Below are 288358 nucleotides of genomic sequence, written 5' to 3'. Positions count from 1 at the left end.
GGTCCGCAGAACATTCTAATTTATAAAAGCAGTCACTTCTTGAGAAAGGTTTGAGAAACGCTGTCTTACACGAATAAATTTATTGCATGGCATATATGCGTAATTATCTGATGAAGACGACCTTTCTCGAGCTTTACGCAGAGTGGAGAGGCTTCATTTAAGGGGATAGGAGTAGTTGTTTCAAAATCTCAAGTATGAAATTATTTTTCTTTTGTTTTGGTTCAAAGTGAATTGTAAAAATTTCACCAAGCTCGAATAAATGTGTAGGACTAATACGGTGTCGTGTAACAGTTTTAGTAGGAACTGGTATTTTGCTATGAATTATCAATTTAAAAAAATCACCGTTAACTTTATCATATTTCTTCACCAATTTAGAAATATCCGCGAAAACCTGATATATAGCGCACTTGAATTCTGCTTTAATGGTTATATACTCTTCTTAACACACATTTCTACACTGTTCTAAAGAGCAAAAGAACACTAGGCCGTTTAGTAGTTTTAGTTAGAACTAATAGTGGGAAAGCAACAACGACGACGTAAAATTAAGACAGATAACATGATTTCAAAACTTAAACTATGTAGAAATATTAATATTACTTTTTTTGTAGAGAAATTATGAATTTTTGCTTAGCATATGTGGCGTGAACATAAGATGTGTTACTTTGGGTAAAGGATATCTAAGATGGGTGATGTTGGATGAAGGGTACATAAGATACATATATATTAACTTCCTAATATAAACTTGAATGGGGTCGGTCTTTAAAATGTTACGTAAATAAAACTTCCTTTTGAACTGAAGGTCAAGGGCTCAAAATTTCATCAAGGTCGAAATAAAACTAAAATTTGTATGAACTGCACACACAAAAAATGGAGACTTTCTTTAAATATGTATATATATAATATATAGATGATTTTAATAAATCCAGCTAATGTAATTTCTCATATTCAATTAGTAATTAATAATAATTGAAATGGATCTTCATTTATTACTTTTAAATCATTTAGTTTGTCAATTAATATCAGAATAAATCTGAAAGAAAAGTTACGCTTTGCTGAACGGGAAAATACTACCGCGTGGAAGATAAAAATATATTACAGTTGGACAGTGGCAACACATTTCTTTTACATCTCTATTTATTAAATTAGAAATATAAATATTGTGAGTGGTAACATACTTCTTTTATATCAGCAATTTTTCTAAATTTAAAACATTAAAATTGCTTTGTAAAGGGGAAACGCAAAGCTTGTCGATGACTTATAGTGTAATATCAAGGGGAAACGCAAAGCTTTACCGATGACTTATCGTGTAATCAAGACTTAATTTGAAAATATACAACAGATTCCTTCAAAAAGTGAAAACTATCTATTCTTAATAATTTACTTAGATTACTGCCAATGTTACGAAAGCGGCATGACAATCATTTCTAACATTTTGTAAATTCTTTCAGTTTTTTAAAGACCAGTAATTCAAAATGAGGTTTTATATCTGAACTATGAAGATGGCAAAAATGTAAATATTTCTACGTAGAATCGTTAGATTATCAGTTAAACGTCAATAGCCGTCCCTTTAAAAATAGAAACTTGGGAAATGTTCTATGCTAGTAAGTTATTGAACAAGTTAAATGTGCGAAAATATAGCTTACCTACTTTACCTTCAAAGTAACGGCCACATACCGTTCTTGTGCTACTTATCTTCAAATCATAATCATGAATTCCCCAACTGAGAGCAAAACATTCTGAAATTACCTGAAAGATAAATTTTATCTAAAAGAAATATTGCTTTTCTTTTCTAAATCTGGCATTCACTTGAGTGTAAAAATCACTATTTTTGTGTTTTAGATATTGTGAAATGTTTGCGTATAGAAAACAATTTAAATAAAAATTTGGAATCCGTTAAAAGAAAAGTTTTATTTTCATATTATATTTGATCATGTTTGAAAAGTTACAAATTAAAAATGACCTGGTAATGTTATTCAGTTATTTCCAGTTATATTACACAAATTTTTAATTCCGACTATTAATTTTTGGTTAGAAAATCAAACTATTACTATTTACTGAGAGGAGGTGTTACAGTACTGTTTATCTAATTATTTCTATCTAGATAAATTTTAGAAAAATCTTCTTCGAATATTAATTTAAATTTATTTAAAATTTAAGATTACATGTCAATATTTCAAACGCAGTAATGTTATTGTACTAGATTTCATGCTTAAGGTTTTTAAATTTATTAATTTCAGTAAACATTTACGAGATTACTTTAATTAACAAAAAATATTTCTAGTACACTTTAACATACTTAAGTACCGAATAATCACTAACACGCTAGTTAAATGAATATATTTTCAAGTCTAGTTCAGAGAACACGACTATTAATTATAATAAATATAATTTGCATGCTTTTTAATTATTTAATTTATAATACTATTTGCTCTAGTATTGTAGTTAATGAAAGATGTTTCTGATGCTTATATTGCACAGACATTTGGTTACTTTGAAGTAGGACATGTGAAAAATGAGAAATGCCCCCAGCCGGGACTCGAACCCGGACCTCTCGAATATGCGCCGAATATGCTACCTTTACAACATGAAGACATGCTGAAAGAAGAAGAAATTAACCTAATAATATGTGTGTTTATTAATACCTTTTATTTTCTCTACTAGCTCTTGCATTTATTACTGCTATTCAAGTAATTTGCTTGTTAGATATTCTTTACTTGTTCTTTTGATATATAATTCTATTTCTCTATTTTTCTTTTCCTCTTGACTACTATTGGCTTCGAAAAGTAAATTTGCAATCCTTAGCTTTTTTAAAGGAAGAGGTCTTCTTCGGAATGTGTGAAAACCCTTTGTAGAGAAGAAAGGAAAGCTTCTTTCAATGTATCAGGTCGTTAAATTTCCTCGAACAGGGAAAAGGACAGCCCTTGATTCGCCCAGTTGGCTTATACCGTGATAAACGTCCATATAGCTGCAGGGTTAAGTAATTGTTATGTATTAATCATTATTTTCTAGCTTAAGTTGTTTTGCTTATTATTTCAGTTTTGATCTGTAATTGAAGTTTCTAATTTCCCTTTTTGTGTTTCGTTGTTTAAAGTTATACAATTTTAACAATTTCGCTCTTCTTAGGCTTCAAACAATAATTAGGTTCTTGTAACAATTTCGTCGGTAGAGGTTTCTGTGAAAGAAAAACAATCATCATTAATCATGTATAACATTTTCGGAGGCCAGGCTCTCCGCCCTACAGCCGCTTCCAATCGGCAGGACTCCGGTTATCACCAAAACTCTGGCCATTCTGCAAGTCAGGCACTACAACTTCATCCTTCGATGTAAGTTGTTTAATTTCTTAGTCTACTCAGGAACGTCGTTGGCTGGTTCCCTCTCTGCATCTTGGAAGTCATCGAAAACAGCAACTATAAAAATTGTTTCTTCAGCAGCAATTAAAGTATACACACATATTAACCAAATTAAATTACAATTACAATCAATTTTTTCTACCGCCAGTCAAAAAATATGTATTCGTTTAACTTTGAAAGAAAGAGGGATAAAATTAAGTTAAGTAAGGAAAAAAAATTAGCACACCAAAAGTGCAGCAACAAGGCTTTAAAATAATTAAAGTTAAAAGTTAAACAACCTTAAAGGTCACAACAACAAGATACAAAAACCAAAAATCTTAAGTCCCTAAACTCAAATTAAAATTAAACAACTTCAACTCAAGAAAACTTTTAAAGCAACCTAACCTAAAATTTAAAGTTTACAAAAGTTACAATTTAAACTTATAAGCAACTTTAAACAACGAAACACAAGGGAAATTAGAAACTTCAATTACAGATCAAAACTGAAATAATATGCAAAACAACTTAAGCTAGAAAATAACGATTAATACATAACATAATTCGCATAAAAATTTAGAGATAGTGTTTCAGGTTAATTTTAAAAAGACAATATGTTTTATTTTAGAGAATAGTTAAGCATGTACATGTTAATAATAGGGAAAAAAGAATGAATTTTATATAAAAATTCAGGTCTTGAAATCAGAGTATCTGTTTAAAAACTGAAATGTTTAAACGAATAACTTTCCAACGTAAATTTTTATTAATTTTTGGATACGAAATACTGAAAATAGTGTTTTAATTCAAACTTGCTTATTTTTGATACTTTTGATAAATTTTAATTTTTATTACTGCTAATTTGTATATATAATCATTTGCTCATCCTAAAAAGTACCTGCATTACCAGAGTATTTATTCTTCTATGGAAAGGCAGGTCTTAGAGCTATTTATGCTGTCAGAAATACAGGCCATTTCCAGAAGGGGTCGTTTCAGAAAGGTGGTCACTACAAGGTGGCTCACTGAAGCTGATTGTGTTAATTATTTAATGCGCAAACTGCAATTTAGCCTAAATCTATCTCTATATGAAATTACATAAAAAAATAAATTGACCTAAATTTTACATAAAACGTGGCATAGATTCATCTTCTTCGAGAAGGTAGAGAGGAGAGGGAGAATCCTCCTTTATATGTTGCTAAAGGCAATTTTACCGTTAATTTTAATTTTAATTTTTTTAAAGCTAGACATTTTGATAAAGTTGGAAAAGATACATCAACTACCGTTTTTAGAAAAATAGTATCAAGTCCATACCCTAGGGAGAAAGAGAAATACTTAGTTGCTTATTAAGCATTGTATACTATTAATTCAGTTTCGCGATGCTGACCTTTGTTGAAAGAAAGGTTACATAAAAAAAACATTAGCAGCTTAAAAGCAATTACGCGACTAGGAAAAAGAAAAAAAATTCCAAAAGTTCAAAAAGTGAATTACGTTAGTTGGAAAATAATAACATCTTGAGCTGTTTAGTTTCATTTTAGTTCTTGTACTGCTGAAGTGACGTATTTCTGCAAAATAAGCTTTTATCTATGTATTTCAGTTTCATTACCAATTGTATTTTACGAAAAATAAGTTTTAAAATAATCTTTTTTACGTGCGAATCGAATTAAATTTCAATTTAGTTAACTTTAAATTTAAGCTTAAGTTAAAAAATAATATAAATTTTAAATAAAAGAAACTTTTGTAAATCTGTAGAGATAATCAATTTCCTTTTGATAAACAGGAGTTTTTCTTTCGTTTCTTCCTTATGTTTTTTCATAATATTTGGAAAATATAATTTCACGAGTAAGGATGACTCATTTAAAAATAAAATATTTTAAACAAGGAAAGAGTACATGTTATTATTATTATTATTATTATTTAAAATAGAATAGAATATCAATGCTGCAGACACATATATTATTATTATTTCAATAAAATGGCTATATGACTGATTATTCTTCCACATTACTGACAAAAAAAATAACACAGTAGAAGGACAGTATTTGCATCACTTTCTTTATCTATGTGAGAAAAAGCTTGGAAAATGTGTTTCTTAAAAATTAATAGCGCATAGAAGTATGCAAAACAAGCAAGAAATAGAATATATCTTTGGTGAAGAGAAAGAGAAATACTTGCCTATGTATTTTTTCTTTATAATTAATTTATGTCAAATTTGTAATACATTTCAGAAATGAGAATCGAAGCATTTAAAAATTTATACTTTCAAGGAAACATTTAAGTAAATGGGCTGTCATTAATATTTACTAAGTTCTACAAGGTATGTGACTGGTGGAAATGATATCGCAAGCCTCACTTTAGAGGTTCGTATTGGAGAGGAAATGAGAAGTGTAAGATTTATTTTCTGATAATCGATTGTATTATTTCACCACAATTAATTGACAAAAATACTCTAGTGCTTTTATTAATTAAGAACTAAAGCATTTAGAATCAGTCTTAATCAATATAGCGTTTGAAATTTGTTTTATTATCAACATTTGTTAAGCTTCACCGTAAGTAGAAACACGTTTCTAGGTGGTAGAAGTAACGTTACAATGTGGAAGTAACGTTACACTTTTGTGTTCAAAAAAGGTTAAGAGCTTGATGAAAACACTTTTCACTTATTTATTTTTTTATTATTATACAATGCACGACATTTGCCCTTCAACTAGAAAATGCATTTAACAACTTCTCTGTGTTTTCATAGTGCTGGCTTTCAACATTTTAAATCGTTTTGTGTTACGTGTTTTCACTTGCATCATACAGCATTTCTACTTTGACTCTCGTATGTCCATTCTTGTAGGGAGGTTATACGTTCTAGCAAACATAACACTTAGAAAACCGATAGATATCATTTAATTTTAAAATAACATGCCATTACTTCGTACCTATCAATGTCTACCGTCACACCAATTTTGTTTATAGACTAATTTGAAAGCTCTGAAAATACGATATCGAGCAGAGTATTTGAAAGATATTAATTAGATATTATATAAGTCTTTTCTAACAAGAAGTTGAATAAAATCTTGAAATTGTTCACTACAGAATGTATAAAATGTACTTTCTATTATAATTAACTGTTATTTCTGATTTTTATGCATATAGCAATAAGTTTTTTTTTTTTTTTTTTTTTTTTTTTTTTTTTTTTTTTAAAGCAGGAGATGTGAAAAATTTGCAATGCCCTCCCCTGGATTCGAACCTTGGACATGCACACGCATCGAGTATGCTACCAATTACACCACGAAGGCATGCGAAGATGAGAGGGAAAATACCTTATAAATCCACCTACATTTCTTTAAATCTTTACTTACTTAGAGGTCTGCTATTTATTACATAATGTTTCTTTTAAGTCAATATATTTAAGTTGCAGCTTAAAAGAACTTTCTAAAGATGGAGAAATTTAGTTATTCTTATGATTATTATAAAACAAATTAATCTCATGGAGTTATTTTGAAAAATATCTATGAAAAATATTTTAATTGTTAGGTATAGGACCAAAACATTATAATTGTTAGGTATAGGACTGCAGAAAATTAATCTAATTTTTGCATTTAGTTTTGCTGTGAGAAAATTGCTGTTAGAAAACTTCATTAAGGCAGATACCTGTTTTATGATAAAACATTTAGTTAGCAGTAAAAAAATTTATTTGCATACATAAATGATTATTAATCTAGGAAAGTTTGATACTAAAATAAAAGGACAACTGTTAAGTGACCTTTATCAGGAAATTAGGACAACGTATTTAAAAGTGTTCTAGTCTAAATACAGAAAATAAGAAAGATAGGGGAGAAAAATGCTTCTATATGCCTTAGAATGAACGTTACTTCAAATCTAAAGTTTGTTTATTTATAAAAAGATTTTGGATAAAGTTTGTAATGATAAATTTTATTAAAATTTATACTTGAAATTGAAAATTAAGAAGGAAAACTGTCTGACATACCGATGATAATAGCTACAGATTTTTCAGAGGTGATCAAGCATATAAACAAAATAATAGGTGCAATTGGTGGCATTGCTTTTTCGCCCAATTACGAATAACCCTCACAATTGGACGTACAATGTGGTGTACCAGCCCACAATATTTTCAACCATGGAACTGTGAATATAATTTATCTGTAAGTTACAAGATGCTCAAATAATAAGCATTCCTGGCAAGTGGCATGCGTGTCATACAGCAGAGGTTATTATTTGAATATTGTATTACAGAACACGGGCATGTTCTGTCACTAAAAAGCAGTGTTGTGGAGTTACAAGCATGGTGCATTATTAGCCAAATGGCTTATAATCTTTTAGTTAGGGCACAAATATTAGAGATGGAGGCGAAGCAAATATATGTAACAGATGACATATGTTCATTGTACCTTCATACGTACATAAAATTCCAGAAATACATAACTATGGGACTTGCAGTTCACTTTGGCCACAGAAACAGTTATCCCTTTTTAAATCCAATTTATCGATTCATATTTCCTTGATCGCCTTAAAACCTCTTTCGTTATGGACATAAATTTTACTGTTTATGATACACAGGATGTCCTATCAAGAGCGTCCAGACTCTGTACAGCCAGATTCCTCGCTTGGGATACAGAAAAAATGGCCTAAGAACTATACCTGTACGACCCATTGTTTTCAAGATAAATGCGAAAGAAAAGTAAGACGTCATATCTTTCACATAGCCAATGGTTCCAGCATGGCGGAGCTCCAGCGCATTTCAGCGCTCCTGCGCGTGATTGGCGTGATACGGAAGCTGTACTGGACACGCTGGTCCGGTTTCATGGCCAGCCCAGATCTCACACCAGATCCTCGGACATCTTTTGGACACATTCTGAGCTGGGACAGCGAGCGTGACAATCGCACTTTGGTTTTAAGCTTTTTGTTGTACTGATTTTTATTACTTTGCAGTTTTGTTACCTTCGGGTAACCAAAAATGTCATTTTATAGGACTATGCAAACTGATGATGAACTTAGTGAAGTTTCGGACTCTGGCAGATCGAATATCTCTATGAGGACTCTCCCTTTGCGAAAAGAAGATTTTGTACGTACTTCGGAGAACCGAATTTTAAGGAAGAACAAGCAAACAGATGGATAAAGATGATAGAGCAGCATTTGATTACAAAGTAACGAGATTAGTTACCCTCAAATCAGAAGAAATTAAAGAACAAATTAACATCTTTGGTTATGACGCTGTCTACAAATACGTGAAAGAAGAATTCCCAGATAGGGATATGGAACTTTTCAACAGAAATTCGATCCAGGTTCTTCAATGAATGTAGAAGCCAAACAGTTCATCAGGAATCTCACTCAAAGTATTCTCAATGCAAGTCAATAGCAAACGCAGGAAAACAAAAATGATGCTGAAAAGAATCAAGAAATCAAAGAAGGAGAATGGCAAATTCCTAGAAAGACTGCTAAAATCACTGAAACTGAAGAAAAAATGAAAGTTTCCCAAGAAAATCGATTTGATCCTCTCAAGAATGATGAAAATTCTGAAGTAGGTGGAGCCAGCATTGAAGAAACGCCCCCGCGCGTCGTTTTTCAGCAAAGCAGAATTGATTGGTCAGAAGTTGAACTTTTTAGAAAAATCTGCAAAGAAGAATTTGAAGCTAATTTAAAGTCTACTGCGATCTATGTAAATGTTAAAACTAAAGAAGATCATCGAAATATTACGAAATTGCTGAATGATAGAAGCCTTCCTTTTCACACCTATTTATTGGCAAGCGAAAAACAACTAAAAGTCATACTTAAGGACCACCCTAATACAGTAAAAGAAGAAGCAATCTTTAATGATTTAGAACGAAGAAAATTTCCTGTTATTAAGGTCAAACAATTCAAAAGAGGAAAAAGAAAAGACTTTGAAAAGTTGCTGATTTTTCTCTTAGAACTGAAGAAAAACAAATCGGGATATACTATGCACCACTTGAACAACATGTTCAGCTTTCACGTGAGAATTGAAAACTACAATCCCAAAAAGAGGCCGATAAGTGCTTTAGGTGCCAGTAGTGGGGCCACTTCCAACACCTTTGCACCAACCCAGAAAGGTGTTGTAAATGTGGAAAATTTCACCGAAGCAATGCACGTACATTGAAACAAGAATAAGAGCCTACCTGTATCTATTGCGATGAAAATCACGTCAGTAGTTATCGTGGATGTGTTTACTACAAAAAGAAATTTGAAAAGAAAAACGCTAAAGAACTTCCCCAGAAACAAGTAGAATTTACTCCTAAAGATGAAGACCTCCCGGTATTGAAGACTAAAGTTCCTGTTGAAGAACGCAGATCGCAGAAACCAACTATAAACCTAAGACAATCATTTAAGAACCTCCTGAAGATATTAATGCGGCATTTAAATAGATTCAAGACCGAAGTGTTAATAACTTCCCCAAAGGACTTATTTACTGTATAAAGAAAATACGCGCCGCTAGATCCACGGCCGAGAAGCTTATATTTGAATTCAAAGCAGTTTCAATGATTATGAAAATAGCTGAAGAAGATAACTAAAACTGCATCTTTGCACTTTATGGACCTTTTGAATTTTCATTTCTCAGTTCATTACTGAGTTTTTATGTTTGAAAATTTGATCTATTAGTGAAGAAATCACTGCTCGAATGGCTTCGCCAGATGTTTGACGTTTTTCGTTCCCTCACTTTGCGTACACTCAGTACTTGCTCTGGATTCGCCTTTTGGCGGGGCGTATCGCCCTTATCTCCTTATTTACCATCGCCTGAGGGCGCGTTTTCAACTAGGCAGTTAAAGCCGGGGATCCGCTATATGCTGCCAAAAACCATGGAATTACTGATCTTATCTGATCTGACACCAGATATCCAAATCGCCTGATCTTGGATGTTTTTCCTATGGGTATCTAAAGAAATTGGTCTATTAAGATCTAGGTATTACAGAAAGTGACTTAGTTGCTCATTTTCATGCTGCGTATACGTTTTGGAAGCCATGCTGCTGACCTGTGCCCAGTCAGCCATTTCACGGCACGCTCTTGTATGTCTCCATATGTACGGTGGATATTTTGATTATCTACATATGTAAACATATGTAAGTACCGATGTTCATGTTTCCAAATGATAAAGTTTTTCTCCTTTACCGGAAGTGACGTCATGCTTTTATTTCACATTTATATCAGAAATACTTTCGCATTTAACTCGAAATTGCACAGCTACATTTCTGTATGCATTTTTTCTGCATTCCAAGTGACGAATCTGGTTGTGTAGAGTTTGGGCGATCTTGATAGACAGCCTGTGTGTAACGCACCTTTCTCAGAATTTATTGTAACTCCTCTCTGTTGCCAATATTATACTCTGTTTGCAGTCCTGCAATCTTCCACCATATTGCTATGCCATGGATTGACGCATGTGTATGATATGATTAACTTTATGATGGGATACGTCATCTCTGTTGATGACAGAATGTCTCAGCCTGCACACAAGAATGACATTTATCAATACAACCGCGAATATGAAGGGCGCGCACTCTCTGGGTTTTGAGAGCAACTGCGAAAATCTACACTTCGCACTCTTCACTACCCCTAAAATCTGCGCGGCGAGTGCCATGGGGATGTCAAGTAGATTATCTTGCAAGAACTTCATACTTAGAATGCTCTACATCAGTGATATCATCTAACCCGAAAGTTTGATAAATGTGAGAGGAATACGATAGCTTGAATTTTAAAATTAGAAAAAAATTAACTTTAAACTGAGTTTTATTTTATGGGAAAACTTTATAAATTCAAAACCAATCTGGTACAGAAATCAGACAGTTTTTATTCCTTGGACAAAGAAGATCTTTTGCAGATTCCGTACTGGCAGCCTCTGTTGGACCATGCAGCCAGGCGACAATTTAAGGTTGAAGTTTTTTAGCCTTAAAAATAACCATTATCGATTAGGGAAATGTTTCACTCATCTCTAAAAGAACTTAGACAATTAATGTTTCGGTTAGAAACAACACTTAATGTTAACTGTATTTCCAGTTTTGTTTGGATTGTAATCTTGTAATTTTACATCCTGTTATCATTCTTCCTTCTTCTTTTTTATTTCTTTGCCTTTTATTAAGAATCTACAGTGATATTTTCAATGCAATTGAAACGCAAAATGCGTAGAAATGTTTAACTTAGTATTAAAACAAACTCTGACAGTCACTTGAGCGTTCAATGACGCTGAAAACATAACGTAGGCGTGATAGCATGAATATCTTTATTTCAACAAAGTATCACAATCCAACTTGCAAGCACGCAATACTGGGTTGAAGAGTGAAAACCAAAAACGAAACGGACATTTAAGTCGAATGCGGAAGTGACAGAAAGTGAGTCAATGGGCTATCCATTCTAAGTCGACCATCAGCTTGACGTGTCTCCTGTTGACAGTTCATTAACAGCAAGAAATATTCCTACTAACAATAGCATGAAGTTTATTTCTGTGTTATGCAAACGAAGCTTAAATTTTGCAAATTTTTAGAAAATACAATGATTGATCCTTATTCCTAGAATTCTAGATAAAGTACTTGAGGGAGATTACCTTACTTTTAACTTACACGGATATAAATCGAGTTCATTAAACTTGATGTCAGCTACTACACTGTCAGAGCAGGTTTGAAACAGCTTGCAAGTTTCACAAGGTAAAAAGGATATTCTGATGACACTCTTAGCAACAAATTTAATACAAAAACTAAAAAATATCTTTTCATATGCGTTTATTTAATATTTGACTCAGCATAGTTGTTCAGTTTGTTTAACAATATTTGAACAGTTTAACAGTTTGTCTTTCTCTTTTATAAATGACAAATTGTTTTAAATTTTGAGCTTGAAGGCTTTGTTAGAAAATGTTGGTGAATGTTTAGTTCTTCATACTTCTTAATCTTTTGAGAAGAAAATATATTTCACGAGAGCGGTTTTGAATATAACATTTATATTTATGATTACTTCCTGCAGTTTATTCACGGGAAGATTATTCCTTTGTTACCATAATTTCTTCTGACAGAACTGCGTTTTAGTTTCCAGAAGGTCAGGAGTACAAATAACTAGCTTGTGGATATTTTTGAAGAAAACACTTGCAATAATGTTTATGTTGATTCATATATTACATTAGTTTTTATTTCTGTTTAGATATATTGTAACATTTTTCCTTAGCCTTTAAACAGTTACATATTTTCCTGAGCTTGCTTTCAATTATAATTGCAAGTTTTATATCTGATTAATAAAATTTTCTAATAAAAATCTGAAAGCTTTCAAATTTTATATTACGCCCAAAGGGGTGCTTTTCAGCGTTTTTTGTGTTACCTTTATTTACTAAATATCATGTTCTTCGCACTTAAACCACATAAAATTCAATTCAACAACAATATCACAAAATATTTAAAAACAGCACTTCCGATAGACCGCCTGGAGCGCTGGAGATAAAAATGTTTTTTTTTTTTTTTTTTTTCCCGTAGAGTGTTACCATTGCTCGCTTTGAAATCGTTGAGTTTGTTAATAAAAAATTTGTTGAAGTTTTAAAAAATAGGAAATCGATAATAAGCCATACTCGAAATTCAGAATTAGGGCGTCCAGATGCCCATGTTATAGTGGAGGATTATGTTATTCAAAATTTGATGGCTCTACCGCCGTTTTTTAACAATACGAGAAACATGCATACAGTCATGAAGATTCTTCATTTCTTAATTTCTTTAAGTATAATATTACAGTATAATATAATATTTGGTGCCAACAATTTAAAAAGTGTTTCGCCATTTAGAGTGAAATGCCACAAATTGCCGTTTCGGTACTAATAGCACTTCTGGGCTACCACCCGTTTGGGCTAAAAATAAAAAAAAATATTTAAAATTGAAGAAAATTTACTCTTCATCTCCAAAATGTTTAACATGTATCTCAATAATGTAATTTTTTTCCGTTTAATTCACGAAGATTTTCTCATGTAAGAGAATAGCTGGCTAATTGAGATTTATTAGCTAATTGAACTTACAAACTAACTGAAATTTCAGGCCATGTAGATTTTTGAAAAATACATGTAACTGGATTTCTTTCCTTCTATAAGTTGCATATACTAAATAACGGAATATACCTTACTCATTCGTTTACTTAATTTAGTTATACTGCTAAAAAGTAAAAATTTTTTGTTTTGGTCCTACAATACAATGAAATACAAAACATAGTCTTAGGAAAAAAATAGGGAACGAAACTAATTTTTATTTACCTAAATGCACAAACCGTTTCAATGAAAGAATCGAAGAAGTATTTAAATATTTGGTTCTTAAAGCTAAACAGATTATCTCGCTTTTATTTCCAATTTACTAGAATTAGGTGAAAGAAATTACTCTTTATTTTGGGATAAAAAATTCATAACATATATATATTCAGTTACGGTAATTATCTAATTTCACAATAGGATGTAATTAGATGAGAGTAGCAATATTAAAATTAAACAGAGACATTATCTATACAGTAGGCTCCTTAATAGCCCTACCGCTAGTGGTGGTAAGTTTTTGAGTATCGCAGCTAATCTGCATGCTCTTAAAACTCAGTAAATTTGTTCACACCTTTTATAAAAATATACTCTGTACTTTATTATCTTTTGTTTATATTATTTAAACATACATAAAACTAAGAAACTTAACTTTGTTTGGTCTACGTAGAGGAACAAGCAATCTGGATAGCTGGAATTTTTTAGATCTGAAACCAGCCAAACTAGAATTCATATATCCATTTTTAAGCAGCCATTGTGTTCTCAGTTAATGGAAGAGAACATTATATGAACCTCGTTACATGCAACTATTGTTGTTTGTTATTTTACAACAGGCATTTCAGCATTATTTTTCCTGCCAGGCTTACCTGGTTATCATGGTAACGACAGCTGGGGCAAATGTTAGAATCCCCTTATTGTTTTTTCCCACTTCTTTTCCGTTTATCGTGTTTTGGCAAGTTCGTGAAAAGCACACGAATGAATTTTGATTTGATTTTCTCAAATAAGGTGCAGAAAATATGCGCTGGGCAGCGATGAGATTTGCGTTACTGTCATAACTAAGGGAGGGTAGAAAGATCTTAAACAGCCTATCTTAAAGAAATAGATTATAGACAAATGCGGCAGAGCAACCTGTGAGAAGATGTTTCAGCGTTTGAGAATAATATCAAAAATTAAATTACTTGTATCCTTGCACACAAATAAACTGCATTGTATGAAAGAAACTCGATACACAGAAAGAAACTTGATAAAATAGGAATTGAAAAGAAGAATTAGTAATGTATCTATCAGATATGGTGCGAACAACAGAGTTCAAAAGAAAGGAAATTTATAGAAGTGGTAATTTTCTCAAAGCGATATTATCCATATCTACATAAATACATATTTCCTGAAGAAATAATTCACTTATAACCATTTCCTTGTTCGATACTAATTTTCTTGAAGATTCTGAAATTCACTGAAATTATCTCTTTAAAAAATCTCTGTAGTCATAGTATGCTGACTTCAAGAATTATTAACATTGACAAACAGTGCTTTCACGTATCATGGGTCGGCAAACTTCAGTGAATAATTCGTTCAGTTTGACTGAATTGGGCAACTATTGTTCTTACCAGAAAGAGTTTGAATCGAAGGTGTGGATGTTGGTTCACAAATTACCTCAGCTCGTCTAAGAGACAGCCAGAAGGCATTGCGTCATATTTAGGTGTCGTCGTCAACGCAATTCAAAGCATAACACATTTTTTATTTCAGTTTCGCTCAATTTGAGAAGATTTGGTGAGCGCGCGTCTCGCATTAATTCCTTCAAACAATTGAAAGTTTCCTTTCTTTTTTAGAATGATGAAAAAGCAAAATATCTAACCCATATTTTTGTAAGAAATTTTGAAAGAGATCTATATCTTCGTTAGATCTACTACTCATTTTGTGCTGAAGAATGGAGCGATGTCAGAGACTACATAACAACACACGCCGGTTAAAATTAAGTGTATTTTTTCTATAATGATACACATGTTTTTTTATTCTCGAAATGTTTTGCGTTTTTGAAGTTTTCATTTAAGGATAATGCAACATATTGGAATACACTTGGAGATATTTTATGCAATAGCTATTCAAGAACAATATGTATTTACAATGGTAACACAAATACAGTAAAACTGTCGTGGCGATTACCTACTTAAAGCGATTACACCTGAAAGTGATTAGTATTCCTTAGTATGTAAAAAAAATCGGCAGTGAACGTCATCTCTCCAAGGCGACCATCTCCATAGAAAACAAATGGGCGGTAGTCTTAAGAAGAAGTATTTCTCACATGTACAGGGTGGTCATGAAAAAAGCTTCCCCGATATATGATTCCCTAGCATCCTGTCGCTCAAACAATCGAAATGAAATTTCAGATATTGTTATTAAAAGGAGATTGTGAAGATTTAAAATAATAGTGTTCTCACGGTTATTTTTACAGTGAAAATTGTTAGAAATTTTCGAATGGTCACACGTACTTTTTTCCTTCGCAAATTGATCAGTGCATTAAGAAACCATAAATGGTTTTGGAACGATGCCCGTATGACGATATTTGACGGCGTATAAAAAGAGCAGTATAGAGGACTAATAACAACAAAGAGAGAAGGTGGATTGACTCACTTTACACGTCATTCACAGTGGTATATAATAGAAGTACCAATCGCATGTATATAACAATAGACATGAGCAATGTTGCAGAGTTACATGATTCCAGAATTGCAGCAGAAATATGCCATTAATGACAGTGTATGGATGAGAGATGAGATCATCAACTTTGCAGTTTCGTGGCTACTGTGATCCCCCGAATTACTTCTATGGATTTTTTCATTCAGGGGCTCTGATATCTAAGGTACACACATCAAATCCATGAGATCTGTCAGAACTGAAAGATGCCATTTACACGTGAAAATATACAGAATCCTTCTGCGATGTTACGTTCGTCATTGTTGTCAACAATCTTCTGCGTGCAATGCGTTATTGCTTGCGAACGTTGGCACGCTGATAACTTGTAATTTCAATAAAATTTCCTCCTGTCCTCGCTTCTGCTGTAACTTATTTTTACAATGCTCTTACGCGGGTAATTTTTGTGATACGGGTATCGTTCCAACACCATTTATGGTTTTTCAGTGGGCTGATCAATTTGCGCAAGAAGAAAGTGGGTATTGCCATTCGAAAATTTCCAAACGTTTTCACTGTACTGTGAGAGTCATCACATCACCATCTCGAATGTATATCTTCAGATAACAATATCTGAAATTTTCATCTCGATTGGTTCAGGGGATAAACCGCTGTAGGTTCATATATTAGGGAAGATTTTCTTATGGCCACCCAGTTAATATCTTTGTGAACAGTATTTATGAAAAAGTAATATAGTATATATTTAACAGATGAATATAATATTTTTATACGAAGTCAGTTGTTTGACGTTGAGAGGTGAAATTTACTGCTCATGTCTTTCCAATAAGAGTAACTCCATCCTTTGTTTTCATAGTATGATAAAACAAAATGCTATCACTAGGAAGTTGTAGATTTGTTTTAGTTTTATTTTTCCTTTATTAATTAATTTTGAAATAAACAGTTATAAAAAATACTTTCATTATGAACACTTCGCATATTTTGCAATTTATGCATATATTAAAATAGTCAAAATTTTTACGCCAGTTTATTATACCTGATTTAGTCAACAAATAATAAAGAAAAAAGAAAATGTAGTAAAAAGATAGATAAAAAGAAAATGCAGAATTATGCTTTTCTAAAATTAGTTGTGTAAAAATGGTAGTTTATTTATTTTCTGCATGACGGTGATAAAATTCACATCCGGCTATTATAATTTATATTTTTGCAATTAATTTTACAATCCACCTTATTCAGCACTCTTAAGTATTCACGTTAAGTCTTTTTTTCCTATGCAATTTTCTTATGTAAGTTGTGTTTCTTATACACATTTTATTCCTTATACAAGTGTAAACATTGCGTAAAGCTATTTATAATGCAGAATTTGGATGTTTTTTGCATTCTCATGCATTCCTCAAAAACATACATAATTTCGGTCTAAGGAAGAAATCATTAGTTATTAAAGGTTTATTTCAGATGTCATTAAAATTCTGTCGATAAATTTAATTACAGTTATTTATCTTAGTTTGAGGACTGAACCGTTTTATTTAATTAAAAATACTCATGTATTATATAGGAAACAATTTAGAAACATTATACAAAATTACCCAATGAAATGATTGTCCAAAATTTTAATAAATTTTATTCACCCGATTGGAAGACAATACGCGCATGTATATCACAAATTTTACACGAATTTAGAAAATTTAAAATTTTCTCATTTTCAGCTACAAAAATCAATACAATAACGTTTTCTGTAGTTAGAAACTTGCAGCACCTAAAATCGCATGAAATAAATTAAAAATTCTAGTTATATAATGCGTGTATTCACATAATGATACATGTATATTTAGCTTCTAATTGTGATCCCAAATATTTTATTAGAAGAGACTGAAATACTATCAGTATAGTGAAGAATGAACATAGGGTAACCGGTTATACCAATTACCTGAAAGATTACCATATAAGATATTTTAATAAAATCCTACGTACGTTAAAACATAAAGAACTGGTGAAATTTAAAACATAGTGTAATTACTTTATGGCAGTATATTTTATGAATTACTGTTTTTATAAATTTCATATATCAATCTGTTTACATTTTTTTTCAAATCGACTTTTCTTGTTTTTCTGTTTTAAGAATTTGAAAAAAGAAAAACATTTTCACTAATTTAAAAAATGTATTCTTAAAATATAGACTATAAAGGATAAAGATATCGAGGAAAAAAATGTTAGTATCTTCTAAGTTTTGAAATCGACTTATAATCTATTTTTTTATTATTTCTTACTAATCCATCTGCGATTCATTTTAATAAAGGGATTAATAAAAAGATGAAAATTTATTTCAAAATACGAAGAAACCAAATTTTAATAAGATTTATAGATTGATGTTTTGAAATGGTTAATTTATAATCATAAATCTACACAGTAGAATAAAGTATTTGTATTCTTAATTACCAAATTAATAACATAAAAAAGCATTTTTTCAGATTTCCTTTATTTACGATCGATCATATTTAAAACTTCAACAAAATTCATTTATATAGACTTCGAATAACTAGACCAATAGTTATCCGGACCTCTTGTTCTTCTTTCCAGGACAAATAAAATTACGCATGTTATTAATTTTATTTACGAGCTTTTATATTTTTAATGATTTAAATAAGGCATTAAATCATATCGTTTTAATGTTTTATACCATTTTATCATTTCTTGCCAGATAAAAATAAAGCCTAATTATTTTTAGTTTAGTCTAAATTCCGCTTTTTAATTCTCATATTAAAACTTAATATTCTTATTGAATCCTGTGCAGCAAAAACAAAAATTTATATATATATATTTAACAGTTAGGGCTCTGCTTAAATGAAAATGCATTTCAGATTTTATTCTTGTTGAAAGAAAAATGGAGTCTGTGTTTAGGCAAATGAAGAACAATTTAATAATTAAATTTTGTTGACGAGCGTGTCTTTTATTTTGTTTCTTGAATTAAAAATGATTACTGATTTCAACTTGTAATCTTTGATGACAGAAAATAAGTAAACAAAAGACTAAAATTGACATATAATCTTTTGCCTAAAATATTATATAAGATTTTGTTGCGTAATAACTATTTACGTATTTTTACTCCTTTGTCATGTGTATAGTGATTACATGTCAAAGCTCTTGCTTTGATAGAGACATCCTAAATATAAACTTATTGTTTCAGACTCATCGTTGATTACAATCCATCACTGAATGCAAGTTTGAAATGATATCGAAAGGGCAGACGATACCGCATTGAATAGAATGATCAAAATGATAACTTGCCACTGATGAGAGGACGTGAAATATATTGTTATGTTTACGATCTATGTAATGATAGATAAAATATTTTTCTTACCTTTGTGTTATTTTAAGATTCTATTCACTAGCATGTTGTTTCAAAACTTTCCTTTGATTATTTATTTCTTTACTTTCATTGTTAGCTTAGTGTTAATGCCATAAAAAGCGGCTGATATTCGTATGTACACAGTTTGTAAAAATTAAAAGATAGTGACAGAAATGAAACTCATCTGTTTTCTATTGAAAATGATTAAAAACATGTAAAAACATTATTAAACTTAGATCACCCTGCTTTCTAATTGATGAATCTCAAAATATTGAATTTATATCAGATTTATGGAAATTTAGAAATAATGGGAAAATTATTTTCGCCGTTCTGCAGCATATTTCTCTTTAATATGGCGTATGATAGTCTTTAAGGCAAATTCAAGTCTACAATTTTTATATCATTGAATTTACAAAACTGCTCATTAATTCTCACGCAGATGCACATCGATCTTCTGCAATTGCCCCTTTTGGATCCTATAAAGCAGGAGAAGCATTAGGCAGTCCGCAATTCACAGTTCTTCTACTCTAGTGAGTAAGCTGAACAATCCATATTCTAATATCTCCTAGTTCCAAGTGTTCTGATATCAGAGATACTCGATACAAACGAGAATTATTACCCACTTAACAAAGATTCTGGGCCAACAACCCACCTAAATAGCATAAGCTTCCAAGACCTCGTGCACATATTTGAGGCCGGTTACAAAACTGCTATTAAAGGAGTGCAGTTCATGCGATTATATTTGACAATTTGACCTTAAATCCCGAAATCGCTTTCGTGAAAACCGCTTTCATGAACAAGTGAAAGCAAGTACTGTTCTGTCTATTTCAAAATGTGTCTAGAATCATTAATCATACTACATCTGGACTCGAATGTATATAGTATTTCGTCTGCACAGAACTTGATGACGACACCAACTTCAAAGAGCTCGCTTGGAAGATCAAATGAGTGGGACATAAACCATTTATCTTCTCATATAAAGTCTAACTTCAGAAAGCTTTATGCAGCATTAGAAAGCCTGATTCAAGTTCCTGTGGCAGCCTGAAGGTCTAAAACTAGATTTCTTGCAGTCCTTTCACGATTTCTTCAAATCAATAATGACAGAAAACGGTTTTCGAATGCTCTGGTTGATCTTGGCTGCCCTTGACCAGACTATACCTACTTACTGATTCACTGCTTAAAGACCGTTCTAAATTCTTGATGACTAAAACTTTGTCTTTCCTCCCTCTGATGCATACTCAGATCTTGGGTCATCTCCATTTGTTTTTGGGCCGCCGTTCTAGTCAGCCAATTAACCACTAGTGTGTTGTTCATTTAAGTGATGCCTTTTAGTCATAACTGATAAATACTATTTATTCTGAGAAACCATATTAAGTTTAAGCAATGCTATATCATACTCGGATCTCATCATGAGTCCATTGTTGGACATTAGTTGGAAATGTTAATCAGCAAACATATTTTTCAGATTATCATTTAGCTGTGATGAGCAGTGCATAATTTCTTTCTGCTTTCCTGAGTAAGAGAAAAAGAGAAATTTATTTTTCTTCACTAACTTTTTTTCATAATTTTTTTCCTATACTGACAATAACAATCTGGAATGGAAAAGAACTATAAACAAATGCTGAATTTTAATTACGAGTGTAAGTTTACATTTCCGAAACAAGTAAAAAATCCCAAGAACATCGTGTTTTTTTACATTGCATTGGCATATGGTAACAGTCTTGGTAATAGAACATAGAACACGATTCGTAGAGATCAATGATTTTAACCGACACCCATATAAACAAACATAAAAGCCAATAAGAATTTCTGTGAAAATGCATTGTTTTCATTCTGTTTTATAATGCTTACGTAATGCATTGGCAAGTCCTCTATTAAAAGAGCTAAACACAAGAATTTTAAGTTAGTGGGGTTTGTTCCCACATATCTTAACTTAAAGAAGAAAATTTCGGTAACAAATGACAAGAGACACAAAAAGATTAAAATTATAAACAATTAAAATCATAATGCTTGTTACGTGTCTTATCCTCTCGAGTATCTCCCTCCCAGCGTTTCAACACAAGACTGCTAATTTTGTAAGTATAACTTTACATAACTTTCCCCTTCCAGAAAACGATCATAAAGAGAGCTACCCTGGAGAAAATAGATTTGTTCACATAATTCTCATTTTTGTCTTACTAACTCATTTGCTTAAGGTATTTGGGTCCATGAGCTTTGACTAGTAAAACAGTTATAGTGGAAAACGTAAAGAAAACGGAGATATCTAATGTTCTTGATGGTTCCAAAAGATCTTTGCATGCGGAAAGACACATATGACGAATGTGATGATGATGGCTACAGCTTCCAGGCTGTAGCAGACGATACAACGGCATAAAATGATTTGAGGCCTAGAGATTAGGAGTGGACAACTATAAACAAATGGGCGAAATTCAGAATGCGAGAAAGTAGAAATAATATTTTATTAAAAAGTTTAATGTCAATGTAACTATCCATTCTTATTGGAACGTAGGTTTCTTTTAAATGATTAATATTGTGATAGTTATCAGTAGTTTATTTTTTAATATTTTTTATTTGTTTTTTTTTTACTGTAACAACATTCTTGAGAAATTAAATTATTCGCATAATTTTCCCTTCCGATTTTCGTTGGGTAAAATGAGGGAAAAAAGAGGGGAATGCGTGATTAAATATCGTACATTTTTTAATTAATAACCAAACGCTTTGTTATTGATTTCACCAAAAAGAGTGCCAGGACCTTGAAATATACTGACTGGCTTTGGAATAAGTCTATTAAAATGATGCAAGTTTTAATATGTGATAATGTAAATTTTGATGAATCGAGGAGAAGACATGAATAAGTATTTAAACACTTTCAGCGACAGCGGTAATCATCTCGTTGTGCCCAAAGTCCCAATCTTCTCTATCATCAGTGAAATTATTTATATTTCAACAAAATTTTTCCTTTTTCCTGTGGACTTATTTTTCAAGGAAAAAAGTCAAGATCTTGTTATATTTCTTGGTCATCTCCAACAACGATGGCAAACCGTTGCAGTAGCCATTGCTAATGCTCAAGGTTAATGCCATAATTAGCTCAAGGTCAAACGCAAGTTTGAATCAACCGTTTCTCAAAACAAGCAAATACCTAAATCGACTAAGGTAAGAAGAAATAAGCATTTCATAACTCTGAACAGTTTTTGAGTAATTTGGTTTATTCATATACATTTTGATAAATTTTAAGGCATGTATTTTGATATGGTGTAATTAAAGAAAAACAAAACGCTAAATATGAAACAGTTTAGGAGTTATGCTCTAAATTTTATTTTGTTTCCTTCACAACACTCAAAATTTATACATGAAAATATGACTCAAGTCATGCCAGTTATATAAGTCAATACATTTCATAATGTGTTACCCTGAAAGCAACGACTTTTAGCGGATGATCTGTTCTTAAAATAAATAAAGTCTTTCTTTACCTGAATAATTCTACATAGAAAAACCAAAGAAATTTTAGGTAGTTTCAATTAAACGAACAAGTAGCATAATTATCTTAGTCGATAATTTCACTCATTTTAGTACAAGCTGCAATACCACTTTTAACTGCGAAGCGTAACATTTAAGAGTCCTATAGGATTGTATTCATGTGTTTCTAATGAATGTAATGTTTTCTGTATATCACCGTAACTTTAAATTAATATCTATTTCAAGGAAACAGCCCTAAGAAGAAACTTATACTTGGCATAGAGCATTTCTAGCTTACCTCGCAAGAGTGACTCAGTTTAAGGCCACTCAGTGCAGTGTTTCCTGCAGGGTATACTTGCCCTCTTGACCAGGGTGTGCCCCAATATGTTTTATCTGTGCTTTACGCTTAAAGGGATAACCTGGATTAGGAGAATCGAATGATCCCTTCTTTTACTAAAGATGCTTGTAGCTACGAAACAAGGACGCTTTCGATATCCATCAAATAATCATTGGGAAATTTTTTAAACTGTGCATGCATAAAGTTTGTTTACTTCTCAGGTTGTCAAATGTAATGGAATGCTTGCATAATTCAGAATTAGACAGGAAATTACGCATATTGTTTCGAAACATTTTGAAAGACTAAAATGAAATTTAAGAAACTCCCAGGGTTTATCTAAAAGCTTAATCGATGCATAGTAATCCAAGACGTACTGAAAGTCTGCTGAAAAATGTAGTATTAAGAATATAAAATCTAGTCCTTTGGCAAAAAAGCTAGCAATAAAGTATAGCTACTCACGGTCCATGGAATATAATGGATGACTATTCCATGGATAATAGAACATTTAACTATAGGGAAATAATCGTAATTCTAGTGAATAGAATAGCAATTTAGTGTCTCACATTTGTTTCGGACACTTGTGCTGTCCAGTTTTATTTGCAGATATCAGTTACCAAAAATAACTTTATTTATTTTTCACCTATACTGTTAATCACTTAGATCCTATTATCTTGGAATAAGTTATAAAGATCATTTTTGGTAAAAAAAGCTCAGAAAATGAACTCCCGTAGGTATTCGGACGCCTTGCACAAACAATTTGTATTTAACAAAAAATACGAAAATAACGGAACATTCAATATTTGTTTGAGCATCTTTGGGCTAAAATTATATTTTTCATGCACTGTGGCACGTATTCAACCGATTTATTTCAGGTAAGAATATTATAATTTGAATTATTCCTACGGAAATTCAGTACAGCTTTCAAAGTAATGCAGTATTTTTCTATTCTTTCTACAATCCCGACAGAATGTAAGTCCAGACAATATACAGAAATTTTGAAAACTTCAAAATAGTTATATAATAACCATAATTGAACATTTAAGGCTGTATGTTTAGTATCTTTTTCCTGATAGAACTAAAATGTATTTTGCATTCCAAGTTTTTTTTTGCACATGCTTTCAGCTTTTTATTAACAGTAATAATATATTTATACTCAACTATATTATTTTCTATAAAATCAATATTTCCAACCCAAAAGGCAGAGAAATATTTCCAAATCTTTATGCCCCCACCCACATGCTTAACAGTAGACAATAGGTTTATCGGATTCAAATTTTTATTCGGCTTTTCCCACACAAAATTTGTCCACAGGACTAAATTAGTATATTAAATTGTCACTCCTTCACAAATATAGCATTATTTTAGTATGATAAATCTTTGATTACTATAAAATCTGGGAACGTCAGAAGCAGTTTTTTCTGTTTCCTTATTGACGAAGTATTTCCTTTTGGGTAATCGTCCATATTATCCATATGCTGTAATGATTCTTCTAACATCTTCAGAGTTAACTTTTATTGTAAATCATTCTTGTAAATCCCCTGTAAATTTTGCTATACTAATATTTGGGTTCCAACTCCTTTGTATTAAACTGAAATGTGGCCCAGACTTAAGCGCATTTTAAGAGTTCCGCGAAATTTCAATCGTTTTATAACATCCAAACTAACTGAATACTTTTCTCGAGGATGTTTTGGATATTTCGAATACTTCTCATTAGTTTTTAGTTAGTTTTTAACTGTTAATAAATTTTTCCAAATGTAGACGATAATTTTTGTCATCTATTTTTATTTTAAATAAAACTTTATAGCAAGAAACTTATCTGCCAAAACATCTCAACAAAAGGCTCGACTGTCCGAAATATCACGCGAGTTACCGATTAATACGTGTGATAAATTAATATATTACAAGGAATAATTTGATGATGTTTTTTTTTTTCTCACAGGCAACGCTTAAAATAGAGAAAACATACTACAGTTGTTTACTTTCACGCTAGATGGCCACTCGTAATTAATATACATGTATTTTTTCATTGCGCTGCTTTAGCAACAGAATTAGCGTTGCCTTCGCCAAGGGATTCGGTCGCTAGATTGCAGCTGACCTAGAGCTGTTTTAATATTTATTTTTAACTGTATGTTATCAGATTAGATGCATATACTTTGACTAATGTACATTTACGGTTTCTATAAAGTAGTAGCTGAATCCATTAAAGTTATAGCAAAACCGAACTTCGCACTCGTATTTCGGCGCCATTTGATTATTATACAACAATATAAAGAATGTAGAGCTAATGTTTTAGTAATTAGTACAAGATCTATGAAAATTAATATGAAAAGTACAAGTTTCCAAAAACAAATGTGAGCAGCTGTATATAATTTAAACTGAAATGTTTTCAAAATAAATCAATATTTTATAATACCAGCGAATTATCGAAAAAATCAAACTACAGTATATGCAGTGATTCGATCAATGACTATAGTGATTATATAGAGTAATTAAAAGTACAATGAAAATAAAGTAACATTAAAGAATATTATTTTTTATTATGTTCTGATATCATTTAATGCTACTTTTCTCTCATGTGGCTTTAATTTACTTTAAATTTTTGTTTAAATATTATTTATTTAGTAATATTCATACGCATCATCTTTCACCTGGTAGAGTCATTAGGTTTCGTTTAAAGCAGGAGACATGAAAAAGCGACCAGTGAAATTCATTTTTAACTCAAACTGCCTGCTGTTCTAAGGAATTTAATTTTATGCATCATACAAAGATTTTCTTATTTTTTAATAATAGTACTTTTCATTGATTTGCGGTATTTCAAATAAAATTAGTTGGTTCTAGAAAAAGTAAGAATAAATTAAAGGTATCTAGTTTCAAAACTATTCAGCGATATATTGTTTCGTTCTGACCGGTTCGTGGATTTGGAGTGATTGACGACAACACTTGATGAAGAATGAAAACACAATTTATTTAGCCAGCCAGTATTACTCTTGACAGTTCCAAAATCACGTTTATAATCGTCGAAAAATTACGACAAACACGCTGAAACAATTAATAACACAGCCTTCGGGCTATTAGGTTATAACGGTGAAGACAGCTTCACGGCAAAGTACTAGAGTACAGCTGCAGACTCGGTTTGGTCGTTTTTGAACTCAACGTACTCTCGAGACTCTCCACGCTACAACTCGCGATGCACTCGATATCCTCAACGATGCACACTCTAGATGCACCAACTCACTACGATACACTCGACGATGCACTATGATGCACTCGACGATAGACTCGACAGCTTCAACGATGTACAATCTTGATGCACCAACTCGCAATATTCTGACAAGACACTTGACACTAGACTGCTACTCAGCGTACAGCACGTTTATATAGCTTTTGGGCAGTCTCTGAGAACATTCTGAGCCAAATCGTAAGAATTCGTTCTAGAATATTCTCCATCCGTCTACGGCATATCGCCAATTATCTCCAAATGAGCGATTTCGTGCCAAATATGGCAACCCTGCCTTTTCCTGCCCTGCAAATTCTATGCACATATTTTTATCTGTTTAATGTTTGAAAAATTATTGTTAAATATGAAATTAATTATTGCAGAATTTTCATCTTTATACCTGACTGAAAGATTAAAAATTAATCTTCTAAATGAACCTTTTTTTAAGAATGATCCTTGTATTATCAGGACTTGTGTTCTTCTTTACTTGCCTTGGAAACATGAACTGTTCTGACTCGGAACAGGGAGCTTACTCAAGCTATGTTCAGTAAATTGTGAAGTAGACCATACACACAGGAAGGGTATACGAAACCCTTTATTTTTCTATCTTTACAGAGGTTTCAGGAACTTCGGAATACAGAGACCAACCACTTGTGGTCTGAACGTAAGAATATAAAAATATTAACTAAAACTCTAACTAAACTAACTTTGGATTAATATACAAGTGCCTACTTTAAGATTGGTCGTTAATTAACAAAAAGCCGTATGTAGTACAGAGAGCTGCTAAAACTACGATACGTTTAAAATTATCAAGAGGATTAAACCTCTGGCCTTGAAGGCAACTAGCAAACGAATAAAACTACTATGGCAAGCGGCCTGCTTCTAATAACTCCTTCCTCTCTCTTGCTTGGCAAAAAGCCACAACTTAAGTACTTGGCGTTAGCAAGACTAATTTGCATAAATAAGTAAAAGCTTTTAATTCTGGCCGGAAGTAGAAAATAAGAAGTGATAGTAAAGATTTAAAATAAAATAAACGTTAGTAAAACTTAGATCCCTTACAGTATAATAAACTATAAATTTACCTTAAATTTCATTAATGTCATCAGCATTACATCCATAAGAAACATTCTGGAAAAAAAGGGCGTAAACCTAACCATCAATTAAAAATTAAATTCTATGGTTTTAATTAAAAGCTCTAAAATGTAAAAAATATTTGTAATTGTCATATTCTTGGTCATAAATGAATAAAAATAAGATCATAAAGCTACTTTGTAAAGGATCTGTTAGAACTTTCAAAATTTCAAGGATCACAGTTATAATAGAGATATGATATATGAGAATAATTATATTCGATTTATCCAAATTTCTCTATAAGATTTTTGATGTCAAGTTTGCAGCCTTGCAGTTTATATAAATAACATTCGTGATAATAATATAGCGTGATCTATATTCTTCACCATTATTCCATAACATGAAGAATATTTAAATAGCTAAACGTATTAGTGAATTTTATTAAACCGGTGTAATAAGTATTTTAATATATTTTTATTGCTCTAAGCAAATTATAAATTTTTAAGAATTCTATTACATATCACAGAATAATATATATTATAAAAGTAGAACCATTGAGATTAGATAAACGTTAGCGAAACTTAACTACTCTCACAAAGTAATGTAATAGAATGTTTCACAGATGTAAGTAACTTTCTTAAAATCTTTTCTGTAGATCAAATGCCAAATAAATATAAATCTGATGTGTGATCCATTTTTAAAAGTGATGAGAAAAATTCCTAATGAAGTTAAGTCGATTTTGCCCTTAAGGAAAAAACAATTAACTCTCAACAATGCGATTATCAGATAAGAATATAGATCACGCTGGAGGCATGTTTTCTTACACAAAACTCTCTTTCTTCTTAATGAACTAATTTACGTAGCCTGCAGAAACGGTTGTGCTGTGTGCGGATTTTAATTGCAAAAAAGGAGATAAAACTGGGTGATGTATAGACATTACTTGCTGAAAAGGCATGCAAAAGCAGGATGTGCTTTTTCATCATGGTAATTTTCCCGACTATTTTGAACAAGACTTTTAACATCGAGCATTATTCTGTATGTTTTATTGTCATCTCTACATATAATAAAAGAAAGAGTCTGTGTCTGTGTGTGTCTTTCGTTCGTGCTGTGAGTAAGCTAATAGAACCACGGCTACTAAATTTGGTACATAGGTGCATCTAGACAAAAGCCAGTGCACCTCGAAGCGATATTTGCGAAATTCGAATTCGAATTTTTTTATTTTATGTTTTGTGACGAAATCGCGTCATTTTGAGACATAATGGGAAAGCGAGATTTTACTCTACACACTCCATTTTCACATCGTCATGAAATGTAGGCACTTAGCTATTTTGCGAACTTAAAATAAATTTCGTGTTTCAATAAATCGATTAAATACGAATTTATTTAACAAAGGGAGCTTAACACCTTTTCAATGGGATTTTTTCTAAAAAAGTATATTTAAAAAAATGTACAGTTTATTTTTCTTTGATTTTTGGACACGTTAAACTTTCATCCTTGCGACTGCTTTTGGAAAAAGAATTTTGGAAAAATGATAATGTTTTGTATTTAAAAAAAAATTTTAAATGAAGCTTCCGAGTACACTTATCACATCTCACATCTTTAAAGATATTATTTTGGCAACAATTTCCGGTCTTATTGTTGTTGATAAGATTTTTGATGAAGTCGCATCATTTTGAATAGTTTCATTCTTTTAGAAATATGGGTTTGGCAACAATTTTTCATCGTATTTTTTATGTCACTGTTTTTAAGAGAGTGGCATATTTGATAAAGTTGTTCTGCAGAGTAAAATTCTGCGCGGAATTTTACGTTTTTTGAGTTGCTTTCATTTTATTCTTTGCTTATTTGTCTGTTTGTAAGATATTGAAAAGTTTTGCATGATTTTTTTTCTTCAACGGAAAGTTGGTTCATTTTTATTAGGATAATTAATATTTGTATTAAGGGATATAGCTTATTTCATTGTAATTTTTTTCTCTTGAAAATATAAGACAAAATATCGTTAATTATACTTTGCTTTTCAGAATGTTTTGTATTCTTTTATGTTATTTATTGCTCATTTCACTGTTTTTAAGATATCGAAAAGTTTTGAGTGAATTTTTAGGAAACGGAGTTCTTAATCTCCTTTATACCATTTGAGTTCTTAAGGTTTTGGAAAGGGAAGTTGGTTAATTTATTTATTAGGATAATTAATATTTGTATTAAGGGATATTGCTTATTTCATTGTAATTTTGTTATACGTAATAACTTTTTTTATGAAGTTGTTCTGCAGAGTAAAATTCTACGCAGTTTTTAAATTTAACGTCTGGTGTTCCCTTCAGCCATTTCTCCGGTATATTTAAAAGCCAGACGAAGGGTGGCAGCGAAGCTGCTAGTTTCAAATAAAAAAGGTGGTGGCTTCAGATCTTAAAAAGGAATAGGCTTCGAAGTAAATAAAAGCTATAAAGTAGTTATTTTGGGATCATTGCTAAATTTATTTTAATCTAAAACGTAAAAATGCGGTTTCTAGCTAAGGAATAAGAATAAATTATTTCATCATTTTTTTATGTTTACGAGTTGTTTCCTGCATATTTTTATGTTTTTAAATTAAAGGTATAGTACCAATTAAAATATCAGCCATCTTTTGCTGCCATGTAACTGCCATGTAATAACTGACAAAGTGAAATTACAACCTAGACTAGTAGTCAAAGACTACACAATTAAATTTTAAATTAAACTGACTCAACACTTCTAACCTGAAACACGCTCTGTCTGACACTGCAAAAGGTTAGAAACACACTGTGTTCTACAACCCCAAAACGTCATCTTAATTACTCTCTGACTCATTTATATTCTAGTTAGGAAACGGAAATGAGAAGTTATAATAAACACTGAAATCATAGTAAGTGATTAGTTTCAAATAATAACCCTACAAAGTATATATTGAGATGATTCCATTCAGCAATAAAGTAAAGTATCTTCCTTATGTTCTTTGAATGCAGTATGTTACTTTCAGGATTTTATATTGAATACAGAACAATTTGTCAGTAGCTATATTAGCAAATGAGAGTTGCAGTATATATTTTTAACAGTTACATAGCCACTTATGTACCTCACTTTATTCATTAAAGGCAATTTGAGTTCAAATTTTTATAATCCACTTTAGCATTTCAAGCTAAGGCTAGTTTATGACATTAATTAAGGGCAGTTTAGGATACATATTAACGGCAGTTTATGACATATTAATTATTCAAGTTAGCATTTTTAACAGGAGAAAAATCAATAAATATTATTATGTTAACTAGCTGGCAAGCCCGACAGATGAAGCCAAGGTAAAATTTATAAGTTCTGTGTACAACGAAAAGCAAATGTAAAAGAAAATTTCAGTATGAATGAAATTACTTCATTCTTTCCAAGAAACAAGCAATTCGTAAATAATTTTTTGTTGCCTAACTAAGAAACAAAAACTTTTGACACTTCAGGTTAATACGTATGACTTTATGATTTAAATTTAATGTAATATAACACCTTTTCCTCAATATCAATAAAAAAATTAACGTGGTAATAATATTAGTGTCAGTTATCCTAACCTGAAACAAAAAATTTACCAACAACAGCTACTTTTTTTAAACGCTGACATTAACGAATTATATTCGATAAACAGTGACGTCACATGCAGTCGCGTGCTTTCTTCAATGTCAGAATATGACATTATATAATAATAATATATTTAACGTTTGACAATGCTATTTTTAGCTCAAAGAAGCGTTAGTCCAGAATAGCTATTTGTTTCAAAACGGGATTTTGCGTTGAATCACAATAAAAGACTGAAATTGTTGTTACCAAATATTATCGCTCTTTATTGTATTTAAAGAAATTACATAATGAAGAATTTGCATGATTGTATTCGCGTTTTCGAATTTGTTTTATTGTGTATTTCATATTTTGTATACTGTTCATATTTTGTATTTTCATATTTTGTATTGTGTTTCATATTTTGTAAAACTATAACGAATTTTTGATAAACAAACTCAAGGATTTCAAAGCGAGCAACGGCAACACTGTACACGGAAAAGCATTTTTGTCTCCAGCTCGCAAGACTGTCTAAATTCTAAAGATATATAGATTTTTAATATTTTTATCCCAAAGAAACTTCAAGCCAAATGCTTTCGAAACGTGTGTATGTAACGCGTAACTTAAAATTTGAAAGTTTTCAGATTTTTGTAAGTTTTATAAAACTTACAAATTTTTAATTAGAAAACTGTGTGATTTAAACGCTAGCAAAAGCGACACCTTTCGAAACAAAGCATTTTATCTCCAGTGCGCGAGACTGTTGCCACTCAGAAAAATGAGTATGAGAATTAGTATTTTTAGAGTTTTTAAATAATATATCGACTGATTAAAGTTGTATGAAGATTAGAATAATCGAAAGGGCTACCTACAAATTTTGGAATCCGGAGTAATATATTAAATGTTTGGCTATGATATTTTTATTTCATATTTTGTAAAACTTACAAAGTTTTCATTAACAAATTCTATGATTTGAAAGCAAGCAGTAGTAACACTTTTCCAAATAAAGCAGACTTTAACTGCAGCTTGCGAGACTGTTGCCACTTGGAAAAAGAAGGGCGAAAATTAGCGTTTTGATAATTTTAATTATTTTCTCGTCTGATTAAATTCGTACGAAGAGGAGAATGGTCGAAATGACTTCCCAAGAGTTTTTGGAACTCAACTCCCCGCCGTTCCGTAAGAGATAATGCCGCGAACAAACAAACTGACGCGCACAGATATTAATATAGATATTTGTAACAGAAGCAAAATCAAAAGCATTTATTGATAAACGTAAAGCAACGTAACGATCAATTGTTTTTGAGGTGAAACATGGGCATTTTTATCCATATGAAAGTAGTAATAATAATAGTAATATAATAGTATAATGGAAATAGTTTTAAAATTTCGAAAGCTCATTCTTGCTTTGCGACAAGGAGTAATAATGATTCTACAAATAAAAACAAAACTAAAAATTAAAAAACAGATATATCATAACATTAGAATAATTAAAAGGATTGAAATTCCAAAATCAAATCTACCCTCTAAAACACACTTACACAATATTAAACATTGTATTATTTAAATAATTGTTTTTAACTTATTTTCTTCAAAACCAAATGGCTTTAAGTAACTGATTAATAATTGTTTGTCAAAATTCCCTCTAATAAACCTCGAAATCAATAGGAAAACTATTTGGGGTGTAACCACAAGAAATGGATGAGTCCTTGAAGCATCGGTAGTAAATAATTTGTTAATCACCTAATCATGCTTGACCTATAAAACACCAAAATTGCTATGCAATTAATCATTCGTTCATTTCGAAAAAAAATCTTACCATTAGCGTTGGGTGATAACGGTAAAGATCGACAAACATATAAAATATTCTATTCTCAAAACAAGAAATCTGAATTAAGTAACAATTTAAATACATACGTATTTAAACATTAAATGAACCATCATGTTTAATTGTATTAAGATTTGAGTTCATCTGAAAAAAAATTATTTGGCTTCGCTTCCGCTCTTGTTTGTAGAGTTTCTCAAAGTAAAAAAAAGGAATTTTGTAAAAAGTATTTCAACACAGATAATTAGGTGATTTCTTTAAAAATAAAGTCTAAATTTTTATATGATATTCTAAAAACATACATTCAGTTTTACGCTCATTATACTTTAATTAGTTAAATGTTAAAAGTCCTATAACTTAATGTGGAAAATTTGCGGAAATGACGTTAATTGACTTTAATAACATTTCATTGCCCAATGATTTTTTAATGCAAATTAAGAAGCAACTGTAGTAAAAAAGTTGCTCATTTTTAAATGAATAATTCTTTATTGGATATAATAACATTCGTTATTAAATATTTAGCTGGTTTCATGGGCATATTATTTAGGTATATTCTCTGCAAATATTTTGCGTAGAAGTAAGGGGAATTTTATGCTTATTGAAGCTCACTACATATGTTATTAACTAAAACCTTTTCCTTTAAGGTACCATTTATATAAATTAGTGTGTAAAACTTAAGCAGCAAACACATTTATTAAAATACAATCATGAAACTGTTAAAAAGGGTTTTTACGATCACGACAATGAAGACACAGCTTTCAACAAGAAAGGTTATGCATACACAAGTATCATCATTATGACATCAGAGGGCACATGAGGGCACGCAAAAAATGAGGAGTCAGCGTCTCTGCAGTGCATAGCAACTGAAAAAAGGAGAAAAAAAATGCGCATTTCCAGGCATTTTTCTTCAAGTAAAGTGAGATTGTACCTGCACTACACGCAACATCAAATCGCCTTCACTCGTGGTAGAATGCTTAGCAAGCTGAACGAAGGGCGTAGTTTGACATCTGTCGCCCAAGAAAATCGGAATTGATTAAAGAGCTGTTTCACGATCTTGGAAAGCCTTCCAAACGAAAGGTGCAATTGTAAGAAAAGTTGCCGGTTCTTGGTAGTCGAGCAAGAGACACAACGGTGACTGGTGACTGATATATCGCCTTGAAGACGAAAAGAGATTGAAACCAGTCAGAGGGCAACACTAATCAGCAGTTGTGCACGAAACCAGATGATAAGTGTCCAGGTTTACTGTAGCCAGACGACGTTATAAAGGTGGCATATTCGCCCACCATTCTAAAGTAGGGCAAATAACTTCTGAGTCAAAATCTTAAAGACTAAATACTCATAACTACCTCAATTCATGCCATTTTACCATTCTAAACCATAAAGGGCAACTCGTCTGTGGTACCACTTGCGGTGGCATAAAGAAAAAAAAGACTGGACACGTCATTAATGGAGTCTCGTTCTCTTTACCGATGAGAGTCGTTTCAGTCTGAAAAACCACTCTCGGTGCCAGCTGATATAAACAGAGAGGAACAAGTTTACATCCGACTAACATCAGGAAAGGAGGCCATTAGGATAGTCTTGGCGTGTTTGTATGTAGAGGCATTATGATGAACATACGGGAGGAGCTCCACATTTTCGACAGAGGTTCACTTACCGGAAATCGTTAAAATGCTGAAATTATCCTGCCCCGCGTGAGTCGTTTATGGTGCCATTGGTCGCAGTTTTGCTTTTATGGATGATAATGTTCAGGCACATGGGAATTATGCTGTTGAGGAGCTTCTGGAAAGTAAAGATATCCACAGAATGGATTGGTCATCGTGTTCTCTTGATTTAAATCCCATTGAACATATGTGGGATACTTTAGGGTTCTGTGTGGCAGCAAAATCTTACTCTTCGCATAACACCAGGCAAATGAAACAGATGCTCATTGAAGAATGGGAAATTCTTACCCCAAGAACAGTTAGATAATCTGATAGTGATTATCCACGGACGGCGCAACACATCTACTTCAGTTAGAAGAGGTCATATCCATTACTGATGCTCTTTGGTTTGTTGTTCTTCCTCTTGGCAGGACAGCTTTTTGTGCCAACGCCATTCTCTGTAAATAAAGCCTTTTTTTCTATTCGTTCCGTACTGTGTGGGTCTTATTCATTTTTTTGCAATTTTACTTTCGTCATCCCTTAAGTACTCCATTGTGCCTCTGTATTTCTTGTCTTCCAGCTGATATTTCCCGGAATTGTGGCCAAAATTTGAAACGTTTTGCATACTAGTGTATTTTGTATTTATGAAATTCACAGTGTTTGGAACTGTTCCGATAGAATTAACTTCCTTATTTAAGAACATTTCAGTGGACGGCATATGTGAATACTTAAAGAAATAAAAATCTTCCACCACCTTTTTTAAATTCATACTACCAAAAAGTACTGTTGGCGTTTTATAAGAGACTGACACGGTATATATTTGTTGTAGAAATCAAGTATTCTACTGCAAGATTTTCTATAGCAGCAAAAATATTCAGTGAGGAATATTTTGCATATCCGAAAATTTGGAAATTCATTCTTCCTCGATTAGCGAAGTTTTTTGTCAAACTATTGCCAACGCAAAGATAAATATACCCTAATTTTCAAAAGCGACAGAACAATTTGTTTCCACTTTTTTACGGAAATAGCATGCACAGAATGGAAATTTAGCCAGAAAGTGTTAAAAGATTTTGGCCCGTGCTGTATGTTTACTTGTGAACATGTTATTTTATCGATGTATCAAACAATGGTCTGTATAAAAGTAACTCCCTTTTTACAGCTGAGTCAAATAATTCGAATAGATGAACATTTGAAGCGTTAAAACTAAAGTACATTGTATGAAAAGTTAAATAAATTTCACACATCGACTGCAAATAATGAAAATGCTGACATCAGTTTAAAAAGTAGAAATTGAACTTAGAATGAAATTTTCCTTATTGGTTGTGTAATGCATTTTCACATGTCTTTTCCTTAGAAACAGAACGGGTGGGTCATATATAATTTTGTTTTTTAATTCTGAAGTACTATTTCTGAATTGTATAAACAGAAGGTTGTCAAATAAATTGTGCCAAATAATTTAAAGCATTAACTGAAGAAATTATAGGAATTTTCTATCAAACTTCCATTATAACTATTAATTTATTTCCATCAGAAGTGGAATACTTTCTTGAACTATCGATTACATCTATACCAATTAAAATTTTAACTTAACTTTCCCAAATTTTATTCCTTAATCAAATAGAACTCATTTATGGTTCTATTTGATTAAGGAATAAAATTTGAAATTGAAGAATTACCTATTCAGAATTATCTGGAATAACTAAGATCATAGATCAGCCGGATATATATAAAAAAAAAAAAAAAAAAAAAAAAAAACGAAAATTTTATAGTTGTATTTTTTGCAAACAAAATATGTAAAATACAATTATTAGACTATTTAACTTCGTGTACTACATTTTATTTCAACACAAATTAGATAGTTATAGGAATTATAATAATGTTACTCACTGAGTAAAATAATGTGATAGTTTCTAATTCAGAAGTCAAACAACAAAAATCAGCGTTATATTTAAAAAAATTTCACAGGACTAGTTTCGATGGTTTTACCGAACCATCATCTTCAGCTGCAAAACCGCAAATGAACAAGATAGGAAATAATGTTTAGATAAGATAAGAAAGCCTGGACAAGAATAAGCAAGTGGCGCCATCTGTTGGCGAAACCAGAACTAAAACATAATTTCTCTAAAAGCCGAAGGCAAATTTGGATTGGAATTAGAATCGTTAACTAGAACAGAAAGATTTTTATGAATGTGAAATGCCTCTAGAAAATCCAGTTCTCCAATGGAAGATGTTTTTTGAATAATTTTGGCAGCAGAAAAATTGAAAGTGTGATTTTCGGACCAACAATGCTGAGCAACAGAAGACTTCTGTGTTTCCTTTTTTCTAACATATGCCTCATGTTCTTTGACGCGAAATTTTAAGGCTCTCTTAGTTTGGCCAATGTAAATTAAACCACACTGGCAAGGAATCCTATAAATACCCCAGGAATTCATATCCGGAATGGGGTCCTTGAGTATAGAAGTTGGAATTTTATTGATGGGAGAGTAAACAACCCGAAAGTTAAATTTCTGCAAAATATGTGCAACTTTATAGCTAATTGATGGAAAGAAGGGAATGACAACAGAATTTTTATAATATCCTAAAATAAGAGTGTGGCTTTTAGTGTGTTGAGATGAGAATTTTTTAACTGCTTGATTAATAATGTTGGGTGAAAAGCCCCTGTCGATAGCTATTGCTTTTAAATAATTTAGTTCTTCATGAAGGGCTAGTTTGGAGGAGCAAACTTGAAGAGCACGGAAAACATAGGAATAAAATGAAGCTAACTTTTGTTTAGTCGGATGACATGATTTAAAGTGTGGTGGAAGGCAAACCGATGAAGGTTTACGGTAAACTGTAGTACTGAAGTTGGATATGTTACGTGTGACCAGAATGTCGAGAAACGGAAGAGAATTGCAAGTCTCAAGTTCAAAAGTGAACTGAATAGCAGGATCAATAGAATTCATTGTTGAAAGAACTTTATTCAAATCATCTTTATTACCTTCAAACAGGGTAAAAGTATCGTCTACGTAGCGGAACCATGCCGGGAATTTTAAAGTTTCAAACAATTTTGATTCATAATAATGCATGTAGATATCAGCCAGGATGGGACTGAGGGGGCTTCCCATGGCTAATCCCTCAGTTTGCTTGTAATATTTATTTTGGAAAACAAAATGTGTTTGTTTCAAACAGAGTTGAGTGAGAGAAATTAGCTCATCAATTTCGATGCAAGAGAAATGAAATTCGCGAAGTCTGGTTTCTAGACATCTTAATGCACCCTCCACTGGGACATTGGTGAATAATGATTTTACATCAAAAGAAACCATGAGTAAATTACGAGGAGAAATGTTTTTAACCTTTTTTACAAACTCTATTGAATTTTTTATGGTGTAAATGTTATTGTCTAATAGAGTGGAAAATCTAGAAACTAAATATTTAGCTAATGGATACGAGGCAGTACCTAAATTTGATACAATAGGGCGGAAAGGAATACCACTTTTATGAATTTTGGGAAGAGCATATAATCTGGCACAATTCGCAACAGATGGGATAAGTGAATGTTTTAAGTTGCTTGAAATGATTTGCGAAGATTTGATCGCAGTTTTTATTTTGGATAAGTCCGAAGGTGAAGGATCTTTAGGGATAGGATTATATGGTCCTTCGTTTAAGAGTTTAGTGACACCATCGATGTAAGTGTTCTTATCCATTTTTAAATATAACGCTGATTTTTGTTGTTTGACTTCTGAATTAGTATTTATTCGGCGTGTTATTGTGTCTTAATGTGATAGTTTGCTTTCAAGAATACAAGGATACTTTTCTTCAGTCCCCCTTTAGATATATAACTAGATTCTAATATGTATATAAGGTAATTCTTCCGCCTTCTTTGCATGCCTTCGTGGTGTTAGTGGTCAGCACGTTCTGTGGGTATTCGAGAGGTCCGTAGTTCGAGTCCCGGCGAGGGCATTGCTCATTTTTCATCTTGCCTGTTTTCAAAAAAATACCTAATGACTCTACATGTGCTACGCATTATATGTCATGCTATATAAATTGATTGTGGTTATGAGGTACATTATAAAAAATCCCAATGCAACTGAAATGAAAATTGGTATAACTTGCCATAAATTTTAGCCTATCTTTGGGAAAAAATATAACACTAAGGCCAAGCTGTTATCCACAGAGTAAGCCAACAGGTAAGAGAACTATAGGCCAAATGCAACATATATTTCTTTTTCATTAGTATTTATATGCTACAGATTTGGAAAATATTGTAGGCCAATCTACATGTCGCACACATTAACGTAAATTGATTTAATAATTGTATAATAACACATATTGTAACACTGCATTATATTTTCTTATAATTTATACGAATGGAAACATTCAAAACATATAAATTAATTATAAACAAGCTTAATTTTGCTTAAAAAAAGAACAAGCAATTTGGAAATGAAATTTACAAATTATTAGTTGTTTGCGAGAATATGAGTGATTACTTTTATTTTATTAAATCCTCGAATATTATTGATTCTGCCATCACACCTCCACTGCTAGGATAGGTTATGTTATTTAAATACAAGGAAGCACACTACTGCTTAAGAGATAAATGCTACTTAAGAGAAAAGATGCCTTCGAGGCAGATATTCTAAAGAAAACTGGCTAGTAGTCGCCAATACCAAACCATGCAGCCAATTCCGTTAATTTGGGTTCGAACTAAAGTCAAACTACCAGTATTCAGTAGTTATAATCATTCCGCCACTGGTGGGGCAATATTTATAATGCATTAGCATCTTTCGTTTTGAAGGGATGTAATACGATCAATATTTTAAAAAAATGTATTCGTCTGTTGATTAAAAAAGGCCGGTTTTTACAATATCATAATCACTACATTTCTATTCACTTGGTGTAACACTGAACTCATCTGATACACCTCGTATAGGTTGCCATTGTCTGTTACAGGATGTGTGTTCAAATATAAAGCCTATTTGCATATCTGCATGTGGATCGTCTGACTTTTAGTACTTCCATTAAAAGGCTCTTACGTTTAAATAAAACATTGTGTATACTAGACTAGAAGAGAAACACGCTAATGTGACAATCAAAATCGTAAAAAACAACCTTATATTTAGCGTAGGTATAATGAAACACTCAATCGATTTCGAGGGCAGCTAAAGGTCCCTCCTCATCAGGAGAAAGAAATACATAGAAAGAAGAAAATAGGAATCACAGAAACACGTGGTGATTATCAGCACTGCCCGTGGTTATAACTAGATTTTTAATCAGAGTTGCACTGGCCGCCTACTTTTACTGAGCCAGGCTGTCTGATCAAGCATAAAGAAATATTAGCGAAGTTAAAATAGGGAGCGAGGGCAAATGCACATTACGCTCAAAATCTGAACTTCAAATAATGGAAAGCAACCACTGAACGGATTTTTATACCCTCTGGTAGTACCAAGTGCGAGGAGGTAACGCCATCTATCGGCAAAAATAATTGAATTAAGACAGTAGAATTTTAAAGGCATTAGGAAGGACTGGATTGGACTTCAAATCATTAACTAAACTTTTTAAATCTTTGTGAATGTGAAAAGCCTCAAGAAAATCCAATTCGCCTATAAAGGGGAAATTAACAAGTCTTCAATAGCGTATCATAGCTGGACTTTTAACCATAATTTTGATTTTGGGTTTGCAAAAATCATCCAAAAGGCTTCTTCCATAGGCGAATTGGATTTTCTTGAGGCTTTTCACATTCACAAAGATTTAAAAAGTTTAGTTAATGATTTGAAGTCCAATCCAGTCCTTCCTAATGCCTTTAAAATTCTACTGTCTTAATTCAATTATTTTTGCCGATAGATGGCGTTACCTCCTCGCACTTGGTACTACCAGAGGGTATAAAAATCCGTTCAGTGGTTGCTTTCCATTATTTGAAGTTCAGATTTTGAGCGTAATGTGCATTTGCCCTCGCTCCCTATTTTAACTTCGCTAATATTTCTTTATGCTTGATCAGACAGCCTGGCTCAGTAAAAGTAGGCGGCCAGTGCAACTCTGATTAAAAATCTAGTTATAACCACGTGCAGTGCTGATAAGCACCACGTGTTTCTGTGATTCCTATTTTCTTCTTTCTATGTATTTCTTTCTCCTGATGAGGAGGGACCTTAAGCTGCCCTCGAAATCGATTGAGTGTTTCATTATACCTACGCTAAATATAAGGTTGTTTTTTACGATTTTGATTGTGTATACTATTACCAACTCTAAAAAACGGAAGAGAATAAATATTGAACTTCTGTTTTTATTCTTTTGGCTCTTATTTACATATATTTTCCCATTGATGATCTATGCAAATTTAGGTTAACGTTTTGATACTTTCTAATTAGACTTTCATTCTAATGCCAGTTTAAATATTCTCTTTAATTACAGAAAACGAAACATTTCTCAAACAATTTTCTGCAAAATGATATGTGTATCAAGTTTGACTATTGGATACAATTAAACTAAATGTGTCGTTATTCGTTTCGTTATTTATTTAAATAATTAACCTAAAAATATACTTGTTATGTTTAGAAATTTTGATTACAATCGAAATGAGCCGATCATGAAAGTAGATTTTCGAGCTGGAAATATCCCGTTGTTATCCCATAACGAAAAGAATCCTAGTCTTCTACATATTATTTGGGAAGTCACGCACGTAAAATCTAATTCCTTAGAGGATCAACTGTGTGCAATTAATAGAGAAAATAACTATGCAGCTGTACGAAGAAGCGAAAATTATATACTCTCCAAAATTAGATACTTGCTAGAGCACGTTATTAAATGACCATACGGATGTATTACAGATGCATTTTGAGTTACGTGCAAAATTATGCGTACCAGGTAATTTGATTTTTTTCTTCCCACAACTTGTTTTTACGAAATAGCGTGTAATCATTTAAATATTCTAGTATTTTTTCCTCACTCATTATTTTCATTATTTCTCTTGTGGTTGTTTACATTTCAGCTTTCGGCAAATTGCATAGAATTTGAACTTTTTTTCCATTTCACTAATGATAAAAAAATATAATTTAGAGTCAAAGCTTTACTAAATAAAGTGTATTTTGTAGAAATTCCATTTCCAGTTTTTTATTATAATAAAATTTCGGCCATTTTTGTTTTTAGTTAAAAGTATTCATTATAAAATGCCTTATAGAACATAGATAGAATAAAGAGTTTCTCCAGACCAGAGGAAGAGGCAACATAAGGAGCATGAGGTATCTCCAGAAGTCCTTTCCACGGCTCAAGCCATGGTAAAAAATGAAGGTTATTATTATTGACCTTTCTAATATGTGTTTAATATTCTGTTACATTTCTCTTAATACAATATACTGCATAGATAACAAAGCTATAATACACATATATATTAAGGTACAGTACATTTTAAAAAGATTTTAAATAGTATAGGATTGAAAATTGCTTCTAATGTGTGGACACATAGTTTTTATTACTTAGCATTATAAATAAAGTCTTAAGATTTAAGAACATAAATATTTTATAGGAAAAAATATGTATTCCAAAATAAAGCTTTGAATTTGTTAAATGAATCGAATATTTGATCAAAGTATTATTGCACTTGTAAAATCTTTTATAAAGATAATTTGAAGCAGATATGACTATGATTCTGAAACAACACATGCTCATTATTAAAAAGTATTCCTGAATATTGATTAGAATTTAAATAAAATTTGAATAAAAATGTGTGTGGGTCATACAAAATTCCTAAATTGGTATTTATGCACAGAACCTGACTTTCTATGCTGAAAACTGTGCGAAACATGTCAGCCCATACATTTGTGACCCACCAGCGGCAGAGAAGTAAATGCATTGGAACAACTGGTAATTTGACGTGGGTTCAAATCCTGGTCAATGTGCTTGCAGCAAGAGAGTTTTTTGGTTTTTCCGAGTTTAATACAAACACAAGACAGTAATTTCTCTTCCATTTCGTAGACAGCTTTCGCGTACTTTGCCATGATACAAAAAAATCTAAATCTAAAATCTATAAAACTGGAGACTAATATTGCAAAGTTTCAATCTTCTATAAAAATTTAGTTAGGACTGAGATATTCTTTAAAAAGCATGTATTTCATTATGAATGTTTTTAAAACCGTTCTTGTGAAAGAAGGAAAGATTTCTGAAATTTCTATATTGTAATTGTCATTTACATTTTTATTTATTATAATAACATAAATATGAGAGCTATTTTAAACTAAAATTTCTCAGAATCTTCCAGTGTTTCACATGACACAGATTAAAGGCAGTCACTTCTCGTAAAGAAGGGATTTTCTTAGAATCATTTATGCAATTAACACAGATTTTGTCGGATTAGTTCACTTTTTGAGGAAGAAAAAAGATAATTTAGGCCTTTCTTTACTTTCACCTAAATCCACTACGCCTACTACCATTTCAAACCTATAATTTGAACTCCAACCATGGGCTTGTCCCTGCTTTTAATGTGTTCATTCCTTTTCACTAAATTGCTATTGGTATTCCTAAATTTCGTACGAAACATTTTAAACAGTTCTCTTTCTTTATCTTCTAACTTCATTGCCATGACCTGATATCGGCACATATGAATCACTAATTCCAACAAAAGAAGTAAGAAAACTGAAATCGTTAATAAAATTTTAACATATAAATTATTCTTCTCAAATAAGGAAGTCTCAAATTTGTAACAAAAGCTTAATAATATAGTTTCTGCATAAACTCGTACATTATTTGGAAATTTTCTACGTATAAACAAATCAATATATTTGCCTACTTGATCATTACTTTCACTAAACTTTAGATAATAATAGTTAGTAAATATATCAGATAATAGTTTCATTATGAAATTAAATCTAGAACTGAATTCATATTTATAATCAAAATAATGCAACACAAATTTTAATTGTTATTACAGATTTTATATTAATCTTAAATTGTATTTACCTTTCAAGAAAATGCAAATAAAATATTCGTAATAATGAACCAAATTCATGACAATACACCGTACTACAACTCATTGGAGAAAGACATTAAAGTATTTATTATTCTTAGAAAACTGACAACAACTAAATTCACTTACTTGTAATGCAAAATTTGCTTCTGATTTAAAGGAATTTTGATTTTTTCTAAACTCTTTATTTACTGGATAATTGACCGCAAAACCAAACGCAAAAAACACTTCTCAAAGCACAAGATCTGAAATAATTGAATGTTATATTTAAAACCATCACGCTAAATTTAATGTACCGGGTGATCAAAAAGTCAGTATAAATTTGAAAACTTAATAAATCACGGAATAATGTAGATAGAGAGGTAAAAATTGACACACGTACTTAGAATGACATGAGGTTTTATTAGAACAAAAAAAAGTTGTTATCGGGCCTTTTTTCTTCGAGAAATTCGTGATTCTGGTTTTGTAACTGCTACCGTGACGGGTGAGAGGTACGCCGATGTGTTACAGTATCGCATCGTCCCCAGCCTGGTTGATAAACACCTGCTGGAACATACGATTTTTATGCAGGATGGCGCTCCATCCCATATTGCTAGACGCGTGAAAGATCTCTTGCGCGCGTCATTTGGTGATGATCGTGTGCTCAGCCGCCACTTTCGTCATGTTTGGCTTCCCAGGTCCCCAGACGTCAGTCCGTGCGATTATCTGCTTTGGGGTTACCTGAAGTCGCAAGTGTATCGTGATCGACCGACATTTCTAGGGATGCTGAAAGACAACATCCGACGCCAATGCCTCACCATAACTCCGGACATGCTTTACAGTGCTGTTCACAGCATTATTCTTCGACTACAGCTATTGTTGAGGAATGATGGTGAACATATTGAGCATTTCCTGTAAAGAACATCATCTTTGCTTTGTCTTAATTTGTTATGCTAATTATTGCTTTTCTGATCAGATTATTGCTTTTCTAATTATTGCTTTTCTAATAAAACCCCATGTTATTCTAAGTATGTGTGTCAATTTTTACCTCTCTATCTACATTATTCCGTGATTTTATTAAGTTTTTAAATTTATACTGATTTTTTGATCACCCGGTATGTTTAATATTTATGAACTGTTATGTAATAATTGTTTCTTAATTTCAATTTGTCAGTTTTACTGCTTCTTACTTCAGCTTTTTTGTCAGTAATAGAAGTTCGTTCATTTGATTTTACTAGTTTTGGTTAAAAAACTTACTTTCAAAACAGTAACGATTGAAAGTAAGTTTTTGTAAGATGTAAATTTTAATTAACATATAACATATAAAAATAGCGCCGTGCTAACTTAAAATTTTGGTCCAGTGTATTTAAAAATTTTGCTAGTAGTGGTGGCAGTTAAATTTATTTAATGCTTGAATTTGTCTAATTTTGGCTTAATAATTGCATTTTGGTATATATGTATTTGATAAGTGTTTATGCTTTGTTGGCATGTTAAAATTTGCAATTTTTGCTTAATTAAGTTTTCACTGTTTTTGGTTTGGTTACACAATTTTTACTGTTTTGTTTATCAGGTTTACTTTTCACTATGCCTGTAAAAAGAAAGGTTGTTAGAAATATTAGAGGGACAATTAGAATGCCGGTTGTTAACCCTCCTACTGTGGATCAGAATTCTTAACCTACTACAAGTAGGATCTTGGTTTTTGCGTCTGACCCCCTTGTCTCGATTTGTTATGTAACAATTGTTTCTTAATTTCAATTTGCCAGTTTTACTGCTTCTTAACTCAGTTTTGTCAGTAATGGAAGTTTATTAATTTGAATTTTTTAGTTTTGCTTAAAGTAATAGTTAAAAGTACCTTTTTGTAAGCTGTAAATTTTGGTTAACATATACCAGAACTTGTATTATATTTACGTCACTTCGTATCCAAAGCCTTTAATTCAAAATCACATATCGAAATTTATTATTATACTTAATTATGCATAAATAAATTGAGAGATCAAATAAAAAGAACTATTTAATCAGAAAACATAATATACATTTCATTTGAAAGAATATATCGGTCATAATAAAAGCTTGACCTTTAATAAAGTTTCAAAAGGATAGCCAGGATACAATCAACCAGAAGTAACAAAAAATAATTCTTGTATCACAGAACACAATAAAAGAGAAACAACAAAAAAAATCTGTATAAAGTAAGAATAAATTTTGTGTTTTCTATATTAGTATCCGAGCTTTATATGAGAAATACGAAGGTCAGATACGCTCAAACATATGCTGAAACTAGTCAACAGATGGCAAAAGTTTCAAGAAACTCGCATAGTAGAAAACGCGTACATTTTTTCAATAAACGAAGTATTCAATAAATTTTCTAACAAAGGTTACTCTTGAAAAAGATACTCACAGAAGTTTTTTTCCGACACTCCAGCGGCGGAGCGGCAAAATTGCTAAGCACGAGTATTTCGAACAATGTTAAAATCTCGACAAACAGGCTGGCTGCATAAAAGTTACTGTGATTTTCTCCGCATGTATCGTATATATGAGCCAGTTTCGTTCAAAAGATTCTCAACGGCTGTTTACCCGGGATAGTCGTTATTGACTCTGATTGCTGTGCCCAAGGGTCCAGGTTTGAATCCCGGAGAAGGCAGGGATGTTTGTAAATGTATAGCGTCTGTGCGGCATGGAGGCACTCAAAATATGTGGCGAGCCGGGTAGGGAAAGAGAAGTGACAAATCCTTGGACCCGTCCCCTCTCCAGCGTGCTCTCCTTCAAAATTGGGGGCGGAATAGAGTCGTACTGACACCTGTATGACTCACAGCTCTGGCCAATGACAGGCACAATCTCGCCTCCTTGCCACGATGATTTTCGGGGGCTTGCTTTGATATCAGACAAGCCAGATCAGTTGCACTAATAGCAGATTCTCAACGAAGTCCTTAATGCTTTGGAGTAATCCAAGTAACCCTAACCCATATGTCTTTACCAGTGTGATCGTAGAAACTTTGTAAATATATAACTAAGTATTGCGATTTCTCCAAATTTTGAAATCTGACATCTTCATTTTTTACCACTCCTCTGAGATACATTCCAATCACTTCAGAAATCACGTAACTTATGGATGGCTAATGTAAATAAACAAGGTCATTTTCTCTCTTATTCTCTTGCCTAAATTTTATTATAATATAAATATATATAACATAAATTATATAAATATATATAACATATATATATATTTGACATAAGCATATATATATATATATATATGTTGCGTAGGAGTTTTCATGGTTTTCCTATGCATTACATAAATACTAGCCAGTTTCTTTTAAATAGATCTCAAGGAATGCATCTCTTCAGATAGCTTTCGAGAAATTTCCTATAATTTAAATAATCCAGTTCAACAATTTCTGAACGCTTACGAACCCGAAATGCCTTGTATTAAAGCACAGTACTACTTACTACACGCACAAAATAACTACATTAAGAAATATAAAAAAAAAAAAAAAAAAACTAGTGTATGAGTATACAGACTTTTCAGAATGCAAAACCAATAAAACCCCCATTAATATTCTCATAAATCTACAACACTAGATGGCTTACAAAAATTGCTGCTTTAATCACAATAGCGTTGTTTTCGTAATTTTGAATTAACGAGGTTTCGTTCCAAATATCTGAAAATGTTTATGTTAAAAAAATTTTAAATAAACTAGTGTAAGTATTAGCTGGAAGGCAGTGTGTCTAAAAGTGACGGTTTTTTATGAACGACTTCAGGCATCAAAGTTTAACATGTTTTAATCTTGTAATTAAAAGCTGCCAGTACTGTTTCCTGTTTTGAAAGATCACTGTACAAGAAAGAAGAATCTATCAGCGGGCATAACAACTGAAGATTTCTTGAAATAATAAAACTTAATCCAATTTTACAGCCCTTTTCATGAAGCCAATTTTACAGCTCTTATTCTTGGGAAAAGGGATACCTAAGGCTGTGGGGAGCATGAGAAAAGTATTATCTTACTTTTACACTTTATGACAGCAAAAAAGGTGTCTCTTTAGAGAAGAAAACAAGCAGAATAAAAAATAAAATGGAAGGTGTTCTATATCATTATGAAATTGCATTTCCTCATATTTTATTTTGAAATTCTAATTCTTTAAACGTAAGTTTATAAAAAAAGAAAAAAAAAAAGGTTTGATTTTTTTTTTGTGTGTGAACTCAAATTTTAACTCCTTGTGTTTCCAAAACCATACTACGATACTTACACTATAAAGTATTTCTTCCGCCTTCTAAGCAGGCCTTCGTAGTGTAGTGCTCAGTACGCTGGGCGCTTATTCCTGAGGTCCATGGTTGGATTCCTGGCGAAGGCGTTGATGATTTTTCATCTCTCCTGCTCCCAATTACAACACAAATAAGTTATACCATTAACAAAATAATCAAATGTGCAGTAGCACTGCAAATGGGTAAGATTATTAAAAATCTATCAATAAATTAAAAGAAAGGAAATAAGTAAAAGAATAATAAAATAAATGCTTCAAAGTTGATGCTTCAGATGTAGTACAGATACTTTAAAGTTGCCTGAAACATCTTCCTTTGCTAGACATAATGAATGCACTCAAGATGAATATGCTTAACATCCTCAACGCCGATACCGTAGCTGTTCAGAGCAGTTTAGGCAAGTCCAATCACTTTAAATAGCTTTTAAAATTGCTACGGACAGTCAAGATTTGAGTTAATTTAAAGCCTGTTGAAAAGTGATCATCTTTTATGCTGTGAAAATTTGTAGGAATAACCCTTTGGTCCATTGGGCTTTTGGTGAATCCAGATATAATCTCTTCATATACACATTGCACCATTTCTATAATAGCGCCTCCAGTGATAAACAGGAAATGGGAGATTTAAATCAATGTGACGTTTCATGGCTAGCTTTGCTAGAGCATCAGTTCTCTCATTTTTAAAATGTTCAGTTTCCACGAACGTAAGCAAAATGAATGTCGACATCAAGGTGTTTCAAGGTGCTGAAAATAACCTGAATCATCTTAATAATACTCTGAAAATATTTGTTTAAAACTGTTTTAAACATTTATAAATTATATCTTTAGTTTGAAAGAAAAGAATTCAACTAAATTATTAATAATATTTTTCAATAAATGAATTTTGTTGTTTAAATAATAAACAAATTAAAATTTAAATGCGGCTAATGTCATAATTTCAGAAAGAGATTTCGTGCTATAACAATTTTCTGAGCAGTGTTGTAGAATTAGTGACAATTAGCAGATTGCATGAGCCCGTGTCCGTATTTATTTAAAAAAACTTCAGTTTAGCTGAAAATTTAGACATTTTGCACAAAAATACTTTATTCCAATGCGTATACAGAAATTTTAAGAAATAGAAGATAAAACTTTAATCAATATTTATAAATTCGCTGAGTGACTAAGAAACGCATTGTTTGGCAATATAATTTATTTATATTTGCTCTATAAAATGTAATGACTTTCACGCTTTAATTAACTAGGAACAGTTACAAGCTTTAATAAACTAAGCTTAATGTCTTGCACGATTAATAATAGTTTGCATTCCGTCCCACCAATGAATAGCAAAATTACTGAATACGAATAATTCGACACAAACTCAAATCCTGACGAACCAGCTGGCTGCATTTGAATTTTCTTGGCTTGCTCCATACATAGTACTAATATCAGCCAGTTTCCTTTAAAATGGTCCTTCACAAAGGCATCCTTTCCTTTAGGTAGACAGTCGCCGAGTGCTTTACTTTTCAAAATTTGTACTTTCAAGTCTGTACTTTTTAAGATTATCATCACTATACAGAAACTTGATATTTTTAATTATTTTATTCTGATTTCTCCAAGTTTAGTTTTGCATTAATTTATAATATTTTGCTCCATATTGCTAAATCTGGGTATTTTTTCCTGCATTATACCTTATAATTTTGCACTGTAATACTTTTTAAAATCAAATTGTCCTCAAATTAGTTATTTAAAATAATTTTAAAATTAAAGGTTTCAGCAGTGAATGTTAAAAAAATATTTAATTTCAAAATTTAAAACTAAAAGGCTATAAATTAAAATTCACGAAATACAAAAAAAGTATTCTCGAAATTTTTAAGGGATTATTATTATTGCATTTTTTCATACATTTTAATTTAATTAACCTTATTAGAAACAGTTAAAATTTTAGTTGCAGTTGGCTACAAAGATCATTTGGCGTTCACCAGCAGCCGAGCGGTAGGTCGCTAAACACTGGTAGTCCGTCGTGATACTTATTAAATGGCCAAAAAGGCGTATCAGCGACTCCGCGTAACAGCAAGGACAGATTCGTAACGTGCGCTTGATAGCGAACTCTCTGAAAGCTCTTTGATCTGGTGAGCTAGACTCTCTGAATAAACTACAAGATTCACGCCGCCCAACCGGTATATGCCATGCCGAAAGGCCCGGGTTTGAATCCCGGAAAAACCATGGATGTTTGTAAATGTATAGTGTCCGTAAGGCATGGGAGCATTCTTAATATGCGGCGAGTCGAAAGCCCTCTTTTAAGATAACTGGTAGGGGAAGAGGGGTGGGAGACTCTCGGACTCATCCCCCCCGGGATCAAAATTGGGGGCGATACTGAGCTAAATCGCACTGTCACCTGTAGGTGCTCAAGGCTGTTGCCAACGGCAGACGTAAAACTTGCTTTCCTTGCCACGAAGAATTTCGTGGGCTTGGGCTGACTATAGGTCAGATAAGTGAGCATTAGCAAAAACAACAACAAGGCAAGATTCACCCGTTTAAATATACACTTCACTTAACTTTAAACTAACTTTAAACTTTTTCCTAGCGAGGAAATGCGAGGGGTAAATGAGAGGTTTAGGAAAAACATCGAACTTAAAGTAATGTAATATGCAAAATAAGGGAAACCCTAAAAGATGTCTTTTTGTGTACTAATGATAAAAATGTATCTTTCAAAAATAAGGTCATGAAGTAGCTAATAAAACAGACAGTTACTCGCAGAAAATTCTTCTGCAAAGACATTCTTCTCTATAGGTAGACATCCCTAAGTGTGCCTTGCCGTCTTCAAATAATCCGCAGTATGTATATCTTTTGCTCGTCAGCGGCCGAGCGTAAATTCGCTGATCCCTGGTAATTCGGCAAGGGTTAAAATACTTGACTGGTTGTATGGGAGTTTTACTCTTTAAACACGATCATCTTTTCGTCCCCCCTACCGACTATCCAACCTTTTCAAAAGCTTTTCACTCAGGGGCCACCCCCACAAGTTGTTAAACAAAAGCTCCCCACCACCAAGCCTTCAACTTTATGTGCACGCGTCAATCTTCTGTAGAACTTACCTTACCGGTGTGCTAGCAGAGTACCAACTGTGTCAACTCAAAGTGTTTTCGAATGCCTACATCACCTTCCAACCTATCGCAATGAATGGTACACCGCACGTATACATCATGCACCAACTCCGACTATGCCCTCTAAGAACTAGTGCACACATCAGTGAAGATCAGTATCTACACCATACTTGTTCACAGTCATAGTAACTGTGCAACCATTGTGACTGTATACTGAAATTACTGTGCCTAACATAGTGTCTGCGCTGTAGTGACTGTACCAACCTATAGCAATTGCATTAAAACTTAGTGACTGTGCCAAACTCCAAATTTAGTGCTATTAGTACCACAGTGTACACTAAACTTTAGTGTAGCCTGAACTCTTGCAAATTTGAACTATAATGCAGACTGTACTTTCAGCGAACTCTAACACTAACTCCTGGCACCATAACTCGACATCCGGTACTAATAGCTTCATCTCTGTGTTTAAGTGCTCACAGCACATTTGCAACCATAAGGATACCAGCAATACACATATGACTCTATAAGTATTTATTACTCTTGTTTTTACTCTTGTATCTTACATATGTGTCTCTCTTCATATTTATCTTAATATCAATGCATCCTTATGTTCGTATCTGTTAGTATTTGTTTGTTTTTGCCTGTATATGTATCTATTCTTGTATTTGTTTTGTATATTTTTATGTATCTGTGTTATTCCAACATCCATGCACACCCACAGAGTTATTGTCACGCAACCATTGTCAAACAATAATCCTCAGCCCCTGTTTGGCCATGTATTGATCTTTAGATCTGTATTATAAACTCCCGAGGCAGCCTCACGGGGCCCCAGGGAGTTGTTATTCCTAGATAGGGGAGGGCGTGGGACACACGCCTGTTTACCTATGTTAAACACCAGGCGTCCCCGTCCTCCGTCACCTGTCACCTGTCACCTGTGTCATGTAAACACAAGCCAGTTTTCCATAAAATGCTTTCCACAAAATCATTCCTGACACTTAGCGGTTATCCTTCTCTGTCTCGCCACAATCCAAATAATAATAATAAAAAAATATTTATTATGCATTATCATTATTATTATGAGGGCACAGTCCCGATCCTCCTAGGCGGCACAAGCCGGCCGAATGATCAAAAAATGGGACTGACTAGAAGTTTGACGAAAATCTTTAAAAGTTACATGAAGATGATTTCTAATTTTGTCCATATTCTACTGGTCCGTTTTTGAAATGGTCGGTCAAAACTCGAAATAATGACGCATTATTGTATACTTCGGACTTAAGATAGCCAAAGTTTGGTCTTTGGCCGTTAACTTGTGTAATATAATATTTCAATTTGTGACTACTTTAAGACAGAAAAATACAAGCACTATTGATATATTATTTCACCTTTAGCTACATTTCTTCACAAAGATCTTATTTATTATAAAACTTGTAAAATATCTGGAAGTAAGGCTACGAATTGAAATTCGAGATACGAATCCATACGAGGAAACTGAGGATGACGATATGAACGATGCAAATGGTGTATTAATTCGAAACCAAAGAATATGAATGGATTGGATTATGGATTATTCAATTGTGGCAAAGCACACTAGGGCTATCTGCCTAAGGGGAGGCATGCCTTCGTGGAGGACTTTCTAAGGGAAACTGGCTCGTATATACGTTACACATGGGGAAAACCACGAAAACGCCCATGCAGCCAGCCCGTTCGCGGGATTCGAACCTCGGACCGAACTACCAGTGTTCAGCGTCTTTACCGCTCGGCCGCTGGTGGGCCCCAAAGAATATGAATGTTAATTGAGAATGGTATATATCTTAAATAGACGATTTAAAGGAAGAAATAATAAAGCTAATTAATGTTCAAACCGATAACCAAGTACCACCAAAATTTATTAATTTATATGTTAAAAAGACAGGCATTGACTTTATAATTTTTTGGCTCTTTTTGATATGATAACATTACCTTAAACCTTAGCTGGAGGGTAATGAAGGATATAGAAGAGTAAAGAAATTATTTTGTAAATTTTTATTGTAAATAAATTTGTAAATATGTATTGTAAATAAATTTGTAAATATGTCTATTTAATCAAAACTGGATTCTTTCCTTTTACTAATAAAGGGCCAACTCTTTTCAGAAGTCTCAATTATAGCCCGAATTGAGTGAAGATATTAATCTTCTTCTTCTAATTTTCCATACTTTAGCCAGTATTTAGTTAAGTTTTGATATACCAATTGAAATCAAGTTCATTAAACTTTTAATATTTTCTTTCATTAAATATAACTTTTAATTAACTTCCTTAAAGAATTTTTGGGAAATTTGTGGGAATTTTTTACAGGTTTTTTAAGGACTTCATTTCAAAAATCTGGAAAATTTTTAGACATTTAAAATTAAAATTTAATTTTACTTTAAAACTTTAATTTTAAAACATTTCAGTTTTAGTTAATTACTTTAATTATTTGCAATTTTCACCAAAAAAATTTTTCACTTAACGTTCTTTACAATATTTACACAATTTTTCAACAGAACACACATTTCACATAACAAACAGCTTACATTTTTTAATTCACATTACCACTTAACTTTATTTTACTTCAAGCAAACTTACATCTCTTGATTGGCTCAGCTACTTAACTCCCTAAATAGTTGATAATTACTACCTTTAGAATTTTAATTTTTAATTTAATTTTATTTTAATATTAATGTTTGCAAAAAATTTTTAATATAACAAAGAGGGCAGCTTGACACTCAACTTTACCTACATAAGCGCCATCTATATAATTCGAAGAACACACTTACTTCTCTTTCAAAACACTTTTGCAGACCCCAACACTCGTATAGTAGATAAGTTAGAATTAAAACTTACTATTTACTTGCTTTAAGTATTTTTTTTAAAATTGTTTATGTAGTATTTAAGTATTTTCTAAATATGAAATTATATTTTTAAGTATAATTTTTTTTTAAAATTGTGAATTAGTTTTTTTTGTTTCTTATTGGTTTATATGGATTATATCTAGTTCTTTTTTAGTTTCTTTTTATTGATATGCATATTCGTGTCGGGGAGGTTCTGTAGACAAGGGTTTCTAGATTATTTTATATTTTTTATAAAAAATTAATTTTTTAAAAAATTTAATTTTTTAAAAAAAATTTAATTTAAAACTTGACTTTACTTGCTTTTTTCTCAAAAGACTTCATTAGTATTTTCCTTTTAGAACTTTAATTCTTATTGCTAATTTCTAAGGGTACCACTTTATTGGTATATCTTTTTACCCTTGCCTGCATGAATGACGAAACACGAATTGAATGATTGGAGAGTTAGGTTTGGAGCCAACTTCCCCTTGATAAGTTTGTCTCCTGCCTACTCAACAGTCATTCACTTATGCATTTTTAAAAAAATTGTTTGATTTAATTTTAATTTGCTAAATTAGTGAATTTATTTTTATGAATTGGTTTTGCACTTAATTTGCTTATGCTTCTGAATTTAAATGATATTGTAGATCATTTCAAAAATTAAATCTTTTAAATGTTTGCACATTTTTTTAAAAATTTTTTTAAAAATTATTTTGGCTTTTTTTCTTTAATTTGGCTTTAAATTTCCTTTTTTTACTATTATACCTGTTTGTTAAAATTTAAATTTAAATTTGTTTAAAATTATCACATTAATAATCTATTTTAATAGTAACAATATTCAGAATAAAGGGATTCCTCTTATCCATGAAAGATATAATGAATATGCAATAAACTCAATAGAACTGATTATTGACGCAGGAATCAATCTTTTAAAATTAGTCATACAGCATAAAGTATTTGTAACCAGTTCTAAACAGGAAGAATATCAACAACCAAAAGTGCATTCAAAGCCACACCTCCTGAAAACATTTTACAAAACAAATTATTCGCATTTTTTTATCGCAAAAATACCGTTAGGCAAGCAATAAAGAAAGGGAAAACCAGAATAGTTTCTTCAATAAAGCACTGGGGAAAAGTGCAAAGATCATGCCCGGCTTGGAAACCAACTCCACCCTTTATACCGACACCCTTAAACCCACTCGAAGGTCACCACGCTTTCTGCTGAGCTTTATTGGGTGCGGTTGTATTTTTTTTATTCCTGCCGTTACTACCTTTTGTGTCAGATCCAGATCATGTTGCGTTGCTTAAGTGCTACAAACCAATTTTTTTTTATTCAGGCACTTTTGTTTTTCATTTTACTTTTTTCATTAAGTAAGTTTTGCGCGCGGTCGAACGTAATGTTCCATTCTTTTTACAGAAAGGAAAACAATACTCGTAAATTCCTCGTGGCCGTTAATTTGGATTATCTAGCACTTGGCAATGGAAACAGCTTTGTTGCTTTCATTACTCCTATCATTGTCTTAATGGGCTAATTTTTGGAATGCCTCTCTAACGTGCTCACGTTGTTTTATCAGATGGAAGGAGATAGAAAAAAATTTATATAGAGGATATTTTCTAGATGTTAAACTCAGAAAATCTTCTAAATTTTTTGTTAACATCAAATCGTATATGACTGGCTAGAAGATGAAGCCCATTTTTACAGATAGTTTTAATCATGTCCGAAAGTTAACGTCTGACATTAGATGTTTTCGCATCTATATTAGAAGTAATATATCACATGAAACTTTAGTTGCATTTTAACCTATTAGCTTTGAAAACCATTTGTTTAATGAAAGACGGAGATGAGTGTTCTTCAAGCAGAACATGACATTTTAAGACTGAGCATTATTTCACAATACATAAATTTCATTGAAAGGCCATCTTTCTCACAGTCTTTTCTGGTGATTGTAACATTTTATTGCTGACTTTTTCCCCTTTTTCTAGCTCGAAGGAGACAATCAGTCCCTTCATTTCTTGTAGTAAATCCTTCTAATTTCTCGAAATCAGTTACCAAGCGGAAATACACTGTCATATTAGATTTGGAAAGATCGTTTTAAACGTTTTAACAAACTTGCTTTAAGAATGCTTCTTGTGAAGTTATGTTCGATCATAAAATATCGTTCTCTTTTGGAAAAACTCATCTCCCTCTTACATCAAACAAATAGTTTTAAAATTTAATAGCGTAAACTACAGCTGTGATTAAAATGACATATTACTTATAATTGTATAAGGGTGTCATCCATTGAAACAATTGGTCACTAATATTCAATCTGGGAGTTTTACAATTTTTGAAATCTTGATGTTGTTCTGAAGGATTTTTGAATTACACTATATAAACATTAAATATATAATGCTTTTTAACAAATGACTGCATATTCAGTTGGTTTAAAAGAAAGATATGTCGGGTTCTTATTACCTACATCTAGTACACCCCATAAATAATCACAGAACGTGCAAAGTTTATATCTGTCGTCGACCAGTGCTGCAAACCATATATGTTTGCTCAACTTCATACACATTTCTTAGATTAAAACATGCGGATTAACCATTTCTTAAATATTTTTCTCTTGCTATCAGCCTCCTGCAAGATTTTTGGACTGTCGAATTTTGAGTTTTCTTATTTCATATAGACATCGTTGTTTAAAAGGTGGAATTCTAGCGGTCCATGTCCTTTGCATTTAGTGCCTTGAAGATACTGGAAGAAGTACCCACTGACTGCTATACAATTTAGGATGAAGAATATGTTGCTAAATAAACTACTGAACAAATAATCTTAAAAATTAAGTAAAAAACATAAGTTTTTGTATTAGATATTAGAATAATCGAAAAAAAAATGATATTTTTAGCCAAAAGGAGCGTTAGCCTAGAAGTGTCATTAGTTTCGATACGGCATTTTGCGCCGAATCACGAAAAGCGTTGAATCCCTTTTCAAATTGTTACCACCAAATATTATCGCCCTGTATTATATTTAAAGAAATCAAATAATGAAGAATCTGCATGAATGTATGTATGTTTCTCGCGCTGTTTAAAAACAACGGTACGTAGAGCCATCAGATTTTGAAAAACAGAATATTTGCCCCTGAAAGCCCAAAGTTTGAATTTCGAATTTGTTTTATTATCTATTTCATATTTTGTAAACCTTTAACGAATTTTTGATTAAAAACCTCACCGATTTCAAAGCGAGCAGTGACAACACCACATGGAATAAAACATTTTTATCTCCAGCACACGAGACTGTGTATCGGAAAGTCTAAAGATATGTTGTTTTTAAATATTTTTAGCCCAAATCTTCTCGAAGCGTGCATATAGGTTATAGGTGTAAACAAACAAACAAAAAAAAGAAAAAAAAGTGCCTTTTGGGCGTAATATAAAACCTGAAATCAAATTTCAAATTTTTAGCCCAAAGGGGAAATTTGTCATACGGGCTATGATTTTCGGTTTGACATTTTGCGTTGGTTCACTATAAACGGCGTTTTACTTTTCAAATTGTTGCTACCAAATATTAGAGCCCTGCATTATATTTAAAGAAACCAAATAATGAAAAATCTGCATGAAATATATTATGTTTCTTGCATTGTGATAAAACAATGGTACCTAGAAATTTTCTCTTGTAGAGAATGTAGTCCTCCACTCGAATATGGGCATCTGCAAGCCCAAATTCAGAATTTTTCATTATCTATTTCATATTTTGTAAAACTTCAACGAATTTTTGATTAACAAACTCAACAATTTCAAAGCGAGCAGGGGCAACACTGTACGGGGGGGAGAGAATTATCTCCAGCGCGCGAGACTGTCTATCGGAAATTCTAAAGATATGCTGTTTTTAAAAATATCTGATCGAATGAGTGATTAGCTCAAATGCTTTCGAAACGTGTATGTGTGTGTAAATGAAATAAACGCCCCTTTGGTCTTAATATAAAATCTGAAAGTCTTCAGATTTCTTTTTTAGGTATCTGCTGCGTGAGAAGAGTGTGAAGACTCAAAATCTAAACCAGATGAGTGCATTTTGTTAACCATCTACATGAATTTCCATCAAATGGAGACAACTTCATAAAATATATCTTACAATTTTAATATTTTAGCAGAAAATTTTATGTTTTACAAATCGTTAATATTTAAGCAAAGTCTGAGTTTGCTTAACTGTAATTAAAAGTAAAAAATATCTACATACGTGAATAATGTTGTAGCGTCATTAGGTTTGCAGGAGCAGGAAACACGAAAAATGTGCAGCCCTCATGCCGGGACTTCCTGATGCTAGCTGGACGTGCTTTTCAATTACATTGCGGAGGACTTTGATAAAGTGGAAGGAAATACCTTACACATTCGCTCTTTTAAAGGACGATTGGGAAGCAGAGGATTGAATCGTCACTTCCTAACACTGGTGAATTATCTTTTAGTTCGGGCGTCTCTTCTAGAGTCAATTTAGAACTTTCTTAAAGCAGGGAAACACCAAGGCTTGGTGAGAATTTGAAATCTGGATCTTCCGGATCTTCTTAGGGTTCAGAGTTCGGGGAAGGAGGCGGACTCACTTCCCTCGAACTCTGAACCCTAAGAAGGTGCGCGGTAAGGGGAGAGAAACTATCTTACATTCCCCCCCCCCGGCGACGTAAAGGACAACTTCTGATGGTCACGCCAAATTCTGATGGTGACGAATTATCACTCACTACCACATTTTAATTTAGATGCCACTTTTGAGTCATACAGAATTTTTTCAAAGCAGGAAACCAAGAAAATCCGCATGCCCTCGCCGAGATTCGAACTCTGAATCTTCAAATCCTAGACGGACATGCTTTCTATTTATATCACAAAAAAACACGCAGTTTGGTTTTGGTTTGGTTTGGATTAGTTTATTACGGCAAAGCACGCTAGCACTATTGGCCTAAGGATGAGGGATACCTTCGCGGAGGACTTTCTAATGGAAACTGGCTAGCACATACGGTTACACATGGAGAAAGCAACGAAAACGCCCATGCAGCCAGCCCGCTAGCCTGGATACGAACCTAGGTCGTAACTACCAGTGTTCAGCGATTTTTACCACTCCAAAGGCACGTGGTAAGGAGGGAGAAAATACCTTGCAATATAAAACATGAAAAATAACTATAGTATTTAATGATACTTTTTAAGAACACTAATACATTCAGGGCAGCTTTGTTTTACCCATTAGACACCTACGAGTAATCTACCAGCGAATAACTTTTACCACAGTAAAATTAGCGCTTTTAGGTAGCTGCATGCAACCATTGTGTGAAATAAGAAAACACGGTACTGTAAAATTAGTATTTGTGTATAAATAAATTATTATGATGCTGTAAATGAAAAATAATTTGCAATATTTATTTATAATTGATGATGCTTTGCTAAATTTTTATACATTTAAAGCTTAAGGCACTAAAGATATTTTTAAATACTCCATTCCGTAAACTTTCTATCCAACTGGTAATTAGCATGTGAGGAACTGCAGGAGTTTAGTGTAAATGGGATGAGTTAACATTATTTTTCTTTTGCTTGAATTACAATGCTCAGCATGTGTATCTTTCTTTAAAGGTGGCCTGATATCATTCATTTCCTGATTTGGCAGCGAATGACATAATCGCATTTTCACAGTGCAGACAGCCTATAAGTAGAGACATACTTATTACAAGAGAAAAAGATTGATGACTATCATAATACGCATTAAAATCTTTTATCATCATTCTTGGACGAAATAAATGCTTTATTCTGACAGGAGTTAAGATTCTTCCATTTTTTGTTCTATGAAATAAATTATTATTTTTCTCGCAGATATTTTTTAAATAGTAGAAGTAACTCTAGTCTTCGTGACATACATTAACTACTTAGTGGCTTCTTCTTTTACAAAGCTTTGAACTCTTTCTTCAGTGTTAAGATAAATGCATCACTAAATAATGTGCTTTGTTAATCTATTTAATCGAAACCAGTCTTTTTCTTTCTGTACTACAAAGTAAAGTTGATTTTGAGGAGAAATAAGATTTGTTTTCTCTGCAAATGTCGTTTCCATATTTGCACTTCAAAAGACTAAATAAAGTCTTATTAATTTTCACTGTATGATATTGTCTGCTCGAGTAATTTCTATAAGTAACTTCTTATCTCATAGGGTCCTTTTATTGAACAATTCAGAACCAAGCTATACTAGAAAAATCAGATTTAACTACATTAAATTTCAATATTTAAATAATGAAGGATAATAAAAGGTTTTCTCATGTACTTGAGAAAACACAATTTGTAAAGGAAAAATTTGGAACCATACTCCATAGCAAACTATTTTCTGTCATGCACATACTGGCCCTCGTCTACAATTAACTATTTTTTGTCTATAAAAATGACTTTTTGAATCATAATTAGCTTTTCCATACAAGTTGTTCTGCTGAAAGATGAGCAAACATTCGTGGTATAATTAGAACGCTCAGTTTCATATTAGGAAATTTATTAAAAACTCACCAGCATAACATCTTAAATAAATATAATAAAAAAATTTTTGAGGGGGGGAAAGGGAAGCTTAAATATCAAGACGGTTTAAAAATTTCTGAAACTGAAAATACTTTATCTGACAACCGTTATTTAATGTTGCTTTGTGCTAATAAAATGCAGTGTCCGTACATGATGTGGCATAAATATGTTAAAGTAAATACACTAGAATGCAGAAAAATAGGTGGATTATCCCAATTTGTTATACGCTTTTCACGAGAATGCTCAGTTGCAGAAGAAGTGACTCACTCAATAGCATTCCGTATGCAATGAATACCGTAGTTCGCCCAGCAAAATTCAGCAAAATTTTATTGCATTCGGAGGTTTAGAGTTTCTATGTTCCACCATGCGTTGCATGGTATTCTAAATAAACTTGATAACATTGGGATTTGGTGATTCCTTTGGTTATTACGAGACCTCCAAACTAAGTACTAAGAACTCCTAACTCCTCTTGTTATGATTTGACGGATGTTAACTTCCGTGATTAAGTTTTTTCTTGTTAAAAGACAGAACAGTAATCAAAATGAACACAGAGCATGAACGGGTGTAACCTAATCGGAAGTATTCAGGCACAGCATTCATCTATTAAGCACTTTTTTCGACATATTATGAGTCTCATTGAATGCCAGATAAATAAACCACATATCATTACGGAGCCAACATCGCTTATACAATTTTCTATCGACATGCGGAATCCAGCGTTTCATGGTCTTTCCTCCTTCCACATTTGCTTTCTTTTTTATTCGAAACAAGTGCAAATATGACTGGTTAGGTTAAACTACTCATGTTTAGTCATCAAGTCTGCATTGTCAATAATTCCAGGCGAAATATGTAACTTTGGTTTCGCGCATTCTTCAGAAACGGTTTGGTGAGTCGTAGCCTTCTAAAGCCAAACAGAAGAACATTTCTTAGTTCTAATTTTGATATTTATGATATGTACTGGATTGGGTGTTTTAGTTTTCTTTGAAATAGAGTAATACCTCTTTTACGTGAAATGATTGTTGTCATCTGATTATGGTCATATTCGTCACGAATCGTTTTACAGCTGCACAGTTGTCGCGTAAGTTTAAAGCTTTACTGAAGTATACTGAAATAATCATAAGTGAAAATCCTTGTCTTATCTCTACTTCCAAAATGCTACAACCCATCTCGCGAACTTTAATTATTTAACCACACTATCAATCACCTAAAACATAAAAACGTACCATTCTAGGAGCGGAAAAGATTCTAGGTATCTATCATTTTTATATACATACAGATAGATGCAATTAATGCTGTGAAAACGCATGGCATTCTGTATTCTACCTAGATTTGGCCTGTACTAGATTTTTGGCATTTCAGTGTTTTTGTTCATCAGTTTATGCTTATAAGGATTGTACTGATTTTTTTCTCAAGTCTGTATTTTTGAACATTTGTTTTTATTTATTTATTATTAATGCTAATTTCATTTTATAATCCGTTTTGGGGAATAAAGTCCTTAATTCTGTCTTTAAGTACAAATGTCACTAGAAAATATCGTTAAATTGTATTAGATAGCTATCAAAATGGATATTTTCGTTGAAATATGATACCCGAAATTTTTGTGATTACAATACTTCCTTTACTTCGTACAAGGGAGTAAAAATGCGACAGGCTCCCTTTTTCATCAGCTGAAGTTGAAAGATAAATTTTAATCAAAATATTTCCCCCCCTTATGCCAAAAATCTGTCTCATACGTCTACTGTTTGGTCTGCTCCACCAGAATACGTTAAATGTGAGGAGTTTCTAATAAGGTGAAAATCTTGTGAAATTTATCCTATGTTGTGAATTTATTTGAGAGACAATAGTGAATATCTCTGATATTTTTAGTGTTTCTTTCGTAAATTGTGTGTTTCTCCTTTTCTTTTCAATATTAAGTTGGCAATACTAGGATGAAACGTTAATTTCTGAAGTTAGTTTTATACTTCATGATAATTTTAGTTTTATGCTTCATGATAATTTTAGTTTTATACTTCATGTTGAAAGCACAATAAGTTATATTTTGATATTTTTGTTGTTTGAACACTGTAGTAAAAGCTTGGAGAAAAATTCATCTTTCATACTAGAAGGTTTGATTAGTTATAGTATAAGCAAAAGGGAGTTTCAATTTATAACGTAAAACTGTCGTATGTCATTTTTATGTATCTAAAATAAAATATTTTATGATTTGAAATTTTTCGTAGGTACAGAAGCTGCCAATGGGCACAAAATTTAATCATCCTTCCTTAATTTCAGTATAGTAATCCGTCCTTTCAATACTGTGATTTCGCTTTGCAGAAGTGCAGATTTTCTGCTCAAGCGCATTAATTTGATGATAGTGAGGATTTTTTTAGTTCAAAATTTCAAAGAAAATTTCATTTTTATTGTTAATGAAGCTTTCTGGAATAATTTTTAACATTATTTTTTCTGGATGATTTAAAGAACACACAAAGTTACAATTATGATTAGTTATGAAAGGCTAATAAATTTCACTTTACGATAGGTAAATACCGTGCTTTTGAATATGAAATTTAAAGAGTTTAATTCAAAAAACGAAATTGAAAAGCTACATTGGAACAAGATGCTTTTAATTCCACAAGAATTAAGTTTGATGAAGATTCTTTGAAATCTGAATCACTGATATTCTTAAATTTAAAAAAAAACCCTCAAAAGTTGAAGATGTCAAGAAAAATATAGCCTTCAAACTAATAGAAATGTAGAATACAATGACAACTAGATTGTTCTAAATAATTTTAATGAAAGAACTGTCTGCGAGAATGAAATTGAGTGAAAAGGCTAAAGCGAAGGAGGCTAAATATTTTACCTAAAACTAGATTTACTAAGAATAAAACTAAGAATAAAACTTACTAAGAATAAAAAAGTGGCAAATAATTTTAGAGATATTAATGAGCATTAAAATTTCATTAAATCATTGATTTGAATTTCTGAAACAATGTATATGCTAGTTAAATTATTTTAAGTTTCACTAGTTAAAAGTATTGGTTTTCAAACACAATAAAATTCAGGTTAACAAAAATGGCTTAATCAAAATCTGGCTGAATTGAATCTGTGAAGAATACAATGTCGAATCCGAGAATCCAAAATAAGTAAAGGTTACATTTTTAACTAAAACCTTTTTTTATTCTTTACACATAAGTACTACAGGTAGAATGAATCCAAGGCATTTCTTGAATAAGAATTCTAAAATGTTCTCCAATTCTATCGAATTCTTCGTATAAGGATAAAAATAATAAAGTAAAATATTGTTAATATAAAATATTTTAATTAAAAAAACTGTAATCTGCATTTAATGAAAAGCTAACTAAAAATATAGCTTTTAAAAATATATCTATATTTAAAAAGATACAAAGGAATTTTCATAAATGAAATATATGTTTAAAATTCAAGAATCCTGAAGCTCTTTTGATCAACATAATTTGATAAAAAATATTTGAGAAACAGTTCAAATTTTTTACATATTTTTATACCAAAGCGAGCGGAAGAGGACTATTTCAAGAATTCACGTAGGTAAGCAAGAAACGTTAAATACCCTACAGCATATAAATAAATATTTTTACAAAACATGGAAGGTACTACTTATTAAAGAAATTACATCTGATATTGTTATGTGGTTAATACTTCTAAGATTTATATGACTTCTTTCAAAATTATCCATTGTCAAGCACTAAGGTCTACATGAATATTTAATTCTGAATCAATAATCATGATTTTTACTTTTCTGTTTAGTTATGAAGGTTTTTTTAATAAATACTAATAACATTTCGTTTTCTAAAGATTTGAGTTAAACGCCGAACGATTTTTTTAGGTTAGAATTCGAAAGGTTCGAATGCCGAAAAGTTGGTGAAGATTCGACTTTTCGAATGTCAGATCATTTGATTCAAGTTTCGCGAGATTCGAAGGTTTAAATGTTTCACCCTTAGTTAAGCACTTATGTTATAATTAAAGCTACTGGTTTCAGTGTATTGTATTAGTTTTTTCAGAAAATCCTTCCGGATAATTATTTTTTTATGTCGTAGTTCAACAAACGGTTCCTGACATACCAGGTCGTAAACTTTCCTAAGAAAAAATTCGAAACAGGTTCGTTAATTTTTCGTATTTGTTGTGATATAGTTAGCATACCAAGCAGTTTATTCTGAGATTCTATGATCAACTACTGGCAAAGCTGTAATCGATTTTCCAAAACTTTTGCTCTTGAATTTCTGTAGTCCTCTGCGACTGATTGCCAAACTCAAGTGGTGGACAATAATTCATCACCGACTGTGATCGGTGATCGTCCGGTCTCTGTCCTTTTTGCCTTTAGGTAGGGCAGATGTTGCGAAATATGGCACTATGATATTTCTCCTTTAGGATATTTTTGTGGAAAGGGTAACGCAACAGTCCGGCACACAAAAGTAACGAGTTTAGCTTTCGGATGAGCGCATAGTTTTTTTTAAATATTTCTAACTCCTTAACTCTTATTAGTGTCTATAAAACAGTGCTGATAGAATAAATACGAAGTAAAAATTTATATTTGCAAGTCTTGTGTTTTAAGTTACACCATTTCCAATTGGGTTAAGATCACTTGAATCAATTGAATCACTTGAAGTTCGGCCTTGGTTCGAACCCAGAAGAACGGGTTGGTTACTTGATTGGTTTCCTTGTTTTTTCCCATCTGTAACATGAATACAAGTCAGTTTCCCACAGAAAGTCTTCCCTTAATGCAGCCCTTTCTTTAACTTGCTTGTGCATGCAGCTCGTGCGTTTTGCCATAATTGTGTGATTTTAATTTAATTAATTTGTTATCTCCAATTAAACACATAAAATTATGTTTATCTACGAAAAAATCATCACCTTTTCTGGCTGCATGATAATGGCATGAATTTATTAATCCTGAAGATCTTCAAAAAGTTTCAAGCCATCATTTATAATTGAATTCTGATCACGACTATATTTTCTTTCGTTGCTTTAGTATCTCACAAATTTTTACAGAAGCAGTTCAAACTGCATTTGTCATTCTAGATACATTCTGTCACCTAGCTACCTGAAATAATTGGGTAAAAGTAAATCGAATCAACAAGTAACCGAGTTTCATCTTTTCCCTCATCACTGTTGCCGTTTAGAGTTGCAGACTTCCTTATTCACCTGTGAAAAATGAAAGTACAGTAATCCTTAGCCCGATTCTCTGTCAACTCTGATCAGTTCCACTAGGAAAGTGGTGTTCTAGTATCTTGAGTTGGAGTCGGTTTTAACTCTTTTTGTGTACCTGAATTATGGAAAAGTTTTACCTTCTTCAAATTATAGAGTGATTAAGAAACGTACTGAGAGATATCCTAACATGTAGTTATTTCAACTCAATTTTTACTGAATTTTATTATATGGATATTTTTATGCAAATAAAACTTCATAAAAGTGTCAAATAACAGAATGGAAGCAATGAGAACAATTATTGAAATGAAAACTATGTTTTTAAACACTTTGGGAAAATGTTTGCTGTTTTCATTGCACAGATTTCTTGTACTGCCAAATTCAAATACATTGCGATTTGAGGGAAATATTTGTTGTGAGCCTTTGTAGAAGCTACATCTCGAATAAATAAATATTTTTCTTTACCTAATTAATTGCATAAACTTCCACGTGGTGTCAATTTACAATGAAAATGTCATAGAAAATTTAGTTTCTATCATTGCACATTCCTATTTTTAGCATCTTATTTTTTATATGCATGATTTTACATTTTGCATCTTTAATTTTGAAGGAACTAATTCTTAAACGAGGAGGATTTATAGTAAATGCTTAGCTTAAACATATTTCAGATATCAAACTAAAATATGCTTGCCATTAGCGGACTGTAATTTCATTTTCATATTCTAAATTTTTTTAACTTAACTAAACTTTTTTGTAACATTTTGTTGTGAATTATAAAGGTTTTTATAACCTTAGTTAATCTGCATGCAATAGTTGTAGAATTATCAATAATTTAAAAGCTGTTTAAGTGCGACTAAGCCTAATAGAACAGCCATATTTGTTTACATTTGAAACTTAGCAGAATAGTGAATTAAATCATTTCTGCACCTGCATTCTGTCTTTTTGTCGAGTGGAACCAAAAGTAAACTTTCAGTTTTTTGCACCGAAAATATGCCTTCTTGACCGCTAACTGTTTTAATTGTATTTGGTGTTTTATGTTTTTGTATATTTTTAAATTTTTAATGAAGATGTTTTGAGTTTTTATGTATTTTTTCCTTGCCGCGAAGTGAGAACTGAATTAATTGAATGAGAAATGTATCTCCAGTTAAATTCGAGGAAATAAGTTTAAATGAAACACAGCAAAATCTGTGTATAATTTAATAGGACCTACGACGAAGTCATGTGGTGTCCACATCAGATTTTTTTCTTTACGTCTAACAAAAATTTTAGAATTTTGTCATTTTTCTTTCGCAGAGTAATAAGCGACTGCTATTGATAGATAAACAGTACGATTTAATTACTAACAAATCTCATTTCAGTGTGTCCATAAATACATGAATTCTTACATTTGAATCAAAATTTTGATTTAATCTCTACTTCTTCATAAGAACATCTTATTTAATTAACTTTTCCTTTTAAAAAACACTGATTGTAAATTATTGTGTTAGTAAACGAAAAAATAAATTGGGTAATTCATGTTTTGTAAATGTAAAATGTTTTAAATAACTTAAAAATATTACCTCTGCTGAAAATGTGACTCAAGATTTTTTAATTTTAAGTAATACAATTTTGAAATAGTTTAAGCACCTAACTTCGGCATTCGATAAAATATCTATCAGATACAAAACTAAAAATATTATTTATAGATATAAGACTAAAATTAAACAATGTAGAATATATATTGTTTTTTATACGTCAGAGGCATTTCTTATTGAGAAAATAACCAAGAGAAACGATTATATATCTAGCTTTTTTATCAATAGGTATAAAATCGTAAGCTCACGAGTAATTTATAGAGGAAAAGGCAACCCATTAAAACTTTTCATAATATGAGAAGATCCACCTTTAATGCGTAGGTGTTATATATCCGTATATGCTTTTGTTTGAGCTTACATTATTGCAACATAACCTCTCTTTTTTTAAAGAAAAGGTGTATTGAACGCTTTTGGGGTAGAGCTTAGTTAGCCACCCACGCTTAACCCGGAAGTAAGTTCCGTCTTACAGATCTTGACCTTTTCTTGTTGTGTTTGAGATAACTTGCAAAGGTCAACTATCAATCACCGGCAATTCTGTCTTTTTTAAATTAATGCCACTAACTGCAGTGTCATATTGTCTTGCATTTCTTGAGTTTTTCAAAAATATATATAATACTTTTTGTTTATTCTGCTTCCGGCATGATATATGCTTGTTATCTAAAATTAAGTAATCAGCCACTGATCAGTCCGTTCTGTCCTATGAAGGTGGATTTCATCTAGATGTGTTAAATCCTTTTTCTTTTTTTTTCTGATATCCATAAATCTAAGAGCATAAAATAAGTAAGGTAATGAAAATTTGTTGTAATACTGAGTAAAATTTGCATTCTTCAAATGAAAAAAAAAACTCTTTATACAATACCTATACTATACATCTTAATGATTGTAACGCAAAGAAATTAAATAATTATTTGCTTTGATTTTAAATATATAAGCAGAAAAGCACTTTCTTAAAAGTGAATTCAATTATTTTTCGAAAAATGAATGTAAAATGCAATAGGTTAAGGAAAAGAATTTTCTATTTATTTTCAAGTGAGATAATTAGATTTTTATTTAACTATAATAAGATCACTGAATCCGCCTAGTGATCTTAATATAGTTAAACTAAAAAAAGTAAAGTCGAATACTTCCCCTTTCCAGACATGAAATGCCTGCATCAGTAGTTTAAATTCTTTCACAACCTAATATTAGTTATCTAAATCTTAGAAACCTCTTTTCCCTCGGGCCTGGACAGTCCAGTTTCTAAACACTTTATTTGGAGCAATAGATATGTTAATGAATAGCTGTTCTAAAGAACTCAGATTTAAATGAAGAAAAGTTCTCCACCGAAAGAAAATTATCACAATAACAGTTCTGCTATAGAAGATTACTAGAACGAAACTTGTTTTTAAAAAAAGAAAATTAAGTTCATTCTAAAAATATTTTGCTCTTTTACGATTTAAGTGGTGAATATTATGCATCTGCGGAAAGCCGTAATAAGTACCTTAGAGTAATGTGAGTGGTTATAATACTTACACAAGTGTTTTTGTTTTGGAGATAAGAATAATATTTGTTAGTATTATTATGACCAAATGATGCAGTGCGTTTTTAAAATTTATTTTTTAAAAACGAAGCGAAATTTCTTTGTTTTTATGTTTCAAGATTCAAAATGAAACTGGAGAGAAAAATTGGATTGTTAAATCGGTAATTGTTTACAGAAAACATTCGGAGGTCTTGAAGGTAAATATTCTAATATCTACTTTGAAGAAAAGGTCTTCGCGGAAATATCTATAAAAGCTTTTAAGGTGGTAAAGAACAAAAACTCATCCTATACCCAGCAAACAAATAAAATAACATTACCTGTTCTCTGTTCTATATTACGTAAGAAGAGGAATAACCCTGTTTATAAATACTTAACCTTTCTCGTCTGAAACATCCTTTAATATTCTGGATCATAATATTCCTCAAATTAGATCTCATAACAAGTCACCGTAATATGTCAATATGCAATGTCTCGAAATGCATAAAATTATACGTATCTTATATTTTGAGAATATAGGCTATTTTAGTCAGTATCAGCAGAACTAATACTTAGATTTTAAAATTTCACTCACAATAGTAGTAATTTGATCTAGAAATGTTCCTTCTACAAAGATATTAAATCTCGTTTATATTCGGTAACAAAGATATATTATAACAAAGACACAAGAAAATCTTAACTTTACCTCCCTACTTGTGAGTTCAAATTTAAATAATACAAACAAAATTCAAGTCTCAGAAGATGGTTCGAACGTACAACAGTTTAACTGGTTATAATATCAGAGTTCCTACTCAGGGCTAGAAACGTACTTCGGTCGTATAACGTATTCAGAATTAAAATCCACTTATCAGTCCGGTATAATGCCCAGCAATATTCTTAAACGAACAACGGTTTTTTTATTTTTTATTTATTTTTTATTTTTATGTGAAGTAAGATCAGAGACAGAAGCAGGGTACGCTAGGAAAAAGGCATTTGGTAAAAAAAGGAAATGGAAAGAAGAGGGAGTCTGAGAAATAAGAAACAGTGTAAAAAAAAATTATAAAATCCCGCCAATAAGATTACCGATCAGCGATGGGAAAAAATGCCAAGTTCTTATTTAACTAGCAGGGTTATAGCGGGCTCTCCTGAGAGAAGTGTTATGGATAAATGCTGACCGAAGCTGCAACCTATCAAAGCCATCTGGAAGGATGGATTTTCCTAAATGCCTTAGGGAAAAATTCAGTATTCTTCCCCGCTTGTTTTAACATGGAAGTAGGAACAAACCAACCCCCTTCTTACCTCCATAGTTCTTAAAATAGATTTGTATCGACCCGTTCCGGAAACAGACCCAAATTGTTCCTGCTCTTGGAAATGCTGGTCACTTTTGGAAGCAGCCAACAAAAGAGTTCACTGTATATTAAATGTTTAAATCTAAACGATGTGGCTACAGGAATTTTATTTAGATTTTAAAAACTTAACATGATTTTCAAATAAACCTCTTAATTTTTACTGTAATTAATTCTCTTGTTCTCCTATTTAGAGTTAAATACTGATAAATTAAATAATTGTTTCCAGTGCAAATACGTTATTTTTAATTAAAATCAAATAAAAAATATATGCTGAATTTAATTGTGTAAAAAATGACTTTATATTTCATCCACAATTTTTTGTTTTAATACTACTTTCATACCAACTCTAGACAGACCGTTATACAACTATGCGATAATTTCACTTAGCCACAGCTTAAGGCTATACTACATGGGAAGCAAGAGGATTTTATATTGATGACCTGACAATGATACCCCTCTATTTTTACTATCGGAAATGCCAGCAGCACGGTTAGCTTCTTGCAGTCATTCTTAAGAAGTACCTGCTGCTTATCTCCCAGTTTGGGAACATATCCGAACATGTTAAACATGTTGAACATTTCCAAATATGTACTTCTAAATATGCAGGTTTTCCACTGCAAAATAATGGTAACTTATTTACCGTTTCCTTTTCCTCCGCTGCTCTTCTTTCCATTTCTTTTTTCCCCAAATGGCTTGTTTTTCCTTCAGTCTTGAAGCAACAGTCAAATGTCTCTACTATAAGTATGCGATTGTGACTGCTCTTCTCAATTTAACCGTTTGCCAATAAAAAATCTGCGTAAAACTCTGAAGAGAGCGAATACGGCAAAGCTTTAAAAGAAAGGCGTAAAATCATTTTTTTAACCTGTTAGTGAAACTTAAATAAAATGTCACAAAAATGATCTAAAATACTCTTACATATTTTTTAAAAATAATGTCAGGTTTATAAAAAAATTTGAATCGTTCTTAGAAGATTATACCAACCTGGTTTGCTTCAGCTTCCTCTGGGTTTCCCTCTTTTCCCAGACTATCCAAGTTTATAAAAGTTCCTTATACCAGAGTTTCAGACTTTCCTTAATATAAACACACGTCCTTTCAGCGCACCGCATTTAATGATGCGTTCAACAGCTCGATGTCTTTGCTCTGAAAAGTATTGTAGAAATTTAAATATATATTATTCATCCACTGACTTTTTTTGATGTCATTCTCTCAAAAATAAAATTTTCTCGAATTATTTTGTATACTTTCTGATTTGGTTACTTAATTTCTAAACATATTCGTAAGAAACTACGCTATTATTTATTTTATGTTACAAGATATCAAGCAATCTTTCACATATATCACGTCTTAAGAAGTTTTCTTGAACATTACGCTAATTAGGTGCTGTCAGATGCTGTAGATATTAACTGATTTATTGGGATTAGAAAGAATACCCTAAGCTTACTTAATTTGTCTCATATAAAGGAAGTGCAATGGAATTTTATTTATTATTACATTTTTCTTATCATCCTAACTAGCACAGTAAAAACAAAGATATTACCTGAATTTGAATGACTGACGAAGAGAAACTTCCATCACTGACTGACATAAGTAGATGAATACAATAGACATATTTAATTAGTAACCACCGTTGGCTGCTTCGCAAATTTCGAGGGTGAAATGGGTGAAAACCACAGGCAAGTTATCTCATTGAAATTCTTCTCACAAATGTTAAAATTCAAAACGTAACTCTTTTAAATGCATAGCGTGGGCGGGAAGACGTTTCCTTCTTCTGTGTCACGTCTATTGCGGTAAATATACGAAAACGAAATAAAATAATGGAAAGGAAAACTGTTTATTTATTTTTTTTTTATATTCAGGTTTCTATTAGGAAAAAACGAATGACTGGGCTTCAGGCTTATTTGACAGCCTAGTTATAGAGAACACTACTGATTTCTGTAAAATTCTTTTTCGGTATAAACTAGATTAAATAACAGCATTACTTTTTGTTTTTTAAAATAAAGGGATTTAAATATTGAGAATAAAGTACTCAAAACTTCTATGCAACTAAATTAGTGTGTAGTTTGTAAAGAAAATTTATTAAATTATAAATCAAGAGATTGGCTGAATGATGTATAATAATGAAAATCATTTCTCTTAATAAACTCATATTTTACCCTACCTAAATCGTGGTACGATGTACTCCTTAGGATATTTCTATTTTATTTAAAAATAAAGAAAAAATTAAAGAATCTGAATGTCTCATATTCTGACTGTTAGTATATATTACAAGTTAAAAATACAGAGCAGTATGCTTATAAAAAATCGATATTTTTCACTACTTGTGAGGTCTTAAATATATAAAAACGTAGTGTTACTAACAAATTTGACTTGATTTAAACACACGCTGTTTCCACAACTGATGTAAATTTAATAATTTAATCTGGCTTGACTAGAGACTCTAAGCTAGCCTATCCTGCGATAGAACTCAAACATATCACTTAATAAAATCTAATCTATCTTCAATTTGCAACATCCATATCAAGTCACCAACATATTTTACTTTAATCAGTGATACAATATTTGTCTGAAGAATTTGTCTGAATTAACTCTTACACGTATTCGTAAGTCTCTAAACATTATCGTAAAAACTGCTTGACTTTCAGATTTATATAAATCCTGTAATAAGCTAACCTCATGGCAAAAAGAGGCAGACAGGAAAAATTTAAGTTAAACAATATTTCCTTAATAAAACGTAGACATAAATGCCACGTAGTGATTACTACTGACAGCTATTATACCGATAGGCCGGGTCTAAACAATGGGCAAAACTGACTTCTTGTGATCTCTATTTTTATACCTTGCAAGATAGGTGCAAACGGAATATAACAACTCGAAAGCCTTTTCGTGTGGTTTGTAACACAGGAAGAAGAAGACAAGGCCATTAGGTATTGTTACTGTCAAAACTGGAATATGCAGTTTCTGAGATACATTTTCTAACCATAGTAAAAACTGGTAATTCACGGTCTGTTTTCAGTTACCAAGTCTGTCATTGTCTATGTATGATAAAAAATTAATGGTTTGAAATAATGAATTTAGGAAAAGCACACGGGGAATTTCTTTCTAAGTTCCATCTAGGTTTTGGTCGTGACCATTGTTACGACTCAAAAAGAAACTGGTAACCATTAATGTGGATGAATCTGGCTAGGTACAGAAAAAACAAACACGTCGTTTGACGTATAAAATTAGACATAGAAAAATTAGGTTTAGTGAAGAAGGCAGAAACTTATTGAAACTTAAAACTAAATTGATATAGTTGTGTGCAATGCAGAATTTTTTATTGAAATAGCGCACAACTAGATTGGAGATTCCTTTCCCGTGCAGAGAGAAAGGATACTTTCTGTTGCCTATTGAGATAAGCAAGCCGGAGGGAGCCTGCTTGCTGGTACGGACATACACTTACCCATGAATTGTCGAAAGGCCTGGAAGGGAAGGTTAAATATTATTTCATTGTGAGAGGTAATGGTTGCAGCAGCTTAAAAAAAGCCTTGGTACTATAAAGGAAACAAAGATGTAGACATATACTGCTTGAGTCATTATTTTATTGACAAACATTTTGTCGGGATGTAAAAATGGTCAGAGACCTCTACTGGTGAATGAAGTAAGAAAATTATCCTACTCGCTTATTCTTGAGGCTATGTAGAAAAATATGTACAGCGCCTAATTTTAATTGCTTCGTGGCTATAACTGGTTCGAGAAAATGTTGTGGGAGCACTCAGGTGACCAATTAAGTTCAAGTGAGCCATGGTTTTATCAGAAGATGAGGGTTCATTAATAATTAAGTTAGAAGTTAAATAGGAGAGATGCTGTCGAAAAAAAGAAGCTTTTACCTTTTTTTGCTTTGAGTTATATCAGAGTTTACCATAGTGAAGAAGAAAAAAAAAAGGAAAAAATATGTGGATGATAACTAATAGAAGGATGTGAAAATAGAGGAGAAAGATCAGGATAATGCGGTGATGATTCTAGAGCATGTTCAAGATCAAAGAGAAATTACTCAAGACATATCGGTCTTGTGGAAGATGATTAGTTGTACTGAATGATTTAGAGAAATGGTTCTCAATCTTTCCTGCCCCATATATCCCTTTCATAGCTGTAGACGGTCTCCCCTCTCCTTTATTTAAATTTCGATTATTTTTAATATGTTTTATAAATTAAATAAGAAAAAGTATAGACAATTTTGATAAATACGAAAATTTGAAGAAAAATAGCTTTTTTTGCAAAATAATATAATAAAGTATAATAAATATAATAAAATTCATAAATATAATAAAAATAATAAGTATAATAATATAATAAAACTATAATTATATATAAACTATATAGAAAGATCTTTTTTAAAAACTTAAACTAAATACTTAGCGGGTAAATAAAAAGCTGACTGCATTTGCTCATGGAACTATAAAATTCCCCCCCCCCCGGAGGAATCCTGATCCCTTGGTTGGCAAACCCTCATTTAGAGTATGATGAAGGAGAAGCACTTGCATGATAAATCCCCTGAGAAGAAAAAGTGAGGATCTGTGTAGTATTCACGTCACAATGTATGTAACGCGACGAAATACCGAATTTATGACTCCAAAAGTGTTGATCAACCGAAACTCTCATCGAGCCTGTTACTTGAGTGAAGGAAGTAAAAAGGTGCTCTTGAACATCCCGATTCCAGATGTAGCGACTTAAAATGTGCAATGATACCGGCGTTGTGTTTTACTGTTTACGAAGTATCATAAAGAGACATTTCCGGACTGATACTTAGCTAGCGGCTTTAGTTCTGGAAATTATATTGCATAACTGCCATCAGAATTTTCTTTTATTCTTCCTAAAAGCATTGTGAAGTCACTAATGGATCACTATGATCAAAATCCTCAACGTGATAAAGTTAATATATTCATAAGCAACATTACTCCCAGAATTATACATAAAGAGTGTATTTCTTTGGATGCCTCCTTAAGGGATGTTTTTCTAGTCAAATGCAAAATTATGAACCTTTAGCGGTAATACTTTATTAAAAAAAAATTTAGCACCTTATTAGAATATATAGAACATTTCATGAAATTCAAAAGCTTTAATTTCTCATTCCCCTACTATTCGTTTTTCAAGAAGAAAAGGAATGCCATTTAATAATAGCATTTTACAATTGTTTAACTTAAAAGAGAGTACTTTAAAAATTTAATTTATTTTTTATATTACTATTTTTAAGCTTTGGTAATCAGAAATTTCTATTCCATCATTCATAAAACTAAAAATCTGCTTTAAAAAATACGGAAAGAAATTTGTTTACACATTTATCAAGTTGAGGAAAAAATAACAATATACAAGTAATAAATACTTTAACTAATACTTAGTCGGTTGAATTATGTACCTTTCGGTTAGGTATTTTTAAATTCAGATGCTATAAATGAACATATGAATTTGAATGGTTTTACGTATAACAAGTGAATGTCTGTCGAAAATAGTCTTTCCAGTATATTTAGGAAATCTGAAAAATCTAGGTCACATTTGGTTTTTCTTTTAAAAGCAGTTATCAGTACCTTCATTTAATAAGAAATTCAATGACTTTACAGATAAGGAGGAATAAAGATAGCGAAACTCTAAAAGTCATTTTTGTTGTAATGAATAGAAAATAGTTGACCGAGCAGTTGTAATAATTATAGGAATACGAGTTTATAAGGAGAATCTAGTTTAAATTTCCAAACGACGTGTTATTAAAACTTGCATAACTGACATATGGGAAGTAAAATACATTTTTTTTTTCAATTTAGATATGCTTTATTTCTATCCGTGCTGGAACTAACTGCTATGATGCCATTAAAAATTTCCTTGTGACACATATAAATTTATACGTCGAGGCAGATGAAGATTAGACATTAAAAACAAACTGCATTTTGACATTTTACGCTATAGGCCTATCAAACTGCTTTATCAAGTTGGAAAAATTTGTATAAAATTATTTTACCCAATCGGAAAAATTTAGCTCTGATATAATAAGCTGAATATCCCAATATTTGAAATCTTATAGTATTCGCGTTTTATATAAAAATATAAAATAAATTTTAAATAACCTACTAGAGTAAAATATTAGCTTTTAAAATAAATCTGCGGAAACATCAGTGCATTTTATCACTTTTTTATGAAGATGTCTAGATTTCTTTCTTCTTATAATTACCAAGTGTTTTAACTTTTTAAGATTAATCCGAACTTTTAAAAACTACTTTTTAAAACTTAATTGTTGAGTAACAACACGTCATAAAAGATAAAGAATGTACGCATCCTGATTTCCTAAGCTAGAACATCATACGACCACCGTGGAGGTCAAAAGCCGAGCGGTAAAGTCGCTGAACGCTAGTAATTCGATCCGAGGGTTCAAATCCCTTGAAACAGGCTGTCTAATTGTCTGTTTTTGTGGTTTTCCCATGTGTAACGTGTATACCAACACGTTTCTCTTAAGAAGTCCTCCCCGAAGGCGTCCCTCCCCTTAGGCAGATAGCTTTCAAGGCTTTGCTATAATCACATAAACCAAACCATACGACCACCGTAAAGTAAGAGTGCGTTTTGCGACACCACACTTGTGTGCACGTAGACAAAGATAATGAAAAGCAGGTACAGGATGATTTTGCCTGAAAGCATGGTAAAAAAAAAACTTTCATCTTTTCTAAAGAACATTATATGTTTTATACTCTCAATAAATTTCGAAACCTTATGGCTTTCTACTAGCTATTTTCGAGTTCCACTTAAAAAGGAAAATTGGTGACCTCGTTATAACAGGATCCCCACTACCCAACAATTAATCTTTCAAGTAAATTTTAAAACCAGTGTGCTTTTAGGCTGTGTACCTTATCGTTGAGCACCATTTTTAGAGAAAAATTCAATAAAAAGATTAATCTGAAAAACTTTAGACAATTTTTTTTTTAACTTTTGCACTGAAAGCTAAAAAATAGAATAGGAATATTAGTGTTCAGCGTTATGGTACGTAAAAAATGCATTGTCTTAAAGTTTCAGATTGCAATCTAATACCTCGAAAATTCTATGTGAAAGTTTCAAAAAATTGAAAAAGTTAGTAAATCATAAGTTAATAAGAAAACTGCAATTAAATCTTGATGTATAGATTTCAGTTTAATACCTGTAAATATATTTTAAGTTAAATGACTGTGAGAAATCTACACAAGCCAAGGAATTAAAAAATAGAAATTAAAATATAGAACATAAAATCATATATTTAAATTCACATTTTAAAAATCTTAAAGCCAAATAATAGAAGAAAATTGCTGTAATACTATTTCATCGTAAATTTATGTATAGATTTACTTAATAGTTAAAGGTTTTTACTAATCTAATAAAGAAAAGATTTAATTATGCATGACGTAACTGTGTATATTTATTTCATTGGTTTGCATGAGCACGAGTCTTGCAACATATATTAATTTCAATGAGATTATTTTATAGTTTACCAGGATTTTTTGGATTTACTATTTTACCAGGATGCCAAATCCTCAAAATGATGAATATAAATTCCCGGATTAAGATTGCTTAAATTCGGCAAGAAACAGGATGACTATCTGTATATGAGAAGAGACGATTTTATGAAACACTTATTAAGGGAAACTGATTTATATTTAAATCACACATGGGAAAAACTCCTAAGACTCCCATTCAGTAAGCCCGTTTATCGGAATTTAAACTAAGCTCGAACTAAACGTGCTCAGAGATTTTACCACTCTTTCACTTGCGGGCATAAACACCCTTAAAAGGTTCCTTTGAAGTGTTTAATTACATGATTAAACTCGTCTAAATACTATCCGTTTGTAAAAATTTACTTAAAACAGCTAGTCATTTTGATAGTATTTTATCATCCTCTTACATTTCGTTTTTTAGATTCAGCTTTCATTATCAAAATTATTTAGGGTAAGCTAGGTTAAGTAAATTTTAATAACAAAAGTATATATAAAGTTCATATTCAGTTAGTTTGCCTTGGCAGTAACAAAGCACAATTAGGTAAAAAAAAAAACTGCGGAACAGCTCAGTAATTATAGTAAGTTGTAATATTCGTCACTTTTTTACAATGTATATTAGTGTATAATATAATTTGTTGGGAATTTAGACTGAATTTGTAAGTGCTGATTGCTGGATTTTCTGATTTTTAATTCAGTCTTATTAAATTTAATATGTATGTTTGAGCAAAATAAATTTTATCTAACACTGGAACTTAGATTTAATTTATCTAACCTAAATGATAGCTTCAGTCAATAGAACGAAAAATCTGCCTTTCAGTGTATTTAACACTTAGCGCAGAATAGATTTTGCGTTAAACGATTTTCCTCGTATTTAAGTTAATTAAAATTTTCTGCATATTCTGAGATAGTTAAGATAAACTAGACTTCGATATATTTCAAAGGATCAGGAGAGAGGTATCAGATGTAATTTCCTTTAAATGATATTCCAGGTTACAATGATTCATCAAAATATACACCTCCGTATGAAAAGTTTACTTTTATGTTGAAATAATTCGCGGAGAATTCATACTTTTGAAATCTTTTGAAATGTAAAAAATATTGCCTTAGCTAAGGTAAAAATATAGTTAGGGTAAGCTAGGGTAAAATATGGTTAAACACTATAAAAAACTTTATAATGTTTAACGATATTTTTAGTCTAATCATTGTGTATAGTGAAAGTTTTTATTAATTTCAGGAGTTGATTTATTTTGCTAACTTTACTGCTCATTGTTGCGCAAAGTTTGGTTTATCTTATAAAATAAAACAATAAATATTTGATCCACCTCAGTTTAATTCTTATTTAATATTATTTATTTATCATTGAATTTTTTAGTCTTATCTTGAAGTCTGAAAATGTATATACAACTGTAAAGTTGGAAGTATTCTCTACTGTTTTAATTTTCTCATTACCATTTAATACATATCGTAGCGGTTTCACGCATTCAGACAAATGTTTTATTATATATATATATATATATATACACATATAAAAACTTAAAATTGAAAAAATGGAGGTAATAGATTGTATTATATTGTGAATTTAAAACAAAGTAATATGATAAAGAAACTGGACAGAAGAATTTTAAAATATTTTTAAAAATTTGAATAAATTATTTGCTAAATTTCTCAAACCTTTTTAGAAGCTAAAATTCAAATACTATTAATATTATAACTTCTAATAATTTAATTATTGATATTTTAATGTTCCAAATAGACTTATTATGGAGTAATAATTTAAAACATTAAAGCTTGAACTATTAAGGAATACTGAAATCACATTTCGTTCCACTTAAACTTTTGATCAAAATTGTAAAAGAAAATAATATAACACTTAAAAGCTATCTTTATACAATAAAAATTTATTTTCATAAATTTTCAATTGCCGTTTATATATGCATATACGGAATTCGAGCACATGATATTTCTGGAAGCGCTGATACGGGTCAGTGTTTGTGTGTATCATATACTGCGGTATCACCTAGTTTTGAAGACTTGGAAAACACTTGCAAACTTTTATCACTTAGATCCATCTTGATAAGAGAGAACAGTAGAAAGAGAAAATGAGAAATTTTGCCAATAAAGTGCTTGTTACATGGCAGAGATTCTGAATAAAGAAACCTAAGATTCTTAGATTAAAGCAGGACACTTTGTCGGATGGTACTTTAATTCGATTAGCGTAATAAGACAATGTTATCCCGTATAATTAAGACACAATAACACGCCGAATAAATACTAATTCAGAAGTCAAACAACAAAAATCAGCGTTAATTTACAAAATTTTCACAGGACTAGTTTCGATGGTTTTACCGAACCATCATCTTCAGCTGCAAAACCGCAAATGAACAAGATAGGAAATAATGTTTAGATAAGATAAGAAAGCCTGGACAAGAATAAGCAAGTGGCGCCATCTGTTGGCGAAACCAGAACTAAAACATAATTTCTCTAAAAGCCGAAGGCAAATTTGGATTGGAATTAGGATCGTTAACTAGAACAGAAAGATTTTTATGAATGTGAAATGCCTCTAGAAAATCCAGTTCTCCAATGGAAGATGTTTTTTGAATAATTTTGGCAGCAGAAAAATTGAAAGTGTGATTTTCGGACCAACAATGTTGAGCAACAGAAGACTTCTGTGTTTCCTTTTTTCTAACATATGCCGCATGTTCTTTGACGCGAAATTTTAAGGCTCTCTTAGTTTGGCCAATGTAAATTAAACCGCACTGGCAAGGAATCCTATAAATACCCCAGGAATTCATATCCGGAATGGGGTCCTTGAGTATAGAAGTTGGAATTTTATTGATGGGAGAGTAAACAACCCGAAAGTTAAATTTCTGCAAAATATGTGCAACTTTATAGCTAATTGATGGAAAGAAGGGAATGACAACAGAATTTTTATAATCTCCTAAAATAAGAGTGTGGCTTTTAGTGTGTTGAGATGAGAATTTTTTAACTGCTTGATTAATAATGTTGGGTGAAAAGCCCCTGTCAATAGCTATTGCTTTTAAATAATTTAGTTCTTCACCAAGGGCTAGTTTGGAGGAGCAAACTTGAAGAGCACGGAAAACATAGGAATAAAATGAAGCTAACTTTTGTTTAGTCGGATGACATGATTTAAAGTGTGGTGGAAGGCAAACCGATGAAGGTTTACGGTAAACTGTAGTACTGAAGTTGGATGTGTTACGTGTGACCAGAATGTCGAGAAACGGAAGAGAATTGCAAGTCTCAAGTTCAAAAGTGAACTGAATAGCAGGATCAATAGAATTCATTGTTGAAAGAACTCTATTTAAATCATCTTTATTACCTTCAAACAGGGTAAAAGTATCGTCTACGTAGCGGAACCATGCCGGGAAGTTTAAAGTTTCAAACAATTTTGATTCATACTAATGCATGTAGATATCAGCCAGGATGGGACTGAGGGGGCTTCCCATGGCTAATCCCTCAGTTTGCTTGTAATATTTATTTTGGAAAACAAAATGTTCCGCTACGTAGACGATACTTTTACCCTGTTTGAAGGTAATAAAGATGATTTAAATAGAGTTCTTTCAACAATGAATTCTATTGATCCTGCTATTCAGTTCACTTTTGAACTTGAGACTTGCAATTCTCTTCCGTTTCTCGACATTCTGGTCACACGTAACACATCCAACTTCAGTACTACAGTTTACCGTAAACCTTCATCGGTTTGCCTTCCACCACACTTTAAATCATGTCATCCGACTAAACAAAAGTTAGCTTCATTTTATTCCTATGTTTTCCGTGCTCTTCAAGTTTGCTCCTCCAAACTAGCCCTTGGTGAAGAACTAAATTATTTAAAAGCAATAGCTATTGACAGGGGCTTTTCACCCAACATTATTAATCAAGCAGTTAAAAAATTCTCATCTCAACACACTAAAAGCCACACTCTTATTTTAGGAGATTATAAAAATTCTGTTGTCATTCCCTTCTTTCCATCAATTAGCTATAAAGTTGCACATATTTTGCAGAAATTTAACTTTCGGGTTGTTTACTCTCCCATCAATAAAATTCCAACTTCTATACTCAAGGACCCCATTCCGGATATGAATTCCTGGGGTATTTATAGGATTCCTTGCCAGTGCGGTTTAATTTACATTGGCCAAACTAAGAGAGCCTTAAAATTTCGCGTCAAAGAACATGCGGCATATGTTAGAAAAAAGGAAACACAGAAGTCTTCTGTTGCTCAACATTGTTGGTCCGAAAATCACACTTTCAATTTTTCTGCTGCCAAAATTATTCAAAAAACATCTTCCATTGGAGAACTGGATTTTCTAGAGGCATTTCACATTCATAAAAATCTTTCTGTTCTAGTTAACGATCCTAATTCCAATCCAAATTTGCCTTCGGCTTTTAGAGAAATTATGTTTTAGTTCTGGTTTCGCCAACAGATGGCGCCACTTGCTTATTCTTGTCCAGGCTTTCTTATCTTATCTAAACATTATTTCCTATCTTGTTCATTTGCGGTTTTGCAGCTGAAGATGATGGTTCGGTAAAACCATCGAAACTAGTCCTGTGAAAATTTTGTAAATTAACGCTGATTTTTGTTGTTTGACTTCTGAATTAGTATCCCGTATAATGTTATATCTTCTGTAAAGAGTGGGTTAACATCTTGAATATCTAGATTAAATTATTGTAATTTTCATGCTTATGCCATGACCTTTTCAGGATATATTTTGAGCAAAGGTGTATTTCAGAGCTACTACACAAAACCAGAATTTTATTATAAAAGAAATCTAATGAAATCAAATCATTTTCCTGTTTCATGAACAAGTTTTAGCTAGTTTTGGGGAAATATTTAACTTCTGAAGAAAACATTTACACATGCTTACAAATCCAGTTACAAATGGGAAATCGAAAATAATAAACTCAGCTTCTGTACATTTAAAAATTTCTCGAGGCCATGAGACATCAACCTACAAGCACCTTGCTTTTCTTTTCAGATGGGATGATAGAAGCTATCTAAAATTAATTCAAAATTTTTGGGAAATAAAATGTATCCAATTAAAGTGATACACACATTTGTCTTAAAATTCTAAGCAATAAATTGCAAAATTCCTTTCCTCAGTTACTTTCAAAAATTAATCAAAAATCTTTAACCACAGATTTTTCTGTAAAAATTTAAATTTCGGCATAGTTTTATTTACAGATCTAACGTAGCTTCTTCTAGCAATAAATCTGCGTTTTTTAAAGTCACCAGAATGTGTTCTCAAATTTTATAATGGCTATTCAATTATCTTTTTCCCGCCTAGGGAACAGATTTTGAGTGATTTCAGTAAGAAAACGAAAAGTAGAATTCTATTTTTGAAGCTTATTTACTTTACCTTTCTGAAACTCATTTGGCAAGTTTTACAAATAAGAATATCTTACCTAAAGTAAATCAGTTTTGGGTCAGCCAGTTTCGACAACATGAGTATAATTGAAATGCGCAGTCATGTATACCCTCTTTATGTTTCATAATACAAAGTCAACTTTTGCATATAAAAATATTTTACAAATGCTATACATTGTAGAAAGGGTGCAATCGTTTTCATACATGATTGATTTCATTTAAGGATGAAATTTATGATTCAGATGCCTTAGTTTCCTTGTGCCTCATTCGCAATTTGTTTATAGATATTTTATATTGATCATTACTTGTTCGTGTCTTCATTATTCTGAAAGTTCAACATAGTAATTTATTTCACATCATTATATAATACAGGTGATTTCATTTTTTTCTACAGATATACTGGAATTATGATGTTCTACATATGTGCCAAAATTTACAATATTGCATCAAATAAAACCAAAACGAATTTAAATGTTATGAAAATGAAAAGCTAAACAATTGAAAATGTTTTTTTATCTAAAAATCCTTTTTCTAAAACTCCTTGGGATTCGCGTACTTTCAATTGACTTCTCGTTTTCGAAATGCTCAACAATCTATCTACTTAAATAAGTTTATAAAGATATGTTTATATGTAGCTTGTGAGACATAAATTATGCATGAAATAATATTTTAATTACATTAATAAGTTTGAATTTACCTGTCTCCATCGGGTTCTATGTCCTTTGAAAGTGATTTTCCTCTAATAACTGCGTCTGATCACATTTTTGCCATGGTCTTAATCACCGGATTTAAATCCCATTCAAGCCCATATAGAAAGCATTATAGTGGTATTTAACAGGTTCATTCTCTATCATCAAACCTGAATATCCCTTGTTCTTCTTTCTATATTTTTTGTTGTTATATATTGTAATGCCACAAGTGAGCTAAAGTTTTATTAAAGAATAGTGATGCTTTCTCAAAGTATTAAAAAGGTATCTAGAAGTTTATTTTGTTCTTGTTTTCATGCCTCAAATAATGCTGATGACATACAAAACGAAATTTCAAAACGAATGACATACAAAATGAATTCCTTTTTACGTTATTTTAAACTTTACCACATGTTGTTGCCTTATGCTCTTCATTTACCGTTTGTTTCATTATAAGTGCTAGAAGTTGATACATCGTATTAATTCGAGTATTTCTCCGTATATTTTTCCATTAGCATTTTAGCACAAGTTTAGGGATACTGTTTAAATATTCATGTAATTTTTCAGCTTAATCAGTGTGTTAAGAAATCGAGCTCTTCTAAAGTTAAAAATGGATTAGTTCACCTAGTGAACGTGGGATTTGGGGTTATTAGGCCATGATTGATGAAGCAGTATTAGTAAAATACTTGAAGAAAACTGAAAATCTGTTGTTCTTGATAGTTATTAAGATCATTGGACGTGTAAAGACAAACTTTGTCTTCGTCAAGACAAAGACATCGGTGATAATGACGACGACTTGCTGTAGCAGAAGACACAGAGAGCAGTTCCAGGAGCACTGAATGATTTGAAACGTATGGAGCAGCAGTGAATAACAATAAAAATAGACGAGATTCAGGATACAGGGAAGATAAAAAATGAAGATATCTTATTAGCTATTGTGATGGTTCTATTACTATGTTTTATTATTTGAATGTAAGTTTATTTAAAACAAATAACTTTGCGAAATTTATTTGTTCTTTACCAAATACTTTTCATTTGTTATGTTCTTACTGTTACTGTGTCCTTCTGAAGCTACATTATTTGCATAATTTTTCCCTACAGATTTTCATAGCATAAATTTAGTAAAAAAAGAGTAAATATGGTATTTTATTTCAATGTTCCTGGCTTCCTGTAAAGAATTTATGTATTGGTTTGCAAGTTAAATACCTGTAGCAGAACATGTTAATGGTATCCGTTTTAGAAGAGATGCCTTTGCGGAATGACTTACAAAGGAAAGCTGATCATATTCATGTCATATATGTGGATAACCACAAAAGACCTATCCTTTCAGCACTTCTCTGGGAATAGCCTACGGGGCGAAATATTACTATTCCGTGATCTTATCTACTTTTAGAATGGTGTCCTTATTTTACGTTAACTCGCAGTCCGACTTTAGTGGTGGTCAGATAATTCCAATGTGTTCTATTTTTGATTACTAGGAAAGATAAACTAGAAATTTTAGGGTTTAATATTTAATAGATTTCTCAAATACTAGCAAGTACTAGCAAGAAAGCGATAAAGGCAAAAGATAAGACAAAAGAATCCTTGAAAAATAATTTTTATTTTTATTTTCTAGCAGTATAGTACAGGTATTTGTTTTAATGAGTTTTAATGAGTTAAATATTTCAGAACTCGCGGGAGAGGCTTGGTGCAAATGGATGAATGTTGCTTTAAAAGAAAAAATGCTTCTTTAGGTATGATTGTTGAATAGTCAAAGGTTATGAAATCAAGGAAACTGATTGAAATAGCGAAACGTATTTTTAAGGTTGGTATTGTAAATGGCAGCTTTGAAACACGGTTTTCCTTCATATGCTTGATGCCTAACTGGCTGTCGAGAAAGTAGTATGACATACCTCTCTACCAATGCAGATGAACTGAAGCAGTATTGCGTCTAGTATTAACTTTGATTGATAATTAAAAGAATAGATAAACAGTGAAAATATTACGTAGAGATAGGACAATTTGCGAAAGTGAGAAGTGATTAACTAAGAAGTTACCATCGCTCTCCGAGTGAACCTCAACTAACTTTGGTAACTATGTTTTGAAATAAAGGAAGAAGAAAGATGAAGAATTCAGATTGATGATCTTAGTTTATTTTCAGTATGAGGAGGAAAAAAACACGATAGAATCTTTGAGACTTAAACGTGGTTAAGAAAAGAGTTCGAACTTATGTTGGGAGTATACTGATGATAGCGAAAAAAATGAAGAAAAGAAAGATACAGAAAACTCGTAAAGGATAGAAATCGCTAGAGAAAGGCTGAATGTATTTTGTGAGAGGAAGAAAGACGAAGTACACGACGAAATACGGATTTGTATTTCCTTCGAATGATGATCAATTGAAACACTGTTCCAAACTGTTATTTAGTGTATGATGGAGAGCTCGGTAGATGAACTCAGGTTATTTTGTGAGAAGAAGAAAGATTAAGTGACGATGGATTTGCTGCAGCTTCAAACTGTTCATATGGGTGAGGTGAAATGCTGATTTACATTTCCCGTGAATGATGATCAACTGAAACACTGTTTTGGAGTGTTATACTGTTATACAGCATTGTTAAAATGTTATGTATGTTTGCGAAACTGCGAACCCACCGGATTGTATGATGTATTTATTCTCCGGTCACCCTTTACGACTGTTAAGTATAAGGAACTATAATTTTGAATAAAACCTGTTAGACGGATTTCTGCGGAAAATGTTGGTGACAGCCCACGTGATTCTTTCTAGTTTGCATACTTGTAAGCCTTATAGACGAAATTACTTCTATAGTTATCACTAGGTCAATGTTTCCGAGCTATGTAAGTTAAGGTTAAAGTAGCAAATGCATTTAGCAGTTGAATGCTGTTATCTGTTACTGACGATTTTCAGTGGTATTTGAAACATATTAAGAATTACGAAGTTTACCAGTTTTTGCTAATACAGTGAGTTTTAATCTGAAGTATTTGTAATTAGAAAACATAATTTACAGGAACTATTAGAATATATTTTTGAATATTTATTTATATAATTTACGTGTGTGCTTGCGTGTTTCATGTCTGATCTGCCTTCCTTATATGCATCTTAAGCATCTAATTGCTCTTATCAAATTTGAACTCGGGTTATAGTATTGGCGGGTATAACTGATTGTGCTTTAATATCTAAATTATACATTGCATACAGTTATATGTTGCATATAAAAACTTGAATTCAGTTGGGAGACCTTGTGCTGAATGTAAAAAACATTTTACTTTTAATTATTTGAATAATAATCACATTGCATCATGGATACAAGCAACCGCACTAGAAGAAGGAATTGGAATATTTTATGATATACGCAAGCAATATAATATAAAAATAATCAAATACTTAAGCTTACAAAGTTCCTTAGGTGGCCTTAATACAAAAGAATGAGCAGCTTGCACTATGAATTGAACCTCTAGAAAAATGCGTATGAAAATTATAAAAATTGTATAATATAACGTACGACTGACTTTTCAGAAATATAAAGCCACCTAAAGAACATGAATTGAAAGTGTATAGAACCTTTAATTTTTAATGAGCTATAAAATTCATTAAGAAGAATAAACTTTCTTTTAAATAAATATTTTCCTCTTTAAATTGCTTTCTTAAACGATGCGACACCTATAGTTACAATTACGAGCAGGATAAAAAGGACTATTTTAATCAATAAAAATCTCAGATCGGATATATTTAAAACTTTTCCTGATGATATCCCTTACACCTAATGGTTTGTAACTAATGATGTTTCCTCATCCTTGATCACTTCAAGGATGAGTTTCTTGGTAAGGAAAGAAGAGTAAAACCTTTTTATATTCATGACAATTAAGAAGAAAATAAAGGCTAAAAGCGTACATTTCATATTTCATATCATAAGTATTTTGAATAGTATTTCTTTTCTATAATATTACTGAAAACCTTTTAGTTAAATATATTATTGTACGCAAATATATGTATGTATTATATTCAGTTCGGAATAAACATATATAATATATGTATAATATATGTAAATATATGTTTGGAATAAACATATGTAAATATATGTACATTGAGTTCGGAATAAATATATGCAAAAACCAAATACAAGAACCACAGTGGCAAACTGCAAGAAAAAGGGGTGGCGGAATGCCAAAACAAAAATGAAATACTGATAAGTTTACATCTTTCGCTGAACCGTAATTAGGGGGTATGTGCAACGAAATAAATAAATAAATCAGCTTACTTCTGAAACTATAAAGGCACAAAGTTTAAAACTTAAAATATTCTAAAAAAATCAAAGTAATATGTGTCTTTATCAGTCTACCATCTACAGGCTGAATTAAGTAGCGCAAATAAATGAGAAATTACAGCATCAAATATTTAAACAAATAAAAAGAGCATAAAAACAAAACCTTCCAATGCAAGCAAACCAACACGCGAAAAATAAAAACATATGTATATTTTGAAACTTACAGGCCGAATTAAACACTTTTTAAAAAATAACTGTAGCATGAAAATTATAAACAAGGAAAAAAGGCTTAAAAATCTAATAATAATAATAATTATAATTTAAGTAGACTAAATCTAAAAAATATGCAAAGCAGAAGCAATCCAACAGATGAAAAAAAATAAATGAAAATTTCATTCAAAATCGTAAAATAAAAAATAAAATATAGAAATAGGGGTTAATTCTTAAAGTCTGTAACATTATAGCAAGGAAAATTTTAAAGTAAAAAATATTAGAGCAAAAAACATTTAGAAATGAAAAAATATATTCGATCTGTTTAGTAGCTAAGCCTAAAGTGTGATAAATGAATTAAGCTAAATTAAGAATTTAAAATACAAATTTAACTGACTAATATTATTCGCAAAAAATTTTTAAAATCCACCATTGTATAACGGAACGCAAAGAACGAATCTAGCGAGAGACATCAAATGTATAAGTGATCTTATTATATACTACAGCAATTTTTTAACTGTGTTCCGGAGAAATAAAAAGAATAATGAAGGAAACGATTTTAAACATATAATAAGTTGAACAAGTATATAGATTCTTATTCCAGAAACAAAAATTAAACACCTGGCCACAGGAATAGGTGGAATACTATCGGTGTAGCATGTATGCAGAGATATCTATTGGAATGCTAAACAGCGACGTTTGTCAGATTATTAGATTTCCTACGATTAGAAGCCAAAATGAAACTGAAATTCATTACAAATTGTATAAACTTAGAGAAAAAATGGAAGAATTATTATGTTTGAATTGTACTTAAATTTGTAGAAAGACAACGAAAAATCCTTAATAAGACTGATGATTTTTTTCTCATTTTATGTCAGATTGTTAAGGTTTGATACAATTCTTACATGAGAAAAGCATACAATAATTGATAACCCATTATGATGAATGTTTTTATGAAAGAGACAATCGCGTTTAAGATAAAGCTTTAGTACATAATGTCTAACCTTCGTACATATTAAACTTTTCTTTTTTTCCCGTTTCCATTCGTAGTTTTCGAAATCTTGAGATATCTTCGGGGGTTTATTAAAAAATAACCCATACGTATGTAGCAATTTACACCTAAAGATATTTTACACACATATATTGTACATTATATATATTGTACATTATATACATTTTACTTTATATATTTTACATTATATATGTATATTTACAGAAAAATCGCTCTGGAAGTATTTGTGCATTTCTGGAATAAAAGTTACTACTATACTGATGTTCATAATAATTGCAAAGCCCCTGCCTTCTTTAAATTACTTGTTGTAACTGAGAAATATCCAAAAACGTTTTCGCCTCTAATGGCATACTGGTAAGACGTCTGAGTGCTGGGAGTTCGATATGGGTAAGATTCCAGATTCCAGGCCAGCTGCCTGCATGTTTGGTATTCGTGGTTTTCCCCATGTGTATGTGAATACGAGCCAGTTGCCCTTAGAAAGTCATCCTAAGACATCCTTTGCCTTTAGGCAGATAACCATCGTGTGTTTTGTTGTGTTCAAATAATGTAACAGAAATAAGTTTTTGAAAAGTGTTTCGCCTAACACTGTTGTTGAACGAAACGCAAAAGATGTCATACGATTGGCAATGATCAATTAATTTTGGCAATGTTTCCACAGATTCATTGTGCTATCTTTCTGTTTTTTTCAAACTTCCGAGATAAAATATTCTGCCATAACGAAGTTAAGCATTTTTTATAGAAGGAGTAGATTATGTGCTTGCTTGTACCTCGCAAAGAGAAAGTTGAGTAACATATTTAGATGCATTCTCTATCGCTTCGAAAGACTCAGTGTAATTCTGTACCAGAAAGACTAAAAACGCTATAACTACTACCACTTGCTATATTGCTGAAAGAGAGGCTAAGTATTCTGAGAGTAACAACTAACATTTTAAAACTGCATAGGGGATTTTATTCTTAAAAATGTAAACATAACTCTTAGTGTTACTATCTGATAAAAAATTAGTAACGAATAAATTAAAACTCAACTCTAAAACAAATTAACATTTATAATTTTATAGAAACCGATCTGCTTTCCCTACATTTCCTTTTTTAGTATGAGATAAAATTTCATACTATGAAAGGAAATGTAGGGAAAGCAGATCGGTATCTATAAAAAAGTACCGATTAAAAAAAGTATTTAAAAAATTAAAAGTAAATTAAAAAAAGTATTAGGCAGTAAATTAAGATTTGGAAAAGAAGATTACTTTTTGAATATAATTTTCTACAGACATTAGATTAATTGGACGCAGGAGATGGGAAGAATGAGCAACGCCTTCGCCGGGAATCGAACCACAGACCTCTGGAAAACGCGCCCAGCGTGCAGACCACCACACCACGTAAGCATGCCAAGAAGGCGGGAGAAATACCTTATAATTTAAAAGAAAAATCTTAAGAAAGGTTTGTACTCCGCAAGGTTCCTATTTAATTTTGACTTTTAATTTTATTTTTGATACGACTATAATGTACACAAATAATACAGTTAGAAATTTTACCATGAACACCGTATATGCTTTCGTAAATGTATTTTGTTTTTTAGTTTAATTATATAAAATTTATAAAATTTTATAAATAAATTATAAAATTCTATTAATAACCGCAGACAAAATTATTTTTAAACAATTTACTTTAAAACGCTTATGAATAATAAGCTGTAAAATACTTTCAATATGTTAAGCAGAAGAAAAAAAATGAAAAATTTTAAATAAACATTACAAGTTATTCATAGTTTAATAAAGAGCCGATATACTTATGTGAATACATATGCATACATATTCAGCACAGCCTCCATTATTCGAGTAACGATTTTTTAAATAATGTTTATTCAAATTTTTTGAAATCTTATTGGACTTATCTAAATCTTATTGGATGGTAAGTTTATGTGAAATTCTTAAAAGCGAACACAAATCTTGAAAAAAAGAGAGAACACGAATGTTAAAAAAAGCGAACACAAATGTTAAAAACAATCTTAAAAGAGAATACAAATGAACTGAAATTCTTCGACACTTTCCTATTTCTTTACCTTAGTTCTCACTAATTCAGTTCTTTGATGTCTATGACGGTGTTACAGTAATGAATTTATGTACAATTCGCAAAATTTTATATAAATTCTGATGTGGTAGTTAGAAAAGAATCACCAAAATATTATATATAGTAAAAAGTATTAAAAATGTTTCCGTATGTGCATCAGCGTAAATACCAATTTAGCTATCCAAAACTAGTTCTAAAAATTGCAAGGTTTAGCAGTTTTTAAAACTTAGAAATATTTTCCTAATCGCTCAGTTTCGGGAAGGGAGACAGAAAGTTCCGCTTCGTTGGCTTACTAACGCACAAATGAATTTATTTTAATTAAAAAAATGTTTAAGAGCTTCCGTTAGAGTAAGCGATCAACGTGCTATTTGTCGCACAGTAAAAGCTATAGTAAGCCACAACTGCATTTTAAATAAATAAATAAATAAATAAATAAATATTTTAAAGTACGTAAGCGGAATTTACATCTTCGAGACAGCCATTGAACGAAGGAAATGAATATGTTCAAAAATAAAAGCTGCAATTTTCATGGATAACAATGCACCAACAGGTCGTCAGAGAGAACATTTGCGCTGCTTTTTTTAAACGTAAAGCGCCGATTCATTTTGTGCAAGCAATTCATCAAAAACTTTGAGCTTAATTGCTACTCAGTGCCTTTTTTTCCTCAATGCACCAATCTCTGGTACACTGAGTAATGTCTTCAGGAAGCTGTATGGACCTTTTTTTCTGCGGGTATTTCTGTCCCTGTCGAACTCAAACTAAGGAAAAGTTGTCTGTTTTTTATAACTGACAATTTGATAGGTAAGAGTACTTTAGTGACACTTCAGAAACAACAGAGTTTAGCTTGCCTAGAAATTTTAAGCATTTTACTAATAGACGCCTTGTGGATAATGAAGAAATAAGGATAAATGGTAGGGATATTCCTGCTCTTTAGCTCTGTCATTTCTTTTAAATGTTGCTGTATATTTTTTTTTTTATCTTTGATGAAAATTCACTTAATTGCGCTGGCAAGATTTTCTATGCGTACTAGGGTTTTATGTAGAGATTTCTTTTAAAATAGGAATACTGTCCGCCGTTATGCTAAGTATTTGGAATGTTTCAAAATATTGCGTAATCAAATCTATTTTAAAAGGTTAGTCATCGACCTATGGCTCTATTTTAATAAATGCAAAAATATGTCATATAAAAAAATGTTTATTGTGACAATTTTTGCCGTCTGACATAACATTACGCAAAATTCAAATTTTTACATCTATTCTGTACAAAGGACTCCTAATATCGAATAGCATGTATCTGGCTAAGTTTCTATATTATATAAAGTTTTCCCAGGAAGAATTGTCAAAGTTGCATCACTTTTATTTCGTAAAAAAGGCTTAAAAACATAGGGAGGAAAAGCCTAATTTAAACCCAACTGAATTCTGGCATTTCTACAAACGAAAATTTTAAATGTATGTATGCATACCTCTCTAATTCCAATGATACTTTTGTTATAAATTTGTATTCGAAAATCTGTTTGTGCATCTTTATTTTTAAAAGGTCTTCAAAAATTGTAAATGGTGCTATATTAGCTCATTATAATCGTATAAGAAGAACTTTTTGAGTTATTATGCTGTCAAATACGATTTTTCTCGTTGATATTATATCCATAAGAAGATTTTTATAAAATTTTAAGTTTCGCACGATCATTTGATTCGGTTAAAAGCTTGTTCTAAGCTTAAAGTTTCTTTTATATGATTTATTTCTTAAATTGCGTCCAGGGATTTAAGACCAGCTGTTCAAGAGTTATTTAATTATAGAATCATTATGAAACATCATGTACTGTCGTTAATTCTTATAAATATTATGAATTAAGAAATTATTTTCATACAGACGCTGTTAAAAATGAAATCAAATTCATATAAAACATTTTTAACCTTGAAATAAGGAAAATGAATGAAAACAAAGAAGTTATATGAATTAATTATCGAGCAGAAAATATTATTTTGAGCTAAACCTTTAGCTCAAAGTTTGAAATAAAATAACTAAAGAATTTTAAGCTAAGTTTTGTGATACAGATGCACATAAAAAGTCATAAATGGGGTCCTAGAGCAGGTCTAACGGATACAACAATAAATCATAGGGTAACCGAACTCAGAAAAGAAGATGTTCACTAGCGGGCTACGGACAAAGCAACAGTTATATGTTCTATGCACTGAAAATAAAAGGAACTATTAATTTAATGTACTGCATACAAAGTTGCTAGCTGCGACCAAAGCAAAATTTATGAGTCAGCGAATCGATAACCCTACATTTTCAAAGATGCCAGTTATCTCCCTAATATTTCCAGCAGGAACAGGTAGTCTAATGACGAGATCTTGTTCAGATTCAATTGGGGTATCATGCACGGTGTTTTTTAAAATGCTCCATGAGAAAAATCCAAACATGATCAAGTCTGCTGATGATGGTGGCTAACGAATGAGTCCTGTTCCAGCAGTTTGCATATGCATCTAGGTAATTCCTGACATGAGGTCTGAAATGTGCGGGAGAATCATCATAATGGAACAGATTCTGCTTCGAACAGACACAGAGACGTCGGTCAGTAATTTTGGCAATATGTCTAAGAAAATGGAATACATACGACCGTCAAATGAATAAGTAGGTAAGCTTGATTGAGACGTGTTTTTTAAATAAATACTGTAATTAATGCTCCATTTTAATACATCTAAAAGACAGAAGACATTTATATTCTTAAAGAAACAATAAAAAGATGATAAATCAAGATATAAATTAAAATTTCATCAAATTGAACATAAAGTTCAATTTCCTTTTTCTCATACAATATTATTCTATGCAATACTTGCAATATAAATACAATATAGGTGCTGTCAGGTATGCTTTGCTAGATTCATATTTCTACTCTAGTCTTCGACATCTATATTCCATGTCAGTATTCCGGGCATCAAATAGCATCACCACGCTAGAAAGAATCACGGCTACTGGCCACGTCAACAACTAGGATGACATTGGGTGGACACATGGTCTTTACACATTTCTTGGCTTCTGTGGTGAGACTATGTACTTTATCCTCTTTATCCTCTTTATACTGTGCAACTGCAAGAGAGAATAAAGATTTCTCAACATACATTTATTATACAACATTTCTTAATTTATTTAACTACATTGCACATCAGCTAGATACATTGCGAAATATCTAGCTGAACCTATCTATCATTCTTCTAAAAACACCACACATGAAATATTTTCTCCAAGGAAAATATAGTCATGTTTCAAATAATGGACAGGCCTTTAAATGGTTTTATTCGCAGTTTTTATAAAAATAATGTATACTAATATGGATTAAAATATAGATAATCAGGAGGATAATCAAGTATGCTAAAAACAATAACTTTATATAGCACAAATCATTCTTTGAGTTGATATCTTTTCCAAAATACAAAAGAAATTCTTTCAAGATAATGTTGAATGACAACGAAGAATGATCCACATTGTTATATGTAATACTGAATACTTTGGAAGGCAGATGTAACAAATATGTTTAATGTGACGATATAAATCGGGAACATTATACACTGAAAACCAATCTCACAGTTCATAAAGAAAATATCTTTTCTCTGAACTGTATCATAGAACAATGATTTATTGCAATGCTAAATGAAACGTGTCATTAACTAAAGCTTAAAATAACAGTGTTTTGTAAAACCCAATAAATGGCATTTTAATGTAAGGCATCATGCAAACGTGTAGTTATTATCCGCTTAACTAACAATACAAGTTCAGCATGATAATAAGAGTTTAATGCGATAAGTCGATTAAGTAGCTCATAGTTATCTTTCAAGTTCAGCTTCATGAATAAAATTCTTTTATTATGTTATATAACCTTCATTATACGACATTACTACATGTTAAGGTTAATATTCTTATCTCAATCAAGACCACTGATTTCGCATTGTCACAATAATGCTGTGGCCCTTTTATGCAATGACATTGTGTTATTCCTGTCACACAATGCACAAAAGCAAAAGAGAAAGTTCACCTGCAACAGGTCCTTAGATTTTAGTGAATATTAGATTAGGTGATCGTGATTTCATACATAATGCCATTGTGTCTTGAGTTACACATCTTCTTGCTGACATTTTTAAATGAAGTACGCCTTGGAATGATTTAGTAACATGTTTAAGTATGCGGTAACGTGGTTGAGGATTTGCATACGAATCTTGACTTAATCTACTGAAATGTGCAAAGCTCAATTATGAGCTATGTGGAACTATGCATTTGTAAAACTGAAAGAAATGTTACAATAGTATTCTATATCTATTCATCAGGTTTGTGTAACAGGTTGAAATGCGAGATTACATTTGCACTGTGACATGATTATTGTATACTCAGAGTTTATTTCAGTCGTGTTTGTGAAAGAAATGGCAAGAGAAAGAAAGAAATTAAATGATTACTTTTCAAATATGTAAAGGAAGGTATTAAATGTAGTACTTTTGGAGCTGTGCAAGTATAGTAAAATCAAGTTCTAAACAACATATCCAGGTGGTTTAACTTGATTAAAATTGTCTTTCTGTATTTGTTGCAAACACATTTTTTTAAATTTTCTTACGAATAGCAAAATATGAATTATGTTTTATGGTTGGTTTGGTTTATTTGATTATAGCAAAGCACTCTATGGATAAGAGGATGGATGCTTTCGGGAAATAATTTGAAGAAACCTGGCTCGTATACACGTTACACATGGGAAAAACCACGTAAACGCCCGTGCAACCAGCTCGTTCTCGGGATTTGAACCTCGGATGAAACTACCGACGTTCAGCCACTTTACCGCTCGTAGGCCAGTGTAACAACATAAACCTTTCCTGCACAATACTATAAAACGGAAAAAATGAAGGAGAAATTTTGGCAGAGATCACCAGTTCTCTAAATCCAATTCTCTAAATCTTATAGTTTCTCAATAGTTCTCTAAATTTTATAGTTTTCTTATAACTCTGCACTGTTTTCGTTGTTAACGTTCAAATCCACGTTTAGGAGAGAGGCACATTATTACAGACAACAAAAAGAAAAATTTTAAAAAGACTTATTACAAAAGCCCTAAGAGTTTCTGCCTGTAAATGCACTTTGCATCTTGCAGTAGAGTTATTAGATTTGTTGAAGCAAGAAACATAGAAATCAAAAATTCGTTCAAGTTTTACAAAATTTGAAATAGATAATAAAACAAATTCGAAATTCAAAATCTTGGCTTCCAAGTGCCCACGTTCGGTTGGAAGATTACTTTATTCAGAATTTGATGGCTCTAAGCATTGTTGTTTTTTCGAAATGCGAGAAATATTCATGCAAATTCTTCATTATTTAGTTTCTTTAAATATAATTAATTGCGAAAATATTTAGAGGCAACAGTTTGAAAAGTAAATCGACGCAATACGACATTTTGAAATTATTAATCCTTCTGGGCTAACGTCCTTTGAGCTAATAATATCTTCAAGCAGACTAATGGAATTCGTAATCTCCTTTTTTGTGCACAAAAGTTCAATCTTATGCAAAACTAAGCAACATTCATCCTACCTTTAGATACATAAATGTGATAAAAAAACTTATCACATTTAACAATTCTAGGTTAATTGAAACTACTAAAATTTACCCACTATGGAAAAAACATACCTTCTTGATAATTTTTTTAACTTGCCATTAAACTAATACATTGGTTTTCAAATATTTCTGAAAAGCAATAGCTAACACTATTACTAATCAGTTCTTGAAAAATATATTTGCACTGATGTTGGAAATTTTCATCGAGAAATCCAGTGTCTTAAAAGTAAACTTATTAATAATCAAACTCCAAAACAAATTAAGAATCTATCTTAATTTTAATAAATTACTGCACCAAAAATTACACATTAGGTCATTTAATTAACAGTTGTAAGTATACATGTAAATATGCAAATAATCCTTCTCTCCCTGTAATCTATTATTAACAAATGGCCATTTCTATTCTAGTCATATTATATGCCAAATAAGTGTAGATATTTTATAGCCACTCCCCTTTTTCTCTTCAAAAATTATTCTTTATTTTAAATTATTAAATTCAATACTATCTATATATATAAAGAAGAAAGTCTGTATGTTTGTTCGCTAATAACACAGTTACTACTATAGCTATAGTGGCCAAACTTTCTCTACAAATCTTTTCTTTCTGGGTCCTTTAAAAGGTCAACTTCCACAGTTTTCCAAAAACAAAGGAGCTAAAATCAGAGAATATTGATTAAAAACGCTAAAAAACGATAATTTTCGGCCTCATTTTTCCGAGTGGCAATAGCCTCGCAAGCTGGAGATGAAAATCTGCTTTATTTCGAAAGTTGTTGCCACTGCTCGCTTCCAAATCCTAGAGTTTGCTAGGAAAGCGGGAGAAATACCTTATAACTTAACTGGCATCAAGTACTTATTTATCAAGCTAATTCTTAGTAAAATTTCATTTTCCTACACACTAAAACTTTTTATTAAATATTATTAAATTAGCTATAAATTTATGTAACGATAACTAATTTCCATCTTCCAAAATAATTTATCTACTTAAAAAAAATTTTTAATTTTTAACATTTAACAATTTTAAAACATTTTATTTTTTGAATAAAATTTTATTATAAAGCACTCCGTTTACTCCCTCTACCATTTATATTTGCCATTTTTGCAGGCGACTTCTCTACAGTTCATTTCGGTTCTTGAACTTTTATTTTCCATTTTATCAAACTACCATCCTGCTACTAAACTCATTTCAACACCTCACGTCAGTTTTCTTTTCAAACTAGTAGAACATTCAAAATGAAACTAAGCAACAACTTTATCACAATTTTTTAATTTTCTTCTTCCCATTCCATTAAATTCATTATTTAATTATTCAATTTATTATTTAATTATTAAATTCATCTGGTTTCTACTTTCGAAAATTATTTTATATTGTTTAACTTTTATACAATATTATTTATTTAGGGTGAGCAGATTCAAGCTTGATGATTAATTAAAAAAATTAATAACTTTCTTTTTTTAATAGCCTCACATTTTTACTTTTATTTATGTCATACTAAATTTGTTCATTTTTGCAATTACTTTAAAATTCAAACCTTTATTTTACTTATTAATTTGATTTGTAATCAGCCAGATGGAATTCAGAAAGATCAAAATTTTCGTTTGTTCTTTGAAAAAGACAAAAGAATTTTCAATTGTTAGTTAACTTATTAGATTTTTACGTTAATTTATTGAGTTGTTTTGGTTTTGTTTCTATTTTGATTGGTGTTCTTCTTGTTAGTTATTAGACAATTTTTCTGTATTAATTATTATCTTTTTATTTTATTTACATATGTAGGTATGTATGTAGACTTTGAGTAGATTTGGAATAAGAAATCCTGATTATCCTATCTGAGGAAATGGTGTAGGGTAAAAATTTTAATTTTAAAGTTCACAAAATGCCAAATTAAGCTTTTCTGTACGAGAATTTTAAATAATTGAGAACAATAAGGTAATCTTTATAATTAAAATTAACCGTAATAATATCATCTTTAAAATTAAAATTAAAATTAACCATAATAGTAGCAGTGACAATGAACACAAAAAACAATGTACATACAAATGCGGCAAAATTGAACTAAAATATTAATCTCCCTTTTTTACTGTTTCAAACAGAACTTGTCAAGAGGAAGTACACTTGTAAGGATCCTAAGTTTTACTAACCTTTATTTTATTTTAAAACTGTACTATCACTTCTTATTTTCTACTTCCGGCCAGAATTAAATATTTTAACTTCTTTATGCAAATTGTCTTCCTAACACCCAAGTATTTAAGTTGTGGCTTTTTACCAAGAGAGAGAGAGAGTGAGGAAGGGAGCCGCTTGCCACTGCATTCTTACGAGTTTTCAATCGGTTGCTGCTTGCCTTTAAGGCCAGAGGTTTAGCCCTCTTGATATTTTACAAAAATATTGTAGTTTCAGCAGCTCGACGTACTACACACGTACCCTTTTAAAAAAGGCCAGTCTTAGTGTTAGGCATTTGTATTAATTCAAAGTTAGCTTTTAGTTAGAGTTTTAGTTAGTAGTTTTATATTTTTACGTTCAGATCACGAGTGGTTGGTCTCTGTATCCCGAAGTACGGGAGCACCTGTAACGTAATCGAGAATAAAGGGTTCAGTATACCCTTCCTGCTTGTGTCGTCTATTTCACACAATCTGGAACAGAGCTTTAGTAAGCTCCTTGTTCTTATTCAGGATACGTTATGTTCCCAAAGCAAGTTAAAAGACATACATCTCCTGACACACTGTGTGGACACCCTTTGTACGGTCTCAGAGAGTCCCGAAGCATGTATTAATATGACATCGGTCTCCCTTCTGCATCGATGATAGCTTGCACATGTCTGGGGAAACCCTCCACTAGATTTTGATAGGTGGCCATAGGAACTGACTTCCAGGCGTCCATCATAGCTGAAGTGAAGACAATCGATTTGGCTGGCTACGTAATTTCGTTCTAATTCATTCCAAAGGTGTACTATGGGATTTAGATCGGGCCCAGCCTGGGTTTTATACGCGCATTTCGTCAGATCATGGTGGCTAAGTCTCGATGTGTGAATGGGGCAGTTATGCTGCTGGAAGAGAAATGGGCCTTACCCGAAATATTGCCGTAGGGTTGGGAGGGCAGCATTGTCCAGAACGTCAACATACATCTCAAAGTTCATGTTTCCAACCGCAGGAGCTCACGATGCGAACCATAAAAAACACCCAGCCAACCATAAGCAATCCAGGCCAAACCATAAGAAACACCCCCAAACCACGAAACTTTACAGTCGGCACAATGTAGTCACTTACAAAGCGCTCGGCGAGCATCCGCCAAACCCAGACGCGTTAATCAAACTGCCAGCTTGTACAGCGAGATTCATCACTTCAAAGAAGGTTTTTTCACATGTCCACAGTCCAATGACAGTCTTTTTTTTTTTTTTTTTGATTCTTGGCGAACAGTCCTGCTGCTAGCAGATGCCTGATGAACTTTGGAACTCCTGAGTGATTTCAACCATCTAGGACTTGCAGTTTCGTTTCACTATCATTTTCAGAGCTCTACGACTGCGTTCAATAATTTTTTTTGGCCTGCCACTTCGCTTTTCTGCAGCTTCACTGCCTCGACTTTCCACTTCAGAATTATGTCACCTACTAACTTACTCCTTGTCTCGCAAACGCACAAATATGAATTGACTTGGCCTTATATTGAATGGAATAACGGGAACGAAGCTTCAAAGCACTACCAACACTTTTATAGCTTTCGATTACGCATCAAATTAAGTCATCTGCCAGATCTTTAAGGGGGAGTACGGATGCTTTTGGCCAGATAGTGATAACACTAAACCTAGATATTTAAAACACTAAAAACCTGGTCGAATATTATATTATTATATGTATGTATATGTATATGTATAAACAGGTGTCATAAATTGACGAGGACGGAAAGAATTGATAGCTTGGGAGCTGATTTAGGCTTACAGCTTAAATCACTTAGGAGACATGAGTAATTGGCACTGTAAAATCTCTTCTGTTTTTCCCGTTACTTTTTAGTTGATAATGACAAGTCAATCAGACAATTATAATCTTACTTTCGCAAACCTAACTAAGCCTTTCACACATATTTATCAATATAAACTTGTCTTTGTTTATATTGATATTACATATTACCGATAGCAATATTTAGAAAAAAATAGCAAGATAATATTTTTAAAAATTTAGCTTTTGCTGCTATTTCTACAAAAGTTAGCCTAATTTATTGTTGGCTATTTATGTTAGGGAGTATTATGACAGATCATGAATACCGCGAAAAAGAACTGATACGTAAAACGTATGATGAAATATTAAAGCATAAGATTTAAAAACATCGTTTGTGATGATAATGTTATTAAAAGGCTTAAAACACCTGTTAAAATTATGCATTTATATGCTCTTACGTGTATGCATGCGTATACTCAGATTACGTATCTTGGTTTTGAGAATTAGATTAAGATAAGGAACTGAACATGTGGTGTTACGGATTCTGAAATGACAGTTTGAATATCATGCGAAAAGGAAGATGACGCGCATATATATGCATTATCATCTACTAACACAATTAAGCTTTAAGCTATAAAGTATCATTTAAGTTTTCCAATCATAAAAAAGTGGCTGTCAGTACAAAATTTATCTAATCGTAATTTAGCGAGGTTCATCCTCTCAATTTAGAGCATAAGATAATTACAAGCAATAAAAAAGATGTTACCTTAGAAGTAAACTGCAAATAAAAATAGTTTAAACCTGAAAAGAACCTAATACATACCTATGATCTCTAAACATGTATAGTCCTGCCCACTTGTGAAGCTGTTTAATATAGGACATCAAGATACAACAAAAGAATTATTTCAATAACTAAAAAAACCAAGCTTTTCATTACGTTGATTAAGAAAATGTTTTTCAGGCTATGAATAAAAAAATTATGCGTGCTTTTCTATTTTAACTCGTGTCAATAAACTGGCACATATAAACTCGATATCTAAAAGTGTCTAATCAGTTTCTGTCCATGCCCTTGATAAGAATTCTTTTGCATAAAAACTAAGAAAGGCATTTTAAATGATGTTTAGACCTGCCATTTTTAAAAGACACCATTTCTTAGCTGTATCATTAAATTATTTACTGTGATTTTCTTTGAAGAGTTTCAAGAATTGTGAAGTGAGAGAGAATACCTTTCTTAGTTTTCTCGACTGACCTAGAGAGATTCCTAATTTTCTAACGAATACAAAATCAAAAGAGGTATCGCCATTATTTTCAACAGTTTTGAAGTATCTTATCTAGAAGGCTATCTGTCAGTTGATATGTTTCAAGCAGCTTCTAAAGGTTATGTCTGAAGTGGATTAGTTAAAATGTTTTTCAAAATTATTTGGACTTTGATCGTTTTGGAATACATTAACTAGTTGTACGTGTGCTAGAATGCTAGTCTATTTGTAACCATACAAAAATACATGTGCGTCTTTTAAGGAAAAAGAAATAAGGGAGACTTAACAAATTTAAACATGTGAAAATTTCCGTATGAAATTCGTCTGACGAAAATCGGTTGAAACTTCTTATTACTATAATTGCTTCATTTTACTTTATTTATCTTAACGGATCCTCAAAAACTACAATTCCTAAGATAATATACTTAGGTTCCATAAATATACTGAATTGTTATCATTGGTTAATTATTAAAGTAGTATAGTATTTCTAAACGAATGTTTAAAAGCGAGAAAAATTCAAATTTATCACGGGGAAAAATACGTAAAAATATTATTATTCAGCAGCATGCATTATGCTGTTAAATCAGCAATATACTCAGACATATTGAGGATCACTCAATGAGTTACTTCAATCGAAATTGGTCCTTAAATTTAATCTGAAATATTTTACCTCCGTTCAACTCATTTTTAAAATTTCAGGATTTAAAAGTTATCACAGTGGCAACTGGCACTTATGCAATCAGAAATAGATTGCCTACCACTTTAATATAAATAAGCCGCAATAAAGTTACAGTAAAAAGCCACAATATACTTCTTATTTAAGATGCATGTTATAACTTTTTATGCTTTATTTTGTAGGGATTTATATTTATTTTAAGTAACAACTTTAAGTTTGACTTCAGACCTTTCCTGTAAGCCTTCATTCCCCTAATTGTCAGTGCCAGAATAGTTAAATGTTGTAGCGCGCGGAAGGAAATGCAAATTTTTCTACTTAAGAAGGTATTGAAAAGCCGAGTTTCGGTAGGTGATAAGAGAGAGTTAGGTTTTAATCGCCATCGCTGCAGTAGGTAGGTTTACTTATTGTTGATTTAAGTGATAATTGCATTGCTTTGCTGCCACTAGCGTGGAAGGGGGTTTAAATTACGAGATCTCGCTGAGCCCTGTAGGCTAGTGTTATCACTTGTTAATATTTCAGCTTTTAGTTTCAATTATCTGACTTTACTCTGACTTACCGCCAGAGCAGAGGCGAAGTTTGTTAGCATCGAGATAGTTTGTTAGCACTCTTTAAAATTTACGCATTGTAAATTTTAAAGAGTTAATAAAGGGTACTTTAACCCTTCTCCTGTGTAGTTTCCTGCTACTCCAGTATACAGACAGAAGTTCATTCACTGGATTCTACAACCTGATTCAGAATAATTTTCAATGATTTTGTTGATCGGCTAAGAGATTACTTGTGATCTTCAGTTAAGATATAATTTATAAATATGACTGTAGATATTCATTATTACATGATGTTTCCCAGTGGATTTTATACTACAATTTAATACTCAAACATCACTAAAAATGTTTCTCAGTGGATTTTATGCCACAATTTAAGTCTAAAACGTATTGTTTTACTTAAGGTTAAAAATGCAATGTAATAAAGTAATGTTATTTTATTGCATTTTCACTATATATATAGCGCTGTAAATTTCAGACATCCCTAAGTTTTCCAAATTTGACTTTTCGTTACGTATTAAACAGTTTATAGAGAACTATTACTTAATGTTATTTTTTCTTAAAAGGTTAATGCTAAGAAATAATTATTGAGTTAATTCCATCTATTAAAAATTCATAAGTTTAATTTAATAACGTCTTGCACTATCTTAACACTTAGAAGTCGTTTAAATAATAATGATAATAATAGTGTTTCAGATTTAATTGAGGACTATGACAAGAGGCATTTTGGAATGTGCAGAATTATGAATATTGTTACAACAGCTAATCCAAATTTTAAAACACAGTTTACTTCAGCGAAACTCAAAATGGTTATTTACGGCTATTTATGGTATAGGAAAACACAAAAGACTTCGTGGAGGACTTTATTTTAAGAGAAACTGGCTCGTGTTCATGTTGCAGATGAGGGAAATTACAAAAGCTGGCATGCAGTCAGCCGTTCACCGGAATTTGAACGCGGGTCGAATTATCAATGATCAGTGATCATAGAGCTTGATCGTTGGCGTGCCCCGTCTCCCGATAATTGCAATTAAATTACCTTTGAAAATTTTAAAAACCCTACACTTCAGTTCTTTAAAATAAAGTGCAAAATTTTTGCTTTTTTTACTTTATTTTAAAGATTTAAAAATAATTTATTTCTATCGTCTAAAATAAAAACATTGTTTATTTTCAGTACAATTCTTTAATCTTCTGCCTTTTTGTTCATATTGCTCATCTCTTCCATCAAATACACCGACAAATGTAGTCTATACTTTTTTAAAACTGTTCCGTGATTAATTTGGTAAATTTACAAAATGTTATGCTAATTGAGTTAATTTTAATCGAGCTTTATGTGAATGAATTAAATCTATTGAGTTTAGAAAATGAAAGCAATATTTGCAGTATCACTTACTTTAACGTAACAGATATTTTCACGTTTCACGATCACATACTTTTACCACAATAGAGAATAAAATGAAAATTTACTCGACTTCTCTTCTCGGCAAAAGTGCGAACCTAAGAACAAATTTCATTAACAAGTACTAATAAAAAGCCAGAACTTTTGGCGTGTTAACATAAATAGTCTTTCGACAAACAAAACCGAACTACTAGTTCTTTACATTAACATTACATTTCTACAAGTTTCTTCTTGTAGAATACACTATAGCTTTGTGCTTCCGCCAAATAAAAAAATAACTTTACTCCTCAACCGAGGCCACTGACTTTACAATGTAACTTCGTATTAGAAAGGTTTTACTGTAACTTTACAAACAGAAAAGATTTATTGCAAAATTCACTTATCTTTGTTTTTCTCTCCTTGGTCCTCCGCCATCCTTTTACTGCACAAGTCCTTCTATCTGACGTTATTGACACTGACTCTTTTTAATCTCTGCTTTCTTTTACCCATCACTGGTTGCGGTTGGCCTTGCCTCTTTTCCCCTCTGAGCATCCTCCTTTTCGGCTGGAATGGTAGTACCTCCTGTCATTTCCTTTTGCTGGCAGGAACGCTGGTTCTTGGAGCGTCGGCAGTCAAGAACTCTTGCCTGGTGATTTCTTGGTTGCTTCGGACCTTTGCTATGGACCTTAAGCTTCTTCATTCTACTCACCAGTGGTCTTGTTTGTAAAGTCCTTTCCGTGCACCACTTCCTCTCCTTATCCTGAGGTTGTCTACTGCGAGACCTTGTGAAGGCACGGCCATCCTTGTTCGTAGCCCTTGTTCCTAGCTCAGGCCTTTCTTCTCGACGATCCTTAACTCTTCAATTTTTTTCCCCGCTGGACCTTCCATCTGTTGAGGGGATCTCTTCTGGAGACTTCTTCGGCCCGTCTGAGGCCTTAACGTCTTGTCAGTTCTTTGTTTTTTTTTTCCTCCTAGTGATGGAAGTGTTGGTGGGGCAATGATGGGCCGTCTCTTCTGATTCGGAAGTCTGCAAGAAACTATTTAAAACATCAAAGTCCTTGCGGTCATAATAATGCTTTAATTGATCGGGACTGGCCTTTATTCCTTCCCCCGAATCTGAAGTAATATAAATCACAGCACCGATGATCTTCTGTACGATATAGGGACCTCCAAACTTATGGGCGAATTTCACTACAACGTTCTCTGGTGCACTAGACAGAGTGAAGTTTCTTTTCAGCAACTTATCCCCCACTTTAAAGTCTGATTCACGGCGTTTTCTGTATCATAATATAATTTCTGCTGCCTTCTTGCTACATGAGAATTCTTCAGAGCTTCATCGATTAACTTTTGAATATTTTGCGCTTTAAATTCCGTCTCCCGTTCTTGGACGAAAAAGAGTTTTACTGCTTTTATTTTAGAATCCTCAGTCTCGATACACTTGGCTGAAATTTTGTACCTCGAATATCTCAATTCTTTCGTTGCGTTTCATGAATTAACAGTTAAGACTGCTTCTCTTAATAATAAAAATACTTCATAGAGATCTTTCACATGTTTCTCAATGGTGTCGCTGATTATAATGATATCCCCCAAACGTATTAGCGTGGATTACCCGAGGACAGGACGTAGATTATTGTCCATAGCGCACTGAAAATTTGAGGGAACCACAGAAAGTCAAAACGGCATACGTAAAAATGCATAAGTGCCAAATTTTGTAACAAACGCCGTTTTATTTACCTCTTTCGGTTTAATGGCTATTTGAAAATATCCTGAAGTGAGATCGAGAAAAGTCATAAATTTCGTAGATATAATTTTTCTTATTATTTCTTCTATTACCGGTAAAAGGTAGACAAGGAATTTAGTTATATTGTTTAATTTTCTATAATTAATAACAAAACGCCAAGATTTTTGGATCGGAGGGGGGCAAATTATTCCTCTCTTTCAGCACAGAGCAACTGGGGTAGCATATTCATTATGGATGGATGCTATTATCTTATTCTTTAGCATCTGCTATATATGGTATTCTATTATAACCTACTTCTCCTTATCAAATCAATAAGGTTTCGTTTTACATAGTTCTCTTGATTTTAATTCAATGGAATGAATGACTATCTGCGCATTTCCCGGCTTTTTAGCACAAAATTTACGAGTTCTTCCAGCTTGGCTCTTTAACGTTGCTTTAGATGCTGAAGGTCGACTTCTGGCATGCTTTCTTCTTCCAACACCCTTCGCACCATATCGAGCAAAATGGAATTATTTTCAAAATCAATTTTTGCATTCGCGGCCCTAAGAAATTCTATTCCTAAAATGACTTTATTTTGTAAATTTCTCACCACAAAAAATAAAACTTTCAAATTTTCGTTTTTCACCTGTACGTTAAGCGATAGTTTTCCGACGCATTCGCAAAATTTACCTTGAGCGGCTATGATTTTCGTAGTACTATTTTTAAATAGCCTTTCTTTTCGAAAATGTTTGCAATAAAAACTTTCATTTAAAAGTTTCCTTGAGCTCTGGTATCCACGAGTGCTTCCACGAGTACGTTGTTCAAAGGAACCTGTATTACAGGTAGTTGAGAGATCTTTACCACCACGGTATTTAAATGTACCTTAGAGGGATTTTGCGATGCAGACCCTCAAATTCTCAGGCCCCTCTATTCGTTTAAGGGGGCCCACCAGCTGCCGAGCGGTAAAGACGGGAGTTCGATCCCAGGTTTGAATCCCGCGAACGGGCTGGCTGCATGGGCGTTTTCGTGGTTTTCCCCATGTGTTACGTGTATACGAGTCAGTTTCCCTTAGAAAGTCGTCCACGAAGGCATCCCTCAGTTTAGGCAGATAGCCCTCGTGTGCTTTGCCATAAGTGAATAATCCAATCCTATTCGTTTAAAGCCTTCTTCCCTCCTGATGCATTCTAGGTAAACTGGTGGTCTCTGGCCTTATAATTTTTATTCTTACTCGTTGACAGCTTGGCTAAAAAGAAGCGTCTTCCTCTATTGTATTTATTTCTTTCAATGGTCGGCTGTCGGGAGAACTGCTGATGATATCCCTGGGTAGGAAATAATTCTTGCAGCGTTTTGTGGGTTTCTCAGCTTCACGAAATCTTGCACTGCGGGTAATAGCTTTGGTAATATGATTTCAATGTCTTCGCCATCGGGCTTTCTACTGTACAGCATATTTACTAGCTTTACTTAACGTAAAATGAACTCTGTGAAGTCCTCAATTTTCCGATGGTAAAAGCTGTATAGTTCGGCCTCAAGCTTCGCACGATCTTTAAATATCGAGAAGGCCTTTAGGAGTGGCACATTAAAATGTTCAAAATTGTAGGTAAGGATTCCAACTTCTCCAAGTAAGAATTTTCAGATTCCTTTCCACCATGACTCCGCCTGTCCTCGGAGGTCACTAGAAGCAATCGCTACCTTCTGTCTTTCGGATACCAGATACAACTAGAAGTGAGTCTCTAGGGTTTCCAGGAATGAAGTTACGGAGTTCTTGCCGTCGAATACCACTGTTGGTTTGATTGACTCTTCATCGTCTGTGTTAGGAAATCAAATCCATCCAAAGGGCTTGTCACCATCGGGCCGGCGACTTCTGAATCTTGTAGGGATGACTGCCGTCCTGTTCCTTGGCCATCGGATTCGAGTAGTAAATCGGACGCCAGATGTGAGAAATATTTACGTATCTTCTAAGTGACAACTTTACGTGTAATAAGTGCGCGTAGGAATTACACAGGAGAAGGGGTAAATGTACCCTTTATTAAACTCTTTAAAATTCACAATGCGGCGAACCGACGCTAAAACACTACGCCTCATTTGGGCAATAACTGAAATAACAAGAAACTAAACTAAAAATTCGAAGATGTGAACAAGTAGTAGAAATTCGCTACAGGGCTCGGAAAACTCCTGTCACTTCGAGTCGAAATCATTGGCAGCAAAGTAAATACTGTTATACCACGTAAACCAGCAATAACTGCGAAAATAGAATCACACGCTACAGAGGTGACAGGAATAGCCTAACTGTCCTTCTAAAACTCGGTATTTAAACTTTTTCTCCTCAAGGTAGAATTTACATTTCTTCAAACGCGCTTCCTAATTTAAATATGCTGAATTAATTAGGAATAATCCTAGGTTAAAGGAAGAAGCCAGTCTTGAGTATGTCGTGAAAGCGTTGAAGGAGAGGTTCAGTTCTAACATCCGTGCTCTTATTCAGGCTTTTCAGAAACCACACGAGTCAGTGCGCCAATTTGCAGCACGTATAGAGGCTCTTTCGTACAAAACTGTACCAGTGGAAAGAAGCAGTGACCCTGCAGCAGAAGCACAGAGGCAGGATTTACTTCTGTCAATGTTTATCGAAGGATTGCAATTGCATTTGCGACGCTTGTTGCTGCCACAGAATCACAAAACTTTTGCATCTGCTAAACAGCATGCAATTATTGAAGAAGACATGTGGGCTAAGAGCCATGCTAGTAGTGATTTTGCAACAGCTGAGGTTAGAGCGGTGAATGCTGCTAAGCCAGCAAACGAAAAGTCAGTTACAACACCATTAGTAACCAACTCAGAGCTCACTACAGCTATTAAAATGCAACAAGAAAATATAGCTCAGCTTACTAAAATGATGGGCTCTCTTCAAACACAGGTGCAGAGTTTAATATCACAAAGTACTCGCTCAAGACTCATACAGCCTCGTTGTTACAGATGCAACAGAATAGGGCATGTTAGCAGGGACTGTTATGTAAATATTGTGCCTAATCAGCACTCTAGACTGGGTCAACAGAGATTTAGAAATAACCAAACAGCTAGGAGACATCCTAATAACACCACACCAGCTGTTTCGGGTACTCCAAATACCACAAGTGTGGCTACAAATGCTTTGAATCCCCAAGCACCAAGTTTTAATTTAAACTAATTCAGGGTGGGGAGAAACCAGTCTCCGTTTCGTCTCCTAAAACCCTTTTGGAGGTGCCATCCGTTTTTACAGTATCCACTAGTGAGGCGTCTTTGCTTATTGTAGAGGGATCTATTTTGGGGAATAAAGTAAAGTTTTTATTGGACTCAGGGGCAACTGTAAACATCATAGAAGCTAAATACATTAATTGTTTTGGAAGTAAAATCTCATTGGACTCATGCAATATATATTTAAAGGGTATAGCTGCAGAAAAAGTAAAAATAACTAAGAAAATGAATTTAATACTAGAATTTTAACAACAATATTTTGAAACAGAATTTTTAATTACTGACACACCTCTTTCATCTCAGTATGGTGCTTTATTAGGAACTAAATTTCTTGAGGACAATAATATGTATTTGGATTTCTCCACTCCTCAACTGTTAGGATCAAATGTAATTCTTAAATGGAATCTAAGTCAGCCTAGTGCTATGAATATTAATGTTTTCTCTACTTCAGTTTCTCAGTCATTTTGTTACTCTGTAACCAAACATAAATTACCACCTTTTTCTGAAAATATCATTAAGCTCACTGCTCGTTCTGCAAATTTTACTACTGATACTGTTTTAATAGAACATGCTCAGAGTAAATTTTCCATAGCCAGGTCAGTTAATCAGACTTCTTCATCTAAGGAATTTTATGTCAAAATTGCAAATTTTTCACCGAATACACTACATCTCAATAAAGGAATGAAATTGGCCAGTGCCCAACCTGTGAATGTCATTACACATAACTCTGAACTTGTAAACAATACCACCATAGAAACAGGTGAGGATTTCGAGTCTTGGGGTGGTGAATTTGATCTTACACATTTACCTGAGCAGCAACAACAACAGTTATCACACCTTTTCAATCAGTATAGTAACATCTTTGCTGCCTCAGTCACTGAGTTAACAGGGTGTGACACCATCTTACACAACATCAACTTGCGTGATAATATTCCTGTTAGGCAAAAGCCTTATAAAGTACCTTACCATCTCAGGGATGAACTAGGAGGCAGAGCTGCTTGAAGCCAACATCATTCAAGAAAGTGACAGCCCTTACAGTGCTCCTGTTTTATTTGTTAAGAAAGCGGATAACACCTACCGTTTAGTCACTAATTTTGTTGTGTCGTTTTTGAAATTACAAAAAAGGTACCCTACTAATTGACCACAACAATAAAAAAAAACTCAATTCAACAATAAGATACTATTATCAATAACTAGTTTTAATTGCGCTGTGTTTCTTCCGGATTAACCCGTAAATCAATTTGAGTAAAAGACTGGTAAAAATCATGAGCACACAAAATAAATTTAACCATTGATTGATCTAGAAAACTTATTTATTTACTCTTAATGCAAATTACATATATATATATATATCCATTAGTTGAAAAAATCAAAATATATTCAACAAAAGTTTTACTATTGCTTTACACATTCAACTATTTCTGAGAAATTATTTCCTAACATCCTTGTAATTTCTATTATATTTATTATTTCAATCTGGTAAAACAAAATAAACTATAAATAAACTATAAATTTATGAACAGTACCCTCCCCGGGGAGAAAAATAAAAAAAATAAATTTAACAAGTAACACTTTCCACTTCACACAGAATTGATCAATACAAAAAAATATTGCATAATATTGCACTCAATACCATCATTTAAATACTATTATTGCACATAATAATTTTATCATTTATTTTATTTTTTTCTTTTGATTAATAAAATATGGTTTAACCGGATAAAGTTAAGTAGTGACACTATTACACTTCTACAAACAAGTTCGTCATGAGAGGAGCAAAAATGCTCTAATACAGGCACTATTACAAATCAATCCTCACCAAGAAGTAACTCAAACAAAAAATTCAATTAAATAATTTCATGAAGAACTTCTTTCTCTTAACTATTAAGTTACAATAATTTTAATAAGGTTATAAATCTTTATTCAATTTAATGCCTTTACTCAATCGATACACCAAAGAAAAATGAGTTCTATAGAGTTAGGATAAATTTATCAACTACAAAAAATTTAAGGTTCAAATAAATTAAATGAATTCAATCATTTTAACTGCAGAAATCTATAATATTTAACTAACCAAGAATTAAAGAAAAAAAAAAGAAAAATAACTTATATGTTTGCTGAGTAGCAGGAAAAGTCAAACAAAAAAAAATGTCCATTGAAGCTCATGAGGAATGCTGGCAGCCTGTTGAATGGAAAAAGAAAAAAAAAATGTTCGTCGAATGTATGGAGTCATTACGGTAGCCGAGAGTTCTAGTAGATTTTAGGATGAACAAATGAAGTTCCAATACGGTAAGATAAGTGAAATACAGTTCCGGATGTGGAGGTACTAGGAGATTATGATGAACTAATGAGGATCTAGAACGGCCAAATAATTTAATACAGTCCCGGATTTGGAGATACGAGGAACTAATTTTCAAACCATTTTCCGGACATCTTCAGCGGGAAACGACGAATCAAATTCTAAAGGGTCCAAAAGCAACGGTTGGAATTAACTTTCCATTTCAGAGTATAGCGGCAATCAGATGGTTGAGAACTGGGAGCAAGCATCATTTTCATAGATCATTTCTGCTTTAAAATTTTCTAAAATTAATTCTAATTAGTTTCTAAATTAGTTCTATCGGAGCGAAGATGCATTTTTTCGGCGGAATCAGCTGTCGCCTCGGACCGCATCAGAAAGCAATTCAAAGGGTAAAAAAGTGTCAAAAAGTCACCTCGTCCCACAAAACAACCCGTTAAAAGGGAGAGCGCCGGAACTCCAACTTGGCACAACTCACTCCTCGCCAACAGTTAAACCATTTGCAACTACAGCATGCCTTCATGTTAGCAAACTCGCCAAAGCCACCACTTTGAAACCCCAACGGAAATTTAAAGTCGCCAAGCCGCCGCCAAATAACCACGCCTAAAGAAGGGGGAAACTTGGAATTTCAACAACCCTGTAAGCAGTCCCAACGAGGGAACGCTGAAACTCGAAAAAAGCGACTATTTTACCGGAAAAGGGCATTTCTTCCCGCACAAGAGAAATCACAATGAAAACGGAAAAAAATCTGCTAATTAAAGCTCATAAATAAAATGCATTTAAAGTTAGGAAAACGAAAGTTATGTCAAATTAAAGAGCTAATTTTTCTGCAACTAATGATATTAAATACTAAGAAATCAAATTAATTTTTAACCTGAAAAACTGAGTTTATTACATGAAAATTTCACCTAAATCCATTGTCTCAGTGTGCAAAATCGAAGACGCAGTTCGCGTAAACTCGAATTGCCGAAATAGATTACACTAGAATTAATAAGCCAAATAAAAGAATATAACCAAACTTGTTGTGTAGCTCAAATTTTGAATAATCACAAATTAAAATTTTGATTTTTATGAATCACTTAATAAAATTAAATTCGCTACACAACAACTAGCCTACAGGGCTCAGCGAGATGCCGTAACTTAAACCCCCTTCTACGCTAGTGGCAGCAAGCCAATGCAATTATCACTTGAACCAGCAATGAGTAAACGTACATACGGCAGCGATGGCGATTAAAACCTAACTTCTCTCTAATAGCTACCGAAACTCGACTTATAAATACCTTCTTCAAAGTAGAAAAATTTGCATTTCCTTCCACGCGCTACAACATTTAACTATTCTCTGGCACTGACAGTTACGGGAATGAAGGCTTACAGGAAAGGTCTGAATTTAAACTAGTTGCTAGTTAAAAAGTTAAAATAAATATAAATCCCTACAAACTCAAAATAACAATACGGTAAATCGAAATCATAATCTTAAAAGTGTTATGGAAAGTTCTTTTGTATTTTTTTTTGTGTATAATTATTGCTTATTATTTTACTGTGTTTAATGAAATTGTATTGAGCTTATTTTTAAATTAATGTATAATATTTAATATTGTTAAACTTTACGGCAAAGCTCCCTTAAGTTTGGCAGAATTTGTGTTAGAGTTAAAAGGGCGCGGGTGTATTTCCGTTTCTCACGAGTCGGCTTCTTTGGAGGTTAGAGGTCAATGTCCAGCTGCATTTTCCTCTTTTCGCGGGGGTTGAAAACACGTGTTTTGCTCGTTCAGAGGCGAATAGTTCTAAGGGGCGGCGATTTTTTGACAGAGTTATAGGTTGGAAACATTCTTCTGTTGCGTGGGAAAGAAAGGGTCTGTCATCTTGTAGAAAGTTCTGATTTTCTGAGAATTTGAGAGGTTATTTATTACATTTTTTTCAGTGGCTGAGTAAGTCCAAGTTTCCCTAAGATTGGCTAAATTTTTAATTTTAGTGTTGTTTGAGCCAATAGTAATTTTGAGGCGTTTCTTGGTGAGTGTCTACCGAGTTTTCATAAGCCGTTACACAGGAGGCAGAGTAGCTTTTTGGACTGAAGATTAGATTCTAGACTGAAAGAGACCTTTTAGCAGATTTTTTTGGAGCCTTAGCGGGTTTGCTTCTTTGACGGTCAGTCAGGTGCTGGGATGGAGCGATGGAAAAACGCGGCGGTTCTTCGGGGGTCGACCGCGGGTTACAGTTAAGCTGTTTAATTCCGTGATTCTGGTTACGGAGTCCTGTCCGTAGGAGTACGGGTGCTCGTCGTGTTGACGGCGGCAATTCCTGTCCTGCGGCCTATAAATTTCGATTTCGTCGCTGATATTTTCCCCAATTGTATAACAGTCTGAACTGCTTGTGCTGGAGTTCTATTCTGCTTTGGGAAAGAGGGAATTTGTCATCTCCTGAGGTCTGTTGTCTCCAGTTTCGGCCTCCTTTTCTTATCTTTAGTGGAACTCTGAAATTTTTGGGAAGTTGATTTTGTTCAGATAAAATGCTGCTTGATGGAGGTTACTGCTGGAACTATGAAAAAGTCCGGTTCCTGAAAACAACGAAGAAGATTTGACTGTTATGTTTTCGACGTTTCGTGACTGGATCCGGGCAGCTCCCTGAGTCTCCTAAATGTGGTACGCGGATTTCGTGAGTGACTTTATATTTTCATTGGTGCTTTATTTTGATAATTAATCTTTTTAAATTTGGAAATGTTTAATACTAAAGCAAGAGCTGTCATGTTAAGTAGATAAAAATTGAATATTTTTACAAAATTTTTAGCTGAGAAAGTAATTTTTGTTATTTAATGTTTCGTAGTCAGAAGTTAATTGAACTAATTGGAGGAAGTGAATCTTTGTTTAATGTTTAAGTACTATGTTCAATATGATTTATTCTAAATTAGCCTTTTTGTATGAGTGTAATCTTCTTGAGTAAAAATAAAACTATGAGTAACATTTAAAAGATTTTGTAGGGGTAGTCTGGCCAGCTATCTTAAATTATAATGTGTGGGAATTTTCAATAAATGTGTTTATTATCTTTAACATTGTATGTTTCTTTTGTGTATTATTTGTGGTCTACTGTAGGTCACCCATGTGATCCTTACGGAAACATGGTTATTTTATTCGAACCTGGGTAATTCATATTGCGGTAGTAGAAAAATAAGTTTTAAGTGTTGGTAACTATACGATCGGTTTACAGAATTTAATTTGGTTTGTTGAGTAGACTTCTTAATTGTGAGATTGTATCTTTCCCTGGTGTTTTGAAGAGATCTGTGTGGTATTTGTAATGTTAGTTATCTCTAGATTTTGTATTGAAATTTATGCGTTTTCAGGTTAGAGATCTAAATTAGTTTTAATTTAGTAAGAGATAGCGTGTTAAAGATTTTGTTGGGGAAGTGCATAATTAATCGTGATTCTACCAAAACACCAGGGAGGATATCTTTCTTTGATGTCTCTTAGATTTAAAAGTTTTGATTATGTAAAGTACAAAGTTTAGTAGTTAGTTTTTTTTTTCTATCGCGGCACCAAGTAGTCAGTTAAAAGATAGTTAAATGGAAAAGATAAATTAAATTTTTTTCTACGTAACAAAAGAGTAGCTTGTTCTTTCGACATTATATCTTATCTCATGAAAAGAAACATACAGATAAGTGAAACACTATTCTTCTATTTGCTTTGCTGTTGCCTCGGACGCAAGAATTCTTGTAAAATAGTGATCATTACGTTCCTAAATATGCAGTGTTACACAAATTCATGTTATATGAACCAAAAAACTACAGCAAAAAAAAAAAAAAAAAAAAAAAATTACATTTCAAAAATTAAAAGAAAAATTTATGTAATAAAAATGTAATAAAAATAAGCGTATTAAAATTGTAATTGATCAAAAATACTAACATTAATATTACATAATATTTTCTTCGTCATCATTCCACATCATTACTAAACGGCAGTCTTTTCCTTTTGATGAAATATCGTCATCATCTTAAATTTCTTTGATATTTTGACTTCTTTGCTTGACATTTCGGAAAAGAAAATTCTATTGCTTCAGATTGTAAGAGACCTGTATAAACTTCGTCGTACTGCTTTAACCTCGATTTTTTTTTCATTTTCTTCCAGTAAAAAAACAAAACCTTTACTTTAAAATACAGGATTATTGATAAGTCCGCAAACCGTTTAAAAGCTCATAATAGATTAACCAAACAATCAATATCAAATTTTATTAAAATGAAATAGAGGTGTACGTATAAGTTTTTCTTATTTTACAAGCACTCAATGTATCCATCTTTGAAGATACTGAAAGCTAAGAGGATATACTTAGACAAAGTGAGTTATATTGCAACTGAATAAAAGTTGGCAAGCTGAAATACTATACAGATACTGAAAGCTTTCAGAATATACAGATACTGAAAGCTAAGAGGATATACTTAGACAAACGTTTTTAACAAGGCAATCCATTATTGAATCATAGAACACATTATTGAAAACATATGCGAATATCTCTCAAAATTTGCTATAAAAAAGAGATTATTTGCTAGAATTCCCATGTAAATTTTCGCTTAAGGTAGTAAAAAGAGATAAATTTAAATATGTTCTTTTGATTTAATCTTCTTTATCTTTTTGTTAATTATCTTTTTGTAAACCTTCTTGGAGGTTTGTCAAGGATATTGCTTTTTTACCTCCATTTCTGCCCAATTCTAAAACCATTATACCTTAAAACAGATACTGGCACATTAATGAAGCGATGCAACGATTATGGTACAAATATCTACCGACTAAGCAAAGATGGACAAAACTGAGCATTTACGAAACGTGTAAAAAAGCCTGCTTAAGTTCGTCTCTATTTCAGAATAATAAGGTCTGTCATTAGTAGCGTAGTATATGTGCTTTATAAATTTTAAAAGTAATTTACGGAATTATGCATAAAGTCGTATAACTCCTGTGATTTGGCTATGTGAGGTGCAATTAAATATTTCCTCTTTTTTCTAATCCTGGTCTTTTTCATTCTGACTTCTTAATTATGCTGTATTTTAATTTGCTGTGAAATCCAGGTATCGGAAATTGTACCGCAGGTCCTTGCTATAACTGTGTTAGAGCAAAATAGTGACTCAGAAATATTATATTACAGGATAAAGAATCTTCTCCAATCCTTGAACTTAGTTTCAATAAAATCATGTATGGGAGCTACTTCCATATATAATGATACCAACGGATTTCACATGAGACTTTTCACAGAAACTACTTACATGCGGTAGCGATACTTCATTTAAAATAATTTAGTGTAGCTTCAGATGTAAGGAAATTAAGGATCAATTTTTACGGAGAGTTAAATCCCGAAATTTCAAGAGTGTTAAGGATCCAGTAGGTCCTCGAAGATCAAAGAGAAAGAAGAAAGAAAGGTACTAAGTGTTTAGCTTCAAGAGATCATAGTCACACTAAGAGATCTTACATTCAATTTTTTTATGAAGCAAATCGTAAATGAGTGGCTTATATAGCCTTAATTGTAAGAGCTATGAGATGGATAAGTAGCGTCCATTAGCGGTTGCTATGCATGTCGTACACGTAGCCCCTGGGCGATTGATATTCCATTTTAAATAAAAGAGAAATATAAAGTATCGAATACATAATGCTTCTTCAAAACCAAACATGCCTAATAAATCACTATAACTACTCGAGATCCAGCTTCTACCAAACTTTCGGCCTTAGGATATACACACGATTCACTTTTCTTTGGCATGTAAATCTTTCGCTTTAATAAGCGTAGCGAAACCAAAAGACGGAAAATTATATAACAATTCAAAAAGAAGATTCTCTCCCAGACAGATTTTGTTTAAATTACCTTCAGACGTGGATCAAAAGCCTTCCGCATGCAGACGTTCCTTCAGCTGGTGAAACTATAGTCAGAAAGCGTGAAAAATCTGAATCAGTTACGGTGGTGTCCTTGACCGTTTCGGGCCGTTAACATCTATCATTGGGTCATCTCTTTGCTTCGTCAGAAGGGATTCAGATCTCAAATAGGCCGCTCTAATGAAAAGTACAACAAGAATAACAACCAAAAGGATTTCTAATGTTCTGATCGCTTCAATGGTTGATTGCTAACAAAAAACTAACTCAACGTATTCTTCGTCATCAAACGAAAATGACTTTAAATGAAAAAGATAAATAAACTCTCACAACTGAGATTACGCTTTTGCATTGGTCCATGGATCATTAACTGCTGGCTCGTGATGCATTTTCTTTTATTGTCTTCGGCTTCTTTAAAGTATGCGTTTAACCTAGACGAATTCCAGTGGCAAACTTTTTTCAGGTAGGTAGCTATATACAGAGATTAAAGAATAGTACAAATACGACTATGCAATTATAAATTCTTTTATTAATTCTTTCGATTGAGTTTATTTTTACTTCAAGTGATTCATTTACTAAGCTTTCCATTTAAAGAACTAAATAAATCTTGACTAAAGCAGACGGTTAAGAAGAAATAGCCTCCATTTTAATATTTCGCTTTCGCTGACTTTAATATAGTGGGCTAACGAGGAATGTAGCTGGCTTGAATGATAATATAGTGGACTAACGAGGAATTTAGCTGGCTTTAATGATAATATAGAGAGCTAACTAGACTATTGAGTAAATAATGTTGAATTATTCAATTATCTCATTAATTTCTGGTGAGAACAATCTAGCCTTAATATCATATTCTAATGAGTAATGATGTAATAATGTATTGATTCTAAGGCTTCCACTGAAATCTCAACACTTCTTTCTTATTTAGTAAGTTCTTGTTCCAGAAATAAACTTAATAAGGTCTAAATATGCATACTAACTTTTAAAATGATGAAACATTTATTTACATTTTTAACATCAACTAGAGTTTTATAGCAAAACATTTTCAGTAGTCATTGCCATTTGCAATTAAACAATGTATAATTCCTAATAACATTATTTAAAGTCTGTAAATTACTAAGCACGAAGACGAATGTGCCTTCATAGTTACCATGCTCGGTTCACAAATTTATTTCGTTCCTGAAGGCAGTTGGCCAACCGAAATTTTCGTAAATGGAAACAGTTTTCCCCATAATAATTAATCTACATAAAATAGATTAATTCTTTCTTGGACTAGAGATAATTGCTTATTCAAACTTTACAAATATAATATCTGGAACTAAAATTTAAAATTATTTTGATAAAAATGCCCGGATATTGAGAGATTTAATAAGTATTATTTTTATTTTTAGCTTAAATTTCAAACATAAGTTAGCTTTCTACAGATCACTTCATAACATAACTAGCCATCAGACATAATCAGCCTTTTACAGATCACTTTATAAGCACCAAACATAAGTTAGCTTTCTACACATGACTCGATGAACATCCGACATAAGTACCCTTTTATAAAGCATAATTTTGTAACCTATAAAACGTCAATGTTGCACGTTGTTTCTGTTTTCTTGTCCATATTAAATGGAACAATGGTTGCCAGAACCTACTCCGAAGACAGGTTGGACTTCTATGAAAATGTTGGACTTCTATTTTCCACCCCCAGGTGTGAGAGAGAGCACCCCAGGAGGAGGATCCGGGAGTCTCCCACCACTCTCCTCTCTCACAAGCCACACGAGAGGACTTTCCTGCTCGCCGCATATTTAGAGTGCCGCCATGCCGCAACGACACCATGCATTTACAAACATCCATGTCTTCTCCGGCATTCAAACTTGGGCTGTTCGCTACTGTAGTAGGCTCCCCTAACCTCTATACCGTCTGGGCGACCGATCAGCAGTGTTGCATGTTAACATTGCTGATAGTTTCAAATACCAGCAAGAAAAATTTTCTTTTGAGAAACTAATATTAAACATGGAAATACAGAGATCTCTACTAGGTCTCTAGTAGGTCTCAAAGGGGTATCCTTAAAGTCTCTGGCGATATGCAAAGGTTTTTTTTTTCCCCATTTTTCGAATGTTTATGTATTATTGTAAAAGATACTGCTAAAAATACATTCGCATTAATTTTGATGCACAAAAATTCTTTAAAATCTAGTTTCGGCTAGTTTCTATGGCTAATGGAGTTGTTTAATCGTTTTCGCCGTTGGATCAGGATTCAAATTATGGATTACGGACATATATATTATCTTTAGGAAATGGGGGTGCTTAAAACTTGCCGATACGAATGTTCCCTTAAGAGGCAGGGTTGAAGAAGGAAGGTACCCAACTCTAAATCATCATCCTCTGGGATGTATTTAATCAAAATTAAGATGGACGATTAAACAAAAATTCTTTATTGTCTAGAGATATTAGGTTATTTGGAAGCAGGCAAGATAAAAAATGAGCAAACGCTTTCGCCGGGAATCGAACCTCGGATCTCTAGAATACAAGCCCAGCGTGCAGACCACCACACCACAAAGGCATGCCAAGAAGGTGGAAGAAATACCTTATAATTGTACCTATTGTTCGTAAGAAACATTTGGTAAGAAACTTTTTATGCATAGAATAGAATTTTCAAGGAAGAATAAGCTCCAATTTATCATTTCACTTTCAAATACAAATAGCTATGCATTATTAAAAAAAAAAGTGAAATAGAAAGCAAAACAGCTGTTCCTGCATTTTTATAACTTTCTGTTGTCGCCTCAGTCGTTGTCACAGAGATCGAGTAACATACCATGACATAGTTAATGAACTGAAAATCATTTTTTTTTTCAAACAGCTTTCTAGTCTAATGCGCACTCAACTAGAAAATAAGAAGATGTAAGCATCACCTAAATTTTTTATTCTTTTTCAATCGACCTTCTTTTCCAAAGCGCATAGTTTCATTGTCCTGAATCACCAAAATTTCATTTTCCCCCTTTTTATTTCGCTTTTACTTGGAATACTTTGCTGGTATCGTTGAAAGAAAATACGTAATGAAGTGTTTAATATGAGAAGACGTATGTACAATACTAAAATAAAAGTAAATTAAAAGAAAATTAGAGTTTTCTTTACTAAAGTCGGTTTTTGCATTATTTTATGACAATACACAAATTTGTTAATTATACATATGAAGTTCAAGATGTTGAGATCACTCAAAACATAAAACCGTATATTTGCCTTTTCTACTGATTTTTGAATCCGTAAACCTGATAGTTTGGTTCATATATATTAAAATTAATTCAGATGAGCAAAAATTAAAATTAAAAGTATTTATATGTTTCGATGAAATTTAAGATACTTCAACAAATGTATGCAGTTGCAAGAAAAGTTTTACGCAAATCAATAAAAAAACTGTGACTCGTATGTGAAACACAATGATTAGAAGTTAACGAAGCTGTTATATACATCACCGTACAAATACTGAGACATCGTACAAATACTGAGAACCGTACAAACCGTACAAATACTGAGACATCGAATAAATTCTTTGATCATGTTTGTACTTTTGATCATGTTTGTACATCGAATAAATACTTTGATCATGTATGTTACTATGTTTCTGCTAGTTGTAAGATCAATAGCCACTAAAAGCATTTTATCGCTTATTACTCAGAATATTTTATCAAAATTCAGCAGTTCTGTGATGATAAGACGTATATGAAAGAATGGCAAATTGAGAGTTCCCTTGTCCTAAGTTGAACTCTAATTGTTAAAGTCGATTTCTCTATATAAGATGCACAGGATTTTTTTTAAATTTCTTCTTTTAGACAGACACACCTTTAAAACGAATAGAAGAAGGATGAAAGATCATCAGTACTTTCAAGCCTGATAAAGAATTATCATCTATCACTTACAGCTCGGATTTTAAAACAAAAATAGTTTAGAACCAAGGATTCAGAAGAATCGTCAATCAATCATTTCCCTACAGCCCGAACGCGAAAAGGGGAACCTTCGAATTATTGGGATCGGTAAACCGATTGATACACCACTCGAGCGGACGGATGGAACGCTTTTAATTCATTTCAATGTTATAAATGATGTCATCATTAATACTGTCTTTTCTTATCTCTAATTATAGGTTTTATTTCTTGCTTTTATTCAGTCCGCCAAATATGAATTTAATTTATATCAAATAGCGATAGTTTTTTTCTAGCTTTTAATTCTAGATTTAAGTCTGCTGTTCTTCCATTAATGGGCTAGGCAGCAGAAAAAAGGTAGAAACACATAAAAACGTCAATTTTTAAACAATTAATTGAATTTTGAATTTCTAAATGTCGTAGCTTTCACTTTTTCAAGACGGCCTAATTTGAGGAAAACGTTATCACTCAATAAACATTTTAAAGTAATATCCAAGATTTCCTGTAGCCATTTACCGTGTACATCACAACATTGAAATGAGCATAATAAAATTTACGAAATTTCGTGTGTATCCATGTGAAATCATAATGTGAGGAGAAGCTGTATCAATAGTCATTTAAAAATATTCAATAGAGATAAAATTATAGCTAGTAAATAATACAGACCTATATTCTAGTCATAGAGCAAGAATGCTTCAGAATGTTATACTATAAAATACCAATTAAATATATAATGAAATAAAAGCTTATTAATGTTATCTTAAAATAGCGTATAAATGTAAATAAAATTTAACCAAAGCTTTCGTTTGATCTGCTTTCAAAGCTATAGAATTTTTTCTTAAAGTATATAGGTCTAAAGTTAAATTTTACTTTACCTTCAAATTTAATTAAATTTTTAATTTGCTTTTTCTCTTCACAGAACGATACATTTTTGTAGGCTAAAATGTAATAGTTATTAATCAACTTCTTACACTTTCTAGACTTCGCTTACGAGGCATTACTTTCGATTAAGCAGTTAGGAAAAGAAATAAAAAAAATCTGGAAAAGGTAAAGAATAAAAATGACGTATAGGAAATCATAGGAAGAATTTTTATAGATATGAAAGAAAAAGAAAACTAGCTATCTAATTAGAAGTCAGTATTCTCAGTAACTCAACATTTCCCGAAGAATCGAAAAATAAAATCATTGCCGGAAGGTTTTAGCCCCGTTATGCGAAATTACGTTGGCTGTCTCCTAATAATTCGTGACCACCTTCTTTTTCCTACTTTCAGAAACTTTTTATCTTTTTAGCTGCCATCCAGTAAATAATTTTACTATTTAAGAGCTTACATAAGATTAGAAACGCGTCTGAAGTTATTTTATGACATTTAACGAAACGTGCCTCTAAAATAGAATCATCCCACCTTTTTTATTCAGCTTATCAGAGAGTAGTTATATAAGATAATGTCAACGTCCTTAGACAAAAAAATTAGTTTTAGACAATGCGCATGCGCTAGAAAGAATCAGTTTACATACATTGCGTATGCGCATGACGAATCATTTCGCATTTTTCAAGGAAGCTTGTCTATAATTCTGATGTAATTGGGTTTTTCCCATCTTGAAAGAATACAAAGCAGGTTGGAACTTGATAAATATTACTGTGGCTGTAAATAAATTGTACCGTACCTAATCGATGGCTGAAAGCGAAACTGATTTTTTAATTTGCCATTTTGAACCAATTTTATTTGTTACCATAGTAATATATCCTCGATTTCTGGAATAACCGCCTGAATGATTTGTAAACGCAAAGATTTGATCTTTATTACGTTTTCCAAAGAAAATTGGGAGTATTTCAAGTATATGAATACTTTTCCGCATAATTGTATAATGTATATACATGGTGCATGTAGCTCAACTTGATACCAGAAACATCTAAATGCATATATGTACAAATTATTTTCCTGTAACACATTATAAGACAAGACAAAAGTTTTAGGAAGGAAATATATTACACTATTTTCCTTAAGAAAAAACATTATCCAGATGTATTTTTAGGTGACAGCTAACTGAACAGCAATATCAGTTAGCTCTAATCTCAGGTTGGTCAAATTATAACTCAAAATTATATATTACAAGTTTTAGAAGATTATATTCTTCAATAAACATTGCAAAATTTTAATATATTATACAAAATTATGAATATCTTACTATTGCATAACAGATTGCTAACGAAAGAAGCCGAAACTGACGTCCAAAAAGGTGTTTCTTAAATCATTTCGGATAAATACCGAAATTCTCTGCGGAAGAATAATATTCCTCGATATCTTTGCTTATCCCGATGCAATTCTCTTGATAATTCTATAGTCTTGTTCAACTGAAACTTAGTTTTACTAATGCTGTAAAAACATTTAATTATTTAAAAATTTTATTACTCACATTTTCTTTGGATTTCAGTTCTTAACAGTAATAATACTTTATTACATCCAGTGATTATGTAATTTAAATGGCAGATTTTTCAACAAGTTTCCAAGCAACTAAATTTAAATTTACATTGTAAAAACTGAAAAAAATATTAAATAATCGAGCAAAAGATAAACAAAGCACTAAAAACTTACTAACGTATATTGCACTTTAAATGTGTGTATCTCCTTCTTTTATACTACCTCCTTTTGAATACTTCTGGAATTTTTCGTGTCTTTGAACATCGAAATAATGTGAAGCGGTAATACGCATTACTAAGTGGGGCAGTTTATAAACTCAGCCATCACTTGCTGTGTGAAATGCCGACATCTTTGTACAGCGAAGAATCAAGGTACAATTGCTTACTGATACGATGTTTAAACCATTAGACCAAATGCGTATTAATATTCCTATGGCAAATAGGGGATCTGTTTCCTTCTATTGTTAGAGAGGTTATTTAAGGAGGAAAAAGAACATGAAACAACACAGTAAACTATAAAAGAAATTTGATTAATTAATTGAGTTAATGCTAATAGAACGCCTGAAACCTTATTTTAATGTAAAATATGTACATTACTGTAACAGGTTTTAATTTCTGAATAACAGATGTGATTCTTAAACTTTCATAATATGGTCTTTTGTTATACAAAACTACGTGATTTTTTAATTACTGTAAGAAGTTTCAGAATGTTGCTATAAAACACAAAACTCGTATATTCAGAGTTGAATCTGATGTATTAGAAGAACATTGTTAAGAAATGAACATTTCACCTTGAGAAATTTTTCCCCTCTTCAGATAATTAGTTACAACGATTTTTAAATAAAGTTTGACAATAAAATCTAATAATTAAATACCATTTGATGAGTTTAAAGAATTGCTATGATTATGATATTAGCTATTTGAGTATGTCTGATAAATGTAGCTTAAAATTGCAGAAAAGCAAAAGAGAGTTTTTAAAGAACATTTTGTATATCTGCCTCATGCCTTTCGCTTTTTCAATACTCCGTTTGATTTATAATCAGAAGTTCGTAACTGAACAATAGAGACACACTGATATTTGTCGGTAAAGCACATTTAAAATCTAAAAATGTACTGAATTTTTTTTCAAAGATTACATTTTCCATCCATCATCTATCAAGTTTGTCGAATAATAGAAGTAAACCTCTAAACTATTTATTTACTCTTAATGCAAATTATATATATATATATATCCATTAGTTGGAAAAATCAAAATATATTCAACAAAAGTTTTACTATTGCTTTACACATTCAACTACTTCTGAGAAATTATTTATTAACATCCTTGTAATTTCTATTACATTTACTATTTCAATCTGGTAAAACAAAATAAACTATAAATAAACTATAAATTTATGAATAGTACCCTCCCCTGGGAGAAAAATTTAAAAAAAAAATAAATTTAACAAGTTACACTTTCCACTTCACACAGAATTGATCAATACAAGAAAAATATTGTATAATATTGCACTCAATTCCATCATTTAAATACTATTATTGCACATAATAATTTTTATCATTTATTTTATTTTTTTCTTTTGATTAATAAAATATGGTTTAACCGGATAAAGTTAAGTAGTGACACTATTACACGTCTACAAACAAGTTCGTCATGAGAGGAGCAAAAATGCTCTAATACAGGCACTATTACAAATCAATCCTCACCAAGAAGTAACTCAAACAAAAAATTCAATTAAATAATTTCATGAAGAACTTCTTTCTCTTAACTATTAAGTTAAGTTACAATAATTTTAATAAGGTTATAAATCTTATTCAATTTAATGCCTTTACTTAATCGATACACCAAAGAAAAATGAGTTCTATAGAGTTAGGATAAATTTATCAACTACAAAAACTTTAAGGTTCAAATAAATTAAATGAATTCAATCATTTTAACTCCAGAAATCTATAATATTTAACTAACCAAGAATTAAACAAAAAAAAAAAAAAAAAAAAAAAAAAAAAAAAAAAGAAAAAGAAAAATAACTTATCTGTTTGCTGAGTAGAAGTAAAAGTCAAACAAAAACAAAAAAAAAAAATGTCCATTGAAGCTCATGAGGAATGCTGGCAGCCTGTTGAATGGAAAAAAAAATGTTCGTCGAATGTATGGAGTCATTACGGTAGCCGAGAGTTCTAGTAGATTTTAGGATGAACAAATGAGGTTCCAATACGGTAAGATAAGTGAAATACAGTTTCGGATGTGGAGATACGAGGAGATTATGATGAACTAATGAGGATCTAGAACGGCCAAATAATTGAATACAGTCCCGGATTTGGAGATACGAGGAAATTAAGAGGAACTAATTTTCAAACCATTTTCCGGACATCTTCAGCGGGAAACGACGAATCAAATTCTAAAGGGTTCAAAAGCAACGGTTGGAATTAACTTTCCATTTCAGAGTATAGCGGCAATCAGATGGTTGAGAACTGGGAGCACGCATCATTTTCATAGATCATATCTGCTTTAAATTTTTTCTTGAAATACACAACCGCACACGAAAAAAAAATAACTGAAGAAAGAATTTTGATTCTTTTTTTTTTTTTTGCGAAGACATAGATGCCCATACACTACGGCCCGCGCTCAAAGCGCTTAGCCAAGAGGCCCGTAGTTCTATCGGAGCGAAGATCCATTTTTTCGGCGGAATCAGCTGTCGCCTCGGACCGCATCAGAAAGCAATTCAAAGGGTAAAAGAAGTGTCAAAAAGTCACCTCGTCCCACAAAACAACCCGTTAAAAGGGAGAGCGCCGGAACTCCAACTTGGCACAACTCACTCCTCGCCAACAGTTAAACCATTTGCAACTACAGCATGCCTTCATCTTAGCAAACTCGCCAAAGCCACCACTTTGAAACCCCAATGGAAATTTAAAGTCGCCAAGCCGCCGCCAAATAACCACGCCTAAAGAAAGGGGAAACTTGGAATTTCAACAACCCTGAAAGCAGTCCCAACGAGGGAACGCTGAAACTCGAAAAAAGCGACTATTTTACCGGAAAAGGGCATTTCTTCCCGCACAAGAGAAATCACAATGAAAACGGAAAAAAATTTACTAATTAAAGCTCATAACTAAAATGCAATTAAATGTTAGGAAAACGAAAGTTATGTCAAATTAAAGAGCTAATTTTTCTGCAACTAATGATATTAAATACTAAGAAATCAAATTAATTTTTAACCTGAAAAACTGAGTTTATTACATGAAAATTTCACCTAAATCCATTGTCTCAGTGTGCAAAATAGAAGACGCAGTTCGCGTAAACTCGAATAGCTGAAATAGATTACACTAGAATTAATAAGCCAAATAAAAGAATATAACCAAACTTGTTGTGTAGCTCAAATTTTGAATAATTACAAATTAAAATTTTGATTTTATGAATCACTTAATTAAATTAAATTCGCTACACAACAACTAGCCTACAGGGCTCAGCGAGATGCTGTAACTTAAACCCCTTCTACGCTAGTGGCAGCAAGCCAATGCAATTATCACTTGAACCAGCAATGAGTAAACGTACTTACGGCAGCGATGGCGATTAAAACCTAACTTCTCTCTAATAGCTACCGAAACTCGGCTTATAAATACCTTCTTCAAAGTAGAAAAATTTGCATTTACTTCCGCTCGCTAAAACATTTAACTATTCTCTGGCACTGACAGTTAGGGGAATGAAGGCTTACAGGAAAGGTCTGAATTTAAACTAATTGCTAGTTAAAATAAATATAAATCCCTACAAACTCAAAATCACAATACGGTCAATCGAAATCATAATCTTAAAAGTGTTATGGAAAGTTCTTTTGTATTTTTTTTTGTGTATAATTATTGCTTATTATTTTACTGTGTTTAATGAAATTGTATTGAGCTTATTTTTAAATTAATGTATAATATTTAATATTGTTAAACTTTACGGCAAAGCTCCCTTAAGTTTGGCAGAATTTGTGTTACAGTTAAAAGGGCGCGGGCGTATTTCCGTTTCTCACGAGTCGGCTTCTTTGGAGGTTAGAGGTCAATGTCCAGCTGCATTTTCCTCTTTTCGCGGGGGTTGAAAACACGTGTTTTGCTCGTTCAGAGGCGAATAGTTCTAAGGGGCGGCGATTTTTTGACAGAGTTATAGGTTGGAAACATTCTTCTGTTGCGTGGGAAAGAAAGGGTCTGTCATCTTGTAGAAAGTTCTGATTTTCTGAGAATTTGAGAGGTTATTTATTACATTTTTTTCAGTGGCTGAGGGAGTCCAAGTTTCCTTAAGATTGGCTAAATTTTTAATTTTAGTGTTGTTTGAGCCAATAGTAATTTTGAGGCGTTTCTTGGTGTCTACCGAGTTTTCATAAGCCGTTACACAGGAAGCAGAGGAGCTTTTTGAACTGAAGATTAGATTCTAGACTGAAAGAGACCTTTTAGCAGATTTTTTGGAGCCTTAGCGGGTTTGCTTCTTTGACGGTCAGTGAGGTGCTGGGATGGAGCGGTGGAAAAACGCGGCGGTTCTTCGGGGGTCGACCGCGGGTTACAGTTAAGCTGTTTAATTGCGTGATTCTGGTTACGGAGTCCTGTCCGTAGGAGTACGGGTGCTCGTCGTGTTGACGGCGGCAATTCCTGTCCTGCGGCCTATAAATTTCGATTTCGTCGCTGATATTTTCCCCAATTGTATAAGAGTATGAACTGCTTGTGCTGGAGTTCTATTCTGCTTTGGGAAAGAGGGACTTCGTCATCTCCTGAGGTTTGTTGTCTCCAGTTTCGGCCTCCTTCTCTTATCTTTAGTGGAACTCCGAAATTCTAGGGAAGTTGATTTTGTTGAAAAGGTGTTTCTTAAATCATTTCGGATAAATACCGAAATTCTCTGCGGAAGAATAATATTCCTCGATATCTTTGCTTATCCCGATGCAATTCTCTTGATAATTCTATAGTCTTGTTCAACTGAAACTTAGTTTTACTAATGCTGTAAAAACATTTAATTATTTAAAAATTTTATTACTCACATTTTCTTTGGATTTCAGTTCTTAACAGTAATAATACTTTATTACATCCAGTGATTATGTAATTTAAATGGCAGATATTTCAACAAGTTTCCAAGCAACTAAATTTAAATTTACATTGTAAAAACTGAAAAAATATTAAATAATCGAGCAAAAGATAAACAAAGCACTAAAAACTTACTAACGTATATTGCACTTTAAATGTGTGTATCTCCTTCTTTTATACTACCTCCTTTTGAATACTTCTGGAATTTTTCGTGTCTTTGAACATCGAAATAATGTGAAGCGATAATACGCATTACTAAGTGGTGCAGTTTATAAACTCAGCCATCACTTGCTGTGTGAAATGCCGACATCTTTGTACAGCGAAGAATCAAGGTACAATTGCTTACTGATACGATGTTTAAACCATTAGACCAAATGCGTATTAATATTCCTATGGCAAATAGGGGATCTGTTTCCTTCTATTGTTAGAGAGGTTATTTAAGGAGGAAAAAGAACATGAAACAACACAGTAAACTATAAAAGAAATTTGATTAATTAATTGAGTTAATGCTAATAGAACGCCTGAAACCTTATTTTAATGTAAAATATGTACATTACTGTAACAGGTTTTAATTTCTGAATAACAGATGTGATTCTTAAACTTTCATAATATGGTCTTTTGTTATACAAAACTACGTGATTTTTTAATTACTGTAAGAAGTTTCAGAATGTTGCTATAAAACACAAAACTCGTATATTCAGAGTTGAATCTGATGTATTAGGAGAACATTGTTAAGAAATGAACATTTCACCTTGAGAAATTTTTCCCCTCTTCAGATAATTAGTTACAGCGATTTTTAAATAAAGTTTGACAATAAAATCTAATAATTAAATACCATTTGATGAGTTTAAAGAATTGCTATGATTATGATATTAGCTATTTGAGTATGTCTGATAAATGTAGCTTAAAATTGCAGAAAAGCAAAAGAGAGTTTTTAAAGAACATTTTGTATATCTGCCTCATGCCTTTCGCTTTTTCAATACTCCGTTTGATTTATAATCAGAAGTTCGTAACTGAACAATAGAGACGCACTGATATTTGTCGGTAAAGCACATTTAAAATCTAAAAATGTACTGAATTTTTTTTCAAAGATTACATTTTCCATCCATCATCTATCAAGTTTGTCGAATAATAGAAGTAAACCTCTAAACTAAGTTGTTAATATATTAGTAAATGTTTTTCACTAAAAACGTATACTTATAAAAATGCACTTTTTAAAATTATATCAATTCCCTGAAATTACAGCATGTTATTCTGAAATTTTTTCCTTTAAACATTTAATTAATCAATTCAATAAAAAACAAGTGTCTAGCTTTGAATGTTTTAATCTTTTTGCAGCATACTACGTAAATATAAAATTTATCGTATATTAACACATTTATTTAGTCTTTCAATGTTACTGAATATTAACGCTATATCTTGCTTTATTCGCAAGTTTCACATAGTTTTACTCTTCTTTTAACAGAAGCTTAGAAGGATTCAGCTTTATCTACTTCAAATCTAAATATATCGCTTTGAGATAGAGTACTTGTTTCGTTTCAGAGTTATTCAATAACATTCTCATTTTAGGAAACGATCTATTAATCCTCGTCCAAGATCTGTCTCTGATAGGAGTATTCTTGCAGATTAGCATGCATATCTGAATAAAATTTCGCTGCTTTTCTCTTATTTTACTTTTTGCTCTTGTAAATACAGAAACATAAGCTACTACTTCCACTTTGAAAATGGAAAATGCTTTTTCACAACTTAACACCTTATTTAAAAATTCTAGCAGTATTTAATGCTTTTGGTACTTATAGAGTTTCGTTGCGTGTTTTAAATTTTATTTCATAATTGAAAGCAATTTATTTTCGAGAAAATATTAAATGATATTTTTATTAATTTAAATTAGCATTTAACGCAAAACAGCTAGCAATTCCTACTTTAAATTGATAGCCCAAATGGGCGTTAGCCCTGAAGGATTTCGCATCGAATCCCTTATCAAATCGTTGCCACCAAATATTATCGCCCTGTGTCATATTTAAAGAAATTAATAATGAAGAATCTACTCGAATGTATGTGTGTTTCCCTCACTGTGAAAAAAGTCACCTAGAGTCATCAAATACTAAAAAAAAGTACCTAGAGTCATCAAAATTTGAAAAACATAGTCCTTCCATGAGGTGTCCTCGGAAAAAATCGTGGCAAAAACATCGCGGACGAAAACTTCGCGGAGAAAACAATGCAAGGCAAAAACGTCGTGGAACAAAACATTGGAGGAGGGAAAAAAACAAACAGAAAACATCGAAGTTCTAAAACATCGTGGTACAAAATACTGTCATCGAAAAAATAGCGGTTCAAAAATTTCGCAGTTTAAAAACATCGTCATCTAAAATATCGCCGTAAAAAATAAAATACCTACAAATGATTTCGTGACGATAACATCGCACACATGCGTTTTTCAGGTTTTAAAAGCTGGAAAAGTATTTTCACATAACAATTTGGGAGCACAAGAAGGAACAAGGGATATTTTTACTTTTATATTTCCTATTTTTTAATGGACTGTAAAGTTTATCCTACGTTTTTAACAATTAAGTTAAAGCTCCTTTCCCCATCCTCATTTGAGCTTACAATTAGAATCGCGTTTAATGCAAATGAGCAGGAGTAGTATTTAAGTCGAAGTTCTATTGACTTTGAGAGAGAGAGAGAGAGAAGCAGAGTTTTTGACGAGCGCGCGGTTACCTTTTGGCCACATCTCCCTAAGCTGTTACTACGCTCGCCCGTATTACGAGCCCTTGATAGCTTCGCTAGCTAATTTTATGTTTAGGGGCGAACTCGTTAGATTTATGTGTCTTTAGTTAAGTTCTTATTTCTTTCACTTTTAAGCCCAAGTGGACAAGTGGAGGCTTTACTGTACGCTCTGAGAAAGGGACCGACTGTACATTTTTATTTTGAGCAATAAAGGGTAATTAAACCTTCTTGAAGTTTACGTTTCTGTTACTGAAGCGATTTTTGCTTCGTTGTTCAATAGGTTCCTCCATATTTCAACTTTTAGATAAAGGGGAGGAGGTCCACAAAACTAACAAATTTTTACTAAAAATGTAAGGAGGAAGCTTAAACATTAAAAAATTGGAAATGAGTAGAAAATTAATGCAACTTACAGCACTTAATAGAATTTTAAATTTACATAGCTTATTTACAAAGGTCATTAATAAATTAAACTTTTTTATAAAGTTTTACTCATACTTTTTCATGAAAAATTCAGCCTAAAAATTTTTAGACAAAGATAAATAACTGCATGAGGATACCTCTATAAAAATTGCTTAGTTAATTATCAAATTATTTTCTTTCAAGTTTGTTAATCTGATATTGTTTTGGTGAAAATTATATCTTGCTTTGTTTCCTTTTATTCTTAAAGTGTCGTCAACATTTCTTGCGCTTCCAAATCTTTATGCGAATATGCATTTACAACTTTAAAAACTTGAAAAGCGTATGTGTGCGATGTTATTGTCATGCGATGATTTGTAGGTGTTTTGTTTTATTCTTTACAACGATATCTTCGACGACGATGTTTTTAAACTGCGAAGTTTTTGAACCGCTTTATTTTCGACGATGATATTTGAACCACGATGTTTTAGAACTGTGATGTTATCTGTTTGCTTTCTTTTTTCACGCGATGTTTTGTACCACGACGTTTTCGCCTTGCGTTGTTTTCTCCGTGACGGTTTCGTCCGCAATGTTTTAAGTGTAGGCGTCTGGAAGCCCGAACTCGGAATTTCCTATTGTCTGTTTCATATTTTGTAAAACTTTAACGAATTTTAATTAACAGACCCTACGACTTGAAATCGAGCAGTGGCAACACTGTAGGGAATAAAACATTTTTATCTCCAGCGAGCGAGACTATCTGTCGGAAATTCTAAAGATTATATTGCTTTTTAAATATTTTTAGCACAATGTGTCGTTAGCCCAAATGCTCTAGAACTGGTCTAGACTCTAGACTGGTCAGGGATACTTGAAAAATAATTTACGTTAATCGACGTTTTTAAAATTTTAAATTATTTTCATTTCATGCAATCACGAAATTGTTTGACAATGGGCATAATTTTTATCATGAAGCATACAATTTTAATAATAAGGCTTCTTCTACTTAGTTTAAGAAGCGTTGTTATTTCACATTTTTTGTAGCTGTGTAAGATATGAATTTAGTTTAGTTTATTTTTTCCTAATTTGTTGTTAGTGGAAATGCAATCGTGCGCATCTTTGCATATGTCGATATACTTCACCGAAAATAAATTGCACTACATAGCAACACCAGAAAACACATTTATATAGTCTTCTAAAAGGATGATATTATTTAACGTCAAAGTTTACTTTTATAACATATAGTAATTTTCCTTGGGTGAGAAACAAAAGTTGTTATTTTTCTTTCATTTCTTGAAAATAAATTTAAATTCCCAGATGGAAAAAATCTTAGAAAGGGAGAGGAAAGAAAGGGAAAGAAAAGTAAATCCCGTGGGAACTTGATTTCCAACTGTTAAAAAATTTTATCAACTTTGTACTATTAAAATTTTTTGATCATTAAATAGATAAGTGAAAGTTCACTTACCTTCTAAATAGGGCTGCCCTGAACTGCCTGCTTTTCCTTCTTGTAGGTATCCGTCTCTATGATGAACTTCGATTCACTTCGAAACACAGCTATAAACTTTTTAAGAAATTTTAATTCGTATGAAAGATATCTACAAAATATTTACAAGTTATAATGATTACAAGCATAATTTATACGGAGACGGTCTATCGTTATACATCTGTTAGACGCGTCAGCCGTTCAACTGATTACTTTTAGTCTCTTTCGCCAGAGGGCGTTCGTGGAAGTAAAGTTCTAGTAAGCAAACGCGACACTCCCACCTTGAGGTCCAGTATCAACAGAGGATGGACCTCAACTGACCTGTAGTTCAAGTCTTTTGAGTTTTCGTCATACGTCGAGTTCTGTACCTCACTAGCATATCCGACTCAGGTGTAAAGTTGAGTTGAAGAGGTATGAGGTTCTTAGTAGGTCTTATAATCTCCCCTTGTGCAGTTTTCAGTTTCACTAATCTAATGTGTCCGTCGTGGGATGGAAAAATTTCCACGATTCTAGCTAAGGGCCAGTTTATCCTTTTTTCGTTGTTGGACACAATTACAAGATCACCAACTTTCACAGAAGATGGTTCGCGGATGAATTTTGAGCTTTGTTTTAGTTGCCCTAAATATTCTGATCGAAATCTTTTTCGTAAATCTTTTCTCAATTTGGCTCTGTAAAGGTATCTTTTATTGATGGATTTAGAATCCAAAAGATCTAATTCAGGAACTCCAGTCTCTGGAATTTCTGTTAGAAACATTGCTGGGGTGAGAGCTCTTAAATCCTTTACGTCTTCTGACAAATACGTGAGAGGACGGTTGTTCATAATGCTCTCGCAGTCACAAATGATTGTCAACAATTCTTCGTAGTTCAGAGAAGATTTTCCTAGTACCTTTCGAAGAATTCTCTTTAGTACTCCAATTAATCTTTCCCACCACCCTCCCCACCATGGCGAGGAAGGGGGTATAAATTTCCATTCAATTTTCTTAACTGTTGCATTTTCTAAGATAGAATTCCAATCTATGGTCTTAAACAAATTATTTGATCCAACAAAATTGGTTCCATTGTAAGAATATACAGTGACAGGTTTACCCCTTCGAGCGATGAAATTTCTGAACGCGTGCAGGAAATTTTCGGTTGATAGAGATGAGACTAGCTCTAAGTGAACTGCTCTATATATTGCGCAAGTAAAAATGACGATCCATGTTTTTTGGCCTCCTTTTAAAATTAAGGGACCCGTCAGATCAACACCAATAATCTCAGAAATTAAAGCATCTCTTATTCTGTCTTCAGGTAGTGGCGCTTGAGGAGTCTTATATGAATCAGAGTCGAACCTTCGACATCGTACACAGTTTTTTATAACCTTGCGTACTGTCTTCCTATTCTTTATGATCCAATATTTTTCACGCAAAGCGCACATAACGAATTGTACTCCAGCGTGACTTAGCCTTTCATGTTCAGATTTGATCAGTTTTAAGACTAATGGATGTCCTGAGGGAAGTAAAACTGGGTAACGAAAGTCAGCATCATCGTCTCTCTGAAAGATACGTGTCTTCACTTTTATAAGACTATTGGAGTCCATGATAGGTTCTAGAGCACGTATTCTTTGATCTTTCAATCCTTCGAAAGATTCTCGTTGGATGAGTCGGAAAACCACTGTTTCAGCTCCTTTTAGTTCCTCGACTGAAATTCTCCCATGAGTTCTTTCAGATGGTGGTGTTGTAGCATTTTTAACGAATCTAAAGATCCAAGATACGACCTTTATGATCTTTTCGAATTTTGAAATATTGTCAAAAAGTTTAAATTTATCTGCATTCGTGTTATTGCTGGCTGAAACCACAGTTCGTTTTCTCTCTCCATTTACTATATCGAAGTCAGGATGTTCTCCATCTGCAATAGGCCACTCTTCTGGAGGTCGATAAATCCAATCTGGTCCTTTCCACCATTCGGATTTCCTCAATTCTTTCGCAGAGCAACCGCGTGATGTCAAATCCGAAGGATTAAACTTTCCGGGAATGTAATGCCAGTGATCTGGGTTACTCAATTTTCGAATCTCATTTACTCGATTGGCTACAAAAGTGGACCAATTTTCTTTCTGTTTTATCCAAAAGAGAGCATTTGTGGAATCCGTCCAGTAAAAAACTGGAACCTCTTTTAATTTCAAGTCTTCTCTTATTGTATGAGAGAGTCTGGCTCCAATAGTGCAAGCGAGTATCTCTAGTCGAGGTATGGTGAGTGCTTTTAGGGGAGCAACTCTTGCTTTAGATTGTATCAATTGACAAGTGACTCCACTCTCACCGCTGTGTCTAAGGAAAATGCAGGTCGCATACGCGTCCTTGCTTGCGTCTGAAAATACATGCAGAGTGGTACTTTCGTCTATTTTGGGAAGCAATCTAGGAATTTTGATGTCTTTCAAATATTTTAACTGAGATGACCATGTGAAAAATTTCCTTGCTAGATCATTCGGCAGATTAGTACCCCAGTTAATTTTCTGTTTCCAGCACTCTTGCAGAATCAGTTTAGGCAAGAGAGTAACTGGACTAGTAAACCCAATTGGGTCAAAGATTTTACTCAATTCGGAAAGAACAGATCTTTTGCTCAATACATGGTTTTCTTCATATTTTACGTGACAAGACAAAGTATCGTCAAACAAGTCCCATTTCAATCCCAATACTGACACAACATCTTAATAATCTTTATCAGAAAGGTTTAGAATTGAAGTTTCATTTTTAAGTCTATTATGTTTCCATCCTCTTAGGTCAAATTTTGCAGTAGCCATTATTTCTCTAGATCCTTTGATAAATGAGTTTAATTCTTCAATTGATTCCACGCTCGCTACGCAGTTATCCACATACATGGCTTTCTTTAGCTTTGAAGCTATTTCCTGATGATGTTTTGGTACATTTTCCAAATGGTAGTTAATCGTGGCAGCGAGTAAAAAGGGGCTGGCGTTTACGCCGAATACAACCCTTCGGTGCCGATATATAGTCAGTTTTTCAGGCTGTCCTTTCTCCCACCATAGGAACCGGAGAAAATCTCGATCCGCTGGGTTCACACCTATCTGAAGAAATGCTCTTTTTATATTCGAAATTACTCCATACTTCCCCTCTCGAAATTTTGTCAAAATTTTGGGGATCAATTCAAGATAATTAGGACCCTTTTCCAGGCAGTCGTTCAGAGATACCGAATTTTTCTCCTTTGCAGTTGCGTCGAACACTGGTCGAATTTTGGTAGTCGAATTTTCCCGAAACACGGGTCTATGTGGCAGATAATGCCCTTTGATCTTTTCTGCCTCCGAAATATCGACAGGTTCAATTATTCCCTCTTCTACCCAATCCATTAAAACAGTTTCGTAGGCTTCTAAGGAATTCTTTGTCTGAAGGGTTTTCACGCAAGACTTCAGACGCTTTTCTGCAAGGATTCTATTATCTGGCAACTCAGGATGAATTTGAAGCCATGGAAGTGATACCTGATACCTTCCAGCGTCATCTCTTTCTAAAGTACGGATAAAATAATTTTCTGTAGCCTTTTGTATTTCTTGTTTTGTTTGCGAAAGAGCTGGTTCAGTTATTCCGATAGAATCAAGAGACCACAAGTCACAAATTTTTCTGTCACTAATGTGTAGTGATAAAAGAACTTCATTAAAATTTTTTCCCTTTACCTTCGTTCTCCCTAATATTGTCCAACCAAGGTGTGTATTCATCGCTATTAAACTCTCCGTTACGTGTATTATTTCCCCTGTAAAGAGTTTTCCGGCATAATCTGCTCCTACAAGCACGTGTATTTCGTTAGGGTGTTTTTCAAATAAACAAGAATTCTCATTAGTTACATCACTGGGAAAAATTTTGTAACCTCTTAGTTTCTTTAAGCATTCCCTATCCTCCAATTTTGGAATATGTGAGCATATGGTTTTTTGGCTCAAGACCTCCATTTCGCATGTGAATCCTGTTTCTGGATTATTTAACTTAATCAGATACTTGTTGTGATTTTCCCTTTTTTCTATTCCTCCAAAAAGCCCATGAGTCACACTTTCCTGACCTAAAGATTTTAGTTTTAATTTCTCCGCAAGAAATGTGCTGATATATGATCTGCTACTTCCGGTATCCAGAATTATTCGTATAAAATTGCTTTCACCATCTCCGTAAACATTGGCAATTAAAGTTTGCAAGATTACACTTTCATAGGATGAATTTTTCGTTAAGGCCTTATTTTCAATTTGTTCTTCCTTAATTTCTCCGTTTTCGTTTTTAAAACACATTATAGTGGCATGTCGTTGTTTACATAATTCACACCTTATTCTAGAAGTGCAATTAAAACTAAGATGCCGTGGGTGTAAACAGCGATAACATATTAATTTCGCTTTGCATTTCTCCCTTTTTTTCTCAGTAGACCATAAAGATGCTTGTTTACACATTATAGACTCGTGATCAGAAGCGTCGCAGAAAACACATGGTGTTTGTCCCCCCCCCGCAAACTTGCGTTCGTCAACTCCGAAGCTGTGTGTTTCGCAATAGGTCTGGTTTCACTCAGTTTGTTATGCTTTTGCGGCGCCGCCTTTGGCTGGACCGTCTGGAATGTACGTTCCCGCGCAACTAACTGTTCAGAAAGAAATTCCACTAGGTGACTCAAATCGTAATTTGATTTTCGAACTGTTTTATTATACTCCAAAACCAAATCTGCGGGCAATATTTTAAGCAAAATAGGCGTTAATAAAGCTCCATATGTTTCTGAGGTCATATTTAATGATTCAAGACATCGAATATGTTTCTGTATATAATTGAATAACTTACGGAAATTTTGAATGTCATTAGAATCCTTTAGAGGTCTTATTTTCAGTAATTTATCTATATGGGCGTTGATCAGTACATCTTTATTTCCAAATCTTTCTGTGAGGAGTTTAACTGAAGTTTCGTAATTTTCTTCGGTTAAATCGAAACCGTCAATGGTGTTATAAGCAGTACCTCCCAAAAAGGATTTCAAATAATTAAATTTGCTTATAGCGTCAAGCGTTTTATTTTGATGTATGGCTGATGAAAAAGTGTTCCAAAATGTCAGCCATTCGCAGCTCTCGCCATAAAACTTCGGAATCGTAAGTTTAGGAAGCTTCACATTATGACTTTCAATTTTAACGTTTTCTATAATACTTTCACTTAACTGTTCAGTGCTTCTTAACACATTAAATTTTTGTTGTTCTATATTAATTTCTTTCAATTTTTTGTTAGCTTTGTATTTAAATGTAGTTATTCTTTCACGATATTCGTCAACACCGTTTAATTCCTGGTCAAGATCCTTTATGTCTATTAATTTTTCTATATCGGCATCTATTTGTTTTTTTAACTCGTTCGATTTTTCATTTAAGAGTTCTAAGGAAATTTCTAGTTCCTCTGCATTCACTTCTGTTTTTGGTAATTCAGTTTCGATTCGGCCAATTAATTTTGTAACGGCAGCCCTTATGTGGCCGCGTTTCCTTTTCAATGTATCGATGAATTCTGTCATTGTTTAATATTCAACAATTCAACAAGTATCAGCAATCCACTAATTATTTATGCTTATGTATTATCTATATAACTGATATCAATTTAGACAGTTTCAATAGTTAGGAAAACAGCAGTTACTGGCCGTCCCTGTTCGGGCGCCATGTTAAAAAATTTTTTAACACCAACTCTTTCTTTAACCTTGAAACAGGTTAAATCGCTTGCTATTGTGCTGGATTAAATAGTTAAACAGCTTAGCACGGTTAATATTTAAAAAGAAAGATAAATAAAGTGATCATTTGAAGTATTACAGCCAATGCTCGATTATTATGGAACCAAAGTTCAAATTTTAACGGTTAGATTATTTGAATATTGCAAAGTACACACTATCTAAGAGGAAGAACGGCTTTCTAGAGAAGTTTTTAAAGAAATTTTGATTGTATTCACGCAATTGTTTGAAATGGAGGACTGCAGATTAAGACATTTTAAGACGTAGAGTTATTTACTTTTTTATTATTAGTCTAAATTTTTTTAAATAGTATAATTAGTTGAATAACTTTAATATGTTAATGTAGTTTAAATAGTATCAATTGTAGAATTAACAAAACAACGGACTCTTCACTAACAACATAATCCTTCCTAACAGCAGAGAATCTCCTGAGCTTTACGGAATTTTTACGATTTCAGAAAAATCTGTTGAAAAGAGAAACATACAGAGTGGTATCAATCAAGTATTTCATGCCCACAAGACTCTGCTAAAAACCACAACATTTTCACAGTATGAAAATGGACTTCATGAATGTTTCCTTTACCCTTGACTACTTTTTTGTTTTCCTTGAAGAAGATGCTGAGCGATTAACATATTTTCTTCAGTCTCCATTTCAGTACAGTCTGATTCTAAAACATCCCAGTTTATTCTGTCAGGGGAGCTGGAATTTTAATTTCGGATTTCAGGTTTGCATTTGCTTTTATCTTTCAGATTTGTGTTGAGCTCTGTTATAGTTTCCTCCTCTGACACTGATATAAGGCTGATTTTATGATTACTCCTTGAGAAAAATTTAGAGATTTGTTAGCTGGCTTTGTTACCTGCTTCCTATATTTTAACTTCAGAAGATTCTCAAATTGTAAGGCACTAGTTATTTTACGGAGAAGATCGCCGGATCTAAGTCGTTCGATACTTTTAAGTTCACATGCCGAAGATAAAATGAGTTTATTGATTAAAAAGTGTGATATTTTTCTTAACTCGCGTTCTGAATTACTTACCACTAAGAAACATGGAGGTCGATCAGTACACGGATGGTTGGTATTTACTTCAGTGCAAAGCTTTTTAGTAACGCTAAAAATTTCAAATTTTCGAGGTTCTATTTTAAATTTCTAAAGATCCGCGTCCGACAGCTTCCTCCACCATGGATTCCAAATATGAAACACGTTATCCTGTGTTAGGGCTGGCCAGACCTATACGCAAGGAGAAGCCTCACACTAGGTTATACCAAGTGCCCCTTCGGGTACTCCCGAAAGCTTATCCCCAAGCGAATAACAAGGCCTAGTGACCAGCCAATTGACACTAAAGAATACAGCTAAGTTGCTTCCGTTTGGACTAAAGCAGAAACCAAAGCAACGTGTTGGGGACAGTACCTCGCTCTGTAGCTACCATGATCCTCTTTTCAAGCCGTAAGGGTCACCACGGGCAGAAAATGCGCAGGAAGTTTTCTCGCTACAGTAAGCCAGAAAACAGTATATTTGTAACAATATCTCTCAGTGAACCTCATACTCCAAGGGAGAAAATACAAGGTAAAGAAAAAGCTAAAACATAGATGATGCGAACGGGAAGAGAAGATAAATCACTGGGGCTCCAGGAGCGTGACACTTGTCTCACCAAAACAATGATCAGTTGAAGGGCTAATGTACCTCGGTATTGCCACATCGTACTCACAAACGGTGAGCTGGGAGCGCAACTTCAATAGGAGAACATATTTTTGTTTGAAAATTGTATCCATTTCTATCAGAAATAGAACTTTCTTATTAGTAATTCTGATACTTTTTATCGTTTGCTTTTCCATTCTATAGTCTGTTTGAAGTATTTCTTTGTGATAAATCTCCAGGTATACTGCGAAATTTATGAGATTTTTCAATATCGATTATGTGTCATAACGTGTTTGAGCTAACCTGAATTACGGAAATAAAATAAAAAAGCATTTGTGACATAGGCTGGCAAAAGAGATTGAGAGATTTCACTAAACGAGAAGTTAATCTCTACGTAAATATCTATTGTGAATGGTCAAATCATATTCTGTTTGTATTCACGGTCGCTCCGTCATATTGGAACTATAAATGGTTCACATCCCACATTCAATAATCAAAACCGAGTTCACTCTTGCAGCATTCTTAAATAACTTTCATATGCACTAGTTATAATTGACAACATCATCGTCGGTTGAAAATGTCATTTGATAAAGGCAATATTCGAATACTCTATGAAAAAATGGTTTTCTTGTAATTTCTCTTTGATATATAAAAAGGTACATAAAAAACAGCTGTTTGCTTACAGTAAGATTTATGCATACGTTATGAATTCTCCTGCATCTGATATAGTTTTTATATTTACGTACATACACTCATGTGCAAACTTAAGGACCGGCTGCATTCCCTGCGTTCAAACGCAACAAATGAAAAGCAAGAGCTCGAGGTGCTAAGTAATTTGCAAAGCTGAGTGGCAGAAGATGAAGTGTACGTGGAGTTTCAACAAATGATATGGTACGTTACATGACAGCATAAAGTGAGATAAAAGCAGGTTTTCCAAGCAGTGGTTGAAAACCGAAAGCAAACGTGTGCATTGCTTTAACCTGTCCATGCGAATTTCCATAATGCTACATACTATACAATGCCTACCAGAATATATCTGGCTGACCTTAATTGCGGTGAGTATGAGTGATAAGCTGGAAGAAGAGAGCAATGTTATCAGGATGTATAAAGTGACTGGTGTTGCCATGACACTGTTTCACGTTCATGGACAATTTTCAAAACAACAGGAATAGCTGTTAGGAAGATTTCCGCCTAGCGGATATAGTGGTTAGTGATGCACAGTTATGTATCGAAGAGCCTGGTTCGAATCCCAGAGAAGGCATGGTTGTTTGTAAGCGTATATTGAATATGAGGCAGAGGGCGTTCGAAATACACACAAATATTCAATAGCCGAAACTCCTTTTCAGAGTTTAATGGTAGGGCAAGAGGGCTGGGAGACCCACGGATCTCACTGGGGTAGTTTGTCTCAAAACTGGGGTGGGGCTTAGTAGTGTTTGGAGTCTTGTAATATTTTTCACAGTCGGTAAACTAAAGAAATCCGTAATCCGCAAGGATTTGAACACCTGGCATACGTAATAGGCGTCAAGCTTGCTTCTAGTTAGACCACGAAGGCATGCAGAAAAGCGGTAGAAATGACTTCATAAGTTATCTATATTCAACAATACTTCAATCACCTGTGGTACTGCAGAAAAGTTGGCCTACCGTCTACCTTTACCCGTCATTAAGGTCAATTCTAATCCCCCAAATAAAACGACGCTAAAGGATAATGAATATGTAGCTCTTTACGTCAAAATAGATATGTGTAGACGGCAGACAATACTCCAAAGCCACTGTAGATGACCCAAGACGCATAGTATCGCGGTTGACTGTGGTGAAACATTTATATTTAAGGTGGCCATTTTACCCAAAGATTGATTAGTTATATGCACAAGCACTGTTTCTCACAAGAGATTGCAGTTTTCAAGATCAATGCCCGAGTTCATAAAATTGCTACTGCTAAACTCATGATTTCAGGAACATGAAGAAAGAGCTGCACATCCTTAGCTTTCATAATCACAACTTGATGGTTGTCGAGAAACTGTAATCTTCAATGTTTAGGGAAAATAGAGTGAGATGTTCTGCATCACGATGGGGCATTTTTATTTTACTTTTAAAGGTGGTTTAAGAAATACCCCTCCAATATTTTTATTAAAGTCGGTATAAATGTTATTTATTTGCACTTTAAATTTTCTGGGATCATTATCAGTGTCGACTTATAATCGAATTAAGTAAATATATATATTATTTAATTATGTATATATATATATGTACATATATAGCTCTAAACTATATGCATGTATCTACTTTATTGTGTTGTCGGTAAAATCTTATTTGCTTTTATAAAAACTTTTAAGTTATAAGATTTTAAGTCGTAATCTTATCATAATAATTAGATAAATATACATTTCATTTCCTTACGTAATATTGCAATTTTCAAATGAATAAATGAAGTAATATAAGTTGTTTTTCTCTTGTAATGCATTTAGAGGTATATTAAGGGAATCCTGCGTTTGATTCATAAATTTTTAAAAATTTCTTTGAGTTTCGTAAAAGTACAAATATGATACACTCAAGAAATAAAATAAAGTATACTTAATTTTGAGATACTTCCTTGGATAAAGAAATTCAATATTAACTTCATTAATGATTCAGTATAAAGTTCATTGCATTTTGAATGGATAAACTAGGTCGGTAATATTTGTTTTTTGATTTACATTTCGTGCGGGAATGCTTCTTGTTTCATATAAAGTAAATACGTTATGAGACGCAATATAAAGAAATAAAGGAAATAGTCTTCAAAATAACTTACAATACGCTTTTTGATTTTTTAACCGGAAATAAAATAATCTTCGTTTTACATTGGTGTGATCACTGACTTCTTCAGCATTTTTATGTTCTGGTTGGATTATTAGCTCTTTGCTTGATGCTTTTTATGTTTCCAGAGCACATTTTTGCGTTGCTTCAGTTTCGGAAGGAATCACTCGGAACGACATTTAACCAAGTAACCGGTACGGCACGCAAAGAACTTTCTGTAATGGTACCATGTTACTAGCATAGAATTTAAAGAAACGTTACGTCTAAGAATTCGGGCGTATCTGAACTGGAACCAAAAAAATCTGGTATGTCAAAAAAGTCTGATGAAACTTTCACTGCCTAGATAATGCATCGCAGCAATCAATGTCCAGTGGCTAACACCTGCTTCACACACACACAAAATAAAAATTTAGGCACTTACGATCGCTTTGACCGATTGATCATTGAAGCAAATACTTTAATACCTTTTTCAAACTAAGAATTCAGTTGGTGACATTATATCACTTCTCTATTATTATGGGATATTAGATTCAAGAATGAAGTTGCGCAAGGTAAAGCTAATTATTAGACTTAATGTCAAGCTTAAAAAGAAAACGAACATGTTTAGAGTTTTTAGGCACTAAACAACTTAATAACAGTTGTCTATTTTTACAACAATAGCACTTTGTTTTCCTATCTGTGTCTGGAATCGGAAGATTTAACAGTTTCTACAACGTTTTTTACGTTATTATATATATGTGTAAAAAATGACCCGTTCATTGAGAATGGCAGCTATAAAATCTGACCTATTTTTAATATTGCATTTTGCGTTTAAAACAGAGAAATTCTTTTTGTCTATGTATGCGATATATATGCCAGGTGAGGTATTTTACATTGCAATCGATTGCATTTGAGATTCTACGAAGACTCTATGCAAAAAAGACAAATGCGTAAGAAATGACAGTAAAATAACTTAAATGTATAACAATTGGCGATAATTTATTTCGATGGTATACGCAAATCGTAAACAAACCATAAAAAGAGCCGTTAAAAGTTATTCGAGCACATCTTCAATGGCAAGGCGTATTCCCATAGACATTTTGAGGTATTCTATGCAATCAGTCACAGAGCTGCTAAGAAAACAAATGGCATAAACTCCGATTTCGTTTTTTTAAAACCCGAATTCTACATTCCGAACTATTTTCCTCCGCAGACTACCTTTGTCTGTGGGAAAGGGGGCGTCGTTGTTGCGTGACATGATGACAACCGCCGTAGGACTGTCATCTTCGGTTACTATCTCGATCTGAATTGATACATCTCCATTGAAATATTTCATTTACGATGGTTATTATCTTCAAAGAAAAGAAAAAGGTTTTGTTAACTGATATATTTTGTTTCATGAGAGCATTTAGCGTGAGAATGAAAACGCAGCTTTTGTTTTAAAATGTAAGCTGTTACACCGCGTTTTCATGGATGAATAACAGAGTTTGTTATGCACTGTAAAAGTTTTAGGATTTGTTTATATTTCGCGTAAAAAATTTACTTTGCATGTACAGTAAATTATAGAGAAACTGAACTAATTTTGTGGTTTTCCAATTACCGTATTTTCTGGCGTATAAAACGCACCCCCCCTTTTTATGCACATTTTTAAAAGATAAAACTTTTATTACTGATCACTGTAATGAATTTACAGTATTTTAAATATAAAGTAATTCAAACACAAAGTAATACTTTCTGCAAATGCCCAATCTATCTGGAAAAGAACACCTTTTCATTTCCATCGTCAAAACCCAGACACTCATCTCCAGAGCTAAATAAAGAGTCACTTGAAAACGTCTTCTAAATCAGCATCTTGATTCCTCATACAACAAATTGTCCTCTGTACCATCCAGAGCATTCCTAATGCCACACTTCTTAAATGATTTAACCACTGTCTATTTTCACAACATCCCATGATGCTTTGACCCATTCACAACCGACGTATCGAAGAATTAAGTGTCGACGTATATATGACGCAATTGTCGGCGTATAAGACGCACCCCGTTTTTCAGGCCTATTTTCAAAGAAAAAATGTGCACTTATACGCTGGCAGATGCAGTATATTAGTTTTAAATGAATAGTGAAATTTTAAAGTGACAGGAATTAATATCTTTGAAGAAAGTCAAATTTCTATGAACATTTTATACGCTTTTGGTGTGAAAGCAACAGAAGCCGCTTTATTTACCAACAGCACCGAAGACGGCGTCTATGGTTGAACTCAACTTCTTTTTAAATCCCGTCGAGTTAACCGACGGCATTTAAACCAACTCAGGAGAAAGTAATAAACTATATTCCAATCAACAGGAAATGCTAACTAGACTAAAAAGTTTAATTTCGACACTAAGTGATTTGTAATATTCATTTGATTATGTAAATCACTTTATAGCTCTATATAAATGAAATCAGCATTCGAAACAAGAATATATTTCAAAATATAAAAAGATAATGCTTTTGTCTGTATAAATTTTGTACTTTTGTAGGAGTTGATGAGAAACAGAAAGGTAATAGCTATAGATTTCAGTTCTTTTTCTGACTGAGCATTTTATTTTAATGAGTGACTTAAAATTATTTCTATATTCCAGAGTATGCGAAATTAAGTTATGTTCTCAGGTTTATTACTTTTACTAACAATTATTATAATTTGCTTTTCCTTTTCTGTTTTTTTTTTTTTTTTTTTTTTTTTTTTTTTTTAGTCCAAAGGGATTTGAATCCCGAAGGACTATTAGTTTCGTTTTGGCATTTTGCGTCGGACGGATAAATGTCGGTTCACTTTTCAAACTGTTGCCATAAAATGTTAGAGTCCTGCATTATATTTGAAGAAATTAAATAATGAAAATCGGCGTAAATGTATGTATATTTCTCACATTGTCATAAAATAACGGTACATAGAGTCATCGAATTTTGAATAACGTAATCCTCCAACGAATATGAGCATGTGGAAGACCAAATTTGAAATTTGAAATTTGTTTTATGATCGATTTCCTATTTTTTAAAACTTTGACGAATTTTTGATTAACAAACTCAAGGATTTCAAAGCGAGCAATGGCAACGTTGTGCAGAAAAAACATTTTTATCTCCAGCGCGTGAGTCTCTGTATCGGAAATTCTAAAGATATGCTCGTTTTAAAACTATTTTGCGATATTGCTGTTGCACTGGATCTTATGGTTTAAGTGCGAGGAACATGATATTTAATAAAGAAAGGTAACACACAAAATGTTAAAAAACGCCCCTTTGGACGTAATTTAAAATCTGAAACATTTCAGATTTTTTTTAGTCCAAAGGGATTTGAATCCCGAAGGACTATTAGTTTCGTTTTGGCATTTTGCGTCGGACTCATAAATGTCGGTTCACTTTTCAAACTTTTGCCACAAAATGTTAGTGTCCTGCATTATATTTGAAGAAATTAAATAATGAAAAATCTGCATAAATGTATGTATATTTCTCGTATTGTGATAAAACAACGGTACATAGAGTCATCGAATTTTGAATAACGTAATCCTCCAACGAATATGAGCATGTGGAAGACCAAATTTGAAATTTGAAATTTGTTTTATGATCGATTTCCTATTTTTTAAAACTTTGACGAATTTTTGATTAACAAACTCAAGGATTTCAAAGCGAGCAATGGCAACGTTGTGCAGAAAAAACATTTTTATCTCCAGCGCGTGAGTCTCTGTATCGGAAATTCTAAAGATATGCTCGTTTTAAAACTATTTTGCGATATTGCTGTTGCACTGGATCTTATGGTTTAAGTGCGAGGAACATGATATTTAATAAAGAAAGGTAACACACAAAATGTTAAAAAACGCCCCTTTAGACGTAATTTAAAATCTGAAACATTTCAGATTTTTTTTTTATTATTATTTTTATTTATTTAACCAAAGTAGTGAAAAGCGTAGTCAGAGCGTGTTTTCGCTTTTGAGAGTGCACGTTGCTAATTCTACCTGGTTTTAACTTTAAATATCGGCTACGCGTTCTTGCCGCCGAAATGGTTATCTCGATGGTGTAGGTTTCCAAGTCAATCTGCTAGGTTAAATCGAATTGTCTAATCTTGCAGTACTATTTACCTTTGAATTTAGTTGCTACATTACCTTTCAAGTTCTCATCACAAATAGTTGGTCATTATGTAAGCACGTAACGTACGATCTGTAAACTATTGTGTTCAATAAAAAGGCCTTTCACACCCTTCACTTGTTGTATTCATCTTTGAGTCTTTGCGAGAAGTCCCAATGTAGACACCCCCCTCCCCCTTAAGTAAATCTAGTTACAGTATATGTTAGCTAAGACGACTAGATCTACAATGCACTGTTGTACATAAAAATGATTCCTAAATACTGTAATGTTATCTCAAATATTTTCTTTTCCTTACTTCATTTCCCGTGAAAATTTTGCTTTATTTTGATGGTTTATGGAAGTAGTTTTTCCATCGCTCGGTAATAAGAAAATTTTAACCGCTCGTCAGACAAGTTTCAGTTAAAGTATAATAATTTTCACTCACAAACAATTCGTCTCTGATTTGATTCCCAGATATAATTCTGACATAATTAAATTCAGAAGCTAATTTTTCTTGTTATGTCCTGGAGTTTCTCGCACAGACATCACTTATAGTTGAAAATCATGTGCATCATTTACCGTTCAAATTAGAAAATAAACAAACATATTTGCAATAAATGTAGTATTAAATAAAAATTATTAATTTAAGTTCAGTAATTTTTTAGTATTAGATGCGTTATTGTAACTTAAAAATATAAATTTTCATGTGAAAAAATAAAAAATGAAAAATTATATTGGTATTAAATTTGAAGGTTTAAAGAAATTCATAAATAATAAGGAGCTAAATTTACGCATGTTAGAAGTTTTGAACTAGAGAATAATGTAAATGCATTTACTAAATAAAAATAATTCGATTTGATATTGGCCACATCACAATACTTCGGACATATGCATAACTTTTAACTTGCGATTTCAAAGTTAATTTTCATTCAGAATATATAAACCTGAATATAACCGCTATAGAAATAGCTTTAAATATATAAGTAATATGTATTTAATATTTATAAGTAATATATAAAGCTGCGTCTGTAGCGGTTTCAAGAGTTCTTTTGGTGTTATTACTATGTATATTCTTTTTACTCTTTTCTTTTAATACTAAGACATTCAATGACTATTATAGTCAGTATAAGTATGTATATGCAGAACTTGATTCGTAATATTCTGTTAAATTACATTAACTTATTAAAACCCAAATCATTTAAGAGGTTAAAGAGACTAATAACTGATGAATCATTAAATTATTCCTCCAAACAATTAACTGAAATTCTAATTTATCAAAGGTTAATAAAATGATAATTTGAAAAACTTGTGTAATATATTTTTCAAATAGCCTATGAAGATAAAAATACCCCAATAAAGTACATTAAAAAGGATAACAGGGAGTGAAGCAAATGTATATCGTTCTAGTACTTCTCCAAATATGTGAAAAATTAGTGATTTTATTTTCAGTAAGTAATTATGAAACGTAGTACAAATGCATTGCTAAAATTTATGTAAAATTTTAAAAATAATATTTCATTGAAATATAATAATAATCTAATTGACAGATATGTAGTATTTATTTCATTCTCAGATAAGTATTTATAGTATAAGGTATTTTCTCCCTTCTTTCTGCATGCCTTTGTGGTGTAAAGGAAGCCTTCTCGGCGCGTATTCGAGAGGTCCAGGTTCAGCCCCGACAAGGGAACTGCACATTTTTCACGTCTTCCTGCTTCAAGAAAATCTAATGACTGTATAGTGGCGCCCGAACTAAAAGGTTGTATCACCACCAGGATTTGGCGATTGGATCACCTAATCTCCAGTTGCTCTTTAAAAGGGGAAGTATATAAGGTAGCAGAAGTAGGCGCAGCCCAACCCAACTAACCAAACAAGTTAAGTCTTATAGTCATTACAGGCCACGCTCAAAGGAGTATAGAAGGTATTTTCTCCCTCCTCTCTGCATGTCTTCGTGGTGAAATGGTAGCATACTCGGCGCATATCGGGAGGTCCAGGTTCGAGTCCCGGCGAGGGTATTGCTTATTTTTCTGCTTCTTGATATCGATAATCCTAATGCCCCACGAAAATATCTCCTAATCTAAAAAATATCTACTAATATATATATATATATACAAACATTTTTTTAAATACAACAAAAACCTGTCATCGATATATTTGTGATATTTGCAGTAGATAATAACGATTTAAAGGCAGAATATCAAAATAAAAAGAAAGAAATTTTTAAAACCTGTTTTCCATCTCGTTTGGATAAAAGAAAAATCCTTCGAGACGCTAAATATAAATACGAAAGTTCAGTTTGCAAGTAACTACAATTTGATAACTTTAAATTTGCAATATCAGAATTCATTTTTCTTCAGAAAATATTGCTTCCAAAATTCTGTTTAAAGAATTAATGTATGTGCTCTTGATGTCAATTACGTTTTTAGAAATATATGCCAATTTTTAATAATCTGAAACAACAAATATTTAACTACTATTATGATTATTATAACTCTGCTTGTGAATAAATAGCACTGTGAAAGAAAATGATACATTAAGAGGTTAGCTGCATTCATCGTATGAAGATAGATCCCTTTTTAGACTTATTTAAATTCTACATGGGAAAGAATGATTCACAGTAACGTAAACAGTGTATGAATAGAATAAATTGCTCAGATGGATAAAAGAAATACTATCTGTGAATGTATCTCACTGAATGATTTTCCAATCTCGTTAATATGTAACGTTTAACATTAAGTTACGCTAAGGTAAACAGTGTAGATAGCTCAGGTAATTCATTTTAACGGAAGAGTATCAGTTAATGCATCTCCGAGAAGGCAGGCTTTAAAAATCACAGGAGCGTCAAGTTCCGCCTTATGCTCTAATTCACTCGGAGATTCATTTTCTAATTCTTAGCGAAGGTCAATATGTTTCCCCATTTTTACAAGTCAGTTTCGAGATGACTGCTCGGTACAATGATGCGCCTGAGATTTTCCCTTTTCTGCAAATTTTTCTTCCTCAGCTTTTATTTTCAATACGCTCATGTGTGATGTATAGAAAGATTTTGAATAACCTCAATGATGCCAATTCATTTAATGTAATATAATGAGTTACTTAAAATACTAAAATTGAGCGCATCGTAATGTGCAGTCTCAGAAGCTAAAAATTAAGAGTTCTATGCTTTAAATTAATACATATTTTGTTTATTAATTCAAGATTTTTATTGTTTCTATTTCGCTAATTTGGTATCCTAGCAAAATAGAAAGCATTGTCCTTTTGGAAATGTTAGTCGTGAACCTTCAGTGCGAGAAATCCAATAAAATAAATGCAAGCTTCATTTAGAATGTTTTTTCTTTATTACGTTCATCCCCAAATTGGTGTTCATCTGGAATAATATCGTAATGAACATCATATAATTTGATATAATATATATCATATTTCTTGAAATAACATCATATTATTTAATGAAATTGTATCACTTGAAATAATAGCATAACAGCAAATATTTTCCTATTAATTGGCTTTATCATTTTCAATAATTCATTTTGAATAAAACATTTTTATATTTTTCATCTTTTTAATTTCTTGATGATTAATTCTAAATTATTAACTGTTAACTTAACTGCTTAACTTTCAGTTGTCTCAGATGTTCAATATTAAAATGATATCTACGCGCCAAGATCAGATTGCAGTTTATTTTTAATCTTAAGGTAATGAATGACTTTAAAATAATTTTAAAAATTATAAAATTTTCATTATTTTTAAAATATTTAAAATTATTTTCAAACTTCCGTTCTTAATTCTTCTAGTCATTAGTTTGTTACCTGCAGTTTTCAAATTGCAGTTCTTTACTTAGATTTTACGTTAACGCTGAAATTGGTAAATGTTCGTTGACTTTACATTCTAGTTTTCGTTTCGTAACTGTCGAGCGAAAAGCAGTTTTTATTTACTGATGCACAAATTACAAGCCTTCGCATTTTAAGTTCTTTTATGTATTACTTTTTTTTACATTACTTACTTTGCCAAAGGTTGTCTGTAGTTACAAGTATAACAGAAACAATGTTACGCGAGCAATGAAATTTCCTGCCTATGTAGAAAGGTTTTTGAAAAATCTGTTCAAAAAGGAAGATTACAGGCATTTTTAATTAAATATTAATCTCAGATATCTATTTCAAATTAACGAGTTTCATAAAATAAAAAGCAGAATTTGAAGGAAAAAAATGCGATACTGAGATGAAAGAGTTTGTGCAAGTAATAATAAAATTTTAAATGGGTCCCATAAACCCGAATGTGACCGCTAGCAATACGTGAGAGCGCAGACCGGAAGCTCCTGTCACGCGAGTTCTATTGGGCTTGCTAGCCAAGTACCAGTGATGGGTAGGGGGGCACAAGCGATTCCACCATAATATGTGACAGTTCAGATAGGTGGCGGCGGAAGAGGAGGGAGTTAGAACACAGCTTTCGTTTGCTAATTTGGTCACAATATCGTTTCCGTAAAGATCCACATGAGATCGGATTCACTGTAAATGGATATCATTGTGTTGGGAAATTAACTGTATTTATGATACAATAGATATGCTCTTTAAATTTTAACAATATTAAAGATTACATCTTATAAAATATGACAAAAAAAAAGAAAAAAAATTGAAATTCTGCAGGCATAGTCACACTGGACTCGCACACAATCACAGAAGACCCATATCGCTCTGGCTTGCACGGACTTCTTGTATCCTTAAGTAAATAGAAAGGAAGATCTGTCGATAAAATCTTATAATCTTGCATTTCTGTAATTGTAATAAATATAAATGGTAATGTATTTTCTAGTCTCCTTAAAATATATATTCCAACAAATTCCCTCGACTTTTGCCTGAAAGAATAAAATTATGAAGATTTTGTAGTGAGCTAGGGCTATATCGGATAAAATTCTTAGACATCAAAAATCTTTCCTGTTAATATAGCTTCGAGCCCCAAATTGATTGCTATCAGTTCACCCCTAAAGGCAGAACAGTGATTTGGATTACGATGACAGATTCATTTTTCTTCAAGGGGTCTCAATATAAATGAAAATACCTGCATGGTGGGCAATTTTCCTGCAGTCTGTGAAGATTTTAATAGCATTTTGTGGAATGGTGCTTATTAACTCCAAAACCAGTCTTAGGTATTCATTGATAAAATTCCAGTTATTGTTTCATATTGCTTCTAGAGATGTTTCTCTTAACATTGTTAAGGACAATTTCTTTGAAGGTTAACCAATTATTACTTAAATCCTTAATCAGTGGTTTCAAGGGCAAGCTGTTATCCATTGAATCTCTTATAGAGTTCCAATAAGCCTATCTAAAATTCCAGAATTTCTCTCAGGATAGATAAATCCGTTCCTTTTTCTTAAATTCTATAAGCATTGGTAAATGGTCACTGCCAGTTTTATCCAGTACGGTCCAAGAGCAATGAAGAAACACGCCTGCACTGGTCATCGCACTATCCACAGGTATTAAAGCGAAAGGAATAGTAGGGTGGGTTCCGTCATTTAGAAACATAAATTCTTTGTCGTCCTTCATTTGTAGGATGTCCTCTTCTCTGTCACTGTTGCAAGAATATCCACAATTAACATATTTTGCATTTAGATCTCACAGTACAATAGGAGTTTTGTCCATGAAGCCAGAAAAGTTTACCCCTATGAACTACAAAGGTATTTTTTTTTGGTTGGGAGTATGATAACTATTTAAAATATATAAAGGTTTTCCTCTCCATTGTATCTCGATGCCCTGGATCTCAAGATCCGAAGACTGATCTACTGAAAGTTCAATTCTTTGATATTTAACATTCTTAAAGAAAAAGGTTAGACCTCCTCCGCCTCTGGATGTTCTATGTACTCTAAAGATATTATATCCTTTAATTTTCAAACCAGTATTTTTTTCAATTTTTGTCTCTTGGACAGCAATAACTTGAACGTTATTTAATTCTGCAATTTTTAAAAGTTGATCAAGTTTGGTTCTGGTTGTCACAGTCGTAAAACCATTAATATTATATTGCAGAATTTCAAAGTCTTCAGTCTTGTCAGAAGACTGTAATTTATTTATCGAACGAGGCACTTTGCCTAAACCTCGAACGTGTCCTGATTAGTTTGCGCGATGGATGATGCAGCATCAAGTTCCTGAGTCAACAAAGTCATATGGAGGAGGAAATATGCAGCTTCTGTTAGTCAGAAAACTAGAGCACCAAGAGGTAGAAGACTGTCTTAGCTCCTTTACTTAGTGGTTTAGCTACGCGTTTTGGAATGGTCTTCACGTTTAAAGTGACCCTACCAAGAAAGAACTCCCGACCTTCTTCACCCATTCCGCTATGAAGAACCTCCCGTCACGATGAGGCAACCAGCCAGCTTGAGAGGCGCCTTGATGGTGTTGCAATTTAATGCAATGGTAAAATTTTCAGTTATTTGTGGCCAAACAGTGACATTTGGGACATAGAAAAGCAAAATTTTATTTAGAAATAAGATTGAACTGCTTTTCTTTTTTTTAAGAAAATGTGCCCTCTTTATGCATCTATCACATTTTTCACTATGATGCTAAACATTATACACTGTTTTACAGTTCAGAATTTCCAGTTTCGAAAAATTTCTTTATAATGTGCAATATGTTAATGAAAGACCGGGTGCTCGGAAAGAATAGTCTTGGTTTCTTAAAAATTTGTCATAGAAACTTAATTATAGCTCTGAAAAGTTTCAAAACTACGTCGAATGTTTTATAAAAAATCAGTTCGAGCACTGTGCAAGACAGATTTCAAAGGTATAAAATCTAAGCGTTTTTATACGGTCTATTTAGAAGAAAAATTCAAAGTTATCTAAAGTTGATGTAAAATCATAAATTATGGTAGCTGCAGGCATTAAAGACTCTGTAGAAGCATCCGAGTTAGTAAATTTGTCCGGAATATTAGCATGAATTTTACATGCTAAGGCATCTTATAAGGTCACTTTCCTACCGCGCCTTTGTGATGTAGTAGTTCTACATCTAGCTACACGCTAGGCCGGTATTCCAGAGGTCCGTGGTTCGATTTCCGGCGAAGGCAATTGCTAATTTTTCATCTTGCCTGCTTCAAAAAATATACCTAATGTCTCTACAATCTAATGTTTGTGTTTAACTTTTTAAGGCATAATTAATGTTTTACTAACTCGATATTTCTACTACGGAGCTAAATATGAAAGCTAGATTTTAGATTTATTAAGGCGCACGTGTTGAAACTGCTTTCAGAAAAATATGTACCTTACTTTGAGAACCTTTGCAGCTGAATTAAATATTTATCAAAAATATTAAGAAACTAACTAGTTTCTTCGAACAGCCTATAGAAAACTTATCGTCTAGTATCTAACTGTCAGTTGGGGAAGAATATTCATTTGACGACATATGGCTGGTCTAGTCTTTAACTTAATAAACAAAGCAAGATAAAAACAAATAACATTAAAGGAAATACATTAAAGGAAAGCTATTCTATTTGTAGATGTTGAAGAAAAACGACATAAATTAAAGAATTATTTCTGGAAATACACTAACAAAACACAATAATCGTAATTTCTAACAAATTACGCAATTAGTTTGCTGGAAAAACTGAATCTACTGGCTGTAGCCAACAAAGAGCACCCCATAATTCAGCTATTAGTGCATAGCACATATGATCAGTCATTTATAGCTCCTTAGCCAGATTCTACTAACAAATTTCGGCATACAAGGTAGCAGATGTTACTAATATTACGATTCCGACATCGATTCAAACAGCTACGCTGAAATTTTTTCATACCTATGAGAGTATTTAAGTATATAATTATATACTTGATAGAAAAGGGCTCTGTCCATATCTCAGCTGTTTTACATGACCTTCTGGAATGGCTCTGTAAGGTTTAATTTAGTTAACACTTAATTTTTATGCTAATTCTTTCCTTTTAATATATACCTTGCGTCAATCTTCATGCAAAGGGAAATTAAATTAAGTTTAAACAGCAAGCGAATTCATAATTTAAAGAACCGTAGCACTTATCATGTAGAGTTTTACTCCTTATTAAGTTAACTTCTTTAACTCTACTGAGACTGTCAAGAGAGTTAACATCCTGTTTATGCAAATAACAATTGAGTCAAGCGAAAGTTTAAAACAATCTCTTACTTAAAACTTTAAACTGTATTCAAGTATTTGAGTTTTGTAAATGTGCACGGTTTGAAGTTTATAGTATAAATCTTTGCAGTTTGCAGGATTTCATATAAAAAATATGAACTTAAAATTAAAATAATTGGATATAGAAGATTAACAGCTGCAAAACCGTAACAAGCGTTGGCTAAACTTTCCTTCAACATCTATAGCTTCCATCAATCTTCATCAAGAGGCAAATTAGATTAAGTTTCAATGAAAAGCAAGTTTCTAATTCAGAGAAAGATCTATGGCACATACCATGTATGGTTTCACTCCTTATTAACTTAATTTAAAACGTTTTGTTAGTGAAGGCGCAACTGAATTCGGCTACCAAGATGGCTAATTCTCGCTGTCACTAAACTTTCAAGAACTAGCTTGCTATATCTTCGTATCTCATTTATATCCTTGTGAAAACTAACGAAAAGTAGAAGCGATAGTATAGTTGAAATCATAAGATAATATATTAATTAACATAAAGTACTCAACAACCAGAAAGATGGTTATTCCCGTCTGTGCATCGAAACGGCCTTGGGTTGATGATTTTTTTAATTTCTAGCACTTGAAGCTATAAGTAATGGTAGCTGCAGACGAGTGGTTAAGTATTTGAAAGTCATCTGATGAGCTATCTGTTGTTGTCTGCTGTACAAATTCAAGTATTTGAGTTTCTTAGATCCTGCAAGTTGCTTTGATTTTAAGCAAATAAGGTATTTCTTCCGTCTTCCTAGCGTGCCTTTGCGGTGTAGTGGTTCTGCACGCTGGACCGGTATTCCAGAGATCCGTGGTTTGATTGCCGGCGAAGGCGATTGCTCATTTTTCATCTCTACGGCTTTTCTAATTAACCTAATGTCTCTATAGTGGCCCTCGAACTAAAAGGGTTGTGGATGATGACTCTCCACACCCAGGATTTGGCGATTGGGTCCCCTAAAAACCTCAGTCGCCAGTGGGGAGTATATAAGGTATTTCTCCCGCCTTCCTAGCGCGCCTTCGTGGTGTAGTAGTTCTACACACTGGGCCAGTATTCCAGAAGACCGTGTTTCGATTCCCGAAGGCGTTTGCTAATTTTTCATCTCTCTTGCTTCCAAAAAAAAAAAAATAATAATGTCTCTACAACCTACACCCAGAATTATCGAAATTATTCAAAAGCTGGTTTTCCAAAATTTTCGAAAAATAGCAGGGCGCCGATAACTTGAAAATTCTGAGAGATTTCTCTGAATACCAAACTAGAAAACAACCACGTTCTTTCTTTAAAGAATGCTTCTATTGGGACATTCGGAAGATCCTAGTTAAAAGATGTAACGACCAGTTACTCATTAAATGTTGAAAAGAGGCTAAAATCTCAAATATTTCGAAAGATTTTAAGGTCCACCAGCGGCTGAGCTGTAAATTTGCTGAGCACTGGTAGTTCGACCCCGATTCGTACAGGCTGGTTGCATGGAAGCTATCGTGGCTTTCCATACGTGCAACGTGGGTGCCAGTCAGTTATCTTTAAAAAGTCCTTCATGAAAGCGTCCATCTACATAGCCCTCCAGTTGCCCTTTTTTAAAGTCATTTAACATAACTTCAAGATTCGAATGTTCCATCCTTAGAAAAATGTAACTGATAATTTTAGTCACATCTAATGAACTAATTCAATTACTTAAGGTTAGATGGGATCTCTATATGATGGTTATCGTATTATTTGTGTGTGTGTGGGGGGGAAGAACTAAATTAGTTTTACACTTACTTAAAAAATTGAGGAGGAAACAATGCAGCTTAGGAAACATAACTAAACCCACGAATAATAATTATAACACAATACATACAATATTGTTACGAAATGTACAGGTACGGTAAGATAGCTTCCCCGCAAAGCAGGATTAAGGTTGCCATAAAATGGCAAAAGAAGGCAGACTTTCCACATTTGGCGAGAAATGGCCCATTTGGCGACAAAATTGGCGATATGCCATGGACTGATGGAGAACCTTCCGGAACGAATTCTTACCGGTTTAGCCCAGAATGTTCTCGAACTCAAGCCAAAAACTATATAAACCCTGCTGGTACGCGTAGAGTGAGTGTGAGATAGTTAGTCTCGAGTTAGTCAGTCCGTGTGTCAGTCAATCAAGTTGACAGTCGGTCATCGAGTGCCGAGTGCATCGAAGACTGTCTTAGTGTATCGCGGTTAGTGCATCGTGTGTTAAGAGTGTTAATGCATCGGGTGAGAGAGTGTGTTAAGCTAAGGGAACGACTGAACCGAAAAGTCGGAAGCTGTGCTCTGTGTATCGTCGAGTGCATCGCGAGTTGTAGCGTGGAGAGTCTCGAGAGTATGTGAAGTTTCGAGAACGACCGAGCAGAGTCGGGAGCTGTACTCTGGTGCTTTGCCGTAAAGCTGATTCCACTTTTATTGCCTGACAGTGTGAAGGCGGTGTCGCTGATTTTTCCAGCGTGTTTATAGTAGATCTTCGGCGACTGTAAAAGGTAACTTTGGAGCTGTCCTGATTAATATTGGCTAAAAAAAGTGTGTCTCGATACTTCATCAAGTGTCGTCGTTGTTCACTCCAAATCTACGAACCTCGTACGAACGTGAAGGAAGAAAATAATGTAACAATATTATAACGTTCAGTAATATATACCGTAGTTTCGTACATTGTAAATTCAAGGCCGCAAAAACTTTACAAATTTAATTTTTATTTTTTAAGAAAAAGAAAGCTCATGGAGGAAGAAACCGAAGGACGAACTCGCACAAGACGGAAGATCAACCAGACTGTAGTCTTCACCACTTTCCAGGACTGGGCAGAAAAAAGGATGTCTGAATATCACAAAGATAGTAAAACTTTATGTTACTTTGAAACTTTTAAGTTAATTTTTCATTCTTACTGCAAGTGGCAGAATTCAAGAAGTTTTACCTCATGTGTCATCTTTATCACCAAAAAGGCGAGAAATGAGTTGTTACCTATTTTGGTATTATGTTTTTCAATTACTCGTGAGTAAAACTAAAATTATTGTATAATAGGAATGTGTAAATACTTGAATATTGTAAAAGCATTGATAATCTTTGAGAAAGGTACCTTAAGAAAATTGTAAAAATTATTGTATAAAATTTTATTTAAAAGATTCTGGCAAGAAAGAAGTTTTCCTCTGAAAGACTTTTGAAATGTAGTATTTCAATATAGAAGAATTGGCACTTGCTTGGAAAAGAATAGAAGTTAACAAACAATGTACTACTAATGTATGTTTTAAAATGCGTAAAATTAACGGCATGTTAATATGTCCTTATATACAATGTGAACTGTTATCTTAAAAGTTAAGAAATACTGTGATATGTTAAAAGTGAAAATATTAGAGTAATGCCAAAAATTTTAATTTATTCGTGTGACTGTAAAAAGAGCAAATTATTGTGAATATGTGTTAAAGGTTGAATGAATGTAGTTAGGCTCTCTGACGCTACACTTCAGAGTTAGCCACTTTTCAGAATAGTACCTCAGGGTTTAGAAATGAATTAAGGTGTGTCCTGAGGTCTTGTTATGTTGAATTTTAACACGTTAGTGTTTTGATTGCAGGCGGTAGTGTTGAACACTTGTACATAGACACGCACGTGTTTGGTGTTTTTCTTTACAACACATGTCAGAGAGCACGGGGAGATAATTAAATAACGTCATGAATGAAATAAGAATTTTAAAAGAGAAATATAAATATTCATGTTACTTGCCATTTGATTGTGTAACATTTCATTAAAATAGTTTTCCTTCCAGATCTCTGGAAGGAACCAGATTCCACTAAGAAACTCCTGTTTATAGATGCAGTACAGATGAAAATTATTTGTCCATGGAGTTGATAATGTAAAAACGACTTTTTAATTTCTAGATTAGATAATTTCTAGGTAGAAAGGTTTGTAAAATATTGGCCTCGCGTTAGATTCTAGGGCTAAAAGTTTTCAACAAGGTCGTTTTAGACCTCACTTTCAAACTAATTAACTCTGGCGAGAAGTATGTAAGGATCCTAAGTTTTACTAACGTTTATTTTATTTTAAATCTTTACTATCCCTTCTTATTTTCTACTTCCGGCCAGAATTAAAAGCTTTAACTTATTTATGCAAATTTGTCTTGCTAACACCAAGTACTTAAGTTGTGGCTTTTTGCCAAGCAAGAGAGAGGAAAGTGTTATTGCAAGCCGCTTGCCATAATAGTTTCATTCGGTTGCTGGTTGCCATCAAGGCCAGAGGTTTAGTCCTCTTGATAATTTCAAACGTATCGTAGTTTTAGCAGCTCTCTGTACTACATACGGACTTTGTTAAATAACGGCCAATCTTATTGCTAGGCACTTGTATACTAATTAGTGAGTTTTAGTTAGTAGTTTTATATTCTTACGTTCAGACCACAAGTGGTTGGTCTCTGTATTCCGAAGTTCCGGAAATACCTGTAAAGATAGAAAAATAAAGGGTTTTGTATACCCTTCCTGCTTGTATTGTCTACTTCACAATTTATTGAACATAGCTTGAGTAAGCTCCCTGTTCCGAGTCAGGACAGTTCATGTTTCCAAAGCAAGTTAAGAGGAACACAAGTCCTGATAAGTTTATTCGTTGCTTGCGTAACTGTAAATTGTTTTATTTGCCGTGCAGTGCAGCGTGTGACGAATATTATGAGAAAGCTAAGCCGGAAACATTAAAAATACAAGAGCACGTGCATTTAACATTTAATAAATAAATTTAACAGCTATATGTAGGTAATAGAATTCGAAAATATATAACCGACAAAAACCGGCAACGATGAAAAAACAAATAAAATGAAATAAATAAATATCTTTATTAAATGCGGCTTAAGTGTCTGTTTGTCGCCTATAGTTATTGGTTGCTTGCGTAACTATACTAGCCAATGTGGTGAAGTTGCCATGGCACAGGGTTGCCGTTTCAATTGAGACGTAGACAATTTTCTGTAAAACTTGCCTTTGCTATGACCATCAATAAGTCTCAGGGCCAAACGCTTAAGCGTGTTGGCATTTTTTTACCTGAGCCTGTATTTGGACCGGGCAACATTATGTTGCCTTTTCAAGTATTCGTGAAAGAACGAGTGTAGAATTAAAAATATTTGATGGTCCTCTGAAAGGCGAGCTTAAAAATGATGGAAAGATCTACACAAGAAATGTTGTGTACAAAGAAAGATCTTTGACATGTGAATTAATATTTTATTATTTAAATCACCTTTATTTGAGCTAGCGGTGTGGCTCTTAAAAAATGTACTGCCAGTGGTTTCCTTCATTGCACTCTACTTTAAGCAATTAAGCAAGTAGAAGGAGGAAACCCCGTGAGGCAATAAGCAAAGGAACGTCCTCGCCGCCTGTCCTGCGTAATTCAGTTTGAATTAGCAGACACCTTTGCACAAATCATTTTAATTACAATTTATAATATCTAGAACAGCGGCCATTTCATATGACCACTGGGCTTTTTAGTAATAGATAATTATAATTTTGAAAGAAGTTTTTCACTACATATTTTTCTTAGTACTCCAACATCTCTTACCTTTGGTGTAGTGCCCATCGGGTGCTTTGCCTTAATTAACAATTGCAAACCCCTTCGTCTTTCATCAGGGGAAGGAACTTCACACCTCCCCTCTGGTTTGTAAATATTTACGACTGAGTCGAAAAATTTGAAACCCATATTATTTTGGCACTTACCAGGTAGTCCCTCTTTTCCGGGACACAGCACAAGGAATCACAGTAAAATCAGAGAGCAAAAAAAAGGGTCATGCTACAGTTATAAACACTAACACAAAAAAGAACACTTAAAACACATAAACATAAAAACTGCACATGTCCAAATTTCTACAGCGATACAAACAAAACATTGCAATATCAACTCACTGACACTTCTTTAAGGAATAATTCGTTTACTAATATACCCTAATAACACAATCTTTTCTAGAGTAACCACAATAATACAAAAAAAAATAATAAATGAAAGTTACAATATCTATATACTTTTTGCCATACTAGCATTGAACATTATCCTTCCTAGTGTTACAATAATAAACAAACACACAAAAAAAAATATATGATACCAACATTAGTTTCTTTTCTAATTTAGTTCAGATTATTGGTCACTTATACATTCGTGAGGGATCCTCGACAATGCGTCTGCATCGGAGTTTTTAGCTCCTGGTTTATGCATTACAGTGACTTGGAAGCGGGATAGAGCTAATGCCCATCTCTGTAATCTAGCATTCCGGGGTATCCCATCGGTTAAGTACTTTAATGGGTTATGGTCTGTATGCAACAAAATTTTATTTCCGTATGTCCAAGTTTCGAACTTGTCGAGAGCCCAAATTATTACATACGCCTCTCTTTCTATAGTGCTCCATTTAGACTGAGCGCTAGTTAATTTCTGGCTAGCAAATGTTATCGGTCTAGCTTTCCCATACTCATCTCGTTGAAGTAAACACGCTCCAATACCTATTAGTGAGGCGTCTGTGTTAATTTCAAAAGGTTTCCGTATATCCGGCGTATATAAAGACGATGCCGTGCACAAAGCATCCTTTAATTCTTTGAATGCCTTCTCGGCTTCAGACCCCCAAGGTATATCATTAGGTATAGATTTTCTCGTGAGATCAGTTAACGGCCTAGCTACTTTTGCATAATTCGGAACATACTCTCGATAGTAATTATATAACCCCAAAACTGATCTTAATGCCTTTTGGTTCTAGGTGGCTTCAAATTTTTAATGACCTGCAATTTCTCTGGATCTGGGCCATGTCTGCCTGAGCCTACTATGTGACCTAAATACTTTACCTCCGACTTGCCAAAAGAGCATTTCTCTAAATTAGCCGTAAAGTTCAATGTCTGTAAAGTACTGAGTACGGCTCTTAAATGTTTAAGATGTTCTTCCCACGTTGACGAATAGACAATTATATCATCGATGAAACTTTCAGCATAATCACTATGTGGTCTAAGAGCTTGATTCATAACTCTTTGGAAAGTTGCGGCAACACCTGACAAACCGAACGGCATCACTTTCCACTGATACTGACCCTTCGGAGAAACAAAACTCGTCAGATGTCTACTTTCCTTCTCCATAGGGATTTCCCAATACCCCTTAAGAATATCTAGCGTAGACAAATAACGTGCTGCCCCTGCCTTATATCGAAGCTCTTCTGCGTTTTGCATAGGAAATGGGACAATTTGACTTTCCGCATTAAGCCCTCGATAATCACAACATAAACGTACGCTTCCGTCCCGTTTCGCTACACACACAATAGGGTAAGCAATCTCTGCTGTGGAAGGTTCAATTAAACCTCTTTCTAACAAATCAGCAATTTGCTTTTCCACCTGTGGCTTCAACGCCTCAGGTACCTTATAAACATGAGGTTGCTTTCTTTCAACTCCCGTTTTTAACCTGATACTGTGGGATCCTACCTTCGCACATTTAATCTCCCCGTCAAACACTACATGGAAAGATTTGATTAATCTGCTCAACTGATTCCTTTGTGACCTATCTAAATGTTTCCATTCCTCTGAAACACAGATCCTATCTAAAAGTTTGTCTACTTTAGGGTTTCTTTGAATAGGCGCGTGCTGCACCTCCCCAAATTCTGTGTCAGCCTCATAGATTATCCCTACTGCATTTATAGGCTGTATATATTTCCGTAACTTATTTTGATGCAAATGTCTAACCGATTCATCTGGCAATTTTACCAAATATGAATGTGGAGACTTTTTCGCAACTATTTCTCCAGGTCCTGTCCATTTCGAGCAAAGTTTATTTGTTGACGTTGGTATCAGTACTACTACCTCATCTCCTATCTCGAATTCATTTTCCTTAGACCTCAAATTATGATGATGAACATATTTCTGCTGTTTAGATTCCGAATTTTCTTTAGCGAATTTCTCTGCCTCCTGTAACCTATTTCGAAGAGAAATTAAATATTCAGTAACTGATTCCCCAACTCCTTGTGGTAATACCGTCTCATCTACCCAACTTGATTTAAGTATCGCCAGTGGCCCCACTGGCACCCGACCATACATCAGCAAAAATGGTGAGACTCCGGTAGTTGAATTCGGTATCTCCCTATAAGCCCATAACAAATATGGTAACTGCTTATCCCAGTTTCTTCCTTGAGTATTTATCGCGTGATGCAACATTGACTTCATTGTTCCTATCCATCTTTCCACTAGCCCGTTTGACTGCGGATATCCTGGCGTAGAAAATTTTGGCGAGGCCCCTAACCTAGTTAAAAATTTTTGTGTTAGCTTAGCCTTAAAGTTCGTTCCGTTATCCATGGCTATCATTCTCGGAACTCCTGTTCGCATGAAAATATCAATGAAAGCGTCACATGTAGCTTTCGCTGTTATCACCTTTAGTGGAATTGCCTCCGGCCATCTGCTATGTTGATCAACAACACATAACACATACTGGAGCCCTCTTGAAGATTTCGGCTCAATCGGCCCTAAAACGTCCGCATTAACCACTTGAAATGGAAGTTCTGGCCTCCCTACTGCTGTAATTGGACCCCTATCCTTCACTTTAACTTTCCTTCGTAGCTGGCATTCCTTGCAAGCTTCGCACCACTTCCGCACCTCCTTTGACAATCCTTCCCACCAAAACGACATTTTAATCCTTTCCGCCGTCTTCTTTGCTGCGAAGTGCTCCCCTTGTAAGCTTTCGTGAGCCAACTTCACAATTTCTTTCCTGCGGCTTTGAGGAACAACTAACTGACTACATCGCTGCCCATTGACACTTCCCGTATGGTACAAAATTCCTGACTCCAGCCAATACCCATTCTTGTTATTACGTGCATCCATGAACGCGCTTTTCAGCGAAATACATTCCGCTTGCTCCTGTCTAAAACGATGAGTTTGCGATAAGGGTGGGTTATCAGCTGACATTTGCTCACTGCCTCCCACTTCTACTTCCCCCTCATCTTTACTCCTTACCAACGGTGTAGTACGAGCTATTTCCGCTTCACCTTCGACCTCGTGACTGGCTTTTTCTGTCGATTCCTTTCCGTCCAAGTTACTCGATACCTGACCAACACCCAATACTAGTTTTTCTTCCTTATTTTCTCCCCAATAAATATCTCCTTGTTCCCTGAGAAGTCTAAAATCTCGAGGTGTCACCAGCGCCTCCTCGTTCAAATTATGCACTACTGCTGCATGAACGTTTACATAAGGCTGTACCTCCTCTTCTCCTGACCAGATACTGATAGGTACTGTAACTAATTGGGCTTCTACCTGGGGTCCCACGGCGGGTTGTAACCATATCTTCCCTCCAGACTCCAAATATTTCTACTAATATTTGGAACTACCGATTTCCGGATTACAGTAACTTCTGCTCCGCTATCAATCACTCTTTTGAATCTAGCGTTGCCTATCTGTAGTTCTATCCTAGGTAATTCCCCACTTGCCCTAGTTAACGGAATTTCTTCTGCATAGTTAGCTAACTTCAACCATACGCATATTTTATTTAATCCCTTTGATTCCACCTCATCCGTATCCTCTTTTTCGCTTCCTCTCTTGGGTTTCGCTATCAGGTTTATCGCTGGACAAAAACGCTTTATGTGTCCTTCACCCTGACACTGAAAACATTTTAGAACTTTCTTATTTGCCTGCATCATTCCTTGAAGTTCTAAAGTTTTTACCCCTTTGTACGTCTCCTTATCAACCCTGTAATCAGAACTGAAATTCCCCTTACTCTTATTTGGTCGACCTAATTTTTCCCCTTGTCTTATCGGTTCTTGTTTTGGTCCCACTTTATTTACTTCCTGAGCACTCGTATTGTAATTTCTAGGCATTGCTGCAACGTAATTATCCAAATCATTTGCAAGCTCTGACGGAGATAACCAGTTTTCTACCTCTTTTAACAGTATATGCGCCTTAACATTTGCGGGTAATTGATCTTTTACTTGATCGACAATCAATAGTTCTCTTAATTTATCAAAAGTCTTAACTTTTCTGGATTCTAAGTAGAAATCAAGTGCTGCCTCAACCCTCGCTATGTGCTGAGTATACGTTTCCTCATATCTTTTTACACATTTTTCTAAATTCTTTTTATGTTGCAATGGGGTAATCTGGAATTCTTTTAATACTGTATCTTTAATCTTAATATAATTATCCAAATCCCTTTCACCCAGAGTTGAAATCAAACTTTTAACTTTAGTTTTTAAACTCTGCAAAATAATTTTCCCCTTATGTTCTTCAGGAATTTTATAGAGATTAAATATCATTTCCGCATGATGGAAAAAGAACGGCCATTCCTCAGCTTTAGATGGCGGGTCAATCATAACTCCTTTCATTATTTTTAAATGTTTCAAGAAATCATTTCCCTTGCTCTCAGCATCTGAAACCCCTTCATCCTCTGAGCTGGATTTATTTCCTCCTTTATCTATTTTCCTACTCTGAATTTCTAATTCTTTAATTTTTATCTCGTGTTCTCTCTCTAATTGTCTTTCCCGAAATTCCATCTCTTTTAATCGGTCTTTAGCCGCATCTGCCTCTAACTTACACCTTTCTAGCTGCAGCTCCATTTTCTTTAACTTAATTTGAGCCTGCATGTTCTTAATAATTTCATCAGATTCTTCTGACCCCCTATTTCTCCTTTTAGGACCCATATTAACTTCTGGTATTTCTTTTCACAGCTTTACCCATACAACACATAAATAACACTTAATTTTACAGGCAAACATACATATTTCACTACTACTGAATACTACCATTATTCATTTAGCAAACATTATCATTAGTGAACACAATCATGAATACCTTTCTCATATTACTATTAACATATATTACTATTAACATATATTTCACCATATATTAACACATAAATACCAAAAATTATATTAGCTTTTGAATTAGTACAAAAAAAATAGTTCTGAATACTTTGGCCTTACACCGTAATACCTTACATATTCTGGAAATGAAACAAACATTTACTTATTGTTCTCAAATCATTAAACTAATTAATTTTTTATCAACCTATTAACTTTAATGATTAAAACATTTTGTCAAAATACGGCAACAACAAAAATAGATAATCATTTCTACCTTAATTAGTAACATAAGCACACAATTAAATGTTTCGAAATTACTGCTGACATATTTTTGAACTATTTTAACATTCATTTAGCATACATTATCTCCTTAATAACAAAATTAATCATAATTCCTTATTTGCATATAAAATATACTTTCTAAGTGTCTACTGGCTTTAACGCCTGGCATTCTCATCATGTTATTAACCGACATTAACACAATTTTAATTTTCTCCGTTACTATAGTAATTATTGGGAGGGAGCTCTCTTCATTTATATATTGTGCTTCCCAAGAAATTAAGAGGGACTTACCTTTGATCCCGATAGTAGAAAATGGCGAGTTGTGCTCAATTCTGTACAATTTCCTCATCGCGCTGCATAACACTTCACTTAATAATATCACCACGGTAATACTGATGATCACTTTTACCATCCACTGTTTCAACACTGCACGAACATTTCAATTAATAATATCACCACGGTAATACGGATGATCACTTTTACCAGCCACTGTTTCAACACTGCACGAACTTTTCAATTAATAATATCACCACGGTAATACTGATGATCACTTTTCACACGACGAGGTTTCATACACCCTTTCGTTTATTTGCACGTGTAGGCTTACGCGTGCCACTTTCCGTCTTTCATGACCATCTTTTGTCATCTTCCTTGCTTTCGTGACTTATTTCCTTCATTTAAACCACGTTCACTCAAATCACTTTTTACGATCTTACTTCCTTCGTATTTTTGGTGAATTCTTTTTTCCCACTATCCTGTCGACTGCGCCATTTGTCATGCCTCGCGATCGTTCAAACACGAGGTGGGTTCTTCTGTGTAAACTTACCATAGTGGGAAAATAACACTTGTCCGCTTTGACATTTTCTTCACTAATTTATTACACAAACTGCACTATGGATACACCATACAACGAGTACACTGTAACATAAACTATATACATTATATATATACAAGTCGCGCAAAAGAAATTAAAACATATTTCTTTTCTCTACGTTCTCACACGGCATGCTCGCCGGTCCAACTCCTCGTGCCCTCTCCGTCCAGTCTTTCTTCCCCCCACCAGCCTGCCTCGACCGGTTTTTCCAGGGTAAGTCACGTCCGTTCTTCGTCTTTCATCAGGGGAAGGAACTTCACAATGTGAATAACTTTAAAGTATCAGATTTCAAAGCACAAGAAAAATTTTAAATGCTATGATCTCTTAACAAACTAGGTGTCTGCCTAAAACATACAGAAATCCTTTCAAGACTTTCTTTCAGCTCCTATAAAGCACACATATTATATTCTTAATTTTGTATTTCATGTCTTTAACAGTTGCCTATCACCTGCTTTCACAGAGTGACTTCAGCACCAAGTGCATAGGCTAGTCAGAACTTCCTAACGTTTCATAAATGCAGATAATAAAGCAAATAAGTTTGCGTCACAGCGCAGTGTTAAAGATTTAACTGCATCACTAACAATCAAATTCCTTATATGACCTGACAAAAACATATAATCATCTCTTAAGTTTGCTTGATGAATGTGTCCTTGCATCACATTTTTTCTTCTTATCATATAACAGGCCATAGAAAACTACAAGAGATGTATCAGATAACATATGAAGCAATAATAATTCAGTAGGACCTTTAGTCGAGGCTCCAATTACTTCAGTGATGTTTCCAATTTCATTAAATCTAAACAGAGAATTATTCGCTGGTAATAGAATTAGAACTATTACCAGCGAATTAACTCCTATTACTAGCTTTACCATTCTTAAAATCACATTCAGTTTTTCTTTAAGATCTACGTCTGGTATGCAGCTTAGATCTGTTAAATAATATTTGTTTCTCATTATATTATATTTCATTATAGAGATTCATTTCGATGTGAAAGAGTGTATGCTTTTAAATTTTGAATGACTTTCTAAGGTATGTAACCAGTCTTTCAAGATTTGCTCTTCGTTGAACATGTTCGTTCAATATACAGTCATATTAGGCCATAACTTCAACCTTGGCCAAAAGAGTTTCCATTGGCCGAGTTCTCTTGATCGCCCCTAAAGGAATTCTTCTAAAATAATAATGATAGAAAATAATCTCTCCAGCACTAATCTCCATCTTTTCCTTTTATTCTAGAAACGAGAGCCTATTTCTGAGAGGGGAGTTGCAGTTACCTTTCTTAAAGTGTCACAGACAGATTCTATAGAGTTTAGGTCTGGAGTTCTGGTTGGCCAATCTATCCGGTTAGTATTTTTCCTTTCCGGAAAATGACCTACTAAATTCGCTCTATGTGAACAAGCACTGTCGTCTGTAAAAATAAACTGAGAACCAAATGAATCCTTTAAAATGCATTAGCTTCTAAACTGCGTAGGGCACCAAGATCTCGTCTGCTTGAAAGGTAACCTACTGTTTTCCTCCCGCTCACTTCTGAACAAAAGGCAGCCCACTGAACATGGGGCAGATAACATCGGATCAAGCATATATGACGAACAGTTCTCTTCATTTATGAGTCTCTGTTCAACTTAATAATTGATGCTCGACGTGCTTTCATACAGGAGAACGAAGGACTTGTTGCTTAATCTACAACATCCAGGAAAGGAGCCAATACTGCAGCGGAAGTCAAGCATCATATTGGAGTGACATACTGGATGGGCATGTCTTTTACAGAAGCTCTGCGACTACTGCGAGGTATATGCAAGAGGTCTTAAAAGCCTTATATTTGTTCATATCAGTTCATATCTGTGGACAACAATGCACGTCTACAACAGAATAATCAGAGGATGATAGAACGACTAGCCAGATCTCTTGATCTAAACCCTATAGATGTATGTTATTAAAAATAATAATAAAAATTTTGATGAACTATGCATATTTTTATTAAATCTCTTGCTTTGTTAAACCTCAACAAGCAATGCAAAATTGCAGTTTTCAAGATAAATATATTGATCCACAGGAAGTGAAACATCCTCAAAACTAATTAATCTACTAGGCTAAGTAGTTGATTCCCTTCATGCTAGCATAATACAACTTGACTCGAAAAGGGAAATATAAGCTATAGTCTTTTTAAATAAATAGTCCTCAAAATAGTTTAACAGTAAAAAATCCTTATTTTAGTTAATTTATGCTGGTAAATTTTTGTTCTTCAAGCTGGTAAATTAAAATATACAACTATGAAACATGCAATGATTAAAATTGGGAATGACACTGTAGAGTCCAGGTGGGTGAGCTTCTATCTGAGACTGGTGAAGCAGGAAACTACACAAGAGAAGGGTTAAAATACCCTTTATTAAATCTTTTGAAAATTTACAATGCGTTAACTAGACGCTAACAAACTTCGCCTCTGCTTGGGCGGTAACTGAAAATCAAGTAATTAGACTAAAAATTTGAACATATTAACAAAAGATGGAACTCGACTAAAGGGCTCAGCGAGGTCCCATAATAACTTAAACCCACTTCGAAGCTAGTGGCAGCAGATAAATGCAATTAAGCCACTTAAACCAGCAATAAGCAAACGTACCTACGGCAGAGAATATATTCATAGGGCTAGAGCCTAACTCTTTTTTTTTCCTACCGAAACTCAGCTTTTAGCTACTTCCTCCAAAGTAGAAAATTTGCGTTCGTTCACGCGCACTACAAAATTTACCTATTCTGGCCCTGACAATTAGGAGAATGAAGGCTTATAGGAAAGTTTAAAATAAAAATTTAAATTATTAGTTAAAATAAATATAAATCCGTACTACACATTTAAACTTTTTAGTACTTTTTAAACCTTTTGGGATAATTATTTAAAATTATTCATAAGCAAAGTGACCTCCTTTAGCAGTTTTCCTCCTTACTAAAGCCGGTTCTTTTAGCTCTTTCTATGTATAATGCATATATATTCAGACTTCTTTAAAACGTTCTTTGTGGATCATCGTAAATGAGCAACCATAATGTAATTCACCTTATAAAATCACCTACTCTATACAGAATTTCTTTATTCTAAATTACCCTCATGTATGAAAATAAAAATTGCTTTTCTAAAAACGCAGTACCTTTCTTGCGATCACTTTTTAAACTCTAATTTTACTCGTAATAGTTCATGCTTACAAATGCGTGCTTTAAAGAGATTTTAAATTCCCAAACTTTTCTAATTCAGTAAATAACGCACATTTATTTTTCTTAATTTTATGATACAAAATGAAGGGTGGCATAAAAAATAAGTTATTGACCACTTGTTTGAAGCATATTTATATTATTATGTTGCTAGTTAGGACAAATCGTGCAAACAATCAACAATATTTTTCATTGTCTAGCAGTAAACAGTATACTGCATTACAAACATCAACAAATTAGACAATTCCGTAGGGCCTTAAACTAATTAAGGAAATATCTATTTAGAGCAATGGTTCCCAACGAGGCCGTTATCAACCCGCTGGGGGTCAATGAAATTTTAAAGACAGCCAATGATGGGCAAGGCATCGATTGGGGGTCGATAGATTAATATGCGCTGAAAATTGATCGGAATGATCAAGATACCATTACAATTAATTGTTATTGGTATAAAGCTAAATCATAAAGGAAGACATCATATAAAATAAATTTAAGGAGAAAATAAACAAAACCTATTTAATATATTTTTAAAATCAAAAACACTATCTTAAAACATATACATTTCTAATGTAATAAGTGCAATATAAAAAATAAAAAAGGAACACACTAAAACACAACCCGAAAAATACGAAGAAGGCAAAATTCTCTAAGGTATTTTCTTCTTCCTTTCCGCATGGTGAAAACTGAAGCATGTTCGACGTGTAATCAGTTCGGTCCGTAGTTCGAATCCCAACGAGGGCTTTCAGGATTTTTTTCAGTTTCCTTACGTCGAAACTTTTTCGAAGACTCTACGAGTGGTGCCCGAACTAAGAAAGGTGGTGAATTTAAATTCATCCCCAACAGGTTTTGGCAACTGGATCCCCTCATCCTGAGTCACACTTCACTTTAAAAGAAGGAATACATGAAGTACCCACAAACCTTGGTGGGTAACTGGAAGTACATCCGACACCTGATTTGGAGCTTCATTGCTCGAATCTCGGTTTCCATGTTCATGCATCGATATTGCCTAATAACTCAATAATTTAAATAACTTAATTAGAAGATATATTGTTATATAGAAACCACTCGCAAAATTTTAAATAAAATTCCAATGTTTTCTTCAAAGACACTGAAAATTTGAATGTGCCAATATGATTAATAGAACCACTAAACTGCAATATAGTTGACCTTGATTTTACGATGATTTTAGGATGTTTAAAGCAAGTCTTATTCAAAATACATCAGTACAATAAGTTTTGGAATTTAAAATTCACGCCAGAGAAGTATTCCAAAATTAAAATTCCTACCGAACCAAAATTATTGACGTTTCCATTCTCTTACCTAGCGGAGGAATGCTTTAGTCAAGTCACAATCATGCCACGAAAAGCAAGAAAACTATTTGAATACTTTTTTAAACGAGATGATTTAAGAATTGAGCAATTTTATGCCAAATGTTAAAAAAAAATTCGTGAGTACATCAATCGAAGCCATCGCGTTAATTAAGATCGAACCCCTGTGTAATTAGAATCTGTCATTTTGTTTCTAGAAAGTTGTTTATAGTTAAAATTAGTAGCATAATAACCTTAAACCAATATTTGTTAATATTTATAATGTTAAAAATATAAGTAGTTAAAAAAATGATAATACGTAAATCTAATAAAACTTTTTTTTTAAATTTAAATTAAAACAACAAAATTCAGCATAATATTCATAAACATATAAGACTAATTTCGAAGGCTTAAATGTAGAAACTTCGAAACAAATTCTACAAGTTTATGAATATTATACTGATTCTTATTGCTATAACTTTTCCAATAATCGTTATTCGGAGTGCTATTTTAAATTGAAATTTGTATGCTCTATATTACAGAGAAAAATATAAGGGTGTTGAATAAGAAACGTATTCTTTAAAAGGGGTCGGTGTAAGAAAACGTTTGGGAACTCCTTATTTAGAGGTAGAAACTAAAATCTTTGCAGAAAGCTGAAACTTCGATTTATAAATGTAACTCCACATTTGACTTTGATTACAATATTTAAAATATTAGAATAATTAACTTATCGACATATTAATGATGTATAACATTTTTATTTGAAATTATAACAATAGAGAAATTGAAATGCAATTGGCATTAATTCTATTTCGGTACTTAAGAAGAAACTGTTTCACGTTAAGAGATTAAATTGCAAAGTTTACTATTAACGCTAACTCAGATTTAAAATTCAGTACCTATAGTGTGTTACATTAAAATCCCTCATAGCCAGTAATTTCAAAATAAAGGAACTTTTGAAGGTCTAAATTTAAGTCTGAAATTTAGGCCTATGAGATAAAATATATATAATGGACTAAGAATTTAAACTATGAAATGTGAAAAACATTTGTGTTATGTTTCTGTCGCCCAACGTAAGAAGTATTATGCAGCTACAGAATTACCCAGAATGTAGATATGAACTACCGATATTACCGATATTTTTTATGCATCGATGTGACAACTCAAAGAATCATGTCAATGATTAAAAAAATCATATCAATGATTTTTTGAAATAATTCACATTGAAAGAAGTCTTATTTACTTCGACTGTTGTCTAAAAAATTTTTTAAATACATTACTTTATGTTAATATAAATTATGGCTTGTGATTATGTTTTTAGATGACGAATCAAGTAACAAAGATTGTAGGGTTTTTAAATCAATCAGTCCCCTATTTGGACGTCTAGGATTCAGTTACATATTCGAAGGAGATCCTGTGTTAGGGAAAACGAGAAGCAGGCTTGGATATGTAGACCATTCTGTTCTCGTCACATTCTCTCGCGATGATGACGAAATAATCAGTCATGTATTAGGGAAGAAGAAAGAAAAGGAGAAGGATGAAGATGAAGACGACACGCAGAATAAGAGTTATTTGAAAGAGAGCCGACAAAGGATTGCTGACTTTCGTAAGATTTGCCGAAAAATATTCACCTGTGCCAATATACGATGTTATAAAACTTTATTGTTTGTATAACGAATTAATGAAACTTTCGCCACAATCTTGTAAACAAGAAGACATTCGAAATTATACATCAGCACACTGAGAATTCGTAAGTTTATGTGAAAATATGTACGGTAATTTTATAATGTAATTTAATTTTATTTTTCTGAAACATAAATCATGTGTATGCGTTTTAATTTTAAGTAACCTGTATAATTTTCGAAATTATTTATTTAATAGTGAAAAATACGACCAACGAATTTTGCGTGCTGCAATTTCAACAGATGGTATCACAAAACTTAAACTAGTAAATTCCAGAAATATATATTCATATGTCCTGGAAAATATCTTATTCGGATTCGGTAAGATACCATTGTTGTCTTTTAAGAGAGAGGCTACATTTATAATAAAAAAATATACTTACTAACGGCTCAGAGTCTTAGTGAATGCTTAGATCGATGTATCGATAGCTTTTTAGCATCTTATCGTAAATAGTGAACGAGCAGTTTATTACTACCCATACACGTAACTATTATTTAGAACTTTAAATAACCACTCGGTACAAATCAAAAGAGAAAGATATCAGGAAGACTTAAAGTCCTAAAAGAAAAGAAAATGTGCATACATACATACATATATATCTATAACAGAACAAACTTGAAAGCAGTTTATTGCCTCAAGCCTTCTGACCTACTGCAGAGACACGACCCATTCTTTGGGAACCACTAGCTTAACTAATGTATAATTAAAAAACAATCTCTATTTTAGATTACATAACTGACTAAGGAGACTGGAAAAAGCAAATGAAGAAACTCAAAACTCCATTATGTTTAGTTAACCTATGGTATAATTAAGGTGCAAGAGAATGTTTGGATATTAGTACTTTAAACATCACAGACTATCGTCATTGTAATCTCAAGCTATGAATCTTTAATTAGATCGTAGTATCTCTCTGACCAGTATATAATCCAAACAATATCACTAACAATTATTATTTGCTTTTCTGTTAATGCCATCCACTTAATAACTGTAATCTTTTTCCTAATTCGTCGTATCTACAGGCGTTTCTCCTTAAGTGGACAGCTCTTGCATGCTTTGCGATACTAAACAAATTTAAAACTAATTAATCAAAATTTTCACTTTTTTGATTCCCTACTAGACAGGAGGTAGCAAATTTTCCCCAAAACGGTAGTTCTTGTGTATTGATAAAGTTTAAAAACACAAAAGCTTTCTCTGCCGTTATATTTTTAAATAAGGAGAATAGATCTTGGTGAAGCGAGTCATATTCCTTTTAAGCCTAACTAGATAATCTAAAACGATTCATTTTGTTAATAATGAAGTGCGAAACAAAGAAAAAATGATTGATTTCATGCAAAGAACAGTAGTTTTAAGATCCAAAAATCAAAACATTCATAATCTTACGTTCCGCAGCTTTCGCTTACGGCCTGATTATCTACCTGAACATTCTAATTATTGCTGCAATGTCAACAAATTGTACGGATAAAAAATGTAGCGCTGAAATGTGTTGGATATAAGCTTATCTTTGTATTATAATTAATGTCACAGTTAAATTATAGCACAGATGCATATATGTCATTGAATCATATAATTTATATATAATCATATAATTTAAATATATTGTCATTGAATTATCTTAAAATGTCGTTAAAATAAACTTACCACGCTTATTATGCAAAGATTTCGAAATTATGAAGTTACATCAAACATTATTTATTGTGGTGCTAATTGTATGAAGAGAGATTTGCAGCAGATCCCGTATGATATACAATAGTGCATTATTATACGCATTCCTTCGAATACATTTAGCTTTGTATACAACCTGTTTGGATGGGAATATTTTTATTTAGTATACGATATTTGTTTGGAATACGACTCGAGTTTGTTGAGTCACGACTGCGCGAATTATCTTTGTTTACTTCTTGCTTACTTTTAGAGACAATGCTGCGACTGGCTTTGAGCATCAGTACGCTTGTTGCCACTATAGAGTAAACTAACTATTTTCACGAGATTTTGTGTTTTTTACCTGTAAATGTTTTATAAATTCGTTAATAATATGTTTTAATAAAGGTAATGAGAAGAGTCAAGGAATGAAGAAAATGTTTAGCATCACCAATGGAGGTGAAAAAGAAAGAGATTGTTGAAAAAATATGAAAACGATATGAATATGCAGGACTTGGCTATAGCGTATCGTATACCGGGAACGATGGTACCCAGGATTGCGTAAAACAAAAGCCCTATTAAATCGGCTAATGCGATGGGGATAAATTCGAATGCAAAACAAAGATCAGAGCCATATTAGAGTATGTTGAGATATTGCTTTTGATTTAGATAACAGAAAAAAAAATTATGTATAATATTTCATTTATGTGCAGTATATATTTTACACGCTACTTTTTTATTTTAGTATTAAACAGCATTATAATAACACAAATAGAATTTTTTTAAAAAAATGGGTGATTTTCCTTTATTTTTTATTGTAAAAGCTCATTTGACATAAGTCCAATTTAGTATAAATCCAGGAATCTGGAACGGAGTATTGTATTGTGCCGAGGTACCGCTTTATTTCATTATTACGTGATTATTATTTCAAAAAAATTTGATGTGTACAGCGTATGACTTCCTTGTACGGAATATTGAATTATACGCAGTTTTCCTGCATTTCATTTAAACATATTGAATCAACAGTTAACGAATTTTGAATGAAATCTACTTCGTGAATAGCGCATAAACCACAGTAGAATAAATGTACTCTTTAAAGTTCACTATATTTATTTACCATAGCGACACTTCGGCGCTAGGTTCACTTAACAGCATTACAGCTCATTCATTTTATAACTCAGAATGCACAAAAATTATATCGTCTAAAGAATTACCACAAGTTCTATTTAAATACTATAATAAATCTAAAACTACATATAAAGAAATTAAACAAATAAAAAGGAACAATTTTTCCCAGACGATTCAGCGTTGTTTACCTAATACGCATGCACTACTAATTAATTTAATTCTCACTTCACGGCAAGGCAAAAATACATAAAAATTCAAAATATTTTCATTAAAATTTGAAAGATGTAGAAAAACATAAAACACCAAATATAATTTTAAAAAATTTTCAATTAAAGTTACAATTTCAACGCAAAAACAAGCTAATAACTTAAATGATAATTCCAGAATGAATTAAGCTTAATTTAATTCTCAATAATAAAAGAAGAAGTTGCTTTGTTATTGCAAAGCTTAGTTTCTCTAGATTGGCAACAAATACACTATTCTGCTATGTTACAAATGTAAACAAACATGGCGGCCGCAATTTAGCCGCAAATTAGGCTTAGCTGCAATTAAAAAACTTTTAAAGTGTAAAATTAGTGAGGTAAAAGTAGGGAGACAGTTGTCTTCTGTATTGCATGTCTCCCACTCAGATCAAAAGCGGTGAGAGACAAAAGTCGCGCTGCGCAAGAAAACAAATAAACGTCAGCAGTCAAAGGTCATGAGCATTTATAAATTTGTCGTACGATCTTACTATTACGCACTGCCTGAAGTTTGAGGAAGATCGCCTTTGAGGTTTACTCCCAGCCTGCAAATGCGTAGCATAGAATTGGCCTTATAGGTATATCCTTCTCCTTTCGTTGAGAGACAGTCCAGAGTAATATCCTAAGAGTATAGAAAGTTGGTTAGAGATACTACAGGTTTTTCTTATGATGTGCTTAATACGACAAATCCATGAGAACCTTTGATTAATAATAACCTCGGATAGCTTACATTACTTACACGGTTTACAGTTTTCCCAAATAAGTAAATTCAAATAAGTAAATGAGTAAGGTTGTTCCATCCTGTTTTCCGAATCTCGCGCTCCTTTACCAACAGCAGCTTTGAGACAGTTATACTGATTCTATAGTTCTTGCCCTAGTCTTCAATACCTCAAACAAAATCCTGGAGTTTTTCGATGGCATTATTGGGTTGGGTAGAGCTCATGGCTACCGCATTTGAACGATATAGTAAGCTAACATAGAGTTGTATCCATTTTTTCTCCGGGAAAATCAGTTGCGTAATAATGGAAGAGAAGGGGCGTGATACAGGAACCCTGGGGCACTCCTTCAGTGATAGTTTTGAAGATTGAAATGACATTTCCTTGTCTGACATTAAAGGTTCGGTCGTAAAGTTAGGAACTGAGAGGAGAAGAATAATTTCTTGACTATTGTACATCAGCCCCTTACTGCAGACGCGATCGAATGCTTTCGCCACGTCTAACAAAAATTCCGTACCTTTTTTTATGGTGCAGAGCTGCATCGATAAATTCAACACTCCGACTAGCTGCTTTGATATAGACAGGTGCTTCCTGAATGCATTCCGTCTTACAATTCATAAACCTCAGTTTAGATATCTAATTAATTTGCATTAGTTCGAATTTCAGTATTTATTTTAATGTTATGCAAAATACCGCAGTATATTTTAAGATGTTTTAGGGCAGTAATTCGTGCAAGTAGCATATCATAATATTTGCTTTCTCTTCTTTACCTTTTGTACGACTACGCCTTGCCAAGAAACTCCGCTGGAGATCTGAACTTAAGCGTAAACAAAGTAAGTTCTTCAAATTTCTATTCTTCTTTTTGTTCTTCTTTGTCTTATTATGATTAATAATAACATTTTTAGCTTTTTTATCTTAATCATCACGTTTTGAAAGTAAATTATTTTGCGATCGCATCACCGAATGCTAATGTTATCGAAGAGCTTTTATCAGAAATTTTGAAATAAAAAATAAATTTACAAACATGGGGTTTTCGACATGTTTCAAAGATATCACCTCAAACATTTTATATGAGAAAGCATTGCAGATAATTCTCAAGATTGTAACAGTTCGTGATTAACAGTTCAAGAACAGAAGTCGATAATGTTCTAAACGTTGTACTGCGAATGTGTACCACCTGCTCGTTATCTGTTCTCATCTCCTGTGAAGATTACATTAGCTCATAGACAGCACTTCAAGCAGCAGCGAAACTCACGAAAACTAAGTTAATGAGCACATTCATTATTGTCTTAGCAGATTTCCTGAACGATTTATCTTGAGTTTCGGCTTCATTTCGATTTGTTCAGACAATTCAGTTCAATTTGTTATCATTTCTAGACATCGTAGTACCTATTTAATTTGCTGCGAACTCAGCAATATACTCTATCATTTGTGCTGTATTTCCATTGTGAACACCTCGACTTTCGTGGTACTCCAAATTTTTAGATTTTATAATCAGTTTGAATAACGCAGTCGCTTAATAATTTTTTAATCCCTTTCCATTGTCGAGTTGCATAATATTAGCAGATAATAGGTGTAATTTAATTAAAAATTTTAAACAGAAACAAGAATGACTCAAAACCAAATAGCAAAAATACTTCCAGTGCTTACTTGTAATAAAATAAATAAGAATTTTATATATACAACATATTAAATGCTCATTTTTATCCTACAGACTGAAATAAAGCTACACTGTGCTGCTGATTAAAAGATGGATGTTCATAGATAATTTTAAAGAATCTTTTTTTTTTTTTCATTCTGTTAACGATAGAGTTTCAGAACAAATTCTCCACGAAACGCCCATTCAGCGGATTAAATCTGGAATTATAAAAGAGATTTTAAACTAAATCAATCTCGCTTGGCCTGCATAAAAAGTAACTGAGATCACAGAAGTGGTTTTACTGCATCATATCAGCTAATCTTTCTCTTTTTTTCAGATTTCAGCGTAAGTAATACAAGCAAGTGAAATTTTCTGAAAACTGGAAATCCTATTTAAAGGAATTAATAAGAAAATTTCAATAGTCGAGTCTAGCTTTGTGTTCTCAGCAGTCAAAGTAAATACTGTACTGATTTCTTAGGTATATAGGATGAATGATACAAGTCACGAGTGGCCAAACTTCATATCAGTAGGAGCCGAATCTGTGCTTTTAAGGAAGTTCTACAGCCGCAACTAGATTTTCCAAGAGACGCAATCCATATATACAAGTACATTATTTTATAATAAGAAATTCAGGTTTCAAAGGAAAAGAAACATCTGAAATACATTAATTTCATATTTTTAAGAAAGGGTAGTTTTGTGTAATCATATAATTGGTACATCTCTATATTTGAGAAAATATTCTCCTATAATCTACGCTTTGAAACTATTATAAAATGCAAGTGGATATTTCTTTCGGAGACTGAATTGAAATCATAAGGAGATGTAATGGCCTTTACAAGTATAATAATGTAAACATCTTTCCATTTGAATGAAGAATAAATAATTAATTCGAAACATAAACGTAGTGATTTTTCTTTGGGTCAAAATCAATTGTCTAGAGAGAATAAAATAAATTTCACAAGGCATAGCACGCTTCTGTGAAACTGCTATTCGGAAAAGGAAAATTTATTATAAAATAAGTTTGTAATTTTTCGCAAAGTAAGTGTAAAACTAATTTAGTTCTTCCCCCCCCCCCACACACAAATAATACGATAACCATCATATAGAGATCCCATCTAACCTTAAGTAATTGAATTAGTTCATTAGATGTGACTAAAATTATCAGTTACATTTTTCTAAGGATGGAACATTCGAATCTTGAAGTTATGTTAAATGACTTTAAAAAAGGGCAACTGGAGGGCTATGTAGATGAACGCTTTCATGAAGGACTTTTTAAAGATAACTGACTGGCACCCACGTTGCACGTATGGAAAGCCACGATAGCTTCCATGCAACCAGCCTGTACGAATCGGGGTCGAACTACCAGTGCTCAGCAAATTTACAGCTCAGCCGCTGGTGGACCTTAAAATCTTTCGAAATATTTGAGATTTTAGCCTCTTTTCAACATTTAATGAGTAACTGGTCGTTACATCTTTTAACTAGGATCTTCCGAATGTCCCAATAGAAGCATTCTTTAAAGAAAGAACGTGGTTGTTTTCTAGTTTGGTATTCAGAGAAATCTCTCAGAATTTTCAAGTTATCGGCGCCCTGCTATTTTTCGAAAATTTTGGAAAACCAGCTTTTGAATAATTTCGATAATTCTGGGTGTAGGTTGTAGAGACATTATTTTTTTTTTTTTTTTGGAAGCAAGAGAGATGAAAAATTAGCAAACGCCTTCGGGAATCGAAACACGGTCTTCTGGAATACTGGCCCAGTGTGTAGAACTACTACACCACGAAGGCGCGCTAGGAAGGCGGGAGAAATACCTTATATACTCCCCACTGGCGACTGGGGTTTTTAGGGGACCCAATCGCCACATCCTGAGTGAGGAGAATCATCATCCAACACCCTTTTAGTTCGCGCACCACTATAGAGACATAAGGTATTTTTTGGAAGCAGGAAAGATGAAAAATTAGCAAACGCCTTCGCCGGGAACTGCGATACTGCGATATACTGAATTGTACTGGGTTTCTATTGCCGGAGCAATACTTCCCAGTCATGCAAAGAGTTCCATGCGGAGCCTGGTATTAGAAAATTCCTGATTGAGTTTCCTCTGAGGGGAGAAATAACAGGGAGAAAAGGGATTACGGCGCAATTTTCGCCTGGGCTCAGAAGCTGAAGCGAGCGATTTAGAACACTGGGTCCAAACAAGAACAAGTCCAAAGTAATTACTCCTAAACCTTCGCCGGGAATTGAACCACGGACCTCTGAAATACCAGCTCAGTGTGCTGACCACTACACCCCGCCAGGAAAGCGAGAGAACTACCTTATAAGGTAACCTACACTGGATGTTATAAGAAACACGTACCATGATATATTAACGTTGAGTTTCATTTAGCTACTTTTTAAACGACTCAGACATGTTTATTGAATTTTGAACTGTTAATTAAAATATGAACTCTTACTCAAATAGGTTTGTTAAATTATGTTGAGAAAATTAACCTCAAGATACAAGAGTTTAATTATGTACTTCATTTTCTAAGTTTAATTTGTATATGTTTAATAAATATAATAAATATAGGTGTATTGTTTTAACTGTACATTACTAAATTTGTTTTCTCTTGCACAAAATTTCATATTTGCCGTATTTAAAAACTTCTAATATCAAATAATTTATTTTTGCTTTTCTTCGTCTTGTTATTATTCTTATTCGAAGGATTCGATAATCATTTAAGATTCGCATTCGATGTTTGGAAGTTAAAAACTACACATATTCATAGATATTTTGTATATATATTCGTATATATTTGAGACACGTTATCAGTACATCGTAATGCATATTGATACAAGAAAATTAAAGCGTATGAGGATAAGTCGTTTCAAAGATAATGCACAAATTAACACAAATGCAAAGTGAGTTATACAATCGTAATAAAATTTCTTTAATATCACCTTTATCATGAAAACTTCAGTTTGAACAATAAGAACGAAGTTTCGTGAGCTAAGTGTATCAAAAAAATCAGAGTAATTGGGATGATCAGGTATTAAATCAAGATTCACTTATATATCTGTAAAAACGTTTTGCCGAAGAAATATTCAGACAGGTCAAGAGAGATTCAAAGATTCAAGCTTTTATTAATCACAGAAATTTTTCGATGTTTTGAGGAAAATTTAATATGAAAGATTCATGTTATTGGTCAGATGCTAATGTTACTTGTATTATCCTAGAAGTCACTCCGTTTAAAAGTGTGTGAGGTTCCATTGTTAATTAACTAGTTTTGTTATTTTTTGAATCTGTGCTGTCACTTCTTCTTTTCCGTTTTCTCGAGCCAGAATGCAAATTTAGTTCAAGTGTATTTAAAGGAATGTTTCCAGAATCTAAGTTAGAGCCTGTTTTGCCTCTCGTGGCCACGTTAGTAGGTTGCTATAATAGATAAGAATTCTTGTCTTTGGCCTTACATTATAAGTGCCACTATTTGAATTCCACAACGGTAAGTTCTGAGCCAGCATCGCATTAAATTGATTGTGTAGCCGTCGGCTACAGGTTTATTTAAATTTATATTTGTCATTTGACTTACTATTGCTTTAGGTTATCTCACCACAAGCTGGCTGAGTTGTAAGTACAAGTGCGCCTTCTGTTCTCATTTAGTTTTAATAAAGATTCTTTTACACCCTTCCCAAGTTTCAACTGTTGTTCTTTTAAGTATGGACTACGCCAGAGAAGGATATCTGGAGTAATTAAATTTATGATGCAGTTCACTAATGTTACGTATTAGTAGAAGAATGAATAATTCTCCTTTTTGTACATAATTTATGAATTTCTTCACGTTTTCTTTTCTTTTGTGCGATATCTTTCGATATACGTTTGTTTAGATAATGGACCAGCTATAAACCTTTCAATCAGTTTGGCAGCTGAAATTCGCATTTCCTATAATGAGACCTATATTAACACCAAACAATGCTAATAAGCAGGTTGCATATAACTGCACTATTAGTCCAAAGGGACAAACTGAACAGAAGACTATTAATTTCGTTTTCGCATTTTGCGTTTATTCACTACAAGCGTTGTTTCACTTTTCCAATTGCTGCCACCAAATATTATCGCCCTGCATTACATTTAAAGAGATTAAATAATGAAGAATCTGCATAAATGTATAAAAAATAAAATAATAAATATAAATGTTTAAATGTATATTGTGATAAAACAACGGTACTTAGAGCCATCAAATTTTGACTAACGTAATCCTCCTGCAAATATGGGCATTTGGAAGCCCAAATTTCTTGTTTTATTATCGATTTTATATTTTATAAACCTTAAACGAATTTTTTATTAACAAACTCAAGGATTTCAAAGCGAGCAATGGCAACGTTGTACAGAAAAAACATTTTTAGTCCAGCGCGTGAAGATTGTGTACCGGAAATTCTAAAGATATATTTTCCGATATTGCTCTTGAACTGAATTTTATGGTTTAAGGGCGAAGAACATGATATTTAATAAATAAAGGTAGCACACAAAATGTTAAAAAAATGCTGCTTTGGACGTAATTTAAAATCTGAAACCTTTCAGGTTTTTTTTTAATCGTTTACAATTTAAGAGGTAATTAAGTGCCTATTTCAGTTCTCTCGAGTACTGCACTTAGAAATAAAGAATACTTGAAAGAGAGTTTGCAAACTTCTGGGGGATGATATCTCTAGAAAATCAGAGATCGTACATTAAAATTAAAACCTGCATGCTAAAATTTCAAAAGAATTTCACAGTGCATAGTCTGAGATTTTATGTGATCAGTATGAAGCAGTTCCATTGGGCTATTCGTTTTTGTGAAGTATTTTATCTTAGACCTACAAGAAAACCGAAAGCCTAAGAAGCAAAAAAAGAAAAAAAAATTCTGCAGATGACAGAACTGTGACGCTTGCGATTAGCTAGAAAGGAAGAATTTCGTCGAGTAAATGCGAGAAAATATAAGCTATAAAAATATCGCCATCATTAGTATGCCGCAGTTTGGAAAAAGCTTCGTAGGAAAGACAATTTTTACACGACGGATCCTTCATTGCTTGATGCAACATTATTGGAACCAGAGTTGATGGTGAAGCTGAAAGATGTCTGTTTCGCAAATTCACTATTGATAAAACTTTGAACTAGATCAAAAATTTTGAATCAAATTTGAAATCGCTGCCAGTACAGTGGAGAAATCCATCCTCATCATGACTCAAAAAATTTCAACATGGGCGATCATAATTGAAATAAAGAGTTATCTCTGCTTATAATTGCCAACTAATCATCATGAAAGTGTCATTTGTAGAATATTTGCGACTACAACATGAAACTGGATGTACTGGATATACTGTGCGACTGCGATATGGAACTGGATATAAGAGATCTGCTGATCAAGTACGATTAGTTTATTGAGCATGATCTACTGGTTAAAGTTTGCACATCAATCCATATCAAATTCTTCCCCAAATCAAAGCCATCATTAGCTTTGCCCTAAAGGCAATATATCCATCAGAATAATTTGCTCAATCAAAATTATCCACCATTTTGTTTGTTACTCTGATGGTTAGCAATGACCAGTTTGAGACTATTTAAAATGATACAAAGATTTTGTAATTTAAGAAATTAAATTGCTGATGATTGATAAACAAACGTATGTTTGTACAATTTCTGCTTCAAAATACATTTCATATTATTTAAAATATATTTAAAAAACAAAAATGTTCCTCGATAGAAAGTCTGACTGAAGGGGTCAAAAGGTAACGTGCTGTTAAGGGACCAAAGAGCAGCATGCGGCTCACGAGCCGAATTTGGGCATGCTTATCAGTCCATCTCGATGACTGGCAGAAGTGATAATTGTATAATTATTTATTACCGTCTGCTTTCCTAAGGAAGAATAAAAGTTTGATCCTAATACATGGATGAATTTCTGAAATCAATAAGGGTAACGTGGACTTCCGAAAGGATTTCATTCTGATATTGAGCTGCTGCCTTCCAAATGCTTCGGGTAGGTTAGGTTGTCTATGAATATAAAGTACTCGAAAGCTGTTCCAGGGATTCACTTGAGGTAGAATTTCGAAGGGAAACTGTTTATTAATCTTCTCGTACTTAAGAAGAACTTCAAAATCATGAGCCTCCCTGAAGCCAGTTCAGTCCCAAAAAGCTGAATCCGAAAAGAACTACCAGTGGTCTATGGCTTCATCAACGCTATCTCTAATGGATCTTACAAAGAAGAAGAAAGAAAGATGACGGTTTCCTAAGTATTAATTAAAGCGGCTATCAAATAAAATTCAGAAGTTCTGTCTTGGATGGAGATGGAAAAAGATGTTTCTGTGGAAATAAAAAAGAGATATATGTAAGAATAATCTCTAAGAGGAATACAGGCAAACTCAAAAACTTTTCTCCTTAAGGAATAAAATGAACATAAATTTGTAAATAGAGATTTTCCTTAAATTAATTTCTAAAACGCTATATATTAACACTAGTCTACAATTTTACTACAGTTTAAAACTGTTATAATGTAATTTAATAGCAGAATAAAAGCCAAGATTTTATTAGAATAAAATCTCAGATCTTGGGAAAATTGTAATACTTCATTACAAGTGAGCTTGGGTATATTATATCCTGTCTTGAATTATGTATGGATAGAAAAAATTAAAGAAAGAGACTTATACCACCTTTGACGAGGCGCTCATCGAAGGAAAAAGGTACTGAATTTTATATTTATAAATTGACATAAAGCATTGCATTAGAATTTGAGTTTTGTTCTTTCATGCATTTTCCGGCACAAATAATCCGTACATAACATATATTACCTTCCGTTAACAGCGCGCCTAGTGTTCCAAACATAAAAAAAAGTAGTGTACGATAAAAAAAAAAAAAAAGGCGGTACTACCAAAGCTGCTGTGAGTGCACACCGTTTCAATTTGTAAGCATTCCCCCAACCTATTTTTTTCAAAAACGGCGCGCCTCAGAATCGGGTCGCTTTTATAAGGATGTGGCTCAGGGGATGAAAACGAGGCTAACCCGCTGGACATCATACCACGTGACTCAGGGGTGGCTGAGAAAAGAATCGGATAAAACAAAACCGTTAGTCGGTGAATATTCCTTTTCCATTGCGCGAACGATCTCAACCAGCGACGGACGGATAGACAGTTACGCGTGCTCTGATCCCGAATCTCCGTTACGCACTGGATCATTTTAACGGACCACCCTGCACGAGTGGAGCTGAGTTGTCGATGTGAGTGCTGGAAGAAGGTGTCTGTGGATCATCTGCTTGCTGAAGGAGTTATTTGACTTAACTGGAAAGATTATATTGTGATAATTCTCTCTGTGCCATGATAACGAATTGGAGGTAAGTCTTTGATTAACACCTTCCTAAAATGTTAATACAACATGGAATATTGACTATTTGTAATGAGCACTTTATATATGAGTTAAAATTCAAAATGAATGATATTATATTCAGATAGCTGATCACAGTTTAAAATGCTAAAATGTATTGAAATTATCATACGATTATAATTTTTTTCTAATTAAGAGTACATCTTTTCGTTTCCCCTCACCTGTATCGCTTAGATAGAATGATGAGAATACTGAAGTAATAATCACCCGCAGAATTCATATTATCAGCTTCTCTTAAAATGGAAGCCAGTAGATGAATCTTAAAAAAGAAAGAAAAAAATTTTAGTCATATTTTGATATTTAATTTTTTTGAACCCTCGAATTCTTTGTTCCTGAGGAAGAAATGATAAAACAGTAACTATTAATTTCGTAGATATCCATAATTAAAATTTTAAAATATTAAGTTTCATTGAGAATTATTATATGGATTAAGAAAAACTAATCAGGAAATAAATTATTATTAATACTAACGTTTCAATAAAATCTATTACAAGCAAGTGTGACATCCAAATTATCATTTCATTAAATGCATGCATGTTGTAAAAGGTAAACTCTTCAGAAAAGAAAACCTCAAAAGTATATTGGTCATCTAACTTGATATCAGTATAATATTATTACTTCAAGCGAAGAAACATATTACCCATACATAGAGAGCTATAAAAAGGAGAAATTGGTTATTTAATAGCCAGTTATATCAATTAAATAATTATATAGAGATAAATAAATTATTTGTTTTAGGTTTAAATTTTATGTGATTTTATTGTAAATCATTTTGATAATTTTTAAAGTCTTTCATTAATAAAATAGGGAAAATGGATTTTTTGGTATAAACCTTGTAATTAAAAAATATCATAGTATTTTTTCCATCTTTCAAGAGACTTTAGAAATTCTTTATGACTTTACCTACATTCGATTATGACATTTTCAGTTATTTTGAACAACTCATACAAGGATAACATAAATTTAAAAATCGTAAAATTATTTTATAATTTTATTTTGATATTAATTTTACAGTGAAATTAGTTAATTTATAAATACATGCCATATAAAATTAATTACATTTAAACAAAATTAATTTGATGTGTATAATCAAACTGCAAATTCAAGAACTATTTAAGACATTTAGAATTTCAATTTTAAAATATCTCTAACAAAGTTAATGAAAAACTGGGTTACAAATTTAATACAAATAATAGTTTCAGTAATTTTTAAATAAAGAAATAGACAGGAATGCAATAAAATTGAAGATAAAATTAATAATTCAAGCATTCCAAAATTTTTTGAAAGTGTAAACGAATTGCTTTTGAATGTTACCTACAAGAGAAAGTATAATCGAACTGGAAACATTAAAGTATACAATGTCTGCAACTTATATTTAAATACCCTAATTTAATAGAAAAAGAGAAACGCCTTTAAAGAAAGAGAATCTCGCTCTAATTGAAATCTGTATTTCCTTGTAGACATGGAGACAGGAAAAGTCAAAAATAGTTTGTAATCCACGTTCGAAAGTTTAGGGTTAAATGTTATAAAACTGTCATCTTCAGTTCGAAGGTTTATTAACTGGAAACCTAGTTGGAAAAAAAACTGATAAAAAAAGCAGGAAATCTAGCAGAAAAAAGAAACGAAAGGTAATGGTTTGATTTTAAGATATACTATGAAAAGTACACAAAGACAAAATAAATTATGCAGGTTAACTTAACGGATTACAACTTAACATGCGAAGGAATGGAACTGTCTTTTCCAGAGAGGGATGCTTTGCCTGATTTTTTCACAAAAACTCGTTATTATTTTTTCGAATACGCTCAAAAGACCCCTAAATATATGGAATCAAGTCCTTCGTACTTGGAAGTTGCATCTTCGGCGATCACATTTCTGTTCTTTCCATTAGTTAGTCTGACGTTTTAAGTTATTTTCTTCCTCCTTGTGGCGTGCCTGCGTGGTGTAAAGGAATTAGGTTCGATTAGCTATCAACTGGACTGGAGTTCGAAAGGGCTGTGCACATTTTTCAGCTGTCTTGCTTCCAAAAATTCTTATCACTTTATAGATTTTCACTGATTATTAGTTACTTTTAAATGATTAATCAGTTATAGGTTATTAGTGACGTATTAGCGGCTTTAGAAGTATACCGTGATGAAAGCAAAATACAAAGAGATCAAACCATATGAAAGACTCTATATATGGATACTAAAGATCGCTGTAAAATTATACAGAAGCCTATAAAATATTTCTAATCCAGAAGGTCTATTACGGCATTTTGCGTCGAATCACTTTAAATGTCCGAATCACTTTTCAAATTGTTGCCACGAAATATTATCGCCTATATATTTAAATAAACTAAATAATGAAGAATCTACATGAATGTATGTATGTTTCTCACATTGTTGAAAAACAACGGTACCTAGATTCATCAAATTTTGAATAACATAGTCCTCAGCCTGAAGAAGGGCACTTGCAAGACCAAATTTGGAATTTGTTTTAGTGTCAATTTCATATTTTGTAAAACGTCAACGAATTGTTGATTAAAAAACTCAACAATTTCAAAGCGAGCAGTGGTAACACTGTAAAAAATAAAACATTTTTATCTCCAGCTCACGAGATTGTCTATCGGAAACTCTAAAAGATATGTTGTTTTTACATATTTTTAGCGCAATGGGACATTAGTCCAAATGATGTCCAAACGTGTATGTACCTATAAATGAAAAAACGCATGTTGGACTTAATTTAAAATCTGATCGTTTTCAGATCGTATTTATTATTATTTTTTTTCATTTCTTTCTTCATTTTTTTATTATTTTTATAAAATCAATAAATAAATTGTCTTAGTTTTATGGATATAGCAAAGACATTTCCAATTTGAGTAATACCGTACAGAGTTTCAACATAAAAATAACCATTCGTAAAAATTAAAAATAGGAAAAATTTAAGTTATCTAATATTTCTAAATAAAACAATCTTGAGGAAGTCTCACAAAACCAGGATCAGTTTCTGAAAGAGTTAGTTAATGACGAATCTCAGTACCTGGAATTTTGACAGCAGCAATCACCAGAACTTCGTTAATGAACTGAATAGGAAGTTTAAAAGGAAATAAAACAGAAGACAATGTAATTTTATGGAACGCAATGTTTATTCTCTATTAACGTTCTGTTAATATCTCTAAGTGATATCTTTATGCTTTATTCCCTTTAGTGTGATTAATTACTTCCCTTTTAAAAGGAAATATGATTTACTGTAATGAAACATGTTAGTACTTTGAAGTTTAGACGGAAATGATATTCTTTAATTCTTAAATGAGTACAATGCAAAGAAGAATGGCATTTTCCTATTAACCATTCATAATTAATATAAGCTTTTAATAACAGAAGTGCCTTCGTTATTTGAAACTGAAAACTTTTCAGACAATTTATAGTTACTTACGTTAACATGTTCATTTATTTTGGTGTTTTGCATAATTAATAATGAGGAATAATTGATTAAATGGATGCATGCTAATTTTTATTATTTCTAGCAGACAGATTTTATTCCGTAATGATTTTAAATGACCAATCTCCAAAAATTTTGGACCGTAAATAATGAACAGTGCTTGTCTTGTGCTTGAACTATTTAAAATACGAACAGTGATGTATTTGGTAAGTCAGAATGAATGTTGAAACTGAGACCCAAATGTGTAATTCCATTAAGCAGTACACCGACACGTGATGGGATATTTATCGTGCCATAAAGCTACATATGTTACTGCTAAACATCACGATCACTTCGGCCTTTTACTATAAATACCTTCAGAGTCTTAGTTTGGAGCTGGCTCATAAACGCAATCGCGACACTGATTGTTTTCATGACAATGCCCATCCACGCATGGTAAACATTATCTTCCAGAAGTTGTTTGATCTCTGAGGGAAGTTTTGACTTTTGACGCATCCGTGTATTTTCCAGACATAATGCTCACATGCTATCAATCATTTCTCGTACTTCAGAAGCTCCTAAGAGTAAAAGAATACCGCAGATGAGACAATGTGAAATTAGAACCTTCTATCATTTGTAACATAGTTAAAAACTTTATGTCACAGTCACACAACCCAATTACTTAATCATTTGTAGCAAATCCTTTTCAGTGATTGTTCATGTATTTCCTATTGAAACTGCTTAAAAAAAGCGTTTATACAGCTAAAAATGTCTTTAATATAAAATTACTTTGATAAGATGAAAACAATATATATATATATCTTGCTGCTATAACAATTAATAATCAATGAATATCCCCAAATCAGATATATATAAAAATAATATATATATATCAAATAATATATATATATATATATATATATATATATATAATATTATCTGATATATATTTCAATGTATATATATATATATATGTAATAATAAAATTCCATAAAGAATACACTTAAAATTCTAACTGTATTTTCTTTTCATTTTTAATGGCGACGTTCTCTTATTTGAAAGTACGTGGAATTAAATTCACAGCCCCGTAGTCAAGTTGTTTTTCCCGCCTTTTCTACACGTACAGTTTTAGAATGTTCTAGAGATATTTAAAGCGAACTGGATTGGCTGATGACGCTGACGTCATTTCTTTGAAGCTTCGCCTTTCCAGAGGCTATAAAAGGACTCGCAAAAGAATATCGGGGGCTTTTCTTAAATGTCACGATGTAGTAAACTTCATACAAAAAGTTATTAGTAATTCTTTTTATTTATTCCGGATATCTGATTTTGTAACTGCTATTTCTCCTGAATAATAATAAATGGATACTGTTTTTTAAACTTATCGTCTGATGATTTAAGTTACGACAACATTTATGATTCTTCACCAATCTTTTATTCTGGACAAAAGCTTGCACATCACACACACACACACACATATATATATATATATATATAATATTTGTAAAAAATAAATGTTACTCTTCTGTTATCAGGACCAGATTCAGAAATGTATGCATGTATACATCTGTGCAAATAAATATGTGTGTGTATACACATATGCATGGCCGGAAGTAGTAAGTTGAAGTTAACTTAGTACACAGATGCATGCATATAGGAGCACATGTATTCATAGACGCAAACGTTTCTGAATCCGGTCCCTATAACAGAAGAGTACCCGATAAATATAGTTAAGCGTTACTCTAAGCACATTTTTAATTTTTGAAAACGAAAAATTTATTTTTAGCTTGAAACTTGGATTTATAAAATGTGAAATTTGACTTAATGATAATAATTAATCATCAACTGGCTTAACTTCATCAACCGAAATTTAAAGTTTTACTGTTTTACTACCCATTTTAGAAAGAATTTTGTTACTCGAAAGAATAAATTTAAACAACTGGAAAATTTTGTTATTACTAAATTTAAATAATAATCGATATGCTGATTCACATTTACACAGTTTTCATTAGTATGCATTTCTATATTTAAAACACAGTGTAAGATTCTCACTAGTGTATTTCTCAGTTACTGTAGAAAGTGACGAATCTTAAGAACTAGTTAGCGAAAAATCGCTTAAGTTCGTGTAACAAGAAACAACAAGATGGAAGCTTAACTAACCCTTATCAAGGGCCTGAGTACGGCCGAGTGTAATAACAGCATTTGAAAGAGAGTAGCCAAAAGGCAGACGCGCGCAAATCAGAAACTCTGATTCTCTCTCACTAAGCAAGTAGACTTCGCGGTTTAAATACCACTCCTCCTCATTAAATATTCAGAGTGATTCCAAAACTACGTTCTGGCCGGAAGTAGTAAGTTGAAGTTAAGAATTTGACAGGAAAGGAACTTTAACTTAAAACTCAACTGTTAATAAAATTAACATAATCCTTACAACAGTATTATATTACATTTGAGCATTTCCTCAGTCTTGCCATTTAGAGTAAAATACTAGATGGGAAAGCACGTACTTTTCTATGATTAAAAGAATTATGTAATAATGAAATGAAATAAGCAATGAACTTCTATTTTAATATAAATATTCACATTATTTATAAATAATAGTTATAAACAAGTATGCTTACAAAGTTGTTTTTCGTGCCAGTTTAAAAAATTCTTATCTCAAAAGATGAGTAACGATTCTACCATGAGAGATGAAAATATCTTTTTAAATGTGTCACGAAGCAAATATTTTTTGGTATTAATGCATCACAAAAATATACACGATTTTGAAAAAAAAAAAATGCAGTAATTTCTAACAAAGGAAGTTGCGCACAAAGAAACGAAAGAAAGTGTTAATATAGGATGAACGGCCATTTAATGAATCCGATGCCTTGCGCCTTAAGGAAATTTACTTAATATTCATATCTCCCGGCATCGGCAAGCAACACATGGATTAATATTGATGAAAAGTAATGTGTTTCTCAACTTAATGGGGAAAATGTTTTCCATTCTTACTGCTTTCTTTTATAATAAAAAAGAGAAAGCAAAAGGCATCTTGATAAAATTATAACCTTAGAGTGTTGTTTCTAGAAGTTTCATTGCAATTAATAGGTAGATGGAATTTAATTAAAAGTATTTGTAAATAACGTATAATCTTTTAGCTGATTAACTGTTCGCTTTAGAACAGATACAATTTAATTAGCTTATAATTTTATAACTATGCACAATTTTCTAAAGTTGTAAAATTTTTTAATTTCTATAGTGTCAAAACTGCATCAGTTCCATTTTTAATCGCTTCTTTCCGAACTCTTATTTATACTTGTTTGTACGAAATCAATACTTTAAATGAGTAACAGCAATTTTGCTTCTAAATTTAAATAGCAAAATGAGTCACGGATTATTATGTGTTCAGCTATTGTAGCGAGTAACTTTCTTGATATTTCCATAGCCATTTAGTATTTGCAGAAGAAATCCTATAGCTTGGCTTTGAATGCAAAATTTGCATAAAATATTCGAGTAATGTTTGAAGCAATAGTATATGTATATCGAAACAGTGTTACAAAAAGTGACGCCTAATCACAGTAAAATTCCAAATATTCAGACTAGCAGCGATCGCAGCTCTTCCGGATTTAAAAATCCGGATAATTGAATTGTCTTAGTTTTGAAGGCAAATGCGTATTTTCTATAACGCAAGAGAAGAAATTCGCCTTTCGTTGTATTGTATTTAAAAACAATGTTATCCAGTTACAAAATATTTTCATATTAAAATTTAGTTTAATTAGATATTTAATTGATAAAAATAACAGGCCGTTAATATTGCCAGGTGAAATATCCTAAACTTTTTCTTGAATGTTCAAGCTTTTGGTTGAATTAGTATTTTACTTCCATGGAAATACTAATTCAACGAACTTCCATGGAAATACTTTTGGTTCGTTGAATTAGTATTTACTATTTAACAAAATAGATCACTTTACATCTTATATAAACCTCAGATAATCTGGATGTTTTTCGAGAAGCAGACAGTATTAGTTACCAGTAATAATGAAAAAGTAATAAATAAGTTGTCAAGTGAAAGATAGTTAAGTAGGTATAGCATTCAATAGCTATAAAAGTTAAGAAATCTACTATCTAATTCAGCAAAAAATTTATTTGATAGTTCATACGCTTCTTATTGTCTTCCTGAATTGGTTTTATTCGTATATTCATTTATAGTATGCTAAAGTATATTACAATATAATTTCATTATATTTTTAATTCTTTTATATTTTATGTTTTAGAATATTTATATGATGACTTTCTGTAAATTTGTAAAGCTTCGTATACACTAACTTATATCGTAACATTAACTTCGTATACATTAGTCTATTTCCTTCTTAAACGCCAGCAAAAATGTGTTTTATTATAAACATTATCAATGAAAGTTCGATTTTATCTTATGACACATCTGCAAGTAAGAAACCAATCATAAATTCCCCATTAATTTTGTTTTTGATCAGGATCTGAATATTACATTGCCAGAATGCTCTTCCTGCAACGAAAGTCCACCGCCTACATCAAATTGGTAATGAAGAATGATAATAGTATATGAGTTATCGGGTAACATCAAATCTTAAGTGAATAATTATTTTTCTGGGCATACGAGTCCAAAGGTTTGAGTCTCAAATATTTATAATTGAGATTATATTTCTAATTTCCGAATTAGATTTTTAATTTTCTTTACAGACAGAACAGTTGAACCTACAAAAACATGCATTTCCAATAACCGTAAAATGGTTATATATTTCATGCTATGCATTTTCCTATTAATTTTCTTAGTTCGCTTTAAGCATAATAGCATACTGATTCTTTTGTTACTACAAATTCAATTGTTCAAGTCCTTTTAGATATCTGTTCGGCAAATATTTAGCTTTATTTATGGATTGACAATACTAGTGTTACATTGTCTTGTAGCACAACTAAATATTTCTGATCAGAAGTATACAGACATAGCGTATCACAATTATTTTCAATTCTGAAAAGCAAAATATGATATCTGTAGACGACCATTGCCGTATATGTAATTCTGGATTCTATTGCTTTTATTTTTAAAATTTCTAATTAGGAAAATATTTTGACTACTTTGACCTTGCATAGAACGGTGTTTACAATTATGAACTGACATTTGGTTGTCTTTCATCTGCGAACAAAATGAATGAAAAGTAGGTCACAATAGGAAAAACGGCAAGGAACCAAACAAAATCCGTTCTGAGATTACTTTAGTTCCGAGCACTCGGCCGTGAATGCATATACTTGAGATGCGGATGTAACGGAAATATTTTTTATCCCCTTAGGAAGGATTCATGGGCGTTTTTTCTCACGACATCTTTATTTTCGGAAGGGAATCATGGTTTACATTAAAAAAAAAATGCATGGGTCAACTACGTTTGGTTTCACAGAATTTTTTCGCAAATATAACTAAGTTGTTCGTATTTAATTGACCTTGAAGAAAAATGTTTAGAAATGCAAAGTAATAGAAGCTTTCATTCTTCAAAGTATATTTTATCCTTAATATAAAGTTAATTTTTTCTGAGTTGAGTGCTTTCGTCAAAGAAGCCCGTAATAAACGAATTGTCAGCAACTAGTACAATTTGACCCCTCACACTTAAACAAAATGCTGTGTAATAAAATTCCCACATATTTTTAGCGCTTTTACCAGTTTTTTAGCGCCAGTGAAATATGCAATGGTCTAAGGTATAAACATGGTTAAAATAAACCAATAGTTAGTGAACCTTTTCCGATCGCATTTTTATTACCTTGCGCAGTATTTCTAGTAAGTAAATTTAAACTCTGCGAAACAGCTCCATTATTGATTTTTAAAAAATTTTATCTTAATTTATTTCTAGATATTTTAACAAAAACAAGTAAGTATTTGGTTTATTTCATGGAATTATTTGGACATTGAGGTAATTTCATTCTATTGCTAGGTCTGAATATAAACTTTTGCTCAATAACTTGCTGCGCAAGTTTTGAACATTATGTCCGGTGATCCATAGCTTAATAAAATTTTAAAAAGGTCCCACATATAAAATTTGAAAAATTGAGAAAATAAATTCCAATTTTTTCGACGAATGGCATTTCTATACTGTTACAAGTAATATATCACTCGAAGTTTCAGGTGCAGTTTGGTCTGCTAGCTATAAAAACCATTTGTTTGCAAGATAGAGATGAGCTTTTCCAAATGAAATGACTTTTCATAAAATGCTTATTATTTTGAATTTCTATATTTAGTGTATCTTTACTGTATTTTACTTCCTTATTTGCCTAGCTTAACCTTGATCAGATGAATTACCGTGGTCTCATAATAACTAACGCATAAACTGAACTTCAATAGGAAACAAGAATGTAGCTAGATATTTATTTGTTACTCCTGACAGTATTATAACTCAAAGTTAACAAAAATTATCCACCGCTTCTTTTCGAATTCCAAATTAACAAAACCATTTACCTATCTGTTCTACTTTAAGATCACTCGCTTCGGGTATTCTTTCATGAAAGTACATCATCATGCCCACTGTAGAACTACCTCATGGAACAGAAAGGTACTGCTTAGCAGTAGAAGGTTCTGTTTAAACACAAGAGTGTTAAAGGCTTCACATATCTATTCTCTGTTCCACTTGCTCTCCTGAAGTTAACACTAATCGTTAACGGAAAGCAAAATCACTCACCAGCCTTTAAAAGGACAACGATTTGCAACGGTCCAGCTCAAAGTATTTGCTAGCAGGCTATATGGCTAACTTAGAATTGCCAAACCACGCTGACTAAATATTGCTTTTTCTTGTTACTTAAACTTGTTGTAACTTGCGTTGTCTTAAAGATCGGTGGTAAAGTAACAAGTATAGGAATCATTAAAAAAACAGTAGCACTTTGCGATAACGAGAAAAGAATAGAAAAATACAGAAGCGAAACCAATTTAACGTTCTTGTATGGGCGGAAGAAATATAAGCGTGCAAAGTGCGACTCTTCTGGTTTCCGACAGTCTCCTCCTTTCGGATAGAGTAATCTATACAATTCTTCTTTTTTCAATTTTATGTTTTTCAATTCAATGTTTATCAGTGTCTCTTTATTTCGCGTAGAGTAAATAGAAGCAACTCACTGATTTTCAATATCCTTTTCATTTCAAGTAGATTAATTTATGTTCGACTATAATACACATAGACGATAAACTCTCAATACTCCATCAGTGTTAATCAAATTTTGCCCAGATGAATATTTTTCATTTTACATTATACACTATGGGCTATGCTATGTGCAACTACACTCCTATTCAAGTGAAATGCATATTTCTAATAAAAGCATCATATGAGAGAGACTTATTGTTTAAAGATAAAGAGAATACAAGAAATAATTAAGCATCGAAAAAATATAATACAATTTTAGCGTTATCCCCTAATTGAAAAACAAACAATAGAACAAATACGTTTACAATTTTGAAATAGATGAACCAATAGTAAACGTGAAGTATAATATTACATTGGTCTTCCACTACCACTATTTTACGTTTAAAATTAATTTTACCAAATCTATCATGGCAGTAAGAAATCAGTAGATATAGGTAATCTTATTTCCTGTTTAAATTTAAGCTGCTTCTAAAAATCAACGCCATGCTCAAATCCATTACAATCTTCAAATGCTCCCGCAGTTCTAATATTTCAGTTTCCTAAAACGAATGATCTTACATCATACTGAATGCATAATTGAACTGACAGTATTCAGTATTGATTTTGCTATATTACATTCCTACTTGAATAGGCAATATTGTTATTGTCATAATGAATTGTTTTTCGAAAGACAATATTTTCAATCATCAGAGATTCTTTCCCTCAAACATAGAAAATTACTTATTTAATTCACTGCACAAAATGCCTTCTTTTTTTTTTTTTTTTTTTTTTTTTTTTTGTAAACGTAGTTTCTAGAAGAAGAAATAAAGCAGAAGTAAAACCGATCTCTTTTCGGAGAGGCATATTTATCAAGTTTAGATAATTCTATAATTCTTAGCAGTTCGAAAATTTGATCTTATCTACTTCACAACGATGATGAAGATCACTCTGGAATCTAATCTAAATACCGGCAAGGCAAAAACCCTCACAGCTGTATAGATTTAACAATGCCGATATTAAACACTGGCAACAGTTTCTGAATATGAACATTTGGTGTATACATAATATATATTTCAAATTAAATAATGTATATGCTAACATATGTATTGTTATATTTGAAACCAGAAAATCTCATTATAAAAATCATACTGTTTTGCTGGCGTTCTCTTACAGTGGTGCAATTTCCTTAAAAGTATTTTAAATGGTAAAAGTGTAATTTTAACTCTTGTTTATTTGAGAAGCATTTTTAAAGATATTTCTTATTTTAATTTTTAAAAAATCTATAGTCATGTACGAGCATGCAGTCTTTTCAGGCCACTTTTGTACTGCGGTCTGTTTAAGTATGGATGTCATTATAATTATGCCTCCAAATAAAGTTAAGAATATGTACTTATCGGAGCAGGAATGAGAAAAATGTGTAGTGCCCTCGCGGGGTTTCGAATTCCAAACTTCTCGGTTACTAGCTGGCCATGATTCCAGCTGCACCGTGAAGGTATGCAGTATAGAAGTAGGAAATATTTACATTGAAGAACACACCACGAAGGCACACAGTAAAGGAGGAAGAAATTACCTTACATGCCCATCTGGAATTTCTGGATTCAGGTAAAACCCTAAACCCTCGTGGCATATTTATAGTACGCCGCTATGATAGTTCTTGCACAGCTAGGAAGTCACAATAAAAGTTCTTTCTTGTTATGTCACTATGACGATTCTTCTCAAGTGCGTAAAAATACACTTGAATGCTACTGCGAATATGTAAGACCCTAAACAAAATCCATTTCTTTGTCCGAAGGCATTTATAAACAGATGTGACTATTTAACTGCAGAACGATATGAGTACATTGGATTCTTTATCAGAAACGAGGTCTGAGCATGCTCGATGACAGATAAAAAGCGATCGTAGTATCAGGAGAATGTTGCAACCTTACACTGTCATTTCAAAACAACGATTAGCATAAATCTAAATAATAATTCATCCATTACAAGTAGTGTGAAGATGATTGGGAGACTAAAATCTTTGCATATTTATTAAACAAAGACTAAAAAATAGGTGAAAAGACTCCGGTATAATACTTATGTAAAATTACAATTTACAGGGCAATCAAATTAAACTTTTGTTTTCTCCGGACACTTTTTATAATTTTGAAAGGAATTCCAGCTAGCATTCCATGCAAAATATAATTTCATGACGAAGTTACACGCATCGATAAGTTGAGACGAATTCTTCTGACACACTTTCCGCATCAAATTCAAAGCGATACCAAAACGAAGAACTCAGGCGAATCTTGTGACAGGTAGATCCTCATTTGATAACTTTGAAACCCATTTTACAAAGCATTTTATCATTGTTATGAGCGATATGAGCTTAAATAAATTGTAACTCATTTATTATTAATGTTCAGCTGTTACTAATACATAGTTTTAAATCTTTAAAATTTGCATATGAAACTGATTTCAAAGTTTCAATAGCAAGTATCGATGCAATAAACATTTTATTTTTGTCTAAAAAGCAAGTAAAATTTATTCTATAATTTAGTCAATTGAAACTATTTAATAAGTGCTGTGTAACTTTAAATATAGGAATATATTGAAATTATCTCTCTTTAGACAAAAAATAAATAAATAAACAAAATAAAAAATTTTAATTTGAAAGGTTTCAGATTATAAATTACGTCCAAATGGGCATTATTTTACCCTTTTTTTATTAAATATCACGTTCTTCCCACTTAAACGATAAAATTCAGTTCAAGAACAATATCGCAAAACAGTTTTAAATTGAGCATATCATTAGAATTTCCGATACAGAGACTCGCGCGCTGAAGATAAAAATGCTTTTGTTCTGTACAACGTTGCCATTGCTCGCTTTGAAACCCTTGGGTGTGTTAATCAAAAATTCGTTAAAGTTTTACAAAATATGAAATCAATAATAAAACAAATTCCAAATTTCAAATTTGGGCTTCCACATGCCCATATTCGCAGTAGGGTCACGTCGTTCAAAATTCGAAAATATACATGCAGATTTTCACTATTTTATTTCTTCAAATATAATGCAGGACTCTTTAACATTTAGTGGCAACAGTATGAAAAGTGAAACGGACATTTATAGTGAACCAACGCAAAATCGCAAAACGAAAAATAATAGTCCTTCAGGAACAAAGCCCCTTTGGACTAAAAAAAAAAAAAAAAAAAAAAAAATCTTTGCCGCATTGCACATAGCTAGCAAAATATGATTTTGTGTATAGCTGTTGTTAGAGGTCAAGGTTAATCATTCTTTTTAAAGATATTCTTCACCAACTTTGAAATCATTTTAAATATAGGCCATTTTTAAAGCATATTGATAACAAAGTGATGGCGGAAAATTTATGCAAAGAAATAAAATTCTAAAAAAACTCTTTAAAAATGTTTTAAACTAAATAATTATTTAATACTGGTCCCTTCTGACGTTTGAAACCATATGGAATGGGAATAAAAATAAGATTTAAAGTACATACCGGTATTTTAAGTAGGACGAAGGAAAACATTAGGCGTTTCATGGAATAAACACCTCAAATCGGTGAATAAGATCACCAGTGTAGTTTGCGTGAGTGAAGCAAAGCTTACAAGGGTTGTTTGCAACAATAAAACATTATTTATAGAGGACCGGTTGCGGAACTAGCTACATTTCTGACTCATCTGCAAATAAGAGGAAACATTCTTGCTGTTGATTAACCTTATATTTTGCACAAATAAATAAATAAAAAATTATTTCTTAGCTTGCAAGGAAGTGCTGTTCATTTTAAAGGTGAAAGAGTAACTTCCATTGCTTTCTATAACTTTCTAACCTTTAACCTTAACGTACATTACCAAGTTTACATAGCCCATTTTGTAGCCGCTTCATATTAGGAAATATATTGCAAAAACTTCTTTTCTTATAATGCCCAGTTGTTTGCAGACAGATTTCTCTATTTCTTAAAATTATGACTTTTTGCAATATTCGTAATATTAAGAATTTTATTCATATCTCATGGGCACGTTTTAACAGCCACTCATAAGACTTGAATTCGTGGGATATACGATTCGTGGACCATTGTTACGAATGGATATAAGACATTCTAAGCTTAAAAAGCTGGCAAGCAGCGACATATAAATTTTACATAAGTGAATTATACCGACTTGATTGCCTAGGACCTGATAGGACCCTTTGCATGAACGATTTTTTTGCTTCATTCCTCACCTTTTTAATCTTTCTAATGGGACTATGCCTTAAGAATTACGGTGGGATTCCCTCTTACCCGTGTCTCGCTTAATTTTTTCTTAGTTTTAATAGCCTAATCAAGAATTATTTTTAAAAACAAGGCTTCTTTTGCTCATTTTAAGAGGTACTCTTAGTATAGTGCACTGTACTATGAGACTATATAGTATTTATTCATATGAACAAAATAATAACTCTGCTAATCATAAAATCTCTCTAGTTTACCCTTCAGTTAGCTGTTGTTATCTGTACCTTTCATATCATAATCACTTCACACGCATGTTTTTCTCATCAGTTCTATGTATTTTTTTAATAACGTTAATCTGAATTACTGATTTGCAGTTATATGTTACCGAAAAAGTATGAAAAGCCGGCATTCCGTAGAATACCTAGTTTTTTGTAGAATGCCTGGCATTTTAAAGCAAAGTATCAATATGAATTGTTATATACTTTATCTAGGCATTGTATATAAAACCTGGACATTCTATAGAACGACAAATGTCATTTAGGCAAATTTTAAACAAATTCATTTCCCGTTAGTCTTGATAGTTCTTCTTCATTCTTCAACATCTCCTTCGCTCTCTCATTCTTTTTTTCCGAACGGTGGGTATTATTTTATCTTTGCTCCTCAAGCTTGGAGCTTAGTAGCTATTTTCTGTTGCTGGCACCAGGATGAAAGCTTCATATGAGACAAGTATTTATTTAATGACATACCATTACGACATATCCAATTCATTTTAAGCAATTTCTAAATTTCCTTCCGTAAGTAAGATTTTCTAAATGTATATAATTCCAGTAAACCGCCTAGTGGCTAGAGACCCTGATTGCCGTAACGATGGGCCCGGATTCGAATCCCGGCGAAAGCATGGTATTGAAACTGTCCGTCTCTTCATAGGAAGCAAAGGTGGCCACCTGTTAGGTGCTTCCGTAATGAAATGGCATTTACTTCCGGCCCTTCTAGTTTCATGGCTAATGGCTATTAAAAAGCGGGACCGGCCATTAAAATAATGATAATAATAAAAGGATAATTTCATTATTAAATTTATTTACGCCTATTAATCCAAGATTTAACATTGTGTTCTACTTCTTAAAATCTTCAAGTCCATGCCAAGGAAAAATATTTTTGCATAAAGGAAAAAAAAAAAAAAAAAACTAATGCTTTCTTTTTGTGTGGGTTTAGCCACATTTTGCTAACAAAACATATATATCCTACTAATAAATCACCTTTTCATTTCTTTCCCCCACAGATTTGCCTTCAGGAAATTAACCACAGCTGTAACCCACACATCCTTCAGTATAACCTGTTTTCGCATTAGCCATTGACTTTTATATTTCGGCCAAGCATGCCATGCTTCCCTGTTTTACGTCACAATAAAGGCGAGACATAAAAGGGTTTGCAATTCTAGTCTGAGCTTTATCGTTACTTTGAACTTGAAAATCATGACAATGTGAGAAAACAGCATAAATCTGTCATCTGCTTTTTTAGTAGTACCGTCACGTATATTAAAGAAGTGAACAACATTGACAGTTTGGCTGTTATCTTTGCATATTAAATTTAATCGTAGTAGCCAATACACTATTTTACCTTATTTTCATGGTTTAAAATACCTGTTGAAATCTAGAAAAGTAATATATAATTCTTTTTTTTTCTCGTGGCTTACTTGATATATCAGTGCATTAGACGTAACAATAATCTTGGTGATAACAGTGATCACGATTTCTCTTATCTTCACATAAACTATAGAGAACTACGTTTGCTATAAATCGTGTTCGTTTCCTATTTAAAATGATTTATTGTTCGTTAATAGTCATAAAAATAAGAATATCAATGTGTAAATCTCTGAAAGAAGGAAAGAAAAATCTTTTTAGTACCTTCTTTTACTGTTAGTTATCAAAGTTAACCTATAAAAATTTTTATTATTGCAAATGAAAATTTTATTATCATATTATGATATAGAAAAATGATTGCAGAAGAAACCTGCAAGAGATCTACGGAAGTTTATGTATTTTATTCATGGTTTCAATAGTTAACGTATTTTAATTTCATAAAAAAATATTACATTTCGACTTTAAAAACAAAGCATGTAAATTATATTTTTTGAACGTGCATAGCACGCTCAAAATGTCTAATTCTTATATGTTTTGAATGAGGAATCAACCATTCAATTTTTATATTTTTTTAAGAATAGTTGAATTTCTTGTGCACCAGATAGTATAACACAAGGCTCACAGAGGTAAGTAAAAAAATACAACACAACGCAAAAAATAAAACAACGTAGCAAAATTAATCAAAAAGAAAAATCTGAAAGCTTTCAGATCTTACATTACGCCCAAAGGGGCGTTTCTTTAAAATTTTGAATGTTATATTCATTTATTAAATATCATGTTCTTCGCACTTAAATCATAAAATTCAGTTCAACAGCAATATCGCGAAATAATTTTAAAATGAGCGTATGTTTCTAATTTCAGATACATAGTCTCGCGCGCTGGAGATAAAAATGTATTTTTTAGGTACAGTGTTGCCATTGCTTGATTTGAAATTGTTGAGTTTGTTATCCAAAAATTCGTTAAAGGTTTACAAAATATAAACTAGATAATAAAACAAGGTCCAAATTTGAGCTTCCAAGATCATCATATTTGGGTGAAAACGTACGTTTTTCAAAATTTTATTACTCTAGGTACCGTTTTTTTATCACAGTGCGAGAAACATACCTAAATTTATGCAGATTATTCATTATTTAATTTCTTTAAATATAACACCGGGCTGTAATATTTCATGGCAACAGTTTGAAAAGCGAACAGACATTTATCGTGAATCAACGCAAAATGTCAAAATGAAATTACCTTCTGGTCTAACGCCCTTGGGGCTAATAAAGTTACATATTCACAGATGAAACGCAAGAAATAAATACACAGAAAGAAGAGAATGACATTTTATACTGAACAAGGGGGGAATTAATATTTGTAGAGTTTAATTGAGAAGGGAATTCTTTTCTTCCTTCCGTACGCTTTGAACAGTTGAATAACAAATATTCCAGGCTTTGCACTCCTACGACGCTGCAAAAACACCAAGTCTGTATTAGATAGCCCACATGTCTTCAGATATGAAATTACCATGCCTAGTTAGAAATTTAATAATTTCAAAATTGCAGGGAAAATTATTATGATTTACTCTGTGATGAATAGAAGAAAAAATAATTTAAAAGTCTTTAAGATTCGCATGAGTAGTGACATTTAATTTATTTCAGGGGAAGATATTCATAAGGGAATATAAGGATGAAAGAGAATAAGTGCAAATAAGAAGGTTACCATTATTGAATAATGATTAGATATCCACTTAATTTATTCACTTATGCACAGTAATTCGACTTAGAAAACACTTCACTCATCGGGAATTGTAAAGACTTTGTATTCCAGTTCAAAACCATGATTAAAAACGACGCAAGATAGCCCAACTTGATTATTAATTTTACTGTCATCTGTGTAACACACAACTGGGAAATTATCTTCAACGGTATTGTTAAAAATTATAGTTCGAATTAGCAAGCAACCAGCAAGATGAGGAAGATCCTCAGACAACACATAATATGGAGATAAGTTTGATGATGTTTTTTTAACTCTTTGGTCATATAAAATATAAGATAGTAAAATTCTTGTTTGAATTCTGCAAAGGATACGGGAATTAAATTCTTTTTCTAAAGCTGTTATACGCATTCTAGAAGCACAGCAAACAAAAGGGATTATACTCTGTTTATAGATCATACCAAAGTAGTAAAAATATTCTCAGATTTCAAAACCAAAATTGTAGAATTGTAGAATTGAGAAATAGTCGTTTTTAGAATATATAACTAGGTATCATCAAATTAAATACGTGTGATAAAAAAAGAAAAGAAAGAATGAAAAAGAATGCGTTATCAACAGTTAATATTAAGGGCGTTCTTTCCTTTCAAGATTTAAAAAATCAAATGCAATTTTGCAATGAAACATTGCGAATACTTCTAAATTTCTTCGTCAAGAACCTAAATATTTCATGAAAATTTAATTTTGTTATAAATTCTCGATTCAGTTAAAATGCTAAAAAATATATTAATGGAAAAAATCGCTTTTATCTTATTAGCTTACTAATTGTATACGCCAATGGCATATTGCCTTTGATCAAATGTTTTCTTTTTTTATACACCCTTAAGAAATTTAAGCAATTTGCTTACTTTCATATGTATTTTCTAAAGATTTTATAAAAATGATTTTACATCTCTGTAATACTCCACCATTTAGTATGAACATGCTGTATTATTACATATTTTAAAAATTACACCGGATATTAAAATTTAATATAAATTAATATTTAAGACTTAAGAACGAAGATTAATAAAGTCCTTAAAATACTAAAGATTGGCGTTAAAGTTGTTTAAAGAGTTAAGATTTTAGACATGTTGTCATTAAACGGTAAGACGACTAATTATTGATCGAATAACAAGTTCTTTTCAAAAATCATCAATAAAAATTGCTTTTTTTTAAATGTTTAGATATATGCTGCAATTTATTTTTCGAGTACTTATTCATTATTAATTGTTGTTTAACTTCTGATTGGTGGAAAATATTTTTTATTAAATAAATTAGAAAAGTCAGGAGCACTTACTTTTCAAAATAAATTTTTTGTGTAGGTTTTGATTAAATCTTTGGAGATTTACTCTAATTTAGATTTTTAGTAGCAAAGCAATTAAAGTGCAATGCCAATAGATATATTACTTCAAATTAATAGAAACCTATACTCTACTCCAAATTTTGAGTGACCACTCTCCGGTTGCATATATTCTGAGTTCATTTTCCAGCGAACAGATTAGCTGTATAGGATTTTTCTAAATATTTTTCCTATGAGTAACATGAATATCAGCCATGTTCCCTTGGAAAGTCCTCAACGAAAACATCATGCTTTCGAAAGCAGATATGCACTACGTGTTTTTCCATAATCACTTAACCAACCAACTGTGAGTAGTCTCACTGACTTTAGACCAAAGCATTTTTCCAGGCCGGAGGGGAAATGGGTTTCTAATACTTTGTTTCATTTCAAAAGAAATTCACTGATACAAGAGTTAAAAAAATGGCATTTCCTCTTTTTACTTTTCTTTTCTCGACAATAATCACACCATTCATAGAAACATTGTATCAAAAATTAAATCAGCATTGAAATAAAAAGCGAATGAATATACTTGACAGCGTTTATAAAATCTGTCTAGCGCCCTATTTTTTTGCTTTGTGGTCAAGTATGGAAGGCACAGTGCGTCTGGTATTTCAGACTAGTTATGCAAATCGGGTGATTATTATTTCTAGTCAGGCAGCGGATGTATATTTTAAGAAGCTGCTTTACCAGAGGCTAAGGATGCTCCTAATTGTAAAATCGATGATAGTTATTCTTTACTTCCTTGTTAACATACAATATAAAAAGTCACCGAAAAAAGTGGTGATATAGCTGTCTGTGTCCTACATTTAACCATGAACCTAGCAAAAATTTCTTTCGTAGTTTGTAGGATAAACAGTTTGTACTCTAAATTGATAATATTTCTTTTGTACTTTTAGGATGAAAATAATGCACAAACGTATTTCAAATAACCCATAGATTAATATGAAATGCGTAATGAAGTTCTTAAGAAAGATTAAAACTCAAGTCAGTTTTCTTGATATCTTTTATTTTTTGTCGGTTACGGTGAAATGTAATCCTCACGTGCTTTAGAATCAACATCTATTATTAATCATAAATTTTATTTATTAATGAAGTGACACGTGGTCGTATTTTCTAATGCTGGCGAATAGTTTTACTTAATGCTCAGTTTTATTAATTAGAATGATGATTGAGAAGTAAGTACTTATAATAGCAAATGCTCTTTTATTTACCCTCATAATGCATCATAAACAACACTGAGCATTTCTGCAGAATACTTTGATTTATATTATATTAAACAGTTTTTAGAGCTGTATTTTGATTAATATTATATTAAACAGTTTTTAGAGTTATATTTTGATTCATATTATATTAAACAGATTTTAGAGTTTAGAGGTTTTAGAGTTGTAGAGTATTAAACAGTTTCTAAAGAAATTCTAAAAGCAAGCAATTTAAATTATAATTTAAATTTCATAATATATTTAAAAAACTGCATAATATGTTTTAGAAAAGCTTTCTGATAAAAGCTCGATACTATCTTCTATTATCACTCCCCCTCCCTAAAAATATCTGAAAAGTTTCAGATTTTAACAGACCCACAAAAGAGTTTGTTAAAATTTTCCACGCTCTCGTTGAGCTCGCACTCTACCAATCTGTTCTTGCACTCACTCCTGCTAACACATTTGTGTGTGTGTGAGTTATTAAGCAACGCTTATTTATACAAATCAATAGCAAAATCACAAAAATTTTTAAAGTAGTTTATGTTTAGAATTTCTGTTGCAGTGTTAAGTGTTGATATAATTTTTAAAATTTTTTCAGTCTTTTCTCGGCTAATTGTATCAATGCTCAATTTTGTTTTTTAGTAAGACAGCTTGCAAAACTTTTTTGTCTTTTTTATTCATGTTTTGTGTGCTAAATTTATTAATTCAATATCATGTTTTTCCCACCTATGCCACATAAAATTCAATTCAACAAAAAAATAACAAAATATTTAAAAAAATAGAGGGGCTGGAGCCACAGCAGAATTTATCTAGTTCTATGTACACTTGAAAGGAAATTATATAAAAATATTTAAAAATGAAGGAAATCAGTTTTATGTTTTAATAATAATAAACGGGTCACATGAATCCATTAAAAAATTTTACTATGCGTCCGTTTAGAAAAGACAAATGGCCATCTCAAAATTCCTCCTCGTACGAACTTCGACGCAGCACGCCGAACGGCAATGAAAGTTCAGCGAAAAAAGCAACTTGAAAGGTGCGAAAATTAGCGATTTCAGAGCTGCATTTATTGCCTTCAGATAGCTTCGTTTGTTAATGCACAAGAGAGAGACTAAATTATTATAAAGTTAAATATCTTTTCACTTTGCCCAATGGCAACAAACTCAAATGAAAATGGAAAGGGTGGATTTATAGTGATTCAAAACAAAATCCCATTTCGAGACTAAAGCGCCTTTTGGGCTAAAAATAATAAAAAAAAGAATTTTGAAATTTTTAAAGAAATGGAGCATTCTTATTGCTATAGTATGATTTTCTTCTTCAGTATGTTGCAATTCAAGATTCAGTTTTTTCCTCGATTCATTATACTTGAAAAAGTTAGACATAAAATAAAGTTTAACATAATTATTTCGCAATTAAACGAATAAGTTAATTGTTAAATAATTATCAAATTAGCATACATTATGCTAAAATAGTCTATATAGTTTATCTATCGGTTATTAAATTACGTAATTTTAAAAAGTATTCTTTAAACTCTTACAACACTTTTCGTGTGCGTTATATTTGATTGCATTGCTGGAAAATAAAGATGTTTAAACGTTTCATGTAATAATCAAGTGATAAACTGAAGATAAAGTTTATTGTATTTATTGTTTTTATTTATTGTTTTCTTTATCTCTAAAGAAAAAAGAAACTGGAAATTGCTTTTAACTACTTTAAGTAAATATTTTCTTAACGTATTTGTTAAAATTTAAAATCGCCCACCAGCGGCCGAGCGGTAAAGACGCTGAACACTGGTAGTTCGGTCCGAGGTTCGAATCCCGCGAACGGGCTGGCTGCATGGGCGTTTTCGTGGTTTTCCCCATGTGTAACGTGTATACGAGCCAGTTCCCCTTAGAAAGTCCTCCACGAAAGGCATTCCTCCCCTTAGGCAGATAGCCCTAGTGTGCTTTGCCGTAATTAAATACACCACCACCACTGTTAAAATTTAAAATCAATTAATTAATAAATGCGAAACACAGAAATTTAAGGCACTTTATGAAATAATGCATCTGTTTTAGTGTCTGTTCATAACAAATATCATTATAATCTGTTTAAAAATAATTTTTCCTCTCTCTTTTTTTTTTTTTTTTTTTTTAGTCGAAACAGAATGATAAACATTTCCCAGTAGTTCTCATGCGTAAAGCTCAGTTTCCTTCCCTTCTATTGAAAATTATATTTACACATTATAAGGTATTTCTCCCGCCTCCTTAGCATGCCTTCGTGGTGTAAAGGTCAGCACGCTCGGAGCGTATTTGAGAGGTCCAAGGTTCGAGTTCCGGCGAGGGCATTGCACATTTTTCATGTTTCCTCCTTCGAAATAACCTGATGTCGCTATAGTGGGGTCCGAAATAAAAAATTTGATGTGTACACCACATGACTTCCTTGTACGGAATATTAAATTATACGCATTTTTTCTTGCATTTCATTTAAACTTATTGGATTGAATTAAATCTACTTCGCCAACAGCGCATAAACCACAATAGAATAAATACATTCTTTAAAATTCACTTTGTTTACCACAGCGACACTCTGGCGCTAAGTTCACTTAACAGTATTATATTTTGTTCATATTATAACTCAGAATGCACAAAATTTATATCATTTAAAGAATATAATTATCTAATCGTTGCCACACGTTCTATCCAAATACTGTATTAAAGCTAGAATGATGTATAAAAGAAATTAAGCAAACAAAACAAAAAAGAAACAGTTTTTCACAGACGATTGAGTACTTATCATTCAATTAATTCAGTTCTCACTTCGCGAGAAGGCAAAAATACACAAAAACTCAAAACATCTATATTAAAAATTACGAAGTAAATCTTAAACACTTATTTCCTGGAAAAAATTCCATAAAGGATTACGCATAATCATAAAAATCAATAAAAAATGATTTAATTGCTTTGTTGCTGCGAAGCTAAGTTTCTCTAGATTGGCAACAGATCCACTAGTCTGCTGTTTCAAATGTAAACAAGCAATGGCCGCCATCAAAAAAATTATTAGGCTTAGCGGCAGTTAAACAGCTTTAAAATTGTTGATAATTCTTAAAATATTGCATACAGATATACTAAAGGCGTAAAAACCTTAACCGGAAGATAAGAATAACATAATTCAATCATTTTTAAAGCAAAAAATGTACAATTTACAAACATATAAGAGTAAAGTAACCGAGATCACTGAGCCGGGTAACAGAGTGGATATATATATAGAAATATATTTATATACGTTTGGTGTGGCCGATTGCAACCAAAATAAGAGGTGCACATCTACATGTTATAGCAGTCCTATATACAAAATTTCAACGTTCTGAGGCTACTCGTTTTTGAGTTATGCGAGATACGTACGTACGTACGTTCGTACAGACGCCACGAAAAATTTTGCTCAGAATTAATTTGAAAGCATTTTTATAATTTTTTTGAAAGAAAAGAGTGTTTTATTCTGTTCTTACGTACAGATATCACACAAAAACATCGTTAAATTGAATTCTATTGCAGTCTAAATTGATATTTTCGTTGAAATATGCTGCCTGAAACTTTTCTCGATTACAAGACTTCCTTTTTACTTCGTACAAGGAAGTAAAAAAAAAGGTGGTGGATGATGATTCTCCACCACCAGGATTTGGCGACTGGGTCTATTAATCCCCAGTCGCCCTTTGAAAGGAGGAATAAAGGTATTTCTCCCGCCTTCTTAGCATGCCTTCGTTGTGTAATGGTCAGCACGCTCGGCGCGTATTCGAGAGGCCCAAGCTTAGATCCCCGTTGAAGGCATTGCACATTTTTTATGTCTCATGCTTCGAAATAACCTAATGTTTCTACAACTTAACTGATATACTTCATAAAGTCACTTAATGTTAAGTTCTTTAATTTCTTACTCTGAATTACGTAAAAAGTAATGACAGAAATAAAACGTATTTCATACTTAATGAAAACTTAATAGCAGAAATTCCTACAAAAGCATTAGTTAATATAAATTACAATGTTTGGCAGAGGATTATTCACAGAAATTTGAATTTAAAATAAAAATTATGGAAATTAAAAAGTGATAGAATAATTAAATCATCTGTTGTAGATTTTTTTTTTCCTTCGATATAGTGTATGGTCACCTCGGAGAGATATGCATACTTCATATTTTTATTTCATAGATTTTACCAAAGCGTTGATCAAGTTGTATGGAATTGCAAGCTACTCTTCTAAAAGGTGGATCCCGGGAGGAATTTGGCGCGGTGAAATTCGGCGCCGTAAAGCATCCCATATATGCTCCTTGGGTTCAAGTGGAGTCAGTAAGGTGATTAATCCATTCGAGTGATATCTTCCGTTTGCAGATATCCTTATACCACATATGCTCGATCACTGATTGGCATTGTCACTCATTAACAAAAACTATGAGTCAGCGGCATCCCTATACAGTCTAACCTAGGATTTCAATATCTCGCCCACATATAATCTCTGAGCTGTTACAAAGTCTCCCTGAAAGATATGCAGCTCCGTGCGCCCATTTTCCATGATTACTCCCCAAACCATCAAGCCACGGGATATTTCACGGACAAAGGAAGGCAAATTGCGTGTTCCTTCCTCTCTCCAGATGAAATATGTCCAGAATCCTTGTTCAGACTATATTTGGACTCGTCTTTAAGCAATACTCGGGCCCAATCCTCTTGGCTCCATTGTACAGGACGACGGCAGCAGTTTATAAGGGGCGCTCTGACAGCTGGAGTACGTGGGACACAAACCATTGGTTTTCTACATGACGTCCATCCTCTTTAAGCTTTCGTGCAGGAATAGAACGGCTAATTCGCGTTCCTGTGGCATTCTGTAGGTCTAAAACCAAATCTCTTGTAGTCGCTTCGCGGTTTCTTCGAGCCGACAACGGAAGAAAACTTTCTTTTGATGCAGTTGTTGCTCTTGATCTCCTTTGACTGGCTGTCTAGCAAAACTGATGCAGTGCTTAAAAAGTGGTTCCAGATTCTTGATATGACCCTTTGAGAGGTACTTAAATCTTGAGCCATCTCCATTTGCGTTTGACCTCCCTCGATTCTACCAATTATTTGACTTTCACTTAAATGATACGTTTGAGCCATAACTAATGAATACTGTGCACGCTCAGAAACCACATTCACCTCAAACAACACTACAGACCGGAATTCCAACATGCGTCCATTGCGCATCACATTGCCAGTCACCGTATTTGCATATTTCCGGCGCTAACATATACGCGGAAGTACAGTTTTTTGTTCAATTTCATTTAATTGATATAAATAGTTACAGCATTGGACACTGGTTGCAATATTTACTTAATGAGCATATTTTCCTTGTTATTCTTTAATTCTGCTCACCAGTGTGTTAAATAATAATTGAAAATTCTTTGTTTCTTTTCAAGGAGGAGCCAAAAAATTGTTCAAGATTATATATATTCGGATGAAAAAAAAAAAACTAATCTAAGAAAATTAAATTTAGAAGAATTAATTTAAAATAAATAAACTTAATTAAATGCGAATTAAATTAAACTTACTTAAATGAGCAAAAAATATAAAGGTTTTAATAATCTAAATGTTTAATGATATTTGATATTATTCTTGAATTTATTCATCAAGATATTTATCAAGATTCATCAAGACGTGACTCGAGATTAGTCATACAATATATTACATAAATGACGAAAAATAAAAAATTTTTCAATAAGAGGAAAGTTAATTTCAAACCTAGAAATTATTAGAAAAAGAATATTTTGTGAAAGCAAAATGGTCTATTGCACAAATGACCAAGGGCAAAAAATGTAGAATCTAAAACCGTAGAAAATATAAAAGTGCAGCATTTTAGACGCCATTTATTCTAATTACTAATTATTAATTAATTATCTTTTCAAATGTTTCATCTGTAAAATAGATATTAAATATATGTACCTGTGTCCATATGTATTCATGTGTGTAACATAGGATGGCACAAAAATCTTTTAGGTAATGTGTGCTATATGGTAATACAATATTGTACGCTTTGAGTTGCAGTAATCGGAAATTCAAGATTACTCGAATTAAATCATCTTCATTGTCCGATTAAATCTTTATACACTAATTAGGTAAAACTAACTAAGCAAACCTTGTTACTCAGAATTATTCATTACAAATCTCTTTCTATGGTAATTTAAGTCCTCACGTCTACGTAATATAACACATGCTTACGTAATATAACAAAAGAGTTAACCAATTCGTACACAATTTTTTTAATTTTAGATCTGTTAAGGACAAAATACAAAAACAGAACGACTTAAAAATAATTACTTATAATAACTCTGTATTCCCTTCATTTGTCCTAAAAAAATTGCATGGCTATTGTTAATTAATGTTTCTGAACAAGAAAAGGATGTGAAATTTCAAAGCATTAAATGACCTAAGAGACGCCCATCAAAGCGATTAACAAAACAAAAAAGAACGTTTTTAGTTCAGGAGGACACTTCTTTATCTACATGTAGCTTCCTTACAATCGAACCTATGATGATCTTAGTTTTTTACGAAAAATATAAAAGAAATTTTCAATGCAGAGCTATTAAAAGTACCTTTGAGCGCAGCAGGAGTCTTCTAGTCTGTGATGAATGAGTCAAAAGTTGCCTTTTATTGTTATTTCGAATGTCTCGAAGTGTCAACCGGATTTGACTCGTTCCAGAAGTCTCGACATGCCTAGTTATATATATCTGATGCTTTTGTTTTTGTTTTAAATGTTATTCTGAAACTAACGCCCTTTAGTGTGATCCTGTGAAGTTTATTTGATAAGACTGCAAGTATTATAAGGATATGTATGATTACCATGGGCACCTCATGGTGGTGCATGGGTGGTTTTGTGGTTATGACTGAGAGACAGCATGCGCCAGTTAACTTTATTTAAAAGCTTATGATTATCTAAAATAAACATAAAATGCAGTAGAATTCAATTATAAAGATTCTGAATTTCTCGAAACACAGTTTTGTATTGATTCACTTTAATACGTTGTTTCACATTTCATTCCAGTCTGTTGCCATCGGCAAAATGCAAAATATGTATCTCTTAAATTTAAATAGTCTGGTACTGATCAGCAAACGAAGCTATTTAAAAGCGATAGATGCAATTCTTGTGAACATTAGTTTTTATTTTTTAATTGGAATTCATTTAATTCCCGATATGTCTAATTAAAAACGTTCAATATTTTTTTATAGAATTACACTATGTGGTTTTTACTTTTCAAATATTTAGAAGATATGTAACATTCCCAGGCTAGTCTAAATATACATTTAGTATCCCGTAAATGTTTCTCCCTTCATTTAGGCCATCTCTAACGATAATCTCTACTAATAAATCATACTAAACTTTAAAAGAGCCTTTTTCGGCGATCGTTAAAATCGAAAAACTTCTCATGTTTTTATATTTTTTCAATAATGCATTACTTCCAAATGTTGTTTATTGAACAAAGTGTCACTGCAGACGGGCACTTTTGATCCATCCGAGGAACTCGTTGTGTTGTGTCTTATCTCACTTGTCTCATTGGCAGTAACATCAGAACAAGCCACGAAATTCATCGTGGCAAGGAAAGCATGCAGCTAGCGTTTTCCTCCAGGTTCGAATCTTTAAGCAGGTTCGAAGTACCAGAATTCAGCTGTCAACCAATCAGCCACTCCTTTTAAAACGAATAATACCTGCAAGAGAAATGCTCGAAGTTACAACTATATAGTTATATATATGTTGATATATATCTTACCTTTGAGAAATTCAAATATGTTAAAAATTATTTTTAAAGTCCTTTTCAGAGCGTTGATTGAAAGTCATAGTAACATCTATAAGTAAAGAAAATATATTTTTAGAATTAATAATAAACTTCTGTATGTGTGATAACAATCGTGTCTGATTTGCATTATTTTTGAAAGAGTCGTGCATAAAATATCCTAACTTTAAAAACGTAATTGCTCCCACTTCTATTCTGTTGCACGTTTTGATATCGCAAGCAATCGTTAAAAATAAATAGCTAGATAAATTTCCAAAGCATCAAATTATGAAGCGTCTTTGTTGTCTGCGGTTTCGTAACTCAATGCCTTTGGATATCTGATCAAGAAAACCCCGAAACATTCTATTGATTCTAATATTCGACTTCTATTCAGGTCATTATTCGCACGCGAACTGAACAATAAAGTTGATTTTCTTTCCTGAAAGGGTATCAGCAGACGATGAAATTGAATTTTTTTAAATAAAATTTTAGGGCGCTACCCTTTCTTTTTTAAAAACGAATTAGGGTACTAGTCTATTATTAGGTACATTTTTCAAAAGTAAAACTCCATTGTATGTTTTAATTTCAAAATGGAAATAAACGTGATTTTATTCCGATTGCTGTAATTTTCTTATTTCATCCAAGAAACGAAAGGCATACATTCCTTTCATAGGAATACCTCTGAAGAATATCTCAAATTCCACTTACTATACCTCTAACCTCCTGAAAGGACTTTCGAGTCGACAGATTTTAAGTACCTCCATTTTAGAAGTTTTTTTTCACTTCTACCTTTATTTTGTAAATATCCATTCATCCCTAAATCGTAATGAGAAAGGAGAAAAAGAGTTTCTGTACAACTGAATATATAAAATAAGGAGTATGTAAAAAAGTGTTTTCAAAAGTAACTATGATTAGATAATTGGCAAACAGATCTACACAATTTGAAGCTGAAAACTCCTTTGCAGTTTTTTTATGTGATTTGTAAAGGATGTGATATTAATTCTGTGCATGGATACAAAACAAAATTATAAATTTAAAGCATCGAATTCCAGAAATTGTAAATTTCAATTATAATTTTTTATTTTCTTTAGAAATTAACTAATAAGGAAGTTCATAAGAGAAAAATAAACTAAAAAGTACCGAACAGCATACCGGTCTCATACTCAAAAGATATTTTGCAAAATAATAAAATACTTTACCCATTTCATTTTCAAAACAAACTTTTTACTTTACTGTCTGCTAATTATTTTAAAAATAATACAATCAATAAAAATAAAAATAAAACACACGAATAAAAATTCATCCATTTATAAATTATATACATTTATAATTTTGTTTAAAATACACACACGCCCGTTAACGTCGCATATAAAAGCACGCAATACAATTTTCGCGTGTATAAAAATAGATTATTCGGAAGATTTTGATGCATTTAAAATTAGAGATTATATCTAAAAGTGGAGTTTTCACAGAATGTAATTCTTCATGTTGCTGCGGAAAAAAAAAAATTAAAATCTGATTACGCAAGTGATTTCCAGATATCTTACTAAACCAGCTTTGCTTGTTGCTTACTGACTGGTATGAAACATATTCATTGAAACATATGCTAAACAGTGGATGAATACTTGTTTAAGTAGCGGGAAACGAAAGCATTTATATTCAATTAGAGATTAAGAGAAAACAAACTAAGAAAATACATTTAGACTCGCTTCCACAATGAAAGCAAAAAAAGAAAATGAAAATATTTTTGATTTAACAAGTGATAAAATTCGAACACACCAACTCGTTCAATATCAGCAACGAGTTGGTACCGTTTTACTGCCTGTCCTTCGGCACCTGACCTTATTTTCTGGAACACCCAAGGGTATTGAGCACTTCAAGGTCGATTCGCATTGTACTTAAAGTAAAACATCAGAGATTATTTTCCAGGACAACAAAGCTCTTATAAACGAGTTATTTGAGATAAATTGATTCTTCTGGGAAGGTATGAGAAAGCGTCGTGAAGATGGCTTTGAGTACGCCTGAGAAAGATTAAGACTTCATAAATGAAAGCAGAATTAATTTCGCAAATTCATTTGGGATTTAGATGAATGTTCACTGACCTGTTGCCAAACACATTTTCGAAAGAAAAAAAACTTTCCCGGAATTATGGGAAAAGTTTAACCCAGCTGTAAATGTAAACGTTTACTAAATGTTGGGTTAATTAGAGACAAGCATTATATCAAAGTAGAGTTCGTTGTTGTCTAAGCAATGTTAAGAGAAAATAATTCAAGATTTTATGTAGGAAATAAATAAATGAAATATTTTATTAGTATACGCATCATTCATCTATAATTTACATCCCAAATTATATGAATAATTCGATAAAACGATAAATCTACATCTCCAGTAAAATGCAAAGATAAAAATAATCCTCTGAGAATTTTTCTAAATAAAAACACTCCTAATATCGAACCAAAATTTCAAAAATATGTTAATTCTTGAAGAAGGAGGTAACTCAATTAACGACCCATTTACCACTCTGATTAACTTATCACTATTTGGTAAAGACAATAAAATTCCTCATTATTTAATCTATCAGATTAACGCTTTAATCAGGCATATATATGCTAAAATCCACGCATAGCCATTCTTAACAACCTTTTTATTTACAAATATTACTCAAGACAGAGACTTCAGCTGTGTAGTTCTTCCAAGGTTGAGGTTTCCTGCAGTATTTCCAAATACTTTAGTTCTTTGATGGGCACATGGTTTTTGTGAAATTTGTATTCACTTCGTATGTTCATCGAGACAATTTTGATCACTTAAAAATAATGTGAATATTTAATAGAAGCACAAACAAATTTATGTTTTTTACGGATAATTTTTAACATAGCAGAATTTATTGTCGCATACTATTCTCTAATATGCAGGGAAGACGGAAACTGATGCTTCCCTAATATTACAGTGCGTTTCTAAGAATCACCTAATTTCTAAATCTGTAGCTTTTACTTTGAAGGAATAAGTATTTACTTAGCTTTGCACTAACGTACGATGTTTAGACCATTTAATTACCTTTCCGATTAATTAGCTTCCAGATATCGAACTTCTGTGTATGAGATAATCTAAATAGCAATTCTTTTTTACTTTTTTATTTTAACTATAATAAAAAATTAAAAGCCGTCTTATATACATTTTATATTGCAACTAGTCGGAATAACAGCAAGTCATGTTGTCGTCGTGTTGTGACTTATCTCACTTGTTTGACAGTAACACCAGATTCCAGGTGTACTTTGTTTCTCAAAATAAAATTTATTATTACAGGTCGTGCCCACGAAATACATTGTGGCATAGAGAGCGAAATTGCGCCTGTCGTTGGAAAGAGCTTAGAGCACCCTACAGGTGACAGTAAGACTTTGTTGAGTTCCACCCCCCCCCAATTTTGCTGGACAGCACCTCTCGGGGGGGACGTGTGCGAGAGTCTCCTACCCCTCTTCCCCTACCACAACCTCTCTAGAGAACTTTCGGCTTACCTCATATTTAGAGTGCTTCTATGCCGCACAGACACTATACACAAAAAAACATCCATGCCTTCTCTGGGATTCGAACACAGACCGTTCGATACAGCAGTACGCGTCGCTAACTACTATCCTGATTGGGCGGCATATACAAATCATAGCATGTAAATTCTAATTTAATCCACAAACTACCATGTTTATGTTTTGCAAACAAATGCTAGAAAATTTAAGAAAAAGGCCATATTTGCAAATACTCGTACTTTGTTTTTGATATTCATAAAGAGGTACTGGAATATATTTTATTTGTGTCTGATTATTTAATTAAGAAAGGTCAAAGCTGCGTGTCCTTTAAAATGTATTATTATCGGTTTTTTTTTTTCTAATTGTCATAATTATTGCTATTGTAATATTACAGAGAATTTAGATAAAGTTTTGAAATTCCATAATTCATTTCCCTCTAAAACTAAACGCATATCACGCTTCCATTCGCAGTTTCCTTGAAAGGCTTTAGGTTTCCTTAGGTTAAGAGATTTAAGGTTTTTAAAGTCGCATTGGTGTTATGTGAGCTAGTTTAGGTATTTACTTTCTCATAAACTTACGTTGCATCATACACATTAATTTGCATCATTTAAAAAGAAATTTGCGGATACTTGTCACATTTAAAAGGATACATGCGGTATTAAACATCTTCATTACGTTGTCTGTTCGCGTTTTAACGAAAAGAGTGAAAAAGAAACGGAAGGACTCCTTCCATTATAAGTACTCCATCCATATTATTTATTATTACACTTCTTCACTCCAAGAAATGAAATCTGCCCTGCATCTGGGTGCTGTCATGTCCTGCAGCACGTTTCATTTATGCTATTTTTAAGTGACTTGCTTTAGGGAACTTGTCATGTAGTCCGCAGACACCCTCAGAGAAAAGACATGAACTTGAAATTTACAAAAGTAATTAGCAAGTCGCATGTCCTGATAATAAGTCGTATCCCATATTTGGTCACTTTTACCTAAGGTGTGATTAAAATTAAGATTGGAAGATCCCCCAAAATGAGGGTAACGGGTTAATTGTTGTTGTACGTGAGATAAAAGTATTATAGCAGCCGGATTCGGAAGCAGCCTAGAGCAGGGCAAAAAATATTTTCTTCTGATAAAACAGAGATTTTGAACAAGAACTTTTACCAATCTGAAAATGAGGTCAAAGATTCCAGGTGTACTTTGTTTCTCAAAATAAAATTTATTATTACAGGTCGAGCATTTTTTAACCTGATTGCTTTAATTTATAAAACAGGCATGGAGATTTCTTTTTTTTCTTTCCAAATTTAAGTTTTCCTAGTTTGAGAATAAATGAATATTTTGTAATTTACATCATTATCAATGTTTTGTAATAAAATTTATGCTGCAAGAACGAAAAAAATTAAAAATTGTAACTTCAATTTATATGAGATGTAATGCCGTTTTGATGGAATTCTTATTCTTTGATGGGAACGAAAAAAATTAAAATGATGGGAATTCATATCACAGAATGTTGGAAAACAGTAAACGGTGTAAATTAATAAGTGAAAATTAAAATTAAAAGCCTTACCTGTAATCTTTGAATAACAGAAAGGTAAAAAAAATCTGTACAAAACATAACTACAAAGACTGCACGGTATTGTACATAGAATTATAAGCATGTTCGATCGTTTCCATAAGGATATCTTTTTAGCTTTCTTTGTATACTTTTCTTTCGATTTCAGGCAAAAGAAATGCACGAATCACATGTTTCGAATAGCGCAGTCAAGTAAAATTTCATTTCTAAGTATTACTTCTGAAAAGTTTAATTCTAAGACTAATATACATTTTTTATTACTCTATGGTAGAGAAATATGGATTTAGAAGAATTTTATTTTCCTGGAATCATTATACTCTCTCCCCCTAAAAATAAACGAAAAGTTAAAAACCTAAATATATGCTAATTTTTTAATTTTGGTGATACGAAGTGTCAATATGTCGTCGACCGTGCATGCATTTATTTATAAATTACTTCTTTTATAAATTTAAATTACACCATACACTAATTTTATAGCAATTAACAAGATATTTCTGTGTACCTGGCATATTTAAAAGGGTACATTTGGGTATTAACCACTTTCATTATATTGTCTCGTTGCGTTTTAAAAGGATACATCTGAGTATTAACCATTTTCATTACATTGTCTCGTTGCGTTTTAGTAAAGAAAGGGGAAAATAAATGGTAGTCTCTTGCATTTTTATTTAAAACCTTTGAACGGCATCATATCCTGCAACATTTTTCAATGGCGTTAATTTTACATGATTTGCTTACATATTCACAAAATACTGACATCCAAAAGAAAATCAAAACGAAAACATTTTATATAATTAATGTAAATGTGTTTTTTTCGTGCAGTATAAGAGTATTATAACCATAAATTCTAAGCACATTTATCACATAAAAGTTACGAAAATTCCTTTTATAATCACGTTAAACGTATTTTATTATTTAAGAGTTAAGATACCCCCTTGCTTACATAAAATTAAAGAAACTTAAATTATTTTATTTCACGTAGAAATTCAATCCTTTTAACTTCTTTTTTTTTTTTTTTTTTTTTTGAGGGGCGAGGGTATTACGTACTAATTTAACTATTTATTTAAATATTGCTACACATGAATTCAATTCCATAAATTTAAGCTGAGGATGCTATTGATAGTAATTGTTCCGCTTCTACTATTCTCCATATATTTTTTTAATTTTGAAACGTGCAGAAGTATTTTTTTAATTTTTGCAAGAAATAAATTTGACATAATGTTCAACATTTTTTACAGGTATTTACATAGTAGGTTACTATTCTTAAAATATTTTTACACAGTAAATTAACAAATGTATGAAAATATAGCAATTTCTGTTATAGACAATCAATACAAACGTTTCTTTAATTATACAACACAAGAATACGATGATACTTTTCTAAATTTTATTACCGAATTGATAAATGTAAGTAGTTAAAAATTTTTGCCTTTATTTCTTTAAGACGTAAAAATTCAAAATAGTATTTTGAAAATATTAATTAAAAATGAGATTGTACTCACATATGATTTTTTGCTTTTGATACAATTGTATTGACATGTGCTTTTTTTACATACTTCAACAGAAGCTAGTGAAAAGTGTATTATTTATTAAAAATAATCTTAAATTTTAAAACTTTCTTTTCCTTTTTACGATTATTTTTCCCTATTCAACAATATATAAAATCTTATATCAATTTAAATCACTCAAATATGCTAACAAATGTATTTTATGGAATCACAATCTGAGAACAAAGCACAAACGGAAAAGAAATGCTACCTAAAATATATATACTAGTATAATACTGCTACCTAAACATAAATAAATATATATATATATTTGCGTATTATTTATTATTATTATTTGTGGTTTTTTAAATTTTAAAGCAAGAATAAATAGAAATTACGCTTCTAGTTTCTGCGTTAAGTTAACAAAGCTAAATAATAGCATTAATTCTGTGCTTTAATAAAAATATTTCTATCTCATACACAAAGTACGTTTTAAATATTATTGGGCATACTAAAAAACAATTTGCCAAAATGTTTATCATAATCAAACTAAATGAGTAATGATTAAGTACAAGTTAGAGACTAAAACCTAAAATTTTTAATAAAATGCAATATGGTCTAGGTTAAGTTTCTATATTAAAATCGACTAAGTAATGAAAAAGCAATTATACTTTACTATTAGGAAAAGAAGCCTTTCTTCCTTGCCAATAATTTCCTTAGCAGCATTTTCTTTCATTTAATTTTGCTTTCTTGTAAGAACATAGTGTTCAAAATATATAAATACCAAATTTATGTTAATGAATTATATATTATGTATAAACATTCTACTCACCAATAAGCTGTTAGCAATTTAGCTTTTGGGAAATTAAATGTTAGGCAGATATTTTGTACAAAGTGGAGGATGAACTATTATAGACACGTATAATTCAAGAGTATAATAGTTAAACTACACTATATTGATTATCAGTGAAAAAGATTCGTATTTCGCTTTAATTTTAGAATGAAATGCTATTATTTTTCACATAAATTTTTATACCATAAGCAGAAGATTGATATTTTTTAACTTGATAGAGCACATAAATCTTTCTCAGTTTATCTCGATAGTCATAAACCAAGTCATAAAATGTGGGAAAATTGTTTGCCTGCCTTTTTGTAACTTCAAAATACCACCTGCTGAGAAGCTCACGTATTTATATCCTGAATAAATTTGAGGAAGCATTATAAATGTCATATGGTACAAACGTAACGTTTTCATCCCAGCATCGTAAAGAATTTTAATTTTAAGACATACCTGGAGTACTAAAACATAGACTTATATGAAAGGTTTCTTTTTTTTAAAATGCCTTGTGTTTACAACAGCGTTAATGGGAGAATGCTATGTTATATAGAATTCATAATGTGTAAAGAAAAGAAAAAAGTTTAGTCATTAGTTGCTGTTTGTTTCATATGAAAGCCGCTGGAAAAAGCTTTTCTTGTATATAATATGGAGCGGAACGGATCCTCTGTTTGCCGGAGGCTTGTTTCAGCCTATTTTTAAGCGGTTTTCGCTTCGAAGATTTGACCGAGATTCGTGCTGTGCACGAGAGATATAGAAATACATAACGAACATCGCAATACATAAATGAAAAAGCTATTTTAACTATGCATGCTGCATCCGCACATGCGGGCATAATTAAGATATCAAATAAGTATATTTAAATAGCAAAGAAAACGCTTTAGCCTTAACCTGAAATTTAAAGCGCCGATGCAATGTAAATACTTTATTTTCCAGATTTAAATTATATAATAGAATGGCTGAAGTTATGATTCGTTTGAAAACATGTCTTCAACGATAAAAATTTGTGTAAAAGGAATAAAACTAATAAGTTAATGTGCGCTGATACTATTTCAAAAAACTAAACAGGATAAAACGAAAAATGCGAGAATAAAAATTAAAGATATGGAAGATTTTGCTAACTATTATGGTGCAATACCGTTTTAAAATATTTTTTAAAAATATTTTAGGGCAGCTTTTCTCAACTTGTGGTACGCATACTCCATGGGTGCGTGAAATGGTCCCAAGGTTTGCGCGGGGAAAAAAGATGCATCAGTAGTCATTGATAGCTTGATTGAACATAACAGAAAAGATAAAAAATTGTTGTATTTTCAACACAAGTTTTCATTTCGAACAGTCAAAATAATTAAATTGAATCCCAAATCATTTTAATTTAGAAAGATATGAATGTTTTGAATTCAGTTTAGGTATATATTTTATCTTTAATACCGATACCTATTGAGAAGGATAGAATCACCGGCCGACACTCAATAGTAAGTGCACGTCAGGAATCCTTACACAAAAAGCGAGCAGAAAGTTTGGCATTGTTTTCTGTTTTAAAATTTTATTTCTGTGTAGAATCTGAGATAATATAATATCCGAGTGGACTGAAAGCAACAATCGAAAATATTTTCCCCATTGTGGAAGAGATGACCACTGGATCGCATTCCCATTCAGCGAAAAGCACTTCCAATGCGCATTTTTGTTAGTCCGAGGAAAAAAGTTAATTAAATGGAAAGCTAAAAATGAATTCTTAAGGTAGAATTTAGAAAGTAATTAGTCATCTCACTCTCGACTGACTTGAAACAAGAATATCCTGAACTGTTCAATGAGGCAATCACTATTCTGTTACCATTCATAAATATCGTATTAGTAGAGAGGGCTTTCCTGTATTACAATAACTTAAAAAATAAGTATAGGAACAGACCTCTCCAGCGTACGTGTCGTGGGGACTTGAGACTGCATTCATCATCTCTACAGTGGCGCCTGAACTAAAAGGGTGGTGGATGATGATTCTCCACACCCGGGATTTGGGGATTGAGTCCCCTAAAAACCCCAGTCGCACTTTAAAAGAGGGTGTATATAAGGTATTTCTCCCGCCTTCTTAGCGTGCCTTCGTGGTGTGGTGATCTTCATGCTGAGCGCATATTCCAGAGGTCCGTGGTTCGATTCCCGGCGAAGGCGTCGCTCATTTTTCATCTATCCTGCTTTAAAAAAATCCTAATGTCTCTACAAAATACAATAAATGGAATAAATTAAATGGAAACGATTATGGCAAAGCGTATAGAGGAAATCGCGTTCCACAAATTTGCGTTTGCCAAAGGTCTAATGTACTATATAATATCTATGCCATCTGTTACTTAATAAAAATATCATGTATCCCGCTTACAAAAGCGTAACTGAATCCAAACTTAACAAAAAATCATAAGGATCAACATTATAAAAGAGTACGTTTATTTTTTAAAAACACTCTTAGTTTCGAAATGTTTTTTCCAAAACGTAAACGAGTGTATATTTGTAGAAGAATTAATATCCTTCTTCGATAGATATCTTCATATCCGTTTGGCTTTTCGAATAATGAACTATGACACTTTGGACAGTCAATTTTGAAAATAACATTCATTTTTAGACTTAAAGCAGACCAGTTTCGCATGACTGAATACGGAAAATATACAAAAAAAATTTGAAATTGAAGTGTAATTTCAATGTCATTCAGATCTAAAACAAGTGCGCCTCAGGCTATAGAATTATACATTTTATCCTTCTGTTTTTAGCTTTTAGCTGCAAAAGGCGGTCATTTTACTATAAATGTGTTCCATATGAAACGAACAATTCTTGTGAAGCAAAACTAACGAATTTCGAGGCCTCATTGACATGTATTACGTCAAACTTGTTTACACAATGGACAAAAAAATGCGGTTTCGATCCGTTAAAATTTCTCATTTTTCCTCTTTGGGTTATTCTTATTCGTTATGCATAAAATGACTGCTGCTTAAAGATGAAGATACTTTTAAGAAAGATAATAGCTTCAGGTTAAAAACCAGCCTTCATAAAGTTGCTGGCATCTTTATGCCTGGGTACTATTATGGAAGTTTCTGGCTGTACGAACACTGGCCGACTTGCATAAGGATTCTGGCATCTTTTAAGGGATATCTGTTGAAATTTTGCAGCTTAAATCATTTGATTAACTTTTAAATAATATTAAAAGAAGTCGTTTAATATTTTTATAAATAATTTTAAGCTATGTTACTGTATATAAAATTGTACCAGTCTATTCCAGCATCCCCATGACCTTAAATTAAATCATAAGAACAACACATTAAAGTTTACCAACTATTTTAGGGTTAAATAAAATAGACTTAATTTAATTAACATTTGATTATAAAGTGAAATTAACGAAAAAATTAGAGGAATTAAGTTATTTCAAAAGAAAACTTCTGTGAATTACTTCCTGAGTAGAATGAATAATAAATAAAATAATTCAAAAATAATAAATAAAATGAAGGATTAATTGAAATCAGTATTGATTCTCCCACTTATGTGAGCCAATATTAAATATTTCTTTCCTCTAACAATAAATTTGCAAGCATTAGAATTTGGAAACACTTTGTGCATGAGCAGCCTTAAATTTGAAATCCTATCGAGTTCTGTGTCATTCAATTTCTAGTAAAAGGTACTGATATCGACGAACTATTGCTTTTTAAAAGAGTTAGTATGATAAAGCATTACCAGTTGACCTATTATACATCGCTAGTGTCCCCCATACTTTTACCTGTATCTGTACCTGTACAGAAATTGCGAGCTACGGTTTCTTTCGTTAGTGAAACTTGCATGGGTTGCCATGATACAGGTACAGGATGAAAAAAGACTGGCACCAGTGCTATGTTGTTGCCTTGTCCGAGGAGTCAGTGCAGAGGAATCAAATATGACCGAAAATATCCAGAGCAGCCGCAGCAATATTAATAATCTTCGAAGAATAGAGGAGTGGCACTAAGATCAGACTCCAGTATTGCACTATCCATGGAAGAGGAAGTTTGCCAGAGCCTCCGAAGAGGTTGGACTTCTGCCTGTTGGATAACGGGTCTCCATGCATTTTGAGCCCCTTGCCACATTGACATTATATGGTTACAAACACCCATGTCTCCTCCGGTATTCAAATCCGGGCTCTTCGGTACATCAGCCTCTAACCACTATCCCATCTATGCGGAGACGCTGCCACACAATAATAAGTCTTACTGGAAATAAAGTTAACCGGATCTCTGCTGTAAGAACATGACAAATTGCACAAATTGTTCCTTTGACACAGTCACGCGATTTTGCAGGCCCACAAAACATGCATAGCTTGCACAGATTTGCAGCAACTTGTACTTAATTTGTCTTTATCATTAACTTCGGAATGTAGAATTACTTTTATTCTATTGTTATAATTTATTTTCATGGAACTAAAAAGGTTTAAATCCATCCATGAAATTTTAGAATAATAAATTATTTTTTAAAATCCATTTCCTGTGTTATCATAGATCTTTTCTTAGGTATGTATAATATTCCTGAAATTCAGGTTAACAATCAAAATATTACAAACAAGTTTGAGTGATTGGATGTAGTGCAAAAGGCATCAGAATTTATTTTTTGATATAGAGTAGTAACTAGAAAACCTAAAATTTTGAAAAGATTTTAGGTTCTCTAGTTACTACTCGTTACGAGAACTACTAGTTACTAGAGCAAATGTTAATGCGAAAGAAATAAAAGTAAAAATAAAAGAAATTAAAATACCTCAAACGTTCAAAAACCCCAGTAGGTTAAATATATCAACTTTGAATCATTAAAAAATTTTAAATTAAATTCATTACAGTAATTGAATGTATTCGCAATGCAAATAAAAACATGAAGTCAAATGTCGAGAGAACTAGAATGAACTATTGAATAGTCCTAACATGATCACTATAAACTCTACCATCAGCTGTGGGAGATTGTAAATGGATTTGAATGTGAAACTTATATCCAGAAAATTTAAAAAAAAAACCTATTTTTTTTCCAAAATCTTTATCCAAACACTTTATACCGTAATTCGGCAACTTAGAATAAGAAAACAAGATTTAACAAAAGAAATAATTATGATATATTTAAAAAATATTTAGCTGTTTGTTTCCCAACTGTGTGGTGGTAAAGCTTCAATTTTAAATTATTGGCGAAAATTTGAGTTTGTGGACCGAGCGAGTAAGGTAAACGAATAAATATGTAAACCAAAATCTTGCAACAAGAATGTCTACAGTGTCTTTACCATCATTGACTGAAAAGTGGAAGATTATCTAAAAGTACTAAAGTTACATAAACACGTCAAAGGTATTGCATCATCTAATCTTCAGAATAAAACTGGTAATGTAAACTTTTGAACATATTTGAAAACTTGTAGACGTCTATCTTCTGGATCGAGATAGCATCTTATCCATCTCAAGAGATTAAAGATAGATCCCATTCATTGAATATTAAGGATCTCTGATACCATCTACGTAAAAAGAGTTTTTCGTCGTCACGGTGTCCTCTCGTCCTCCCTTGGAAACGAAACGATTACGAAATCAACCCCCTAACGATATATAGTTCTAGGACAAACAGCAAGAGATGCTATCATAGATATGAAGTATTCCCTACGGTTACACTGACTGATTACAACGCTAGACTGCTACAGCGCTGTTTTCAAACAATGCAGTTTTTTTTTCATTTAAATGCATTTGATACAGCAAAAAAAAAAAAAAAAAGGATTAAAGAGAGTATTTTTCGGATCATGCCCAGTATTTAGTGTCTTAAACATTTTGATGCATTCGTTAGTACAAAACAATCCCCTATTGGTATGATACATATGATTTTAAGAACATATGTTCTCCAGAAATCCTTTGCTTACAGAAACATTTTTCTCAGAAAGTTTCACGTGTTCCCCAGAAATATTCAAATTGTTACCTTCTAGGAAGGTAAACGTCGGGAAGTAACGAAGAAGGGAAGATGGAGAAAAAATTAATAGACTAAAGATGGATATAAGATGTAAGTAGCAAGCGTAGGATGCTTTTAAGTTGGCATATCTTCAGTTCAGCTTTGAAACCATTGAAGGGAACTTTTTGATTGCCGTCGAAAAGGTTATCAGGCATAAAGGACAAAGTAAATTGAATCCGTTTTCCCTGTTTCTGGAATCCTTTTAAACGAAACTCCAAATGCTAGGAATTATAGAAACACTACTAATTTAATAATTTTGGATTTATTTTGTGACATGCATTTTATTTTACATATTAGAAAGTTACTTGCAAAATAGTTTCTTACTTAAAATTTTATGTGTCTGTACCAATTTCAGCATGCACTTTTACGCTTATGAAATATGTTATATCATGAATTTTTTATCAGAAACCTGATTTAAAGCGCTAACATCTATATACTCAACTAATAACATGTTAATACTTACATTAGTCAGAATTTTTTTTGGGGGGAAGCCCACGTTCATTACAGTTTGTAGAAGATCGAGTCAAATATTACAGATACAGAAAATACACTAATTTTAGTGAACAAATCATCAATAATATATCAACATGTTTGAGGCATTAATCGGAAAAGTACTAAAAATAGCGCTTTACTCTTTTTTACGATGTTAAATATCTCTAATAATAATAATAATAATAATAATATATGTTCATAGCGAGTTATATTAGTACTTTAAAAGGAGAATTTTATATTTCCAGCAGTAACTGATATCTAGCATTCTAAATGAGTTAGAATTCACGTGTTAGTAAATAACGTCAATTATAATTCTAAAATACAGTTTGCATTTTTAATGAATTAAAAGCGATTGTGTAACAATAATGTACCTAAAGACGGTGCAAATTGAAATATACCTTTGGTAATTGAATCGTATGACATTCATTTCAAGATTCAGTACATTTAATCCATGTAACATTTCTAGCATAATTGAGAGTATGAGAAACTTCTAAAAGTGTGATTCTTATTATTTTCACTGAAAATCAGCCATTTCTTCTTCTAATAATTCTAAGGCCCAGTGGATTTCCTAAATCGATTACTAATTTCTATCCTGAATTTTGATGACTGGTAAAATTTGGCATATATAATTAATGAAGAACGGTTGAAATGATGCAGTTGTTAAATTTCAAGTTCATAATTTTTTAAACAGTCTCCCCAAAATATTTATTTTTGTTAAAGCTTCGCAATGCGTTAAGATATTGCAAAAAGAATATTACGTGAATTATAAAAAAATTTAGTCTTAAAATGGTTATACGATATCATACTTTCCAATCCAAAAGTCAATGACTCAAACTACTGAAATTGTTACATAAGACGGTCATCTTATCACTTGCTTTTAAACATATTTTAAATAACCCACAAGCAGTTCAGCGCTCTTCATTTATCTATGGTAATCTTCAACATGATTACTAGGAATCAATCATATTACTTCACAATCAAAATCAGACTTTCTTCCCAAATCATCAAGTAATGCAGATTTAATAAGGTTAAAACCATTGGCGCGTGACTAATCTATGGATTCCATCATAGAGAATGGTTTCGTTTTCCTTCTCCGATTTTAAAGCACAACCCTTTGGGCTCGCATTAAAACAAGGTGGAGATCGGACATATAAAAAGCATCGTGTGAAAAGACAATGACATAGATTCATTTTTTTATCGCTTTCAGTGTTTGCTTCTGGGACGCGGATGTGATATTTGAGTCAAACGTGGAGAGAATTCAGCACCTACTGCTTTTTCGCAGGTTGTTGACACGAAGTTGAGATTTTGTACTCATGAAACTTTCGTCCATCTTGCCCCTTAGGGATTTAATCCTTAATTTATTCTTTCCCTTGATGTATTAAATGCAGTTTATAGTCTACTTTCATAATTAAGTATAAATAATTGCGATGACCCAGAGTGATTCAGATCTTCCTCTCCTAAATATACAAATCAAAATAAGAAGAACGGATTAAATTGTCACATAGTTAAATTAGTATCTGTCATTTTTATAATTAGTTTTTATCTTTTGTTTCATTTCATGTCTATTATAAGGCATTTATCTCTCTATGAATAAGAAGAAATGTAAATTAGGCCTCAGTAAACTGACAAAGTTTACTGGACTGGTAAATCGTAACATCTGTTTTTCTCTTTCTGGTAAAAGAAGAGGCAATATTGCGGAAAACATTTCCAGCCAGAAAGAAGTAACATCAAGATCTTATATGAAGTATATGCTTTGACATTTCTTGAAATCAAATTAAAAAGTATTCAAATGACCATTCTGAATTTGTCCATAATTTGGTAATTTTTTCAGGGTAATACAAAATCTGTTCGCATAAAAGATACTTTTATTTATATTATTGGGTTTTAATCAGACTGTCATTGTATCAATAAATCAAATACAACGATTTTTTTATTTATGCTACTAGTTACGCAAACTGACTGTTTAGTATTTTTAATCTTTGCATGCGTGATATTAATTGCAAAGTATATCTATGTACCTAAGGAGTGCATTTAATAAGTTTTAAGCCTAACATATTTGTGCGAGATAAAAGCATATAATTACTTTCTCAGTTTTCTGCATAATTTCCTTAATTTCAAGGCACTCAACAAAACGATCTGTTAAGTGTCAGAGTCCAGGAGGAAAAAGTGTTTTACCGTGGCTTTCAAATCCCTCTTGAAGACATTTCTCAAATCATTGTTGTTGCTATAACATTGCTTCAATTTTTGCTATTAAAAGAAATTAGTTTGGTCCAGATATGATAAATATGATGGCTGGTGAAAACACTGACACCCGCTTTGCTAAATAGCAATCTGGGAAATATAAGCTTCATATGCTGAAGCTATAGTATGGTAAAGTAATATTTTTATTCCGATTTTGCCTCGTCATTTCACTTTGACAGCTTGCTAGAAGTGAAGCAACAGATAAGCATAATAAACGCATGTTATAGTTGTATAATAGTAGTTATTTTTACTGCCGAAACATAGTACTCAAATACTTCTCGACACATTTCTGCATTATAAACTGGACAACAAAGATCTACTTTTCTCTCATTATTATGCTGCTTTGTTTCGTTTTGGGGTCACAGTGGTGAAATTGTTTTTCATCTCTTGTCACTAGCCGTGAATAAATATTTTTATCGGTGTTTATCATGGAGAATAATATTTCAGAACATTCTATTCGATGTTTATTCATTTCTGTCGACAATAGTGTGGGCACCCATCTACATTCTCTTTTTCATGTATGAACATTTCGCCACCCAGTTTCGAAGCTCTTTCTTAGAAATCCGAGAAAATTTTACTGATCCATATTCAATATTTTAGCACATATTTTTTTCAATAGTTACATTCACATTGACGCTTCGTCTGGGATCGCACTCAAATGACGATCTACCTTGTCTAAGAACGGCAGCTCCTCTACTTATGCCAGTGCAAGTGTTGTAGCTCTGTTTTTGTTATTACCAATCTAACTTATCTGACAATGGTCAGCGCAGGCACAAGCTAATTAGAGCATATTGAATCTACCTCGTAAAATGCGAATTTTCTTGCATAAGTTAGTTAAGTTTCTGTTATGCCAAATAAATATTTCTTCATAGTTTTAATTTTCTGAGTTTGGAAAAGAAATATTTTCAGCATCTCTCAGCGGCTTCAGATCTTTTAATATTTAAAAGACTGTTATTCCTTAAAACTTCTTACAATGTATTTACAATGCATTTATAGTGAAAATTCGATATAATGTAATAAAAATTGTTTTCTACAGTGTGAAAGTTTTCGCATCATAAAATTCATGTTTATATTTTGAGCTGTGACGTATCTGTATTTTCTTTTCCTTTAAGTTTAGATCTCCTGAATTTCAGAAATAAAATAGGCATTAAGTTTTAATAAGAATGTTACACTTTGCGTGCATTTTTTCATTTTCCTTTGCGTGTAGTTTCTGGCCTACGCTTGAGAGACGGGGAAAATATTTTTGAGTTTCAAATAACTGATCAAAAAATGCTTTTCTATTCAGTTAATAGCGTTAACTCTCCTTCAATCCTGAATACCTTCCTAAAGAAAATTTTAAAATTATTTGCTGCACAAGTCTTTTGGACCAGAATTTTAGGAATTTTCATAAAAGAAATTAATGAGATAAGGATTGTGAAGTTGAATTTTATAAATATATTATATACTTATAAATACGTTTAAAATATATTTTAACCAAAGAATAACTACCCTCTGTCTTTCCAAAAAATCATAACATTTACTTAAATAATTTTTAAAATTTCATTTAATGAATATAATATATATTTATTTTCGTCATTTTAGACCTCTGACTTTCAGTAGTAAATGACAATTAGTTATATAAGATCTTTTGTGCTTTCGGAAATAATTCTTATTAAACTTCTAAATTCCTTCTAACAGAAATTTTGCAGCCTGTAGCATATACTTCAGAGTTTATGAACTGCAACGAAATTACTTTTTTCCTCAACGAATTGGGTATCTTAAAGCTAAGAGAAAATTTCAGTCTCAGATTTTAGTTTGTATTTGAATACTGAATCATACCTAAGCAAAAGGATTATTGGGAGTATAATTAAGTCTCCGCCGTTTGGAAACAAGATGGAAGTTACCAGTAAGTTATTGTTAGAATTGTTTCATGTAAAAGTCATATCGTAAGGCTGGACATCTGCTAAGAACATAACCTCGAAATATTGGTGACTTTGTATCAGCATCATATATTTTTTTCGTGAGAAAATGTCGAGTTTTGAGCCGAATGAGTGTCATTTGCGGGGACTTTTGATTTACTTCTTTAATTTGAAGAAATCTGCAGCTGATGCACATCTATTTTCTATAGAAGTATACAGTGAGGCTGCCTTAAGTGAGAAAAGCTGTCGTGAGTGATTTCAAAATTTTAAGAAAGGTTAATTTGACGTCGAAGACAAAAAACGTAGTGGAAGGATGAAAGTGTACGAATACGAGGAACTGGAAGCATTATTGGAAGAAGATTCGTGCCAAACGCAAGTAGAACCTGCACTTGCATTGTGAATGACTCAACAAGCAATTTCCCATCATTCAAAACCATTGGGAATGATTCCAAAGTAAGGAAATAGGGTTTCGTAGGAACTGAAGCCGAGAAATGTTAAACGCCTATTTTTTTATACGTGAAATGCGGCTTGCCAGGCATAAACGAAAGGGTTATTTCCATCGGTATAGTCACTTTTGATGAAAACTGGATCCGCTACTATAACACAAAGAATAAGAAATCATCGGGCCGCCTGGCCATATTTCGACACTGACAGCCAAGACGAATATTACTGGTAAAAAAACCATGTTGTACATATTGTGGGATTAATTTGGTGTACATAGTTGCTCAAACCGAACGAAACCATAACTGGGGATCTCTACCAGTTCATGAGACTGAGCCGAACACCCAAAGGAAAATGCGCCCACTACTACTCCAGACATTTCAAAATTATTCTCCTGCATGATAACGTTCATCCACATGTTACGGTCAAAACCTACTCAGTAATACTCAGATGAGAAGTTTTCCCCTCCCACTGTATTCACCAAACATTGCTCTTTCTGATTGGTACTTGTTTCGATTGAGGACGAGTGGCCTGTCTGAGCAGGCTTCACATCATATGAGCTTCGCACCATATTAATTTTGATTTCATATGATACATATGAAAGATTTCTTCATCACTTCATATGTATCATGTGAAGACACAAAAACTGTGTTTGATTTGTGGATCGAACGATCCCACCATGAAATGTTTTTCTGATGCGGAAACCCGTATGCTGCTAGAAACATGGGAAAAAGTAGTGGCTAACGATGGACAATACTTTGAATAAAACATAACATACTCTTCTTTCTCGATAAATGCCCAATTTTTGATAAAAAATGGTGAAGACATGTTTGCATTCCCGATAATTTCTTATTTCTTGCTTCTTAATTCGTACCTTATATATGTAATTATAGTTTTTAATTATATTTCAAATATTACCATGAACTTGACATAAAATTAATTATATGATTGCGATGTTATCAAATATGCGTTTTTGGATTTTAAATGATGCCGCAAATCTTAACGTAAAACTGACAGAAAAATTATTATTCTGCATAGGATTTGCACGAATATTTAAAAAATAGTTTAGATCGTCGCATTCAAAAACAACTGTTTAACAGAAGAAACACGATTTTCACAAGTGCTACAAAAAATAAAATTCACTGTGTGAGAAAATCTGTTGAAATGTTTCGTTATTATGAAAAATGTATTGAATAAGTAAAATTTTTAAAGCAAAAAAATTAAACAGTCCCATAATTTGTTTCTGTCAAGTGAAACTTATGGAATTCTTCATACACTGGAAAAAGAAATCAAAATAATAGCTTTATTACCAAGTACAATATAGTTACCCTTTTTCGCGAGCAAAAAAATTAGTTATCTTTAATGCTAATGTATGTTACCTTCCTTTGGATGAAATTTTTTGAATTTGGGTTTATTATGCCATGAATTGTTGATAACAACTATTTTTTAAATACCTTACATTTAGAATGTTTAAAATGTAGCCTACAACAGATTTCCTTTTTTAAGGAACTATATTCCAATTATATGCCAGGCGGCGTGTAACGATGGCAACAATTTTCATCAAAGATTTCAATACTTCGTAATCTCGCTCGTTACCTAACAAAAGATCTTTGAAACCTCAAAAAACATTTCCTTACATCCGTTTATTGTAACTGGTAATGGCAGGCAAATTCACACAATTTTCCGGAACAAGTCGTACCTGGTAAGCAATTCAGGACGTAAATCCTCCATTCATTGATAACTTGATGTATCGCAGAGAGAGGATAACAGCGAAATTTGGAAAGAAATTGCTGTCGATGAAAAGGTGGTTAAGAAATTTATGTTATGTTTTACCGTATTTTCACAATGGGCATAAAAATGTCATAATTGGGCAATTTTTATCCATTTGGCATCTTATATTTGAGATAAACTAGACTTAACAGTGAAAGAGTTTTCTAGTACATATTAAAGCCATTACGTGTAATTTTTATAAACTGAGTCATAAGAAAAGGGTTAAAATTCTTAATATAGTCATGTTATTTTTTTTTTTTTTTTTTTTTTTTTTTGGTTCCGTGGAACTGGAATTTCCTTTTCTCTTATGATTCAACTGGAAATACAACGAACTTAAATTCCTCCTTACCAAAATAAACTTTTTAATATTTATTTCACATTTAACTACCGTATATGTAAATTTAGGACAATAAAATTCAATTAAACCTGCTATAAGATTCTAGATAAAGTCATTTAAAGGCTAAATCTTAACTTGAAATTGCGAAGCAGACTATTCACTAAGTTCAGCTTGCACCAGTAACAACAACACATAAGAATGGTAAAAAGATCCTTTTATTTCAACTTAAGAATAATGTAAATAAATGGCACTTCTGGTGCGCGCAGGACGTCGCCAGTACTTTTAGCGGCAATTCAAAATAGAAAACTTAAAATTAAAACTAATCCTAAGTTGAATATTTCAGCCGAATCTGCACAGAGATAATTTAACGCGAAGTAGTTGGCTCTCGGCTACCACCGGCGTCGATTAACTGCCAATTAACTTGCACGGCCATAAAATAGCAAACTTGACTAGCAGAGAAATAACGTGGCCGGAAGGCAGAACACGCTCTTAATAGGTTCTTAACACGCTCTGTCTAAAGTAATTCATACACCAGTTTAAATAGTAGCTTCTACTCTATTTTGTATAACGCGCAAAATTAAAAATCTCACTCTGGCAAGAATGTGTGGATTGAAAACGAGAGTTTACCTGAAAGGTTGATTGCAAAATAAAATCAATTGTTAGTTAAAATTAAATAAACCCCGACAAAGTAGACATAACTGTAAACAATTAAACATTCTATTTTCTAATTTGTAAACATTTTGTTTTCTATAAAACTTCCATGCGGATATTTAATAAGACATTTAATGGAACTCCAAACATTCAACAAAGCATTTGAAGTAGTTAAATTCTAATTGTTTTAATTAACAAGAATGAGATAATGATCGTTATCTGTAGTTTATAAAGAAATGGTGCGGAAATATACGATCCAGTGCACAAAATAGCATGTAGCGTGAAAGATCTCATTAATAGATGAGGACGTTACTTTTACTTGATTGCGCACAAACAAAGAACATTTCTTAAGACCATGATATAACTTTTGCTTCAATAGTTGATTTTTAAAATTTTCTTTATTCTTTAATTTCGAGTTTCTTCCGCATCTGTTAGAAAATGAGTGGAAGGAAATACCTTATTCTAGAAGTAATATATAACAGAAAATTCATTTAACAGTGTTTTGGTACTTTTTTATCTTCAATCTCGTTTATCATCATTATTTTGACACTTCGCAATACGTTGTTTCAGAATCGTTTGAATTGTGTTTCATATTTGTTAAGCAATTTCCTTATATTTTTATTTTTAATGCAAAAGAAATAATCCTATATTTTTTTTTAAATTTGAAAAATTCCAGATTTTATTTTACGCCCAAAGGGGCGTTTTTTTTCACATTTAAATACACATACACGTTTCGAGAACGTTTGGGCTAATATTCCTTTGGGTTAAAAATATTTCAAAGCAGCCTACCATTAGAATTTCCGATACACAGTTTCGCGCGCTGGAGATTAATTTTTTCCCCTGTACAATGTGTTTTCTCGTCTTGCTCGCTTTGAAATTGTCGAGTTTTTAATAACAAATTCGTTAAAGTTTTACAAAATATGAAATACACAATAAAATAAATTCGAAATTCAAAATTAGGGCTTCCAGGTTTCCATATTTGGATGGAGGACTACGTTATTGAAAATTTGGTGGCTCTAAGGTACCGTTGTTTTTTCACAATGCGAAAAACATGCACACATGCATTCAAATTCTTCATTATTTAATTTCTTTAAATATAATACAGGACGATAATATTTGGTGGCAACAATTTGAAAAGTGATTCAACGCAAAATCTCGTTTTGAGACTAATAGCCTTTCTGGGCTAACGCTCCTTTTGTCTAATAACCTATTTAAACATAGCTGTTTCTAGTGAAATTGTTGAAATTCTGAAATTATATTCAAAAATTACTCTTTTATTTAATTCTTACTATTGAATAGTGAATTTTATATTAAGTTTTCTCTTGGTTTTACTTAAATAAGACAAAAGAATTGAAAACAAAAGATAAATATTTAAAGACTAATTAGTCTATTAATGCATGTCTTATCTATCTAAATTACGAATTAAAGGTAAATTATGCATTTAAGGAACGATTCTAGTGCCAGAGTTAAGACTGTTTTAATAAATTTAGTTATTTTTGAGAAACTGAGTACTTTAAATACATATCTAGGGGCAATAATATGTTTGTAAACACTTTTTTCAAATACTTTGTGTATTATGCTACTCTAAATAGTGTAAATCTATTACAATATATCATATAGGCAGCTGAATTTAAGAAAGCATCTATTATAAACAGATTAAAACCATGTAACACATCAATGTTATATATTATGTTAAAATTACTTCTTAGGGTTAAAATGTTCCTCTTTAAAAACTAAAGTGCAGTAATATACTGTTGTATTTGAATACCACGCCTTACTTTTGAACTAATTTCGAGGTAATTTTCAAAAAAATACATTTCAAAACAATAGAAAAATCTTCGAAATTCGGGAAGAAAGCAATGTCATCCAAGCTAAAATTGGTAAAAAACATATCAGTAGCGCCAAAAAGGTTTTGCAAGGATGCAATTGGTTTGTACTCAATCCTGGACACAATGAAATACCAGATACTTGGGAAATACCTTTCTAGAAGAATATCTTGGGAACTCGAAGTGGGAGGTGTAACTTTCAACAGAATTACGTTTTCCTCTTTTGGACAGCGAAATTCCTATTGTAGTTAGTGGAGAGTATAAAAAAAGCCTCCTTTTCTCTTTATCTAATGAGCACTGACATGTGCTCTAACGTTTCCGGTTCACAGCATGTCACTTAGTGTCCAGTGTCAAAACCTTTCCTGTTTCTTAGTGCCCATGTTTCAATGGTGCGTGTCAATGCATCAAATGAAACGATGCTTTTAAAAGATGTCTTTTTTTGTAATGCCAAACAGTTATTGGAATCTTTTATCAAAATCTTGGGAATTTTTAGACACAAAAATAAATATAAGAGTTTTATATGAGCTATTTGATTTCAAATTTACTATTCAAAACAGAAGTTTGCAAATATAACATACTTACTCTTAGATAAAATGACAGGGAGATTTATGGCATAGTTTCGATAAAAAATTAATGCAGGATTTTAGTTTTACAAAATTATTAATTTAATTTAATAAAGATAAATAATTTAATGAAAAATAGTTAATTAAATCAATAAATCTAATTATTAAATTTAGTGAAAGGAATTAAATAAAATTTATTAATTTATTAAACTTAATTTTAGCTAAATTCCATAAAGTTAATCAATAAGGAATTTATTAAGCTACATTTAACAGAAATTATTCAAGTTATTGCGGGAAATATATTTCAGAAAACAAACAAGAAGCAGAGAATTTTATTTTTAACACATTACCGAAATTTTATAATACTTTTATTTTCGAAAAAGTTTTATTAATCTCGCAAAATATATATACATTTGTATAGGATTAACTAAAAAACGTATCTTTAAGTTAACAGTTGAAAATTTAGTCAAAGAAATTAATCAAGAGAATTTTAATTGTTTTTCAAAAATATGCTGAAGAATAACTGATATTTTCAGAACGCATGAATGAGAGAATTTCAGGAATCTGAATAATGTTCATAATAAGTTAAAAACATAAATAATTTTTTAGTTGCAAACGTATAGCTCCATGTCTGCAAAAATGCTTAACGGAGTTCGTAGATCAAATTTTATTTTACACAGGTGTTAGTAGATGGTTGGAAAATTTTATTTGACCAAGCTTTTTTTATAAAGTCATACATTTTAGAGCCATATTTATTTAAACTGCTTTTCTAAAGTGTGACTTACTTTTCACCCTAGCTACATTTTATCAAAATTTAACAAGATATTTTATGCATCTTTCCCCAGCTTAGTATCTCTTTTCTTATGCTGTAATGCATGCTGACAGGAAAATTATGAATGCATAGTGTAAACGCCAATTTGCATGAAAAAGAAAAATGAAAGCTTCCAACAAAGAAGGTCATCATGTCATTAATATCTTGAATATGAAAGGGAAAAAATATAAAAATAAATGTTTTTTCTAATGTGATACATATATTCTCACCTTATCAAATTCAAAAGCTTCTGGTCTTTATGCAAATTTTGCATCTTAAAGGTTATAAATAGCGAGAGAAAAGATTAAATAAAGCTTAAAAAAGAAAAGGATTACGTAGAATATTATAAAATGACTAAGCAGCTAATAGGAACGCGTAAGGGCTAACAGATAATATTTTTTACTTTACATATAATATGATGAATAAAGCTTTATAGAACTTTTCAAGAACTTTATAACTAAAAGCTGGCTTAATAACTTTCTCAGCCGGACCCGTCAGATTTAAAGTGCCTCCTGCGAGAGATCGCAAAGCCGAATACTTACCACTGTTTAGAGCTAGCAGGAACTAACCACGTAGCGTGCACGCTGTGTCAAAAACAAACCAAAAACATCACTTTAAATACTCACAACTAATTTGTATACTAGTGAGGAATACGAAAGGGAGAAATTATAGTAAAGAAAAATTATAATTAACTGGTTTATTAACATGATACCCTACACCCTTGCTCAACCTCAACTGGCAAAACCTAATCAACAACTTTAAATTAAAATTCCTTTAATATTTTTTAAACATATTTTAACTCGTAAATTTATTCCATCTACAAAGTCAAGTTTAATTTTCTTCGCTTTAAGTTAGTACTTCCTTTTCGTTTAGTTTCACCCATCGCAGTCGAACATTATTAAAGATTTTTTTTAAAGATTCTTTTAACGATAAGAATTCGCTTCTGTTACTGTATTGGCAGCATTAGAACTTGTAAGAAACCCTCATATCCTCTGGTGCGTTTCAAGAAATCACTACACAGAAGCAGAAGATTGAAAAATTATTGTGAAAGATTAAATTATCATCAGATATTAGTTACGCTCTTTAAATAAATAATTTACTTTTTTTATGTTCAGAATCTCGTTCGATGAAAACATTACCATTAATGATAAGCTTTCTGTTCGCTTTTTAATGCTGCTTTTTTTGAGTTATTTTTTTCCTATTATGAGATTAACTTAATGCTTCTTTTACACCGATAGATAAGAGATAAATGTAAACTACATATAGAATAAAAGAAGCAGCATTAACAAAATGTACCAAATGCTAAACTTTCAACAAAAAATCCATTTATGCAATTCCAGAGCTATTTCTGATCTGTTTTCAACACATTTTCTTAAAACTGCTTTAAGATTATTTTAAAACACAGAGTTCGTAAAAGTGAAATTACTTAATAAATTCCCTTTGGGAGTTTATTGGTCATTCTTTATTTTCAAAGTAAAATTAAATGTTTAAAATTTATAAATCAATAATAAATTAATATAAAATAAATGGAATTTATAAGAGAATTCAGGTTAAGCATTTAATCTGTCGTTGGTGATTAATTGAATGTGGCAAAGCAGACAAGAGATTCCTGCTTTACATTTTCGCAGAGGCTTTTTTGAGAAGAATGGCCTGCATTTGTATTAAATATTCACATTACTCATGGGGAAAAAACGTGAAATTTTGCGTGAAAATTTACCATGGGAAGCATAATTTGTATTTAGATTAATTAAATTCAATTAATAAAATATTTAAATTTTTAAGATAGCATAATTTATGCATAAATGATACGCATCATTCTTTTTCGTAAATATTTCGAATTTATTAATGAAGATTACTTCTTAGTTTAAAGTGTCGTGTGTATTTAATGTGTGTGTGTGTGTATTTAATTATGGCAAAGCACACTAGGGCTATCTGCCTAAGGGGAGGGATGCCTTCGTGGAGGACTTTCTAAGGGAAACTGGCTCGTTGTTTAAAGTGTCGTATCTGGTTATATTTTCCATCACACTTTACTTATTACCGATTACTTTAAAGAAAACGCATTACCTTGAGAGAAATAATTCTATAGCAGATCGCTTTAGCAGGTTAAAAGAATGATTTCATTTATCACGTTTATCATTTTCTAACTTTATAAGTTTTATAAATAGAGTAGTTACATAGATGTAAAACTGAAACTATTGGATAAGATCAGATATTAAATGAGTAAAATTATTATTAGCCCAAAGAAGCATTAGCCCAGAAGGGCTGTAAGTCTCGAAAAGCTTTTGCGTCGGTTCACTGTAAACGACGTATCACTTTTTAAATTGCTGCCACCAAATACTATCACTCTGTATTGACGTTCTGAAGCAAAATTAGCCCCTGCTTACATTACACGTAAAGAAAACCATAAAAACTTCATGTAACCATATTGTTCAATTACTTCAGATAGGATTCGGAAAGAAACTACCGCTGTTTTGTCGTTGTAGCCACTCGGCATTTTAAACCATTTTTTTATTGTAATTGATACCAAATGTCGATGGGATTATACGACTTAAATCAATTCTTAATTATTACAGAATAATTATAGAATATGTGTACATTTGTATATACTTTTTAATATAATGAAAAAGTCAATTAAAAACAGTTTTTAAACTGATCTATATATCTTTCTAATGTCCTTGCATATTCGCATTTATAATTAAACTCCTATTTTGCTGTCAAAATGTTTTCTACATTGGTAAACAATATTACATCAACTTTCAAATTAAGATATTCACTTCACGTAGCTGTGGCATTCAGTAGGCTGATGAAAACTGGCTGTGAAAGAAGAGAAAATAAATTATGGAGATCAAAAACACCTGCTCGAGGGTAGGGCGTTCCACCAAGGCATTCCAATATGGAAAACAAATATCAAATAAATCGCACACTTTTATTTTTCTGATTTATTTGCATAGGGCGTTAGAGGCTGTTTGACGACACGAGAACATGCAGTGAAGGTTACAGTGAAGGCCGCTCTCGCTCGTTATTTAATGTATTTCCTGCAAACCTGAATCGAAATTAAAATTGCAAATTAGAAATATCTTTTCTGGTGATTTTCCATAATCAATATATACTTACATTAGGAGCGGCACCTGTCGGTTACTGAACCTGTTTTTTTTGAAGTAATTAAAGAGATAATCTTTCCTCGGTGTTTTATTCTTTCTTTGCCGCAAAACACATTTTGAATAACTTCCTGAAATTAAACTGATCGAATATTTTTCTTCGCGCGTATTTGCAATTATTAATGTTTTTTGCTGTTTTTATTATTAACACTGATTCATCAATCATGTTGTTTTAAATTGCTGGAGTGTATGTTGAGAGTTACTATGAAGAACTAACTATAAAAGAATACATTGCTGAATAAAAGTTTGTGCTATAAAAACCAGGAATTCAGTTACGTTACGTTTAATTAAAGCTCCTGGATATTTAGATCAGTGTAATTTATGCTCAGTTACGAATCATAAAAAATAGTTTTTATTGATACTGATTGATGATTGATTTTTATTGATTAAAAAGTGTCTCGGCTTTACCCGATTTCCGAATCTGTGATACGCCCAAGAACTGGCAGATTATAAACTAGCCACATTCCGATCAGTGAGTATCATGATCGTGTAATTAGGAGTAAAGAGCTCTCAGCAACAATTTTGAATGGACACATCTACCATTTTTTTAGCAAATTTCAGCTTTCAATTCAAATTCAAATTTCAGCAAATTTAAGAGAAAGTAATAGAATAAATAAGTGAGGTTGGTATGCTTTAAAATTAAATATTGTGGTCTAATTTTAAAAATGCACTTCCTCGTTTTTTTTCACCCACATAAACTTTACTAAAAATAGGGCGAGTTTCCAAATTATTTTTTATTTTGAAGCAATTTAATTTTAAAATTATTAATTCCAATATCAGTGTTAGGGTTTTAAAAAAATCGACCTCAGTTATTAAAATAGAACTCTCTCCATATATTTTAGCATCTTATTTCATTCACTTTATTTTATTAGATTTCTCGGTATTAGAAAATTAAACACGTGATGAAACAATGAAACACTGAAACTAAAGAGAGCGTTTATCGTATTATTATAATGGACATATTAATTGTGATATTATTGATGACGGTGTAGACAAGAAGAAATATACTGTAGATTTATGTCTCATGTTTAATAATTTAATTAGTGAAAGAACTATTCGCAAATTGCATTTGAGGAATAATTGTAAAACTTGGCACTAAATATCAGATAATCTAAAAATAATAATTTCAAAAGAAATTTATAAAAGTGTATTGATATAAGCAATTACACACAAAACCCAAACAGTTCGATACCCAAATACGATAATATGTCATTAAAAATATATGTAATGTTAAATTATCCAAAAGTTCTAAGCTTTTGTTGAATTATAACTCGTAATCAGACTAAATTTAATTTAAATGTTATAGTTCTATGCAAAAAAACCTATAATATTCTTTTACAGATTGATTTTTGTTACAAATTGTTGAAAATCGTTAAAATGAGATGAAAACGTAAAGTAGAATGTTAGAAATAGATAAATAAAACTAGAAACAGAAAAATAAGCAGCTTAACAAATTTCATCTAATGTGCATTGAAAATCAAAATATCTAATGAATTAGGATTTGGGAAACTGAAAATTTTAAATAAATTATTAAAAAGTGTTGTTTTCTGTTTCATATTTTATTTTCCCTCATTACCATTTTTAAAGTTGAAATTTTTAATACTGTTATAAATAGCATGAGTTTTTTTTTTTTTTTTCGCGTGCTTTATTCGAGCATTATTTTTTCTCTAGTTCGTTGTTTGAGCAAAAACGTTTCTATTTTATTTACGGAAGAAGTTTGTAGTTTCGTATACGATAAACCACACATGTGAGTGATAATGAGAAACAAACAGAAGTAATTGTTTTTAGAGTTTTTATTCGATGTAAAATAAAAGTTAAAAACTGGCAACGCATTTTCCCTCGAAGAAATCATAAACTATTATGTTATTAAACATTCAGTTCAAGTCTAAAAAGATAGATGGCAGCATATCTAAAAAGATTCGATATGCGTGAATTCCGTTTTTCTCCAGGGAAACGACTTGGGTGAATTAATTTTTATTCTTATGAAAAACAACATCTCTTTAAATTATAATTTATTTTCTTTTAGCTTGTATGTTGTAAACATGACCTACCTTGCTGACATGTCGCAGACATGCTAAATATTTTCAAATGTTAGCATTTTAAGACAATTTTACGATGACGGGAAAACTTAATAGGCAGGTTTATCCTCCACTCGTTTCGAAATATGGGCCATAAGCTTATATGCCTTTTATAAATGATTCATTTTCATGCACCTATACAGAGTAGCCGTTATAACACAATGAGATAGCTGGAATTTTTCTTACTCAAATTCCTAAAATATGAATCATTAATATTTCTTAAAATATTTGCATTGAGGCAATTCGAAATTATTTAAATTCTGACAATTTAAAATTACATTTGTCTTTGTAAGCTAGTTTTTTTTCTGGCATAAAAGACGCTGGAAGTTTTTTTTAATCAAAATTCCAATAATGTGAAATATTACTGCTATTTAAAAATAGCAGTAATGTTTCAGCTCATAATTATTGCAGTTCTAAAAATTGTAATTATGTTTTTCTAAGTAAGTAACTAGGTATAATTTAGTTTCAAAACTTTAATACTAATGGACTTGTATTTACTTAACGTTTATAACTAGATTCGATAGAAATGATTTATTTACTATTCAAATATGGCTATGTAGGCAGAGAATATATGAGAATTTGATGCGCTAACGAAAGAATAAAAACATTGCAAAATTTGAAATTTTCTATTTAAAAATTGATAGATCTGCAGTTATACTGCATCTAACAGATTTCTCTTCCTTTTCGAATGGTATAAGGTCTGGTTTAGTTTTTTTGATTGTGGCAAAGCAAACGATGGCTACCTACCAAAGGGAAGGATTGCTTTCATGGAGGACTTTCTAAGGAAAACTGGCTCTTATACAAGTTACAGATGGGGGAAAACACAGAAACGCCGATGCAGTCAGCCCTTTCGCCAGCATTTGAACCCCGGACCGAACTACTACATTTTAGCGACTTTACCGCTCGGTCCCAATTGCATAAGGAAAATCTATTAAATTAGATATGATGTGATGAGTAGGATTATAATAAACCAAGTAAATTCACCTTTTTAATAAGTATGTTCAGAAGAATGCCATTCTATATTATAAGGAGGCTTGACCAATAAAATTATACTAACCTAATTCCATTTTAATTTTTCCTAATCATTACCATTAATTTGTTTGAAATAAAAGGTTCTCTTTCCTAGGACAATATAACTGACCTACAAGAAATGAAATAGTTAATTTTTAATTATTTTGATTCCATCTAGCATAATTAATAAATCTGAATTTGTTTGGCAAATGAGGAAAAATATCAAAATATTTATAAATGCTGTGAAACCATTTTGTGACGATCACAGTTACAAACACTATTGGTCTTGGGGAGAAGTGATCTTTTTTTGGAAAATAACACTTATTACAGATGTTTATTCATTTTCTCAGAAAAATAGTGGTCGTATTCAATAATGGTCACCATGAGAGACTTCATATTTTTGTCATGGAACGTGATGTCTAGTAGGTTTAAGAAACATAGCAGCGTTATGTCGAAAACATGACCATGCATTTAACCTTCGAGCAACTGCCGAAAGAAATTATCTGAAAGCAAAGCTATCCCTTTCAAATGCATTATAAGAAATAATCTCAAAATCTGGCTCACCGAGGATTGTAATAAGATCAAACTGCTCTTATTAAAACTAAATTTGTATATCTGAGTTTATATTGGGCGGATCACATCATGAGATTTTGATATGTTTTATACGGTTTGTAGCGTCGAAAATGATATACAAATATCAATCAGTTTTTCAAGAACTTAACAATTCTATTTGGCTGAGTTAGAAATTATGAATGTGCTATTTTTATTGACTAATTAGTATGCAAAGTATTCTATTATCACTTATTTTATTCGCATGCTTATCATTCACGTGCAGTGAGAATTAATTTCAGCAGTACATAGGTCTTTTAGAAAATATTTTTCTCACGAACTTAAAAAAAAATGACCAGATTAGTCTATATTCCAGTATATAATATATCATGAAGTTAAATTTATAAGTTTGGCCTTTTTGATAGTTGGAAGAGATTAAATGAATGCTTTAAATTATTACCTTCATTTAACAGCAGCACAGTTATTCTGACACACAAAATATTTATTTTTATTATTTAATATTTTATTTCTTAATATATTTATTGTTTAAACAATTGGGGAGACTATAGTGTTTCGTTTATAATTAAGTCAAATGCATAACAATATTAGCAATATTTATTACGTATAACATAATTAAAAACCAATACTGTGTCTATATATTCTGTGGGTTTCTGAAAAGCAACATTGATGTTTCCTTTCTGGAAATGCAAAATCCAGATTTATATTTTCAGTGTTATTGTAAAAGAGAACCAGCATACCCCAATTTGATGTCGTATCTAATGTAATTGATTAAGTCATGTCAAACAGCTGCTTGCTTTATTTTGGATGTAATTTCCGCTTAAGAAGAGCATCTTCTTTATAATTACAGTGCTCTTTACAATATCAATATGAGAAATCTGTGCTATTTTCTGTGTTAAAAAAAAAAAAAAAAAAAAAAACTGTCATCTTGACTTGCTCAGGCGGACTTATCTTCAGTATCCTGATTTGCATATAAAAGCACGAATCGCATAGGTCAAGTTTGCAGACAGAATGCTCTGACCTTGCGTTTATTTAAATTACTTGCCGCACCTCGCGAATGAAGTACTTACTCATACCTAAGCATTTACTGGGTTATTTGAATTAACTGGGCACAGAATGTTACGGTGTATCTAGGATATCATGGAAATTTATTTAGGGATTTCAAAAATGCGTAGCTAACCCCGCGAAAACAACTGCAGCTTAATTTCTTACTGTTGAATACGAATGATTAATTTCAAAGGCGTGCCAGTGGTTTCGATCCACTATATCAGTGTGCCTGATACTACATGACTAGATGGTTTTCTCACGGAAAAAAGAATGCATTCGTTTCTGTGAGAAGGTTAATAACTAGGTCGACGTGAAAGAAACCATGTAGTTCAGAGAGTAACCCGATAAAAAATCGTCCACAAAAACACACGTTTATGCTTTGAATGCTATTGTGCTATGAAAGCTGCTTTTGTTCTCGACTGCAAAAAGTTGTTGAAATAGTTTTTCGGAGGTTATAGAAGAAAGTAAACCTATTATTCCCCCAGACGTAAAATGCTTATGGAAAAAAATATCAAACATAGAAAACTTTACCACTGTTATGTTAGATATAATCTATAAATCAACAGATTTTCAATATACTTTCAATATACAAAACGTTTATTGTGACTGTATTTGTTACAAGAGTGAATTGCTCACCGGTAAAGAAGCAGGAAATATAACAATTGCATGTTTAGCAACAATCAATCAATAAAAGACATGCATCGAAGAAATGTTGATATATTGAAAACTGAGGTGTACGCGGAAGTGCTTTCTCCGTATGTCCACTAACAAATACGTGTATTCTTCAATGAATCTTTCTCATTATCATGCAAGCCAGTCATTAAAAGTAGTTAGGTTCTTTCAACCCATTGTTACCTAACATGTTCTTAAAACATAGATTGTGGTTTGGGCGGTTGATATCCTGGAAGTGACCTGCTTTGATTCACTCGTAACTGAATTTGACAGAAATCTTTTGGGATAAATGGTGAGAAAAGGTTAAAACAACTGAGCTGGATTTCCATATTATTTAAAGATTACACTACATACATTGTGTTGATTATTCAACTTCGTATGGCTTACCTAGGATTACGAGGAGGATGCTTAAAATCTGTTGGGTTGAAGGTTTGCATACGTTGACCTGTGAATGTTAATCAAAGAACTTACAAAGCATACTAATAAGGTACGATTTTCAAAGAAGGTGCTAACATTTTTGGCACCACGCTGTTGAGACATACGGAAAAGAGATAGTTATTTTCAAAAGATTTGCTTATCAGCTTATATATGTGTACAAGTTAAGTACAGTCTTTATGAGTATTTTATCTTGATTGCTTATCTCATCATTGCATTTGAAATGCTATAATGGAAATAAAATAAAAAAATATCATTCATCAAAATCTCGATTATTTCAGGCTTTTAAAGGAACTGCAATCATTTCATCTTTCAATGCACTTAAGACCCTTTGTAAGAAAAGTGTTCTCTTAACATTCTATGAGCAGAATCATTTTTGATCGTGGTTTATGCTTTGCTAATAAATACATTTTAACACATTTAGAAGTACATTTTACATGCAAAACATTCTCCCCCTCATTTCTTATTCCGTCTTCATATCGACTTTATTTATGTGACTAAGTTAAATCCTATATGGCTTACCAAGAATTTTTTTTATTTAAAAATCATCAAAATAAAATGCATACATTATATGTTTTTTAATCTAATATTTTTTTAATTAAATAAAGCTAGTGTTAAAAGCACACTGCATTCTTATTAATATAAAATGCCTTAAAATGAACTTAAATTTTATTTCAAAAGTGTTTTATTTTATGTATATTTTTTTATTATAGGTTAGTGGTGCGGTTGACTGTAGTCCTATGTGCCTGCAAATTGACAATAGGCCAAGGGGTCATCACACCTCGATATGCCATTCTACAGAGGACACACTACGAGTGGTTGCCACATATATCAGAATACGATATGGACCAGGCCTTTATAGTCGCTGAACATGTGATTAAAGCCAAAAGAGCGCACGAAGATAAAATCTTCAAAGGAGGTGAGTTGAAATTTCTTATAATTTTTTTATATAAAACTCGACAGCCTAATATGCATTTCGATCAGTTTCCAACAACAACAACTCATATTATGAACCTATAATTATATAGAAACTAATAGTTAATACAGTTAATTCCTAAATTTTAAAGAAGTGGTTTGAGGCTATTATTTGAGCCCATCTGTTTGTTCCTTACGGTGTTCAGTTTGAACTGACTAATTGAACTCAAAAGCAAATATCCAGGTCCAGAATTTTTCAGTGCTGTTGTGAAAACCTGATTCTGTGTTTATGACTTTTTGTGCAGTTTCACTGATCTTCAGATAATCTTTTTACAACGCGTTTATAAATAAACAACACACAGAAGAATGAAATCTTCTACCATACTAAGAGCTTTTTGTAGTCATCATAATAAAAAAAATTGAATTTTATTTGAGTAAATTATTATTCTAATTTTTAATTTCCAGGTTGAATAGTCATTTATACTTTTTACAGTCAACTGGATAGATTTTTTTTGTTTAAAAGTTTGTTACCTATGCAGTCTGCTGTTTATCTTGTTAACAAAGGAAAGTCATACATAAAGGAAAATAAAATCATTATTCGGATAGTAAGAACTAAAGTTTATAGTGCTAAACCATAGACCTAATGTTACAAAAAACTGTCTTTCCATTATCCTAAAATTAAGCACAAATATAATTATTATTTTCTGGAAATATACGTAAATAATTTATTGCTTTAAGAATGAAAAACAGTTCTCTCGAATTCTCTCACAAATCCTCTCTACAAAACAATCGCTGGATCACTCAACTTCATCTCACCATTAGGGACTCTAATCCCTAGCTTAGCACTAGCAAGTGCTAAATTTAATTAAATTTACCTTTATTCTCAGGTAATATAGCAATCAGACAATGCTTCGTTTCCTATCTTAGCTTTTCTACGCAATTAAGAAGTGAGGCATTTCAAAATAAATCGGAAGAGAGAGTTTAAAAAGAAAAAAAGAGAGAGAATTAGGAACTGAACGATAAGCATTTCGAAAATCTGGGTATTTTTATACAATCAGGCAAAAACAATATTATTTAGAAGATATAATTTCTTTACAAACCCCTTTATTAGCCTAAATTTCCAGTTTGAGTTCTGAGATTCCGCGTGTTTTCTACCACGAAAGAAATGTGCATGATCTCTATAGGAACATGAGTACAAATCCCTAATGTGGGAGTGAAATGGTTCTGAAGTTTAGCTTTAGTTATGCATCTAAATGTTTATAATATTTATATGAAAATATTATAAACATCCGAAAAATTCTATTTCCTTGAACTTCAATTTAAAGAAATCTTTGTCCTCCAGTTTTGCGCTTTACTATTTCGTTGTGAAAGACATTTACAATGCCTTCTGTTTTATACTTATTGGAGCGGTTACTTTTACATGCATAAAAAAATAACGAAGATTAGATTTCTTATCTAAGAAATTACTTTCTTCTGTAGTGCTGAAAACTGAACAACAGTTTCAAAGTTTAATTCATCTGAAAAGAATTTGCTTTTTAAAAAGTAAAGGCAGAAGATTCATTTACTTAGAAATTTGCCACGTGTAATGTTAAAAAAGAATAACTCTGAGTACTTTGATAACAAGCTTTATATGTTTACACTGCTCTTGACAGCAGTTGCATAAAATAAATTTCGTTATGCACCAAGAAGTTATTCTAAGAAAATAATTCAAGAGTAATTTTTTGAGTAAATTCTTATATTTTTTTTTATTCTTAATGTACTATTCTTCATTATAGAGTTCCTATTTTAAATTTTAATTATTTTCCAGGTCGTATCATGAAGCCAGGATCTCATCCGTCATCTTCTCGACATCAGCACCTCCTGGCGCCGAACAGAAAAGCTGCCAAAATGGAACGAGCTTGTGAAAAGTTTGAAGAAGCCACAAACGTTATCAAGGATATGTAAGCATATTAAGTTACTCGTAATGAAATATTTTTTGACGCAATAAAGTCTTGGTTATATGAGCTGAAGGCAACAAGTAGTGCTGTGATAATCAATTTTCATATTTAAATAAAAAATAACTATCTCAAGTAAATCATTAGCAGCTATTTAATATCGAATATCCCACTGTTTATTTGGTTTGGCTGTTTAATATACTGCTTCATTAAATAGCATTCTCAAACAAAATACTATACTCACAAAATATGCTTTTGTTCGTGGCCTCGAAAACTGCAGCAGATTGAACTAAATAAAAATTGTTATTTAAGAAAATCTGAGCTAGAGATTTCGAAATGAATACACTAAGGAACTCTAAGGAATAAGTAAGGAAACTTTAAGGCAATCTTAAATGCTTAAGTACAAAATTATCAGTTGCTATGGAAAGCTTTTGAAAACGTTCCTTCGGCGGACCTGTATTTATTTATTTTTTTTTAAATTTTCGCAGATACCATGGCAAATAGGTTTAGGTTAGCTCAAATAATACGATTCGGATTATCCACAAGTACAGCTGCCAAATGCCAATACCAAATCATTTGAGTAGAAGTGGGAGCAAAGCATGAGTACAGTGCAGTTGTACAGAAAATTCATTTGTAAGCGCATTTCAAATTAGGTCCATTATTTGGCAATCAATTTATTAGAACTTTCAAATTTTTGATGGAAACGTGTCCAAATAAGAATCATTTGCAAGTTACTGCATTTCGAGCTCAGTACCAAATAATGGACCTGCAATACCATAACAACGTTTCCAATACGAGTAAATTGACGCATGTATAAATGAGGCTGACAATCATGTAGGGATTATTGATTTTTTACAGAGCAATAAATGTGAAAGTCAGTAGCGTCCGTTCCGGGATTCAGTTTCCTATATTCCATGTCTTATCTGGCTATGTTAATCACTTATTTTATGGCAAAATATCGACAAAATACAAATGATGATGAGTTGATGCCACCATGTTTTCATTTCGGCTGTCTTTGAAAAGACTACTTAGTTTTTCGAATCGGTAAACATGAAAAAATTAATTTTGCCGTCTCCAGTATTCAAACCGCGAACCTCCTAGTGCTTGCTGGACGAAGTAAACTTACGGTACGACAGCACGCGCGGAAAATGTAATAACTCTTTCAAGGAAAAAATATTGACATGTCCCATTCTCTCAATACAGAATATTGCTCGAAGATCGATCTGAAAGAGCTTAATACAGCTTCGAAGTATTGATAATAATCAAGGGGTAAAAACTGCCATATTAATCAGATGTGATTGTGCAACATGTGGTACTGCCATATCATTTTCCAAAAGGATAATACGAGACTCTTTTTCTTGTTAGAAATCAGCAGCATAAGTGAAGCTGCTACTTTTATATGACCAATCGTCTTTCCATCCTTCTCATTGACAGCATACGTGTGGAATCTTCGACGATACGTGGAAATCTGGGCTTCTTTCATCTAATCTGAGAGTTCCATATTCAAGTCGACACTCTCGGATACCTCAAACAAGGCTTCATCATTGAGGGAAGCCTCGTATAATAAATAAATGCTTGAAATGCTGCTTCTGGTACATTCATCCATTAAGGTATAAAAGATTTCCTGGCCCTTTAAGGCTCATTTGCGATCTATGTACTTACTTATTTCTAACGACCTATCATTTTTATAAATCTGCGGAATTTTTAACGGTATTTTGATTCAACTGTTAGGAAATATATGAAAAATTTCAAAACTAAGTAGTTAAAATGGTTACATGATATATTATTTAGAGAAATCATGTAATTGCTGTTTTCAGTTTCAAATATAAATATTCATTATTACCGATAAATGCGAACATAACAATCTCAGATTGCATAGTATAAAATGCACTGCTTCATCAGACACAAGAAAGACAGACATTTATTTTGGAAGACTGCTTAGTCGCTAATTACGCTTTCGTTATTTAAAAACCTTTCTTTCCTTTATTCTTATTGAATACCCTGTTGAGGAGTGTAGGTAACTGCAATTATGTTATTCATAACCCCAGTGCGTAGGAAACTTTCTCCATATAACAAAAGTTTTATTAATAATCTTGTATCTTAGAAAAAATCCCCAGACATGATTAAGACGTATATGCATATACTGCCGTATTCTTTTTGTGCTGATAAATACAACGTGCCACTATTAGAAAGATATATTAGAAATGTTTCGTATTTGGCAAGCAATCATTCATAGCCTTTCTGCGCCACCGCTTCATTTTATCTTTTTTTTTCCATGACCGAAATACTTGCGCTGATGATTTTAAATAAAGCATTTTGTAGCAGAGAAAGTAAGATTTATTGTCATCATTTACTATAACAATATAATTGACAAAATATTTAACATTCATTATCCAAAATTAATTTTCCTTCTCTTTTTTAAAACTATTTTCAATGAATTTATTTGTTTTATTTTACGCAAGAAATGAAGGAAATCGATTTTTTTATTTAACCATAATTGTTAATCGCAGTCAGTCGTGGCGCCATCTATCGACAGATTGGGTACTAAAAATCGATTTTGAAGCTGTGTAAGGATAACTTCTCGTGGACCAAATTTTTACGGTATGAGCAAAAAGCGGCAATATTTTTAAGAACTTTTAAATGTATATTAGTAAAATTTTTAAAGAATAAATGTTATTACGCGTTTTTTAAAACGTATAATCAGTTATCAGAAGCTTTAATCAGTCTGATAAATTTCAAGCGTTCAACAAAATTTGACTTTTATGTGCTTTATAAATGTACGATTAAATAATGCATTAAAACTTGAATAATTCTAAATATTTTTCAATGATTTATAACCAAATATTTTAGGAAGGGGATTAAGTGTTTTAAAATTCACACTATTTATTCTTTTTGGAAACTGAATACATAATTTTTTCTTTTCCAACAGGTTTAGTCTGACGAAAGAGCAGGTTACATTAGCGCTTCCTCACGAGGAACTGAAAGGTAGAGAAGCCCTGAAAGCTGCAGAGCAATGCCATAAACATTTCCACTCTGGAGGGTGTATCGATTCGAAGTACAGATCAGTCGATGGCAGTTGTAATAATCTTTACAACCCGACATGGGGTAAAGCCTCTACTTGTCTTCAAAGGCTGCTTCCACCAGACTACGCAGATGGTAATGTATTTAGAATGAGGCCAAAATAAGCTTTTCTCATTTTTATGAACACTGTGCCAGTTGCTTCATTATTATATTTGATTTTTGATTATTTCATTTACTGCAGTTAATTTCTTTCGTAATATTCAAATATTACAAAATACATATTCGCTATTTTACTAGCAAATAATACGTTGTGTCAATAAATTCAAATATAAGAAAATTTTTAAAAATGGGAAATAGTTCAGATTTTAACTATCGCGCAAAATGATTTTTTAAGGTTTTTTACTCTCACTGAGCTCGCAGTCTACCATTCTGCTGCTGCAATCACTTCTGCTGAGCCATTTCTTTCCGTCTTTATAGCTTTATTATTAAGCATAATTTTCTTCGCACTTAGGCGTGAAAATCACAAAATTTAGTATTAATGCTTAGGAGAGAAAGTATTATAAGAAAAAAAAATATGAGTAATTATAAAAATTTGTCAAAAAAAGAATTTGAAAATTTAAAATGCTAATTATATGATAATAATTCTCTAGAAGACGCTGCTAAATTCAATAACATTCTTTTGTTTCTAATAATATTCTCTAACGTTTATTATTTTCCCATTTAGTATGATTTTGTCAAGTAAGTGTCTCAACTACATTTTGTTTAATAAGATATTAATTTCATTGTATTTGAAATCAAAATTATAAGAAAGCTAGGACGGCATACTTTCTCCTCGTAACTGAAATTTTGAGTGCAATTTTTTTCATCACATTTTTATTTTAGCGAAGAAATATTCAAATATTTCCCTGATAATAATTTAATATGTTATTTTGTAATGCAACATTATACGTTAATTTAATACATTGCATTTATTAATAAATAAATAACGAACTCTGCATGTCTGAATAGGAAGGAAAAGTAATTCAAAAGTCCCTCTTTTAGGGTGTTCTTTTTCAAGTCTGAAATCTTCATGTGCTTTGCCTGAATTAGATAATAAGCCCTTGCCAAAAATTAAATTAATTATTGTATTCTGATTTCAATAATAGTAGTCTACTGTTTTCGGTCAATTAACACGTGCTAATAAAAGATATTTCCTGATTCGTAAATATTCAAAATTATTGTTTAGACGGAAATAACTGCAGAATTTAAGATACTTTAACGCATTTGTTTCTGAGTACTTACTTACCTTAAAACATATTTTTGACGACTGAAAGTATACCAGATTTAATCGTCCTCACAGCAGTTGGATAGTCCACACACAGTCCAATGGAATGACTCGGTAGGCAACGTAAATTTTGCGATAAACTCATCAAATACCGATAGGTTTTATGAGAATTTGTTAAGAAATACATGATTCTTGGGCATTTTATCTTATAATTTTAAAACTATGTGTACTACAATTTAAAGATATCGCTTCCTTCAGAATACTTACTCTTATATTTTTTTCAGGAATATCCGTTCCACGCATGTCCAAATCTGGTAAACCTCTGCCACCCCCTCGAGTGATTTCCCTCTACATTCATCGACATATTGACCGTCCTGCTCACGATCACACTCACTTGTTGATGGCTTTTGGCCAGTTCGTCGACCACGATATTACGCTCACTCCAATTACTGGTATGCCAGCTGGTACGTGATCCGCCATGCCATGGCGATGTTTAGCGTTCTTCATCTTCTGAAAGATCTGAATTTCTAGGAATGCATAAAACGTATATCTTAGACTTCATGTAGCCAACAATAATATATTTATTGTTTATAGAATTCTTATCATAGAGTAGCGTACAAAAGTAAAGCATAAATTTAAAAATTGAGCTTTATCTAAAAAAAAAAAAAGCAAAAAATTCTGACAATTCTAAATAATACTGTTTTATATTTTACTTAAAAGATGTTAAGTTATTATATTTTGTAATATATAATTAACAAAATATGACTGCATAAAAAGAAGCTTATTCTTTAAATACTCTGATTAAATGTTAAAATGTAAATATTTCACTGTTTTTTATTGAAGTAGTACAAATTCAAGAAAATGAGTAAATCAGTTAATATGCATCTGGAAAACCTGATAATAAAATATTCAGTTCTCACAAAGAATAAGAAAGTTATACAAAATTTAAATTATTTGAAAATTTTTAAAATATAAACTACTTCCTATATAAGTAACATTAAAATCTTATTTAAGATAAAGCAATATAATCTTATTTCAATTTTTATAATAATAATAATACATTAATATGTTATAAATTTAATAATAATAATACTTTAAAGCGAAGCAATGTTAAATATGGAAATAGAATACTTTTTGTTTAGTTCAGGAGAATTAAGAAGATATTTTGGTACTTTTCCGTTTCGCCGGCGCAAATCTCGCCAAGCAGACTTTATTGGCGACAACATACAGTATACACATAAAAAATATTAAAAATTGTTAGTTCTAAGAATTCTTTTAAAAAAGAAGGCATAAACATTTTAATATCGCTTAAAATTTTATAAAAAGCCAATAAATAAAGACAATAAATTTGTAAAAAGACATTAATTTAAGAATTTACTATGCTTTCATGGTTGAACATCCTGATTCTCCGGTTCATATCACGTGACCCCAAGCGATCTCATCTCACGTAAACTACTCTACAAAAATCTAATGCTCTCAGTAATTATCTACATTAATTTTAAGTTAAATCTTAATTTGGAACACAAGTTTAAATGCAAGAAATATTTCAATTCGTACGAATAGCTTACTCAGAAATTATGTAAAATTGTAGTGCTTTACTTCGCTAATGCATTCTCATTAGAATGGATGAATTTAACCCTTGACTTTACCTTTTCTATATTTTCGGCTTCGGGTAAGCGCTCTAATTGCATCCTAATTGACTTAATTACCGAAAATGGCCTTAGACATAAAACTGAACTATCTGATAAAAATTCTATGTAATTATATGCCAGTATTGAAAGAAACAATCAATCTGATAAGAAAAAGCTGCGACTTGTTTTGAAATTGGGGCGTAAAAGGTTACCACCGAGAATATTCGGTTTGGCATCGGTTGTACCATTATTGGCGACTTTATCGCTTGCGCCGGCAAAACGGAAAAGTACCGATATTTTTAATGCATTAATTTGAAACTAAATAACTTCTGTAGAATACGTATTTTATACAAAAAAGAAGAAACGTGGCACATGATTCAATTATATATAACCCAACTGAAGAAAAGCTAATTACAAACTTAATTAACTTAATTAATTCCTGTATATATTGAAAGTGATTAAGACAGAATTTTTCAGTATAAATAAAGTTCAGTGAAATTTTTTGCTCTTGTTGTTACCTATTAAATAATTTTATGAATGAAATTTCATAGCACCAACTTCAGTTTGCCAGAAATATACCTGTAAGAATTATGTTAATTTTATTAACAGTTAAATTTTAAGTTAAAGTTTTTTTCCTGTCAAATTCTTAACTTCAACTTACTACTTCTGGCCAGAACGTACTTTTAGAATCTTGCTGAATATTTAATGAGCAGGAGCGGTATTTAAACCACGAAGTTACTTACTGAGTCAGAGAGAATCAGAGTTTCTGATTTACGCGCGTCTGACTTTTTGGCCACTCTCTCTCTCAAAGCTGTTATTACGCTCGGCCCGTACTCAGACCCTTGCTAAGCTTCGTAGTCAAATAAGTTAAGGGGCCAACTCGATTTAAACCTTGATAGCTACGGCTATATTTCTTTAGTTAATCTTAGTTTTAGTTTAATTCTTAGTCTTTTAAGTTCAAGTCCAAGGGCGGGCTTTGCTTGTACACTCCCAGGCGGAGTTTTGTTAAATCTTATTGGAATAATAAAGGGTTAGCTACCCTTCTATCTTGTTGTTTCTTGTCACCGAACTCAAGCGATTATTCGCTTATCAGTTCTTAAATTCTTCCCTTCCAACATTAACTTAGAATTCCGAAGTGAGGAACTCTACATACCTCAAAATATATTTTTCTCTTCAAGTATTTTTAAATGTTTAAAAGTATATAGCAGTCTAAAGTATATTCTAGTTCTATTAAATACTAAACAAATAAAAACAATTTCGCCGTATTTGCTATAAACAAACAGTATTTGTGTATATGTTTAAATGATTTAAGGACACTTATGAAAAATTCAAAAACTAGTATTGGCCTCTAAAACCTTCATGTCTTTAACTAATTCAATTCTAAACAATTCCTTTGACAACAGTAATCGATAACTGTCTATAAATCGGCAATAATTTGTTCAATAAGTTTATAATATTTTTAAGTAATCATAATCAAGTTTAACTTTTTTTTTTTTTTTTTTTTTTGAAAAGGTCCGGAATGAGAAATATAAGAATTTTTTTCGAAATGAAAGAGATAAAAAACTAACTCATTCATACAGCCAAGACAAAAGTTTGCAAAGCATAATAAGAAACATACCGAAGCTTACTGAAGATTAATATCTCCACAATATTATCGTATCACATTTTCGTACTTTTATTATCACAAGCAATTAAGAATATTTTATCCCTAGAAAAACGCCAAAAGTGCTAGAATATAAATGAAGAAAATTTTCTTTTCAATAGCAGAAATGAAATGCATTCCAATCTGAATCGCTAAACATCGAAATGGTAAGTGAAATAAAATAACCAGCTCTAACTGCTTATAACACGCCTCAAAAACGAAGGTAAGATCTCACAACTAATAATTGACACCAGAAGATACCAACTAATAACTTTATTCAAAATAGCATGATTTCAACAAATCTACTAATATGAAATATGTTTCATTTTATTGCCTAAAATTTTAACATAACACTAATAACATAAACTATAAAAAATGAATGAAACTAATTATAACAAAAGAATGGCATTAATAACAATTACAATATTATCATTAATATTATTTATACATGCAGCAAATTGACTAAACCTGTAATATTTATGTACTAATTAGTACTTACGTAATAATATAATATACTAATGACTAATTATGATTATAACATGTATTTTGCAAATAATATCTTTATTTTGTAAAAGTATTTTGTGATATGTATGTATAATTAATTGTTTATTTGAATGAAATCGTGAAAGAATTTTACAATCAGCGCAGAAGTTTTATTCATAACTTATGTAAAATTATGATTTTATCAATTATCTAATTTTTAACCTAGAAATATTTAAATGTTATACATCAGAAGTCTTAAAATACGATTGAAAGTATTTAATAAATTTAAATGTTAATGTTATAAAAGTTATTTCTGGAATATTCTTTTGCGGCATACGAAATCAAACTTGGTATTTTGATAGTCTTACCTCTTACGCTGCCATGATTCCGTGCTTGAAAGGAAAATACATTCATTTGAGCAGTCATTTGTTCAGGTATTGGCCTAATAGAAGTATTTCTTTTTAGAAGCTAAAAATGTTTAGTATATACTTTACTGCTGAAATTTAAGAATCGGTTTTCGAGCTCGGAAGTATTATAAACTACTTCGATCAGAAAAATTATGTTATATATAAAATAACTGAAAGACATTAATTTTATTTTACTTCAACCTCATTAATTTTAATTAAATCTATAAATGTTGGTATTCGACTCGGAATTTTCTAGTAGTTCTGAGAAGTCTCTGTCTGCTAGAGGCAAGTATGGCTGCATGACAAAGTCTTCCATTTCAGAATTAACATCATTGATATCATATCGTATTTCATATCACTAATAACATATCGTGTTATCATATCGTATTCCATATCACCATTAACCTCGTTGTAATCCGCCAGTTTACCAATAGTATTATGTTTAATTCCATCGAAAACATTGCTCAATGAAGTGAAAATATTTAGTTTAAAGCTAGCAGAAAACATAATCCTTCCTTGTTCGCGAAGTGTAATTATATAACAGAAATGAAAGTTTGTATTTTACAGAACACAACCGAAGAAAAATGTCTTGTAATTGCTTACCACAACTTGGAACTAAACAAAATTCGCCATACTATTTTCAAAGCGCCAAATAGTTACCACGCCTAAACGTCCGAGAAACAGAAATTTTCGGCGTCCAAAGTGTTTTTTTATTCCTCGATATTTCATCCATGTATTTTAAAATAAAAACAAAATCTTAATTGACACTCACCTTCAAATCATCTGACAGATCTAACCAAGGTCATTAGCAGACAAGATTATGGTGCTCGAATTCATTGACATTACTTGACTTAACAGAAGTTGGGGAAAATTAAGACGTAATTACATCTAATTCCCCAACAGAGTAGCTCCTTTTGAGCAGACTATGAATCAGCTACGTCAAGTGCTCAAATATTCTTTCTCGGGAAGAGTAAAACCTTGTAGTATAGTAACCTTGAATCTAGCTAGGCTAGAAGATCGATTGTCTGCACATTTGATAATGCAAATAACTGGATTTTTAGGGCGATTTTAAATTCGAAGTTTACTCGGGTTTTTAACTTTGGCTGAATTTTTGCAGCGAATTCTTAGCTATCGTCTTACATATAAATCAGCTAACATTCGGAAATATGTTTTATTTTGATTCTCTAGAAAGGAATATATGCCAAATATTGATAAGTGAGTCTAAATGAGACAGTTAAATTGCAAGAAATGTAATTATTGTAACAACAGTATATAGTTTGGTTTTGGGAGGTTTCCTAAAATAATAGGATTGAAACTTGAGAACCTTTTATTTGCATTCTCTTTTTGCCTTTTACTTATTTCCTTTTTCTTTATGTCACGCGTAGGTGGTGCTCAGATGATTCAGTGCTGTCCACATTCCAACAATACTCATCCTCAATGTTTTCCTGTACTCTTACCTCAGGATGATCCCTTTTTCTCCAAGTATGGTCAAGATTGTCTAAATTTTGTACGATCGGCGCCTTGCCCACTTTGTACTCTTGGTAAGTTATAAGGTTTCAGATGAATGTATTTATTACATATTCGTGTAAATGCAAGCATAATTTAGTACGGAATTACAGTAATTTCTATTACTTTAAGAAACCCTAACATGTTTTGCTGTAAATAAATAATACTGATCAAGCACTTTTATAGCAATGTACATAAAACCTTGATTTGAATTTTTTATATTTTTATAGTTTTAGTAGTATTTTTGTAGCTGTGTTTTATAGAAAAAGTAACATTTTTTTAAGGAGAAATGTAATGAGTTTCAATAGATATAAAAATCTTTATAATGGAAGAATGAATGAATTTTATGACAAAGCATACATATATTTTAGTTGTAAAATTCACTGGAAAATTACAAATTTTCCTACTGTTTTACTAAATCCATAAATGAATAAAAATTAGTCTTAGGTTTATCTGATTTTAATTTGTTTAAAACTTTTAAAACATTGCAAACTTCTAACAGGAATGCTTAAAACAATTATAATATATGCTATTTTATAATCCTATTATTATAAATAAATATGGCATGTTTAGTTTTCTTTATTGGCAGATGAAAAGAGGCTGTGACAAAATATAAAAATGTAACTAATACATATATATATATATATATGTATATATATATTAATTAAATACAATTTGATAATCTCCTAAGGGAATGATTAGAAAACATTAATTTTTAATTGAAACATTTTTGAAATGGGAGATTTTGAAAAGTGCAAAACAAATTATGAGACAAGCTAAAAATCATTTTCCTTGCACAAAACTGTTAACTGAATTGTGAAAGGAAATGTAAAATTCTTGAAAGAAACCAAAAGCGCTACTTCAGCGAGCACACGTGAAAAGAGTGGTAAGGAAAAGGATTTATGGATTATTGTATGCGCAATGTTGATATGTATTGACAAACTAAAAAAAATCCGAGTCTCATTTTATTATATTAGTCGTATCATATTAGTTGTTAGCAGGGCACCTGAATCAGTATGATCCCAGATCGAGGTAAATCACAGCATGAAAAAGAAGACCGTTTTTTCAAAATTGTGCTAATTATTAGACTGATGACATAAAACATAAATGTTAGCGAAAGTTTAAAGAGATTAACTTTATTAATTCTATCGCTAATGAACAAATGTTTGAGTAAGCTAGTGGTATTAATTCGTAAGCTTACTCTTCTGAAAGTTACAATGATTTCTGGTTTCTATTCGATAAAAAATTTGGCATATTTATGAAGTTTGAACATATTTTTATTACTAACTAAAAATTCATATTTTAAATAATTTTAAAATTCTCTTTAGTTACTCTTTCAAAGCATGAATTGTTTAAAAGTAGAAATATTCTTTTACTACGCTTTTAAAGTACTAATTATTTCATTATAAAAGATTTGACTTAAATGTGATCGGTGTCATTAGACATTTTTTCTTGGTATTTTCAGCCAATAAAAATAAAAATATTTGTGCAATTAACATTATTTTAAAAGTCTTTGTTCACTAGTTGGCTAGAAGCTTGCATATGAATAATATGTTGGTTTCAAAAAGGTCGAAAGAATACTATCTTTTGATCTACGATTCCAATTTATGAAACGATTCAAATAAGAAGACTAGAACTGTGGTATTTGTGATCAAATAAACCCTTGCAATAAAGTGCATTGCATTTAAAACTTCATATATGATCTCTTGCCAGTTTGTAAACTCCAGTTAATAAGTTGTTGGTAATCGCAACAAATGTCTTGTAAGGAGCGGGGAAGGCTTTTTATATTCAAAACAGGATTAGAAAAAACATTTATAAGACACTAAACAATTTTTATCCAGTACAAAAGGGATCGATCATATAAAACTAAATTTATTTTTTTATTAGAAATTAAAATTATTAAATTTTTTAAAAATTAAAATGGAAATTTTAGCATTTAATATATGACAGCTTAAAACCAATGCATCGAAATTGATTTGTTTCTAAATTTAAATTATCATTTAGAAAATTTGCATTAGAGAATTATTTCATTATGAAAGTTGTCTACCTATCTTCAACAATGTCATATATTTGCGTGTGTTTAGCAATAGTTACGTACAAATAAATCATTTTAATAAAAATCGCGGTTAATTTCGATTTTCTGTATATGGTCTTTTTTCCCATTTTATTTGATTATTTCATCTATATAAAAAATGTTTCTCTTTGATATAAAATTTTTTCTGCGGATCCCGGAAAAATATTAAATATTTTATTTTTTATTCGGTAAATGTCATGCAGTCAAAATTTCCAGAGACATTTTTTATTTTATTTCTTTTTAAAATTAGAAACGAGTGACAAAAAGTCATTAAGAGAGATTTATAGCTACTTTGTGAATACTCCAAATAACTTATGTATTTTAGCAAAAATTTCAACGTGATAGTTATTCGGCATTTTTCCTTTTATCCCGTTAATCTGCATTTCTAACTCATTCCCTACAATATGTTTTTAATGTACATATAGATGAAACGAATAGAATTCATTTTGTAACATGCTTAAATTGACTTATAATCAAATTTCCATTTCCTAGGTCCTCGACAACAAATGGATCAAGTGACAGCTTTCGTGGATGCTTCCAACGTGTACGGTAGTCAGGAAAATGAAACTGAAGCTCTTAGATCTTTCAGAGATGGTAAAATATATTTTATTTTATATCGAATATAACTGAAGTATGGTGATGTTAATTAAATCAAACAATAAACTTTAGCGATTAAAATTTCTTAGAAAGTATTACGAATTTGCTCATTTTTAAAAAAAAATTTTTTTTTCATCATAAGCGAGAAAACTCATGACATAAATAAATAAAAATTTAACATCAGATTCATTTAAGAGATTTTTAAGTAGCTAAAAGTTTTCGAGTTAGTTTCCCATAAAGTATCTCCCCGTAAGCGTCCTTTCCTTTGGAAAATAGCCATTGTGTGCTTTGTCTTCATTAAAATCAGTCAACCGATTAGTGTCACTTGGCTGGCATTAGTTCCTTAGTTCACATGTTTTCATATAGCTTTGAGCTTTAATTTCAGATACTCTCATTTGATTGAATATTTTATAAATGCAAGTTTAGTAATGTTTAAAAACTAGAATAATTAAATCTATTCTACTTTTGCTCTTTTAATGAAATACTCATATGTAGGATTATATCACGACTTGAGAAGCATGTCTCGGACGTATGAAATGCTAATATCGAAGGTACGGTTATATAATATTTTATGTTTAGGACATTACCACACTTTAACTGTTTTTTATCTTTATCCTAGTGTCTTGTGCCAAAATGTCTGCATTATGAAGTTCCTTTGCCATTTTTCCTTCCATCGTAACAATTTTTCCACCATATTTCTTCTTTCACGTTGTTTTCTAGACATTATTTTCCTTATCTCGATGCTTCCAGCTATAACTAACTCAGTTACTACTGGTATTTTATAGTATTTTGAAATAAAAATTTGATAGTTTAGTAAAATTTGTAAGAAATGCGTTCAATAATTTTGGGGACAGCCTAGTCCTAGCGATGTTTCACTTTTCTTTTTTTTAATTAAAGCTTTAAATGGTGCTGAAAAGTTTTTTTGTATTGTATACGTGAAATGCCAAAAATATTTTCATCAAAAATTCATAAAGCTGCAACCTTTACAACAGAATAGTTGCGAACTAAGAAAAAAAAAGGGCAAAATATAAAAATAATACTTTAGATAACCTAAAGAGAAAACCTGAAGTGTTATAGCAAGCGGAGCGGAAAAGGATTTAAAGTTTTAAATAAAAAAACAAATAATTTTGAAAAATATATGCGGTTTTAAATTATTTTTTTAAATAACTCTTAGAAAAAATATTTTCCCCGTTCTTTTTTAATCTAAATAAAAACGGAAACCTACCTCCATTGACTATGTGCTTTACGTTTGTTTAAAATCTCATGATATGATCTTTTTGAATTGTACGTAAAAATATAAGAAATTCAATAAAAATTCACTTAGGATAAAACATAATTGAAATCGTTTCAGTATTCAATGTATACTGGCCCTAATACGTAAATATTTAGAGATTTTTATAAGATATTATTATAAAAACTGCTTAACTGCAATATGTGGAGCAGATGGTCTCTGTGCCAAATAGGGTGTCATTATATTTCATGGGCCCAAGGAATTTCGAGATATTCGGCCATCAAGAAATATCACAGTATTAAGCATACCATAAAGTTATAGTACTGTTGGTGGAATTCTATTATTTTAATTAGCAACAATAATTAAATCCCTGCATCAGTCAAAGCTATGAAATGACCCAAAAGTTTAGGCTCGAAAAAAATGTCATAAGAAGCTTGAACCGACTGGTTATTTAAAAAAAAAAAAAAAAAAAACTTCGATAAATTTGATGCCCAGCAAACTGGCATTCGAGCAGTTAGATTTAATCCTTATTTGGGTCTTCTTATAAAATTCAGCATCTTCTAGAACTTACTATTCCCGATACTAAAAAAGCTCCCTTCATAGATCAAGCAGTTTTGATAAACACTTAACTTAAAAAATGAACTTGCGTTAATTGTTCTGAAAACCGCAGATTTGTGCATTTTTTTGTGCTTTGCAATTCCCTTTAAATGGAATATTTTTAAATGTTGAATTATCCTAAAGACATACTGGGCTGGTTTTTATACAAGCGTTTTGTATTTTAATAATTTATTTTTGATTTTAGGTAAGCTTATCGTAACTAAAGTTCCCCACACTGGTGATCTTCTTCCACAAACAGGAGATGCCAAGAAAGATGAATGCAGTGTTCCTCAACGAAATCTTTTCTGTTTTAGAGCAGGTAATATGATAAAATATATTTATTTATATGATAAACGACTTCAAGTTCTTACATCACTTGTTAAAAATAAACTCAAAGTCTATGGCTTTCATTCTTTATTTGAAAATGCTCCTATATTTGTTTAAAAACAAATTATCATATTCATGTTATGAATAATTTGAGCGTTAGAGATTTGTATTTTTCTAAGTTTTAGCAAAATTTTGTAAAAATATATTTTCTTTCCTTTTTTCTTTTTTTCTTCCGAAAAAAAATTTGGAATAATATCTCATGAAAATAATAACATATTTTTATAATTGAATTTTGGATTAAAAATTAGCTTTCCCTGAGCCTTTACGAGATGTTTAATATTTTATAATCTAATGCTCTTCATCTTCTCTTAAAGCAAAATATTTTTTGACAAAAAATATTCAATTATAATACACATTTTAACATTATCTTCTAAGATTTTCGGATTTTCGGGTTCAAATCCGCTATTATTAAGAAAGTATATTACTCCTATAACCACGCTGCGTCTACTGTTAGGGCTGTTGCCAGAATGTTTTTATTTGCTTGTTAAAACTATTCATGTTTTATATAGAGGAAAAGTTAGTTATCCCGTAAATTATAAACATTGTTGTTTTTTAATTAAAACTGAAGAAAAGGGTTTACTATATGCAGAATTATTACCTTTTTTTTTTTTTTTTTTTTCACTGAATTGATGCTATTATTTTGTACGCATTTATTATTCTGACCCAAAATATTTCATATATTTTCATTTCCATAGATTTTAGATTATTTCAATAATTGACAAACATTATAAAAGGAATGAAAATCTTCAACTCATAAATTGAACATTTTTTAATTAGATAGTGAATATGAGCTATAAATATACATTTTTTTTCAACAAATAAATATCTCAAAAATTACCAAAAAAAAAAAAAAAAAAAGGGAGGAAAGAGAAGGGATAAGCAAAAGAAAGCAAAAAACATTTCTAAGCTTTTTACTTACATGCAACTTTCATAAAATATGAATACTCATATATGTTTTAAGTTGTTGTTAATTAAGCTTAATTTTACAAACGTCAACGTAAGAAAAAAAGGAGATATGAGGTGGTTGAAATATAGAAAGAAATTAAAAATTAAAATCTGCAAATAAATGCAGTGCAAAAAAATTCTTTTCCTCCGTAACTTTTTGTTATCATCCTAAGATATATGTACCGTTCTGACTTCTAATTTCGAACTTATTATTATTATACGCTGAATAAATATCTTCAGAAATCTTCCCTAAATTTATGTCGTGTTTTACTAAGTTTAATCAAAATTTCTTTAGAAATAGTGTAATAAAATTCAAGCAGTCTTAAGGTAAATCAAATTTGCACGTCAGTGCTTTAAATGGCTGCATTAATTTATGCTATTTTTTTGTTTTGTTTTTTCTTCATACTAAAGTCAATTTAAAATTTCTTAAAGTGTAAGAATTAGAAGAAAGATCTTGAATTAATTTTAATATGAAGTTAATGAATATACACTACATTGCAAAATTCCTTTCAATATCGACAGAAATAAGTTTTGATACATTTCAGCGCAACAAGATCAGTTTGTCTAGAAATGAACTTTTTCTCATATGCGCCATTAAAATAATGAGAAATTTAGAGCTGAAAGTAATGCAAAAGAAATTTTGCAAAATTTATCGCATGAAACTCGGATTTTCGTGCATTTCAATTCCCACAAAAGATGTTGAAAACTTTAGTGCTGCCATCTGGTGTGAACTGTTAAAACTAATACTGCATTTCACAATACATTTCCCTCTGTTTTACTTATACTGGAGGGCAAGATACACCCAATGAAATTTTTTTAAAAACAAATTTTATTCTTTTTAGAAAGTTTATATCACATAAAGTAATTTTATGATTTTTATCTTGTTAAAATGGGATATAAAATTAAGGAAATATTTAAGAGCAGGTTTATAGCCTTATTTCGTTCAGACACCTAAATGAATGCTTTTATATATATATATGTAAAGCGTTTTTTTTTTTTTTTTTTTTTTTTTTTCCCATTTGTATCTAGTATTATATAAATTATATAATTAGGTGATGCAAGAGTAAACCAACATCCAGCTCTCACATCTTTGCATACTATATGGATGAGACAACATAATCGGGTGTGTGATGGTCTGAAGCATATAAATCCTCATTGGGATGATGAAACTTTGTTCTGGGAAGCAAGGTGCGTAAGTTATAGCTGTTTAAAAATTAGCTTATATATTTTAATTTATGTAAGAAACTAATATTGCATACAAATTTAATAAAATAAACTGTAAGAAAAGATAACTTGTTTAAAATTTGTTGTTTGTAATTATTTTAATTATTATAAATTTTACTGTTATGAAGTTACATTTACCATATTTATGAATCTACTAAAATATGTGTTTCTTAAGGAATATTGGAAAAATATTTATTCTTAAATTTTTTTGTAGAATTAAAATTATTTTTATTCCAAAGGGGCTATTTGCCCAGAAGGGCTATTAATTTCGTTTTGGCATTTTGCGTTGGTTCACGATAAACGTTGTTTCACTTTTCAAACTGTTGCCACCAAATGTTATCGCCCTGTATTATATTTAAAGAAATTAAATAGATATGGCGAGCCCTCAGCTGACTTCGGTTTGGCTACAACTAAGGCCAGAAGTGGTGGTCACTTTATTATGGAGGCACCTAAATAGGTAGGCCACCTTTGCCTCCTATGAAGGGACAAAAAATTACATCCATGCCTTCTCCGAGATTTGAGCACGGGCATTTGAATTAAAATTATTACTTATTGCATTTTTAGAATTGTTATGTTTTATTTTATGAAAAGTAAAATAAAATGACCGCTTCGAAATAATACTTAAATAATTTTGTCATGTACAACAGTATTACTGTTTAACTGAATGTTTTTAATATGCACAGTGTTAATATTTTTTTCGCTTTGACCTTTATGAATATCGTAAATATGGAATTATAAAAATAATGCCATTTAATTAAATTTTTATTCCCTTAGGCGAATAGTCAGCGCACAATTTCAGAAGGTCGTATTTGGTGAATATCTTCCTGTTGTTCTGGGTGCCCACTATATGGATTTCTACAGCCTGTGGGTATTAGACTCCGGTTTCACACAATATAATTCCAAAATGGAGCCTACAATGATTAATGAATTTTCTACAGCTGCATATCGTTATGGCCACTCGTTGATCGATGGACTTTTCAGCGAAATTCAGGAGCATTCAGGACATATTTCTGGCATTATGCTCAGGAATTATTTCTTCTTCCCATTTGAGCTTTATGATGGTCAACTGGATCCTCTTGTGAAAGGACTGACTTTGCAACCATCGCAGAAATTCGATCCATACTTAGTACCCGATGTCAGGAATTTCTTGTACAGGTATATAGTGAATATTATTCGAAATTTAATACATTAATCCATTGTTCAATTTTAAACTCCTTAAATACTAGGCAATGTTTTAGTTTTTAAGTTTTTAATTTTAAAAAATTACATATTTATTTATTTATTTTGTGAGAGTATTAAAACCTTTTAGTCAAATATATTGAATTAAAGCGTTTGATATGACTGACTTTGACCTACACGTTCACATACAATAAACTTAACAATATGATGAATACCATAAACAAAATAGTCCCCCTCGGCATCTACGCTATTTTTGCCATAATCGTCTTCTGGAACAAGAAGTCTGCGGTTTGATCTCAAAATTTCCAAACCACCTGACAAACATCGCTGTAATTCTGAAACTCCGACAGAAAAGGAATTTGTTCAGGCGGCAAAAAAGTTATTATCTGTTGGGAACAGGTTTAAGAAATATAGTAAGTGAAGAAGAGATTAATAATTCTACTCATATCATGTTAGCTGGGTTATTGTAATACTTTGGGATATATGTTTTCATGCAACATAAAGACACTATGGTTCACAAGTGCTGACTCTTTCAGGCGAGTTATTGGTTCATTTTGCGCACTTTGGCATAATAGCGGTCAGAAATCATCGTTTTTATCTGCTTGAGGAAGATATGGTGAATGATAACAACTGCATACAATCACTCAAGCAAGAGCACCGTTTGAGGATGAAGCGTTAAATCTGTACTAAAGTACCTAGAATGTTCATGAACTTGCAACCACAAAACGTATCTGCGATAATTGCCGTATTTGTTTACATTTTTTATTCTTCGCAACAGTTCGCCAAAATCTATTTTTTGCTTCTCCGCATGAGGTATGTGCACATTTTGTTCGAAGTGCTAGGAACAATCTGTACTTTAAAATACAGGGCCTACCAATGGCGAGCGGTAAAGTCGCTGAACACTGGTATTTCCGACCTGGTCTTGATTCCAGGGAACCAGGCGGGCTGCATGGGTGTTTTTGCGGTTTTCCCTATGTGTGGCGTATCTACGAGCCAGATTTTTTTAGAAAGGCCTCCACGAGGCATCTCTTCCTTTAGGCAGATAGCTCTTACGTGTTTAAATAAACCGAAACGGAAAACTTTGAAATACTTAATATAATATCAGGGTGTGCTTTTTAATATGCTATGCTTATCATTTTAGCCATCTCTTTAGAAATAATACACACCGCGTCCGGCTCCCCTTTCAGTTCTTGCAGTAGAAATTGTAGGAAAAGTGAGGGGGAAATACGCGGGTAAAATCTCGGTATTTTTATGCTTGTACTACTAAGTAAAGATATCGCATTACAGAATGGAGTTACTTTTTTTGTTCGCATTTTTAAATGGTGTGTTGAGGATTATAAAAGTAAATATGGTATTATAAACAATTCGTGAAAAATATTTCGTATTCAGATCAGTCATTTAAAATTGCTTGCTGTTTTTCAGTGAAAAAATTATTATTATGTTCCCTTAAGTTTTTATTAAAATTTTCTTAATTAATTTATAACGTCCAAATTGCTTTTCCTACACAAAATCAAGTCTTTGTATAAAATGTTATCTTTCATTTCATAAATTTATGAATTAGTTAGAGAATACGTATAATTTCAATAACACAGAAATCGTTTCATGTTTCCCATAGTTCTTTTAATTTCTCTCGTAAGAAAATTAGTTGGTAAAAATTTACAAAAATAATCAACCCGTATTTTTTCGGCAGTAATGCTCAGTATTATTCGTTATGCTGCACTACAGGAAAATAATTTTAATATGGGTTATCTCATTAAAATGGTGCACTTATTTTACAAGAAATTTAAAGAGAAAGAATACACAAAATTAAGATTTTGAAAACGTTAATGGCAATCGCATTTTGTAATAATGATCTATAAAAAACACATTTATATATAACTAAAACAAATTCATGATTACTTACAGATGGAATAATGGTATTTGATCTTCCTAATAACATGACATAAAGGGGGTACATTTTTAACTAAAAACAAAATTGCATTTGGATTGTCCTGGAGAAATTCTTTTAAAAAGAATTTATAATAATGAGGGAAATAAAATGTATTTCAATAAATTTATCTAGTTATACTTTTTCCCCTGAAATTCAGTTACTAAATTATCAAGTGTTTAATGTTTTAATAATAAAAACTTTTGGAGCTTTCTTAGAAACCCAGTAGTATAGCAATCTTTATGTAATTCTTATGCTACCCATATTTTCTCTTTTCAAGTTAATGTAATTATTACAGGCGGCGTGGCAACGCTACTGGCTTAGATTTAGCTGCTTTCAATATTCAAAGAGGACGTGACCATGGCGTACCAGGATATACTAGCTATATACAGTACTGTTTTGGAGTAGAAGTCAAAACATTTGAAGATTTGGATAGGTTTATGAGTCCAGAGAGGAGGAAGAGACTTCAAGATGTATATCAGTAAGTAATATTTCGTAAACATTTTATATCTGTAGTACAATAAGAAGGCTAAATTTCAAAAGGCAGTGTTAATGTTAGTGTCTTATTCAGTTGAAATAGCTGGAACCTTAAAACATATTTTAAAAGCGCCAAGACAACTGTGTATTGAATTATTTAATGAGCAATCTGTTCTTTGAGGATTATAGTTTCCTTGTAACTTAAATTATTTGAACTGATCAAAGTACCAGGAGTTTAGGCAGTCCATTCTTTGGATGAGCGATTTAACATCTTTTCTTGCATTGTTCTTACATTAAACAATCATCATTTTCCCTTTAAAATATTGTTGATGTCATTACTAATCTCACTTGTCTGACAGTGGTCAGCGCAAGCCCACGACATTCATCATGGCAAGGAAGCAAATGCGCTTGTCGTTGCCAAGAACCTTGAACACCATGCAGGTGACAACATAATTTTAGCTCAGTTTCTCCCCCAATTCTAGAAAGAGCAATCCGAGGGGCGAGGGTCTGGGGATCTCCTATCCTCTTCTACCACCAAACTCTCGAGAGGAATTTCACCTCGCCGTATATTTAGAGTGACCCCCCTGCCGCACAAACTCCGTACTGTAAATAAATTTCAGAGTTACTGTAAATTAACACTTCTGTAATTTCTAAGTATTACATCTTTAATGTTAATTATTTTAACATTTTCTTATAAATTTAAGATGTTTCATAATTTCAGAGTTATAATTAATTTTATTGGTTGCAAGAATATAGTAACTTGAATATGTAGGTTAGGTTACCAAGGTAGGTTAATACGAATGAGATAATCTACCTGAATAGATATTCAAACTGACTAACCTTGCTTATAAATCACAGTTCCAATTAATACTGCCGCTGCAACAACTCATTTTCTATAACAGTATGATCAATACGACATTAATGACGAAGAATTCTTTCTTCTGCATATTGTAGACGAAAAAAAATTAAGTTATCCTATATAAAATTTTAAAGCTAAGTAATAATGTTACTTAGCTTTCTGAAATAGAATTTTTCAACTTCCCTTGACACTTAACCACTGTCATGGAAGTGACGATTAGTTCAAATAAATTTGCACTTAGAGGACAAATTACATCTAGGTACTATGCACCTTTAATTCTAAAAAATGTAAAGTATTATGTTAAAAGATATATTAAATATAATGTCACATCAAGAGAGAAGATTTTCAGATTTTAAAATTTAATTTAATTTTCGTAAATCATACGTGTATACGTGACAGAAATAGTTTTAATTAAAAAAAATTTAGGCTGGAAAAAACCACAAATGACCAAAAAAATAGGAATAAAAATAACTGCTGGAAAAAATAAATACAAAGCGATAAAAGTGTCTGTTCTTGTTCTTTTAAAATTAGTTTAGATTTTTAATAGACAATAATTTTTAATTTCTAGTTAAATATGTTTTTATTCCAGAAAGCCACGCCACTACTTCAATAAGATACAAATATCGATATTTCTTTAATTTTAAAGTACGTTTATATTTTTTAACTTTTGCATTGTATGGCTGTTTTCTTGCTGGAATTTATATCTTTTTTAATGCATTTTATAGTCACATTGATGAACGATTGTTGTCCTAAATGCATGATTATTAAAAAACCATGATTGATTTCAGACAAAACAGTTTATTTCTTATTAATCATGCTTTGATTTGATACGCATCAAATATGAAAGAAAATGTTCGAGTTTCAGAATAGCATCTCGTGCATAAAAAGCCGCTTAACTCTAACTATGAAAAATACATTATTTTTTTAGTAGAAGGCCTTTATGTGTTGCCGTTTACCAGATTTAAATGGTTAATGCCCTCTAGCGCCAATTTTGTAAATTCTAAGAAACTGAAACTATATTCGATAGGGCTAAGTGGTTTCGGCAGTTTCAGTAAATGATATATCCACAGTAAATGCAGGATAACTAGGCAGTTGCTGCATGTGTCTATGAAGGCAAGATGATGTAATGTTCTATATTAGTCATGGTATCTTACGCCTTTTTCCTCTGGATACATTCGTATTGTCCTTGCTTTGTGATTTCAAATATTTCGTTTCAATGGATCCGTTCTCCATCAAAATTGGGATGAAAATGTGCATCAAGGGCGATGTGACTATACCTGTAAAATCCTTGGTGAGGTTTTGGTGTCCTTTCCACTTCTTCCTGTCGTAGCCTGTGAAGATAGTAAACCGTTCGTATGGTTAGCGATGCTAACTATCGTAGCGTGTGATCCGGATTGGAATACTGGAATATACTTGGATGTTTCTAAGTGTGTAGTACTGTCGCATAGTACTATAGTATGTATTATTATAGTGTATAGTACTGGAGGCACTTAAAATCTGACTAGCTATACGTCCTGTAAACAGGTTTGTTAACAGGGTAAGAGAGAAGGGAGCCCTTCCAAGTTTCTCCATCAAAACTGAGACAGAGCTGTACAGTAAATGCGGTGGCATTATACTGCTAAAACTACTGAAGAAGTTCTGGTGCCCTGCCTATTTTTTCCCGTCTTGTGAAGACAGTAACAAAAGTTGTTGCGAAACAAGAATGTTTAAGAATTTGACTATCGCCTAAATGTTGCTCGAGTAACTAAAAAATAGTGGCACAGAACATTTGAACTTAACGAACTCTTAAAAAAAAATTAATGTTAATATTAATTACACAGAAACTTAAAGAATTTTCCTTTTTTCCATGCATTACACGTCATTATGTTTTTATAATTTTGAAAAATAAAGATTCTTCAAATAAGATGAGGCATTATGTTTACTATCCCTTTGGGATATTAACGTTATAACTATATAATATCAAATATTAGTATGTTGTTTCTATTAATGACATGATTAGAATGCATGATGTTAGCTTTCTGCCCTATTTTCTTCTTTATCCCTTTTTCCCACGAGGTGCTTTACTTTTCGAAAGTTACTTATGGTCTGTTCTGAAAGAGCCAGATTTAACCTACTTTTAGAAATTCGTATCTGATTTTGTTTTATATCCATTTGCTTATGATTATAATCCTAAATTAATAAGATATTGATCTCTCCAGGTCTGTGCACGATATCGATTTATACACAGGAGGCACGTCAGAGAGCATAGTTCCTGATGGTGTAGTTGGTCCAACGTTTGCCTGCATCATTGGTATTCAATTCTATCACTTGAAATTCGGGGATAGGTATTATTTCGAACACCATGGGGAAACAGGATCTTTCACGCTTGGTAAGTTATTGGACAACTTTCCACCCAAATGAATCTTTAATTTCAATATTAACTTGAAACTTTTGAAGTTGTTGCTATGCTTTGGTATTATGAATAAATATAAAATGTTACATATATAGTATATGTGATTCGATAATTAGTCAAACGTTATTCATGCTAATTTTATCTCCTTTTCCTAATTACAGAGCAATTAGAAGCCATTAAGAAATCTCCTTTCTCCAAGATTATCTGTCAGAACACCCATATTCACGAAATACAACGATATGCTTTCCGCTTCCCATCATCATCGTAAGTATGAGCTGCCTGTCCCAAATTTACTTCTTCACTCGTATGGACGATTTATCATTCAGTATGCAAAACAAATTGCATCCATCAAAGCAAAACAAGGAAATGGTATTATTAATTATGACATCAGTATGCAGGTATTCTTTGAACAATGGTGAAAAAAATGCTGATGGAAAATTCTTGGACACAATTTTTTAATTAATCCTATCGCTTTTTCGCAGTTGTTGTGTCCTGTTTTTTTTTTATGCTTCTTTTGAGTAAGTAATGAACAACAATAAGATATTCTATGGAAAATGTTCTTGTGCGCTAGTTTTGAAGGATTCAATTTTCTAAAACGCAGCCATTGAACAAAGGCCATTTTGAAACAATGGCTGTCTTGAAACATTTATGTTTTAAAAATAATAGTTATCTACTCACAACATTTAAGATTTTGAAATGCGATTATTGGAACGTATTTACGCATCATTATTCTTAGCCACGTGTCTTAAAACGAAATTTTTGTTACTACAAATTTCTATACTTTAATTTTAGGAGAATAATATACATTAACAACTTTGAATTTCTCAATGAAAGACATAAATACAAGTGAAAGAAAAAAGAGAAGATATATCTAGTTTTTTTACAAAGTTTTAATCTTAGTAGTGCACTTAAGATTATGAATTTTCTGCTAAAATCATATACTTGAAGGTTGTTTAATTGATATCTATTTGATTTAAATGTAAATATAGTCAATGTATTAGCTAATTAAATAAAATAATTTAAGGATATATTAGCGTTTTATGTGAAACCATTGAGAATATTTGATGTTTATGAAGTTAATAATTATTTTTCTACAATGTGAAAACTTCTCTTTCCTTTACAAAGAAAATACAATACATTTTACAATTATTTCGCATTAAAAGATTCACGAGCAATAAATGAATAAAGTTGTTTTTTAATCATAACAATAAATGAATAAAGTTGTTTTTTAATTATAACAATAAAGGGCTTTGGAAAAAATATTCATGCGAATTAAAATAATTTGTCATTATGATAATAAAGTAAGTTACGGTTTATTTAAAATCAAAAGACGAGGAAGGGAAAAGAAAACATTTTAAATTTTGATTTGTAACTTTGGCTGTACACGTTATAGTCCAAAATAAATAATGCAGTGGTCAATGTTATTCTAAAATATATCTTAAGAATCACTGATTTGAAATCAAATATTATATTTGGGTTTTAGATTTTAGCAAATTGGATTAAAGCTCTCTAATGTTAGAGGAAATCCAAATACTTGGGGGGGGGATTCTCAGTACACAAAATCTTTAAAAATTCAATAATATAGACCATTTTTATCGTATAATTTCAATCTAGAGGACAAAAGATTAACACTGAATCTTATATATCACTTAAAAATATCCTGATATGCATTTTGTGCTTCAGAGATGGACCCATATGCACACTTTTATAAAGTGAGTTATCTCAGGTCAGTCGTTGTAATTCTTCAAAAGATTGTTTCCTCTTTTGAATCGAATCGTTAGCTGGTATCTAATCTCTCGCATACTTAATGAACTTTTATTCATGTGACTTAAAATGAAAAAAAAAAAAAAAAAAAAAAAGATGTGGTGGTTCTACAGAAAAGTAAAAAAAAAAAAAAAAAAAAAGAAACTTAATCTATGATTTTGGACAAAATGAGCACTTCCAGAGACAAAAAAATCTTGTCTTGAAATGATATTGCTAGTAAATATGGGATTATTATAAAAAATAATGTACATACACAGTACCCTTAGCTATAGATTTAGTAGTCACTTGTAATCATAAAAATTTAAAAGGCTCCAGGTGAAGTATATCCTTATACGATGAAAAAGTTGAGAAATGCCGATCAAGCCAGCAGTTGATATGATGGGGGAATTTTATGTCCTCTAGTGCATATCTTTAAAACATATCTGACTGTATTACAAATCGATCGGTCTGAGTCTATTATAAAAATGAAATGTCATTTGAAAATTTTATTTTGCTCTTATCTGAAAGCATAACTAATATCAGTTTGGATTTGTATGTAAAATTTGTCTACAAATAATAATTATTCTTACAATTATATTTGTGGATTTCTTACTCCATGCCAAATAAAAAGAATTAACATCAGTAAATTTAGGTAAGATCTAAATCAAAATGAAGGAATGGATGAAGAGACCATAATCTCAAAACGCAGCGTTCTTACTGATGCTGATCAATCTGATATGCTTAATAAGCATGTTAACAGCTTCGTTTCAGTGCCGTGAATGGGAGCAAATTACATGCTAACAGCACTGCTTTTAAACCTGTTATAACTCTTCCGGTTACTCAACGAACTGCAAGCAACATTAGAAGATTATCTCATGGTGACAGTAGAGCAGATAGCCGACAAAGCGTGGAGATCCCATTCATTGTTACATTTCAGGAGAGGAGAAAATGTTTCAGAATTCGGAGAATGCCCGCTGGGTAGTGCCTCAAATCATCCCTTAATAGCTTTTCCCTTCAATAATAAGCTCAGAAGAGTGTGACGTTTTGGGTACGTTATGTTCCACTTTGTTCCCTACTGTTACTTCTTGGCAAGTTGCGGTTTTACGACTCCGCCAATTCTACATAGTTGGGAGATTCTATGGCTGGTGGCGTTTCGTTCAGTACCAGTTCCTTGAGGATATGGAAAACCGCATTTTAAACAGTGGAATGTAAAACGCTCGATAAATTACTAAATGCAACAGGGAAAGTTTTCGAAGAAGTGGGAAATGTGCAAAATCAATACCCTTTCAAAGAATGTTTATTGATATTTATACATGTTTTTCGACTCAGTTCTTTTTCTAAAAACTCGTCTTTTTTGTTTTTATAAAATCAAATGACATACCAGCTTAAAGGTAAAATGCAAGCGATTTGTTGGTCATTTTCTAGTGGCCTTTTCATTCAATTATGTTTAATCCTTCATAATTCTTTCCCATTTCTTCATCAGAATTTGTCTGAGAATCCACTTTGCGTATTGCGTATATATTTAGAAAGATCCGAATCACTTTTCAAACGGTTACCACCAAATATTAATACCCTGCATTATATTCAAAGAAAATAAGTAATGAAGAGTCTTCATGAAAGTATGTATGTTTCTCGCAATGTGAAAACACAACGGTACCTAGAGTCATCAAATTTTGAATAACATAGTCCTGCATAGAACATGGGCCCATGGACGCCCGTATTTTAAATTTGGAAATTGTTTTATTGTTTGTTTCATACTTTTAAAAAACTAGACAATTTTAAAGCGAGCAGTGGCAACACTGTAAGAAATAGCACATTTTTTCCTCCAGCGCGCGAGACTGTCTATCGGAAATTCGAAAGCTGTTTTCAAATATTTTTAGCCAGTGTGACTTTAACACATTTCAGATGCTCTTGAAATGTGTAAATGAATTTAATGTTTTCGTGTATGTGTCTGTAAATGATTTTATATTACGTATTACGTCCGTTTAGGCGTAATATAAAATCTGTAAGTTTTCAGAATTTTTTTCTTTTAAATAAAAAAAAAATATTCCACTTTTTAATAAATGGGAAGAATAATCTGATTGAATCAGTTTATTTTATTAATTTCATCTAATGGTGTTATTCTTAGAGTATGGTTTAGAAATAAAATTTAGTATATCTCTAATTATCAGAGCACCAAATATCCGGATTGGTTGTTCTTTCCAAAACGAGTAAAAGTTGTTGTTGATTTTATTACATCTATGTGTTTAAATTTTTCATTTATTTAAATAATATTAAATAAAGACAATACAAAGAGTATTTTAAAAGCGCAAGTATTATATTGTTATAACGTTAAGTAAGCAAGTATTATATACGTTATTACGCTATTATATTATTATTACGTTATTAATAAAGAAAGTAATACTTTATTTAAATAAGATCATGGTGTGCGCTCGGTTTTGCTCAAATAGGATTAATATTTTAGTTTAGTTTTAGGACAGTAACAAAATAAAAGTGAGACCGTTTGTGTAGTTTTAGGACTTAACAGTAAATAAAAATTTATTTCGTTGAAGAAAGAGTGTTTTGTATTTTGATAATTAGAAATGAAAATATTTAGTTCTAATTTAATTATTGGGGAAATTATCTTTGACGAAATTAAACATGAAGATAACATAATATTTCTTCACATGCATTTCCGTAAATGCGCAACGACTGGCCACGGCGGAACGACGTAGAACAACCTACTACCTAACAATCAGGTTCAATTTTTTGTTTCTTTCATATCCGAGTAACCTGTAGACTGTAATCTTATTAGAACTAATATTTGCGGAGCCATATTAAATGCTTTATAACACAAACTTTAGTTTGAATAAACAACCCACTTCTTTTGAATAAATGTTGAAAAAGAATATGCATTTATAAAGCTATAGATTTTTGTTGTTATTTTATGCTGTATTATTAACGTATGCTTTGGAGCTGTTCGACTGTTTCTTTGTCACAGAAAGACATTTATACTACAGTACAGCAATTAATACTTTTACACGGAAAATTGAAAAATTATCATTAATAGAATCATAATTTGACTAAATGCTATAAATTATCTAAAGCTATACCTTTAATTCAGATGTATGTAAATATTTTAAATACGTAATTTAAAGACAGTGTGATACAATTTGTTTTTATTTTACTAACATAGAAATAAGGAATCCAAAACAGCTGAATTATATTAATTAACATCATTATCGCACAGGCTTTAAAACATTTAGAAACTAATTAAAGTTTTTAAGAAGTCATGTTTATTATAGAATATTTTAAGAGGTTATTTAAGAATTTTTGCAGAATATTTATATTTGGAGATGCATGGGAAAAGTTTACCAAGAAAGAAATTAAACTACGTATGTAAAATTAATTAGATGTTCAGATTTAGGAAATAAACGAAATATTTATGAATTTTCCGAATAAAACTTCCTAATAAATGGTAACTTTTGATTTCTTTTCTTTTCCTTCCTCCGATCTTTCGGGAGTTTATAATAAATTACGTTAAAATATACTGAAATTTTCAGAATTTTAAATCAATTCTGTCGTTATTAAATTATGGTATACTAAAAAGCAATTTTAATTCCTTGTGAAGTTTTTTACATTTGTACCTGAATTAGAACTTTAACCTATCAGTTTGAGTTTCTAGATCACTAGATCTACTTACTGTAGTTTATATCTACTTACTGTAGTTTATATCTACTTACTGTAGTTTATATCTACTTACTGTAGTTCATATCTAGTTTAGATCTACTTAGTTTATATCTAGTAGATCTAAACTAGTTACTAGTTAATTAAGTTACTAGTTTAGATCTAATTCCAAAAGTACATTAAGCAACTGTATTATGATTTAGCAACATATTAATCCTCTTCTTATAAATAGATTTAAATAATATCTTATTATATCTTATAAATAGATCTAGAGTAAAAGTAATTTCTCTTTTTTCTCTAATTCAAGCTTAATTTCTGAAGATAGCATAATACAAAACGTCCTCACTTTGTAACGTTATTTTCTAGAGTATATTGTGATAATAATTTCAGTTATTTGTTTACAGGAATCCAGTCACTCACTGTAGTGAGCTTCCTGACATAGACCTCAGTGCATGGGATGATCTCGGGCATAAGAAGAAAAAATAAGGCTTTAAAGATTCGACCTGAAAATGGAAAGGAAGTCTCAACGTAATCTAACAAAGTAGCCATAATTTAAAGAGTTTTTAAAGAAAATTTCTAACTTTATATATCATCTTATATTTTTGTGAACATTGAGCTGTGCCTATCAACCATAATTTTTATTGGAGCACGTTGGACTCAACGTATCTAGTCTACTATAACGAGTGCTTGGACTGATTGCCAATGATACGAAAGAATGAGATTATGTAACGCGTTGTGGCAACGACTCCAGCCAAGGAAAGAAGTAGAAGCATGTGTTGTTTTAGTATTCGCTTGTTTCTCTTTATATGTCATTTTCTAGGTTATATTTTCATATTTCTGCTGCTAATTTTCCTTAAACTTTATGGTTATTTTAATAGTTTAATAGTATGTTTACTATAAAACCATTTTTGAAAGCTGGATTTAGCAAAAAATTTGATTTTTATATATTTTTAAATCACAATATCCCATTTTTATTTTATTTATTCATTAAAGATGTATTTCAATTATTATTTAAATATGTCATCTTAGCATTAAATTAGAAGTAAAAATCTGCCTTTATTCATTAACAATTAAAATTCTATAATATATGTTTTCAGAATTTTAGCTAGAAGTGACAAAATTTAATCACAGATAGAACATACATTAATAGTCAATAATTACACAGAGCGAGACATTTATATTTTTCTTACAAATTATTTTATAAATAAAAGATATCTGAAACTTTCATACAATGCAGGAGTTTTTGATGAAAAATTAGAAAAAAAAATTCTTTTATAGGAAATGTTTTTCTCATATTCTGACGTTACAGGTAACTCATTAATTTATATTTTTGTCCATAATTTGTTAAAGCAAAATAACTTATTAGAGTAAAAAAAATGTTAAAGTGATTATGCGAAATATAAGAAAAAACAAGTTCTAAAAATTTATCTTCGAAAACAAACTCTTATTTTTATATGAATAGCGTATTTATTTCTTCTAAATTTCTTTAACCCATTCATTCATTTTACATAAATTATATACAGAATACTTGCGGAACTTGCCTATATAAATAATCCGAGTAAAATTCACATTTGTAGACCAAATTACTTCCAACACTAAGTATAATAGGATTTTAGAGATAAGAAAATCCTGAATTTTTATGTTGTTGGATATTTTGATAGAAATTTTGAAACGTGTTATAGTATTTTAATACTGTAAAACAGGATTAAATATATTTCAGTCACGTTTTCCTGTATGCAACAGAAATATTTCTATAATAAAAGGGAAATTGGCAATAAAAATATGAAATACGTGAGCCATATATATGTTTGTCTCCTGGAAAACCTTAGTTTTTGATTAAATTTCTTAAATTAAATAGTTGTAAATCTATATTTAATATTTTAAAATTCTTTTAATTTTATATAAAAGTATTAACATTTTGGCGATACTAAAATTTTAAAATTGCATTTTATGATTAACATTTCATATTAATGCATAATTTAGAAAGCTATAGTGCAAAATAAAAATTTGACAATTAATGTACCTTAAGCTTTTTAACATACACTGTTGTCACTTGGAAATTTTCATTACGCTTAAAGTAATGCATAAATAACAAGAAATTTGAAAAGGAAATTTATTTTATATGCAAAATATTCTTAAATCAGCGACTTTTCTTGTATCATTTTATTGGAATAATGTGAAACAAAGCTTAAAAATATGCATATACGAACTGAAAATTCTAATTACATTGTAATATATTAGTAATATATTTAAACATGTTTCATTTTTAAATACATAAATATGAATTTAAACTAAATTATATCGCATAAAAACAGATTCTTGATTATATAAGTTAAAAAATAATGACTTGTTCATGACCTAATTTCTGAAATTCTATTAACTGTTGGAAAGGATGTAAGCTATAATGCTATGGATTCGTTACACATAATACATTTTTACAGTACAAGCCTTCATTTGTACAAATTTGAATATGCTGTTTATAAGCAATGCATAAACTGTACCTCAAAGTTTCGTTGGTTATGGGTAAACATTTTAACTTTTTTTTTTTTTTTTTGTGGGGTGTTACACTTTCTTATGCTGGTTAATGTAATTCTTATTTTAGATTGTGCAAGAACTGCTTATAGCCGAATATTGTACATAAATTTTATAAAGAGATATAGATTTAAATATGGATTTTTCAATGGAAATTTTTACAAGTGATTGATGTCGTATATTATTGAAGGATATCAAATTGTTATTTATTTACAGTTATATATGTATGTGAAATAAAATGAATATTTTATTTAAATTTTATAAATATCATTTGTATAAAGTGTAACATTTTATTGTTAGAATTATAAGTACTTAATAAGTGAAATATTGTACTATTTCTGAAGAGGAAGGAATTCTATTGTCACAGAGTGTTATATTTGTTGCTTTGTAACATGTACAGTTGTTGTCAACCTGCATGTTATTTGTTGCCAATAGTAATATAAATATATGGGCCCTTGTGTTATGTATAAATGTCGGCCAATCGTTCATGTTTGTTCTGTTTTTTATAATAAAGTGCTTAAAACTCTTTTGATTTTAAATTCATGTTGTAGAACACGCCAATACACACCTCTCATAAAATTAACGCTATAAAATGTTATAAAATTTTATGTACTACAAAATAATAATAATAGTGTTTTTACTAATCAAAGCTTTAACTAATGTATTTTTATTTATTTAGTTAGTTAGTTAAATTTTATATGTATTCTGTCGAAAATCATTGAGTTTCAATCGTTGTTCTGCATCAAAACATTCGAAGACAGAGACTTTTCCTTAAACTATCGAGGTCAAATGTAGACTTAAGTTTATTGGTCAAAGAACAGATCATGACAGTGTTTTCCCTAAACGCTCTAATGCAACTTTTACAGTCTTTTGCAGGGCTTCATTGGTGCCTAAGCCCGCAAGATCCTGACTTGGGTCTAGGACATTTCACCGTCGCCGTTTCGCTGTCAAGACATATTTTTCTTTACTTGACTGTACTTTATCTTGTATTATATTCATATTAAATTTATTTAGTTTAATAGTTCTACTTACCTTTTGTATAATTAATAAAGGTTGCTTTTAATATATATAATTATTTACAAGTATGAGATATAATGAAATTCTACATAGTTAGTTGGAAAATTATGTCAGAATCAAAGAGAACTAGGGCTAAACTTCTGATATAACAGAAGTTATATTATCGATTTTAAAATTATGAGGGTACAATGTTTACATGATTCGTCAAAATTTCTTGAAGTTTTAATCGGCTAGTTCAGAGAAATCACTCATACAAGCAGGAAATTCACATATTTATGAAATTTGAATGGAAAACGGACTTACTTTGGAATCTTGTCAGCAGATTACTTTCTTAAAATTAATATGTCATACGTAACGGTGCATTTGTATAAAACTGTACACACAAACATTTTTGTGTACAGTTCAGTTGAAGCACCGGCTCAGTTAAAGTATTATTTTAGACAAATTTTTTAAATTAAATTAAATTAAACAAAGTTATTAATTTAAATCAACTTAATATTATAATACGGCAATATATAATACATTCATGTAAAGGAAAATACGTCTTCACGGCGAAGTGGCCCGACGGTGAAACGTCCACGGCGAATTGCTCCATTCCCTTCTGACCTATCGTCCCCGTTTTAAAGAGCCATAAAATATCTTATAATTTCTCATAAGATTGTTTTTCGTTTCTGAAAACAAGGAAATTGAGCATTGATACCCCTGATAAGAACTCTGTATCTAGGGGGCAGCATTGTTTTGATCGGATGTGGGTCTTTTCAACAAGTTGAATGCATAAAAATATGTTTATGATACAGCCAGAGATCTTATACAAAGACAGCCAAAGACAAATATTTCGCTCTTACTTTCTTCGTATCTCGAATTTCTCGTATATAGAGGTGCTCGTATTCTAGCTTCCACTATACTTTATATTTTCCATTGCTTCTATTTTGATGTAATGCGAGTAGTACGTATTTTTGCATACTTAATATACGCACCATTATTCACAAGCTCATAAAGAAACGAAATTTATTTTTGATTAATTTTAGACTGTACTTAATATTTCATTGAAATTTCCAAGTTCTGCCTTTGCTTTAATAATTATTACAGAATTGCTGTATTTCAAACTATTATTAATTACTAGCTATTGCTAGCATAAGAACATAAGTAATACTTTTTATCTTTCTTAACTTTATTCGTTATTTTTCTATTAATTTTATCTTTCTTAACATTCCTAACTTGCCTTCTTTTCCTTTTTTTTCCCTTTTTAGGCATAGAATTTTAAACTCTTTTCTTTAATAATCCTTTTTCCGTGAAATAAAATATTTTTCTGCTATATCTTGTTAGTTGATAGATTAATACATATCACACGATTGTTTTCTGCTTAAAGAAAGTTTGCCTTTTTGAGAACTATTATTTTCCCATTCTTAACGCAGTTTCGGCTGGCTCTTATCCAAAAGACTCCTTTGAGTCATCTAATAGGTTTATTAGCTAGGAAATCCTGCTGATCAAAAATAACGTCATTAATCAATGTATTTTATACCTGCCTCGCTAGTCTCACTTATTTGATTTACTATTTGATAAATAAATTGATCCAAAAGATATATGACCCACCAGCGGCCGAACAGTACAGGAGCTTAACAGTGGCATTTTAGTGCGGGTTCAAATCCCGGGGTAGGCTAGATGCACGGGAGTTTTCGTAGTTTCCCCATGTGTAACATAAATACGAGACAATTTTTTTGGGGAAAAATTCTCCATGAAGGTCTTCTTTCTTATTGGCTAGCATTCAAGTTGCTTTGCCTTAATCAGTTAACCCAATCGAAGGGCTATTTCGGTCAAAACTGTATTATTTTGTTTATTCTGATATGGCAAAGTACACGCGGTTTTAACCATCGGACTGCTAATGGACCTTAAACTATATTAATTTGCACTAATATTACTCATGAGAAAACTATTCGCCAGGAGATTTTCCTGGGTCAGACTACTAAAGTTCAGCGGTCTCCTTCAATCGGCCAGTAGTTAAGCACTCTTCTCTAAAGTTTGTAAAGCCATCTGAGAGTCCACTTTTTGATACGGTGGAAAGACGGCAACGCTTCTCGAAAGGTAATGCAGCTAACAGGCGTGGCACCAATTCTGCAATTCTTTAACAGCAAAATCCTGTTAAAAAGGGCATTACTTCCGAATTATTATTCTATCTGAAAGAATACTAGTAATAAGTAAGTTATCTTTCAGGAATAAATATCTCAAGGCAGAAATCTCCTTTTACAAACAGACGTAAAGTATTACTTTCAAAATGTTCTTATTTATATCAATCTAGTTTTTACAGTAGGATAATTGTCTTCAATAATCTTTAACAAAGCGTTTGATAGTTCGTTCTAGATGACTTTTGTGCGTCAAAAAAAAAAAAAAAAAAAAAAAAAAAAAAAAAAAAAAAAAAACCAGCAAACGCCAAGAAACTACATTACTTTCTTCTAACATCAAGAAATAATACTGCATTTTTAGTCGTTTAATAAATATATCAAAAGTAAAGTTTGATTTGCTCAATATTTTAAAATATATTTTACTCATTTTATTTAAATGAAACAGAAGGTAACTCAATAATCTAAAACAAATGAAAAATATCTGGAAATGAAATTACTGCAAACTGTTCAAATTGCATATCTATACTTTCTGCTCATATTTTAAAGATTTATATGCGTTTATTTATTGCTAAAATAATATTTTTCTTCCTTATATAAAAAAAAACACAACTTTTTATTGTCCCCTAAAAATTAAAAACAATAACTATGAATAACTATGAGAAGAGCATTAAGAACAAGAAAACTACATCCAGGAGTCTGCTAAATTATTTTGATTGTTTCACTTTGTTTTGTTGTCTAATATTTGCTTCAATATTTACTTCTTTTGTTTTTATGAGACAAAATTATTAGGAGTTATAGGAAGACTTGGAATTCCCCTACAATCTATAGCTTTAAGCCCAAATCTAGTGGCTGTAAGCAAAATATACAGACTTCGGGTAACTAAAGTTTTATGCGCCAAAGTTCAATAATCATCCGATAAAACTCTCTCGATTACTATAAGAACATTTGTAAAATTTGTATTTTGTCTTGTATATTTTCGTAATAAATTTTCAAATGAGACATTGATTTTCGGAGCATATGATATTATCATATGTTTAGTCGAAATATAAGATTACATCAGAAAACGTTACTCGTATGCTACTTAAATTTTAGTAGAAACAATGCTGCTCGAATCATTATCCACTTTTAAACTTTACGATTTAGACAAAAAGTGGTGTTGATGCGCTTTCAATGATGAGAATCTCAAATATTTTCCTCCAGGAAGAACGGGAAAGAGACAAAAAGAATAGTATCCCCCCCCCCTAATTCAATTTCCGGTTACAGTTAAATGGATTTTAAAATCTTCCTGATTGTGTCAGGTCGAGAGAGATTTACAATATTTTATTTTCTTGTTTGGACTGAAACAATCGGAATGTGCCTGACACTTCATGTTGCAATGTTTGAAACAATATGTAATGGAGATTTGCAAAAGAAATGTTCCCAGCTGATATATTGATAATTGTATTTCGATCAAAATAAAATAAATTTACTATTTCCGATTAGTAAACCAATCTCATTTTTTTCTTACTTAACACATTGCAGTTAATAATTAATGGCAGCTCTGTAGCTGTTTAAGCAGGTCTGAAATCAAAACTTTCCCAATTTCCTTTGGCTTTACATTTATTTTATTTAACTGTGATTATAATGTGTTTTCATTGTTTAACTTGAGAAATATATATGTAGAACTCAAGACTGAATAATAGTTTTCCTAGAGAAGTAAGAGGATGTATATAACTATAAAGCATATTAATTTCAATGTTGATTAATAATAATAATTGGTTTCCGAAACATCGTCGTGACTTTGTCTTATAAAACGTACTCACAATTAGCCTATGTTTAATATTACATCGGTGAATGGATTGAATATGATAATAATGCTCTTATAAATATACGGTTTTCATTACCAAGAATAATTTTAAGCGGTTCCATTTTACCCGTACTTACTATATTCAATCATACAGATTCATGGGTTATAACGGGAGTTTGATATTTTGTACTAAAAAATTAAATTATTAAAAACAAAAGCGACAAGAATTTAACAATTTGCGAAGCTATCAGTCACTTGCTGGTAAACAAACAGGAGTTACAGAATTATGTCCAGCTTCTTTCGAAATCGACGACAGATTTTTTGGCTTTAATTCTCCTAGTTCATCGCTTATAACTGTATGAATGAAACAATCCTGTTTAAACATAAATTGCACCGCCTCCCATTTTCATATTAAAGCTGTAGGGATTTCTGTTGGTTAGATGTGCAGTAGGGCTCCTGCTCACCGAAATTACATGTCACACAAATTGCAAAAAAGATCAGATAAAATAAATGTATTTTCTGGTACAAAAGTGCTTCCTTATTTTTAAAACTAATATATATGCATCTTAAAGATAACAGGACGCTGTAACTAGTAGGCAATGCAGCACAAGCAGATATTTTCTTCAGCTAGAAAGCTTTTTGTACCTGTTTCTGTAAATGAAATAATTATTGCAACCAGTAGTTACGGCAACAGTCGATTGTTCTCTAAGTCTGTTCTAAATGATAATTCTTAAACTTTTTTCATTCGCGATCCTTTTTTATCACTGAGGTTTTTTCGCGACCCCCAGGACCTCATAAGTATTGCGCAAATGCGACACACACGTAAGTGAAACTGTCAATTTTTTCGGTCA

General features: G+C 31.9%; 1 protein-coding gene and 1 long non-coding RNA gene across 7 annotated transcripts; one reads left to right on the top strand and one right to left on the bottom strand.

The window, feature by feature from the left end:
• Nucleotides 1-91765: 91765 nt before the first annotated feature.
• On the bottom strand, nt 91766-198511 carry LOC146993709 (uncharacterized). 5 transcript variants are annotated; one of them, XR_015038246.1, is made up of 3 exons: nt 198281-198511; nt 189977-190179; nt 91781-93751 (listed from the first exon to the last, which is right to left on the bottom strand). It is a non-coding gene; the product is annotated as an uncharacterized LOC146993709 (long non-coding RNA). The 5 variants fall into 5 exon arrangements; XR_015038244.1 differs by lacking the exon at nt 189977-190179 and having other exon boundaries at nt 91766-93751; XR_015038247.1 differs by lacking the exons at nt 189977-190179; nt 198281-198511 and adding an exon at nt 100989-101179 and having other exon boundaries at nt 91766-93751.
• Nucleotides 185887-283110, top strand: LOC118184669 (immunomodulatory peroxidase-like). Of its 2 annotated transcripts, none has more exons than XM_035354371.2 (14): nt 185887-186152; nt 248665-248870; nt 250674-250806; nt 253730-253956; nt 255370-255549; nt 260634-260789; nt 263321-263422; nt 265459-265572; nt 267638-267773; nt 268584-268964; nt 271214-271396; nt 274450-274619; nt 274805-274907; nt 280457-283110. In XM_035354371.2, exons 1-14 carry the CDS (start codon nt 186136-186138, stop codon nt 280536-280538), a joined length of 2190 nt encoding a protein of 729 aa, XP_035210262.1. In that variant the 5' UTR covers nt 185887-186135; the 3' UTR covers nt 280539-283110. The 2 variants fall into 2 exon arrangements, with proteins under 2 accessions (XP_035210262.1, XP_035210263.1); XM_035354372.2 differs by having other exon boundaries at nt 185889-186152; nt 255370-255537.
• Nucleotides 283111-288358: the final 5248 nt, after the last annotated feature.

This window comes from Stegodyphus dumicola, chromosome 12 (genome assembly GCF_044657685.1).
Source record: "Stegodyphus dumicola isolate Sdum_Otavi_A_Nest chromosome 12, ASM4465768v1".
Classification (NCBI taxonomy): domain Eukaryota; kingdom Metazoa; phylum Arthropoda; class Arachnida; order Araneae; family Eresidae; genus Stegodyphus; species Stegodyphus dumicola.
This window is presented reverse-complemented; position numbering and strand designations above follow the sequence as displayed.

Bases quoted from the DNA above. Each gene is read 5' to 3' on its own strand.
- LOC118184669 (XM_035354371.2), top strand. The intron at 255,550-260,633 runs GTACGTGATCCG...TGTCACGCGTAG, and splicing joins AATTACTGGTATGCCAGCTG to GTGGTGCTCAGATGATTCAG. The intron at 260,790-263,320 runs GTAAGTTATAAG...TCCATTTCCTAG, and splicing joins TTGCCCACTTTGTACTCTTG to GTCCTCGACAACAAATGGAT.